Source organism: Ambystoma mexicanum, chromosome 9 (assembly GCF_040938575.1).
Source record: "Ambystoma mexicanum isolate Mex_15411 chromosome 9, UKY_AmexF1_1, whole genome shotgun sequence".
In the NCBI taxonomy this organism is placed as follows: domain Eukaryota; kingdom Metazoa; phylum Chordata; class Amphibia; order Caudata; family Ambystomatidae; genus Ambystoma; species Ambystoma mexicanum.
In genome coordinates this window covers 460,740,644-461,029,001 of record NC_090931.1, presented here as the reverse complement: position 1 = coordinate 461,029,001, position 288,358 = coordinate 460,740,644, and the positions used below count along the sequence as shown (strand labels likewise).

The window sequence follows — 288,358 nt, the reverse complement described above, 5'->3', positions numbered from 1 at the left end:
AGTCCAACATCTTGTGAATCCCATAAAGAGAACTTTGAGAGTGTGGCCCTTTTCTTTTTATTGAACTAGAATTTTGAGACTGCATAAGTGTACTCTCTAGAGACAGAGAGAGCAGGTCCATTCATGATTAGATTACAATGCAGCAGGGAAGGTGAAATCATCCTGACAATTCCAGTCACAACATATTTTTGTTTCGTGTGTTAATTATTTCTAAAGAAAAACGTTTTAGAGGACGTTGGGTAAAAAGCAGAGTGTACCATCCAAAGACAATCCAATAGAAGGGGAGTTTAGGTTAGAGTCCTATCCAAGTCCACAAATTATTTGTTTTGTTGTACAATGACCGTTAGGCATAGGTTGAAACTTCTTTAAATCAATACAATAGGCTTATTCTGGCCTGTTGCTTAAGTCCCAAAGGCCAACATACTTTAGAGCAGGGTTGTCCAACTCCAGACCTCGAGGACCTGAATCCTGATGGGCTTTCAGGATATCCCTCATTAATATTCATAAGAGAAAATGTGCATACATTTAGAATCATTTTATGCACATTTATCTCATGTATATTAATGAGGGGTATCCTGAAAATCCGACCTGTTTGCAGTATTTGAGGTCGCAAGTTGAACAACCCCGCTCTAAAGTCTTGTGTATTTACTCTACTTAGGACACCCAGGACCAGGTCTTACTACCTTCCACTTCCCATGTTCCTCTGAGCAGTTTTACTAGTCCCTATAGTGGTCCATCCATTCATGTAGCCCTCAGTGGTAGTTCTAATACTAATTGCTCCTAGACACATCATGCCATTGCTAACCTTGATGTAATAACTACTGATGTAGCAAGAATGAAAAGCATTTGCAACAATTGGCTTCAACCTATAGGATTTTCTCACATGCCAAAGGTGGCACATTATCCCTGATCATTCTTTCCAGCAGAGGCATGGGTCATCTTAATGTGTGAGCCATACAATGTATGAATGATTGGGCTCCCTGCACCAACAAAGACTCAGTGAGAATCTTATAATATCTTTAGGAAGAAAGTATTGCACACTCAGAAATGTTTGTCGACCATTAGAGATGACATAACCATTGGTATTGGCTTTCAAACAATGGAAAAAGAGCAATCACATTGACATTCATCTGATCCACCATTATGTGGAAAAGGACTGTGGGCCATCGAGGCTCACTCTTTATCCCTGGAGCATCTTAAGATAAAGGAAAATAGGTCCCCTATATGCCTGTAGTGTTAAGTTAAGGGGTTGGCCTCCAGTATCTTCTGGGGAGCGCATTTTGATCCTGTGATACTCCAATCCCACCTTAGTCAAAAACCCAAAACTACTTTGACACAGTCTATCAAATAGAGATTTTAAATAATTGTGCCATCATCCCCATGTCATGTGGGAGCAGTTTTACATCAAAGCCACACTGGTACACTGAACACTTACTGGTCATGTTGGCATTTCTTCTCCCACCTGTCCTGCTCTTTCATTCTTGGTGATTTAAATACACTGGGCCTCATTACAACCCTGGCGTAGGACCATGGTGCTATTAGCACCATGGTCCATGCCGGATTCCGCCATGGTGGATGGCGGATTTACCGCCCCATTCCAAGGTTGGCGGGGCGGTAAATCCCCATTCACCATTGCCCCTTCCCCATTCCCATTTTTGCCCCATAGGGCTCAATGGGGATGGGGAAGGCGCTAATTACGCTTAGCGCCTTGGACTTTAACGCCTGCAAAAAGCAGGCGTTAAAGTGTGAATCTGGCGTTAAGGGTTGAACGGCGCCGCAGCCTTTTACGGCGCCGTTAACCCCTTAACGCCAGGGTTGTAATGAGGCCCACTGTCTTCCACCTACTCCATACTCAGTCCTTGGGAGTTGCTAGGTCCACGGCACCTATATATAATCTAATTTCTTGGAACCTATGCAAGCTACCAGGTAATCTTGCTTATCTTGATTGGAAAACATTTATATCTGATTTGTAGCTTTGCTGCTTCCAGAAGGTTTGAGGGGCCGATACAGTTCACACCCATGGCTATGTATGTTTTCTTCCATATTTCACCTGTCAGGCCTTAAATGTCAACGAGCCAGGGACCTGATTACTTGGGGGTCGTTTTCCTTAGCTGCAATTGCATGTCAGATCATCGTTTATTTAATATTCCTGAGGCTGTTAAGAGAGAGAGAGAGAGAGAGAGAGAGAGAGAGAGAGAGAGAGAGAGAGAGAGAGAGAGAGAGAGAGCGTGTGTGTGTGTGGCGGGGGTGGGTGGGTTAATAGCTGAGATCATTAATGTTTACAACACTAAGCTCACCACAAATGGTACCTTGCAAATTTTGTTTCTCTTGATAAACTTTGCCACAGTATTTGACACACTTGCTGGATTCATCGCTCCTCCTATTCACTTGAGTATGGTTTCATTTTGATGTTGTAGTCTGCCCTCTCGATGGTATGGATAATGACATGGCCTGTGTAGACTGGATTTCAGGTATTCCTCACAAGTGTATAGACAGTTTCATTTTGATGTGGTAGTCTGCCCTCTCGATGGTATGGATAATGACATGGCCTGTGTAGAGTGGATTTCAGGTATTCCTCACAAGTGTATAGACGTCTAACAGACGTCTAACATCCATTACGTTCTGGGAAATTCGTTCTTGACTTTGCAGACAAAGACAACATGGGACTCTTTGATAAAACAGTGCCAATGGACTCTGCTGCTAAATACATTTTCAGTTCGCATCCTTAATGGCATGATAGATACTTTAATAGTGATCATAGAGTTTTAGTCCTTAATGGATGACTTGCACATAGCACTTTGCCCTGAAAGTGACCATGACCTGTTTTGCGCAAGGATCTTGTTTACTGCTGCATTGTGACATCATTAGGACCCATGATTCTGCACAGTCGTCCTTGAGGGTGATGACAAGGGCTAAAATCAGTCTGGAAGAAGTTATCCTGTTACTACCGAAAGATAACCTTACATGTTTGGAGTCTTCTTTGAATCCTGTAGAATCAAATCCTCATCAATGTCATCCGCCAAAATTTATTGTGAACAATCAACTTTGATGACAAGAGAGGTAAGACAATGCATTGGGGAACACAGGTCATGCATAAGGAATAAGGTGGCAGATAAACCCCTGGTAGACAATTTTATTCAAAAAGAACACAAAGCTACAGACCTTAGATGGTTTGTATTGCAGTATATTGAACCAAAGAATAGGGGTGGAGACATGTCATCGACCCGACATAGGGTAGAACAGAAATGGATTTACACTCTGGACACAGTAAATCGAGGACTAAACATCTCAGTAAAATGGACAACTTGATTGTTCACAAATAAGTATGTCCATGCATGACCTGAATGAGGGAATCGCATAATATACACCAAAGGCATAGTAAACTGGATACCGGTAAAATCTCCTGTGTAAACGTCCTGTAGTCAGGAGTGATAACCGTCTAGGCAGCCTAACTAAATGATGGTGGGATCAGGGAAGTAGAGGAATGTACACACACCTTCCGGTCCGTCTAAAATGGAAGAGATGGTATGATATTTCATGAATAATTTCATTATGACTTGGCGATGTCGACAAGAACCAGGTATAAAGTCATGCTGACTCGAAACATAGATTTGTTGATATATATTTAAATTAAAACGAGCCCTGTCTGTTTGGAGGGCAGAGATTGCACGTATCCACACCAGGAATTGGCGATGTCGATACGAAATAGACAAAAGGCTATAGAAGTATCAAGCTATTGGTCAATAATGAGTGTCTAATTATGGAAGATGCATGATACATTTGTCTGATACAAGATAGACAAAAGGCTATAGAGCTATTTAGTTATTGGTCAATAATGAGTGCCTACCTATGGAAGATGCAGGATACATTTGTTTAATATTTGTCAGCAATAAACACTTTATTATCATGGATGATACCATAGTAAGCTCATGCTACAGAGTGCTACATATAAAGAGGAGTATTTGGAGACTCCCAGACATCCAAATACGGGCGCAGTACCAGAGCTCTAATACAAAGGATAACCCTCCAGTGAGCGGATGCCACATGGTAGGCAGTCCGCTTTCTCTGACCATGAATAAAGCGTTATGCAAATGAGAATGAATGGTGGGCGATTGTTCCTGTCGCCCGTGACAACGAGGAGGTGTAGGATCTTATGGGAGTGCTGCCGCAGGTAACAAAAAGAATGTGGCAGTATGTAAACGTTGTCTAGATAGAAGAGTGGAGCCTTTGGGAGCGTGTAGTAGCTCGAAGGTAATAAAAGGGTCCACTTTCCGAACCGAGCCGTGGGAGCATGACGTACTATACGGTTTGTAGCGTTATGACTAAATGGAAAATGGACTTGGAATCAATCAAATAAGACTAGCAAGCAAGGAGGAATGGGGCATCTTAAAAGGATGTAATATTCCTGTTTGATGCACAAAATTACGAGAGCACATGGGGGCAATTATGTATAAAAAATAAGGAATATGTTTTAGACACATCTGAGATTAGTGTGGTGACACAGAAAATAATATAATTAACTATCCTACAGGTGGTGCGACATGACACATTTGGCCCACCGTGTACATGTACAAATACATACAGTAGCAACCTCTGATGTGGATGATAGACAGATCATCTAGATGACATTGAAATAAGCAAAGCACAAGGAAGATAGTAAGAAGAGATGGGTTCTTTCTTATTCTTGTGGAGATGCATAGTAGGTCCTAAAAGCATAGACGACAGATGGGCTTGCAGTAATTATGTGTAATATGTTTTGTAGGGCAAATAACTGCCATTTCTTGAGTAACTAGAATTGAGAACGGAAGAAATAGTGGATAATTGATGTGAAAAGTATCAGATGTAAAACAAGTGAGTACAACTATTGATTGGGTACGTCTCTTGTGTAGCTTTTTCGAGCGAGATTCAGTTGAACCAACTTTTGAGTGGAACCAATATTGGACTCTCGCTTTACAGATGAGACCTAACGCTTGAGGTTGAATCCTGAAGGCGATTGTGGAATATATTGCTGGATCGAGACTACCTGCCATCAAAATGAATGTGCAGGTGAGTCAGATCAGATGACTAATGAAAAGTCATTATGTAACACATTAACTGAATTGTATAACAAGACACGGGATGACACATTGTATTTTATTCCTGTTGTTATAGGCAGTTTGGCACACCCTACCATTGAGAATAGGAAGAAGTTTTCCTGTTCATGGTCCTGAAGAAGGTTGCATTATTGAAAGGTACAGTATTGTTTTCGAGTCCGTGAAGGCAACCGAAACACGTGTGGACTACAAAAATCTGTGGGAACATCTATATACAGATTGTGTTACCTGATAATAGAAATAGGGAGCCAGACTTGGTGAAATATCAGAACATGGCTATTGGTGACTTATATAGACGGTCACATTTTTTATGCCGTATGGTGATTACATGAGGAAAGAATGAGAGGGAATGAATGAATGGTAGTGAATAGGGTTGAGTGAGCATAGCCATTTTTGATGACTTTGTTTACTAATGATACTAGCTGTCCCCCGTCACGCGTTGCTGTGGATCAGTTTGGTTAAGTGGAAAAGAAAGAAAAGAAAAAGTGCACATTTCTAATATGTTTAATTTCACAATGCTTGTGGGTATACAATATTTTCTGTTGTTCCATTGTCTGTGCAGATATGCCGACTGTAGCACACGCAACATATAATTGTCCATGTGAGAAGCAATCTGTGTCTAGATCTAAACCGCACAATTCTAACGATTGGCCTTGAGCTTTATTGATGGTGATTGCAAACGCAAGTTGGCATGAATTGAGCTGTTACGATTTCTGCACCTGAACGACGTCATTTGGAAGCATGAGTTGTATTTCCTGATGTTAGATAGGAAATGCTTTGATTCAGCGGTATATCCATGAAACAAAGTTTTTAATGGCTCTGGCGGTTCTCCAAGTTGAGGCAGTTTAATTTTCCCGATGGTGCAACACATTCCTTTCGTTTCTCCATTAAATTTCAGAGCCTTGCAATAAGGACACACTTCAGTCATGGTGCCGATGAGAACATGTCGGGTCAAACTATAATCATCAGCTGGGTTGTACTGGAATGCAAGGCGATTGCAATCGCGTGATTGCTGAGCACGGAGTCGTGTTTGACGCTGATCTGCTGTTTCTCGTTGAGGTCTTTCAGCCACTCTCAGCCTGTCGCGTTCATTCTGTTGAGAACGAAGCAGATGTGAAGCTGCTTTTACGTCCAACAGATGGCGCTGTTTTTCAGAAAAAGAATGTTTTTACCTGTCACAGGTGTGACATCTATGTATAGTATATATATATAAAATCATGTGTCTATTCGAATGCAACGTTGTGTCAAAATTTCAAAGCAATCGGTGAAGAACTTTCGGAGGTTTAAGATTTTGAACAAACGAACATTTAAATTTTTATTTATAAAGACAATAATAATGTATTTATTTATTTTGCATTTTTAAAGCGCTCACACAGCCCGGGGGCATCGAGGCGCTGTTATAGGAAAATGTATTAGTTGCGCATTTATAACGCGCTTAACATCCAGAAGTTTCTAAGCGCGGACCCAGGGATCAAACCTGTGTTGCTTCGTATCATCTTGTTTCCAAGGCGAGCATGTTGCCGCTGAGCTATTATCCCAGGACTATGTATTAGTGCAAATTGATTTAAAGAAACAGATCGATTTTTATGAACACTTATAATGAGTAGTTGTGAAACTATGGTGAAGGAATTGTTTATCAATATAATGAAAATGATTAACTAAATGTGAAGCATCATCCCCCGCGCTCTGGTTCATGTTATTGGTTTTGCATATGTTGTCATTGTCGTCTGAGATTTTTCAACCTTTTCATTGTTTTTCCTGTTTGGTGGTTTGGTTTTTCAGTTTGAATCTGTGATGTTGAAGAGCCAGGTTTTTAGTAATTTTCTGAATTGAAGGTGGTCTTTGGTGTTTCTTATTTCTTTCGGGATGTTGTTCCAGGTTTTTGCAGCTAAGTGGGAGAAGGAGGAGCCTCCAAGTTTTTTCTTAAGGTATCATTTTTCTTCCAAACGGATTTCGTTGCTTGATCTGAGGAGTCTTGTTGGCTTGTAGATTGTTAATTTCTTTTGCAGGAATTCAGCTCCTTGTCCGCTGATTGCCCTGTGTGTTATGCACAATGTTTTGAAGGTGATGCGATGTATGACTCAGAGCCAGTGCAGTGTTTTTAGGGCTGGAGTGATGTGGTCCCTTCTGGATATTTTGAGGAGGAGTCCGGCTGCTGCATTTTGGATCCGTTGTAGTTTCTTCAGGAGGTATTTTGGTATCCCGAGGTAGAGGCTGTTTGCATAGTCGATTCTTGACATGATGAGGGTGACGATTGTGAGTGTCTTGTGGGTGAATGAGGGGAAAGGTAAGATTCTTCTTGCCGTGTGAAGGAGGAAGAAGCATTTCTTGATTATTGGATTTATTTGTGGTTCTCAGGTTAGGGTGTTGTCCATCAGATCTCCCAGATTTTTTACTACCTTGGATGGAATTGGTGTGGTTCCCATTTCCATTGGGCATGGAATATAGGTGTTGTTCTCTTGATCTTTGAATATAATCATGATTTCTGTCTTTCCTGGGTTAATTTTCAAGTTGTTGGCATTCATCCAATTAAAGACTTCTTTTAGACACTCGATTAGGGTTGAGTGGTCGGCTTGAGTGTCTTCGATATTGTAGATGATTTGAGTGTCATCTGCGTAGTTGTAGCATGTCATTTTGTATTTTTTGAAGATTCTGATTAGTGCACTTTGGTAGATGTTGAAGTACAGTGGTGATAGTGAGGACCCTTGTGGTACTCCACAGTCGTTGACTCGTGGTGTGGATTTGAAGGGCTTTAACCAAGGGCTTTAACCAAATGCTTTCTGTTTCTAGGAAAGATTTAATCCAGAGTAGTGCCGTGTCTGTTATGCCTATGTCTTCTAGTCTTTTGATAGGGTCTCATGGCTAACTGTGTCAAAGGCTGCGGAAAGGTCGAGCAGAATCACGGCTGAGGTTGTGTCAGAGTCTGCGTTTGTTTTTAGGTCATCCGAGATGGATTGTAGTGCTGTTTCTGTTCCTCTTGCGAATCTGAAGCCGATTGTCCTTGGTCCAACAGGTGCTATTTTTTTACGTGTTCTTGGGTTAATTTGTATACGTAGGTTTCCAGGAGTTTTGCTGGGTAGGGGATGTTTGAGATCAGCCTCTAGTTGGAGAGGTCGTCTACATTGCCACGTGTGTTTTTTAAGAGTGGTTTGGTATATGCTGATTTGAATGATTTTGGTACAGTTCCTGTTGCTAGTGAAAGATTTAGGAGGTTTCTGTAATATTATGAACAGAAAATACCCAATTTACATCCAGAAAGAGAAAGAAAGCGAAGGGGCAGGTCTGCAGCCATCAATCAATGCTAGGCATTGTAAGTAATTCTGGCGTGTATCCTGAACTTTGTTAAACAAATAATTCCTTTTGGTGTTCTCCAGCCCCTAATGCTTAATGGTGCACTGAGATCACACATCTTTATTCTCTCTGAGTGAAATTATGGAAGCACTTTATAGCCAAACGTTGCATAAGGCCTGGACATTATTCTGCTTGACTTGTTCAAGGCTGACATGGAACTCTGGGGTCATGGAATCTTGAACATTTTGAATTATGTCGTAGTTCAAGGAGAAAACCTTCATCTTGGTGAGAAGACTATATGGTCCCAATTTACGAAAAAGTTGTTAAGAGCCTACCTAGCAATTACCAACCAATCTTGCTTTTGAATGCAATATTTAATCTGCTTGATGAATTTCTACTTGTCAGGATTCACTCTTGGTTCGACAATGAAATCATCATTATAACATGCTCAAGCATCTGTCAGGAAGGGGACGGGCACAATTGAGCAATGTTTCAGAGTGCCCCTCCTTATTTGTACATTTTTTTAGAAAAAAGGCACATTTAGCTGTTTTTTGTTGACCTAAAAATTGGCTGCAGATACACTTGGCATGGATAAAGAAATACTCAAATAAAAAAAAAAACGAGGGTAATACTTCAAGGGCAACTCATGGCACCAACTGGCTTGAATAGGTGATGAGACAGGAGCATGTACTGGAAACTCTCTTGTTAAACTGCAACCTGAACGGTGTGCAGGACACTTTGAATGAGGTCTAGGCTGCCATCCTTAAAGTTATGGCACTGGATGTCTCCAGCCATACATTTTTGGACACAGAGGTTCTTTTCATTGAAACTCTTGGTAGGCTGGTAGGAGCCTCCCATGATTACTTTAAGAAAAAGATATTGGTCATCAACATCTCTAAGATAAAAAAGGATTGTGAAGGGAGTCAGTGGAATCCTAGGGGGTGAAACAAGTTTTGTATCAATTATGTCCCATTCCTATAGTGACGAATTTGGATTATTACGCAATCGTTTTACTGAATTTGGTGGTTAGATTGAGCAGGTAAAAGTTAATCAGTTCTCATACTCCCCTGTTGAGGCATAGCAATGCTCAACTGGTGATATGTTGGGTGATGTTCGTGAGGCTTTTCAAGCATAGGATTCCTCTGCTACACTCTACATTGGTGAGGCATTGGGCTGCTCACCACCGAGGTCCGCGAGTCTTGGCTCCCCTACAATCCCCATGAAAGATGAGCTGGGTTGGAAAGTCATAAAAAATATGGCAACCTTAAAATCTGCCCGTTCCCTAATTCCACCTGACAAAGCCTAGGAAAACCCTTGTTTGTAAAAGTGGTTGTAAAAGTGGTGGGAATCATTACCGCCACTTTTACTGCCATTTTTTTACCAATCCGGGGATGAGGGAATTGGAAAATGGCCACCAATGACACATGTACAATTGAATTGTACTTGGTGAAGTGCAGAGCAATGCTCCTCTTTAGAACCAGTGTTGCGTGCGTCAGGATTCTGCTTGGTAACCCTGTCCATAGAGCTTATCCTTTACGCAGAGCATCGAGATGTGTGTAAACCACTTGTGAGTTTCTTGCGTGCAGCTCAAAAATGGAAGGATGAGTCAATGGATGCTCAGAAACAATGCAGTGATATGAACATGGCACGTCCCTGTATGTTTGACTCTGTAAGACATATGCTTTGTGTCGGACATATAGCTTAGCGTTTTCAGGGAAAGGACAGTTTAATTGTTTGCATTAAACTGAAGAAGATGGAACATGTGTATTTTGGGCTCATGGATGTCATTTTATCCTTTAATTGGGAAAAATTAGTTTGAAAAGTTCAAAGGGGAACTTAAAGTCACATTCAAACATTAAAGCGCCTTGGGGGTAAACATCATTCTTTAAGGCAGACACTGGACTAAGTAAGGGTAAGCCACATACTGACAAGGTCCCCTAATGTCACTAAGTCTTGTATGAAGATGCTACGACTTTACACATGGCAGGTTACGATTTTATATCACAGCATTTCTTTATGGATAAGTTGCTGTTTCTCACCACCGGAAACTACATTTGAAATATCAACTGGACAAAGGCTAACTAATAAGATCGCGTTTTGTAAAACATTATCTATTTATATCATGGTTAATGGATCATTTCAAATGTTTTACAGTCTGTTTTACAGTCTGTAAGAACACTCACTTTTTAACTTTTTTAAGGTCTTCAACCCAAGAGCATACTAAACCCCCAAAGAGACATTCAACCAAAAACCTACTGCTAGATCAGAGCTAGTGACTAGTGAATTTTACATTTGTATTGCACTAAGTGAAATGCAGAGCTTTTCAGACTAAGTGCCTGATTTATAGAAAAAGCGCAAAAGACCCTGCATAGTACTCTGCGCGTGAAGTAACCTGTCACACAAAGTAAGCCGAGTTGTGCCAGGAATGCCCACAACACGGCCCCACGCAAACAAAAACCATTGCCAAAGACCAACCTATGCATCCACCTGTTACCCACAATCCAGAAACCCCACCAGAAACTGCCTGCGGTCCCCCGTAATTCAAGGCTGCACCCCGGCGAAACTGCACGTGGACCCGCATAAGTAACAGCTAAACCCCTGCAAAACTGTGCACTGTCCTCCGAAAGCAACCGCTTCACTGCAGCATAATTGTGCGCGGCCCCCTGTAAGTAACGGCTGCACCCATTTGAAACTACGTGTACTACCCCATAAGACAGGCTGCACCCAAGCTAAACTGCAGACCGTCCCTCCTAACGAAAGCACCCAAACTGCTGGCATTACCCAAAGTCATTGCAGCCCCCTCAAGTTCGGAAACCACCTAACACCCCACTCACCTCCGCCACTATCCTAGGTCGCTCCCTCAAGTCCTGACATCACCCACCAGACCCCCTCACCTCCACCACTACCCTAGGCAGCTCCCTCAAGTCCTGACATCACCCACCAGCCCCCCTCACCTCCACCACTACCCCACACAGCCCCCTGAGAGTACATCCCCATCCCCACATCCCCCTGACCTCTGCCACTACACCCAGACAGTCCCTTCAAGTCCTGACACCATGCACCAGGCCCCCTGACCTCCGCCACTACCCCAGTCAGCCCCCTGACAGGACACCCCCTTCCCAACACACCCTGACTTCCGCCACTACCCCCAGGCAGCACCCTCAAGTCCTGAAACCACCTACCAGACCCATTGACTTCTGCCACTACCACAGGAAGCCCCCTGACAGTACACCCCCATTCCCACACCCCTTTGACCTCCGTCACTACCCCAGACAGCCCCCTCAAGTCCTGACACCACCCACCAACCCCCCTGACCTCTGCCACTACCCTAGGCAGCCCCCTAACAGTACACCCTCCTCCCAACACCCCCTTGACCTCTGTCACTACTCCAAAGCAGCCCCTTAAGTCCTGAGACCACCCACCAGCCCCCCTCACCTCTGCAACTACCACGGGCAGCCCCCTGACAGTTCACCACACTCCCCACACACCCCTGACCTCTGCCACTAACTATAGGTAGCACCCACAAGTACTAACACCACCCACCAGCCCCACTGACCTCCGCCACTATTCCAGGCAGCCCCCTGATAGTGCAGTCCCACCCCACCCCACACACCCTGACCTCTGTCACTACTCCAAGGCAGTCCCTCAAGTACTGAGACCACCCACCAGCCCCCCACGCCTCGACCACTACCCCAGGCAGCCCCCTGACAGTACACCTTACTCCCCACATACCCCTGACCTCCACCACTAACCCCATGCAGCTCCCACAAGTACCAACACCACCAACTAGCCCCTCTCACCTCTGCCACTACCCCAGGCAGTCCCCTGTCAGTACACCCCCCTCCCTGTTCACCCCTCACCCCACACCAACCTCACCTCCACCACTTCCCACAGTCAGCACCCTGAAGTCCTGACACCTCCCACCAGCCACCCACACCTCTGACACTACCCCAGGCAGCCCGCTGGCAGTACACCCCACTCCCCACACCACCCTGACCTCCACCACTACCCCCAGGCAGCACCCTGACCATCTGCCAACCTATCAGTCCAATGTGGAGAGGCAATTTACCTGAACCTATCTGGTCTGCTTCCACCATCAAGAAGACCTGCCACATGTCCTCCACCAACATGATCAACTGGAAGCACAGTCATAGCAATTGAATGCCTGTGGAGGACAGAAGTACACAGGGTCATAGATTGGGCATATACATTAAGAATGACTGGGTGCATTCCAGCCCGTGCAAAAGTAGCCAGGGTGGTAGGGGTGGCAAAGTCCCTGTCAGGGACGAAAACATGATAGGCCTGTGCATGGGTGATGGGAAGCCAGTCAGAGAGTGTGTGACTTATTGAGACAGGCAATGTGTGCTGCCACACTGAAACAGCAATCATGGTCTCATCTGCATTCCAGTGGCAGAGGTGGTGCATGACATGAGAGCAGGCAGTGTCTGACTGCAGATGTGGGCGGGTGACACAGCAAGGAAATGTCAAATGCAGAAGTGATGTGTCCAGGCCGCCCATCCACAGTGAGCCCATTTCCCACTGCAGCACCCACAATGCCAAATATTCACTACAGTGAATAGAGTGTGGGCACATACACTATCTCAAGCATGTGCCAATGGAACACCTGAACAACAGTGGACCTGAAATTAAAACAATTCAAAAGAAACACCACCTCCAGTAGCAAATGTGCAGAGGCAATACAGACGACACCAGATATAACACACAATGAAAACATGCGGAACATGAGGCAATACACAAGAACAGGTGGCAATCCATCCCCTATGATAAACAACAAAAATCATCCAAAGACATCCACACGTCACCACAACCATACCTGTACATACACCATCACAAACACAACTGAAGTCTCCATGCCAACAACACCAACAGACTGATGCCAAACACCCAGTGCCCCTGCACACGCAATAGAATATGAAAATCATCCAGTGTAACCTCAAGCTGTCTGTTGGCCACAACCCCACATGTCAGGCACATGTGCACCTCTCCCCCAGCAAACATCACAGCATCAACATGACACACACACATTGATGCCACAATACACATGACTGACAATTAACAGATGCACCGGGAGAACATTAAGAAATCAAATGCTTCGACAGACAAATAGACAGCATGAAGCGTGGAATGAAGTGATACAAAATCTGTATTAAAATTGAACTATATACATGATAGGATGGAAGTAATGCCATAAATGTCTGAAAAAAAGAAGTGACAAATTAAACCTAATCCTAAATAACTATTTACACAGGCAGTGGGCTAGTCCTCTCCAATCTCAAACAACGCTTCGACCAGTGCTGGGTCGCAAGCAATATACTCCTCCCTCAGACGGGTCTCTGTTGGTGTCTGGCAGGGTGGCCACACTCTGCTGCTCCACCTCCTCTGCTGACCTGCAAGTTGCCTCCAGGATGGCAGCCTGCTTCCGTGCTTGCTGCAGCGCCACCTCAGCCAAGGCACCATCAATGCAGCCTACCTTGCCGACTGCCTCTCTGCCACCAGGTGCCTCTGGTAGAGCCTGAACAAGGATGGCATAGCCTTCATGGCACCCCTACGGTCATCGGCTTCAAAGGTGCTACATGCCTCCTCAGGGCTGTATCTCCTGTGATGGTCTGCCTCCTCATGGTTGCCACCTGCTACTGCCGGGCAGAGTCAACATAACAATCACCAACATCCATAAACAGTTACCTGCACATGTTGAGCATGGATGGCTACACTTTGTAATGAACCACACAACAATCTGTCCATCATGCAGGCCCCTCACATGGGCACAACATCGTAATTTGGCACCCTTACTGTCCAAGCACGTTTAACCATCAACTGGCATTACATATGCACAAATGGCGCAAGTCAGCAACTATGAACACTGCACATACCAGCGCATGTCCAATCTACAGATGTCTTATATCACACATGGCAAGCATTGTCTGGGGGCTGCATAACGCTGTGAATCACTGAAACACACATGCTGCATACAGAAGGGAGTAACTGCAATCATGCAGGCCCATCCACAACACACATGCACTGTAGAGCAGTGCACCACATGGGTGCTCACCAGCAGAATCCAGACGCCGTTGCCACTCACAGACCTGGGGATATAGATCTGGGTAGAACCTCTGCAGGACCCACATATTGGCCGATGAAAACTTGAAGCAGCCAGCGCGGTGCACCTCCACGGGGGCACCAGCCTCGAAGGCTGCTAGAGCTGTGGAGTGGGTCTGGGTCTTGAGGTCCTCCCATCACTTATTCACGGTCTTCAGGCAATGGTCTGCCACCTCCTCTGTGTTGATGGCAACCATGATGGTCACCCAGATCGGTTTACGTCCTTCCTTCCCCAGCTGCTCTGCTGGTTTGAAGAGAGCATCATAGTTTTCCAGAACCGGGTCCACAAGGATGCCAACTTCATTTGAGGTGGAGTTGGCAGCCCCCTGCCTCGCTCCCGTGGGGGTGCCACTCAGTGATGATGACGATGGCCTAAACATGGCTACCACCAAGGCAGGTGTGAGTGAGCAAATTGGGGCCTGCAAATGGGCTATGGAATATGGGTGGTCGAATTGAGAGGTTGGAGTCTGACACAGCAGATGAGGTGGTCACAGGGCCAGAAACAGGAGCACAGGCAATGGTGGGTCAACAGACACTCCAATGCAGTGCAGGTGGGCAGCAGGCACTCACTCTCGGCAAACAGCAGCAGATGGCAACGTGGGAGGCAGCACAGGGTAGGAGCAGGCAGTAGAATTGGCACTGGATGCAGGAAAAGGGGTATTGTCTGTTTCTCGCATCTGAGGCAGCTCAATACAGAGTAAAGGGCCTTAACACGTAACTTACGTGTTACGTGTTGCATGCAGCATGCCTACGTTGCTCACAGCAATGACGATGATATTTAAGAGGTCTGACGCGCATCACTGGTTTTGTATGTGACTACACGAAGATGGACGAGTTTCGCAGACACGTGTTTGGGGGTGCCAAGCAAGCCATTTCCTTCAAGTAACACGTAACACATTTTTCTTTTCCGGGTGTTGCCTCTGTGCATACACGCAAGTATTTTAGTAAATTGTGAGGCCTACAGTTTATTGCATATGCAATATATTTGTTTCGGGGTGCCAATGCGTATCGCATACCACCTTTTTTCAACTTTTGGAAGCTTTCTGGGTATCGTGTACAAAAGTTTATGTTTTTGGGGTGCCACTGCATATCGCGTACTGCTTTTTTACATGTCTGTAAGCTTTACGGGTATCGCGTATTCAAGATTTTTGATTGGGCTGTCTCTGCGTATCGCGTACTGCTTATTTTGGCTTTTCGGGTACATTGGAGCTTTGCAGGACAACGCATCTACGTAGTACATCACATAGACTGTTCCCATCCTCATATTGCCCTGAACAATATATTGGTGTGCATGCCACTCATCCATTTCCTCTGCACCATGAGTGGTAAGGCCCCAAAAGGTAAAGGGAGTATACAGGGATGTGGTAAGGACAGTTGTGCCCCAGCCCCAGGAGGATGTGGTGTGCCTCAGCCCACAGGTGACCCGGCACCTGTATGTGGACATGGTCAGAGTAAGATAGGTGAATCAGCATCACTGAGTGCCACTAGGTCCAATAGGGATGCCCTGCAGAGCAGGAAGGGGTACACCCCGAGACACGGCACATGAAAAGGGTCAGCAAAGGAAGAATGAATTCACTCATGTGATGCTTGAGATTCTCGTAGACTATGTTACGGAACACCATCATGAGATGTACCAGTTTGCATGTAGTACCAATTCTCCAGCACAACGAATGGTGCATTGGAAGCAGGTCACAGGACTCATCAATGCATGCGGTGTGGCGAGGTGCAATGCCGAACAGGTCCAGAAGTGAATGAATGACCTCACACGAAGGACCAAGCAGAAACTCAGTGACAACCTGGCCTCTGTGCTGGCTGCTGGAGGTGGGCCAGCAGAGGAGGAGCAGCTGACCACCGTTAAGGAGGATATGAGTCAATTCATCAGCAGTGAGCAGGTGCAAGGCGTGGTAGGTGTGGGGACATCTCAGGACACATCTAGTTAGTGGCATTTGTGTGCATCTTATGTGTGGACAATTATGGTTGACCAGCCCATATATCTGTTGTAGTACAGCTGGCTGCACTTGTCTGCCATCCTTTGCCAATGCATGTTTGCTACCGTATTTACTTCTGTGACATGGCCTGCATTCTGAGAGGCTGCTGTGTGGTTCACATGTGTTGCACATATTTGTGTGACAGTACACATCACTGTCTACTGGGCCTCACAGCTGTGCCAGTACTTACATGCTGGGTTGCAATGTCAAAAACATGTGCCTATATCAAGACCCCATGATGTGCCCCCCTGACAGGCACACATCACTCACAAGGCACATCTGTGTCACGTCCAGGAAGTACTCATTCACATGAATCAATGTTTGCCATATTCATGGGGCCTGTCTCTTTGTATTGTACATCAAGTACATGCAACATATGTCATCCACACACATCATTTGTTGCTGAGGTGCGTGTATGTACTGGCCTTTGCACTTATAATGCCTTCTCAGGATTCATTTAAAAGCTGCCTGTCATGACACACTGTCGTGTGACCAGCCTGCCGGGTTATGAGTGCCCACAGACCACTGCCCTGTGTAGCAGGCGTCATGTTCAGACAACATAACATGCATATTGCAAGGGCCCACTCTAATCAATTCATAGGTAAAATCAGCTGATGGCGGGTCATCATTCCAAGGTTGTCAGTCTGGTGCTCTTCCATTGATATGTCAGCCCATGCGAAAGATTACAGAGATGATTCATGCCAATGAGTGTGTCTGTCTGCATTGCGTGTCATATATGTGCATGTTCAAATAGCAAATGTGATAATGCAGTTCAAGTTTGAATCACCAGTTTGACATGTGAGGCCTGTATGAGGTCGATACATGACAGACGCAGATTTGTAGATGATGAAGTGCGTGTTCTCAGTCTGAGTACGCCCAGTCAACAATACTGACACATCTTTGTAGGATGCTGCTCCTAGACAGGGACTGATGCCCCAACAAAATCACCCACACCGGAGGCATGAAAGTAGGGAATGATTGTTGCACTTATATACTATTCCCACACTATGAAGCTGCTCTTGATATCTTGTATGGTTTCCACCTTTACAGTGACACCGCACCATTATGCATGCCTCATGGGTGATTAGTGCACAACAGTTCAGGACCATGCTTCGACTGACAGTGCTGGGATTAGCGTCTCTAGTAAATGCTGGCCTGCAGCCAGTGCATACCATGTTGTAGTGGTGTGGTATGTGGGTTTGGTACAGTGGAGTATTGAATTTGTGGTGAATTCTGTGATTGATTCATGTGATTGATTGTGGGTACAGTATGGCACACTCATAGTAGATGCATACGTCAAATTTCCTCATGCACCATTTTATGTACATGTGACACAGAGCTGGCTCAAGGGTCTACTAAGTTGTGCGGTCACACAGGGCCAGGGCAAATATAGTGCAGTGCCAGCACACACAATGTGAAGTGTCACTTCACATTGTGTGACATGACAGCGCCTGTTACATGACAGTGTCATTCAAAGCGACACTCAATGACTGTCAGTGACTCACTCATGGACAGTCATTGCATGACACTTCCATGAAAATGTCATGTGAAGGGCGCTGTTATCACACACAATGTGAACTGACACTGCATATACATGAATTCTGCTAGGCATACAGCAGGGGACTCACGGCCATGTGCAATCACACACAGGGTGCTGGTAAACCGGGTGTCGTCATTGACATGACACATCAGACGGTAACAGTCATATGTGTATTCACATAATTGCCCAGGACATGGAGGGTTTGACTGCGAGGGTTGTGATTTGGTCAGTACCCTCATCATTGCTGCACACATATCACGTCATTGACTGTACATGGACTACGGTCTGCACAGTGGCACAAGGGACCCTGCTGTCCTAATCAAGGTGCAGAGTCACATTTAGGAGACATCTGGTAGTGGTTGACATGTTGGGAGGATGCAGAGGATGTTGATAGGGAGGGAATGCATGTGGGTCATGTCCCAGTGCATCCACTGGTGCCCTTTGGCAAGCACATCACAGTTTGCCTTTCTCAGGCACGTGCCATGTGTGGCAATGATGTGAAATGTATGAACAGTCTTCATGTGTAAATCAACATGACATGGTAATAAAGTACATCGCTGGAATCACGTAAACTGTGTCATATATTGTTCTTGGTAGAATAAGTGGATTTAGCTGGCTATCTGATGCCATGTGCTGGCCATCAGCATTACAATGCCTCATGTGCAGTATTACTTCCTGGGATGTGTACTCAAATGCTTGTTTCATCACACATCTATCATAAGTAAGCCACTTTTGTGCACCAATGCCCACACTAACAGCATGGACAGGACCCGGGGGTAGGGGGCATATGTCGACAATAGCCAAACATCTGTGGTGTACTGCTCACAGTGTGAGAAGTAACGATGTCTAATGTTTGGGTGTACAGCCATTGTAACTCTATATGCACTTGTATGCACATGTGCATTTTTGTCAGGAGACCCATGACTTAAAATATTGTTTTCTGTCCGTGTGCAGGTGATGATGCAGCAGATGTAGAGAAGGAGGAGGAAGAAGAAGAGGAGGTGGTACATCAGTCCACCAGTGGAGGCTGTGGTGTTCTTCAACATGAAAATCCACATGTTCCACAGGCGATCATCAGTTGTGCGCCTGCTTCTTCGAACACTTGTGACTCTGCAGATTGGGATGGAGAACCAGCTTTGCATGACTCACTGAGGTAGAACATGAGTGCCCCAATGGAAAGATCAGATGGGGCCGTTGAGTCTGTGGCGGTGCACCATGCTTCACAAGGCCAGTCAGTGGTTAGCCCCAAATCCACTGTGGTTACAGCTGCAAGATCTCCCTCCCATGAGTTGGTGTCATATTCTGGGGCTGATGTCCAAAGGAGGGTTGCAGACCTGCAGCCAACTACAGGGACACTGCAACAGCGGGCTTGGTTCCTTGCATCACACCGTCATCGGCCACAGACATGTGGTGGATGTGTGCCTGCTGGAGAGAGAGTGTGGGAGCAGCATATTGTGCATGCGGTCATCCAGCATGGAGACATGTTACATCGTGTTGCTGAGGGCATGGACCGGCTTGCCGAGAACATGTCCACACCAGCGGCCAGGGATGAGCAACAGCAGCGACTCTCGTCCTGCCTGGAGAAACTGCATGCTGAGATGTGGTCCTCAAGGCTCTCCCACAGACTGGGCATGGAAGCCAACATCGAGGGCTGATGGGCTGATCTAAAGTGTCTGCAGGACTCCCTGCATGCAGATGCAAAGGCACATAGAGAAGCCCTGATGCAGGAGATGTTGGCATCTCGAGACTACAGTCACTGTGAGATGGAGAGCTTGACGGCTTCACTGCACAATTAACTCTCATCCACAAGGAACCATCTCCACGAAGAGATGGACGCCTTGAGGCACACACTGTCCCAGCAACTTGAAGCATCATGAGTGAGCGCACATACAGACTCTGTGGACATTCATGAAGAAGCGCATCGTGACCTTACCACTTTTGGTATGCTGGTGCATGCATCAGTGTCTTGGCTGACCCTTGCCAATAAAGATCAGGCTTTTGCACTGTGTGGACAGGATGCACCACCACCCTCTCAACCATCTGCTGATCCACCACAGGATGACGGTCCTACCACACCCATGCCACCACATTCACGTCTGCTGTGATGTCCATGAGCCCATGGAGGGATGTATTTTGTTTTTTTGGTGAATTCTTTTGGTCCACCCACATGGGCACGCTCCTTCCCTCTCCCCCCTCCAGGGTGGACATTCCTCCTCCCTTCTACCCCTCAGTCCAGGATTGGCATTTATTTTTAACCTGATGGGGGTTTGTCTGTTTTTTTAATGTTTCCCCTCTTGTTCGGGATGAACATATTGTTCTTATTTTTTTTGTATACCCAGTCCAGGATGGATGCATTTACTTTGTATTGTTCAAAAAAAAAAAAACTTTTTCCTAAAATGAGGATGAAACAAACAAGAGTTTGCTAAGGCAATGTACAAGGTAAGATGGGGTGCCTACTTTTAGGGGACATATGGGAATTCCATTATTAAGTAACTTACCCTTGTTGAATCTACTTTTTTAGGGGATACTCTTGTTTGTTTCATCCTCATTTTAGGAAAAAGTTTTTTTTTTTCACTGAGTGCCACTAAGTAAAGTAGAATTCTGGCTCTGGAAGTTTATTCAGAAGACTGCAGACCCCAGAAAGTAGCAATATCTTACAACTGAGGGTTATAAAGGTAGGATCCTTCCCCTTTCTCTCCGCTTTCTGTGGTTTGGTCCATCTCTTTTTTATACTAAGAACTTACAGAGTGTCCTATTTTTTAACAGAACACATACAGCATTGTGGGTGCACATACCAGATTTGGGTTGAGAAAATCCTATGTACCTTACCTACAAGAGAGAGAAATCAGTATTGGAACTGAGGTGAGGCCATACCCTATAAAACTGTTTAAGGGTTAACCTATTTAGGTTTCAAAATAGAGGTGTGTGCTCTATGATCATATTATACATCAGGAAGCATGATGTTTTGATGAGGACAGTAGAGAATATGGTGAGATAGGGGCTACCTCTCTCAACCACTGTGAATAGTGAAGGACAAAAAACTGTGATTGTCTAATAAACCTGTACAACATTTATTGGCTACAAGTTTTAAGCACTAGTATTGGATAAGGTATATACTTGTTGCATCCTAATGGTGATTAGGTTTGGCTAGGTTAAGTAAAACAACCAATTATGCCATTGTAGTAATATGTTTTTGTATTGTAGGTACCCCCAGCTATAGAAACCGGAACCATAGAGAGAAGTCTACAGGAAGCACAAGACAATTTTCCGCCCCTGAAGAATGTCCAGTTAATAGTAACATCAAGGACAGAAACTCATATAAGTCGGGCTAAATTGTTGTACACAGTAGTAAATAAGAAAAATTGAGTTAACTACTGTGGAGTGTTCAAGGATCTGTATAACTTGAGTGTGTGTGGTGAAATCACTTTTAAACATTGTATATTTTTTATGTGGTGTAATGCATTTTTTAGAAAAGTGTTTGTTGATACTTATGCTGTTTAGCACATGAATTCAAATATGATATTTCAATATTGGATACATGTCATTTATTAGACTGACACAGCCTATATTTGGCTGAATAAGCTGTGTGATCAGGTTTCAGATTGCTGAGGGTAACATGTTTTGTTAAAGAAATATGTATATGTCCCTTCTTTGGATTAAATAGATAGTATATTCCCACTTGGTAGGAGGGATTATCACCGTAGTGTGGGGCAACCCGCAAATGAACTAGTGCATCTGATTCATACCGTGACTGCACTCCATGAGAGGTCCACCCTGCACCGTTACACCTTCCCGGTACCCATGCCCTTTGCCAGACACTGGCCCTCCATTCACATACGTGGGGGAACAGTTTCCGGTGGAGGTGATGGTGGAATCAGATCAGGGAAGCTCTGTCAGCAGATAAGGTTGAGCACTGTCAATCAGGTTAATGTCTGTTTTGGTGTGCACCAATATCTTTGCATGCATTGTCACACATTTGATTTTCAGCGGTTGGCATCATTATGTCACAATGAATGTCAGTGAAGATTTATGTTTGTGTACCTCCCTTGAACATACATGCATGTGCATTGGTTTTCAGGTTGCACTTCCGAAATGTACAACCAACTAATGGGAATGTGCAGCACTTATCACACTTAAGCTATTGGCAGTGTTTGCTACATTCTGCAACTTCATCCTTATACACTGCCACATGTATCTGTGCATAGGGACTCTGCATTATGATTGTTCACCTCTTGCCTCACTGACCGTTTTGTTATGTCTACTTACTGCCACCCTTCTCCTCCCCCTCCTCCATGTGTCCTACAGGTTCCTGCAGGTGTACTCCTTGTCTATGCTACTCTTTGACCTGTGCCAGAGCCCACTCCAGGGCCTATCCACTCACATGACCTGCTCTGTTACAAGTACACATCTTACAGACAAGTCCATTCATAGATCAGCGAGACCTCTCTGCTCCCCATCATGTACTTGCCTCTGGAAACATAGATCTGGCCATTTATCTCCATGAACTCCTCAGGAGAGATCTGCCCCACTTGGTGCATCTAGGTTTGTAGATGTGGAGCCCTGACATTGTTGTTTACTGTTTGTTTTCTACTCCAGAATGTATTGCATGACCCTTTTTAACCATGACTTGTTCTTATCGAGCACTGTGAGTGACTGCACGGTATGTGTTTGTACATTGTGTGCACATGCATGTGGTATATTACCCCTCCCCCAGCTTCTGTACATCTGTTGTCCCTGAAGGTGTTGGCAGTGCACCCTATCATCCCCAGCCCCTTCATGGGAATGTCTAGTCCAGGTTGTGTGGTCTGTTTTAGGGTGAGGCAACAGCTGGAGATGTATGTCATGTCCATGAACAGTGGTGTCCCACAGGGGGGGGGGGGGTTGGTGGGTGGTGCAGAGTCTGGAGTAGTGGTTGAACAGACTTCTTTACATTGACGTTGCGGACATGGCTCTATTTCTGTTCATATGCCATGGTGTGTTATGCTTGTTCTTTGTGTGATGAGGAGCTGAGGATTGCCCTTTCACATGTGGCCTTTGTTTCCCAGCCTGCCCTTCTCCCTCACCCCCTATTGTTCTTCTTCACCCACAACATGTGCCACTGCTCAATCAATGTGCCTTCAAGGCTCTGAGACCATGCTGCATTTGTTCCTGTCTTTCGCACTTCAGTCCATTCTTTCTGCCCTCACCCAACGTAATGGCCACCATCTCTCTCTCTCCTTATCTCACCACCTGCCAGACTCCTTCTTGTTCAACAATTCCTCTCTCTCTCTCTCTCTCTCTCTCTCCTTCACTCTCTCTTTCTCTCTCTCTCTCTCTCTCTCTCTCTCTCTGTCTCTCTCCACTCCACAGGTACACATTCATCACTCTGTGTCCTGTCCCCCTCTTGCTCTCTTACCCTCTATCATCCTTCACATCAGCTCTCACACTCGTACTTTCACTCCACAGACTTTCATCTCCTGACTTGGTGTCATTTTCCCTGCCCTGCATCCATGGGTGACCCACATGTGCCACCAGACAGTGGTTGTGCAAACTTGTATGTCTGCAATCAATGGCCGGCCCGGTTTGTGCACGCATCACAGGGCTGACTGACACTTATTTCCAGTGTGCATGTTGTGTTGTATTTGAAATGTGTTTGCTTCAATGGCAGGGATTTCTATGTCAATGACTTTTGATGTTGAATTGCTTGGATTTCCGGTCGGTGACACTGGGTGATCCATGGCGGTCAGGTTAACTTCTTCCATACAGGAGTTGTGAAAGCTGGCCTGTTTGTTTACTTTCATGCAATGCATGTCTTTGTAAGCTTACAATGCTGTTTCAGGTGAAATTCTGTGGATGCGATACAGATGTGCCTTGTGCAAGTTTGTTCAAGGCACTCAGGGCGGCACATGTTGTGGTGTCGTTGGCAGCAGGGAGGCTTTCACTGGGCCTCATTCCGAGATTGGCGGGAGCCATGGCGCTATTTGCGCCATGGCTGCCTCCAATACCGGGTCCGGCACCGGTCTTGTTCAATGGGGACTTACTGCTCCATTCCCACACTGAAGGGACCGTTAAGTCCCCATTGAACAAACCATTCCCCATTCCCATTTGAGCCCCCATAGGGCTCAATGGGAATGGGGAGGGCGCTAAAAACGGGATTGCGAAGGGCAAGCCCGTTATTGGCGCCCTGGTCCCTTAGCGGGACCCGTAAAGGATGTGTGGTCCGACCACACGTCCCTTCCGGCTCGCGCTGAGGGACCTCGGAATTGGGCGTTAGGGGATTACCAGCACCGGTCTCCTTACCGGTGCCGGTAATCCCTTACCGCCCAACTCATAATGACCCCCTCTGTGTGTCGTGGTCATCATTGCATTGGCATGAGGTGAGTAGGTCCAGCAGCATGGGTTCAGGGACACATGTGGTAGGGAGGCTGCCTAGTCACTGATTGTATGTTTTGTTATGTCATGCCTACCACACAGGATCCCGTTCACTCACCTTTTCATGTCATGTCTAGCAACGCTGGCAGTCCACTCCTGGCACTTTGGCTCTTTAAGGGGCTGCACTGCCCAGACTACTCCACACCCAGCACAGCATGGCAGGATATGTGAGGGCTGCCATGTATGTCAGACTGCAACAGGGTGGATGTCCTACCCCTGGACACCAGACACATGCCATAGGCTATTTCATGTCACTGCTGCCGTCAGTTACATGTTCATTGTTGCCCGTTCAGTCCAGTCCCCCTGTGCTCTGCTTTTGCTTCCACTTGCCTGTTGCCTGCTCCCTTGTGTGTGCCAGTATACTTGTGCTCCATTTCTCATTACTTGCTCCTGTCTGCTTGTCTCTTTGCTGACTGTTGATGCTGTGCCCTGCCTTCCTATATGACTGCTGCCTTTTTTTTGCCCAGCTGCCGGATCCTGTGTTCACTGCAATTTCTGAAGATGTTACCTACCATCATCCAGGACATTCCATCTTCGGCTCCCCTGCCAGTGTTTCCTACACTGACCGGATGCCATGTTAATCAAGGGATTTCAAATTGTGGTATTGGGAGGGCTTCTGAGGAAATCGTGTGTTACCAACATCTCAGGGATCTCTCTTCTGGAGTTTTCTTAGTGGTATTCCGACTACAGCCTGATCTGATGTATCACAGTGACCCCTCAACGGGACATGGGGTAAGTAGAACCTGGTCCTTCACAGCATGGCACTTAGGAGGGCAGGCAGTGGAGGCGATGTGGGTGATGATGGCATCACTGTGTGTTTTTTCTTTACATTGCATTGGCTTGAGGTGAGCTGGTCCAGCTGCATGGGTGTGAGTGTGGCATGGTGATGGCGGGCTGGCAACTCTTTGCTTGCAATCATTGCATTTCATCCAGTGGACTGCAGGGTACTGGGGCATTGGGTGCATGGATGTATTTCATGATGTGACCTTGTGCTGTCTTTCATGACTGAGGCATTCTGCAAGGGCAGATGTTTGCTGATATTCAAGGAACAGTGCTGTGTGATACCTGCATGCAACTCATCAGTGCTGGCTGGTATTGAGACCTACAGAGTGGATCAACTATTGATTACAGATTAATGCTGGTGCGGGCACACAAGGGTACAGATATGAGGTGAGATGTGCATATTTCTTGTACTGAACTTGCTATTTTCTCAGTTCATATGAATAATTTGATGTAGATGTGTATTGTGTACATGATTTTTGTCAGGGAATGGGGTTGCAAGTCCACCTGTATGTTGTTGTGCAACATGCATAGGGTGGCCAGGGCCATGCTCACACGCGTTTCTTTCAGGTTGATTTTTGCACTGTGCCTTCTCAATTGTGTTCTCCTGTGTGTTGGTTGGAGTGGGTCTGCGTGCACATTATTTGTTGTGGGGCATGTGTAAGTGATAAGGGATTTAGTTTTATGTGTTGTGTGCTTGGTTGTGTGCAACATGTTTACTGTTATTTGAACTTGCTATGACTGTCAGTGGTTGATGCAGTTGATAATATGATTATGGACACACACATTTTGCCTCTCCCAGGCACACATTCTGAGGGTATTGTTATGGGCATGGTGGATTGGCACCAATTCATCAATGGATGGCACCAGGGATGTGGATTCACTGTGTGTGCTCCACGGGGGCTGGTATGTATGTGAAGTATGATTGCACAAGCTGATTGTGTTGTTCAGTGTGTCACGTGACTGCATGCATGTGCATGACAGTTGATACTCACCTAGGAGCCAGCTGCCGCTGAATGTTCCTGATGCCAGGGCCAAGTATAGTAGTGACATTAGGTAGGTATATCTGGCATGTGTACTTCCAGCAAAATTTGCCTTGACTTTGCATGTTGACTACTTTTGCATCAGAGATGACCTGCACATTGATGGAATGCAAATGCTTCCTGTTGCAGTAAATGTGCTGCGTCATTTGGGGTGGCTGTAACACTACATTAATGCAATCAATGGCTCTGAGTACACGTGGAATGTGACACTGCATATCATTCCTGGCAAACTTCAGCCTTCCTTGCAATTTGGGTGGCATGTATATGTGCCTACTCAGGCACGCACGTGATTTGATGCAGCCCAAAATCTGGTGTAGACACCGGGATTGAGTGGCCTGAGATATGCCCCCTGCAGTGGCAGTGGTGTACTGGAAAGATCTTATGGCTATGAAATGTAGGGCTGTCAGCACCTTCTCCAGGGGGATGAGTGCATGGGAGCAGATGGTGGGTGATGCAAGGTCTTCCTCCTATTCCCTGACCAGGTCTAAGATGACATGGTGGGAGAACCTTTAACTTGCGTATACCTGGTCGTCTGGCACTCCAAACAGCGTGGTGCGTATTGATAAAATACGGGAACTCCGCATCCTCCTCCTTGTATGATGACTTCCAGTATACCTGCATTCATCTTGGCTGACCGACGTTGGACTGGTGTACATTGCGTTCTTTATACACGTTGTTTCCTTTGGGCTTTGTACTTTGCGTGTACTGTCATGTGGTGGTGAGATCACAAGGTTTGCGTGTGACTTTTACTGACATGAGGGTGTGCTCATATGGTTATGTTTGCGCTTGGTTGGGCATGTGGTTTCTGTGCGTGGTTCGTCTCTCAACACGCCCATGTTATTCCTTGTTCTTCCTCATTTGGCTGGGGGAATAGCAGTTTGTGTGGAGTGGTGCGCTCGACTGCACAGAAAGACCTGACATGCCCACGGAAAGCCATGGAAATGCACACAAAGTCTGTTCCATGAATCGATGAATTGAGTTTTGCGTGCTGAGAAGTGTGCAAAGTCACTTTTCAGTGTGCACAATATTGTATAAATCGGCCCTAAGTGTCTTTGGAGACTGTTCGGTGGGTGCTTTAATTCTGGCTACAACCCTGGGCCACATGATGCTTGACCCGGAGAAGGTGCATGAGGGAGTCCACAACCACCCTCCCTGAATAGCTGCTCAAATTTATGCACAAGGGAAAGCCCTAGACCCCCTTTAATATTTCGAAAGTTCTTCTAAAAAAACACTTGGGAGAACTAAAATAGGCACTAGATAGACTTAAACCCAACTGCATAGAAAAGGGAACCATTTCCATACACCCAGGGGATTTAGTTGGTGATTTTATTAAATGTTGTACGTTTTCTTCTTGGAGAGAATTTTACACAGAATTTATTTGCTGTATAAACGCCTAACAAGCAAACAATAAACTAAAGTAAACTAAAAAGGGAAATATGAGTTCCCATACTCAATTAATAGAGGTTTTGTGTGCTGTTAACCCATTCTCTAAGGTGTCAGAATTTCAACTTGAATGAGCAGCACAGGTAGCAGCACATGCTTTCAGGGGATACAATAAATCCAAGACGGTGGCAGGGTCTCATATAGATGATGCCATTCCCCTTTCAGCCTACCTGACCCAGGTCGCACTAGGCAATCAGACAAAATCAGCCCAAACATACACAGGTACAGACCCTTTTGCAGACCTAAAATGAGTGGAAGGAGAGTTTATGGTATATAAACCTAGCAGCTCTTTCTGAAAATTGGAGAAAGAGGCACCAGAAATGGAGCTGTAAAAATAGAGAAGGAGATAGCCCAAGCTGTGCTTGAAGGAGTGTGGCGAGGAAACTAAAGGGAGAGGGTGCAGGGGTCAACCAGAGTGTTGGAGACAATGATGCAGGAGTCAAACAGAGAATTGAAGAAAGATGTAATGGTCGCACATAGATCTTGAGGGATGAGTGCAGGTGTCACCCCAAGTTTTCAAAATGAGTTACAGGAGTAACCATGAGGTTTGGATAAGTTGGTGCAGTGGTCACCATAAGGGGTCCCGAAGTCCCCCTTAGACTATGTAGACTATGAACAGAGGGTGCAGGAGTTAACTCATGATAGGCAAGAGGGGGAATAGGAGTCCCCCTGGGTTTGGGAAAGAGGGCTGCAGGAGTCACCCCAAGACTTTAAGGATGTGGGGAAGAAATCATGGCAAGATTTGGAGGCAGGTGTCACCTAGGAATTTAGAGGCTAGAGATTGTTGTGCCCAAAGACTGGGGGTTGAAGAAGGTGGTAGCTAGAGAGACTTAGTGAGTGGAAACAGTTGTGCCCAAAGGGAATAAGGAGAATGGATGGAGAGTGAACCTCAGGAGAGGAAGGAGTAGGTGAGGAAAGACTGTAGATTGGAAGGTGTATCCCAGAAAAGGGAACAGGAGATAGATACACGGGGAGTTCAAAAGGGAATCCTGGGTTCAGAAGAAAGAGATTCTATGAGAACAAAAGGGATAGTGACCAGCTAAGTAACATAGGGAGGTTCTGGCAGACCAGCTTCGTCCTAGGTAGGCCCAGAAGATCAGAGGTGGAACGAGATGGTACTGCTAGCTCCTAGGTGAAGGAGGTCATAAGAAGAAGACAGAGAAGAGGAAGGCTAAGCTTGCGACACCAGAAAGAGAGAAAGCAGTTTGAAAGCGAGAACAGGGCCACACTCCTCCGTCTACCATACAGGCCCTCCAAAAACATGTACCCAGAGACAAGACTGGCCGATGGCAGAAGGGAAGTTAACAATTCCTCATCCTGCAAGATTTAGCATGGACATTGTTGTTTTAGTTGGTTAATTGTAGGGGAAGGGATCCCAGAAACCCACAACTTGTGATTTGGAAGGATCTGGAAGTGTTTAAATAACTATGTTCCACAGACATGGTTGAACTGCTCCTGCATCTCCCTCAAGGAGAGATGAATGTCCCGGAATGAGCCTTTATTTTTACAGTTGTTGGAATTGTTTCTTAGTCATTCCACTTTTGTTAGTTTGTGTAGTCAAAGGAAGGACGCTCAGATGTTTTATCGTGAGTTATTTTGATGTGTGTTGAGAGCCATCCTGAACATATATGCTATAATCAAAATCATACAAAAAGAGCATCATGGGTCTTGGTCTCATTTCTGATCATGGTGGACTTCATGACAGAATATAAAGAGAAAATATTGTCTAATGTGAATTAATTTATTTTGGTATATTAAGAATATATCGTTAATACTGAAGGCCCAGGTATGTCATTTCACCAAAATGCTAGGGGTAACAGAAGTGACATCACATGACCCTTGGCCTCTGATACATCACTGAAGTGATGTAATTTGACCGTGCTCCCAAATGGCTTCACTGGGATTTCATTATTTTTCACTCGATGTACATGTGTATAGTTCTTAAGCACGCCTCTGGCAATATCGTTCATGGATTTGCATATACTCAAGATGTCTTCTAGCTCAGACACCTGGATCGACATGACTTGCTCTCTTGCATTTGGGTTGAGCTTGATGTCGAGTTGAGCCAGACAAGATTGGGCTGCCATGCTTGGCTATGTTCATTCTGCCACATAATGATCTGCTCTTGAACTTGTCACAATTTATGTAGCCCACTAGGATGATGACGTGACCATCATAACTGAATGGTCTTTTCCTCTTTTGATGTATTGTATGATATTTTTCTTGCCATAAGTCTGCAAATATACTTTTCCCTATAATGGTGTAGTTAAACGCATGAAAGAAGATTTACAGAGCTCACTGGCAGAGGTGTGGAAGGCAATTAATGATATAGGCACTAGAGTGGATGTTACTGAATGTGGCTTACCGGAAATAACAGAGGAAGATTCCCAGAATAGCAAACTGCTGGAACAATTAGCTAGGGCCACGCATAATCTTGAAGTACAGACAAAAGATATGGAAAACCGATCTCAGAGAGCAAATATTCAGGTGAAAGGCCTTACGGAAGATATAAGAAATGCAGACTTGAAGAACACGATTCAGCAGTGCTTTGGGAGTCTTCTCACCGACATGGCACCTGAAGATGTGAGGTTTGGTTGGATACATAGAGTGGCCCCCAGGAGATCAGGTCCAGATGCCAGGCCAAGAGACATGCTGGTGGCCCTCTCGTCATATATAATGAAAGAGGACATACTCCGGGCGGCAAGATTAGAGCCTACTATAACAGTCAATGGAACTCAAATTCATCTTTTCCAAGATCTGGGCTTTTCAACTTTGCAGAAAAGAAAGACCATGAGTCTGGTGACTAGAGCACTAATGGCGAAGCATATTCCTTACAAGTGGACGCTTCTGTTCGGATTGTTTTTTACTTGGGAAAGCAAACAGCAGAGGGCCAAGACGTGCAAGGAGGCACTACCAATCATGAATGTGACAGAGGGAGAGCGACCCAAAAGGCAACAACAAGACTTTTTTCCCCAAAACCATAACCGCCAGTGGGACTGGTCAGAGACTAGTAGCAGGTGAAACAGCAAGTTAAGTGGGCCTTCAGGTAAACCGGTCGGGGCAGGAATGCCAGGGGAGATTTGTGAAACACCTGATTTCCACTACAGTTGCCCTGAAAGAACAAGGAAATATCGAGGCTGAGTACCACAAAGGAAATACACCAATCACAGGCTAAAAAGATTCACAGATCTTTTATGACTGTACAGTTTACAAAGCAACACAGATAGCTATCTGGCTCCCAACACCCCACAATGTGTACCAGCCCAACAGAGAGAGGTGAGAGGGTGCTGTATGTTTAAACATTTGTGCTTTCATACTATTTCCAGTAATATTGTACAGCTTCTCTTCACGTTAATAATTCTTGGTCTAGAGTTTGTACCTAGTTCACATACAGATTATACAATATTATGTAAAGGATTACATAGGTTTGCATTTCCATGGAGGCACAATAGTGATGTATGTTCTCGAATCCCGCGGTAAGCCTTGTTTCAAGAATCGCTACGATGCAGTTCAACAAAAACACATGATCGGAGTTTGTTCTACATTGTCTCAATGTGTATACAAGGATGAGTCTTGTGAGTGCAGACAACATTTAAACAACAGTTCATATGCAGTGCAAGGTCTTATTGCCTTGTCTAAACAGTTGGCTCTCGGACAGTCTAAACCTTAACAGACCTCAAAGGTCGGGAAGCTTGGTTGCAAGTCGAAAACATAGTCCACCATGTAAGAATGAAGAATACACGAGTAGAAATTAAAATTGCGGACGAATCTTAAAATGGCGGCGAAGTCAACCCAAAAATCGGAACTTTGCAATCGGTTTTCCCGTGTAACGCGACTAGGCTTAGGCCAATATAAATATGAAGGAGGCACTATACAATTACCATTTAACAAACACTCCTTTTGGCCTAAGCCAAGAGCTTTACTAAAAATAGTCGCTTTACTCGTAAATCCACATCTCCTTGTCCGTACATCCTGAATCACATTCATCATAGCCGGTCAAGTGGCACAGCGAGTAGAGTGCTCACTTTGACATCCGTGCAGAGCTTGCTAAAGCAGGTTCGAATCCTGGTGGGGCCAAACTCAGCCTTTCATCCTTTCGAGGTCGATAGATGAGCACCACACACCGTGGGTAATAATAAGCAGCGCTCAGATACCTGAGGGTTTGTGGCGCTATATAAATGCCAAATTATCATTATTATCAGATATAACAATTGCCATTAGATCTTTGACAGTAATATCCTTCATCACAAATACATTAGTCATCTTCTCAGGTGTGTGCATTTTTGTTCCTAATGTTCCTACAGTTTGCGCACAACATCCCCCTAACATCGAACATATGGCAGGAAGACATTGTATGCAACAACAACAGAACAACAAAATACCAAGGATTACCATTAAGACTGAGAGAAGCTTCCATCCCCAGGACCGGAAGAAGTCCCAGAACCAAGTACTAAGATCCCAGTTTCCCTCGGGAACATGCACTTCTGAGCTTAGGACATGCAGATTTTGTATTGCCTTAAATATGGTCGGGGAGGAGTCAGGTACGAAAACACAACAAGCGGATCCCACCAATTTACATACTCCACCACGCTCAGCCAGGATGACGTCTAACACCATCTGGTTTTGTAGAGCCACTAATCTAATTGCTTTCTGTTCTAGAGTCATGTTGTAGAGTACATCAGTGGTCCGGTTGATGGTTCTCTCCAGTACTCTTGCCAGTCTCCTAATATCCTTGGAATTCATGATATGTCCCCAAATTGTACAAAGGATTTTGCTACATCACCCATGACTTGTGAAGGAGTATCACCATTCTCGTCCCCCTTGGATGAGCCCTAGAGATCTCAGCGGTACTAGCTACATATACCCCTGGTAGCAAGATACCCAAATAACAAGTTCCCTGCCAATCCCTAGTTAGCCACGGATAAGCTTCATTACCGCAAATGAAATAAACAGGATCACCTACATACAAAGGTCTGTCCTCACTGGTCAACTTTGCAACATTGGTATAACCCTCAAACGTACCCATCGACTGAGAACCATTCCTTTGTATGCAGAAAGAGACAGAGTTGGGGCTATGATTAATAGTGTAGGACGGTGGCGTGGCATCCCGGTTGCCTACGGGAGCCATCTTGAAAGAGATCAATGATTGGAAAGGTCTAGATAGTCTATCGGAAGGCCTAATAGAAGCAACATTAAGCTTGCTCCTATTTGCAAAAAGTGAACATCCCAGAGGCGTCAGGACTCGCCTTTCAAACTCATTTAAATTAGTCCCGTCAAAGTTCCCTGAGATGCTATCATTCCAACGACCAAAGAATAGTGCCCTTAGAGAGGCATAACATGCAGTAGTTAGAGCCAAAGGATGAATATACCAGCCCAACCCTTTTTCCCCATGCTGTGGCAAATGCGAACAGATCCAACAATTCGATCTATTCAGAATCGCATGAGTTGCATTTATTATTAACAGAAGTGTGTTGTTGGGATAGCTCTGTCTGTGTTGGGAGTCCCTAGGAGATAGAGTGTGCAGGTGCACGAAAGGTGTAGACATAGTGGGAACATTCTCAGTAGGCAAAAATATTTCAAGTGGATGCATTCCTTCAATATACCAAAACCCAAGAACAATTACTACTGTAAGACTGGTTAACATAATTACAAGAAAATAATACGTCCTCAAGGACCATTTATTTTTCTGTCCAATGTCTTTGTTAGCCACACAATCGACAGGTTGTTCCGTACGAGTAGAGATAACGACAGGCATTGTTCCTCAAAGTTCTTTCTCAAAAAGTTCCTGCGAAAAACACTGTAGTCCGTTTGCTGGTGATCTCCTGATCATGTGGTTCTTGATTGAAGATAGTTTTTCCCAGTCCCCAGCCACTTGCTTATGCTTCGGCACAAAAGTGGCAAAGGACAACCTCAACAGTTATTTCCTGTGGGCACAGCCGTGCTGTGCAGTAAGTCTAGTGCTGTGGACGCAGATTGTACCTTAAGACTCCAGGTACTGTGTGATCTGCAAACAGTGTGTCGTTGCTTCCTGATGGAAGTGATGAAATAGCAACAGAATCCTGCAAGGGTGCAGAAGGATCGAAGAAGAGTTCAGAGACAAAGCAGCAGTCTCCCGAGGCCCTGCGGCTCAGGAAGTGTCTCTGAAACACCCTTGATGCTGTTCAAGACTGATTGATCATCAGAAACAGAGCAAGTAATTTTCTTCTTATCTTCTCCGTCGTGTGGCAAAGGGAAAGGTATCTTCTTGACATGCGTAGCGTGTATACAGTGTTGTTTCCCAGCTACTCGTACGGCAGTCTGTGTGGCCAACAGGACCTGGAAAGGCCCTCTCCAACGCGGTGCGAGGCTGGATGCTCTCTCAAATGACTTTAGGAGCACCCAGTCGCTGGGTCGAATTCTGTGACCTGGCCCCTCGTATTTAACTGGGAGGGCTTCTCGCACCTGTTGACAAATCAAATACAAATTTTGAGTTAACCGGTCACAATATTCAGAGAGAAGTAAATGCTCTACATCCTTCAGATATCTGGGTTTGGGGAGGTTCCAAATGTTAGCTGGCCTCCCCATAATAATTTCAAACGGGGAGAGCCCAGTTCTAGTCTGTGGGGTTGTTCGCATAGATGGTAGTGCTATCGGTAAGGCGTCCGGCCATTTCAGATTACTGCTGGCACAGACCTGGCAATCTTATTCTTTAAGATACCATTGTGGCGTTCTACGCGTCCAGCACTTTGAGTATGTCTAGCCGAATCGAACCGTTTATCGATATGTAATCCCGCACATACTTGCAGAATAACAGCAGTGATAAAATGTGGACCATTATCTGACCAGATGACCCTCGGCAAACCAAACCTAGGAAAATATTCCTTAAGCATGATTTTCACCGTTGTCATTGCTGTGTCATCTTTCACAGGGAAGGCTTCAACCCATTTGCTAAAAGCACAAATGACTACCAGGACATACTTGAAATTATTACAGCGCTCCATCTTGATGAAGTCGAAATGAATTACTTCAAAAGGCACAGAGGGTGGACCTAAACTGCCCCTCTGTGTCGACGTACCCTTCCCCACATTATGCTGTAGGTAAACCATACAATTCTGAACAAATTGCTCAACAGTTTTTGAAATGGTAACATTTTCCCAGACAGATTCTAACATTTTGCAGATCTTCCTAGCACATATATGAGTGGGACCATGAGCCATTGTGATCATAGCGGTGACATATGCATTGGATAACATCCATTTTCCTTTTGAATTATCTACCCAATACCCTTCCTCATCCAATCTCGCCAAACCCTCAGCCCATTGTTTGATTTCATCTAGAGTGGCATCTGCTTGAATATTCTTTATCGAATCAATCCCTTCATCTATAATCCAAGTGTTTGTGGCTTCCTTTGTAGCATACATATCTGAGTATAGATCATTAGCAGTCTGTTTAGCTATCCTGTCAGCAAAAGTGTTCCCTTTTCCTACATCATCTACTACTTTCTGATGTGCTGCGCACTTCATAATTGCTAGTTGAGTGGGAAACGCAAGCGCTTAGAGTAGCTGAACTATCAAGGTGCCATGTTGGATCTTTGTTCCATGTGAGGTCAAGAAACCTCGTTCTGCCCATAGTCTATCGAAGTTGTGAACCACCCCAAAGGCATACGGGCTGTCAGTATATATATTTACTCTAAGCCCTTCAGAAAGTTCACAAGCTCGAGTCAGTGCAATAATCTCTGCGGCCTGCACAGAGTTATACGAAATTCTTTTGATTTCCACAATCGTGCTTAATGTGGTGATGGCATAAGCAGCAGTGGATGTACCATCCGGAAGTTTGAAGCAGGAGCCATCTCAAAACAGCTCCCTTGAGGATCGTTCAAAGGTGTATCTTTCAAATCAATTCTGCCTTTAGTTTCTTGTTCTGTGGTATAAAGGCAGTCGTGTGACATTTCGTCATTGCAAGCAATATTTTGCGGAAGAGGTAACAGTTCAGCCGGATTCAGTACGCAACACCTTTTAATTTGGATATGCAGTGCCAGCAAGATCAATTCATATTTTGTTAATCGTGCGGAACTAAGGTGTTGTGTTTGCATTCTATTTAATAGAACGTCTACAGAGTGAGGTAGCAACAAGGTTAAAGCATGGCCTAGGACCATACCCTCGCTCCACTTTACAGACGCAGCAGCAGCAGCAACAGCTCTCAAACATCTCGGCAAAGCGCATGCAACAGGATCAAGGGTGGAGGAAAAGTAACCACACAGCCTATTCTTCCCCCATGTTCCTGTGTTAACACAGCCAAAGCACATCCGTCATGTTCATGCACATACAACTCGAAGGCCTTTTCATAATTTGGTGTGCCCAAAATTGGTGCTGAACACAGTGCAGTCTTGAGCAGATCAAAAGCTTTCTGGTGTTCCAAGTTCCACGGTAGTGGCAAAGAATTGCCCTTCTTTGTCAATGCCAACATTGGTTTGGTCACTAGGAAATAATTTGGGATCCACTGTCTACAGCAAGAAGCCATTCCTATCAAGGCTCTAATTTCCTTCTGTGTATTTGGGACAGACATGCTAGAAATTATTTTAATTCGTTCAGGTGTCAATCTTCTTCCCTCCTTTGACAGGAGATAGCCTAAATAGGCGACCTCCTATCGACAATACTGAAACATTTTCAGTGAGGCTTTATGTCCATGTTTTGCTAGATGAATAAGCAATAACACAGTGCCTTCCTTGCAAGCACTTTCTGAATCTGCAGCTAAAAGAAGATCATCAACATATTGTAGTAATGTACAAGTAGTAGGCAGCTCAAGAGTATCGAGCTGCTCTTTCAAAGCCCTACTATAAATGCTCGGACTCTCCGTGTACCCTTGTGGCACACGGGTGAATGTAAACGAGCGTCCCCTAGGGTGAACGCGAACAAATATCTACTATCCACGTGTGAGGGAATGCTAAAGAAGGCATTCTTAAGATCCACAACACTGAAATGGGTAGCAGAAGCTGGAATCATCATTAGTATCGTCATTACATCAAGCACAATTGGAAATTGTGGAGCAACAATCTTATTAATAGCGCGTAAATAGATAATGAAACGGAAAGGAATTGCATTATCCCCTTTCTTATCCACCGGTAAAATCGAACTATTGCACAAACTTCCTGCAATTTCTTCAATTACCCGACGATGTACAAAATCAGAAACTATACACTTCAAAGCTTGCTCACCATCAACTGAAATCTTATATTGTGGAATTCGTGGCAACTTAACTCCTGGTTTTGAAATGATTTTAAGAGGATCAATTTGCAAAATACCAACATCATTGTCATCAATTGCCCATAAACACGCCAGAACTTCACAAAATTCTGGCGGCAAAGGTCTAGTCAGAAACTGTGAGGCAGAAAATTGCTGTGGTGGAATCGTCAAATGCACTCCATCCGAAGAACAATGAATTACCGTATTTAATTCCTTCAACAGATTCAACCCCAACAAATTCTCTCCACAGTTCATCATCAAAAGAAATGGACAGTGTTCCGTAAATGGACCCAGTGAAATCGGTACCAGCAAAGAAACCGGACCAACCACTGGTGTACCAGAAAACCCTACAGAAACATTATTCTGCCCTCACAGTGGAATGTCTGGAACCTGTGAACGATCAATGGAACACTTCTGTGCTCCTGTATCTATCAAAAATAGATGCTTCCTATTCCCCATCATCATCTCAACGTAGGGACCTTTCTGATTAACGGGAATAGGCGTTGGTTCCAGACCCTTCTTCGGGCTGTCCTAACGAAACAATATATCGTCAAAGACAAGATCTTCAGAAAGATAGGCAGTGGAAGGATTATCAAATATTTTTCTGCTTTATACACTAGGTTGCTGATTATCTTGCGAAAAAAGACTGAGAATTTTGAGCAAACTGGCTTCTTCCGGGACCCCCAACCCCAGGGTAGGCAGCTCAAGTGTATCGAGCTGCTCTTTCAAAGCCCTACTATAAATGCTCGGACTCTCCGTGTACCCTTGTGGCGCATGGGTGAATGTAAACGAGTGTCCCCTAGGTTGAACATGAACAAATATCTACTATCCACGTGTAAGGGAATGCTAAAGAAGGCATTCTTAAGATCCACAACACTGAAATGAGTAGCAGGAGCTGGAATCATCGTTAGTATCGTCGTTACCTCAGGCACAATTGGAAATTGTGGAGCAACAATCTTATTGATAGCGCCTAAATCGATAATGAAACGGAAAGGAATTGCATTATCCCCTTTCTTATCCACCGGTAAAATCGAACTATTGCACAAACTTCCTGCAATTTCTTCAATTACCCGACGATATACAAAATCGGAAACTATACACTTCAAAGCTTGCTTGCCATCAACTGAAATCTTATGTTGTGGAATTTGTGGTAACTTAACTCCTGGTTTCAAAATGATTTTAAGAGGCTCAATTTGAAAAATACCAACATCATTGTCATCAATCGCCCAAAAGCACGCCAGAACTTCACATAATTTTTGCGGCAAAGGTCTAGTCAGAAACTGTGAGGCAGAAAATTGCTGTGGTGAAATCGTCAAACGCACTCCATCCGAAGAACAATGAATTACCGCATTTAATTTCTTCAACAGATTCAACCCCAACAAATTCTCTCCACAGTTCATAATCAAAAGAAATGGACAGTGATCCGTGAAATCGGTACCGGCAAAGAAACCGGAGCAACCACCGGTGTACCAGAAAACCCTACAGAAACATTATTCTGCCCTGACAGTGGAATGTCTGGAACCCGTGAATGATCAATGGAACACTTCTGTGCTCCTGTATCTATCAAAAATAGATGCTTCCTATTCCCCATCATCATCTCAACGTAGGGACCTTTCTGATTAACGGGAATAGGCGTTGGTTCCAGACCCTATTTCGGGCTGTCCTAACGAAACAATATATTGTCAAAGACAAGATCTTCAGAAAGATAGGCAGTGGAAGGATTATCAAATATTTTTCTGCTATAGGTTGCTGATTATCTTGCGAAAAAGACTGAGAATTTTGAACAAACTGGCTTCTTCCGGGACCCCCTACCCCAGGGCGGCCTCTGGATCGTCTACCCATGACACCATATGTGTTATTCAACCTTTGCTGGAGCATCGGGCATTGTGCTCGCCAATGACCCTCTTGTCTGCAATAAGCACATTGGTTTGCGTGTACAGGACCCAACGGCACATTTCTTTGTGGAATGAACTGACCTTGAAATTGTGCACTACCCCCTCTAGGCCCTCTACCTGTTGCAATAATACCTTAGTTTTCAGATCCCCCTTTTTCTTTTCAATCTTTTCTTTCTCATTATTGACTCTATTATCATAATACTGAGCCATATGTAATACTTCGGACTGTAATTTAGCTTGCCAAGCACTCTCGGAAGTCATAATTTGTGACTAGATATCAGGCAACAATCCACGCACAAATGTATCCACAAATAATCTATGACTTGACTCAGTGCTTAAATCCTGTCAGCTAAAACCTGAGAATACTTGTACTAACCGATTAAAGAATTCGGTAGCACCTTCAGATTTTCCTTGGGTACAAGCAGTGAGTTTGTCCCAAACAATCCTTTTCTCTGGAATTAAGGTCTTCAATGTTGCTACTATTCTATCTGGCAAAGTCAGTATCACCTGTGGTGGTCTTTCAGCAGCCTTCCTTTCTCTATCTTGCCTAACCAAACTATCCCATGTGTCACCTAACCCTGCTGCATCATCTACAGTTCTAATCTGTTTCCATAAATCAGCAGGTAGGAGCACGGGAAGCAACAAGTCTATATCACCCAGAGTAAAAACTGATGACTGCAAGACAGATTCTATTGCTTTGTAAAACCCTGTCGGATTTTTCCTAATGTCTGTAATCGACTGTCTAATAGTATTCACTTCCTGTCTTGAGAACAGGATGTGAACAAACTGTGATACTTAATGTGCATCAATATCATAGGCTGCTACACCCGTCGCAGCATTAGCCGGAACCTCAACTTTGGCAACAAATGTTGGAGGAACCTCTCTGATAGGCAACTGAGAAGTAGGCAACTCCGAATGTTTACTAAGCAAAAGAGCTAAATCGAGCACTAAAGTGGTAGAAGCAGTGTCCGACGCAAAAGCTCTCTTATAGATATTCAATAATTCTGCGGGACAGCAAACCTTTCTCTTCATACCTTCATCCTGCAGGTATTCTACCATCACCTATATCACTTTCATCTGCATTTCTGGAGTATACTGACTATACTGTCATATACTTCTTCGGGAGATATCGACATATCTGAAATCCATCTAAGTGCATCTCCTGTGCAAATTCGCATTTCTTCACCCATCGACTTACAAAGTGGAAGGAACCGTTCCTGTACATAAAAAGCATCCAAACTATCACCATCTCTTTCATCATTCTGCAACCTTTCTAACTCCCTTTTAAACTCAAAAACCTTCTCGACATGCTCATGTACTTTCTGCGCAGTATCTCTCGAATAAGCTAAAACATTCAAATCCCTCAACCCTTGTGGGATATCTGTATCCTTCAGTCTATTCCACATTACAGTCTAATATATTCCCATCCCTTCAATAAAGACATTCTGATCGGGAATACTTTCTAGATTAGAGAGTGTAGCTAAAACAGCAGATTGTTCACCTTTCTCTATACATTGTCTAGCCCATACATTCAAGTCTCTCTTTCTCTCTTTGGAAACTGTATTTCGAATTACAATTTTTGATTCAACAATCGCTACTTAATCAGCTACAAGTGGAGCAGAACTGCTTGGGAAAAAAAGTGTAGATAAATCCTGTACAACAGGCAGAGGAGACACTATCACTGGCGCCAAAGATGAATTTATTGGAACCGTAACAGTCGGTAAAGGTGTAGGTACAGACGGAGGAACAACAACAGGAAATGGAGCAATAACTAGCGGGGGAAGAGCAATAGGAGGAGCAGGAATTGCTATGGGAGGAGGCGGAATGACAGCAGGGAGAGGTAAGACAGCAGGAATAGGTACATAAGGAGGTGGTGCAGTGGCACAAGGCCTACGTTCATTTAAAAGTTTATCAATTAGTTAATCTGATACATGAAAATCTTTAGAAGGATATATTTTCTGTATACCAAGTTGAAAAGCCCTATCCATGTTTCTAACAGCCTCTGACTGTTTTTGTTGATGATACAAGGATACCTTTTCAGAGTTTGACATATGCCGACGTGCATGCTTCTCTTTACTCTTAAGTTGCTGCATAGCTTCCTATTTCCAGTTTTGTATTACATCAAATGTTGCAGGTCTAGGTTTTTTCTATAACAATATAGATTCTAAATACTCAGTTTGGGAAATCTCAAAGCTACCATTGACTGGCCACTGAAGTTCGGAAGCATGTCTAGTTTGTCTGTGCCAAATATCATTAAATACTAAACTACCAATGCCGTACTTACAGTATATAGTACATACCGGCGACCCCTCTTGTGCTGCCTGACGGCCAAATTCCAAAGATTGTCTCTGCGGAATAACGCCCTGAAACAGGCAGACAATTTCCCAGGCATATCAGATCACTGGTGTTACCTGGCAGCGATTGCGCTCGCAAGAACAATACTAAAAACAAATATCAGGATGCTTAGGAATCAGGGCACAACTCACCTGATTCAAAGGACTAAGGGAGGTCCAATCGGATTACAAAGGACAACAAAGGACCCTCGTGGTTTGTGATTTCAGCAAAACTGCCCGCCTCGATATATGGACCCTCGTCAAGATGCCGTCTCGGACCGCGAGCTCACCGTACAGGGATCAGGTCATGTAGTACTGTTGAGGTGTCGCATCTCATCCATGAAGAGTCCCCCTTTGTCACCGTCTGATCCCGGTGCGATAGCCGTGTCAACTCTTCAAAGAGATGAATCAATCTTGAGGGTCCCTATTCGGGTGCCATCTGAAAAAACAAGGAAATATCGAGGCTGAGTACCACAAAGGAAATACACCAATCACGGGCTAAAAAGATTCACAGATCTTTTATTACTGTACAGTTTACAAAGCAACACAGATAGCTATCTGGCTCCCAACACCCCGCAATGTGTACCAGCCCGACAGAGAGAGGTGGGAGAGTGCTGGACGTCTAAACATTCGTGCTTTTATACAATTTCCAATAATATTGTCCAGCCTCTCTTCACGTTAATAATTTGTGGTCTAGAGTTTGTGCCTAGTTCACATACAGATTATTCAATATTATCCAAAGGATTACATAGGTTTGCATTTCCATGGAGGCACAATGGTGATGTATGTTCTCGAATCCCGCGGTAAGCCTTGTTTCAAGAATAGCTACAATGCAGTTCAACAAAAACACACAATCGGAGTTTGTTCTACATTGTCTCAATGTGTATAACAGGATGAGTCTTGTGAGTGCAGACAACATTTAAACAACAGTTCATATACAGTGCAAGATCTTATTTCCTTGTCTAAACAGTCGGCTCTCGGACAGTCTAAACATTAACAGAACTCAAAGGTCGGGAAGCTTGGCTGCAAGTCGAAAACATAGTCCACCATTTTAGAACAAAGAACACATGAGTAGAAATCAAAATGGCGGACGAATCTTAAAATGGCGAAGTCAACCCAAAAATCGGAACTTTGCAATGCGGTTTTCCCGTGTAGCGTGACTAGGCTTAGGCCAATATAAATATGAAGGAGGCACTACACAATTACTGTTTAACAGCCCCACCTTGTTATTGGCAGTACAGGATGGTTAGACTGGAGGTAGGGTGCAGGAGAAGGTATTGAGGAATCAATGGAGGGGGTGTAGTTCGCCCTGTACTGGGAAAGTCCCGGGGCTGTATCAGGATCAGAGCCTCAGGATGGTATCTGGGGTTTTTGTAGGATCTCTGGTTCTGACCGGCAGGAAAAGGGGGCGAGGGTTGGGAGGGGAGGAAGGAGAGAAATTGAGGGAACAACATAAGAAAAGAAAGGGATAAGGGTGTTGGGAGGGGGGAGAGGTGTGGGGAGGGGGTGAGGGGTTATGAGGAGGGGAAATAGACAATGATGGATATCTAGGGTTAGGAGGTATTGACCACCTGGGAACACTGACAAATAATGATAATGAATATGTGACAAATAATATCTACAACAATTTATTCTCATAATGTGAGATGAATGAACTCCCCTGTTAAACGTAGAAAAGTGGAAGCGCAAATAGGGCGGTTTCAGATTGACATAATTGTGCTACAAGCGACCCATATTAGTAAGGTAGATAGATAACTTTCCCACTTCTGCCAATTTACACATCTATATCAAGCTAAATCAGAGGGGGAAACGGTGGTGGTGTTGACAGTGTTAAAGAACACACTTCACGCAAAGGTAGAGCAAACATTAGTGAATAAACAGGGTAGATTCCTCTTCTTAGTGATTCTACTGGGATGCACAAAGGTGACTTTGGGAACAATTTAAGCACCCAATAGTGGACATGCAGGGTTTCTGTGGGAGATTTTGTTGAAATTGGAAAAATGTGTGGTAGGAGAGATGGGGCCTCATTATAAGTTTGCCAGTTCGGGAACTACGGTACCGTTAAGCATGGTGGTACAGTAGTTTGTGGACCGGCAAACTACGAGTTGTGCTCGCAGGTGCCTTTCTGCCCGCCAGGTAGAACCTGGCGAGCAGAAAGGCACCCGCGAGCACAGCATGTCGGATGCACCGGCACCGTTATAAATACTGCCGGTGCATCCAACCTCCCCATTCCCATTCGGCCCTATGGGGCCGAATGGGTATGGGGAGCATCTTTTTTCCGGGTCCTGCAAATGGGCAATTACCGGGTCCGGCAGGGGAGTAATGAACCGGTAATTGTTCATTTTGCGGGCGCTGGAAAACATTGCAAGTTTGGCGGCAGCCTGCCGGTTTTACCGGCAAGGCTACTGCCAAACTTGTAATGAGGCCCATTGTGTTGACTGGAGACTTCAACTTGGCATGGGACCCCAAATTAGATCGGAGTATGAGTAATCGTTATAGCGGAGGTACCTCCTGAATGTTCATTAAGGAGAAATTTGAATTTTTAACCCTTTGGGTTGTGTGGCGCTCTACGATGGGAACAGAAAGAGGGTTCACGTGTTTCTCCCATGTTTCCCCCATGTTTATCAAACACTGTCAAGGATGGATTATGTATGGATGCCGGCCACATTGTTAGGAGAGGTGGAGAGAGTGCATTTAGGGGCAATATCAACGTCAGATCACGCTCCGTTAATGATGGAATTAATGGTGGAATTGAAAGGGTGGGGACATCGTAGGCGGCTGTGGACATAGACCTGTCCTCAGGACATACTGTTTGATACAGTGTCGGTGGAACAAGTGAGCAGCAAAATAGATGATTATTTTGTCAATAATGAAAATGAGGATATAACACTTTGGAGCTCTTTCAAAACGGTTATTAGAGGTGAAATAATAGTGATCGAAGCTCAGAGAATGAAAGTAAGGGTAGCATTAGAAACAGAATTGGAAATTCAATTACTAGGTGCTCAGCAAGATTTAGTGGAGTGGAAGCAACATAACTCATAAAATAATCCAAGAGGTCAGAGGCCAATTGGAATTATTGTGTACCAAAATGCTGAGCGGGCACTGTTGAATACAAGGCAGCAATATGATATAAGTGTCATAGGATAGGCTTCTGGCCAGACAGCTCAGAGGGATGGAAGCAGAAAGTGCATTTTTGGGTATTAGGCAACAAGATGGCACAATCACGACCGACTCAGAGTCAATAATGGGTTCATTTGTAGGATTGTATAGGACATTATATAAGACAGATGATCCTGAACAACAGGCTGTCGAACAGTATTTTAGCAGACTCTCGCTCCCGAAACTAACAGATCAGGAAAGGGACTGCCTGTAGGAAGTAGAGGCGATAATTAAAAAATTGCCAAAACATAAAGCTCAGGCACCAGATGCTTTTTCGGTGAGCTTATATGAGAAATATTGCAGGCAGCTGGGTCTCAAGCATACATGCCTCTTAAAGTCTATAAAGGAGAGTGGAAAAGTGACTCATACCACGACGGAGGCGAAAGTGGTGGTTTTTGGTAAGCCTAATAAAGACCCGACCATCTGTGGGTCATACCGGCCCATTGCTGTCCCGAATCTGGATGCCTAGATTTATATGGGACTTTTAGTGGCCACAGTTACCCCTATTCCCCCGAATATTATAGATACGGACCAGATTTGTTTTTATAAAAGACAGGCAAATGGGGGATAATACCAGGAAGATAATACACTTAAAAGAAAAAAACGCCATTTGGCCGATCACAGCGATATTGGTTTCACTTGACGGAGAAAAAGCTTTTGACCGTGTCGCGTGGCGGTTTAATTTAGAGTAATGGAACATATGGGTTTTGGCCCTAGATTTATTAAGATGGTTCAGGCCAACTATGCGAACCGCTCAAATCGGCTACTTGTCATTTCGCATTTATCGGAAAAGATTTTGATTACGAGAGGGACGAGACAGGGATGCCTGCTGTCCCCACTTCTTTATGCCATATACTTGGAACCCTGTTTGCCATAATAAGACAGAACTAGTGTATTAGAGGTATAAAGTTTGGTTCAGCAAAGTGTAAAATAACAGCATTTGCCGGTGACATGCTGTTGACTCTGACTGAGCCTACAACCTCAGGGCATTAACTGAGGAAGTATTAAAGATCGAAAAGGTAGCGGGACTGAAGATTAATATGACTAAATCTGAGGCACTGAGCATAGGGCTGACGAAGAGTCAGAGGGCGGATTTGTTGGTGGCGTCTCCCTTTCAGATGGCCGATTTTTGCTATTGGTTATCTGGGGGTGCAAATAACCAATCTAGTATCGACGTTATATGAAGCAAATTACCCAGCACTAATGAAAAAGATACAAGCGGATTTAAATAAATTGACACCTTTGTGTATATTGTGGATGGGGTAGGGTGGCCACGGTAAAGGTCCATTACCTAGACTTTAGTATTATTTTGAGGCACTCCCTGTTTGGCTACGTCGGTCACTCTTTAAGAATATGAATGAGATTATATCTCATTTTCTTTGGCAGATCAAACATCCGAGTGTAGCTATAGAAACATTGATGGCTCCTAGGCAGAAGGGGATGTGGGAGGGGGATGGGACTCCCCGGCACCTCCCAAAAGAATCTGACCAAACTGCAATTAGTACAGAACAATGCCCCGTGGGCTTCAACTGGCATCCCCAGACATGATCACATCTCTGAGGTCTGGCGGAAAGTCCATTGGCTCCCAGTAAAGGAAAGAATTACCTTCAAGACACTAGCATTGATGCAAAAATGCCTTCACGGTCTTGCCCCTCCCTATCTAGCTCAAAGAATCTCCCTCCACACCTCTTCCAGACCCTCCAGAGCTGCCTATACAAACAGAATCACTGTCCCCTTCACCCGCAGAGTGCGGGCGGATGGTTCTAGCTTGACTAGCATGGCAGCCACCTTCTGGAACTCCCTCCCCCCTCTCATCAGGATGATTGACTCTCGTGCAACCTTCAGGAAAGCTATCAAAACTAGGCTCTTTGTGTGACAATGCATTTATGCCATTTGCTGTTTATGTTATACTTGTAACTGCAACTAAGCTCTCTGTACCAAGCTTTCTCTGTTGAGGCCGCATTCATGCAACCTTGAATCAAGCCTTCTTAAATTGTCTCATAGCGCCTCGATGCCGTGGGCTGCAGTGCGCTCTACAAATAATAATAAATAAAAAAAAAAAAAAATGTCCAAATATTATGAAGCTGCCCAATTACGGGTGATAAGGGAATGGTTATCGGGTGATCTGACTAAACCATGGCCAAGATGGATAGGGCAGTGGCAGGGGCCACTCTTGAGGGCCTACTATTGCTGAATAAACAGGATAGACCTTGAAGTGTCAATATAAGTGTGACATTATCAGTGACATGTGATATTTCGGATTGGCTGTTGAAGTAAGGACATTTATCTACATGGCCGTCCTCATTTACCCCACTATTTAGGAATCCACAGTTTGCACACTGGATGGCTCAGGGCTCCTTTAAGAAATGGAAGGAAGTAGATTGTAAGAAAGTGGGTGATATGTTATCAGAGGGGGGTTAAGATCCTTTCAAGACTGCAAAAATCTTATCGGCTTAACAGAAAAAGATAGAATGGAATAATATTAGTTACACCATTGGCTGCAACATCCGGATATTAAAAAAGCATCTCAGTGGGCCTTGACGCTTTTCGAGCTTTTTATAACAACCCATAGAGGGGATAAACAATTAGTGTCCAAACTATATACAATTTTAGTGAATTTCAAATCAGAGTGTAAATGGTCTTACATGCAGAATTGGGATAGAACCCTGGGGGAGGTAATCCCGGAATCATATTGTGAAAACCTTTGGGCAAATATACCAAAGCTGATGAGAACTATCCAAACTAGGGAGACGTAGTACAACATTATGGTTCAATGGCACTATACACCAGAAAATGTGCATAACATGTTTCCTACACCCTCACAGGAATGTTGGAGGGGATGCTCTGGAAGTGGAGATTGGAGACATATTTGGTGGGATTGTCCATTGTTGCAGCCTTTCTGGGTAGAAGTAACTGAACAGATACAATTGATGGAAATCAGATCCCTTTGAGACCACAACGTAAAGCTTTGGTGATATTGTTAATATCAGCTTGGTTAGTAATTGCAAAAAAATTGAAGCAAAAAGCGCCACACACCAACACAGAATGGATACACAAATTGTGGTGTAAACTGGCAATGGAATGGGTTACATATAGAATTCAAGGGATGCCAGTAAATTTCGGACAGATCAGGGGATGGTAATTGAATACCTTAGAGGAGATTATATGTTACAATGTTGCCCTCAAAACTTGAGAATTTTGGACATCATGTAGAGGGCGGGACATTCCTCAATCATGTGGGCGATGCCTAGGAATACAAAAAGTATATGCCAGCATGTCTGGGGGAAAGGGGGGGGGGGTAGGGAGGGGCTGGGGTAGTGCTGTTTTCTTTTATTTGTGTTGTGTTCAGTTGTGTAAAATTTGGAAATGCCAATACATTTTTTTTAAATATTCAAACCACACACCCCTCCCTAATCATGCTACAAACCCAGTATCTGCAGACAACAAACAACTCAGACAGTTTCTCTTTGTTCTCCATGCATCAACAGATGAGCTCAACATCTATCCTATACCTCTCTCCCTCACCAACCAACCATACCCACTTTTCTTACAGAGTCACGTGAGCGCCTGGAGACCTTCTACTAAAATGGACATGTGCTAAAGGATTGCAGAGGCAGCACTTTTGGGAGCTCTTGGGCGACTTGATGAATGCCACCCATATCCCCTTCTTGGTTTGTACTAGCCTAAACCTGTTCTTTTAATTATTTTTATTTTAAGTGTTATTGCCAAAGAAAATTGGCCTTTTGCATTATTCATGCCAATGTTTACATACAAGTTATATAAAATAGATACAATACTTATTACATAAACTATACAAAAAGTACACAAAATCATTATTCATCAGTAAATATACTTGAGAAAATATTTCTTTAAAATTCAAAACTACATAAAATACTTTCCCCAGAACTGCTTATACATCATTAGTCCTGTGTCATTTAACATTTTTAGGACTTCTATTGTTAAAAAAGTTTCCTTTCCTGCACTTAACGTATCCCAAAAACTGTCCAAATCCAGCACTTCTGTGTTATGGATGAATCGGTCCAGAAACATCTGACAAAGATTTTGCAGTTCCTGGGAATCAACCATAATATACTTTAGAGTTTGCTCTGCATCTTCATCTAAGTACATTTGGCATAAACCATTATATCCCTGATCATTATGACGAACTTCAAGGATCTCTTCTGTATGCAGCAAATTAAAACAAAATCTCAAAAATTGTACTAGAAAACCCCATTAGGAAATTTCTCAAGATACTTAGGAAGCATTCCCAATGGTTTATCTAACTTAGAGAAGGTAGAATGGAGGTAATAATTGTGCATTTTATCAATTGTTTCAATCAAATCTGCTTGCATTGCACAGTTTTTTACCCAGCATGGAGATTTCTATTAAGTCAGATTCTAATCTACCACATTGCTCCAGAATTAGTTCTGCTGCTGTTTTAACTGCCTTAACAAAGGTTCTGAGTCTTAAATCATTGCTACTTTTTATTCTTCATACATACTTGGCTCTCGAGGAGGCACCAACCTTTCATATATTGATACTACACGCCACTGAAACCAAGCCTTGAGTGACAATAAACCTAGCTCAAAATGCAGGGACAGCACAGCCATGGAAGAGGGAAGATTTATCTGCCCTCCAGTCTGCGTTTCCATACCAACCTGTACGTCTGTGCCTCGATTTCCATACCATATAAAATAGACAGAATAACCTTTGGTTTAAAGAGATTAATTAAGTAATGGTTTAATTCAAAATGTAAATCCTTCTAATCTGAAATACCAGTTGATCTGTGTTCTTCTCTATTCCTGTTTGGATTTACCTCTTTAACCAATGAAGTTTCTTTCTTATCTACAAAGCACTTTAAATGCTTTTGTTTCTTTGCATTTTTTGCTAAAAGAATGATATATGATTTTTTAAAAATAATCTCAGGGTCATAAATGGAGGCATAATTACTGAGGGCAGTGAGGAGCCGCTGGAGGCCTATTAGTATAACATCTAGTAAAACTATGTCCTCTGCCTAGGCCATCTAGCAGATCCCATGTCCTCCGACCTTAGGAATTATGAATGCCACTTCTTGCAATATCTCACCAAGATCAGCCAAATGTACATTGAAAAGGCAGGAGGACAAAATGCGGCCCTGCCGCAGTCCTTATGCAGTATTCACTGGTCAAAACAAAATTCTTGCTTCGTCTAGTTTGATCAAAACTTGTGTGGTCTCATGCATATATTCGTTTATGGCTAATAAGGGAGGAGTTATTCCCCAAATGTTTAGCTTCTGCCACAAACTGCCCTGATGGACCGTATTGAAAGCTTTTGAAAAGTCTACCAATGCCGCATACAAGGTGCCATCGTTTTTAGAAAATATATTCACTCGCATGGTATTCAATGGCAAGCCATTTAGATTTGTATAATACTCTTGCTGAAGCCTAATTGGAGCTTTCATAGTATACCTTTTTGAGTCATCCATACTATCAAGCTTTCCAGCATGAGCGCCAAAAAGATCTTGCTATCAATATCAATAAGGGCAATTGGTCTGTAATTCATAGGATCCGACCGATCGCTCCTATTGAAAATAGGCACCATGATTGACAATTTCCAAAAATCTGGCGTATATCTACAGAGCAGAATGTCCTTAAAGAGCAGACAGAGTATATGGTACAAGAGCTGTTTATCTGCCTTTAGTATTTGATTTGTCAGTCCGTTAGGACTAGCGACTCTGGAGCAAAAAGCCTTAGTATTTATTCCCTCTATATCCTCTTTTTCACAATTAAATTCCCATATAGGGTATTCCCTAACTCTTCTGTTTATTCTGGGCTTCCTCACACCCCTTACCTGAGGAAGACAACACTGAATATCATCAGAGCAGCATGTGGTAACGGGAGAACTAACTGGAACTGAAGTAGACTACAACTGTACACAATGTGTCCAGTTGTCTTACCTAGGGTCAAGGGAAAGGGCAAGATCCCCTTCAGTAAATAGGGACAGGTTGACGAGTGCATGGTGAGAGCCCTTATCCCTATCAGGACCACTCTTGTTGATCTGTTTTTCCTCTGAACCACAAAGGAGCTGAGTAAAAGAACAAGTGGAGCAGGGGCGCCTTGGTAATGTGGCAAGTGAGGAGTGAAAGCAGGTATAAATAGGGAGAGCAAAATGTGCAAATATTGGTCGAAAGAGACAGAGCAACCCCCCCGCCCCAAAGGGGTCACCCACCACTATATGTTTAGACAGTTTAACAGTTAATCTTGTGACTTTTTGGACTAATGGCATTATGAGATACGATGTAACATACAGACTCAATTCCCAATTCAGTGAACTTTTAACTTAGTAAAACTAGGAGCCCTAAGACAGGCATTGGAAAAGGAAGATCTGAAAACACCAGCAGTACAATGAGGAGCGTTCGCTATATGGCTGGAAGAGGCCACAGCTAAAAGAGATGACAGGAAAGTTAGAGGATTAAGAGAGAGTGATGATCGATTGAGAAGCCAAATAACATTTTTGAGGGATGAGAGAGTGCTAGAGGGGGGCAAATGTGTCCTTAGCTATTAGAGAAGGACGGACGGATGGATGCGGACAACGCAGCAGATCTGGATATTGAGATGCTGGAGGATATACTCAGTTTATTCACAAACCTGAACAGACAGCTAGGGGAAGGGCCATTTGTAGAAGAGAACTCCTGGATAGTACCCACAGCACCAGAAAAACTGGGCTGAGTGGACAGGGACCCAGTGGAGTGCCACCCCTCATGGGACCTCCATCAGCATACGAACCCTTGGTAATGAGGAGAGGGTTGATATATGGAAGTGATTCACATACATTTGAGTCTCCACTCAGACAAGTACCATCTGCACAGGGAGATGGGGAAAGTCCACAGGCACTGGTGACAGTCCATGTACCATGGACCCAGGAGACCATAGGACATTAGCTAAATAATTCCCTAATATGAGCGAAGAACCATTTGTGGAGGAACTAAAGACAATAATGCAATGTTATAAAACATCATGGACAGATATGAATCAACTTATAAGACTTGTGATGCCACCCGAGGTAGGACAACAAATAACGGAATGAGCATCTTGGCCAGCCATCTCTCCAGGCATAGGGGATTATTCCCTGATGCAGACAAGGGATAGGATAATGACGATGGTCGCAGAAGTATGCCCTAGAAACCAGGCCCGGCTCCAGGAATATTCATCTGGGTAGGTCAAGTTTCTGATAAGGGGGGCCGAAAATTCCATTGGGTTTGGGTCTAGGAGCACCCTAAAGAAAGTCCTTGCGTCGATCCAGATTTCCCAGATCCGTGATCCAGCAAAAAGTTATTTCCAGATCTGGAAAAATACATTTGCACCCTTCTATAAAAAAAAAGAAAACAGCCCAGAGCAAAAGGAGAAGCAAGGAAAATAATGTTGCAAAATCCATCTACCTATTTTCCCTTCCCATCTGCTCTTCCCTTGCTATTATGTCCAATCCTCCTCCACCTTTCATCCCCAGTCACCTTCCTGAGTTCCCCTAATCAACATTCTCATTTACCTCCACTCCCACCTACTCCGAACAACCCTGCATGTCTTTCTTAGCTTGGCTGGGCAACATTGAGGGTGATGCATCCTCCTCCTCATCTGAGAGGGCTGAGCAGTGAGGCCCCCAGTCTATGTACCATCTCAGATCATGGTGTTCGCCCAACAATGCCTTCCTGAACACTGTGGCTAATTCCAAGAGGCACCAGAGGAGATGCTTGTGGTCCCTCCATCTTATGTGAAAGATAGCCCCCCTAACCCTGAAAATCCTGAAGTAAGGAATAGGAGACTTTGTTTCTTAAAAAACTACAGTTTTTCATTGCAATTGCATTTTTACTGCACATTTTAATTGAGTTGAGGGAGTTCTAGCATGTACGCGAGAGTGCTAGGGATGGGAGAGCTGCATGAGGAAGCAGACTGTGCAGGTTGAGGGGTTTCCGGCCTCCTGTTATCACTCCTGGTGGGGTGTGGCAGGGAGGAGAGGGCCCTGCTCCCCTGTCTTGCCCCTGTATGTCATTGTTTGGTACATAGTGGTTATAATATGCAATTGTCCATGATGACTTTTTGTTTGATGTGTTTACTTTGATTTGCTATTGAATACCATAATGTTGTTCAATAAATGCAGCCTGATATTTTCAAAGAAAGATGTGTGTGTGTGTGTGTTCTTGGCAGGTTCCAATGCTTGTGCTGCCCATCTATTAAACCATGAGTGTGGCGTTTGGACTAGCTTATACTGCAAAATGAATCACTTATAGGGGCACATACATTTAGCAGGTACGACATATGATTTGTTCAGGATTACACACTTTGGTTGAGTGGTAAAGCCAGAATTTAGGACTAGTCTGAAATTTAGATACTTGACCATGCATCATCCAAGCTCAACTTGGTACAAATATGTGTTGAAGTTTGATTTTGAATACGTACAATAATACTTAATTTTATACAGATTACTTTAAAAATGCACAGGTCAAATGATAAATCAACCTGAGAATGTAATCATCATTGTAGAAATGTGTTGATGAAAATAGTAAGAGGGGCATTTTGTTTTGAATCCTAAATTGCACAGGAAGGGGCCACTTCTGTTTGCACTTTTTGCAAAGGGGCAATTAATAAATTGTAATTGTTTCAACCACGTACTGGAAAAGTAAAGTGTAAAGTGTAAAACACAGGCGAAAATCGCCTTTGGGCTTTTTATTTTCACTACGTGTCTGGTAAAGTGTAAATCACTTCCACAATTAATGATTGTGGGAGCCATCCAAAACGGATTCCTTTGTAATCTGCCTGCTTTTACCAGATGTAAATGCCAGACTGATTCCAGAGGAATCCATTGGTTTTCTGCCAACATAAAAATACATGCTGGTGGAAAACCAATCTGATTTGGCAGGGGGACCTCTGATCTCCAACCTCACATAATAAAATCATACAAAATCCTACAGGTCATAAAATGTGGAGATACATGCATTTATCACCACTTATTGCACTCCTCTTCGCTTGGAAAATGACCTCCTTTGATTGTAGCTTTGTTTTCCCCCTCCTGAATGGAAGCATGTAGACTCCAGCATAGACGTTAGTAATACAGACACAGTGAAATGAAATGCATGATAAGCTCATTGTTTCACACCACTTGTTTTGTATCCTAATCACACAACAATCACAACAATCATACTTAAATAGCTTGTTAAAACCCTATATAATTTAACGAAAAAAGTGCCATAGCAATGGCCACTACATGTTACTGTAACGCTCACCTGATTCTCGCAGAGGCGCCGGTCTTGACTGGGCGACTACCGTATCTTCAAAGGTGATGTGTAGCACCCGGTTGGCTCTTGGGCTGGACCTCTGTGCACTGTATGCCTGACTTCAAGAGTAAGATGTCTGCAGATAGAAAATATGGGATTAATGAACTGGGGTGATTGGGGTGTCCCTATCTCTTTCCTTTTTGCTCTCCTGTAGACCCCCAAAGGTTAACGCTCTCACCTTAGGTAAGTGAATGCCGAGCTCTCCATCTGCCTCGGGGCAGGGTGCTGTAACCAGTTTCTTCACTGAATCGGTAGCGCAGGCCTCTTGACTTCAGAGGACTGCTGTCCGTCGTTTACTGCACGAACGGTAAGTTTTGAGTAATTCTATTGTCTTTAAAGTCTTTAGTAATGATGTCTCTTGTTTTGCAGGTTCCGGCGATGGCGGATGACGGGCTGAAGTGAGTTGAAGATGGAGTCCGTGTGATGAATAGAAGCGCCTGGAAGCACGTAAGTAAGCGCTTGTTGCCTGCTTCACAATGCGCTTTGACTGTCTTTTATTTTGCAGGTCCAAGTTCGGAGCGGCTGCAGGGTGCCGGAATACCCACTGGGTTAGATGTGGAAAGGAGTAATGGCATGTGAGTATTAAAGTTCCCCAATGTCTTTAAACGCACCTTGTTTTGTCTTTCAGATGCGGGATGCAGCGCCGAAGGCCTCCGGAGCGTGCGAAGAGTTGGTAAGCTTTTGTCTTTCAGATGCCGGAATGCAGTGTGAAGATCTCCGGAGCGCACGAAGAGTAGGTAAGCCTTTGTCTTTCAGATGCCGGAATGCAGCGCGAGGCGTTGGTGGCAGCCGATGGACCAGGTAAGTGAAGAGCTGTCACTGAAGACCGTAATGCTAACCTGTTCTTTCTTGTCTTTATAGGTGTTGCTGAAGACTGGATTCAGAATGGTAAGCCTTTTTCCTTAGGCCCAGGATCAGATGCAGAAGACACGATGAGCGTTCTGCTGCTGAGAATGCAGAATAACGCAAAGCAAGATTCATCCACCGGGTGTGGTTTAAATAGCCTCCTGTAGTGCTTAGGTGTCTCCTTCCACAGCCACGCCTTGGTAAGAAAAGAGTTCCTGCTTTCCAGAAGAGTTCCAGTGTTCTGAATCTAGGGAGTGGCTCCTGCCCCACCCAACAGGAAAAGTAGTTCCAAACAGAAGAGGATCAGAGGCTCAGCTGGCAGGCAAGTAAGCAGCATGGTCTGCTGCAGGTAAGTCCACCCAAGCATTATGAGCCCGGCGCTTCCAGCGCTGGGACTGGGCATATTTATGAGCCTGGTGCCACTGGCGCCAGGACTGGGTCCAAAAGGTCCCAATTGGGACTGGTTGGCCCTCGGAACCTGGGTTATGGATCTGCTTCCAAGGGAGTTGGGAAAACCCTGACCTTTTGGAAGCAGAGATCATGACAGTACCCCCCCTCAAGGCCCCTCCCAAACCGGGCTTCTCCGGGGGTTTTGGCTTGTCAGGAAATGTTCGGTGAAATCTTTTGATTAGGCGAGGAGCGTGGACATATTCAGCAGGTTCCCAGGATCTCTCTTGGGGGCCGTAGCCTTTCCAGTCAATTAGGTAAAATAGTTTAGATTTGGAGATCTTGGAGTCCAGAATGCTTTTGACTTCAAACTCGAGTTCTCCATCAACTAGGATGGGTTTTGGAGATTTAGTTAGTCGGGTTTGAGGTTGCACGGGTTTTAATAGAGAGACGTGGAAGACCGGATGTATCTTCATGTGCGGGGGCAAGTCCAACTTGACCGCTACTGGGTTTATTATGGTAGTGATGGAATAGGGACCAAGGTATCTTGGGTTGAATGTGCGTGGCCCTTTTAGAGGTAGATATTTGGTGGATAACCAGACTTGGTCCCCTACTTGATATTGAGGGGCTTCCTTCCGATGTTGATCTGCTCCTTTCTTGTATTGTTCTTTAGCCCTTTGAAGGTGAGAAACAGCTTCCTTAAAGGCTTGGGTGATTGTAGAATGCAGGTAGTCTACTGCTGGTGTTTCAAGATCTTGGAGGGGATCCAACTCCGAGGTTCGAGGGTGACTGCCGTACAAAAGAAAAAACGGTGTTTTCCCAGTTCCCGAATGGACAGAGTTATTGTAGGCATATTCGGCTATCCAAAGGATGTCTTTCCAAGTTTTTTCAGTTTGTTGCAGCATGCAGCGTAAATACTGTTCCAGAGTTTGATTGGTCCTCTCGGTTTGTCCGTCGGTCTGAGGGTGGTGACTGGTCGATAGTCTCACATCAATTTGAGCCGACCGACAGCAACTTCGCCAAAAATGAGAAATAAATTGACTACCTCGATCCGAAATTAGAACCGAAGGAAAACCGTGTAGTCGGACGATGTTTTCGAGAAATTCTCGGGCCAGAGTTGCTGCTGTTGGCAAGCCTTTGAGCGGAATGAAATGCGCCATCTTGGAGAATAAGTCCACGATTACTAGAATCGTATTGTATCCGGAGCATGGAGGTAGATCGGTGATGAAGTCCATAGAAAGCGTATGCCAAGGGCGAGGTGGGATGTCAATAGGGCGTAAGAGGCCTGCTGGTCTTTCCTTTTGACTCTTGTTTTGGGCGCATACTCCACAGGACATTATAAAGTCTCTGATAGCTTTTTTCCAAGACGGCCACCAGAAGTAGCGCTTGATCTTTTCTGAGGTCTTGGCCATACCGGGATGACCTTCCATTAAAGAATCGTGATAACAGGAGATTACTTTTTTCTGTAAATCTGTGCTGGGTAGGTATAATCGTTCTTGGAAATACAATAAGTTGTCCTTTACTGCAAAGTCCTTTCCCTGCAGATGCCAATTCTGTATGTCTGCTGGAGTTACAAGTTGCCTGGCTTTATCCTTAACTTCCTCTATGGATTCTGTGGCGATTACACCCAGAATTCTTTGTTCGGGAATGATTGGTACAGGTTTAGGGTTGATCAAGTGTTCTTCCACTCCCATCCGAGAAAGGGCATCAGCTTTACCGTTCTTTGTACCAGGTCGATAGGTAATTATGAAGTCAAACTCGGCAAAGAATAATGCCCAACGGAGTTGTCTAGAGGATTGGGCTTTTGCGGTTTTCAAATATTGCAGGTTTCGGTGATCCGTAATCACAGTAACGGTGTGTCGGGCCCCCAGCAGATAATGCCGCCAAGCCTTAAAGGCAGACTTGATAGCCAGAAGTTCCTTGTCAGTAATCGTGTAATTGATTTCAGGAGGCGAGAATTTGCAGGACCAAAATGCCACGGGATGCAACTGATTGGTTACCGGTCCTTTTGTGATAGAACTGCCCCCATGGCAAGGCTTGAAGCATCAGTTTCCACGATGTAGGGGAGTTCGGGGCGAGGGTGTTTTAAGATTGGTGCAGAGATAAATTTAGTCTTCAAATCCTGGAAAGCTTGTTCCGCCTCGGTAGACCATTCAAAACGTTTGTTTTTCTTTAACAAGGCAGTGATGGGCTGGACTATTCGAGAGAATTCGGGGATAAACCTTCGGTAAAAGTTAGCGAAGCCTAACATGCTTTGCACACCTTTTACGGAGGATGGTGATGGCCATTTGAGAACTGCATCGACCTTCTTTGAATCCATACGTACTCCGCCAGGTGATAATATGAATCCCAAGAATTCAACTTCAGTCACGTTGAAAACACATTTTTCCAACTTAGCGAAAAGTTTGTGTTGACGCAATCTTTCGAGGACCATTTTCACGTGTTTTCGATGTTCAGATTCCGATGAAGAATAAACGAGGATGTCGTCAATGTAAACAACAACACACACATCTATGAGCTCTCTGAGGACATCGTTCATAAAATATTGAAAGGCGGCCGGGGCATTGCAAAGACCGAAGGGCATGACCTGATATTCAAATAGCCCATACTTGGTGCGGAAGGCCGTCTTCCATTCATCACCCTCTTTTACTCGTACCAAGTGGTAAGCTCCTCTAAGATCCAGCTTTGTATATATGCATGCTTTTCTGACTTGGTCCAGGAGTTCAGGGATCAAAGGTAACGGATATCTATTCTTAACAGTGATCTGGTTCAGGGAGCGATAATCGATACAAGTTCTAAGGTCTCCTTCCTTTTTTGGAACGAAGAACAAAGCTGAAGAAGCAGGGGACTTGGAAGGACGAATAAACCCATTCGCCAGGTATTGATCCAGGTATTGTCGAAGGTGAAGGTTCTCAGGCTCAGTGAGGGCATAAATTCTACTACAAGGAGGAGTAGATCCAGGTATCAGGTCTATCTGGCAGTCATAAGACCTATGAGGAGGTAGAGTGTTAGCCTGATCCTTCCGGAAAACATCTTGGTATTCAAGGTATTCGGGAGGTAACTGGGGAGTCTCTGAAGAAATTGCTGCCAGTGCAACACGAGGTGGAGGGTGACAAGTAGAGACACATTCTGGAAACTGGACCGTTCTTGCTCGCCAATCGATCAGAGGATTGTGTTTCTCTAACCAAGGTATTCCTAGAATAATCTGAAACTGAGGGGCCTTGATCACATCGAGCACGATCTTCTCATGGTGTCCATCTTGACTTACTAGCGTCACCTCTTGAGTGGTATGCGTTACAGGCCCGGAGGCTATCTCCGTACCATCCACTGTAGTAATGACGTCCTTTACAGCCTTGGGACAAAGAGTTAGATTCATCCTCAAAACCATTTCATGATCCACATAATTGCCGATGGCACCGCTATCGACGTAAGCTTCAATTGCATGTAATCGATCCGGGTTATCAGGGCTAATGAGGACCATAGGTATCACGAAATGCGAGGTCACGGAACTGGTTTTCACGCTCGGCAAGAGGACCTCTATTCTTGTCGGGCGAGGTCGTTTCCCTGCTCAGAGTTTGTAACTTTGGTAACTGCAGCTCCTACCGCCTTCTTGGCAGGTTTCACCGGACAGTCTCGAAGAAAGTGCCCTGAGTTTCCGCAATATAGGCATAATTGCAACTGTTTTCTCCTTTCCCGCTCCTTTTGTGTTAGAGGACCTTTCAGACCCCCTATTTGCATGGGTTCCCCGGAGTCTACTCCTTTGGAAGGAGTTGGCGGTTTGGAAAATACTCGAGCATCAAACTTGGAACGGTCGGCCTTCCTGTTCTGCAGTCTATGATCTATTTGAACGACCAAGTCTATATAATCCGAACAGTCTTGTGGGGGATTCACTACTTGGGCTAAAACGTCTTTGAGCTCTCCACGTAGACCTCTATAAAACAGCGTAATCCTTTTGTCCTCAGGCCATTGAGTTTCCACTATTAGTCTATTGAAAGATGCAATATAAGCCAAAAGGTCTTGATTACCCTGTCGCAACGAAAGAAGCTCATTGTCCAAGGCCTGCCCCTGTGAATGTCTTGCGAACAGTTTTTCCATACTAAGCTGAAAGGCTTGAAAATCATGGAGAACCGGATCATCTTGATTAACTAGAGGGATCGACCCGTCTGCCGCATTGCCACTAAGGTACGAAAGTACAAAAGCTACTTTAGCTTGATCAGTTGGAAAGGCTGCTGGCCGGCATAAGAAGTGCAACCGGCACTGATTGATAAATACTGCAAACCTCTTTGGGTCACCAGAAAATCGTTCGGGCGGAGCCAGAGGTACATTCCCAGGTAGGTTGATCTGCACTGGATTCATAGAGGATGTTGAAGGAAGATTTGCCCCTGATGCGGGTAACGGGGTTTGTCCGGCTTGTGACTGTAGCAATTGTCTAGCAAGACCGTCTGTTCTCTCCTTGGAAATAATTAGTTCCCTTCTTAGAGCATTCGTTTCCTGACGAGCTGCATGCACTTCCGCCCTTAGTTCCCCAAGTAACCGGGCTAGGTGGTCAGTATCCGAGGTTTCCATAGCGCCTGGGCGAGAGTTTTGCGGTAGGCTTTGCGTTCTGTAACGCTCACCTGATTCTCGCAGAGGAGCCGGTCTTGACTGGGCGACTACTGTATCTTCAAAGGTGATGTGTAGCACCCGGTTGGCTCTTGGGCTGGACCTCTGTGCACTGTATGCCTGACTTCAAGAGTAAGATGTCTGCAGATAGAAAATATGGGATTAATGAACTGGGGTGATTGGGGTGTCCCTATCTCTTTCCTTTTTGCTCTCCTGTAGACCCCCAAAGGTTAACGCTCTCACCTTAGGTAAGTGAATGCCGAGCTCTCCATCTGCCTCGGGGCAGGGTGCTGTAACCAGTTTCTTCACTGGATCGGTAGCGCAGGCCTCTTGACTTCAGAGGACTGCTGTCCGTCGTTTACTGCACGAACGGTAAGTTTTGAGTAATTCTATTGTCTTTAAAGTCTTTAGTAATGATGTCTCTTGTTTTGCAGGTTCCGGCGATAGCGGATGACGGGCTGAAGTGAGTTGAAGATGGAGTCCGTGTGATGAATAGAAGCGCCTGGAAGCACGTAAGTAAGCGCTTGTTGCCTGCTTCACGATGCGCTTTGACTGTCTTTTATTTTGCAGGTCCAAGTTCGGAGCGGCTGCAGGGTGCCGGAATACCCACTGGGTTAGATGTGGAAAGGAGTAATGGCACGTGAGTATTAAAGTTCCCCAATGTCTTTAAACGCACCTTGTTTTGCCTTTCAGATGCGGGATGCAGCGCCGAAGGCCTCCGGAGCGTGCGAAGAGTTGGTAAGCTTTTGTCTTTCAGATGCCGGAATGCAGTGTGAAGATCTCCGGAGCGCACGAAGAGTAGGTAAGCCTTTGTCTTTCAGATGCCGGAATGCAGCGCGAGGCGTTGGTGGCAGCCGATGGACCAGGTAAGTGAAGAGCTGTCACTGAAGACCGTAATGCTAACCTGTTCTTTCTTGTCTTTATAGGTGTTGCTGAAGACTGGATTCAGAATGGTAAGCCTTTTTCCTTAGGCCCAGGATCAGATGCAGAAGACACGATGAGCGTTCTGCTGCTGAGAATGCAGAATAACGCAAAGCAAGATTCATCCACCGGGTGTGGTTTAAATAGCCTCCTGTAGTGCTTAGGTGTCTCCTTCCACAGCCACGCCTTGCTAAGAAAAGAGTTCCTGCTTTCCAGAAGAGTTCCAGTGTTCTGAATCTAGGGAGTGGCTCCTGCCCCACCCAACAGGAAAAGTAGTTCCAAACAGAAGAGGATCAGAGGCTCAGCTGGCAGGCAAGTAAGCAGCATGGTCTGCTGCAGGTAAGTCCACCCAAGCATTATGAGCCCGGCGCTTCCAGCGCTGGGACTGGGCATATTTATGAGCCTGGTGCCACTGGCGCCAGGACTGGGTCCAAAAGGTCCCAATTGGGACTGGTTGGCCCTCGGAACCTGGGTTATGGATCTGCTTCCAAGGGAGTTGGGAAAACCCTGACCTTTTGGAAGCAGAGATCATGACAGTTACCTTTTCTCATCTCTAATTACTTTCTGTTAATCACTTACTGTTGTAAATAAGTTGCCTCTAAGACAAGACCTCAGTGGGAGGGCCTGTGCAGCCCTGGCTGTTTGTATTTGGGGGAAAGTGGTAGAGCAGGGGCAACGGACATGGGCATTTGTCCCAGGTCCAAATGTTAAATCCACCTCTGATTGCACTCTTTAGGAAATATCTAAATACTTCTTTTTAGTTTTAAAAGATGTACACCTTTTATACTTTGCCCGCAACATTATAGGAAATGCTCTTCTCTTGTGTTTTTATAAAGGTGCCCTTTAAGGGATTCTGGCACTGCCTAAACACCCAGCACCCAGGATTTACATTATACTTCCCAAACAACACCCACAATGCACATGATGTATTTTGTTTGAATGCAAACTCTGTTAAGTTACTCAAACAGTACGAGCTTATCAAGTCGGTATTTAGTTTGAATCATGAAACGTTCTGGCAGAATAGCTTCCACACAGACAAAGATACATTCTATTTAGGTCGGAGCCCCACTGTTAAGTATGCATGAGAAGATCTGAAACTGCCCCATACTTGCCATCATACCCTTATCATTTTCAGGTAGGGCCTTGTTGGACCAACTCAGTGAGGTGTAGCTTGATTACCTAGGCGAAGCAAGCAAGGCACTCACATCTGGGAATATAAATGTTCACTTCAGGAGACAAACTGAAACCAACATGCATTGACAAAGCAAACAGCTTGGGCTTTTGATTAGGCATGGATAGGCATTTGCCAGGCACTGCCATAAGGGTACCACCTGGCCATAAAATGGGAACAGCTGGAAAATGGTGTGAGCACTTGGGCATATGATGGCATTGCTTGGCAAACGTCTAATACCTATACACAGGCAAAAACTGTTGGCTTTGTGATTGCCTGTTTAAGACAATACTTCAGGCAGAGGCATTGACAAAGATATTGCTTATAAAATCAACTGGCGGAAGACACACATTAAGAGTTTTGTATCATACCAGGAGCTCATTTAGAGGGGCAATTAAGTAATTAAAAACTAAAAGAATGCCTAGATATAACACTGGCAGGCCCTATATAGCAACATGTTTGGTGTTACTTTGTGATAGAGCTTGCTAAAAGAGTTCCAGAAAGGTTACATTTTGGTGGTGAGAGGCAGGTAGTCGCTGGTAATGCCATAGGCTCTAACATAGCAATAGCCAGTCATTGAGTGGGTAAATGACCAAATACACTCATAGGATGTGTTTCTCCTTACGTGTTATCTCCAACCTATCTGTGTTCCACTGCATGAGCTCTGTCTTGAACCTAATAGGAAAAAGTCTGAATCCATTATAACCACTGGCATTGCACTGGCCAGCCTTCTTTACCATTGTTTTCAAATCAGCCTCGGCCCATTCACCAATGCGAGAAGCCCTTCCCAAACTGCTAGACCTTGAAAATGCATGTCATTGTTGGGTTCCAGTGCAGAGTGGTAATGGCCTAGCAATTGAGATTGGACTGTACCTTTTGGTGGCAGCACCAAGAGTCATTTGCTAATGGCTTGTCCCCTTCTGTAATGGCACAGACACACTACAGAATTATGGCATGGAATGTTGCGCAGAGCAACAGTAGTGGTAATGTTTAATTCAAAGCCTTGCATCTATCACTTTTTATTTTACTACACGCCAGAATTACATTTGTGTTACTATCAACCTTATCTTTTTATTTATACTCAAGTAGTTGATGCAGCAGAATAAATACTTTTAATGTAATTTGTAAGGTCTGCTCTGTCGGATCATCTGTCATTTATTGTTTGATATAGTTAAACATTGTATTAAGCATGATGCAAAAAACGCTATATCCCCACAAAAGATAAACATGCTTTAAATTACAGAAAGCAAAACTGTGATTTTAGGTTTGAGAAAATAGTTGTAGGCAGCCAGCTTGAATAAGTATGCTACCTCATTTATAGGTGTGAATGGCGCTCCATCTCCTTGGTCATTTCATGGCTGGTGGGCATACATCATTGTCTAGGGCATGAAAACAAATTCTGGACGACCTCCTGCAGTTCAGCCTTTCCAAGTGATATCTCTGAGGTTGCTGCTGCATGTGTAGAGCAAAATCTACCCCCACACCCATATTCCCTCAGGTCCAACTGGCAGGGCCTACTTTCTAGGGGTGGCCTTGGGGGGGGGGGGCTGGCCTCCCTGCCCCCCTGCTAGAGCCAGGCCTGCTAGAAACAATTTTTGGGCAAAAATATCGAATTGTAGACAAAATATGGGCAAATCACTTGCTGACTATTTAGACAGACTAAAGGTGGTGTTCACTCAGCACTCAGGTATACAAAACTGGAAGATACAATGCAGGCAGCTATAGCAAACTCATGTGTTGCTGGGTTACTCCCGAAGGTACAAATGCAGCTTAAGAAAGTGTGCATAGGATAGCAGACCAAGCCTTTAGCAGAGCTGGTGACGAATCATTGCGTCACTTGTCAAGATCAGTTGAAAGGAGACGATTGATAACAAACTTATGACATTACAGATGATAAGCCTTCAGGGACAACAGCAGGAGAGAGGAAACTTTCTGGGGAATCAGGCCCAAAAGGGGGGGGGCGAGATCCAGAGGAAGAGGGGGCAGTCAGAGGGGTCAACAGATGTATCAGAAGCAGCAGTGGGGATATGTGGGACAGCAGCAGCAAATAACACAGTGAGGACATTTTGACCAACAACAGGCATGTGGAGGTCAGGGTCAGCAGGTGCAAGGAAATTGAAATAATCAGCATGCTCCTAGAGCTATGGCACAAAATCCATTGGTTTGTAACTATTGTAAACAGGAGTGCCATTGGAAAAATTAGTGCCTATTCAGACCGCAGAGCAGGCAACAGCCACAAGTGGGCACAGGTCCAAACAATACACACTTGCCACCACATTGAGGGCAGGTCTAGGGAAAGAGTGCCGCCGTGGACCAGATGCCCCAGTTTCCGAACCCTAATTTGAATCCATTCATGCCTGGAGGAGAAATGATTGGATATTGACTACCAGAAGGGAGGTGACTCTGGAAGCACTAATGATCCCAATTACCCAGGAGGGTCCGTATGTGCAGTGCCCGGTTCAGGAAATACCAGTTCCATGTCTGGTATGTACGGGGGCAAACTGATTCGCTTTACAAATGAATAATTTTTCACGTGTCCCAACATCAGGGAAGTCGGTAACAAAGGTGGGAATATGTAATACTACTCTCATACACCACATGACAGAACCACGCTCTGTTACATTGGGCCATATTACTGATCAACATGCATTTCTTTTAAGTCCCACTTCGTCCATGAATTTGATGTGAAGGGATTTGCTGTACAAGATGAGATGCACTATTTACTGCACTCCAGGCAGAGTGTTTCTAAGTGTACCTGTAGATAATGCGCTGACAATGATGTCCTCACTAAGGGAAGACACAGAAGGAGGTGTAACAGAGATGGAGGGGCAATTGTTCAGAGGACGTATGGGAATTCATTGATTCAATACCACAGTGTTTGTGGGCCACACACGATAATGAGGTAGGATATATATACACTACAGAACCAGTAAGGATAAAGTAGATCCTTTTAAAAGATTGCCCCATACATCCAAGTACCCCTTAAAACATGAAGCAGAGGAAGGAATCACCCCACTGATATAATAATTTTTGAGTCAGGAAATCATTGTTCCAACTAGCAGTATATGCAATACTCCCATTTTTCCTGTAAATAAGCCCAGCAAGCATGTATATCCTTTTGTACGAGACCTACGTGCTATTAATGCTGTGATGATACCTTCCTTTCCCTGCTACAAAATCCAGCAACCATATTGTTGTGTATTCCACCAGAAGCAACACATTTCATGGTGGTTGACTTATGTTTAGTTTTCTTCTCGATCCACATACACAAGGATAGCCAATATGTATTTGCATTTTTGCAGAGGGAGTCCAGTATACATGGACCTGGTTTCCCCAAGGATACATAGAGTTGCCCACCTTCTTTTCACAACAGTTAATAATAGATTTAAAGGATATAAAATTACCAGGAAAATCTGTGCTCATGCAATACGACGATGATTTGTTAATCGCCTCTCCCTCATACGAGGCTTGTAAAGAAGATACTAGCGTCCTGCTAAGAGCATTGGCAGAGAAAGGGCATAAGGCATCGAAAAAGAAGTCACAGTTATGCACCTTTAAGGTGCACTATTTGGGACATGACATTATGAAGGGATGTTGAATGATATCCACTTCCCAGAAAGAGACAGATTACAACATACCAAAAGCCGCAGAGCATAGCACAAATGCAAGTTTTCATCTGGACCATGGGTTACTTCGGGCAATGGATCTCAGGATTCACTGAGATAGCTAAGCCACTACAAGATTACACCTGATTGAATACTATTGAACCATTGCAATTGACACCAGAGGTGGAAGAGGCTTTCACAAGAATAAAACGGTTATTAGCTGAAGAGCCCACATTAGGTTTACCGTATTACAAAAAGGGATTCACTGTGTATTGCCATGAAAGAAAAGGATTTTGTTTAGCTGTCCTTACCCAGAAACTGAGGATTTATGACTGACCCGTAGCATACAATGGTAAAGAATTGGATCCAGTTGCGATAGGAATGCCACCTTGTTTCTGATCAGCATCTGCAACAGCTCTGGTACTGAAACAAAGGGAAACTATTGTACTGGGGTGGCCGGCCCGCATTTGGTAGTATCAATTTTATTGAAAACCTAAACAGCACGTGTCAGTTTCAAGAGCAAGCAAATATGAGATGCTTTTATTACATTCTTCCAATATCACTTTGACTCCATGTTCAGTCTTAAACCCAGCAACATTGTTACCAACTCAATTAGGGGGGGTGAGCCACACGATTCCACTCTGCATGATTGTGTGTTAGTGATGGATTGCTTCGTAATGCCTCGTACAGACCTCTCTGACGTACAACTGCCAGACCCAGATCTCAAGTATTTTGTTGACGGGTCATATTTTAGAATTCAGGATGGCCAAGTGGTCTCAGGGTATGCAGTATGTGCGCCTGGAGAAGTGGTGGAGAGTGAGAAATTGCTGAAAGTAACATCAGTGCAGGTGGACGAATTAGTGACCCTTATGAGAGCATGTCGAGCAGCGGCACAGCAATCTGTTAATATTTATGCTGAATTGAGATGTGCCTTTGGCATAGCCTACGACTTTTATCAACTATGGAAGCAGGGAGGATTCAGGACCTCAGCTTGTACACCCATTGCTAGATGCCATAACGTTTCCCAAGCGGATTGCTATCATCAGATGTGCTGCCCACCAGGTACTGGATGATCCTGTTAGTTTTGGAAATGATTTTGCCTTACAGGGCAACAATGTGTACATCTTGCCGGTGCAACCCATACAGGAGGGGACACTGTATAAAACTTTAGAGGACATTTGCGCAAATGCAAGAGAATGCGCCTGCAGATGAGAAAAAAAAAATAAGGAGAAAGGGGTGCCAATTACATGAGGACTCCACATTGTGAGATGAACAGGGTTGGTAGTTGGCTCCAAAAATACTTTTGTCACACCTAATCAGGCATTTGCGGGGAGAGATGAAAGACAATGCTAGTAGGACAATCCTGGTTTGCACCAGAGCTTACAGCTATGGCTCAGGAATACTGTCAAAGATGTGTAACATGTCTAATATGGTTACAAAATAATGTGGGGAAGAGTGTGCTGATCAGAACCGGGGCACACCTCTCACGTGTAAAGCCAGTTTTTAGGGATGCAAATTGATTTTCTCCAACTGCCAAAATGCAATCAGTGGCAATGCCTGCTAGTAATAGTGGACGTTTTGACAGGATGGGTGGAGGCACACCCTTTTAAAAAGGCTGATGCAGCGACTGTCGCGAATCCTTTGATTTGGGAATTTGTGCCCAGATTTGGAATATTGGTATGTATTAACAGTGATCAGGGAACTCATTTTGTCAATAACATTATCCAGCAAAGTTGCACTGCCCTCACCAATGTAAAATCCTGTATGGAAGACCTATGAGATTAGCTACATCACCACATGTGAAAAGTGTACCAGATAATTTTCAATTATCAGATGATCGATTGTTGGAATATTTTAAAACCACTAATTTACTCTGTCAGTCTCATTCACAATCAAGTTCAAGCTGCTGTGCCATGGGAACCAGACTCTTCAGATCGTTCCTTACAATCTGGCGAAAGTGTCCTGATGAAGTTCCATCAGAGAAAGACTTCTCTAGCCCTGATTCTACTGACTTCTAAGGCAGCTGTGAAGGTTCATGGACACTCAAGATGGGTGCATGTAAGCCATTGCAAATGGATGGTACTCATCACAGTGCAGCTGCTATTGTCTGGCTGGTTTGTCTTTCTGTATTTGCTTATTCTAACGTAGTTTTATGAAACCCTGACTATTGGCAAAGCATATTATCAATCAAGAACTTGACTAACGTTGGGACATAAGCTGATGTCCAGGGTTGGCCATGGTATAAGAAATGATGGATAGTGCAGTGGCAGGGGGGAACTTGTGATCTCAATGGATCATGGGAATGTGGAGTTGTGATTTATACCACGACCAGCCCAGTGCCCAGTGGGGATAATACCATCTCCCTGTAAGGCTCTACCTGATTGGATGAGGGATGAAGACTTTTTGAAAGTTTTGAACAAACCAATAGAAGAACCCACAAGGAAACCCCAACTTAACCTAAGAGATAGAGATACGAGTGCTAATATTAACACACCTACTACTATAACTGAAAAACTAACAAAAACAATATTGTACCCTGAACGGCCACATGTTTCTGATTTGTTATATTATTGTCACTCTGTTCTTTTTATTAGGAGAAAAAATAAAATGACTTCTAAAATCATAGATTGATATAAGCAGTGGACTGGAACCACGGTTATGACAACATGGAGAGAACTTGGTGGTAATGCACACGCAGTTCCGGATGTGGTAAAATTGCCATGGCCATGCACCGGGTGGTGGTGACAGGGTACTGTGAGGTGGAAGATCTCAGTGCAATAATAGGGAAAGAGAAGGGACAGCAAGTACGTTTGGAGTGTTATTTATTAACCATAGAGAATGGGTTTAACAGTACCAGGTCAGTGAAGGCATTTTCGGATTATACAGCTCAGTATCATTTTTCAAACAGATACAGAACCGTACATGCAATATGATTCAGTATTTACAATCACCAGAAGTAGACATTGAAGAGTTCATAAAATACACTCAAATATATAATATAATCAAAGGTTATGGTACAATGCAATGTCAAACCCAGAAAGAATGGGTTATAGATAGCTGGTGTTGAATGCAATGTTTTTATTTATTGTTCCTTTGTCTGCCTTTCAGGTGGCCACCCATTATCGGAATTGTACTCTCAGGGCTGGTATCCAATTAGCGCAGCAACAAAAGGTGATGTTGGAAGGACGGCAGAAAACGGAAGTATGGGATAAAATGTGAAGTGGGACTAATACTGTACTTGCAACATGGGGGATATACAAGGGTTCACATTCAGAGGATAGATTAGACCGACTAGGGAAGGCCACTGAGCTCATATCTGGTGCAGAGTTCACAGGCAGTAAGGCATGACTTGGTGAGCTTCATGTCATAGGGACCTTGCGTCATCTTACTCAAGGGGCCCTCTGAAAACAGACGGATGGCGTGCTAGAAGCTGGGAGGAATCTGGATTGGGACATGGCATGTGAAGAGGGGCAAGATTATCTGAATGTCAAATTGATGTCAATTCATGAAGGTGTGCAACATAACAGTTGGCCAAGACTGTTGAAGAACAATTCTGGCATACCAGTGGTAGTGGAGGAACTTCTGTAAATACACCATTGGCATTGCGAGGACACAAAATGCTCGTTCACGGCGTATGGGCCTATTCAAGGACTTTGGGCATGTATTTAAAGGGTTGCTTGTCTTGCGCAGTATTCATGAGTTCTTGTGACTCTGACTATACAGATAGGAATAAGCCACGTATGGATACTTACTGAAGACATTACAAAAAGGCTGACCCTGTAGCCAGACGTCTATGGAACATTTTGGAAAACTTTTGCGTAGTCATTGGAAATTACTCAAATACCGAACGTGGGGCACTCGACTGGTTTTCCAGTCCATTGCCTCGTTGCTTGCAATACTTGTCCTGCCTAAAGGTAAAGATACCTGTGGTTTTGCTCTCAGAATCCTCTCTGTATTCCAGGGGTGGCTTATGCTCGAGGGATCTAATAGCATTATTGTCCAAATGTGGATATGAAAGTTCAGTGAGTTTGGACGCATCCCCTGTTTGACCATTCACCACTTGCACGGCAGTGAATGGGGTAAGAAAGCGAGTTGTACTTTTTAGTATTTCTTAGTATTGTTAGTTCTTTAATATTAATGATGTGTCACAATGCAATGAGAATTATTGAGGGTTTCCTGTTTTGGGTACCTCTGGTCACTTGGAATTTAAAGCCAGAGGTTAGCAACATGCAGGTGATAGGATGGTTGTAAGCATTTACAGTTGAAAGTCTGCATATTAATTTCTATTTTATGATTTGTAGGAAGACGGTATGATTACCCCTGAATAAAGACAGGGTATAAATCCGAAACACGTTGGGCAGACAAAAAGAACATTGTGACATTTTCAATGTTTTGTTAACAATGTATACAGTCATGCGATAAATGTGCAAATATAATGAGTATTGGACTCATGTGTTCAGTCTATATTATAATTTGTGAAGGAGTGTTGTATTAATTTTGCGTAAACAATTTCTACATAAATCTTTTAAAATTTCGAAAGCATTTCATTTGAAATTTATTGGACATTTTTAGTAAGTAGCGTGCCCGTGAAGAGGGCATCAGGATTTCTCATTGGTTCTATGAGTCTTCCTGTGTATGTTTGATTTGAACCTTAGAGCCGAGGATCACCCGGTTTCATCATACGTTGTATCAAATCTTCATTAAATATCAATAAATGAACGTAACTAGCTGTGCACCCCCACACATTATTAGATAATGAGTAAATAAAACATGATATGAGAGAACTGTACCAGCAGTATTATAATTATGTATGCTCATGAGAGTTGTAATTTTTCTTTTTATAAATGGACATTGGATAAGAGCATCCCCACCTATTGGCTGTTGGTAATACATGAACCAAGAGCTACTACTAAAACGGACATGCGCTAAAGGACTGCCGGGGTAGTGCTTTTGGGAGCTCTCATGTGCACTGGGTGAAGGCCACAAGTAACTCCATCTTGGATTGTGCTTGCCTAAACCTGTTTGACAATGGACCCTTATTTTTGGCCAGATGTGTCAGCCAAACACCCCTCACCTGAGGAAGATGACACCGGATATCGTCACAACGCAGCAACTGGGCTTGAAGCTAAGAAGCATGTGGTAATGGGAGAATGAACAGGAACTGAAGAAGGACTACAACTGTATACAATGTGTCCCATTGTCTTACCTAGGGGGGGAAGGATGATCCATGCAGAAGTGATTTTTATTGTAAGGGGCCAAGACCATGACGGGATGTAAGGGAAGGTGAACTGGAGGTGGGTTAGGTTATTAGTTTGGGCTGTGGGTTGATAGTATGCTATCTGTTTATGATGGTTGCAACCATGCAATAAACACAGTCTTGCTTTGTCCATTTCTAATACTACTCCTGAGTCCTTGTGTCTGATTTTATGTGTATGATATTAAACATGCTATCCAAGAGCACGTTCAGTGTCTGTGTTTATAGAATGTTTAAATGTTCTTTTCCTCTAATGTTATTCTTTAAAGTGAAAGTACTGGCCATGTGTGAATTATATAGACATATCTCACATATAGCTAGGAGGTTGATCTTTAAATTTCATGCGCTAAGGAAGGATGAAACTTTCAATTTCCCATGTTTTGTTTCTTTTGTTGCACCACAGATGACCTCAAGAATACATCAACTCTCAAAGGGCCTCGCTACGAGTTTGGTGCTGATTTGGCAGGAAATCCACAAAATTGCCACCAAACTCTATTACTATTACGACCATTTGGTCCAGTGGAGTTACCACAGGATTACAAGTGGTGGTAGGGCAGTGTAATTCCCATTCTTGGAGTCCATAGGACTGCATGGGGACTTTTGATGGATTTACCACTGCCGGAATTACCTCATGATCAATCCACCTATTTTTGTACGTAAAGTGGAGGATTTCCCTCCAGCAACAAGCCGGAGATGAATCTACCACTTTTCCTCCAGAATTCAGTGGATTTATAACATGTGAATTCCACCAAAGGTAGTTTAGTTTAGTTTATTCATTTATAAAGTGCACCAAATCCTCAGGTATCTAGGCGCATAGGTTACAAACATAGTCAAACCATTGAAAGCGGTAGAGGCAATCCAATTTTGTACAGTGGTGCTATTTACAATATGGTGCTAAATATAATATAAATATGTACGATGAGGTGATGTAGTTAAGTATACATATATAATGACAATGATGCAAATGGTACAGACCAGTAACATCAATATAGACAGTGATACAGAACAATATTTAAAAAAAAAAACAGCAAAGCGTGGATATGCAGTACAGATATGTAAGGCATTATAGGTGGCCTGGTATAGGTCACAGAAGCGGGTATATACAGGTGAGAGCGTAGTGGTATCTCTGGGTGTACTTTATGACTGCTCTTGAGTGAGAAGCCAATTTTTTATCTTCTTTCTAAAACAGATGAAGGAGTGCACGTCTCTAAGATGTGTAGGTAGTGAGTTCCAGAGTTTCGGGGCTAGTGTAGGGAAGCTGCTGACCCCAGATTTCTGGCGGTTCAATCTTGGGATTCGTAGGCAGTTTTGATGTGTCGTTCTAGTGGGACGGGCAGTACTGTTTTTTGAGATTTTGCAGGTCAGATATTTGGGGGCTGAGTTAGCAAGACATTTATGCGTAAGGCCTAATATTTTGCCAGATATTTTACTCTTGATGGGTAGCCAATGGAGGTTATGCCTCGTGGCTGAGATGTGGTGTGATCTGGGAATGTCGCGGGCCGACTGGAGGGTGTTATTTTGACGTGTCTACAGTTTAGTTACTTTTTTTTGGAAGTTCCAAGATAGAGTGTGTTGCAATAATCGAGTTTGGCGAGAATGAGAGCTCTGACCAGAGTCAGACAGTCGGAAGGTGTCAAGAAAGGTCTGCATGAGTTTATTAATTTGCATGTGTATGCAGTAGCTGATGCAGTTGCGTTAACCTGTCTGTTCAGTGTTAAGGAGTAGTCCAGGTAGAATCCCATGGTTTTAACTTCTTTGGAGACCTGTATAGTATTACCGTCAATGTTGAAAGCTTTGAAATTGTTGGCTAGTTTATTGAGTTTAGTTTGTGAGCCGCTGAGGAGCAGTTTTGTCTTGTCATAGGTGAGGCATAGGCCGTGTGTGGCCATCCATGCCTGGATGACAAGTTAGATTTTGTTCAACAGTTTAGAGTCTAAATCATAGTTCCCGGGTTATCGGAATAAGTATTTGGGTGTAATCTGCGTAATTAGTGTAGGTGACACCCAAATGGTCAAGGTCATCAAACAGGGGCTTAGTAAATATGTTATAAAGCATTGGTGAAACACAAGAGCCTTGAGGGTCTCCACAGATCACCTCTGCTGGTTCTGCAGATGCGTTAAATGAGAAGACCCTCATTTGATTCAGAAATGATTGGATCAAGTTAATGGCATTGTTGGAGAAGTGGGCAGCAGTTGATAAGTGAGTGCAGAGTACATCGTGGTTGACCAGGTCGAAGGCGGCTGATAAGCCAAGTAATAAGAGGATGGATAGGTTGCCTTTATCAATTTGTTCATCATTTGGTGTATTAAGGTCTATTAAGGCCGTTTCTGTTCCATGTCTGGGCCTGAACCCTGATTGCTGTAAGCCCAGTAGGTTGTGGCTTTCTAAGTGAGCCTGGATCTGAAGATATGCAGCCCTGTCAAGAATTTTTAGCAAGAAGGGTACAGTTGTAATAGGACGGTAGTTGGTAGGTATATTTTGGTCAAGGTTGGTTTTGTTAAGTAGTGGGAGTACCCAGGCCTCCTTGAGGTTGGTGGGGCCAGCACAGGTCCTGAAGGAGTTATTTATGAAGGAGGTTATAAACAGGGCCATATCTTTAGCTGCCTCTTTAATGATATTAGGTGGGTAGATGTCGCCTTTACATCTGGATGATCACCAAAACCTATAATTTGGTGGTGCATGAAAAATGGTGGTAATTCCGTTACAACTCGAAAAGTGGAGTTAACAGAATTATCGCCACCTTTTTCCAGCACCACTAAACTTGTTATGAGGCCCAAAGATGGTTTTTTGGTTTCTATTGTGAATTTAAATCGGGTCCAACTGAGGGCAGTCCCTCTCATCTTCCCTGAGTATCCCTCCAAACTAGCCCAGATTTGCTCAATTCCGCAGGTGAACACTAGAGATCTGTAATCTTCTATTATCTAGAATCTGGCTCCTTGTGTTTCTTTCTCCCTCTAGGGTTTTGTAGATGGATCCTAACCTGGATCCCACAATAAAAATCATCACAGGAATTGGTGTCTTCCAACCACCTAGGCCTCACTCTACAAGGATTAGAAGGGTGCGAGAGAATTAAGGTAATTTCCTTCCTTTGCCTTCATGCTACTCTCCCCTACTCTTCCTCCCACTGTCTTCTTTCTTTCCCTCTCTCTTTCTCACTTAATCCCTTCAAAATGATGTTAGCTCACATCCACTCCTATTCTACATTTTCAATCTAGTACTCTCCACTCCCCTCTCCACTACTCTCCACTCAGAATACACTCCTGTCCCACTATTCTTCTCTAATCCCCATTCACTCTACTCTTTAATCTTCACTCTCACTATGCTCTACTCTCCACTATCACTTCTGCTATTCCTTATGAAATTGATGGAATCTTTGATCACACCTTGCTAAGTTCCTTTGTAGAGTCTTCTAATTTATTCAATCCATTTCAATTGGCTTTTATCCTGGTAGGGGTATGGAATCTGTACTTGTATCTGTAGTGGATTTTCTGACATACCCTGTGGACCAGGCTGGAGTGGGGGTGCTGATTTTATTAGACCTGTCTGCCGCCTTTGATACTGTAGACCACCCCACCCTGATCACCTGTCCATCCTGTGCTGGACTCCCTAGACAGGAACCTGCATCGTTTTCCTCCTTCCAGTCTATCTTTCTATCACCTTTCTGCTCTAAACCTATGGCTTTAGTGAGCAGAGTCCATCAAGGCTCCACTCTATCTCCCATTCTGTTTAAAATTTATATTCAGCCCCTCACACGGCTTCATGTGCTATTCCTACGCCGACGACACACACTTTATCTTCCGGCTTGATCTCTCTTCTTCTGAGACAGCTGCATGGCTGATGAACTGCCTTGATGACGTAGGGGTGGGGGGTGGATGGCCGACAACTGGCTGAAGCCTAATGCTGTGAAAACAGAGGTGCTAGTTGTAGGACATTCTGATCCTTCCCTATACTGGACCCCTGATGTTTGGCCTTCCACTCTTGGGCCTTGCCCTTCTCCAGTTGCAGTGGTGAAGGATCTAGATGTAGAAATTTCAGCTTCTCTGTTGATGAAGGACCTGGTTTGTCAATCTGGTCACTTAAAGCTGCAGATTTTTCGCAAGGGTCATCCTTTTATTCCCTCCTGCTTTCATGGCCCAGTGGTCTCCTCTCTGGTTCTTAGTAGTAATGACTACTGAAATTCCCTCTACCTGGCACAGCCATCTTATTTGCTTCACCTTCAGTTGTTACAAAACATGGTTGCCAGGGTGATTCTTCATCCTCCATTTGGCCCCACTCCTACACCAATTACACTGGCTCTCGGTACAGAAATGTGTTCCATTCAAGTCTCTATGAATTGTGCACAGAGCGTTCTATAGAATTGGAGTTGAATACGTTCAGGCCAAATTCTGTACCTATATTCCTGCTAGGTCACTGCGCTCCCAATCGTCTTTAACAATTTGTATCCCTTCTGTAAAGCGTTCTCATATAGGGGGATGAGCCTTCTCTGTGGCAGCTGGGAAAGTCTGGAACTCACTCCACCATACTCTGCGGGCTGTGACTCCTCATTTATCCTTTCGCCGCCTATTAAAGACCCATCTGTTTTAGATGTGTCCCCTCTCTCTGCTGTCCTGGTCTGAGCCTAAATGGTTTGTAGCACCAAGTTGCTTTTGGATGTACATTGCGCTTTAGAAGTGTACTTAACATAACTTAACATAACATTACATACAGTCTACTGCTCTCCATTCCCACCACTGCCTACTCTTACCTCTCCTCTACACTACTCTCCACCCTACATTACAGTCCACCCCTCTTATTCTCACATTCACCCTCCCTTCACCCACTCAATCACCTTTCACAATCAGCCTCATTTATGACATCCACTTAGTCTTACTCACTCTCTTTACTAACCATCCATACACTTTCATAATCAAGTGCCTCTGTCTTGCACCAACAAATAGCTCACCTTGCACGCATTCTCTGTAATTCTCTTCCATGCTCTACTCCTCTGTCCTTCCTCAACATGGTCTCTCGATCTGCCTTCTCCTCCCTTGACCTCTTCCGAACAACCCATACTCATCCATTCTTCCGGGCCCCTTTAGTCTTTATCCTCCCCCTTCCATTTGCTCTCAGCCTCAGCTGGTTTCCCCAGCCAATGCCTGCCTTACTATGCCTGAGGGGCCAAGTTACAGAGATAGGAAAATGTAAAGCTTGCTTAAGCCTCGCCACCTTTTCGAAGGTAGGCAGCACTGGCAGCCAGCTACAGCAAGTCTGTTTCAGAGTTTGTGTTTCATAGCAGATAAGAGTCCTGATCGCGGGCGTGCCACAAGCAACGTTGAGCCATCTTGCTGTTCGCTGCCTCTTCTCTCACCGGTGGGTTGCATGTTCTGTCCTCTGCCACAAGGATCTCGGGACGCAGTAGTCCTAAAAATGGATAGAGAAGACAGTGGCGTACAGCAGCAATGGATCGATTGCAAGGGGTACTTTGCAATTGTAGCCAGTCTCAAGTAGATGGGACAGAGACTGGGGCCCTCCCATCTCCCTCACTCGTGCTCTTTGGCCAGAGTGGCTCTGGCAAACACACTGATAGGCCTCCTGCAACAGATTGCGATGGTTCCCCGTCCCCCCTCAACAGTGTGTGTGTGTGATGAAAATCTCTATGAAGGGTGCGAAGCCCCGCCACACTTCTTCCGCGCAGGCTTGCCAGGTATGACTGCTGGTGGCGGGCGAGAGTTAATGTTAGTGTTTATGTTTTGGTGCCCCAGTCCAGGGAGGTTGTGAGTTAGTCTTTTTGTAGTTGGAACGTCCTGCTCTCCAATAGATCCCAGGTGGCCTAGGGGACCTCTGAGTTGAGGTGTGGGCCTGCTTGATCCCTTCAGCATCTCTGTGGGACTTTCTTCTCTGCTGTATCAGGACACTGCTATATCCTCTCATGTCCTCATTCCCTTAGTGATGGCATGCCCAGCTTTGCTTGTCAACAATGCGGCTCCCTGGTCTCCCATCGGCAGTCCTTTCTTTCCCTGCAACTGGTCTCCATCAGGGGTGAGTGTTTATGCTGGTTTCCTCTTTATAGTGGTTGAGTTTTGGTCTTTGGACAGGTGAGGCCAGAAAAAATAAGAACAACTCTGGCCCCTCTCTGTTTTTGGAGGCGAGGCTAGAGAAGCAAATGGTTCGCACAAAAAGATCTTGGCACCAACAAGGGCGGAAGGAATTGGGCCCCATCTGTTAAAACTGTCCAGCTCAGGGGTAAGACTGTCTCTGGACTTCTCCTTAGACATCCCCCAGTTTATCAGAGAGGGGCTCTCAACCCCTCTTGACAAGGCAAGTTTACTGGAAAATACTCAGGATAAAAAAAAACAATTATGCTTCTTGAAGAAGCTTTCGAACTTGAATGCTCCTCTTTCATGGTTAATTAAATTGCTACCTCTAATGGCTCATTTGAACAGCTGCAGAACCTTTCCCTGCCGTCTAACAATTAATTTGTACATGGCCATCAGGTGCTCGTGGCTCCTGCCCGCACCTTTCACATACACCCCCATCCCCCGTAAGGTTCTTCTCCCAAAACGGCTATTGCTAGCTACCTGTCCCACTTACTACCAATCCTGTGATGCGAATGTTTCAGGATATGTGAGTGATCAGTTGACTGTCTCACACATTGGCCCTCATCAGGAGGTTGGAGGTAACCATGCCGCTTTTAGCGGCATGGTTGCCTCCTTACTGCATTCCAGGCCCGGGTTCCTCAAAGGAGAACTTACCGGGCCATCGCAACCTTGGCGGACCCGGTAATTCCCCATCAAAGGACCCCGGACCCGGTCCATCCCCATTCCCATTCGAGCCCCCATAGGGCTCAATGGGAATGGGGATGGAGCTAACAACGGGCCCGTTAGTTACGGGCCCGTTGTTAGCTCCCTGGTGTCCTCGCGGGACCCGGAATGGATGCCTGGTTTTACCAGGCACCCATTGCGGGTCCCGCGAGGAGACCGCGTGGTAGGGCGGAATGGGTTTACCGCCACCGGCACCTTTACCGGTGCCGGTAAACCCATTACGCCAACCTTGTGATGAGGGACATTGTCTTGTCTTCCCCTGCCTCCCTCTCCTCTTGGAGAATCATAAGGTAATTTTGTTTTGCAGTAGATGCTGTGCAAATCAACAATGGTAAAAATAAGCACGTGCACGCCTGTTTTTCTCTCAAATAAAAGCGCACTGAAATTATTTTCACAAAAGGCTTCTTTTATTTACAATTTTGCGTGCGATTTAAACGGGTAACAATTCTCTGTACACAATGCTAGTAATGCTTCAGCGTGATGCAGGACAGTCCTAGGCGCTATCATCCGGGTTCGAACGGGAAAGACAGAGGCAAGTGGCGACATCCGATGTCTTGCAAGAACTTCAAGAGAAAAGTCAAAGATTTGCAAAATTGGTGTAAAGGTTTTATTTTGGTGGATGATTTGCTACATTAACTTTACACAAGTTGTAGGTTCTCCATTAACTCATCAGGGAGGCCTGGATGAGCTCACGTGGTGGTTCCTTCCTCTTTTGGCTGTCCTACACATGGGGCCGTTATTCCTGGTCCTTCTCTTCACCATGAGTGATGATGTAGCATAGGTTCTTGTAGTCGAGGTTACCAGCGACATCTGGGGGGAAGGCATTAAACATCTGGGTGATCTGGAAGACAAAATACGCAACGGATGAGCGATCCGATCATGGAAAGTGTAACAGCTTTCACAATCTAGTCCCTTGGCTACCAACCACCACCAACAAGAACAACTCTCACAGTGGTGCTGCGTTCTCTGTGAACTGAACTCTTTTAGTGAGGAGTAATGGTTCTACGCCACTTTGCCATACTTAGAACGTCATTGGTCAAACACCATCATCAGATTTGCCTTTTATCTTTTGTTAGTTTTGGATATTAGGTGGTGCAGAGAGCGCTGCTTATAGGCTGAAACTATTGTCATGGCAAGTGAAGATAGGAGAGCGATGAGATGAGAGGAAGGACACACAGCCTGCAGGTGTTGTTTGGTTATTTAAAGATTCATTGACCTCCCATGCCCATGCTAGTCCCTATGGCCATTCACACGCACTACCTGCCCCTCCCCACTCAAAATACACCCCGCTGGAATCTTTCTATTATTATTAGGGTATTTGTTGAGTGAGGACCTAGCTTCAGAAAGCCACGGAGTGCTTTACAATCATAGGGGGAGCACATGGTGAAGGACGCAGAGTAGCAAGGGAGCGGGGAGCTACCAGGGGCGGGGCGGCGGGCAGTGTGGTAGCAAGGGATCTACAAGTAATCGGGAGGAAACAGAGGGGAGCAGATCACCCAGGCTCAGGTCAGGTGGGGAGTGGACAGTGGTAGCAGTTGTGAGTGCAGGGAGTGCTTTTCTGTGAAAGCGCTCTTATGCAAGATTACTTGGAGCGCCGCCGGGCATAATGAGATGGATGAGCGCTGGCTTAAGGAGCCCGCTCTATACATAAGATGCGGAACATGCACTTAACAGGTCCTGATGTTTGGGTGATGCCCCAGTGTCATTTAAAAAGACGCACATGTAAATCAACTGCCCCTCTACTGTCCTTTGAGGTTTTTTTACTGGCAACACTACATGTAAACACTGCTCACTTTTTATGGTGGTTGTGTACAAATACGGCCTAGGAGCAATATCTGACAGTGCTGTCCACCTTCAAAAGGGTGGGCAGCTATCCTGTATGTTGCAGGACTATCCTGATGTGTATGGCCAGTTCCCTGCATGCTGCAAGCAGCCTATCCTGGAAGGGAAAAAGTCACAACTTTGCGAGTCCCAACTCCATGCATCTCCCATGAGACTTACTTGGCCTAAGGAAAACCGCATGACTCACATGATGCCTGACTTGACACCCAGCCAGCGTTTTAGTCAGGCCTTTCCAAAAGGTACTAAAGGCAGCAATAGCACAGAGCCAAGGAAGTATATTTCCTCCGTTTTGTTCCATCCATTGTATGCACAGAGTAGACCGCTGCCCTGTTGAATGCTGCTCGACTGTATAGACTATTCCCTGCTGCCTGCTGACAGCGCGCCTCCCGGCTCCCCATTCAGGGGAAGATGACCTTTGGTTGCTTAGAGAATCCCTCCGTCGACACTTGCAGAGGTGAAGGGCAGCATGGAGAACTAGAATTGCACCCTCTGAAATGGATAATTTACGAGTCTCTGGTCTCACGGCCTAATTGAAGTGGTGGTGATTGGATCATGTAGGTCTACTGAGCAAAGGAAGTGCCATGGTTGTGCATCATGTAGGTCTACAGAGCAGAGGAAGTGCCCTGGGGAGAAGCTGGGGATGGTCATTGAGTTTCCATCTTGAAGGATTAGACTGTTGTCTATAATAGGGCCAAAGCCTATTGAAGTCTTCGGACCAGGAATATAACTGAGAAGACTCCTCAGCTTTGTTTGGAGTAGTCAGATTCCTGATTTCAAAGCCAGACTTTTCACATAGTGCTTAAGCCAGGGACTCAACCTGGGGCCATGCGAGGCGTTACAAGGAGAAGCCTAGGGTAAGACCTTATCAGCCAAAAGACATAAGTCTGAAACCTCTCTTGACAATATGTTGGTGAAGAGGTTCTGACTGCCTCTCACTGGGATTTCTGGGTACAGGCATCCTGGTAGGTCCCCCCAGGGAAGAGTCAGGATTTAGGTATGGAGGTGTGGTTTCAAGGGAGATGGCTCATGGAGGTGGACGTATTGTCTCTGCTTGGGCCATGCGCTACATCACCCCCAGGAAAGTGAGCCCAATCTGGAGAACTTTTATCAGTAGTACCCGTCTGTGTGCGGCATGACTTGTGCTTTATAAAAGGGAAAGCTCACATTCTTCTTTTGCTGCCTTTACCAGTTCTCCCATTCTTTGCCCGACACGCGTCTGGCACAGGAAAGGGAGATGGAGATGGATGACCTCAGCCAGAAGTGTCGCCTTTCCTACTACCACTGAAACTTCCTCCAGAGCACATATGTTTCATGTGACAAAAGAGGTGACCCTGCAAACATTGCCACTTAGTCTATGACAAAGGAAATTGCAGCTGATGTCCGATGTGAACAATAATTCGTTCTCTAATAGATCTTTGAGAGAGGGGAAGTCTGTTCCTTCTTCCAGGGCTGAAATAAAGTCCTTCAAGTCCTTAAGGTTTGATATTGAAAAGTTTGCTGCATAACTTCTTGCCCTCACGCAGAAGAAGGATGAAACATGAACCTCTTATCTATGATGGCTGGAGGGGAGGCATCCTCTGGTCAGAGAGGGGTTTTAACTTTGAAGCAATGGAAAAGAGAGTCAACTTTAGACAGTCCCAGAAACTCTGTGTCAAACCCATAAAGGGTTTCGTATTGGGCCACTGCACGCTGTCTCAATCATCTCCGGGTCCCTCCATTCTTTTAAAACTAGATTGTGGGTGCATGGGTTGTGTGCAGACCCATGGGTGACCTGGTACAGAGGAAGGGTCACATCTGCTGTAGGAATCCTCGGATTTGGGAGACGGTACCAAAGTGGCAAGGATTTTGCAGAGTCCAAGGATGGAGATGATATGGGCAATAACTACCTTCCTTCTAAGATATGGGCCTCATTACGAGTTTGGAGGTAGCCATGGTGCTATTAGGCCATGGCTGGCTCCAAACTCGGGTCCGGGTTTCTTGAATGAGGAATTACCGGGCCATTCCAACCTTGGAGGACCCGGTAGTTCCTCATTCAAAATACCCCTATAGGGCTCAATGGGGAGGGAGCTAATAACGGGCCCGTTATTAGCTCCCTGGTCCTTTAGCAGCTCTTGCTAAGGGACCCACTAAGGGACCTCATAATGCGGCAGTAAGGGGTTAACGGCACCGGCATTCTTAGTGGCGCCATTAACCCCTTACCGCCGACCTCGTAATGAGGCCCATAGTCCCGCCAAATTGCACTCCCCCTATTGTTCCTCAGAGGCTGGATCTGCAGTGCGTTGGCCTTCTGTGGGTAAGGCTGGTGCAGGAGCTACTGATTGAAAGTGCTGGGACAGGATAGGGGTCGTTTTCTGTTGAGGGCTGGGTCTACAGTTGTCTTTGATTAATGTCTTTAAATCCCCCAATGTAAATGTTTCGAAGGGAGCAGTGGGCACTTAGGAGGTTCTATTGTGGGTACCCACACCGCTTCTAAAGCTGGGATGTCTTATCCTCTTTTTGTGCTCCTAATGATGTCTAGACCGCAATCTCCCTGTTCTCCTCCTGGACTGGTCTGCATCTGCCTGCACGTGAAGCAACCTTGGGATGCCCAATGGAACTACTAAACAATTGTTTTGATAAAAATTGAAAGGCGCTAATTTTAATTCTAGGTACCGCCCCCTCGTCCTGGGTCTTAAACTGTACACAGCAGAGAGCTGGGTGCAGGAGCTGCCTGACTATGCCTGACTTCCGGTTTGTGTCATTTACTTCCAGGTTACTGTTCAGGTAAGGAACATTGGGGGCATGTTGAGATAGTTCTCACCCTCAATGGGGGTGACTAATGCAGCATCCAACACCTTGAGACAATGATCATCGCTACGGGTATGGATCTCGTTCACCTCGTTATGGACAGACTGTGTGGGATCAATATGTGGAGAAAAATGAATGTCGGTTAATACCTGAAGCAATTGGGCCCTTTCTGGAAGACAGGAAGTACAGGTGCATGAGCCAGACCTTCATCCAACATTTTTTTTGTTTAGCAAAAGAGTTTCCTTTCTGGGAGGTGTGGCCCGCCTCATTCTTCAGAGTTAGGACAAAGAAGAGGGACGATGGTTATATGAAAATAGCCTGTCCACAAATTGCTTCTAGTTTCCTTTAAATGAACCTTTATTTTCTATTGACCTACGTTTTCTAATGTAGTGATGACTTTTCTTTTACTCAATTTGGGATTAGCTTTTTCACACATTGGGCTTGCACTGTTGAGAATTTCAGAAATTACATTTAAAAAAAACAAATTGGTACCATTAACATTTGGTAAAAAGGGACGTGGCAAGCTACATTGAAACGTGAGAGAGGCAGCTGGCATCCTAGCCCCCCTATTTTCCAGAGCTGGGAGGTGCTTGGGGATGCTTGTCTCTCTTGCTGCAGCAGCCTGAGCAACAAACCCACCCAGGAAATACGTGTTAATGAACTATATGAACTATTGTTACGTTTGAGGGAAAATAGGGGTGTGAAAGACGCTGCGCAGATCAGCGCACAACATAGACTACTTCTGTGTGTGTAAAGGGTCATGTGAAACTATGTGTTAACTTAAGCACCCTACACTTTAATGCTGGTTTTACCCAAAGCTGACCATGAAGCCTGCCAACAATACACACTGCATTGTGGGTAAATAAAAGAAAGTAATTAAAAATGCCCCGTTGGAATGCTCTGATTTTGTATAAAGAGACCATTGTGGCCTGACCTGGGGCTGTCTAGTGTTTTTAGCTGCAGATATCATGTGTAGCTTAGCGGAGGGACATTTTGCTCTCCTTTCCTTTTAGATACGCATCACAGCACCGTTGACCTCGGAGAGCACTCCCATGCAGGAGCAGGGGGTGCTTCCATTTAGGGGCAGCATTAGCCTTTTGAGCCAACAATGGATTGATACATGTTGATTTTCCCTTGTCCTTTTTCTTCATACATTCCATGGGCCTCATTCCAAGTCTGTTGGTCCGGAAATAAGGGTTTCGGTATCAACGTACCGGCAGCCTTTCCGGACCTCCAGACTACGAGAATACCTGCAAGGGCCAGTGCTACCGGCCGGTCTGACCTGCCGGGAGCACTGGCCCCTGCAGTCATGGTTTTCACGGAAGCTCCGGCACCATTAGCAGTGGTGCCAGTGCTTCTGTGTCCTCCGTTCTATGGGACTCTACAGGAATGGGGACTTACAGTTTCCACTGCTGGCACTTGTAATGTCCTGGTGGCACCGGAATCTCAGGCGGTGGAACAGTGTTACGAGGATGGCAGCAACTCACCGATAGCACTGGCGGGTTACTGCAGACCTTGTAATGAGGCCCCATGTGTGTTAGCCAACAATGCATGTCGGCGCTGATCCAATTCTATGCCGATAGTGCTTAAAAAAAAGGTACGAGTCATGTCTCAACCATATACGCCAGCACTGCCACTGTCAAACACATGTTCATGTTGCTTGACCCTAAAACAGGTCTCAATGCCTCCAAACTATCTTCCGAGGAAGGAGAACTCGAGAAGGGCGGTGGGTGGACACTCAGCGCACATCATTATCACAGTGGGAGTGGCCTAAAACTAACACTACAGTGTCTCAGCGAGCATCCAGCGCCAAGCGTATCCTTGCTGTAACCCAGCTAGATGGCGAGCGCGGTTTCCCTGTGCAACAGGCGCAACAATTGGAACGAATAAAATAGGATTGAAACTCTGTCGAATGGTATGAGGCCTTCCAGTCTGGAATGCAACATATCCTTGGGCTTGTTCTGCGCTGTCCTAATGCTTTTTATAGACTCTATAAATATGCTGGCATTGCTGTGTAATCAGCATAATTCCCCTTTGTTCAGAAAGCTATTGGTTGTGACAAGTGCTGAGCTTGGCGTTTATTAACACCGTTAATAACACACGCTGACCACATTAGTCTAATTCCCGCCCATTGGGATCAGTCAAGAACGCAGCTGCGGAAACAAGCGACTCTGCATATTATTATCAAGTTTGAACGTGGAACGTCATGCCATGTTTCTGCTGCTTCAAAGGGCTGTAATAATAGCTGTTATTACCCAATGCAATAGTACTCTAGTATTCGACTGCTGAAGGCTGAAGGGCTGAGTCCATTCGGTCAGGAAATCCAGCCGATGCAATCCTTGCAGATCCCACATTGAATTGAATGAGCACCACACACCGTGGGAAATAAGCAGGCTCAGATACCTGAGGGTTCGTAGCGCTATATAAATGCACAAACAAACAAACATAACATTTGACTTGGTGTTCTGCTTAGCTTGCGAATGGATAACACTGAGATGTGTATAAGCTAGGTCTGTGTGCACACCTAGCAGGACTTTAAATAGTGCCTTGAGATGTTACCTTATTGGCCTGGGGCTAAAGTCTCAGATGGTAATCCTCCTCCCCACCTCACAACCACCAAGCTGCTGGCTAGTTACATATACTTCCTAGAGCCTACAAAACAACCACTGGCCCAGGCCATCATTTACCTGCAGGAGGGACGCAAAACGGCTGTCTGCCATCTCCTGAATCTTTGGTGTGCGCTCTGGTACTACACGCCTAGTATGTTGCCTCTCCTGGCAAACCCCTATTGGGCCTTATACAGTCTGCATTATCCTTACTTGATATATATGCTCTACTACACAGCACCGCCAGCATCCTTGGTGCGCTACAGCTAGCTTTCTGAGGTCAACCAGCTCAAGAGCCAACTAGAATCTCCTGCTTCAGCATCCATTCAGTCTCGCATACATTTAACCCTGTGTATTCCATGCCCAATAAACAGTCTGGAGGGTCTGACTGCACAGGACTGAACTCCATCATGTCCCCTCTTCTCTCCTCCCCAACACTCCTCATGTGTTCCCATGTACACATCTTTACAAGCACAATTCTTGTCGCTGGCACTTCTGTCAGCTGGTTTGGCAAACCCAGTCCTCTCCGCCGATAGATGTGGCCTTTTTTGTTTTCTTATAAACTGCCCTGATGACACCCTCCACCTTAATAGGACCCACTTAAGCACCTCTCAAGTCCATCACACATCCAATCACCAACTTCATCTAGTTCCTTGCTTTGCTTGCTCTAGTTTTCCATCACAGTGAAATTGAGCAGCACATCATTGACTTCTCTTCCCATGAACACCAATAGGTATCAGCTATTACACAAGCACCGCTACAACCACAACCACAACCATATCCCAAATCGTCATTGGTAGTGTCTCTGACTTTATAAAGTTTTTGCTTTACTGTAGCCCCCCTTTCCACCATCCCCTCCCACCGCATTCTCACCATCTCCCTTCACTGTCTCTCTCAACCTTCCCTTATCCACAGGCCAAGGACTGGCAACACCCTTGCGGGGTCACAATACACTAGTTAATTAGACAATGGTGGGCACCACTATGGTGGTGATGGCACCCGACAAACACTTAATGACATCACATAACCGTCAGCAAACCAGATAACACTGAGCCATATCGCACCCTTCCATAAACCATATAGATCTCTGCCCTATATATCACACCCTATCAAAGACCAGGCAGATATATTTCACTGCTCTACATTAATCCATACCAAAGAGGAGATATATTGATGCCCTTCATTACAAAACGCTAAACAACAAACACGTTGAAGCCCCGAGATATGAGCGATCACTGCCCTGTATCACACGCTTCCGAAGACCAGAGAAGACACATCCCCTTATCACCCCCTACCAAAGATCAGAGAGGCTACTGCCCTTTATAATACGTTGCCCTAGATCTCTGCCCTGCATCCTACCCTTGTAAAGACCCTATACATCAATAGCGTATATCCCAAGAGAGATGATTACACTTTATTCCAGCCATTTAGATCCCTGCCAATGTGCCTCCTTACAAGATCACTAATCTCTTGCCAAACTGAAGAGAACTCTAAAGAACCTTTTAGCACTCACCTGTGGGCTGATACCACATGACCTAGCGGGGGCCGCAATGGACGTAAGATAAATGGCAAAGGGCGTCATTACACGGTAGGTGGTAAGGGTTTACCGGTAAGGGCACCATACCGGTAAACCCTTACCACCTTACAACGAGGTCCCTTTGCGGGACCCGACCTTAACGGCTGGTGTAGACCAGCCATTAAAGTTGGGACCCGCAAAGGGACCTTGGTGCTAATTACGGTACTGCAATTTGCGGCACCGTAATTAGCCCCTTCCCCATTCCCATTGAGCCCTATGGGGCAAAAATGGGAATGGGGAAGGGCCATGGAGAAAGAGGGAATTACTGCCCCGCCAACCTTGGAATGGGTTGGTGTTTCCCCTTTCCTCCATGGTGGTACCGGTATGGTACCGGCAGCAACCATGGTGCTAACAGCACCATAGTTTACCGCATTCCGTGTAATGAGGCCCAACGTCTCGGCTGCCCTCCGTGCTTCTCACATATTTTGAGCGGATAAGTGGTATTTGTGGAAACCCTTGGAATGTGAGAATCCAAGTGGGCAGATGAGGTGAGAACAGAGCTCGGAAGATGGAGTAGCATTCTGTGATCCTCTTACCTCCTCCTGGCTGAAGCGGTCTGCTTGGGTCATTAGCATTTCTTTGATGCTGTGGAGAAAGAGACAGGAGAATGTGGTCAAGCATGGCAAGCCTGATGCCTATCCAAGACAAAGGTTAGGACTTTAAAACACATTAGGTGGATTTCTTTTCTGCGTTACCACTAGCCGTATTATCCACCACCATGGACGATATTAGCAAAGAAATCACTCAATTACGACTTTACCAATGGGACAGTGGAAACGGTGGTGGCAAAAATGGAATACCGCTGGTTTCACCCTCAATTGATGCAAATTGGTTATGTACAGTTTTTGTCACTGCTGTAAATGTTATGAAATGAAAAAAGGGTCCTGTATGACCCCTTTCTGCATCACAGGAGATAGGTGGTGGGTGGTTGGTCCTCAGATATGCCCCCGTTTATGCCCCCAAACATGTCCTTTTCCTGTGTTCAAGGGAGGAGCTTGCTTTTCAGCTCTGTACAGGAAAACATTCTGGAGCTTTTGTGCAATTTCTACACCTATCTTTGAGTTGAAGGTAAAAACTGCCAGATTTAATTTTGAAAATCCGACCCTCAATACTTCCTGTGGTAGTCATTGGAATACCACCAAAGGTATTTCCCTACACATTCCAGAAATGGGAGAGTGGGAAAAATGACAATATTTGGCAAATACTTCCATTTTGACCATCAGATCCCAGCTTGTAATGAGGCCAGTAAAGGAAAATGCATCAAGGAAACGCAGCATACTCATTTTCCCTCACGATTTTGCAAGTAGATGCTACCAAATCCCACACACTAATGGAAGGGGGTAATAGGCACCCCATGAACTCTGGACATCCCGTGAAGCTTGTGAGTATTGGCAAGGCTCACCAGCCAGAAGCAACCAGGCCAATGAGCAAATCATGCCGGGGAAAGAACAGTCACACATCACTGGGAGCAAGATTTCTTTCATCTACCTAAAATGTCACACGTTCTTCTCCAGAACTCTTTGCCTTCCAGAGGCACCACCAGTCTGTTTGGAAATCACATATTTTCCCCACAGTTCGACCAGGGGTCGAAGTGCACAAAAAGAGTAGCGCCCCCTGTCCCCCGTCCACCACCCAGCAACACAAACCTCATACCTGCGTCCTGCCCTTCAACCCCCCACCACTGTGTAATGACCGAAAGAAACAGAGTGAAAGAAAATTCATCTTAAACTAACCCCATTACTTTTAGTAATGGTGCCCATAGCATGCAGCTTTATGCACACCCCCATTTCTAATCACCCACCATTCACACCTCCTAAGGTATCTGCCAAAGACTGGAGCCACCCCTCCATCCAGCCCATTACCTGTACATACAGCTGTGTCTGCAGCAACTTCACATTAATTCATTGCTTAAATGCAAAAGACTGATCACTGTGGGGGCAGGAATATGAGGGGCTCGGGGATGGGCTTGATGTCCCACGCAGGCTACTGGCCTAAACAGCAAGCAAGAACTGACCCATCAGGGCCAAGACTCACATCACCAGTAACGGGGCAGCAAAAAACAAACATGTCATTTGGCGGTTCTCATCTGACAAATGATGACTGATTTTACTAAAAAGTGTGGAACGTGGTACTCTTTACTTCCTGCCGTCTTCAACCTATGATTGTGAAACTAGGAAAACCTCAAAAGGAAACTGGAGTGATAAGGGGGGCTGTCAGTAGAGCAGGTACACGGTAGGTGACTCACCTACAAACTTACAAATGTAAGCCTTGCCCCACTTCAGTGTTAATTTCTTTTTGCATTTGTTGCAGCGCCCTGAACTCTCGGGTGTCTAGGCGCTAGTTACATTGGCAGTAGAAGCATTCCTGGGAAAAAGAAAAAAAACATTCAAGAGGATTCGCCCAGGAGGTGTCCTTTTCACGGCAGGTGGAAAGGCTGGGTCGACTGAATTAAAGAGCCAGGTTTTCAAGTTTTTTCTGAAGGTTCAGTTAGAAGATTCTTTTCCATGTGCGATGTTCTCAGGGCCTCCCGAATATTCTGTCAGGAGAACAGAGCATTTGGTGGGCCTCTGCTGGTACCGTGCCGCGGGCCCTAGCACTGGTGGTTGTCGTGTTCCACGTTGCTGTTTGAACGGTGCCTTTTTCTGGCTTGGCATCATGCGTTAGTGCCCCAAAAATGCCCCACGGCAGGAGCATGGTCGCACTGCATGAAACACTAAAACAAACAACATCTGGTTCCGCCCAATTCCTGCTGGCCTCAGGTTGCCGGCCATGTCGCCATAGGCCAGTGGTCTTCAAACTGTGGCTCTGGTCTGCCGTAGGGGTGACTGAAGGGTGTCCAGGGGGTTGTGGGGCTCTTTAAAAAGGGGTGACGGCGACTGCTTTCAATAGGAAATATAGTTATGGCTTGAGAGGGGAGCTCAAAAACAATATTTTTACTCAAGGGTGGGCTCAGTATAACAAAGTTTGAATACCGACCCATAGCCTTTCGACTTTCCAGTAGCACGCGCCTGTGCCAAACTGCCGCGTGATGAGCACCTGAGATCTCAAGGAGTGGTTGATAGAAAGGCCGCTGAGGCGGGCTGCCCACTGCCATGTACATATTGCAGCTTCATAAGCAAGTTATGAGAAATACAATTACCCTTACGCGGAAAATGTGTAATTTTATTGCTATTTTTGTTCTTGGTGTGAGCACCTGTTTTCGCATCTTTGCAGCTGCAGCTGGCTGCTATTATTCACGTGACTCGCAGCCATCACCACACAGGGAACGCGACCGTCATCCAGCACATCCCACACGAGTCTGGGGGAGGCGAGCGTTGTGGCCGCGAAGTCGTGTTTTACTTTTACTTGTGTTCCACGCGCATACATTTCGGTGCTTCTGAGTGGGGTCCATTAACGGGGAATCGAAGCTGGGCTCCCCGATTCCGTGCAGCAGGTACAGCACGGGTGGAGCCAGTGCTGGCCCCACAGTAGGTGCTGCACTGGCCCCACACACCCAAATGCGCCCACACAAGGCTTCATTTGCCATGCTCCAGATTTACGCGAGAAGGAGGGGTGCCAGAGGTTGCATGGTGGACGCACCCCTGGGGACGCGCGAGTCCTTTGCTGTCTATCTTTCCTTCACTCCATCCTTGCAGCCTACACACATGCTCTTCCTATTTCCTTTCCTCCCACCCACCCCACCGCCACTCCTTTCCCATTTTCTATACATCTTTTCATCTCTCATCCAACAATCCTAGATTCATCCCACCCCATTTCCCATCCATCCATATTGTCCATCCACCCATCCCTGCATCCCCTCTATACTCCTTACCATCTCGAGGCTTGCATTTTAATTTCTTATTTTGATTCTCCTATCACCCTTTGGCAGCAGCCAGGCAGTAATGCATGACTTAACTGGAGGTGTGTGAAGCTAAATCAATTTGAACACTTCAAAGACACTTCTAAGCAGACATGCTAACCTTTGAGGGCAATGGGTGTAAGGCGCTCATTTGCTTGTTTGATTTAGCAATTTTTCTGCCTCCTTTGGTCTGCCACCCCAGGCAAATGCCTGAGAGTGTCATCCATAAGGCCATCCCTTTAGTGCAGGTTCCCCGACAATTTGAAGTAAGGGGAAAATATCCCTTACTGTGCCCCATCTCACCCTGCTCCAGCCTTACTCTGCTCCATCTCACCCTGCTCCAGCCTTACTCTGCCCCATCTCACCCTGCTCGAGCCTTACTCTGCCCCATCTCACCCTGCTCGAGCCTTACTCGGCTCCATCTCACCCTGCACCAGCCTTACTCTGCTTTGCTCCAGCCTTACTCTCCTCCATCTCACCCTGACCCAACCTTACTCTGCTCCATCTCACCCCTTACTCTGCTCTATCTCACCCTTCCCCAGCCTTACTCTGCTCTGCTCCAGCCTTACTCTGCGACATCTCACCTTGCTCCAACCTTACTCCGCTCCATCTCACCCTGCTCCAGCCTTACTCTTCTCCATCCCACCCTGCTCCAGCCTTACTCTGCTCTATCCCACCCTGCTCCAGCTTTACTCTGCTTTGCTCAGCCTTATTCTGCTCCATCGCACCCTGCTCCAGCCTTACTCTGCTCCATCTCACCCTGCTCAAGCTTTACTCTGCTCCATCTCGCCCTACTCCAGCCTTACTCTGTTCTATCTCACCCTGATCCAGCCTTACTCTGCACCAATTCTCACCCTGTTCCAGCCTTACTCTGCTCTGCTCCAGCCTTACTCTGCTCCATCTCACCCTGCTCCAACCTCACTCTGCTCTGCTCCAGCCTTACTCTGTTCCATCTCACCCTGCTCCAGCCTTACACTGCTCTACTCCAGCCTTACTCTGCTCCATCTCACCCTGCTCCAGCCTTACTCTGCTCTGCTCCAACCATGCTCTGCTCCATCTCACCCTTCTCAACCTTACTCTGCTCCACCTCACTCTGCTCCAGCCTTACTCTGCTCCATCTTACCCTGCTCCAGCCTTACTCTGCTCCAGCCTTACTCTGCTCCATCTCACCCTGCTCCAGCCTTACTCTGCTCTGCTCCAGCTTCTTACTCCGCTCCATCTCACCCTGCTCCAGCCTTACTCTGCTCTGCTCCAGCCTTACTCTGCTCCATCTCACCCTGCTCCAGCCTTACTCTGCTCTGCTCCAGCTTCTTACTCCGCTCCATCTCACCCTGCTCCAGCCTTACTCTGCTCTGCTTCAGCTTACTCTGCTCCATCTCACCCTGCTCCATCCTTACTAAGCTCTGCCCAGCCTTAATCTGCGCCACCTCACTCTGCTCCAGCCTTACTCTGCTCCACCTCACTCTGCTCCAGCCTTACTCTGCTCCATCTCACCCTGCTCCAGCCTTACTCTGCTCTGCTCAAGCCTTACTCTGCTCTGCTCCAGCTTCTTACTCCGCTTCATCTCACCCTGCTCCAGCCTTACTCTGCTCTGCTCCAGTCTTACTCTGCTCCATCTCACCCTGCTCCAGCCTTACTCTGCTCTGCTCCAGCTTCTTACTCCGCTCCATCTCACCCTGCTCTAGCCTTACTGTGCTCTGCTTCAGCTTACTCTGCTCCATCTCACCCTGCTCCAGCCTTACTCTGCTCCATCTCACCCTGCTCCAGCCTTACTCTGCTCTGCTCCAGCTTCTTACTCCGCTCCATCTCACCCTGCTCCAGCCTTACTCTGCTCTGCTTCAGTTTACTCCGCTCCATCTCACCCAGCTCCAGCCTTACTCTGCTCTGCTTCAGCTTACTCTGCTCCATCTCACCCTGCTCCAGCCTTACACTGCTCCATCTCACCCTGCTCCATCCTTACTAAGCTCTGCCCAGCCTTACTCTGCGCCACCTCACCCTGATCCAGCCTTACTCTGCTCCATCTTACCCTGCTCCAGCCTTACTCTGCTCCATCTTACCCTGCTCCAGCCTTACTCTGCTCCATCTCACCCTCCTCCAGCAGGGGACCTTGCTCCACCAGTGTGCCCCCACCTTGCATTATCACTGTATCTCTGTGTTGCTTCAACAGTGTGCCTTTACCTTGCGCCTCCCCACACTGCTCCACCATGTGCATCCGTACATTTCTCCATCAGAGCTCCCCATTCCTACTTCACTACAGGGACGAAATGTGGGTATTGCCAGGGGAACCAGCTGCTACCCCTGACAGCTCTCGTACTACCAGGGCAATGCCATTTCAACCCCTAGCTCAGGGACTGCAGGGGCAGTTCCAAACCAAAAGTACAGAGAGCTCTGACTTTAGCATTGTTTACTTTCTGCAGCTCCCAACCACTGTCCGTGCCCTAGCCCCTCCAGTTCACAAATGAGGGAGTACAATACTTATGGGACAATGCAGGTGGCTGGGACAGGAGGGGGTCTGGTGATTGGCATGTGGGCGGCGGTTGGTGGCTTGAACATATGGGTCTGGCAGGTGATGGCAGAAACTGGTCGTATTGCAGCCGGACCACCTGAATTTCCCGAAGTGGCTCAAGACCCTCCTTTACTCCTCTGTGGTCCTTGCTAACCTACCTGTCTGCGGCGCTGACGTGTGCCTGTTACCCTCAAAGTCTCATTGGTTACCAGGCTCCTCCATGACCAGTGTTCCTTGCACTGCCTCCTGGCCTACCGTGCACCTAGGGCTGCAACTGTAACCCCTAGCGTCTCCCTGACTCTTTGCACTTACCCAGAGAAACGCTGCCCTGGCTGCACTTACTCAGAGCAATACTGCCCTGATCAAAATTCCCACATGTTTCCCCTGCACTTCCCCCTCTCCCTTTCCCCTGCACTTCTCGTTGTCACAATTGCACAATGCCAATGTCACAAGGCCTAGTAGGATCATTTGTCTTGTCTTCCCTCTGTATCCCCTCCCTTGTCTTGTGGCACCTAGAAACATTTGTGTACAGGCGCGTTATGAATATCATATCATCCATCATATTATGCATATAAAATATAAACTAGCATTGGGTGGCATTAATGGAGCATTTATTACTGTATTTGCATGTGATGGGAGCTACTAGTCATGTGATGCATGTACTGCTTTGGATGGCATTAGTGGAACATTTGAGTCTATGGTTGGCATATGATGGCAGCAAATGGACGTGGGAGGTATTAGCGGGGCTTGGGTGGAATTACTTGCGTACTAGAAGCTCTGGCTTGTATGTGTTATGTTAAGTTACTAAGCTTTATGGAAGCTACTAGACATTTGAAGGCATTGGACGGCAGCAGCTGGACACTTGAGGCGTTAACTGGCCATGGATGGCATTTCTGGAGCATTTGAGGCTGTGCTCAACAAATTAATGCAGTAACTGGACATGTGAACCTTCACATTACATTTGGTGAAAACACTGTGCATATAAGAAATTAAGTGGCAATGGATGGCGCTACTGGGGATTTTGCAGTTGTGATTGGCCTATAATGACAGTACATGGACTTATATGGCTGCATATTACATAGAGTGACAATACCATGTATACAAGGCATTCTGTGGCATTACTGGAGTACCTTCAGGTTGTACTTGGCATATAATGGCAGTACCTTCACATGGTATGCTGGACCTTACACGTAGTGGCTTTGACATGTATCTAAGACATTGGGTAGCATCACTAGGGCATTTGAGGCTACTCTTGTAATAGGATGGCAGCAACAAGACATGAGTGGCATTAACTGGACTTGGATAGCATGATTTGGCAATCTGAGGCTACACCTGGTAAATGACAGCAGCTAATAGTGAGTCTACACATTACTGATAGGGAGTAGGTCATGCACATGATGCATTGGCTGGCACTGTTGGGGCATTTGAGGGTGCACTTGGCATATAATGGCAACACTAACAGACACAATGCTGTACTTTATTACATGTGTTGACTATACCTTCCGTCCGTGGATTTGGGTTGATCTATTGGGACATTTGAGGTTCTGCTTGAAATATAGGGCCTGATTCATGGAACATTGGGCCCCGTGAGACTGCATTATGCATGATGACCTTTTCCGTGGTTATGAGGCATTACTTGTCATTGGGTGGCCTTTCAGGGGCAAGAGAGACTGCACTTGGTATATGAGGCCAGCTCCTGGATTGTTCAGGTCGTATACTGAATACTATGACCATACCTTGCATGTAAGACTGGAACAGGAATATGATGCACGGAAGCTACTGTTGAATTATTGTGGCAATACCTATGAATGTGGAGCTATATTTAACATACAATGACTATATCAGCCATGTGATCCTTTAACTGCCATAAGGTGAACGAAACTGGACATATGTGGCTATACTGAGACGTAAAGAAGTGCCCCTAGGCTATGTAACTGTACCCCTTTCATATAATAAACCCATCAATAGCACACACAAACATCCAGACATCAGCCTATTTACAATATGGTTGGTAAATAAAATAGACCTTTGTTTTATCTATTGTAGTAACTAGCCATTAATGTATAAATCATATGCTTATTGTTGTAATGTAAGTTAGTCTTGTATTGTATCACTGGCCATGAGTGCATGCTGATGGAATGTTGATGTGTGCATGATAGACAGCTCAGGAGAATGTTGAGTGAATGTTGAGGGTGAGTGTTCTAGGAATGTCAGTTGGCGGCCTGAGCTGGGAGTGAAAGGATGGCTGGTGGGTATGTTCCCTTAATGTCCACTTGTGTACACCTGAACCTGTCAGGTACATAATACAAGTAACTGTAATCTATACATAATGTACATATGTACAATAAAGCCTTCCTGGACTAAACTACATGGCTCCACAGCTGGTCTGTGTACGTTTGTATTGAGCACTACCATTAAACATAACACTTATTTAAGATTGTTTGACATCATGCATATGATGTCATAATGGGCAAAGAACACGTAGTGTCACTTCCTGGGTTACCATCAGGTAACTCCCTCTGATGTCATAAAAGATTCCGATGTCACTTCTGCTAACCTTGGAATTGTGGTGAATTGATTTTCCTGCTCCACTCCACACTTTGCAGCAGGGCTTACCTGGCCCTGCTCTCCTGCACACCGTTCAATAGCACTACTCAGAATTCACCACCAATGAAATAATATCCTCCTCCACCCGATCTTTCTTGCTCCACCTAGACTGCTAGCTGAGGTATGAACCTACCCTCCTTTAGGCGCCAAGGTGTAGGTTCACAATCTTTGCTGGCTTCCATGCTGAGACCTCTAATGATTTTTGATAACTGCGACAAAGCGCACATCTGCCCTTCAAAAGACCCTCTCATGGCCCACAGCAAAACCTCATTCAGCTCATAACAGACCCCCTAACAGAGCTCCCAACAGACCCATGTATACTCAACAGGAGAAAAGCCCACAGGGCACCGGCGCATGGCTCAAAACAGACTACCACCTCACCCATAACAGACCACATAGCATACCAACCCATACATGCTCTAGAGCCCCACCAAGGCCTGCCTAGTGCATACCCTGAAATACCCAATAGCTGACCCTCATAGTTCACTTCATACTTCCCACATAGCTCACAGGAGACTCACGCCTAGCCCACCACCCACCTTTACACAGCTTCAAGCATATTCTCATATAGCTTCCAACAAACATCACCCATGACCCAAGTTACGTGACCACCACGAGCTACCAGTAGCCCTGCAACATTCCCTTAGCACAGTCTTTATCCGATACTCAGAAAACCCCAAACAGACCTCACATAATCTTAACAGACCATCGTATAGCTCTTCACCCAAACTTGCCTAATCTAAACAGAATGTCACATAGTCCAACAGACCATCACATAATGTCAGCAACACTTTACATAACTTTCAACAAACTATCACATGAAATCCATAATACCCACTTTTGGCCAAACAGTCCCTCAAATTGCAGATAAGACCCTCACACAACCACCAAAATACTATCGAAAAGCTCACAACAAAACCGCACTGAACTTCGTCAAGTAGCATATACCCCGATCAGGTTGTGTTCACTTCTCATGAGCCACTGGTGGGAGCCACTTTTAAATCTACTAAAAGCACCCAGAAGCATTAAGTTATGTAGTGACTGTGCTACAAATAAATAAGTATAAGCATCTCCAATAGTCCCCAAATGATCCTTAAATAGCTCCAACAGGCCCTCTCCAAAAGGCAGGCAGATCGGATCCAGCATCGACCTTCAAATAGCACTCATCAGACCATGTCATACCCACCATCTACTGACACAGCGCCAAAAGACTTAAATAGCAGGATACTCACATTCATATTGCCCCAAATCCCACTAGAGTATCTTAAGTAGGGCTAGTCTTAGATCCCGCCAAATAGTGTCACTTTCTAAACCTTTTAATACCGAACCTAAGTTCCCCACCAAAGGACCTAGTTGTGCCTATGCTCACACCCACCCAGAGCCCCCTAAATGTTTCAACCTGTAAATTGGTCCATTTCGCACCCAGTTGAGAGTCTCAAAAGGAACATTCCCACACAAAACCAAATTCTTGAATGGGCCCGTGAGCACTGTAACCATAGAAAGCCATGACCACTCCAAATTGGGGAGGCTATACGGTATAATTCCCACCCTCGGTATAGAGTCCGAGGTGAGGTGATGCACAAATATCACCAGAGACCTCCAAATGGGGCAATGCACACACCAACAGATGAGACTTGTGTGTGGTCAGAAAACCTCGAACAGGGCATTTCCATGTCCCCTCCCCAATAGAATGCTCAGAGGGGTCATGTTTGAACTCTTAATGAGAGCATATTTACACCCCTTAACGAGAACTCTAAATGAGCCATGTACAGACCCAGCATAGAGCTGTTAATGTGTCTTCCCTTTCAACCTCCAACTAAGGGCCTGAAGGGGGACAGTGGCTGCACCCGTCACAGAGCCCCACATTTCCATCCACTGAAGTGTCCAAAATAGGCCATGGTGACTCCACCAAGACTTAACTGTAGCCATGTCCACACCCTAACACAGAGTCCTTAAAGGAACCCCACACACACAACTTACTAAATTAGCCCAAATGGATTTGTGCCCCAGCGAAACCATATGTGGACCATATGTTGGACTCACTGACACAAAGTCTGTTATAGATCCATACCCAGAGCCAGAAAGATTTTCAGGTCCAAGCCAACCGCCAAGCACAGGCATCAACAGGGTAGGGCCTGAGCGGGCAAGGCCCACCCAAAATCTGTAAGTGCCCACTAAGCAGCACTGTGTGGGATTTACTGATGTTAATGTCACTGCAGTGGGCCAAATACATTAGCTTCAGGCCCCACTTAATAGACAATCCTGGCTACGCCTCTGCCACAGAGGGCACTAAATGGACCCTAGCCTGAGGTCCCTGAATCCAACCATGCACACCGTCCAGCAGATAGTCCTAAATTAAACCAATACAGCCAAGGCTCACATACCACTGTAGAGTCTTAAATTAGGCCGTGTCAGCACCTGTTCTAAAATCCAAAATGAGGTCACACCCAAACTCCACTGGGAGGCCGGAATGGGCACGCGGCCACATAACAGAGAGCCTATAAGGATTTGGCTGGCACTGTGCTTTATAGGTCTTGTTCTTGCGTTCAGATGGTCATTCACATTTGTACACTGTGTGACATGCTGGTAAAAATTCTGCCTATCATTGGGTTAGCGGAACTGAGACCGTACACCAAGCGTAAGTTTAAGGTGTTTAACACCAAGTGCTCAAAGAAATTGCTACGTGTCAGGATGCTTATCAAACTCAATGAAACGGGTGCCAGGATGATGGTTCATGTATCAGGCAATGGCATGACGACATGAATAGTGGGTCTCAAAATGGCAAAGGCAATTTGGGATCTCCCCTCTTGCTCCACAGAGTTAAAGTAATGTTCAGTTCCAGGAACAGTAAACAACCCAGACAAGGGGGAAGGTGGAAAGCAAAAGTGTCCAAAAATTCCTAAAGTCCGAACTAGGAAAAAGTTCAAAGCAAATGTTTTCCCTATTCAAGGCAACTTTAATCACTCCTCCCGATGTTGGTCCTACCTTCTGACCCTCGGCTTGAGGCACAGGTTACCCCTAGTCACATACCCACAGTTCTCAGGCAGAAAGATATGTTTGGAGGCTTCCCGCCCACTGCATTTTAGGGATTTTCAAAGGGCACTCCCCTTGTAGGTTGGCAAGATCTTCTTGCCAGGCAGATCCCAGGTCTGGCTGATATGCTCTGGTGGGGTATGGTGGAGAAGCGTGGCCCTATACTTCGCTAAACCCACTCCTCATCTTGATGTTCTGCCTGATCCCCTTCTCAGCCCTGTCTGTTCCTGGGCTGTCCTCCTTGTCCCCCGGCACACGCGTGTCCACTTATTGCTCCACCTGCCTCTATGCTCTTCCCTGGACCATTACAGGGTCTGGTCTCTGCGTCCCTCCCCTGCTTAAGATGGCCCAGCTCTATTCCCCCTTTCTAGTGGCTCAGCCCCTTCCTCTCTCTCCTCTGATGGTATACATGTAGCTCTTCGTGTCAACAGCTATCTTTTTTCCAGATGGTATTTCTTCTTTTCTATGCAACTCTCTTGCCTCCAAGTCTTCTCCTCTGCCCTTTCCACCCTTTAAGGTGACTTTGTAACCTTTTCTCATTATTCTCTCCCAGTTAATATAGTTCTTGTCATTCCCGCCAGTGGTATCTAGCTCCTTCCTCTCTTTAACAGTTCTTCCTCTGTCTCTCCTCCTTCAACATAGCACTATCCTCTGTCACTTTACAACTAATATCTCTATCGTGCATGGCAGCACGTCCTCCTCTTTTCAGATATTCTCTTCCTTCACATTCAGCGTTATACCCCTCTGACTCTGCTCCCACAAAAGCTCTTCGTCTGTCTCTAAAAAGCCAGGACCTCCCTCCTGCTCTGTATTACTTCTACTCCCTGCCTTAACGGCCAAAACGGCCCTCCCTGATACAGGACTCCCTCCTCTATACTCCACGCTTCTCCTTATTCACGAAAGTCTCCCTTTTCTCTGCCATCACACTCTCCCGTTTTCTAAGACTTGGGTTTCCCAGGGTCTGCTGTCTGCCTCCTGCCAGCTTTCTGAGGAAATTACCTTGATGGACTGTGCCAGCTGGTTTCTCGAGCCGGTTCCTCCCTCCTCTGGGATGGTGCTTAGAGTTAGGTCCTGCACCTGTGTAATAGAGGTTAAACAGTCTTCTAATTTAACAATGTGTATAGCGTCAGGAGGGCTGGAAATGGATGGCCGAAGCTTAGATTAAGGGTTGCCGCCATCTTGGATCTTAGAGTCACTCTGGGTATGTGTCAGATATATCCCACACCCCCTGGAGTGGACCCCATTGTCTGCTGGAGTGTGAGAACTTTGCATTGAATATAATGTCAGAAATCCTTCTGATAAGCTTCAGAAGCATTTTCATTCAGGAGAATGCATTCGTCCAGAGGGAATTTCAACACTGTAATGCCTGCAACACTAGCATGACTGGGGGGCACTGTCTGAGTTTTCTTTCTCACGCACAGTGAAAGTGAATATGTTTCCTTATCCTTTGCCTCATAACCGAGGACAACAATGTATTAGCACGAATCCTGCAAACTCTCTGGGGTAGAGCACTTGGCCCTTTGACTGTTAAGGGATGACATGTATCAATGCCCTGATTACTATGCTCCAGAGATTGCAACCCTGTTCCCTTAGAAATAAAGAGTTCATGTTCCTCAAAAGTAAATTAGGTTTGGCTGGATGGAGCTTCAGGCTCCATTTGTGCCACTATGGTTCCTCCTCTTTGCCCCTCCTTATCGTGGGAGACTTGTGGTACCCAGAGGGCCCCAAGGAGTATCTTTAGAGCCACTCGATAAATGTCCCATACCCACGTGCATAGGACTTTGTCACAATTCATTAATTATTTCTTTCGGGCCCTGCATAAGAACATGTGAACATCACACTGGCAAGCTCCAAATACGAGCATACCTACTCCCCCCCGCAGAGCTCTTAATAGGTCAGACCCTTACTTGAGATATTGCACACACCCTGCAGAGGGCCTTTAATGGGGCCATGAATGCACATGAGAGCTGTCTATGCTGCATATACATACCTAAACAAGATAGGACCATGATCAGAATCTCATGATGTGAAAGCATAAATGTTAAAAAAAAAGAGGTTTTAAGAAAGTTAGGAGCAGATATTACTTCACTTTGATAGTAGTCAGAAAAATAATGATGGCAGCTAGGAAAGGTCACAAACTGCAGAGACAAACTGCTAAAAGCAGTAAGTGTGCAATTGGCGTGATGGTATGAAAAAGAACCAGTGTGTAATGATCAGATGATATGGCGTGTGCCTACTTGCGGGGAGTGAAATCTTTTGTGTGTATGGGAACTCTGTCTGGAGCTTAAGGGGCCTTGTGAGAATGATCCAGGATGTGGACCTTGTGAGAATGAGCCAGGGTGTGGGCCTTGTGAGAATGATCCAGGATGTGGGCCTTGTGAGAATGATCCAGGATGTGGCCCTTGTGAGAATGATCCAGGATGTGGGCCTTGTGAGAATGATCTGGGATGTGGACCTTGTGAGAATGATCCAGGATGTGGACCTTGTGAGAATGATCCAGGATGTGGGTCTTGTGAGAATGAGCTGGGATGCGGATCTTGGGAGAATGATCCAGGTTGTGGACCTTGTGAGAATGATCCAGGATGTGGACCTTGTGAGAATGATCCGCGATGTGGACCTTGTGAGAATGATCTGGGATGTGGACCTTGGGCGAATGATCCAGCATGTCGACCTTGTGAAAATGATCCAGGATGTGGGCCTTGTGAGAATGAGCTGGGATGTGGACCTTGGGCGAATGATCCAGCATGTCGACCTTGTGAAAATGATCCAGGATGTGGGCCTTGTGAGAATGAGCTGGGATGTGGACCTTGAGAGAATGACCCAGGATGTGGGCCTTCTGAGAATGATCCAGGATGTGGACCTTGTGAGAATGATCCAGGATGTGGGCCTTGTGAGAATGAGCTGGGATGTGGACCTTGAGAGAATGACCCAGGATGTGGGCCTTCTGAGAATGATCCAGGATGTGAACCTTGTGAGAATGATCCAGGATGTGGGTCTTGTGAGAATGAGCCGGGATGTGGGCCTTGCGAGAATGATCCTGGATGTGGACCTTGTGAGAATGATCCAGGATGTGGGCCTTTTGAGAATGGTCCGGGATGTGGACCTTGAGAGAATGATCCAGGATGTGGACCTTGTGAGAATGATCCAGGATGTGGGCCTTGTGAGAATGATCCTGGATGTGGACCTTGTGAGAATGATCCAGGATATGGAGCTCCTCTGTGCGGTTTACAGGGCTGCTCGGTTGAAGGTCAGGTGTGTGCTCGTAAAATATTCTCGACCCAGGGCACGAGCAGGAGGAATGGTGGCACAGCTGACATTTTTTTATTATGGTGGTAGGTGGTCCTAGGACGTGGAAAAATCATAATGGCATTTGTTAAAGCTAGTTCGTTTTCAGTGTTGATCCATTTCTGGAAGAAGAAAAGAGAACTTCCCCGGGGCTTTGCAGAAATCATTACCAGCTCTGCCTTGATGTGGGTAGCGAGAGAATGTCTGCTTTGGTCACTGCAAACATGTGGGCTCATCCTGTAATTCTTGACAGACAGAACACAGAAAAAACTGTCCTCATCAGGAATGATTGTAGCGGATGCAATTACATCAAGAAATTCATTTTGTTATATGCTCTATGTCTCTTTAGTATACTAGCAGTAATACTATCTCAACACAAAATATGTTTCACAATCGTTTTCTAATCGTTTGACTCAATTTAGCAAGTCAAACACAAACACATGGGATGTGAATACAGATCAAATCATTTCGAATTTATTTGACAAAATACAATAGGTAACATCAAAATACTATATATAAAAGAGGAAATAAATCACAAGCAAAAATGACATACGAAAACACAATTGAAATGAAAAAAATAAAACATGAAAATCAACAAACCAAAACTGCAGATAGAAAAAAATCAAATTTACATGCAGATTGATCAAGGCTCTGTTATGAATAACACAGGACTCCTACTCCTAATCTAGAAGTATCCAAAATAATAATGGCAAGGGATCGACATCACCAGACCGCACAATTCTGAAGGAACGTCCCCACTCCCATGGAGTCCCATCAATGGGAGTTGGTAGACGGAAGCACCGGCACCTTCCGTTGCTAAGGGGGCCGGTGCTTCCGTGGCGAATCTGCCTACCGGGGCAGATGTGCCTGGGAGGGTCAGACCTGCAGGGCGCTCCGGCCCCTGAAGGCAGACTCGTAGTCTGGCAGTCCGGTAAATTTACCGGCACCCTTGTTTCCGGAATGCCACACTCAGAAGGAGGCCCGTTGTCTGCGTTTGCCTGCTGAAGTTTAAAGATTTAAAGAAAACCAACAAAAGAAACTGCGTGACACATTCATCTGCTTACTTAGCTTTTAACAACTGCGTTCAGACTATTATTGATGATTTCAAGACGATTTGAAATTGTGAAAAGTGTCATCTGTATTTCTATGCAAATGCTTGCTCGGGGCTTGTATGTGCCGTGTGCTACTTTTCTATAAAGCACACACCCAGCTGCATAGCACAAGGATGCTGTACCAGCTCATACAATAAGTTTCAATAATATGGATATGCTCAGTTTCTACTTGAAAAGGACATTGTGATATAATTGATTACAGGCAGAAGATACACGTTGGGGGGGGGGGGCAAAGGCCTTTGACATTTAGTCAGCTTTCACTTGCCTGAGATCCACGAAACAAAAGAACACGCCATGAGCTAAAAACGCCATCGTAATGTGAGAAGACAAGCCCCTTTTACCCTAGACTACATGGTACTTATACATTGAAATACGATGATCTTTCCAGGATCACAGCATTGTCCAGTGAACAGGTCTTGACAGTGGGGCTTGACTGTCTTGAATTTGGCTTCCTAATCATACCTCCCATATTCAGCCATAAGAGTTTGGTGGTATGAGAGAAAATGGTGGTAAAATGACAGCACTAGAATAACTGCCACTTTATTGCCAGTTTTGAATTAACAGGTGGGAGGTGAAATAGAGGAATCACTTCTAGTAAAAGGCTGGAGGTGAAGCCTCCCCTTTACCTCCAAAATCTGACGTATTTACCATGAAGTAATTTCCTCTTATGCAAATCTGCCAAAATCCTAGAGGCTCAAAACATGGGGAATAACTCCACCCCTGCACCCACGTGTAACCAACCCCCTGGTCACTCCATGGGACTAAGTGCTGGTAATGGTAAATGGGCTTGGCAATAATTATGATGTAATGGCCGCCATTTTCATAAAGATCATCCGAATGATGCTCTCTTATTTTTTATAACGAGTACTTTCTGGAACAAGTATACTGCTTGCTATCTGAAAGCAAAGTAGTTGTTACTGTCAGCAAAATGTCTATACTTAAGTGTATTAACCTCAGAGTGAGTATAGATGAAATCTTCTGTGCCAGGATGTGCAAGTGCGATCTGGCATATGAACACAATATCTGCAACACGTGCTCAACTCACTGAGCTATCGTCTGAACCATTGTGGGACTCAAGATTATGAATATGCATTTCAACTTTGGATATTACATGTGATCAATACACTCCCTTAGGAAAGGTGAACGCTACACAAGTTGTGCTATAGTCAACACAAACTGTAAGTACTACTGTGAATACAGAATGTGTGACAGGATTCATTGATCAAATCAGGCCATAGTTGTAAAGAACAGCCAGGCAGCAGACACAGGGCCTCAGGAGCAGCCTATAGAATATCATTAGTTGTGTTATTTATATTTTGTACAATAAATGCACTGTCTTCCTACATCAGGAAATCAGGTGCCCCGCGCCCCTCATTTGAGGTCCGGGGCATGTGCCCCATTTTGCCCTCCCGGAAAGACTGCTTTGAGCCCTGGTGCATCATCTTGCTGCCCCGCTGTGCATTCTCCCGCGCCTCCTTTATTTGCTATGGGATCTCTCCTTCAGGTTACTGTGACGCCGCGTAGAGTGATGCGGCGGAGTGGCGTATTGGCTGTCCGACTTCCCATGCATGCATGCATGCATTCTGAGAGTAGGAGGTCAGAACGTGCACATACATCCTAGCTTTCTTAAACCTATAGGATAGGTTGATGTGAAATGTACTTGCCATTGCAAATGTGTGTCTTGAAATAATGTGAAGCTCGGTGCGAGGAGAGAGGAGTTTCAAACTCCCATGGTCGGGCCTGGAAGATAGCTCAGGGGCAACTCGTTTGTCTTGGATGTAAGATAACAGAGCAACACAGGTTTAAATCCTGGTCCTGCTCTTAGTGACTGATCTCTGGTATCACGTTATAAAATATGAATTAAATAATGTTAGGTTCCTTACAAGCTTTACTTCAAGGCACCTCCCTTATTCAGAAGAAGCAGCTTGATGAATGTCTACTTATTGATATATGAGAATCATACATCTCCAGGCAAGATCTTTTATATTGAAAAGTGCCCTCTTGTACGTTGAGCCTTGAGTTACAGGTAATGACGGTTCACTTTAAACCCTATATCACAGAGCACCTGAAGTGTGCATTCTACACAATGCTGTCGAAGTCGGCCTCAAAGTTGACCAATTATGCAAGTCGACCTCTACTTAGAAATAACTTGTGTTTTATTATAGTGCTTCATGACAGACTCCCCATGCTTCTAAGCACTATAATTACATATGGTATGAATTTGCAACTTTATGGACCTCAATTTATCAGCATTGGAAACATGAAGGTCTGGGTCAGCCCTGCCAAAGGTTTTGAACTTGTGAAGTGCAGGCTAGCCCCATGTCTGTGGTAAGCACTTAACGCATGAACTATTCCCCTGGATGGCTTACACAGAATATGTATCGGTTTATTGCTTTGCAAGGGAGACTGCAAGAGTGGGGTACGTTGTCCTAAGACAGAAAGGGAATATTGATATTCCTTTCCCCTCGGGACTCAGATTGGAGGATGTCTGGAAATCTAAGGGCACAAAGCACAGCCACAGTACCCTTTAGGCTGCGGGCTCTGGCTTTCTGTGCTGAGGAAGCCATGACCAGGAGGCATCTTGCTGCCTTGATAAACTGACGCCCTTGATTTAACGTGAAAGAAGATCATTGACTCCAGGGTGGGACTGGGCCATAACATTGTCTCGGGGCCCAATGAAAAAGTGCCCAAGGGCGAGTTTGTTTTATTAAAAGCGATGCAAATTGTGCATTTTAAAGAATATTTATTACGTAACATTGGTTAAAACTACTAGCCGCATAGTTAAGTAACTCATCAAACTGGCCCATATTGGCCAAAAAGTGACCCACTTTGACCCAAAAACCTGGCCCACACGAGCATTGTGTGTTTTTGGTTCGGGCATGGGCCTATTGCCCTATAGGTCAGTCCGAGACTGCCACCAGGAAAGGAAGGAAATGTTATGCAGAGTAATGTCTGCCCATCTGCAAAAACAAGACCCTGGTTGAAGGCCCCCTCTCCTATTTGAGGCCATACATAAGGAATTCTCTCGGACCCTGCTGCCTCAGGCCACCAAACTCCTGGTACCTCAGCCCCATATCTCACACCTCCAGACACGAACCTGCACTTACTCCCACACACATTACCCCATTAAACCCAGACTAGTACGTGACTAATGGGCAGGTGTGTTAACTCTACAATTCTCTTCCAAGACTGCTCTCTCGCAAGGTATTGGGACGAGGGCCCACTTGGCAACTCACCCAATGTCATGACCACTCCTCTCACCAAACCTCATGTAATATATATATAGGCCCTAGGCCTTTAAGATGACATGGGTAGCACGCCCTCCCAGGTACCTAATAAAGACGTGATTAAGAGAGCGGGGAGCTATTGAACAGCCAGTAGGTCTCCCTTGTACTGGTGTGTCTGTGTGCCCACCTTGTTGTGTGTCTGCCAGTAACCCTCTTGTGGCCCGGCTCCTCAGCCAGAGGCCACAACAATGGCGACGAGGACGGCCGATTGCCTCAGGGGCTCATCTTTGATGGACCCGTGTTGGTCATTACAGTCTGTTGCTTAGCCCAGTCGTGATCCCCCCTGCATCTGTTGGCCAAAGAGAGGTACTGCTAAGCCAGCCAATTCGAAGTTCGATATCCACAGGTGGGGAGGGATCCCCGTGGTTGGGGTTTCCTGAAGTTGGGCTCCGGTTTGGAGTGCTCATCCGCCTCTTCACAACAAGGGTGGCGGACACAGCCTGACAGAAGGGAGTGAGGGCCGATTAGCTGCAAGTGCACACAAAGGACGTTGAGTTTCCACCCACACACTGTCTGGAGATGCTGCAAGATGTCCATAGGCACGCTCAATGGGAAGGCAAGTGGGAGAAAGAAGCGAACCTGATCCACAGATGGCAGATGATGAGGAAGTTCCTGAGGTGAGGCCTCAACAACAAGGTTCCCTTGTCTCACTTACTGAAAGGGACATTCTGGGTACCCCCTTCAGTCAAGATCCAAGATGGGCCTTGTGGTTTGAAAGGTTAGAGATGTACTTCGATGCAGCAGGAGAACTTAGTGTAAGCTCTAAGAAATCTATGCTGTTGTACTCGGCAGGGTCTGCTGTGCACAGAATATTTAAAACCCTAACCCCTGCTGACAACATGTATGCAGCAGCCCAGGCAGACACTAGCAACTATTTTAGCCGATGGTGAATGCGGACTATGCATGGTTTGTCTTACGGGACACAAAGCAGATGGCTGATGAATCCCTGGATGCTTACCATGCCAGATTGTGTCAAATGGCGTACACCTGTGTGTTGCAGGACGAGGAAGATGTGGTCAGGGCTCAGATAATTCAAGGATGCCTGTCGGTGAAACTGTGTAAGCAGATTCTCAGGGAACCTAGCAACAGCCTCACTAGGATTCTGGAGCTGGGCAGAGCCCATGTACTGGCAGAAGTGATGGCCTCGAGAATGGACTCTACCCTCAAAATCGAAGATGCATTTGCAATTGTCAAGGGTCCACTAAGGACGTTCCCTAGAAATAATGATCCCTAACAAGAAAGATAACAAGAACTCTCAAACATGTCCCCATACTGCATCTATTCCCTGCCTAATACGGGTGACTGCCCGGCAAGGGGTCATGCGTGTGGTCAGTGCAGACACATAAATCATTTGCTAAGGCCTGCCTAGCCCAATTGCCTCTATTGACCTCACAAGGAAAACCTAGACATAAACAACAATGTGGACAGCACTAACAGAAGGTCGCTCAGGTTGCCCCGTCTGTGTAGGGCAAAGACCCGAAACTTCCCAGGGAAGAGGATGAAGAAGCATTCTTCATATCCAACGTTTTGTGTGTGCGAAGGCAATGAAAACCTCACCTGTCTTGCGCCTTGCAAATACAACATTCAGGCATGCCTGTGGTCCTAGATACCAGGGTGTCCGGTAATGTAATACCGTTCTCATGCTATAAGAACCATAGAATTCCCGTAGCATTACGGAAGACAAGAGTGGGCATAAAACATTTTTCCCTTGTGGGAGCTTTTATTGGAATGGTCAAGCATGCCTCTCAACAGTTAAAGGCATGTTTTTTTTGTGACGGCAGTCAGTGAAAATACCCTGTTAAGGTGTGCATCGGCTGAAGCCCTACAAATGGTTAATGTTGTTTTTGCTGTATATAACAATAATAATAATAATTTAGCATTTATACAGCGCTACAAACCCTCAGGTATCTGAGCACTACTTATTACCCACGGTGTGTGGTGCTCATTTATCGACCTCGAAAGGATGAAAGACTGAGTTTGGCCCTACCAGGATTTGAACCTGTGTCAGCAGGCTCTGCACAGAAGTCAAAGCGAGCACTCTACTGGCTGTGCTATTGGACCATATGTCAAGGGTGTCCAGTCCCTGGTGGAAAGATTTCACAACATGTTTGAAGGGATTGGGTGCTTAAAAGTGGAACCCATAAGACTGTATATCGACAAAACTGTTCAGCTCTCAAACATCACAGGGTCCTATTTTATCTCAGAGATAAAGTTGAAGAGGAACCTGAAAAGCTAGCATCACTTGACATCATTGAAAAAGTGGAAGGGCCTACACCTTGGATTTCACCAATTGTGGTAGTCCGCAAGCCAAAACAACCAAACTAAATATGGATCTGTGTGGACATGAGGATCCCCAAAAGGCCATAAAACAAGAGAGACACATTACCCCTACAATTGATGAGATTGCTTTGGAACTACAAGGAGCTGTGTTCTTCTCAAAATTGAACCTTCAAGCTGCGACCATCAGCTGAGCTTACACCAGTTCTCAAGGTACATCATTATGTTTTCCAGGCACAAGCATGTATCATCATAAATGGTTGCGCTTTGGTATCTCCTCGCCAGCAGAGGTTTTCCAACATGCTGTGAGGACAGTGCTGACAGGACTGCCCACAGGTAGCAATATTAGTGATTAAATTTTAGTCTTTGCCCGTACTGAGGTGCAATAAGTAGCAAGACTGGAGAAGGCCCTGGAGAGAATACGATCTGTGGGGTTAACATTACACAGAGAGAAATCTTAGACATCCAAACCTTCAATACCGCCTACAAGCAGGTTGCCACTCCTGTCACTTCACGGATCTACTCTCATGAATGTGTCCTACTTCATCACCGCTGATAAGCACTCCAACCTATCCTCTATCCTAATTCTCCTTGACATGTCTGCTGCCTTACACTGTAAATCACTCTGATCTCCTGAATACTCTCTTTCATCTTGGAATTCACAATCAAGCCTTTGCCTGGATTGAATCCTACCTTGCACCTTGCCAATTGTCTGTCTCCTGGAGCAACAACACCTTTCAACTCACTTCTCTAACTGCTGGTGTTCCATAAGTCTCTGTTTTGGGTCTGCTCCTCTTTACACTTTAAACCTATGCTTGAGCTGCACTAATCTCCTCCTTTGAGTTCTCGTACCTACTCTTTGTGGATGACACCCAAATCTTCTTCTCTTTTCCTGTACTCTCCTCTGATCTCTCTATCCACATTTCAAACTGTCGCACTGCCATATTGGTCGGCTTCACTCTCTCTGATGTTAAACTCTACTAAAACAGCTTCCAAGGCACGAAGCCTGTCATTCGCCTGTCCTGCCCACAGCTCTCATTCCCCCTGGAGGTGCTGGAGCCCTGCCACACTGCAGGAGCAGTGCCTGATGCCCAGATGAGTCCTGGGGAGCAACACCCAGCCTTAAGGTCGGCCGTGGGGCTTTCCCAGCTGCCTACCCACATTTGCAGCCTTTTACCACATTTGGAGCCCGAAAAAATCGCCAGTCTGCAGTGTAAATATCCACAAGTGCGCTTGTAGCACTAAGCAGATTCGGAAGTGCGCTAAAACCGAATTTTACCTATCTTTTACCTTAGGCCGCCATTGCCTGCCATGAGGACCTGGCACTCCAAACTGCCCGACCCCTGCAACCTACTCTAAACTCAGCACAACTTCCCTACCTCTGCCTGGTAGATCACCGTGATTGGGCAACATGCCCTTCTTGGGAGCCTATCACCAGCCGGCAGGCAAACGCCGGCCCACCAGCAAAGGCACACCTTCTAAGGCACGAAGCCTGTCGTGCGCCTGTCTGGTGCCTTTCATGCCAAGGGCCACTAGCCCTACACCCTACCCATCCGCCATCCGCCCACGCGCAAGATCTACAACTACTGCTCTGCAACACTCTGCTTGCCGCCGCCCTCTTGAACTCCATTGTGGGAACTTCGGTAAGCACACCTGCCAATTCTGAGACTGTGAACCTTTAAAAGCTGCTCACTTTGTATTCTCTTACTACCTACCTCACAAGACCAGAAGCTCCTCATGCTAAACATGCTTCACGACTACTGCTATCACCGTACCAGCACTGCCTTACACGGCATTAGACTCCACCTTGCTAAACTAATCTTCTAAACTGCTGTGCCTCATTATTGGGGCTACTACTACACCAGTCCTGCCTTACCGAATGCCAAGTCGCTATGTCATACCACTGCTACTGATATGTATGAGTGCTGCCACACTCCAGCCATGTCCCTTGATAATTGATGCACCTAGCATGATGCTAACACTAGCTGCTATGCCTATCATGCCTACACTAGATGCTAGCCACTGCAACATTCTACCACTGCTGCCATAACAGCCCTGCACTACACTAGCTGCACCACACTACTACTACTGCTGCCGATACGTTAGCCGTGCATTATACCAATTGCCGTGTCTTACCTGAGGCTGCCTTACTCTAGTTTGCACCAGACTATTATTGCTGCTACACCTATTGCTGTGCCTTACTCTAGTTTGCACCAGACTATTATTGCTGCTACACCTATTGCGCTGCCTTACTCTAGTTTGCACCAGACTATTATTGCTGCTACACCTATTGCTGTGCCTTACCTGATGTTGCCTTACACTAGTTTGCACCAGACTATTATTGCTGTTGCTACTTTAGCCCTGCATTATACCAATTTCTGTGTCTTACCTGATGTTGCCTTACTCTAGTTTGCACCAAACTATTATTGCTGCTGCTACTTTAGCCCTGCATGCTACCAATTGCTGTGTCTTACCTGATGTTGCCTTACTCTAGTTTGCACCAAACTATTATTGCTGCTGCAACTTTAGCCCTGCATTATACCAATTGCTGTGTCTTACCCGATGCTGCCTTACTCTAGTTGCCCCAGACTACTATTGCTGCTGCTACACTAGCACTGTCTATACTAGCCTCTAGACGTTACCTGATGCTAGTCGCTGCACCCTTCTACTATCGCTGCAGCCAGAATAGCCCTGCTATACAATAGTCGCACCACACTACTGTTGCTGATCCCAGATCAAAATCATACAATGTGCCTCAGTAAGAGCCTAACAGCCACCCTACTGTACCTCCTCATACCTTTATTACACCTTGCCATTTATACTGCTGCCATAACTATGTACCCTGCAGAAAAGGCACCTTGCCCGACCACAGAAAGAAACATCAGGCTTCAAGCCAGACTACCCCGCCTCTACGAGCCCATCTGCCTCAACAAGATACCCACCTCACAACATCCTAAAACCTGCCCTAACCAAACTACACACTGCTATAACTCCACCCAACCCAAACTTATCCCTATAACAATCCAGGACACACCCAACACTACCACCATATCCGGAGCCTTGATCAACGCTAGATCGCTAGTGGCCCATGCCACAGAAATAGCAGACACCTTATCCACAAACAACCTCAACCTCCTAGCAATCACCAAAATATGGCTGCACCGAGCAGCAGGTCCAGCACTTTCAATAGCCATCCCAGAAAACTACCAAATAATCAGAATGGACAGGCCCAACAACAGAGGAGGTGGCCTGGCCATCATAGCTAAAACAAACCTCGAGCTAAAACCACTGCCTCAAGCACCTCTCAAATCTTGCAAGCTCCTCACAGCCAAATTGCCTATCTACAACTGCCGCACCTTAACCATTTATCTAATATATAGGCCACCTGGCCCCATTGGCTCATTCGAGGCAGAGCTATCTAGCCTCCTAGCCAACAACATAAAAGACACCTCCCAAATACTATTGCTAGGCGACTTGAAACTTGGGTTAAATGACCCCGATGACAAACCAGCACAAGCCATAACCAACATGCTAGATGAACACGGCCTAATCCAAAGAGTGCTTACCTCTACTCACAATAAAGTTAGGACCTGGGACTGGATCGCCACCCTGAACTGCGACACCTTCATCACCAAAACCTCTCCCCAACACTGGACAGACAATCACCTCATTGACTTCACATTATCACTCAACAAAGAAGTCAACAAAGAAAAAATCATTGCACCACCACTGCACCACCACTGCCCACTAGAGCAAAAAAAGATATAACCCCTGACAACCTCTTACCACTACTACTGCCAACCCTCAATGCTCCTCCCGACAACCTAAATCCAGAGTGTCTAGTAGAAAGCTACAACAATGCCATAAAGAAAGGACTAGACATCATTGCCCCTCTTAAATTGCAAAAGAGCAAACAACAAGCCCACCTGAACGCCTGGTTCACCCCCCATCTGAAAGAACTTAGAATGCGTAAAAGGAAACTAGAAACTAAATGGCGCAATTCCCCTACAGAAGAGAACTACTCACAAAAAAGAACCTCTTCAATGAAAGAATCGAAAAATCTACCTCCAACACCAGGGAATTATTTGCTATACTAAGGGAACTAGAATCCCCCATACCCTCACCAGACAATATAATTAAGGACAAAGTATGGTGCACCAGCATCCAAAACGCCCTGACTAATAAAATCAAAGCTCTCCAAACTAAAATCGCACTAAAAAAAAGACTCCCTCAGCACTAACGTATCATCTCCCAGTAACCATGCTAAAATAACCAACCCACCAGGCCCGAATCTCTTCAGGTTCACCAAAATATCTATCCCAGAAACAGAAAGAGTTATAGCCTCACTTAAACCATCCAACTACAAAGGCAACAACTGCCCTCCTCAGATAATCAAGGATGCTGCCAGGAACCTAGCTCCCTTTATAACCAAACTGATCAACGCATCCTTCTCTTCCAACACCATACCAAGCAACCTCAAAGAATCCTGGGTCCTGCCTCTCCTCAAGAAGCAAACCCTAGACCCTGCTATTCCCACCAATTACAGGCCCATCACCATGGTGCCGTTCCTGTTAAAGATAATAGACAGAGTAGCATACCTGCAAATCCAGCAATATCTTGAAACTCACAAACTACTAGGTGCCGGCCAATCGGGTTTCAGACCACAGCACAGTACTGAGACAGCCCTAATCGATCTTAAAACCCAGATCAACGAGATTAACGACAAAGGGAATACAGCCATGCTACTCCTCCTCGACCTGTCGGCAGTGTTCGACCTGGTGGATCACCCAGTCCTGTGCGAACACCTGGCCTCAGCTGCTCACTTCTCGAAAGAGGCCATAGCCTGGGTCCAATCATTCTTGGACAATTGAACTATGAGGGTCTTCTCCACTCTAGCCTCAGCAGACCCCATCAAAATAACCTGCGGGGTACCCCAGGGCTTCTGCGTCTCCCCCACCCTCTACAACATCTTTACCAAGCCCCTATTTGACAAGTTGGACAGACTGGGTGTCTCATATACTAACTATGCAGATGACACCCAGATCCTCATACCCCTTTCGGGCAACTTCGATTCAGATACGGCCTTGGTAAACAAAATATATCTCATCATTCAGGCATGGATGCCACACACGGCTTATACCTGAATGATAAGAAAACCGAAATCCGGCTCCTCGGATCCAACACCAATCTAAAGAAACTCAGCTCCAACTATAAGGCTTTCAACATTGATGGCCAAAACTGTGAAAACGTCAGGCTTTCACCTAGATGTAGCCATGTCACTAAAAAACAAGTTAACTCACTAGCATCCTCTACCGCCTACACATACAAGCTAATCAGGGCAAGCAGAGCTTTCCTCACCCAAGCTAGCTGCATCATCATCGCCATTGCCCTAATACTCTCCAGACTTGAATATTGTAATGCAATGTACCCAGGAGCCAACAAATACACAACCGACAAACTACAGACACTACAAAATAACACACTCAAAACAGCCCTTAACCTACCTTCCAAGGAACACATCTCCAACAAAAGTAGATAACACAAATGGCTCAAAATCTGCGACCGCATCTCCCTCAAAATGGCATCACTCACTTTCAAATGCTTAAAGAATGCACCCCTCCCTATCTCGCAGCCAGAACAGCACAAAAAACCTCCACCCGCCCCACCAGATTGATTAACTCTTACTGCCTGCAGGTACCCAAATTCAGACAAAAGAAAACCGGCTGCAGTAGCTTCCCTGTCTTGGCAGCCCAACACTGGAACGCCCACCCACTCAACATCAGGACATACCAATCCTACTACAGCTTCAGGTGAAACACCCTCACCTGGCTACGGTCCAATGATCCCCATGACTAACCTTGCCCTCTCACATGCCCATGCCATTGTTCAACCTGACTGCCTCTATGTACAGCATTAAATATGTAAATATGTAAGTTCAACCTGACTGCTTCTATGCACAGCATTAAATATGTAAATATTAATATAATTTATTAACTATATGTATATATGTACATTTCACGCAATGTAATGCTATGCTTCTTATCCATGTGTGCCTTATCCTGTAACTAAGTTTTTATGTAATCTTACCTTCCTGGTCTCTGTTGCGCCCTGTTACCTCTGGGTTTTGCGTGCCATACGAAATAAACAAACAAACAAACAAACAAACAAACAGAGGTGCTATTCTTCCCTGCCAAAATCACTCTCATAACTCTTCCTCTGTCTAATGTGAGAAACCTGAGGGTATTCTCACTCCTATTCCCCATGGATCCTCTATGCACGTGGCCAGGGAAAGGACGTTGCCTTCGGATCCTGACCCTGGGGGTGGAAAAGCAAGGGAGAATCACCTGGGTGAAAGGTCTTTGGGGACTGGGAGTGGGTTGCCCGTGGGAGCATCACAGCATCCCCCTTTCCACCCCCTTCCCCCGCCTTCAGGAGTTATTGTGAGTCACATTCCCTAACTTCCTCATATATAACCATTAACAGTAGCAGGATGAAGAGGAGGCAACTAGGAGTAATGAAGACTTTGTGCTTTTACCACTCTGGTACTGAGACGAGGAAGAGGCTGTATAGGTCAAGCATGTCACCTTAATGAGGGTCAGGCAAGGCTGATTACAGATTCGCACTTGCAACCTGTTAAAAGACTGCAGGTGTATAAAATAAATCCCAATCAAATGATGTCAGAAGGAGAGGCAGTGGCGGTGATGGTGAAGCAGCAGCAGTGAGGCCAAGAGGAGCAGCAGGAATCTGTACGTGTCCAGCACGCCAACGTAGCCGTGCAGGAAGGCTGCCTCTTTTTCTAGTGTTCGAAGTGCTTGTCAGAAGCCTACCCAGGAGTGCCTGAGGGGCAGGAGATGGAGTCCCGAGACGAAGAACAGAAGGCTGAGAGATCTGCGCTGCAGGAACTCCAAAGAAGCAACCAGTGAGTTTATATAGGAAATGAATCCCAGTATGTGAATGATTGAAGTCATGCAGAGGATTACTTTGTATCAGAGTGGTTGCGTGCATGATAAAGCATGTTTTCAAAGGTCTCCGATCTAAATCCTCTTTAACTATTGAACTATTGAAAATAGATTCTAGCGGAGTTGTCGCATTTACATGAAATCACGTTTTCGAAAGTCTCTGAGGGCTGGGCACATTATAAAAGGCAATATACAAAGATACAAGTGAAGTATGAACCGAATGAAGAGCTTAACAAACACATCTTCATACTTATTGAATACCGAATTGAAAACCAACGTAATCAAGGTATGCAACTATTACTTTCGAAGAAAACAAATGAAAGAAGCTTTAAAATATACATGTGCCAAACTCAAAAGTGAATGCAACTTTAAATGCAAGTAGAATTCCTATATGCTGAACCTACAAGTCCACAAAACTTTGAACTAAAGAAATGTATGCATATTAAGGTGAACAGAACCTTAACAATACAAGTGAACCCAAAATATATGGAACTCCAAGGTGAATGGAACTTAGGAAATTAACTTTACCAAGTGATGCAAAGAAAAGTATATCAAACAACAGAATCGGAGAAAATGTAAATAATAAAATATACTTGGAACTTTGAATGAACTATAACTTACAGTCAATATATGTTTGAACAAAGACTAACAATATACAGGGGGCGTGAGAGTGGTGCAGATCTTTAAGAAAATTAACAAAATACCAATAAGATATTAAAAGTGAATCTTGGAGAAGGGAACCCTGAAGCTTAACCTGCTTATTGACTTGAGGACAAAGGAGGGGAACCCCCAATATTGGTAAACTCTAAATCATTCTGAACTTAAGGCAATCCTGAGACCTTTTATTGGAACTGTTTTATACTTGGGGAAGGGAAGACAGCAGCCAGCTGAACAGAGCTCCAAACTTTGTGTTGAACACTGTTTTGTTGGTTGCTGACATCCCTACACATTATATAGATTAGTTATGAGGGCACGTATAGGTTTTGCACACAGATTCCTAAATTGAACACTTTTACTTACCTTAGTTTTGTTTTGGTAGGGAAATCCCACTATAATATAGGGCAAGATAGGCCTTTCTGCATCCTGACTTTTAAGTTAATAAAGCATTTTGTTAATTCAGAATCTTTTGTCTGTGTCGTACTCCAAGATGCCTTCACACTATCCATTTCCCACCTGAAATTCTCCTCTACTCTTCAGCTAGGAACCTCAGCCTCATCTATGACCCTTCTCAAACCTTCTCTACTTTCATCACCAAAACTGCAACAGCAGCTTGCCTCAAAACTAAATATTAGCGAAAATCAGGCACCTCCTTCTTTTAAACACCACCAAACATCTCTTAACCACTTTTGTCTTCTCTAAACTGGACTACTGTGCCAGCACTCTCTTTGGTCTCCCTAACTATACTTTCTGTCATCTCAACAAGATCATTAACTTTTCTATCAGTACTCTCTTGGAACTGCCTCACTTCACACCTACTTCCTCATACTGTCACCAGGCTGGATGGCTGAGAATGAAAAACAGGACCAGATTTAAATGTCTTCTCCTGTTTAACAAATCTACCCATGGTAAAGCACCAATTTATCTATCCTCCTCTATCCAACTTTACCAGCCTTCGCGGAATGTCCACTCTGCCACCTCAACTACCTTGGTGGCTCCTCGCTCTCCCGGTGCTTCCTCTCACTTCTGCTCCTTCTTTCTTCTTGCTCCTCTTGCATGGAATTCTCTTCCCTCGGGCATCCTAGAAACAGTCCACATGGATTTGTTCAAAACCAAACTAAAAGCCTACCTCCTCACCCCTGAGTTACCCTCTTAACCTACCTCTCATCTGCCTGCTAGCTAACATTTTTCCCTCGCCCCTTCTCTGCCTGTGTCCCTCACTTTTTCTACCTCCACCCTAGCACTTCACCAATCATGTTCATATCCCGAGCAGAGCTGGCCGTACCACCTACCTGCACTTAATAATGTCCAATGTTTGTTGTCCCTATTCTATGTATGTCTACTTCTGTATTGTCCCGGGTGACTGTTCCATTTACTCCCCACTACAACCTGGTCAGAATGTCCATCAAACTCACCCAATTGTAATAAGTTCACAGCTTCCCATCAAATATGATTTTTTTTTATCTATTGTACGTTCTTTTGTAATCAAAAGAGCATTATTCCTCCTGTTTATAAGTAAATGAATAAAGAAATGTGTATTTCTACATAAGTGTCTCAAATTTTTTGGGTATATATTCCAAAAAGGGAGGATATTGCTAGATTTGCAAAAGGTGCAGGACATTCAAGAGGCACCAGCGGCCACTAACGTCTCTGAAATCTGCAGTTTCTTTGGCATGGTCACCTATTGTGGAAGGCTTAACAAAAACATGGCCACCGTTTTAGAACCATTGCGTCAGCTGCAAAAGAAAGACGTTCCCTGGCAATGGTTTCCACTGGAGGAAACAGCATTCCTGGAAATCAAGGAGGCGTTAGCGTAGGAGTTCACCATGGCTTTCTTTGATCCAGGGAAGAAATCAGAGCTGGTGGTGGGTGCAAGCCCATTTGGCCTGGGAGTGGTGCTTTCCCAAGCTGATCATGGGGGGAGACATGATGCTGGTGGCCTATGCCAGCAGGGCATTGTCAGCGACTGAATAAAGGTATTCATGGATTGAACACAAGGCATTGCCAGTCCTGTGCGTTTGTTGGCACTATCACCTGTTCATCTATCAGAAACCCATATTGGTTGTGACGGACCACAAGCCCTTACCTCCCATTATGGCTGGCTCTCATTGTGGCCTCTGGACTGAATTGAAAAATGTCTCCTCACCTTGCAGGATTATGTTACACTATCTTATTGACCCGCTGGTGACAACCCAGCAGACTACTTGTCAGGCACCCCAACGATCGCAGTATTAGGACGTCGACCCAAGATATTGTAGCCCCTGATTTTTTTCTCGTGGCCTGGATGAGCACATACTCCAGGCCAAGAACAGACCCACTGACACCACCCCACTATCCGAGACCAGCTGCTCTGGTGGGGCACTGAGCAATCTGCAAATAAAACAAACTGATTTTAGTTCAGGAGATGGCCCACAATGCTGAGTTCCTTGATGTTAATAAGGTACAGTACACCAGAGGGGGAGTTTTGTTAACCTTGTTGGTTTTTATATGAAACAATGTTAACTTTTTTAAGCCAGCAAAACATCCTCTTTCTTCATACCAGCCCCATACGACAATTCAGTTTTCCGCTTCCACATTTAATAATGCATTCATCAGAGTAATAGCTACTCATTGCACAAACTCATCGATAAATGAACTTAAAGCAAGTTCCTCCTTTATGCCCCTTACTTCCCTCTTCAACCTCCCGCTTCATCATAACCCATTGCCTGCTTTACACCCTCTCAAACCCCTTAGCAGCTGCAGTGTGCTCTAACCCAATAATTTTCCTTTTTCCAGCCATCATGGTCACATAACATGTCACTCAACACGCAGTACCTTTTGGTCCTCTATCATCAGGTCATTCCTGGATCCTGTCTGTCCCGCTCTGCTGTGGGTGGCTCCACGGGTATCTTGTCTGTAGCTATGGCAGCCCTGTTCCTTGGTATGGGTGGTGTCCCCACGGTGCTTTGAGAGGTTTGTGCTTAAAACGGGCTTTGGAAGGCCTTAGTTCCTCTTTGATTCCTTAGTGATGCTGTGGTTGCTGGGCTTTAGAAGCCCATTCCATGGCAGTGGTGTCATTTAGTTGGGGCTCTGCCAGCTCTAAAGCACAGTAGTTAAATTTCCTCTTTTCCTCTGTGGCGGGTTTTTTAATTTTAATAGGGCTCTGCCAGCCCTAGCTGTTAGTTTGGGTGAGGTGCAGGGTTAAATATCCTATGTGACGGTGTGTACACACTGTCCTAGGGCTGTGAACCCTCTGTTTATTTTTCCTCCGTGTCGGTGTGAGCCTTTGTTGGACTCCGCCCAGGCCCGCCTTCCTGGGTGGAGTCAAAGTGCCCAGTAGACGCACTCCGTGTTGAGCCCCGGCTGCTCAGGATGTTGCAGCCAGGGCTACAGGTAAGTTCTACTTCCTCCTGTTCTCCCCGTCTGGCCCCAGAGAGAGCAGATTTCCAGCAGGACCCCCGACGGTGCTGGCACTCTGGCTGGTGCCGCCGGGCCTTCTTTTCTTCACCCCCCCCGCCCTGCCTGGACTCTGCCCTGGCCCGCCCACCTGGGAGGAGTCAAAGTGCCAAGCCAACGCACTCCACGATGAACCCCGGCCGCTCAGGACGTTGCAGCCAGGGATCCAGGAAAGTACTGCTTCCTCGTGTTCTCACCACCTGGCCCCAGGGAGAGCGGATTTCCAGCAGTTGTTTGCAGCTCTTGGACATCCAAAGGAGCGTTGCCCTGACAATGGACCATCTTTTCAGGGAGAAACTTTCAGAAGGTTCCTAGAAACCAGGTGACGTCATTAGAAGATTACCCCTGTGTGGCCTAGTGCCAGTGGGGACAGGGAGCGATTTATGAGAACACTCAATAAAGTGTTCCATATTGCTCACAGTCAAGGAATTGAAAATAGTAAGGCTTTGTACCAGTTCCTGTTTGAATACCGATTAACTCCCCATTCGGCGACCGAAGTAGCACCAGCAGAAATCTTGTTTTGACGATGTCCACTAGGTATCATTCCTCAGCATGTTCCCATGAAAACACACCAGATAGATGATGCTGCAGTGCAATAGGAGCAGAATCACACCAACAACAAAGAGAGTGCGTGCAGGGGTCTGCACGGTGAAGACTTAGGGCCTCATTACACGGGTGGCGGTAAGGATTTACCGGTACCGGTAAAATACCGGTACCGGTAAATCCTTACTGCCTTACTACAAGGTCCCTTTGCGGGTTGGGGGATTTAACGCCTGCTTTTTGCAGTTGTTAAAAACCAACCCGCAAAGGGACCCAGGGAGCTAATTACGGTACCGCAATTTGCGGTACCGTAACTAGCGCTTTCCCCATTCCCATTGAGCCCTATGGGGCAAAAGTGGGAATGGGGAAGGTCAATGGTGGAAGGGGGAATTACCGCCCCGCCAACCTTGGAATGGGGCGGTAATTCCCCTTTCCGCCAAGGCGGTGCCGGTATTTTACCGGCATGAACCATGGCGCTAATAGCGCCATGGTTCACCCGCCATCCGTGTAATGAGGCCCTCAGTGATTGACGAGTCAGTGCTGGTGAAGACACGTCAACTGATTGAGAAATTGAGGCTGCTTTTTGAACCCCTTCCATTCACTGTAGTGGACAAGAACGGATCTATGACACCAGTGTCAAATGGCCCAGGAAGTGTTCAATAGAAACTCTAGTTTCTTTAGGAAAGTGGTCAACCAGCACTCCTCAGGAGGAGAGGCCGAAGGCCCTGGGATAGACGCTGATAGTGAATAAGTCAGTGATGTTGAAGAGGACAGATGACAGAATGATCTCAGATGGCTGGAGCGAAGCGAGCCTGAGACATCTGAGGCTTCTCATGGCCTGAGGGAATTTACATCCGGTCAAAGGAGATATCCGGCAAGGTCTTCGAGACATCTTTGTATACATCTGCAAGACTATAGAGTGGAATCATGAGTGTGGGGGTGTAGAGACTATAGTACATACTGTGTTCAAGTGGTGATACACAAAGTTTCAGTTCATATATTTGTTTCACATTTATTATGATAAAGGAGGAATGTTATAGTCACTAGGCCTTTAAGATGACGTGGGGAGGACATCATCATGTGTGCCTAATAAAAATGACTCCATGGTACGTGATAAAGAGAGCATGGTCAGGGAGCTCATGAATAGCCAGCAGGTGTCCAGTGCACATGTGTGGCTGTGCCTACCTTGTTGTGTGTGCATGCCAGTAACCCTCTGGTCAGGCCTGGCCTGGTGGAATGAAAGGCACCCGCGAGCACAGCAAGCCAGTAGCACCAGCACTATTCTGAACGGTGCCAGTGCTACAGGCATCCCCATTCCCATTGAGCCCTATGGGGCTGAAATGGGAATGGGATATACCGGCACCTCTACCGGCGAAAGGGCAATTACCGGGTCTGGCGGGGTCGGAATACCCCGGTAATTGCCCATTCGTGGGTGCCGGATTTTCATGCCGGTTTGGAGGTAGCCTTGCTGGTTGTCCCAGGAAAGGCTACCTCCAACCTTATAATGAGGCCCACTGTTTCCAAGATACTTGCACCACAAGGCACTGCACCACGCAAGGGTACGGCGACAAGTAGGGAGCCTGCACCAAAAGTCCCAGTATGCTGCAACATGCGATCTCTCGTCTCACGTCCATGTCTGCTCCGGGGTATGTCAGCCAGCCACACACGCCCATTCTCAGTGCAGTTTACTTCAGAGCGCAAAGCATATCAGGCGATAAGCAACTCGGAACAGTGACCTACAAGATCATTGATTTTCAACAATTTATGAGTGTTAACATGTCTGTCTACAGAACCCGTGCAGAGTACGCATACCTTTTACTAGTAAGTATATATTCATCGAACTGCTTCATCTGAATAGGGGAGGTGCCTTGAAGAGTAGATTGTAAGGTGCCTTATTTTATTATATATTGTTTTATCACACACCGAAAGCCTGACAGGCATCAGGGCGTGGACACACAAAGACACACAGGACACTACAGAAAAGTAGGCACAAAGTACACAGTGCTCTAAGCTCATTCATCAGTATGATGTCAAGGTAAGCAACTATTCAAAGAAGTGCATTTTCACACCTTTCGAAATGAAGATAAGTTGCAATCTAAGCCAGGATTTGTTGGTAGGGCATTCTAAACCGAGGATGCTATGTAGGGAAAAGATTTTCCATTGGCTTTCAGCTGTTTAGGGCGCGGGCAATTTAGTTACACAGTGTTACTTGAATGCAGTGTTTTAACGGGTTGATAGATGGCCATTCTTCTCTTTAAATATTCTGGGGCTGTGCCATAGACGGCTTTATCAATAAAGATCGCTATTTCTTCGATGTGAAGTGATATGCTCACCACGAGGTACTTGTTTTATAATGCGCACAGCATTATTTTGAACCACTTGGAGGATGTGCAAGTTGTTTTTAGATGCACCTCCCACCAAGGCATTACAAGGATCGGGGGTTGTCTGACCAAAGTCAAACAGTTTGCAGCGGAATTGTTTGTAGTCGATTCCGCCGCAAATCGGTTGACCTTCAGTTAAACAACCCAAACCACTGTACCTGAAGCAGCCTTACACTATTCCCCCTCCCCTACTTACCTTCTCGCCGGCCACTAGTGCTTCTTCTTCAGTCCTGCGGTGTCAGTTCCTTCCCTCAAACGTGGGCCGGAGCTGATGCTGCAGGATCCCTTTTTCTTTTTTTGAGTCTCCTGCTTCTCACGTCAAGGAAGGAGGAGACACCCCTGCAATCCCCCAAGCTCATAATAACAAATATGGAGAGCAGGGGACACCCCTGCAGTCCCTGCTCCTCATGTTCAGTATAATAGGCTTTGAACAAATAGTACACCCAGAATTCGATCAGAACGTCCATACGGACAGTCTGATTCGAACAAATTGGGTTGTACCCATTACAGTAGTCCATTCTTGAGAGAATGGTTGCCCTTGACAGTGTTTCACAATATTTTTCTGGGATCAGTGGTCTAATTTTTCTCTGAAGTTTCAGGTGGTATTGAGTATTATGGGTGATGCTATTCACTTGGACATAGGGCTAACATTACAATCTAGGACAATGCCTAGGGTTTTGACTTTTGTCTCTATTTTGATCACACATCCATCAAGCTTGAGGTTTGTGTATATTTGGTCTAATTTGGATCTTTGGTGTGGGGAGCCATATAGCAGCAACTCTGATTATGCATCATTAAGACACATCCAGCGTCCCACCATATACTGCTTTACATTTTTAAAAACGTTGTTTAATATTGCGGAGTCCTGCTCATAGCTTCCATCCAAGCTCAGCTAAAGCTGAGTATCATCAGCATAGTTGGTAAAGTGGATTTTCAAATCCTCCAGTAAATCACACAAAGTCGTAATATAAAGATTGCACAGGGCAGGCAACGTACTTGCCCCTGGGGCACTCCAAAGGTAATGGGGGCATCATCTAACAAAGCCTCTCCCCAATGAATACCTGAAACTCTTTCAGACAGGAAGGAGTGGATCTTCTTTATGACACTTGGGGAACACTTTCCTGTTTTATCCAGAATTGCCATCAAGGTGTCATGGTCCATTAAGTCGAAAGCCACTGACAGGTCCAACAGGACCAGCAAGCCCCATCCACCTGAGTCCCCAATGTCCAGCATGTCAGACTGTAAGTCCGAAAGAGCACTTTCGGTACTATGATAGGGCCTAAAGCCTGACTGTTTTTGATGAAAGCAATTTTTGTGTTCCAAGAAATCTTGAAATTGTTTTGTGGCAATTTTATCAAGGATTTTTAGAAAGAAAGGGGTATTTGTGATTGGTCTTAGATTGGTTATATCATTGGGTCTTTACCGACTTTTGGTAACTGGGGGAGTGACCGTGACTCGCTTGATGCTTCTGGGGACCTCCTCGTATCTAAAAGAGGAGTTTGTGAATCGAGTGAGGAAAAGGCCAAAAATGCTTCCATTTTGCAGGATTTTCTTGGATGGAAGGATGACCCTTTAGCAAGACGTGGGGTGCATACTTTTCATAATTTCCAAGAGTCCAGCTATGTTTATGTCTTGGAATGTAAAGTCCTGTACTTCGACCTCACTGGTTCTACAGGGGTCAATAATCGAATTCCAATTGTTCACAGATGTAAGATTATCCTTTGAGACAAACCCGGCTGATGTTTTAATCTTATCTCTGGCCCCTAGGACTTTGTCAGAAAAAGCGTTTTGAATTCGATTACAGTCATGTTTGGAGGGTAGGAATGAGGTTGACTGTTGTCTTGGATGTTGCTTTAAGAGATTGAAACTCTTCTCTCCTTGCACCAAACGTCACATTCTTTTTCATCAGCAAGTACATTACACATCAACCTATCCTATATGTATAAAAGAAATGAAGGATGTATGTGCAAATTCTGACCCCTTAATCTTACGATGCATGCGTGCACATGGGAAGTCACACAGCCCAATACGCGGCTCCGCTGCATCACTCTACTCAGCCTCACAGTAACCTGAAGCAGAGATCCCAGAACAAATATAGGAGGGGCGGGAGAATGCGCAGCAAGACAGCGGGAATGAGTGCTGGTGGCAGGAGAGGACGCAGACTCAAAGCCTAAAAGCCTAAAAGCAATTAGAAAGTGCTCCACTAATGTATAGGTCATTGATACATAACTCTAGCCACAACGCGACAAGCATGTCAAGTTTTCAGAACACTCTCTGAACATGCAAATGATTTTACTTTTTGATCCATTTGAGGCAAATTTATCTTATGAATATTCATATTAGATTTCCTGAAAACCAGAATTGTTTGTGGCCCTTAGGACAAGAGTTGTGCACACCGGGTTTACTGCCAGGGCTGCTGGTGGCATCACATGACACTTGTGACTCCAGCCTTTGTTCTGGTCAGTGGGATCACTAACATTATACCACACACCCACTGCCAGCAATAACACCCATGTGATGAAGTCAGTTCCACTTAAAACCATTATCGGACAATATCCCAGCACCATTACCTTTTTTCCATTTATCATCCACCACACCCATCTCGACACACCACCAACTATAATTCATCTGTGTTTCTGCACCACTTGAAGCAATTAACCTTGCCAAAGTGTGGGTGGTATAAGTGTATTACCTTACTCATAGACCTAGGTCATTACATAAAGGTCCCAGCAGCCCACCCCAAAAATGGGGATCATATAGCAAACAACACACAAAGGCCAATGCATTCCAGTCCACTCCATGGCCACACATGAACTAGAAAACGAAATGCCCACACATGGCTCTTCCTACAGGCACACAAGGCCCAATGTATCCCAGAAAAGAAAGACTGTTCATAGAATGTAAATTCCTCAGGAAATGCAGTCAATAAAAGTCGCTGTGTAGCCAATCATACACAAAGGCCACATTAAAAGCCCTCGGAAACCTAAAGTACTCCCAGGCAGCATGTAGCCTGCACTCCACAAAAGGACCACCTGGATCAGAATGCATAGAGGTGGCATGCCACCTAGACACCGACAAAAATAATTCATGCAACTTTAGAAATCCAAGACGCTGACCATACCCTCAGATGCATGAACTGCCCCTGTAAACACCAGGCTGCAACCTGTCCTTGTTCATCATATGCATGAGCGACATTCCATGGCTCAGAGAATCTCCCACATCAGTGGTTCTCTAACAACCTTTTACCATCAGAACTACAAGTAGCTGCTGCACTCCAGTGGGTCTTCAGAACCAGCAAAATACAAAACTATCACTAGCCTTTCAGAGATCTACCTTACCCGATAACTATCACAAAACATAAAAAAGGCTTTAACAGCCAACTCCCTTCCATTAGGTGCCACGCATCTTCCATGCTCACATTGTACCACCTTGCAGATTGACTTTATTGTGTAATCTCTTTGGAGGCTTCCACTGTCACTGAGGCTTCATACCAACAGGCGACCATGGCATCTTCACCACGTCGCTATAGTGCCATCTTTACATTAATCACATTGAACTGAGGCCCAAGCTGCATGCAATGCTGCTTTGACAGTGTCCAGGGCATTAACAACTCTTTCATTGATAGAAAAGCATCTCTGAAGGACACCATTTACCCCTGGCACACACTCCAGCTCTTTGATGGCAACTTCAAGGCCAGATAGTATGCTGTTGATCACTATGGGCTCACCACTTTGGAAGACATCTATGCCACCACCAATCCTCCTCTCAAGCCATGCTGCTCCCTCACCTTTGGTAAGTGACCACATCAAGCTGCGTCCATCAGCAGAATGTTCCAAAAAGCATACCCCCCATTCCCACAAAGAGGGACAGGGCTCCGGAGAGGTGCCACTGCCAACTATTCTTTTGGCAAGTAGAACCTCCCAACGAGATGAGAAGAATGCTGTGTCTGCAAAGAATTACCTTTTTGGCCCATGAGCACACTCCCAAATGCCAAAATATCAGACTAGGAGTTGCATATGAAATCTACATTTCTGAAATGGTCCTTGTCTGTTCGAATAGCCCCTTAGAAATGAATGTTTGACTTCTGCTTGTTTGCAAACGTTATCCGGTGGTAATGCATCCAGGTGTGGAAACAGCTGCAAAGAAATCGTGTTAGGCACTCTGTCACTCATCCACACACACCCCAGAACACTGCTAGCATTTCCGCTACAGCTTCCTCCCACTCGCACAACATTTCCAGGGTACGAGACTCACATGCTTTGGTTGCCCCGCAGGACTGATTACCGCGTGCCAGGTGCAATATGCAGGCCCGCCTACATCCCTTTTTGCACTGGCAGTTGCCATGGAGAACGCACGCTAGGAGGATCGGCAGAACGCTTCCGCATCGCCAGGCTGATTCTACCAGATCACGTGGTGCGCGGCGTCCATCACGTGACAGCAGAACACCCGTAATTTGGCCCTCGAATGGTCCCATGACGCTCCCGTCAATGGACATCCCGGCCAGAAACGCACCATGGACCTCCTTAAATGCTGGTGTTGGTGGCCCTCCATGAAGCGTGATGTAGAGGGTTATGTGAACACTTGCTCTGTTTGCGCACAATGCAAACACCGAAGGGGTCATCCGATAGGACTTCTGTTACCACTACCCATACCCCCCAGGCCATGGCACACATTAACATGGATTTTGTGACCGATCTCCCCAGGGTTCGGGGTTTTGATACCATCTGGGTGATAGTGGATTCATTTACTAAGATGGCCTGATTCTTTCCATGTAAGGGGATTCCCACAGCTCCTGTCCTGGCAGACTTGTTTTTGAATCTGTGTTTTCTTTGTTTGGGCTTCCCTCCGTTCTCATCTCTGACCGTGGTTCTCAATTCACCTCACGCTTTTGGCGTGCATTGACTAAGCTGCTTGGCATTGATACACGGTTTTCCTCGGCCTACCACTCCGAGTCCGACGGACAGACTGAGCGGACTAATCAGTCCATGGAGCAGTATTTGCGCTGCCTGGTTATGCAGCAGCAGACCTCCTGGCTGGGTGTTTTGCACCTCGCCAAATTCACCTATAACAACACACCTCATTCTGCTATGTGCCAGTCCCCTTTCTACGCCCTTTACGGTCAGCATCCCAGGGTGTTGCCCGTTCCTGATTTTTCCATGGTCTCGAATCCTGCTGCTGCGGCTTGCCTTAGGGACCTGTCTTCTGTTCATGCCCGTACCCTTGCTCACCTTGGAGAGTCGAAGGCCTCTATGAAGGCGGGTGTTGATGGGAAACGCTTGGCTGCCCCGACTTTTTCTGTGGGTTCCCGTGTATGGCTGTCCTCTCATCACCTGCGCCTGGTTGGTTGTCGCAAACTTCTGCCCCGCTTTGTTGGTCCCTATGTGATCTCTCAGGTGATCAATCTGATGGCTTACCATCTGGTTCTCCCAGCTTCCATGTCTCCCTTCTCAAACCCTGCCCCGATGCTTCCCGTCTCCGTTCTCCGGTGGCCCCGGTGTCTTTGTCCACCCCTGATGTATTTGAGGTATCTGCTATCCTGGGTTCTCATTTCTTTAGGGGCCGTCTGCAGGACTTGGTGGACTGGACGCGGTATGGTCATGAGGAACGTTCTTGGGTCTCAGCCGTGGATGTCCACACTCCCCGACTGGTGGCCCGTTTTCATCTGGACCATCTGTCCTGCCCACGGGGTCGTGGGCCCTTGGGGGGGGCCTCTGTTAGCCACTCTGTCACTCATCCACACACACCCCAGAACGCTGCTAGCATTTCTGCTACACCTTCCTCTCACTCGCACAACATTTCCAGGGTACGAGACTCACGTGCTTTGGTTGCACCGCAGGACCGATTACCACGTGCCAGGTGCAATATGCAGGCCCGCCTACATCCCTTTTTGTACTGGCAGTTGCCATGGAGAACGCATGCTAGGAGGATCGGCAGAACGCTTCCGCATCGCCAGGCTGATTCTACCAGATCACGTGGTGCGCGGCGTCCGTCACGTGACAGCAGAACGCGTCACGTGATCAGGAAGCGCCCAATACAAAACGCTTGATACCCGAAACAGTCCTCGCTTCTCAGCTGTCTTCTGGACCCTGTTTGGCGTTATGTCTTTTTTAGCTTCCTGGAAATACCTTGACCTCGGATTACCCACCTGGACTTCTTTGGATTCCCCTTTTGCTTTGTCACCTTGGAACTGTTACCTCGTTGCCGACTCTTGGACCGTCCTTCACACTGCACTTGGATTTCCCTTGAACACTTGAAAGTACTTTGGCTACGTTCTTGTTCTCTGGCAGTTACGCTACGCAACCAAACCCTTCGCTCAGGTGGGTTAGCCTGCGACCACACGCAGCGCTGGTCCCTGCAGGACTTGGGGCTGCCACGCACTTGAGTCTTGAACCACCACTAGGTTTACCGCATTCTGACCCGTTGGATAGGTAAGACCCTTTCAACTTGTTATACTCTGCATTGCATTACTGTTATTGCCTGGTACTTAATATTGTTTTTCCTACAGCGGCTTTGTGGTTCTCGAGGCTCCATGGATCCAGGCAGCGACATCTCTCACCTGTGGCCCCCAAGGTCGCACAGGGAGTACTTTTGGTTTCCTGGTGCGTCACTTGAGGACGGAGGTATCTTCGGTCTACACGACTCTCAAGTCAGAACAAATCATGATTGTGGGATCAGGCTGAATTTCTAGACTTGGAAAACAAAATACAACGGTTTTGGAAATAGTTTTATGAGGGGAGATTGCCATTAGGTCTAGGGAAAGTATGTGTCAGAGATGGTGGAATGTTAGGAGTTGACGATGTTGACTGACTGAGATGCATTGATCGAAACAGAAAGGAAAATGGAAAAAAGTTGGGCCAATGACAGCAGTACCTCAACAGATTCCCAATATCGCGATGCTTTGCCATAGCTTTTAGATGCAGAAGTAAAACATGTAAAATGATCGTTAACTTACTAGTCTGCCTTTATGTGACCTTTCGCATCGGGATCAAAAATCTTGAAGGCGTTTAATATAGTTTCCTCTGGGTCTGTGCCTGTAAAAGACATAAGCACATGTTAGATTTAGCAGTATCAGGCATGGACGTCAAGTGAATATGGTATCAATCCAGCAATATGTGCTCTGGGTCTGCAGCCATTTTCAGATGGATCAAGGTCCTTTGACAGTGTCAATCTTGACCATCTTTACTCTTGGCTCAATGTCCCCTCTAATCCCTGGGTGCTTCCTGCTCTACGCTTTTTTTGGTGAGTGATGTTTTCTTCACGGGGTAGAACCCCCCCATACCGCTGCCTTTTACTTTTTACCCACTGTAAGGTAACTCCAAAAAGAATTCCAAGGTACGATGACCCTACACTGCTTCAGGCTATGTGACAAATACCTCAGTGGCAGCCATAGGTCCCACTATGAGTGCTCCTTCCCAACAAGAGCTCTTCCATTTGGGCTTGAGTTTGGAGGACAATGGACGATGGAACTAGCCATGTTACAAAAAGATGTAATCAATTACAGCAAATAGCTAAAACCTTCCAGTCACCAATAGAACACATTAGGGCAATGCAGACCTGGGGAATCGGAGCTAAGCAGCGGGGAAGACCTTTCCCATCGCATGACCATGAAACAGTGTAGGCTGATTCCAGCTAAATAGAAGGTGCCGCATGTTTGGCCGTGAGTGAATTGGTAAAGGTTTATATGATGCTGCTGTACTGGACAGTGCTGCAGATACAACACTTTCCTTGGCATAAAGATCCCAAGCATTAGGACCCAAAAAGATGTTGATGCCAGTTTTGTCAGCCCAGGAACCAATTGGGTGTATGATTTTGTTAAAGTGGTGTGCAACCTGTTTGGGAATTGTTTGACACCAGTCTGGCGGTATTATTTGCACCATTGAATAAGCTCCTTTATACGGCCTTAGAGCAACCTCTTTACATGAGTTTTAACCTAAGGCCTGGCCGGTGGTCTTCTGTGACTCTCCAACTGTGCTCACGATATGGCTCTGGTCAACCACACTTTGCATCCCCTCTTTGCACCCTCCCCTCATTCTGTCTTAGACCTCCTTGCATGGGCACCAGGGCTGAAACCTTTCATCTCTGTCAAGTATTGCACTGGGGTCCCGGTATAACTCGAGATTAATGTGTTACCAGGACAAGACCACATATAAATTGGGACAGAGATCCATGGACCTTCTCCCAAAAGGAAAGCACCAGGGGTCAGACGCAGTCAGAGAGAAATATCCACCATGGGTTTAGGAGGTGTGAAATGCTCTTGAATGCTTAAGGACATTCATTGACAACATAGGGATTATACCCCAAACAATGTTAATACAATAACTAGCCCCCAATAATAACTGGAGTATTGATCAGGATCACAATGCAACAATTGTTCCCTCAGGGCAATGTTGAGATAAACACAATCTAACATCTCAACATTGCACTACAACATGAAATAATAGATAATCAAGTTTCAATCACGTGTTTTATATCTGAAAACATGATAATATGCACAGAGTATCATACACAATTAATGAAACAGGAGAGCCTTCTTACACTCATTGTACATAATTACTACGCATCCAATCAAACACTATATTTCATTGGTGTTGATAGTGGTAGGCCTCTACATAACTAAGCCCACACTGCACTTGCTTCGAGACCTATAACAAAAAGTTTGAATAAGCTAAACATAATTAGATTATTACAATTCATAACAAGGTGGATTTAAGGACTCACATTTCGGCTTCCAGGAGATTACTTGAAAAACAAAGCCTTCTTCAGGACCAAGTAGTCAAGTCATCAAAATCTATTGAATGGTTTACATCATTTTCATCTGGTTCACACTCAATTTTCGAAAAAAACGCATTTACAACTGCTAAACAGCAGTGCTTGAGTTCTGCATCAGGGATTTGTATCAGGTACGTGACCTCGCTTTAGCGAATACTTGCTGTGAGAACATACTGCATGTATCAATCAGTTGAAGAGCATTATGGTAGCACATGGTCCTAAAGTCACAACAGTGTTTTTGCCGGAGCCTGCTTACAAAAGTCAGATCCACATGTGCTGGCAGATTTTTGCTAGTGCCACGTTAATGGCTCCACAATATCATCATGGACCCCCCACATCGTAAAGCTGTTAATACTAACATATACCTTACTATGCAAGCCACACAAAGGGGCTCATTTTTAAACAACCCCAGGCACAAAATGTGTGCAAAAAGCTGATGTAAAGAAGATGTAAAGGAGATCTGCACTTTAACACCACTTTTGTTTTGCTCTGTGGTATTTTCTAAATTTGTGCAAGCAAAGCCGTGGCACGGAATTGGATTTCAGTGTCCTCCTGCCCTCTACGGTCCACCTGCAAGAACCAAATGGCATTTGGTAATTATGGAATCTGCCTGCTTTTAAAACCTGATGAAACCTGATGCACCTGCAAAAGCTCATTTGTCCCTTCCAAGATGGCCGCCGTATTCAGGCCTGCTTCACTCTGTGCCTTACCAGGCACACATCAGTAGCCTTGCCCTGCCTGATTGGCTACAACGTACACAACTCCTGCCATTGGGCGCCGGCAGGCGAAGCCGGCCCCCTCCTTCCAAGGCCCACGGGAACAAGGCTGGAGCCTGTTCTCTGCCTGTTAACTGCCGACTCTGCCGTCTGCCAGACCCCCTGGTCCACCGTACTCACTGGCCAAGGTAACATTGTGCCTGCCATATCAACGCTCCGCCGAACTCACAACCTACCTGTAATTACATTCGCACTTGCATTGTGTTGTGCCCTATGGTCGCCCAGACCTTACCTGCATTGTGTTGTGCCCTATGGTCGCCCAGACCTTACCTGCATTGTGTTGTGCCCTATGGTCGCCCAGACCTTACCTGCATTGTGTTTTGCCCTATGGTCGCCCAGACCTTACCTGCATTGTGTTGTGCCCTATGGTCGCCCAGACCTTACCTGCATTGTGTTGTGCCCTATGGTCGCCCAGACCTTACCTGCATTGTGTTGTGCCCTATGGTCGCCCAGACCTTTACCTGCATTGTGTTGTGCCCTATGGGCGCCCAGACCTTACCTGCATTGTGTTGTGCCCTATGGTCGCCCAGACCTTACCTGCATTGTGTTGTGCCCTATGGTCGCCCAGACCTTTACCTGCATTGTGCTGTGCCCTATGGTCGCCCAGACCTTACCTGCATTGTGTTGTGCCCTATGGGCGCCCAGACCTTACCTGCATTGTGTTGTGCCCTATGGTCGCCCAGACCTTACCTGCATTGTGTTGTGCCGCCTCACCTGCATTGTGTTGTGCCCTATGGTCGCCCTGACCTCACCTGCATTGTGTTGCGCCCTTCATTGCGTTGTGCGCCCCCTGACCTTATTTGCATTGTGCTCTGCCCTACGGTCACCTCAGACCTAACCCACATTGTGTTGTACCCCACCTATATCACCAATGCCCCCTACCCGCCACTCCTCTGTACATCACCCTAGCCCTAGCATGCTACTTTGCCTGACTGCGATCATGTTCCCCTTCTGTGTCATGCAAAGCAACATACCTTGCACTGGCAATAGTTACCTAGCCTATAACAATGGCTTAGTCAGACCCGCCTGCCCAAGACATCACCCGATAACCTGCCCCACACCATTCCTGCCCACCACACCAGCCTTCCTCCCGCATCCTAAATCCGCCCATCCCACCCATAGCCATGCACACTCTCCAGATGTCCCAGCTAATACGCACCTAGCTGTCTACAAACGGAACCCCATCAACACGAGAGCATCATGCCCCACTCTCAACTACAGCACCACCACAATAGCTAACCCAACTATCTCCCGAACCACCACCTTCATCCCTTCCGATCGGAACATTAGACTTGGCGCCAGAACCCACTACAGATCCAGCAAAGGCCCAGCCAACTCACCTAATAAGACCAACCCTCACACTGCAACACCTATCAACACTATCCATCCCATTCCTAAAGGAGCTCTTCTAAATGTCAGATCATTAGTCGCCCACTCCACAGAAGTCGCAGACATTATCCTAACAAACAACCTGGACTTCCTTGCTGTAACCGAAACATGGCTGCACGATGCTGCAGGACCATCTCTCACCCTAGCCATACCTGATAACTACACCATCCTTAGAGCAGACAGACCAAACGCTCGAGGTGGCGGTGTAGCCATTATCTTTAAGTCCACGCTTGACATCAGACTAGCCTCCTCTCCTCCACTTAAATCCTGTGAGCACATCACAGTCAAATTTCAAACCTCCCCTAAAAGTACTATCACGCTGCATTTAATTTACCGACCCCCGGGTCCACCTGGCTCATTTGAGGAAGACATCACCTCACTAGTTGCTGAAAGCTCCAAACCATCAGCACAAATGATTATACTTGGAGACTTTAATCTTGGGTTTAATGACCCCCTCGACACCCCAGCCACTGCCCTGGCCATGGCATTAGAGGAGCATGGCCTCCAACAACTCTGCTCCAAACCCACCCACTCGAAGGGCAGAATCCTCGACTGGATTACGGCCCTTAATTGCAACATTACTGTGAAAGACCCCACACAACTTATCTGGACTGACCACTACCTCCTCCCTTTTGACATTCACACTAGCAACTTAGCGCATAAAAGGCCTATCATTTCACCTGCCTGCCGAACCTGGAAAAAGAGCAACATTACAGCGGAAGCCTTAATACCTTTGGTGATCCCTACGTTGAACGCACTACCTGCTATAACGGACTTGAACCAATTGGTCAACGTCTACAATGATTCCATGGCCAAAGCCATCGACATCATTGCCCCACTGAAACTGCGTAAAGGGAAACCTAAAGCGCACCTGAACACATGGTACACCCCGGAGCTCAAAACTCTCCGTCAACAAAAAAACAAACTCGAAGCACTATGGAAATCAGTGCCTTCAGTAAATAACAGAACTAATCTCACTAACATCTCCACTCTCTACAAAAACGAGATTACACGTGCCAAGAAAGAATCTCTCAACATTAGGATCTCCCAGGCAAGCTCCAGCACAAAGGAGCTCTTTAACATACTAAAGGAACTAGAAAACCCCATTACTCCCACCGACTCTTGCACTAAGGATAAACCGTGGTGCACAGGGATCCAGAATGCCCTAGCTAACAAAATCTCAGGGCTCCAAACCAAAATCAACAACAAACGACAACAACTCACTCTTGATCCTACCTCCATCCCCATTCCCCCCCCACTTACTGCCACCAGATCAGGCTTCACCTTCAAAAAGGTATCCATATCGGAGGTCCAGAAAATTATAGCATCCTTGAAACCATCGAACTGCAAGGGGGACAGCTGCCCCGCACAGATCATAAAAGATGCAGCCAGGGATCTCTCCCCATTCATCACCAAACTAATAAACCTGTCTTTCGCCAATAATATGGTCCCCAGCAACCTGAAACAGTCCTGGGTCCTACCTCTACTGAAAAAAACTACGCTCAACCCTGACATTCCCACGAATTATAGACCCATTACCACCGTCCCATTCTTACTAAAAATTCTGGATAAAGTGGCCTACTTACAAATCCAGGACTACCTCGAGGCAAATCATTTACTAGGAACCCGCCAATCTGGCTTTCGACCACAACACGGGACAGAAACGGCCCTTGTTGATCTTAAGTGCCAGATAGACGAACTCAAAGACAAAGGTAAGGCTGCCATCCTTCTACTCCTCGACCTCTCCGCTGCCTTTGACCTGGTCGACCATAAAATCCTGTGCAACCATTTGTCTCTGGCAGCACACTTCTCCCATTCTGCGGTCACATGGATCCAATCTTTCCTGGACAATAGGACCATGCGGGTCTTCTCTCCCCTAGCAGCGGCTGACCCCATCCCCATTACCTGCGGTGTCCCACAAGGATCCTGTGTCTCACCCACCCTATACAATATATTCACCAAGCCCCTATTCGATAAACTGGACAATCTGGGTGTCACCTACACGAACTACGCAGATGACACCCAGATACTCCTCACCTTATCAGGCAACTACAACAAGGACGCCAAATGGATCAACGAAGTCTTTTCCATCATTCAGGCATGGATGGCCACACATGGCCTGTGCCTGAATGATGATAAGACTGAACTGCTTCTTGTCGGTTCACCTAACACCATCCGAAAACTCTGTCCCGGCTACACTAGCTTTACTATTGACGGTAACACCATACCCATTGCCAAGAGCGTAAAAACTCTCGGTTTCTACCTAGACACGAACACCAACCTAGCTAAACAAATTAACATGACTGCCTCAGCCACTGCCTACACTGGTAAATTAATTAGGGCCTGCAGACCATTGATCTCCCCTAACAACTGCCTCATCCTAGCCAGAGCACTCATTCAATCCAAACTGGATTACTGTAATAGCCTCTATGTAGGTGCCAACAAAACAGTAATCAATAAATTGCAAGTCCTACAAAACAACGCACTCCGTGCCGCCCTCAATATCCCCAGAAGAGAACACATTTCCGCCACCAGAACTGCTTGTAAATGGCTGTCCATCCAACAAAAAACAGACCTAAAAACTATATGCCTTACATACAAAGCTCTTAATCATCTTGCCCCGCCCTACCTCTCTAACAAATTTACATTAAGACAGAATACTAGAACCACCAGATCGTCTAACACATTACAACTAACGGTACCCAAATATTCCCTCAAAAGAGCCGGCGGGTCCAGCTTCCCAGCTCTGGCTTCACAACTTTGGAACACCATCCCACTGGATATCAAATCCACACCCACCTTCCAGCCCTTCAGAACTAAGGTCATCTCCTGGTTACTCAACAAATAACCATCTAACCATATATGTATGCACTCCCAATGTCCAATTTTTTTTCCTATGTTGTTTGCCTATTATTATCTATGCATTAACTGCCTTCCTGTTCAACTTTCCTATGCCCTATTACTACTGTACTATTGTCTGTCACTTGTAACATGATGTTAAAGCGCACATATACCCCTGGGTCAAGAGCGCTATACAAATAAATAAACAAACAAACAAACAAACAAACCAGAAGGATTCCATAGTTATCCATTGTAAATACCAACTGCAGGCATAGATTAAATTTGGCATTTAGACTTGTTGTCCCTGGTTTTGCAATTTATCAAAAACTGTACAAAGGCGACCGTATTGCATTAACGATCAAATGTAGCCATTAACCAACTACTACCACCAACTTCTGCCAGAGTGAATTAGGCCATAGTCATATATCAAATAGCAGAGAAGTGTAAAATGATGAGGGGCCAAAAGTGACAAAGCAACAGTGACTCCCTCCCCCTCAAATCCTGGCGTCCATGTCTTGCCAGAAGCCCAGTCTATCTAGGAACAAGACGGGCTGTGTACTGAGAAAACTACCCTTCTCCCTCCATCCAACTAACGTTAGCTCTGGGCTCTCTAGGAAAATGTAACCATTCTAGAGAGAGCCGGGGATCAGCGATGAAAACTGCAACTGTGAAAATGTGCTTGTCTGTTCAAATAGCATTTGAGAAATTAATTCATGGCTTGCTTGTGAAAGGTCTGCGGCTGTAACGCATCCAGGTGTGGAAAGAGTTCCAAAGCAATCGTGATTGTGGGACCGGGCTGGATTTCTAGACTGGGAAAACGAATTATGGAGGCGGTTTTCACATAGTTTCACATGAATAGATCCCTATGGCTAAGGGAAGAACGTTGTAAAGGTGGTGGAATGCTACGAATTGATGCTGATCGACTGAGATGCACTGATTGAAATAGAAATAAAAATGGCAAGAAAGTAGGGCCAATGACAGCGCCTCATCAGATTCCTAATACAGTGATGCTCTGTCACAGAAGTTATACTCTGGAATGAACATTTTAAAATGTCCATTAACTGGTCTGTCTTCATGTGACCTTTGCGGGATCAAAAATCTGGAAGACGCTCCTCTTGGTCTTCTAGAAGAGGTCAAAAACTGCATTCCTGGAATCTCTGTCCCCGTGCCTACCTCACTGTGTTCCCCAAGTTTGAACTCAATGTCAGAACCTGTTCGTTTTCACCGCTGATTCCTTTCCCAAACTTATGCTCATGTTCTCCTCCTTCCCTCTCTACTATTTCTATTCCTGTCATGTTCTCCTCTTGACCACAGCACTTTAGAATGACCTCTATGGGGTATTAGGTGCTATGATAGAATGTTACATACAACGGGTTCAATAGTCAGCCGCTGCAGCCAATTCTATCATTCCACTTGGACCATAAAATGTGATATTTGTATTTAGTCAAGGCCAGTCCTCCAAAGTCAAAATACAATGTAGGGGAAACGATCTGTCAATAAATCATTATATTGATACATAACTATATTTGACATGTGTGCAGCACATACCACAAACGCAATTGTATGTTGGCACGTCATAAGGGTTGTTAATATCACCAAGCTCGTTAGCACTCAAAGTATGGAGCTGGGAAGACAGAAGGTCAGAGTCAGCCCTGCCTAGATTTGAACCGATGACTGGAGGCTGCACGCCAATGTGAACAGAAGACACTAAACTCACTGAGGTATATCACTGGCGTACAAGATATATTGTCCGTCCGAATCAACCAGAAAGCACCGGATAGCATTATTTGAAAATTCAAATAACTTGGATGGACAAAAGGACACCCAGGATTGGGCTTGGATGATGGGGGCGCTTATGAACACGGGAAGTAATCCCACCATTCACTGAAAGGCCTAAATATGTTATCCTGGAACACCTACAGCTACATCCGGCTATTTAATGGATTCTAATTTTATTAAATTTGGTATTATTTGCTTGCAGTAAATGTTCTTAAGGGAATGTCTGGCTATGGAGGACTATGCTGTTTTTCACAATCCTGTGCAATAGGGGTTTAGGGGACACCCTTTTGGTGGCCTAATTATAGCATAAAGAAAAACCCTCAATACAAACAGCTAACAATTGGAACTTTTGCATAAAGATATTCTAGTGATTAGACTAACCTGGGCTGAACTGGGGGGTAAGATGAGCAATGATTGTCTGTTGGTTAATGTGTATTGGGATCCTGGAAAGACCTGGTCTGAACCCTTTCTTAAAAGTATGAGTCGCGTTCTTTCAGAGCCTCTCAGGTTCTGGCTATGTGCTATCTAAACTGCAACTGTATAAAAGAATGGAGAGGGAAGGTGTGATGAGGAATCAAATACAAGTACTGAAAGAGGTAGAGAATGGAATAGAATAATTTGATGAACTCCTGGAATGTGATGAGATTCAATGAGAACTTTGACACGGATATTCCGTCTAGACATACTTGGTGTAATACCACATCCTCTTCAATAATTGACTATGTTTCTGCCTCACTGCTTCTTTTTCACAGTGTACAGCTTTTCAGGTGATAGATTTCGAAGCTCTCTTTCAACATACTAGATCAATGTGAACATCGATCAGGAACAAGTAGCTCTCGTGTGTCGTGATATTGCCCCAAATGCTCGAACCATTAGAATAAACCGGAATGAGAAACGGATCAGTTGATTTAATGTTAGGATTAACGATATTGTATTAAGCTGAAACGGGGAGCTTTAGAAGCGCTTTTAAAGTCTCATGAGTTGGAGGTCTGGAGAGAAAGGAGGTGGTTAAAAGCGCCACTAAAAGCACACTATGCAGGTACAATTATATGCAACATAAGACCCGCATCTTTGCTATACAGTGGGAGAATCTGAAGACACAGATAAGGAAAACACACCAAGCTTATAAAAACTTGATTAAAAGCTGCAAATCTCAGCTAATAGAACAAGAATTGGAAAAAATGTTGGCCATTTTAAAGAATAAAAACAATAATTAGTTTTGGGCACTGATAAATTCAGGTAAGCTGTTGCACATTAATGCAATAAATGCTACATCTGAAACATCCAGTGCGTAACATTATGCTCGAGAATATTCCAGACCTTGTAAATAAAATAAAACATTCTTGCCTTATAAATAAACTATCCAAAGACTGGCCTTTGGGGGTTGATTTAGTGGAGGTACTAGTGCTAATCAAGGCTTCTAACAAACCCTGGGCCCTCTGCCCTGATGGCCTTGCTAACTTTGAAGGGCGATTCTGAGATGTGGACGGCATTTCATTACACACTGTTTAAGAACATTTTAATCTTAACTTTTCCTGCTTCTTGTAGCACAGACATAATGTCCTATTTATTAAAAAGGTGATAAGAAGGATCTGGCTAGCTATCACCCAATAGCACTTCTGGATGAGTCTAGTAAAATCTTTGCGACCATAGTGCTGAAAATAAATTCATTTATGGGCTGAATCTTCTGGACATGTCGATCCTAATCAGGAAGGCTTATGGAAAACCTAGGAACTTCCCTGAATGGATTTATAATCTGTCTAAAACCAGCAACAAGCCCCCCTGAATAAAAACAAGCTAACTGTTGTGCTCTAATTGATGTGACGAAGGCTTTCAACAGAGTAAACAGGGAAAGCATGTGGGAAAGACTGCACTCTAGGGGCTGCCCCCATTTCATAAGGGATATTCTGATTCAGCTGCACAATAACTCGCATCAGGTTGGAAACGGAGGGGTCCCTCAGCTTTCCTATACCGACATTTAGGGGTGTAAGACAGGGGTACGTTCTGACTGCCTCCCTGTTCAACCTGTACATGGCAGATATAGGATTGGCTCTGAAAAAGGCTAGATCCTTTCCTTCACATATGGGAAAGAAAATATATCCTCTTGCTTATGCAGAAGACTATTTATTGCCAGACCAGATGACAGTGGGCCTTCAACGCGCTCTTGATTGCTTCGACTCATTCACCAAAGATGTTGATCTAGGAATTAACACATGCAAAACAAACATTTTAATTGTGTCGCGCAAGGGAAAAACCTACCGCAACAAAGTCTAAATGGTTTATTGGAAAAGAACAGTTAGGATAGGTGAACACATTGAAATACCCAGGTTTTCAGTTATGCTATAAAGGTAACACGAACTAAGTCTATTGCATTTTTTTTAAACACGTTGTTAACAGCGCAAATGGAGAAAAAAAAATACGGGAAATTCACACTAATTCCCTGAATTACATTTTATAAATCAAAGATAATTCCTACCTTAATTTATGACGCAGAATTCAGAGATTATAATTGTATCTGGTCAAGAGTGGAGGCCAAACTGTGGAGAAGCATTGTGGGGATTCCGACTTGCTTTCCAATATCAATAATTAGATATGAGTGTACTCTTACATCAATTAAAGCAACGGTTGAATGGAGTCATATGACCCTCTATAGAAACATCTCAATGTCCACTCACAATTCCCTCTATATTGACCTTCATGACATGGAGATCAAAGGAAACTGTTTCTCCCGAAGATGGGGACAAACCAGAGGAAGCAAGGCAGGGGTGCATAGGTAGTGACGTGTGAGCTTAATATACCATAAAATGTTTAATTTCAGACCTGAATTGAGAAGCTAGGGATGTACGCCATAAGGTTTGGCATCTTTGGCAGAATTGCAGCTTTACCTTTTCTACTTCAAGATTAATCTCTATAAGGTGTGTAAGGGTGCAGAAGTAGACGTGGGACACAAATGTGACATGCTTGTTGGCATAAACTTTAATTGAACAGAAAAAAGGGAAAAACCCTATCTGTCCCTATAACTAAGAGGGGTTTCCCTGCCTCAAATAAAACTAAGGATGGTGTCAGAACATCCGTCATAATCAAGTAGTCCAATGTCCTGTGTCCCAAACCTATTTCCGTTCCTTACACTTCAAAAGAAAACAATTGAATAGGTTACACCCTGATTACAGAAGGGTTCTTCTACTTGGTTTTAGGCAGTTCCTAAATGATCAGGGATTATCCTCCTTCCTCTGGGCATCACTAAGACTTTCTGTATTGGTCCACACAGATGGGGATGGAGGAATCTCCGTTCCCTAGGCCTTCTCAGGTGATTCTTTACAGTTCACCAAAGGTGGGGAAAATGCCTCCCAATCCCAGGCCTTTGTTAGGTTCTCCTTCAATGATCTTAAAGATGTCTCGAGAGGCCACCAGGGGGCGCACAGGCAATGGCTGCCTGATCTCCGCGCTCCGCCACCGGCCGGGTCTGAACCGGGACTGAGCCCCCCCATAGACCCCCCCGAGGCGTGGGAACGGATTGCAGAGCGGGGAGAACCCCCAGTGCCCCCGCGGAGCGAAACAGCGGGGTCAATCGACCCAGGAAAAGTGGAGTTCCAGGGCCGCGGAGGTGCGCCAGAGGGCCCGGACGACACGTACCCGGAAGCTGGGGCCTAGGACCATCGCACGGGGGACAGGCAGGGGAGGGCTGACCGCCGACGCCGCGGTGAACACCCACCCCCCCCTGCACCAACGTGGAGCGGGAGCCGGCGGAGCCTACCCGGAGGCGCGGTCCCCCGAAGGAGAAGGCGGGGATCGAAGAGGAGACGCGCCCGACCCGGGGAGAGGAGCAGAAGAAGAGCGTCGGCCAGAACGGGCCAAGCGGAGGTGGGTGAGGCGGCCACAGGAGAGGGCCGGCGGGCTGTCCGCGGGGCGACCGTCGCCCCCCCCCCCACCCCCTTACCCCCACGGCGAGCTACAGTCCGCGAGGGAGGAGCCCCCACGACAAACAGCACGGGCGGGCCGCAGCAACGGCCGGACTCCCCATCCGCGGCAGGGAAGGCATAAGGGACAAGAAAGGCCCAGAAGACACCGGGTGCGAGGGCCCCCGCCGGGGAACGGCGGGGCGTGTGCCCACCCTGAGGGGCCCCCTGGGTACAAGAGGAGCAGGCGGGAGGAGAAAGAAGCGACCCCCCAGCCCCGTCACCAGAGAGGGCGAGGGGCCCAAGCAGCACAACATAAGGACAAGCACGCCCCCCCTAAGTAAACGTACACAGAAGGCCCGGGGGACACCGGGTGTGAGGCCCCCGCCCGAGCCAGGCGGGGCGTGTGCCCGCCCATACACCAACTCCAGGGGTCCCGCGAAGTGACCCACTAAAAGCTCCCCACCAGCCCAAGTACATCTAACGGCCTGCATGGACTGGCATAAGAACCTACAGAAATACCGCTACCAGGTCCCAAGCCCACACGGAACAGTCCCGACCTGCGTCCGAGAGATGGCCCACCCAGAGGCTGCTGCCCCTGCAACGGAGGCAATGGAAAGAGGCTTTGCATCCATACTGCAAGAAATAAGAGACATGCGCTCAGACATAGCACAGAAGCTTGAGAAGATGGACCGACGGATTGACAAAGTGGAAGACAGACTCCTACAGGTTGAATCTAACCAATCCTCCTCGACAACCCTGGAGATAGAGACTAACATGAGGCTGACAGCCCTGGAGAAGAAGGAGGAGGAGAGGTCCAGACAAATGGATGATTTCGAGAACAGGGAACGAAGAAACAACCTTAGGTTTTTTGGAGTCCCGGAGGCAGAGGGGGAAACGGAGAGAGAGCTCACCAGAATGGTGCGGAGCATAATCACCCTCCTCTTCGAAGAGGAGATGACCGCCGAGCTCACATTCGACCGGGTACACAGGGCGGGAGGACGAGCAGGGGGACCTCGCTCGATCCTGGTCCGGTTCCACTACTACCGAGAGAAATCACGGGTCCTGGAAGCAGCCAGGAGAACCCAAGAGATAACGTATAATAACTCACAGGTCTCCATTTTCCAAGACCTCTCTACATACACACTCTCCAAACGCAGGATGTGCCGCCCCCTCACACAACTGCTGAAAGACAAAGGAGTAAGGTATAGATGGGGCTTCCCCTTCTCCTTGACCTTCGAGTACCAGGGCCAACGGACAACGCTGACCACTGAGGAGACCATCAAAGGAGCCATCCAGGACTATGTGGTGGACCAGCCCCCCCGACGGGAGCCATCGGGACCGACGACAGGCGGAGCAAATGACCCGGGCCCGGCAAGCGAAAGGAGGAAGAGATCTGGGGCACGGAAATTTCAAAAATTGAACTCACCCTCACCAGCGAAAGAGGTAGAACGATGTGACTCGGAGGGATGACTACCAAGGGGCCCCAGCTAGCACTGGCGCAAAAGACCGGTCCCCCGGGATGGCCGGAGCTAGCAGACGGATTGCAAGGCTGTCACCCGGGAACCACGCGGAACAGCAAGTACAAAAAGGGGGCATCATGGGAACAAGATCGGGTTCTGCAATGGACGCCTGGCCGAGAGGGGCAGGCTGGTGGTCCGGCCAAAAAGCCAGCGATGGCAGAACTATCTGGCTGGACGCCGGGGGAGGGGGAGGGGGTTCATAACCAAGTTGGGGTTTGTTTGTTGGGGAGGGGGTTAGTGGGGCAGTTGGGGGTTCATTTCAATAGTGTCCAACCGGTGACTCAAGGGGAGCGTAAAAGGAGACCCGAGGCGAAGTCTCTGACCAGTATGGCAGGAGACATTGACTATGGCTGATAGCCATCCGGCCCTAGGAGTGGGCACCCTAAATGCGAGGGGGCTGAACACCCCCACAAAAAGATCCCTGATCTGCAGAGAGTTTAGGCGGGCGAAACTGGACTTACTGTTTGTCCAGGAGACCCACTGGGCCAGGGGGAAGGAGCCCAGGCTGAGGGGGGGTGGAATTGGGGAGGTCTACCACGCATCCCACAGGACCAAGAAAAGGGGGGTTGCCATATTAATAGGAAGGAACGTAGGGTTCGAGAAGGAGGCGAGCTTGAAGGATCCCGAAGGCCGCTACCTACTGATACGGGGCTCCCTACAGGGGGCCCCCATCACCCTGGCGGTGGTGTACGGCCCGAACGAAAACCAGGCCCAATTCTGGGAGGAAACCAGGGACAAACTTAGGCTATTCGTGCAGGGCCCACTAGTGGTGGGAGGTGATTTCAACATGGTCTTGGATCCCACCATGGACAGGAAGCGAATGGGCCCTCTTAATCCCAGGCCCATAGAAGAGGCCATGGCGCAGAGCTTCCGGAGAGTAAACGAGGACCTGGGCTTAATGGATACCATCCCGACCCCTAGGACAGGGATCCCCTCCTTCACTTACCACTCAGCCGTTCATAATTCATTCTCTAGAATAGATTACATCCTAACGGACGACAGTCTTTGTCCGTTTGTATCAGGGTTCACGATAGACCCAGTCCCATGGTCGGACCACGACATGGTCCGCATCATCATCAAAATGGGCTGGAATAGGGAAAGCAGAGGGCGGTGGAAATGCAACGACGCCCTGCTAAAAGATGAGGTCATAGCCCAGGAGGTTTTGGACTCCATCACGGAGTTCTTTGAAATTAATGATAACGGGGAGGTGCCCACGCACACACTCTGGGACGCCTTCAAGGCAACCCTAAGAGGAGTCCTTATAAAAATAGGTGCCCTAAAGAGGAGGGAGAGAGTAGCACAGGAGAAAGCCCTGCGAGAAAAGATAGCCCGCCTCCAACCGGGGGGATCCCCGACCCAGCTCTTAGACAGAGACCAGGTGGCAGCACTGGCGGACTATAGGCTCCAACTTAAAAACCTCCTCCTGCACGAAACTGAGAGGAGTCTGCAAATGGTTAAGCAGAAATACTATGAGAAAGGGGACAAGGCGGACAGGATCCTCGCCTGGAAGTTAAGGGAGGTACAGAAAAGCAGAAGGGTAAAGGAAGTGAGGGACGCCCGGGGACTCATGGGAAGTGACTCTCCCCACATAGGAGAGACCTTCCGGCAATACTATAAAACCCTCTATTCATCCGAATACGAAGGGGACGACACCCAGATAGATAACTTCCTGAACTCCATACAGATCCCGTCCCTCTCCGGGGAAATGTCCGAGGGGTTGGAAGGCCCAATATCCGAGGATGAGGTGGACAGGGTGATTAGTGGGATGAAGGTGGGCACGGCCCCGGGGGAAGACGGCTTCTCCGTCCTCTTCTACAAGAGATTTCGCTCCGCCCTAGCCCCTTACCTTGCAAGGGTTTTCAACGCGGTGCTAGAGGGGGGCATTCTCCCAGAATCAATGATGGGTGCCATTATAGCGGTCTTGCCCAAAGAAGGAAGGGACCCAGCAGAGTGCTCTTCCTACCGCCCCATATCACTGCTAAACGTTGACGTTAAGATCTTGGCCAAGGTGGTAGGGAAGAGGATGGAAAACATAATGCCGAAACTAGTACACGGGGACCAGGTGGGCTTCATAAGAGGACGACAGGGGTCGGATAACATCCGCAAAACAATAGACCTCCTCCACCACGCCCAATCATCGGATCTGGACGCTTGCGTCCTTTCCCTGGACTCCGAGAAGGCCTTTGACAGGGTGGAGTGGCGCTACATGGAACTCCTCCTCCGGAGGATGGGCTTTGGACCCCACATTATGCTTTGGATAACCGCCCTCTATCGCGCCCCAACGGCAAGGGTTCAGGTGAACGGGGTGTTGTCTGCACCATTTCCCCTTTCCCGCGGGACAAGACAGGGATGCCCACTCTCTCCACTGATATACGTCCTCACGATGGAGGCACTGGCAATAGCGGTCAGAGCCAGCCCAGATATCCGGGGTATCAAAAGGGGCGAAGTGGAATTTAAGCTCTCCCTATTCGCAGACGATGTCCTGGCCTACTTGGTGAACCCGAGCTCCTCACTCCCTCCCTTCCTGGCCCTGATCTCTGTATTCGGTCGCTTTTCAGGCCTAAAAATTAACACGGGGAAATCTGTCATGCTACCAATGAGAACAACAGACCCAGTGCTGGACCCCTTGGTTAGGTTTCATGGGATTAAGGTGGGGAAGGTGGCCATAAAATATCTGGGGGTACTCCTCACTAGGGATCTAGTGAATTTGGGTGCAGCCAACTATAACCCCATGATTGCGGTGATCACCTCAGATTTGAGGAGATGGGGGAAGATGATCCTCTCCTGGTACGGCAGAATGACCGCAATCAAAATGAACGTACTCCCTCGGCTCCTGTACCTCTTTACTGCACTCCCGACTAGAGTCCCAGCACAGAGCTTTAGAGATTTACAAAACGGGGTCCGAGACTTTATATGGGAAGGGAAAACCCCGAGAACCGGAAGGGCCACGCTGACCCTGCCAAGGGAGGAGGGGGGATTTGGGTTACCGGATTTCCACCTATACTTTTGCGCGGCCCAGCTTCGCGTCCTCCTTGAGCACATGAAAGAGGGGCTGGGAACGTACTGGTCTTACTTAGAGGACATGGACGCCCACCCCCTAAAGGTCAGAGACCTCCTATGGGCCCCGCGCAAGTCAATCCCGAATCACCTGAGGTCACACCCCACCTTGGGAGCCCTCTGGGACATCTGGAAAGAGGGCCCCAGCACTGCTCATCTTACCACCTGGCCGTCCCCGATGTCCTCTCTCTGGGGCCACCCTATTAACTTAGGAGGGCAGGGATTCAGGAACTCTCAGGCCTGGTCAGATAAGGGCCTGGAGTGGGCGGGCAGATGTTCAGAGACGGCGAATTTCTGCCTTATGAAGACTTGAAAGTTGCCCTCGGACAGGGATCACTCTCCATCTTCGAATACCTCCGCCTGAAGGGCATCCTTTGCGCTAAAACATGGGGTCCAAATCTGAGCAGGCAGCTGACTCCTTTTGAGAAATTTCTGGACTCTGCGACGTCCAGGAAGGGAGCAGTGTCTAGTGTGTATAAACTACTGAATACCTACAACCTCGAAGGAAGAAGGAGCTTCCGCCTATTCTGGAACGAGCTGGCGGGCGAGGAGATCTCTGAGGACGCCTGGGCCAAAATATTTAGGATAGCATTCCATGGGAACCTATTCACCGCAGACATGGAGCATAACTTCAAGGTAATACAGGGGTGGCACAGAGACCCGGTAAAACTGTCCAAAATGTTTGTCGGGGTGTCCCCGAGGTGCCCAAGAGGTTGCGGTCAAACGGGATCCAGAAGCCACATGTGGTGGCACTGCCCGAAAGTACAATCATACTGGGAGTCGTTAAGGGGCTGGATAGAGGAAGTAACGGAAGAAAGATTGCCGCTAAACCCCTTAACGATGCTGCTGGGCCTCCCCCCAGAGGACACAGAGCTCCATCGATACCCAAGGATGTGGGAAACCATGCTAAGAGCAGGTAGGGTAGCCCTGGCCCAGAGATGGAAGAGTCCAGAACCCCCATCCAAGGAGGACTGGCTGTCTAAAGTTAAAAATATGTTTATGATGGACAAACTAACCGCCAGGGTGAACAATGACACCGGCTCATTCCTTACAGACTGGTATGGGGTATTGCAATCTTGGGGATGGGATGTCCACTGAATCTGGGGGAAGGTACCCCTTCGGCAAGGAATGGCCTTAGCCCGGCGGGTCAGAACATTACGGGCTGGGTCCCCACGTCCTGGGGAACGGAGGCATTAAGCCAACCATAGACGCGGTCACGAATCACATCGACCTCGAGACTCACTAGACGGAGCCACACAGGAAGTCTCCCAAAGACAAAACGCCGGAATGGACACGGGGAGGGGGGGGAGGGGTTCGGGGGGGGCCACAGAGGGAGGGGGTGAAGAGTTGTTCTGTTCTTTCTTTGTTGTCTGTTATATAAAAATGCAAATAAAAACTAAAGTTTAAAAAAAAAAAAAAAGATGTCTCGATTTTTACAAGAAGATATATCTTTTCTCCTCAGGCCTTCTCTTGACATTTGCCAAAGGATATTTTTCTCTTCCCTGGTCTTCTCTTGTCTTTTACTAAAGGATATTTCTCTTTTCCTTTGGTATTATTCTGACTTGTGCCAAAGGATCTCTCTCTCTCCCCTTGGTCTTCTTTTCTCATTATGTGGGTCCCAGACCCATTTATCGGGTTTATAGTGTCTCGTAATCGGGCATGGTTCACTATCCCGCCAAGGCATTGTTTCGTATGTGCAATTCTCTCAACATGTGGGTCCCAGACGCTTATCTCTCTTCTGGCTTCTTTGGGGTGCTCTCTCACGTAGTGTGTCTCTGTTTCATTTCTCTGCTCTGTCCCACTGGGAAGAAAAGATGGCTCTGCATTCCTCCCAACTGCAGGGTTTCCCAGTGCCATCCCGGTCCATATCAACATACCTTCTAAAACCAGCAAGCATCTCTTACTTCCGTTTGGCTTTCGCAGTTTGCTCTCAGCTTTCAGTGGCTCCGCCACACTGGTTTCTCCCCATTTGTCGGGTCCTGCCTGGACCACTCAGTTGGCTGCCACCAGGTCAGGTTTTCCAGCCTTCAGGTAAGGTTAGGCTCCCTTCTGCCTTTTCGCACGGCAGTGTAATTCTCCAGGCATCCGGGTCTGTAACGTGTTCTTTCTGTGCAGCATCGCTTCCCAACTCAATGCTTCCCTAGGGCAGGACTGACACTGAGGAAAGTCATTTGTCCGTTTTAAGGTAAGTCAGCTCTTGAATCTCGGATAGCTAGTATGTTTGTCTTGGTTCCGCATAGGACTCCTCATTGCTCTGCTCTTCTTTGTGTCAGTGCTTGTGGAGCCATCTACTCCCATCTTTCGATCCTTATAGGGGAGCCATCTACTCCTATACTTTCTCCACTCTTCCTCATCACAGTATAATGTATCTGATAGACAGGGCTACTTTGCATGAAGGAACTAACAGAAGAAAGAGGAGACATACAGGACGGGAGTGCTTGGGCCCTATTTGTGTTATGTGATGGACCATGTAGGGCAGAATGGTGGTTGCCCTACCGCGTTCTCCCTTGATAGACTTCCCTTCTCCCGCAGTGGGGGTCCCTCCCATGGGATCCTCTTGCTGAGTAACACACCCATAGGGACCATCAGGTAGAGGTCTCACCTCCCTGGCACCATGTGAAGGGCCCCTCTGCGGGGGAGAAGTGACGACATCAAGGGATTCGTCACTGTTGGGACTCAGATAATATGCTCCCTGGTAGCACCGATGTTAAAATCCATGAGTTCCAATGTATCTTTCCGATACCCACAAAAATGGCTCTGTATCCTAATATGTATGAATTGTTTTCACTTTGAAACACCTCCGTGATGTATAAGCACCTTATAAATGCACAATTAAATAAAATAAAAATTATATTGTGAAGTTGAAGGACCAATGTTTCACCACTTGATACCAGGGACAGAGCTTTCCTGAATTGGAATTACAGATACGTGGACCAAGATAGAATATTGGAATATCTACATTCTAATCAGGAAATGCTTCACTTATTCAGGAATTGACCCTTATATAAATTGTTCTGAATTTAATGGCCGGCCAGTAATCTACCATAGAATGTACTGTAAATATTACGCTGTGGTGGGCCAGCCATTACCGGTCATTGAGCCTCCTTACGAGGTTGGAGGTAGCCTTGCTGCTAAGAGCGGCAAGGCTACCTCCATACCGGCATGAAAGTCCGGCACCCGCAAATGGGCAATTACCAGGGTATTCCGACCCCACAGGACCCGGTAATTGCCCTTTCGCGGGTGCCGGTGCCAGTAGGTCCCCATTTCAGCCCCATAGGGCTCAATGGGAATGGGTATGCCTGTAGCACCGGAAGCTGTCATAACTGTGCCTTTGCTACAGGCATGTTGTGCTTGCGGGTGCCTTTCATTCCGCCTGGGCAGACCTGGTGGAATAAAAAGCACCCACGGCACAACTCAGAGTTTGCCGGTCCAGTAACAACGGTACCAGCAAGCATACCGGTACCGTTGTTACCCGTCCGGCAACCTCGTAGCGAGGCACATTGACCTTAACCCCCAATGTAGTGTCAACAGCCAAAAGTAGTGTCAAGAAGATCCATAAAATGTGTCAATGGCCGACCAATCCTCTAAAGGGACTGAGAAAAATAGTATCAATGATTAGCCAATCATCTAACAAGAACTACACCAAATAATATCAACATACAGCCATACTAATCAACCAACTGGGACCATACAGTGTACTCTCAACAGTCAATGCAAACAATCTAGTAGAGAGCTAGACTGAACAGTCTATGGTGATCAATGAACAGGTACCACACAATAAAGGGTCAACAGACTGCCTTGGGTTCTTACAATGAAGTGCCAACAGTAATACTATAAATGTATCCAGCTGGCAACATACAATGCAACATCAACAGTCACATGCAAAATACGGATGAATCACAGTAGCCAATAACACCGTTCCACGTGAAATTAATTCTTATCAGCATTCCAACGCCCACAGGTGACCACCAAGTTTCTATATAGTAAAGTATTAACGAAAACCACCGCAGGAATGGTTCACAAGTCCCAACGCCACAAAGATGCCCCTCCCCTCCCTTACCACATTAATCATTTATCTTGCTTATAGAATCCAAAGAACAACTTCTGTAAATACCAAACTAGGCAGCTGGTAATGGTGACAATACCTTCTTCCGGGCCCGGCTCACATGACTGATAAGCAATTACACATCTTACACCAACTCTTAGCTTATAATGCCACGAACTCCAGACACCCCATCATGGCATATTAAAAAAGATTGCAGCAGCTACCTCTAAAATCACTTCAACCTGTCAACTAAAGGGAAGCAGTGCACTTTTGCCCACCTTGTCCTCACTTGTTAGCGCTCCAGCCCCCTGGCACCCAACCCCTCTTTGCCGAACGATCTGCAGATGAGGCTGTAGGTCCATCACTTTCCTCGCAGTCTTGCCTTCCTGCCTTGTTTTCCCACTCCAGCCTTCTTTACCACAAGTTCAATTACTGGATATAATGTATGTTCATCAATCAGCGCATATAATTGTTGCTCCTATTCTGCATGGTAACTGGTCAAAGTGGGATGGAACTAAAAGGTACAACGTCCCCTTACTTCTCAGGGAAATCTGTCACCGTTCCTTTCATGTATGTGACCCGGAGTACCGGTCCATAATGGTAGAAAGGCCACTTTTGTTTTTATTTACATTTTTTACTTTTCCCCTGCTGGGAATTTGCCCCTAGGCCCTGCCAGTAACATGCGAGTGTCGCATCTCATTGTGCTATCCCGCAGGTGCTGGATTGGCTCTGTTATTTCAAAGCCTGCTTGGGACAAAAAACCCATTACTAAGCAGTCAAAAAGCCCAGCTGGGCAGCAATCTGCGAATTGCTGTAGGCGCAGCAGTGTTTGTAGGTAACGGGAGGGGTGTGTCGGTGGATTGTTCCTTAAGAGGTGCCACTGGTGGGTGATTGGAAGGGGAGGGTGCATGAAGCTCTATGCTGAGGGGCACAAAGGCACACTGATGGTGGCCATTTTAAATACATATTCTTGAACCACGTTTTCTTCAGTCTTGCTATAACGGTTTTGAAACACAGCATTGTGGAGTGGAGTGTAGGAAAGGAATGGCCCAGGCAGAGGCGTTGCTAGGGGGGCTGAGGGGGCTATAGCCCCGGGTCTTTTGGTTGTAGCCCCGGATAGAAACTCAGGGGGTACAACCAAAAAGGCTAGCTAGCCCGGAGTCCTAACAGTCCCAACATTAGCATAGCCCCGGTATCGTTTACAGACCTAGCAGCACCCCTGGAACCAGGTAAGGTGTTTGAATTGGGAGGGGGGATAGGAGTGATGGAGGGTATGGGGGAGTGGAGGGAGCACAAAAAGGGCAGGGCAGAAAAGGGGGAAGAATGTGGTTTATTTAATCACTTGTCCGTGTGGACTACAATATGTTGGAATAACTAACAGGAAATGCTGCACAAGTATGGGTGAACAATGTAGTTGTATAAAAAACCAAATTCTAATGGCACTGATGGTCAACCATTTTGCACAAATGAAACATTCTCATGAAGATTTCAGGTGGGTTATCTTGAAGAAGATTGGTGGCAAAAATAAATCAGAAACAGACCGCAAATTAATATTGTTTGAACAAAAAAATATTTTTAAATGTCAAAGTCACATTATTGGCCTTAATGAGGAAATGGATTGGCATCATACACACGAATAATGGGATATTAGCGTGTTATGAAAAACTGTGTTCCTACCAAGCAATAATCTTGTAACCACCGTAAAAAGTGTTACCAGTATGATTCTGACTGTTTTATATAATCATTGCCAATGCAGTGTCAGGCTGTTTTTTAAGAAATAGATACATTCGGTGTTTGTGTCATATGACACTTCATCACATACTAACCATTGTTTGATATGATATGTTTGGTTGATGCTGTAAAAATGAAATATAATTAGACTGTCAATATTGTCCTACATGGAATCCAGTGCCGCTTATCAATTCTAATAAACTGAGGATTCTGTTATTTTCACTACTTTTTTCATCTCCTTTTGGGGCTGGTCGACGTGTTTGAGTATTTTCTCCATGTCTATGGCCGTATGTATTTGTGTTTCTAAATCTGCCGTTATTGGGATTTGTACATTCCATTTACTCTAAATTGTATCTTTGTGTTTGAAATGGGACGGTGGGCTCCGTTGAACCTCGTTTCAGAGGCACGATCCCCTATGAGTGTTGCTGTGGGTTAACAGCCCTCTTTCTATATCCATGAAGGACGAAATTGTAGTCTGTTTTCCATTGCGGCACTCCATTGTAACAGGCTTATACAACCCTGTACACAGCGCGACCAGTTCACTGTTGTGCAGATGCTGGTGTACTGTTAGTCAGTATTCCCTGCTCGCACAGACATTAGTCACTGGCGACTACATCGTAATAAGGTAGATTGACATTGATTTTGTTTTCTGTTTGGTCAAGAGTGGTACACTCACGTGTTTACAGTCATTTTCACGCGTCTTCAGGTGATAGCATGGCGATTGATGTTGATACTTATTGTTTAAAGGTACCTTACTTTGGAGGTGCGCTTCGGAGTGAAAAATCGTTTGTGCTGTGGAAAGGACCACGGTGGAAGCCCTGTGGGCAACAAATTACTGAATAGGAGGTACTGTTATAGCACTGATTTTTACATGGTGATGGTGGCTAACAGCACTGCAGCACAGTTGCTAGTGCATAGCATAGCTTTTTTTCACGTGGTGTTGTCATTTATGGCGCAGGAGGTTATTCAGTTGTTACTCCTAGTTTCAAGGGCACAAGATGGTGAGAAATATTGTTTGGACAGTGGTGTTGTGGTGATAGGATGAGTTGCATGGTGTCCCTCTTTGACATACAACTATAGGTTGTTGTTTTTTTGCAGCATTGATCAGGACCTATGGCTATTTAAGAGCAACAAAGAAAATTATAAAGACTTGATAATTGAAGTCTACAGCTACTCAAGGGTGTATTGTCACACCAGCACTACTAATAGCCTACTAAGAAGTATGTAGTTGTTTGCAGAGTTTGTGAGGCAGGGTTGACAGCAACCTATGGACCTTACCCAGTATACTGCATTTAACCAGCATGTATACTGGGGTGTTGAGCTATTTTTCAAGCTTTTACTGACATTCTAAGATGGATGATGGTGACATATAGTGATAGCCCCTAGCCCCCTCTTTCTTTATATTTCGGTTTTAGGAGTACTATTGAAATCTCCATGTGTGGCCCTGTATTGCATGGTGGAGACTAAGAAAATCGAGTTCTTCCCCTGAAGAAACTTTGTGCAATCAGTGCAACAAAGAACTGAAACATGTCGGGATTGTTGTTTTGCCTGAGTTAAAATACTCAGGGCCTCATTACGACCCTGGCGGAAAGGGGTTTGCCCTAGCGTTAACTGCGCCGACCCCTTCCGCCTTACTACGAGGTCCCTTACCGCCATGGTGATTTTAACGCCTGCTTTTTGCAGGCGGTAAAATCCATGGCGGTAAGGGACCTTGGTGTTAATTACGCCACCGAAATTTACGGTGGTGTAATTCACGCCTTCCCCACTCCCATTATGCCCTATGGGGCAGGAATGGGAATGGGGAAGGGTAAAATGGGGATTGGGGACTTACCACCCCGCCAAGGTCGGGATGGGGCGGTAAGTCCGCCAACCACCATGGCGGAGTTGGCAGCTTAGCGCCATGGACCATGGTGCTAATAGCACCATGGTCCTCCGCCATGGTCGTAATGAGGCCCTCAGTGTTTTGGAAGAAGTGTTAAAGCCATTCATGTGTTTTGTACTGTGTTTTATTATTGTATGTGGTTATATGTATGTGAAATTAGTGATTTGTACTGTTTTTATATCTACCATGTTTTGTTATGGGTCATATTCATGCAAAATATTTTTTATGAGTTTTATCTTTTTGTGTAAAACTTTATTAAAATAATATCTTTTTGATACTGTGGACAAGCATCACGTACTTGGTCTATTTTTTCAAGACTAGAGGTACAGGGAGGGTTTGTTGCTTCAGATCATCCACATAGATCAGCAATTTTGAAAACATTGAATCTGTCTCCTTTATATATAAACAGTTGTGATCACCCCCTGAGCGTGTAAGAGAGGGTGTATTCGAAAGGGGTACTGTTTGCCTTTAATAAGGTGGAACATCATTCCACTACATTTTTGTATTACAATTGGACAACTTTGCAGCATGAAACTCACATTTCCCAGTCCAGGAGGAGGACCGGGAAATCGCAAACTCATTGTGGTCCCATTTCTCGTCTGTCCTTCACTGATAGTTGTTCACCTCTTTGGCAACGCTGGGTGTCAGGTTCCACCAGCTGTTCAAGCGTGCACCCGAACAAAGATCTATACAACTTTCTCTATATCTGAATACTTGATTAGCCCAAAGGAAGATGTGTTCCTACTACGTGAGGAATCATGCATCATTTATGATTTAGAATCCATTCAGGGATGGAAACCTACACGTCTATAGTGGTGGTCTTTGACATGAGAGTATTCTGCACTTCACAACTTTGCATCCGATGGCAGCCTTACCCTTTCATCCTTCCGAGGTCATATAAGACCACAATACAACTATTAGACCCAAAGACCATCAAAGTCAATGTGAGATATGTGTTTAGATAGATTAACTCAAATATGAACTGTTTCTATAAAATCTCTACAGATGTTAACTGTAACAGAATGTTGTGGTCTGTGATTGGGCGGTTTGTGAACGGATGTTGGGGTTGAGCCCTGTCTCGTGCACTCCCACCTCTGGCTTTAGAGTGTGCCAGAGTTTCATGGTTACAGCTCAGTGGCGGGCGGGAGACTTTTCGTGATCACTGTCTCAAGGCTCCTCATGATCCGCGTCAACGTTTCTTGTAATTTCCCATCAAGCTATGCTAGCTTTGGGCGTCTGTGACAGGCTGGGGCTTTCCAGACTTTGAATGGTTTTACCAACTGAGCCCACAGCCAGTGACGTTCCCGCAAGTCAGGCAACCCTTGCATGTGTTGGCAGTACTGGGGGCAGTCATTTGCAGCTGGAGTTTGCCCAGGTCCTTGGGCAGTCCAGTGCTCCCTCACTGGGAAGTGGATTCTTTCCATCCTGCCATTTCCATGGGATATTATTTTGAAAGGAAGGAACGCATCATGCACGCTTTATTGATTAGCTGGCAAATAAGGCGCTGGCTTTGAAGTTGAATGTCTCTGTTTTCTATACAAACAATTTTCTGGCTCCCCGCTGGACCAGGCCCCATCTGGTTGGCATTATATAAATACAATTTGTAGTTGGCATGGGCGCATTCAGCTACTCAGCACTTGTTAGTCCCTCCTGCATGCCCAGCCACTGCGAGACAGACATCAATTACCAGCTCAACAGGACCCTCCACCCGGATCCTAAAATGATACTTTGTTCCTGAAATTCCCTGCGCCCCAGCTATTACCACTTCCTCGAGCCTGGTCTCCTTTTATAATTGCACTACAAAGGCCTTGCCTCCCAATTAGTTTTGATTGGGAATGCGCAGTGTTTTTGGCTGTGCTCAGTTTGCATGACAAACCCAACCAGAAGGGCATGACACAAACAGCTGTGCGCTTCCCGGCCTGCAAATGGAAAAATATGTTCTGTAATGGCCAGCGGGAACGCGGCAAAGAAAAAGAGAGGAGGGAAGAACATTCGCCTTACAGTTGGTAGGAGCTGTCGTGGTTAAAGGTGACAGGAGAGACTCAAAGAGGGGAAATAATTAAGAAAGAGCCCAAGAAGGAGGAGAGAACGATAGGAAGGTAAACAGACAAGCGAGAGAGTGGAAACACATGAGAAAAGGCGAACAAAGTCGAGAAGGAGGAGAAAACAGCAAAAGAGCGAGCAAAACGATGACACACGGAAAGGGGGCAAAGGGGAAGTGTACATAAAAGAGTGAAAAAAGGGAAGGGAGAACACAATAATGAGCGGAGGAAAGCGGTAAATAGTTAACTGGTGTGAGAAATTGGAATAAAAGGAAAAGAGGAAGGGAAAAGATAAAAAAGCAGGAAAAGGGAAGCAAAAGGATAAGGAAAAGGGGGAAGAGGAGTGAAAGGGAGCTATGTCGAGAAAAGAGGAGCAACAGGAATAGATGGTAAATATACAATGGACAGTAAGGAAGAGATAGCAAATATAGATTAAGACGGAGACATTTGACTGAAAAGAAGATTGGAAGTAAAGTATTAGGAAGCAGAGTTATAAATGAAATAGATACATGAGAGAAAATGACATGAAATTCGAGAAAGCCAGTGCTTAAAATGTAAATGTAATTAAGAGAAATCGCAAGCCAAAACAAAGGGAATAAGAGAGACAACAGGCAAGCTCCTAGAATTTCTAAAAGCCATAAGTGAACCGTAGAGCTAAGAGTGAAAGGGGGGGGGGGGAATAAAAACTTTGAAATAATACACAAAATGGGAGTTGTAAAAGGAGACTAACTGTGAAAAGGGGAGTGAGATCATCTTAAAGGAAGCCTGGAGTGAAAGAAAGTTAAATATAGGAGAAAAGGTGCCTGGTAATGAAGAGATGAAGGGAAAACAAGAAAAAGAAACGGGAACATCTGAAATAAAAAAAAAAGATGAACGCATCTTCATAAAGAAAAGCAGTGTATAGGCCACCCACAAGGCTTCAAGGGTCGCCTCGGGATATGAAAAATTCTCAAGCTAAGTGATGCGTGCTTCAGCTCCACAGTCACAAGAAGGGCTATGATGCATACGCTTGGCTTCAAGGTGCTATATGGCCCAAGCTCTTCATCTGCTGGACAGGGTCCAAAGTACAAGTCTTTGTTTCCTACTAGTACAGCATCCAATGAGAGTAGATAATGCACTAGACAACAACTAGGGTGAGCGAAGCTCTGCTGTGGCACAACAAAGAAACACTAAGATTCTAAACAGTGCGTAAGGGTGTGTTCAGTAGCATAGGTCTCTGCACAGAGAAGTGACTTCACAGGCTAAACAATATTGAGGAGGATAAGAGAGGTGCAGCCATGCAGCTGCTGTAGTCGCGCCATTAGGGGCTGCTTTGTGGGTCATGGCGGGGCCTTGTAGGTCCCAAATGCTGTGGCTTCCGTGGGGCTGAACAGGACAATGAGGAGAGGCGGAAGTGAGGGTCTACCTGCCTCACTTGCATCAGGTCGGGGCAACTGGATATAAAGAGGGAGAGCCCCTCCATTCATCCTCTTTGCCGCTGCCGTCCGCGCCGTAGAACAAGTAAGCCCACCCTCTCAACCCATTATGCTTGCGGTGTTATTGTGAGCGATGGACTATTTTATTGTCATTTACAGTTGTGTTATGAAGATCAGAGTGTGATTATATGGTGTATTTATTTGAGTGTTGAATTTTTTTGGCACTGTGGATGGGGACTTACACAATGGACTATGAAATTGATCAGACCATGACCAAAATATTGAACTAAGATGAACTATGATTTTGCTACCCGGGTTGTGGGTTGAGGGGTTCACTAACATCTAATAGGCCAAACCAGCGTATACAGGGTGGCCCCTCGGGTTGCCCACTGGGTGGAAATGTAGCCCAGGCTTTGGCGTTGGACTGTCCGGCTGGACACTGAATTCTGCAAGTAACCCTGGGACAGCTCAGACTGCTAGTAGGCCAAACAGGCAGCTGGCAGGTCGGCAGGGCAGATAGGGTCAGGGTCAAGGTCAGAGTAAACGATTATGGTTGATGTAAACAGACCCATGAAGTCCCCGTCAGGATCTGTGATGATCTTCTGTAATAAAATGCAGCCTGTTTACAACCAAAAATGGATGTAGTATCTTTTGTATAATATAATGTGTGTTTCGTGAAGACATGGGCTTAAGCGAGTGCACCCCTACTAATAGAAAAAAGAAAGGGCACAGTGCCTCGATATGACAATTCTTGTGATAAGTAGTCCAACCACAGAGAGCTTCTGATTCAGAAGGCTCGAACAGTAAGGACAATGTCACTCAGCAGGAGGGATCAGATCGTGTTACTCGGATACTATATAGTCAGTACTGTTCCAAATCGCACTTGCGTACACAGTGCTCATCTCTCAGTGCCTGCGTCTCCCAGCCAATATTAGGTGTAGCTTCACGTCACTATCGGTGCGGTAGCTCAGCTGGTTAAGCGGTAACCGCAAAGATCTGTGCACTATCTGCAGTCACACGTTTGCAGGGATGACCACGCCCTCCAACTTCTAAGGGAACTACATTGAGTAACATTACATTGGGAAATGGCACATATTAACCCCAATAAGATTACTCGGGACGCGGGTTGTAGCTAAGGGAACAAGCCTGTGTCCAGAGCAAGCTGTTGGGCGTCTTCTCCCACTTCCCTCCCCTTGCCGCTTTGCCCAATTGGCCAAGGTGGTGGTAGGCTAGGAGCATTCTGTGTTGACGGTGGGGTTGCCCTAACTACAGGGTGGAGCTGAATTTTGTAAATAGCCGGCAACTGGGAATTTGGTTCGCCACGAGAGCTGGAGCTAACATTCTCGGGTTGGCGCGGTCAAGAAGCGAGAGGAGCATTTCCCATTTGCTCTTTCTTTAGCAAGAATGAAAATCTATTAGCACCCCAGACATTTTCCAGAGTTCATAGTATAGAATTGCCTGAAATGTAACCCTGGGAGTGCCTCAGACACCACAAGTGTTGAGGAGTGAATCCGAAGAGAGGCGTCAGAAGGTAGCTAGAAACCTATTTAGCAGTCAGGACCTTGACTCCATCCTAAGACCTGGAGGGTATACTGCAGTTAAGAAAAGCTAGCATACCATGGCAGTAACACCAGACCCAGGAGCTACCTGGACGTAGTGCAAGAGAAGTGCTCCGTAGCCCGCCTCTGAGTTTGTGGTTTTACTCTCAACTGTGTGATGTCATCAGCGAAACAGAAAACTCAGGATGCAAGGTCACGCCAACGTCCTCATATCACTACCCATCCCCAGTTCCTACATGCCTATCGGGGAAGGTGATTCCAAATTTAGCGAGACCGTAAGCCTCCGCAATACTTGTATTACGACAGCTCTAAGAGTACACAAGACTTATTGGCTCATTATGTACAACATTCTTTGGAATCCAGGGAACTAACATCAAGATTGGCTAGTGTGGTGAAATAGAGTCCGATTCGAAAATAAATTGCTGCACTCCATCAGCAGTCTCTGGGGCATCTCATATTGCGAAAGGAGTCCTTGCAGGCACCTGTGCGGATGCCGGGACTTGGTATGTAGTGAGCTGCATTGTACCATCACACACATCGCTGCACAAACCTATAAAGTACATACCAGCTGTAACAGTTCCAAAGAGCACAGGATGGTGGGCAGCGGATCACCATGGAAGCTGAATGCCCACGACGAGAAAAGGAAGAGAGCTGAAGCAGGATTATGCAGAACAGGCACAATAAAGGGACTTGCTCCTGATGCTAAGTGGCCAGCAGGCTTTATGTAGACCTGGGCAGCCCTATATTCCTTCATGGCGAAAAGGGCACAATATCTCCAGTAAGTGGGAATACCACTATAGCCCTATAGAGTGAGAACGACATGAGGGCCCTAATTAGTGGGAAGAGCTATATCCCTTGATAGTGCGAAGGGCACACCATTCCTTATTAGTGGTACGGGCATGCTATCTCTCAATAGTGGTAAGGGCACTATTCATTAACAGTGAAACGGACACACCATCCCTTATTAGTGGAAGAGCACTATGTGCCTTTTTAGAGGGAAGAGCACTGTATCCCGGAAGAGTGAGAAGGGCATGATATCCTTCATTAGGGGGGAAGATTATTGTATCCCTTCAGAGTGAGTAGGACATGATATTCATTGGGAGTGATCAGAGCACTATATTAATTCTGGACGAAGAACACATCCACATAACAGGAAGAAGTGAGCCAGGCATTGTCCTACCGGCCAGATAAGAAAAGAATCAGGACGCTACTTCCCCAGCAAAGGTGAAATATGGCAAAGAATCAGCAAGGTTCCATTTCTCCATGGCAACAAGAGTTTTGCCCGCAGCAGATTCCATCGAAGTAGATTTAATCAAATTCTATTCTTCGGATTTTGCCCCAAATATATGTGGGGGTGGGTTTAGGGTAATAATTAATAATTAATGTAGGGGTTTTATGGGGGCGGGGGGATGCGAATGGTCTCCCTTGCACAAATTGAAAGCAAAATCATCCAGTAAACAATGAAATTCAATAAAATCTTTTTGGCCAAATCACATAATCACATAGAACCCTTCTCTGAAACTGTGAAATTGAGCCAAGAAGCAGTTGGGGGCTATGTCCTTAAGACTGTATTGAGGTTAGAGAACCAGGGGTAATCCAGTGTCTCCAATGGAGAGATAACCATGATAAATGAAATCCGACCATTCATTTACAAAGAGGAACTTCAGGTTTAGTTGTAGATATGTAGAAATAGCCATCTCCCATGTAGGGTTTTATCCCAACCACCTCCTTATTTCTATTAATTCAGTATGAAAATGTTGTATTTGTGTCACGTGTTTTGCCAAGCACTTCACAGCCCAAAGTACAAAGAGAATGAAAGAAGGATACTTATGTTGGATTGTTAGCAGGATTCGAAAGATAATTGAAGACAGTTCATTCATTTTACCTGCTGGTCAATGCCATGTCAATATCCAGCCTAAATCTAAGAGAATTCAAGAAAGACACTTGTGTTGCATTGTTGGCTCACGTCTAAACATAATTGAAGAACGTCATTCATGCCGCCTGTCGGTCAGTGCAGTCCACGTGCCAATCAAAGTCTAAAAAGAATTAAGGAAAGGCCCTTTGTATTGTATTGTCAGCACATGACTAAAGAGAATTGAAGGAAGTCATTTATGTTGCCTTTTGGTAGACATTGTCTCAACTGCAAGCCAAAATCTAAACTTCTATTTCATTGTCAGCCCAAGACTGAAGAGAACTGAAGAAAGTCATTCATGCTGCCTACTGGTAGATGTAGTTCAAATGGCCCGTCCAAGTCTAAAGAGAAGGAAAGAAAGACCTCCATCTTGCATTATCAGCATAACCCTAAAGATAACTGAAGACATTTGCCTGCTGGGAGACGAAGTACAATTGCCTGCTCATGCCTAAAGAGAATTAAAGAAACACAATTATGTTTCATTGTCAGTGTGAGACTGAAGAGACTAAAGAAAGTAAACCATGTGCTCTGTTGATAGGCATATGCCCACCTGTCAGCCCAAGACTGAAGAGAATTAAAGAAAGACATCCAAGTTGCATTGTCAGCAGGAGACTGAAGAGAACTGAAGAAAGTCATTCATGTTGCCTGCATATAGATGTTGACAAAACTACTGGCTTAAGTTGAAAGAAGATTCAGGAAGCACATCTATGCTGAGTAGTCAGCATTGCGTTCTTGTCGGTGGAGCCCAATTCCCAGCCCAACTCTAAAGAGAATAAAAGATACACACTTGTGTTGCTTTTTCATTGTGATAACTGAAGAAAGTCATCCATGTTGCCCTGGAAGCTCAAGCATAAAGAGAATTGACACTGTCGTTAACTTTGCATGGTGGTAGAGAGTGTCCTAAGTGCCAGCCCGCATTATTAGAAAGATAGTCTTGGTACATTGATAGCCCACGTGTAACAATAATTGAGGAGCGTTATTTATGTTGCATATTAGTGTTTGTGGATCAGGATTAGCAGTTAAAGTCGAAAGAGGAGTGTATGAGAAGTAAGCCATTTATTTTGCATCCTGATATGTGTGGTCCAAGATTACCAGTCCAAGTCATAAGTGAAGCAAAAGAGGTGAAAGTCACTTATGATGCCTTTTGATGTTATGATTCTTGAGTAGTAGTCTAAAGGCAAATGAAAGTGAAAAGAAAGGCTGTCATTTACGGCGAATACTGGTAGTGTGGTCTACATTTCCAGCAGTACTCAATAAAAAAAAACTTCGAGTGGTGAATTTTGTTTTAAGTATGAAACCGTCACACCTCACAGTAAGTAGTGTCAAAACGAAGACGGATGAGGAGGTAATGGCCTGATTACTTACCGGGAATCTTCATAACTCTATGTTCAACTCTTCCATGTCACAGCCCTTGAGTTCACACCCTCCCAAAACCCTGTTTCACAAAATCTTCTTCCTCTTCACATATGAAACAGGAACTCCCCAAGTGGCAATGGAGAGTCTTCATAGTCTCCAATGGGAGAGAGGCATAGGTTGAAATACAAAAACGTCCCAATTAAGAAATATGGGAATGTTTTTTAGTTTGTGTGCAAGAGAGTTGCCGGGTGAGGACTGAAAAGACTGTGACGAGTAGAACTGGTGCGGCAGATTGTCAGGTCTGTCTAACCTGCCTGGCAGGATTCACACTGCCTAAAGCTGTGATTGATCAGTTCCTATTATGCAGTGTGAAGCTTCCAGCCGTGGCATGCTGGGGCTTGAAGGTGGCGCTCTTATGAACTGTATTTTGAAACTTTCTCACGGTTCTACTGTTTACTAATGACTGCATGGGTGTCTGAGATCTGCGCCTGGGGCCTACTAGTACAACTCTGCAGGGTGGCGAACAGTAATGCCACACGCATCATTGATTGCCGGGCCACATGCTGGGGAATGTGGACCAGTAACATTTCCTGTGACCACATGAAGCTAGAAAGGGAAATGTGAGGATTTAAGACATTCTAACCCCCCAAAGGGAATACTTGCAACTTTGCATTGGAAGCTAAATGGGCTTCCGTCCATACTCTACTCTGCACTCTAACTGCTCGGCCACCTTCCTGTGCGCAGCACAAGGCACAACCTCAGATGCATTTCTGCATTTTTGGGCTTTTGCAGTGAGAAGCTTTTGAGGTTGGTTCTCCTTTGTAAGGGCTCCGCGGTGGCCAAACACGTGTTGGAGTTTAACTCAGAGGGTATAATATGATATGATAGGTTATTTATAATGCGCTTAATACCCAGAGGTTTCTAAGCGCGGACCCAGGGATCGAACCTGTTGTGCCAAGTGTCGTCTTGCTTCCAAGGCTAGCACGTTGCCCCTGAGCTATCCTCCCGAGACAGTATATGCAAAGTAGCTGTGAGTTTGGCATTGCCAACCTTCCCACCAAAACTTCATATTTTGCGTTAAACCTATTTTTGTATGGCGACAGAACGTTTGTGCTTGACGTGATCGGGGGCCTCAAGTTATTGAGATAGGCAGAACGGCGCTGGTAGCTTTTCTTCATCTAGATGTGGTTTGGTGGTTCCAGGTGGGCTGCCCCTTTTGCAGAAGGATCACTTCAAGAGCTGTAAGCCTTCTCATCACACCTTTTGAATGTATGCATCATGAGAAATGCCCTTATCCTTAAGCCCAATTGCATTGGCTCAGTGGTCGTTGGTCTCTTCTAAGTTGTCATTTCCAGTCTCCATTCGGTACCGGCAAGAACGCATTCAGCTCAAGTAACAGCTTAGTGTCCTGGGTAGAACTAGCATATGGGCTTCTTAGCTTGTGCCCGCATCACTGAAACCACCGTCGCCCTGTGTCCTCGATGTTTTAGCAGATAAGTCACTGATGGCATGGAGATGCGTTTTAAAATCCTTCCTACGCCTCTTTAGAGGAAGTCTCCACTCAGAAGAGCGGCGATGCAGAGGGAGGCATGCACTACTGCTGGCTGACCCTTTTCTGACCCAGGTTTATATGTATGGCACAACGTGCACTCAACATGTCAACGCTCTAGTGACGGTGCTTGAGTTGCTGATGAGCACTGCATGTTCTCGAGGCAGAAGATGGCCTTAGTTGGGGCACATTTCAAAAACATTATAATTAAGCACGGACCCGGAATTCAAACCTGTTTTGCTCTGTGCTGTATTGCTTCCAAGACGAGCGCGTTGCCACTCAGCTCTACTACCTGTAAAACATTGTCCTGAGGATGCTGTCCCTGCTTCCTGAGGCTACATCGCCAGGCTGTAGTCCATACCTTTCAGTTTCTCACCAAACATGGTGAGGAAGACGGTGAAGTTGATGGCTCCAGACGCTTCTTTCACCATGTCCTCCAGCTCCTCCCCCTTGACGTTGATGCGCCCTGGAATACACAACACAGAGAAGGAGCTCAGTTTCTTCGCCCCAACCCACTGATCGCAGGATTATTTATTAGGTTTTGATCAACACATCAGCTTGGACATCAATACCAACCAGTTTGCAAATAGTGAACAGGCACATACATATAGATCATAAAACAGGACCATCCCCTATAGCTCTGATGCCCCCTTTACTATAACCATCTTTTTCTTTCAGGCCCCAGCCGAATTCAGTTCCTCTCCTTCCTGAGTCCATTAGCCAGCCCCCCTCCCACCGTCAACCCCCAACCGTCCCATGATATGGTGATTTGTCATTTGTATTTTATTTAGCTGTTTTCTGCAGTACCAACATGCAGAGCAAACCACTTTGTGGCGCTTGATTACAATTATTTCAGCAATAGAAAGGGAATCTTGCTGCCAAAAACGTATTCTTGAATTAGGTAGCTATTGAACTTAAAACATGCAATTGATGATACCCTAATTCAATTCTCACAATTGAGAAAACCGCTAGAAGATGAAGCTGTTTGATAAATGTGTACATCTTTGCACTGCTGGTGCTATTGAATTTCAAACACCTGCAATTTCCATTGGTTTTTACGCAAGACCATTGGAAAAGAGGAGAAAATGCTAAATTATGCTTGGATCTTTTTAGTGGTATGTTGAACATTTTGCAACACTATTAATCATGACAAGTTTAGCATTTTTTTGTTTCATGTGCAAAATCGCTGTTGCTAAATGTTGTGGTTAATCTACTAAAGTTATCTATTGAGATGGTTTTAGTTGTTGCGCAGGTGTTGCCACGTGCAAGCCTTAAAGCACAGCACTTCTTGACCTAAACCACAATAACTTACAAGGTGCACCTCACTTTGTTCTCTTTGTATTGCTGCCCTGGCCTTTTGTTCATAAGTTCTAGGTTCATACACCTATTTGAGAAAGGTTGCAATGACCCAGAAAGTAGTCCCTGGGCCTCCAGCTAGCTGCACACGCAACAAGGGGACAACAGTTACCAGCGGCAATTTTCATTTGATCCTAAAAGCACCAGATTGCTTCCACCCCACAACATTCTTCACATAAGTCAACTGTCGGCAGTCAGGTAACCCCAAATATGCTCCCCGAGCATTGTCATAGTAAAAGGATGTATTGCCTGTAATGGGACTGATCCTGCAAAAATGCTAGCAGCAGCTTTCCCATTCCAATGCTCTGGGGGTGACCTGAGAGGCTATCTTTCAGAATTAAAGTAAAAGTCAAAGTGTTTCTACCCGTCAACATCCCCATCATTGTTAAAAAACCTCAATCAAATCTCGTAAAATAACCAAAACGTAAACATGCATATCAAAACACATTACAATTATTAAGTTACCAGCACAGGTGTAATCAGAGGTACACAACAATTTGGGCATAAATATTTTTAAAAATTATAACACCTTTTAAGTTAATAAAACTACAAACATAAGGTGTTCAAGAAACGCTTAACAGACAAATGGGACACCCAAAATAATCAGTGCCTTTCACTCACTCCATAATGCAAATGTAGTCTTTCTATTAGCACAGAATCCAAACATATTAGTATTCTCTGCAAATAAAAAGACTGGTGTGGGGTTGCCCTTCAAAGCATTGTGCAAGTACCAGGGCTGACATAAACGCCCATGACCTGGTTAAACTTCAGGCTGTAAAGACATTTGGGAGACTGGCGTGACGTCACGTTATTCATTTTATCCAGTGGGAGGTGGAAAATCCGGCCTGCTGAGGAAAATGATTGGCCCACTCCCTACCTGTCACATGCTGGGGCGGGTCGATGAAGCTTTTCGCTCAATTTTTTTCAGTGAGCTAATCGCACATCAAACACAGTAGGTTGTCTTGAACTGCTGCTTTCACACTGCATGCGATATTTACCTACCGAATTTTAAATATAAATGGTGCATGCTTTTTTAATACTTTACCAGTAGCATTATAGGATATACTTCGCTGGTGTTATTTTTCAGATGGGCATAATTAATATTCTAAAAGGCCTCATTACGAGTTTGCCGGTCTGGATACAATGGTACCTGTAAACTTGCCGGTACCATTGTATCCGGACCGGCAAACTACGAGTTGTGCTCGCGGGTGCCTTTCATTCCGCCAGGTCTGACCGCAAGCTCAGCTTGCCTGTATCACAAGCACCGTAACGATTGGTGCCAGTGCTACAGGCATCCCCGTTCCCATTGAGCCCTATGAGGCTGAAATGGGAATGGGGACCTACCGGCACCAGCGAAAGGGAAATTACCGGGTCCAGCGGGGCCGGAATAGCTCGGTAATTGCCCATTTGCGGGTGCCGGATTTTTTTTAAAGTTTGGAGGTAGCCTGCCTGTGTTACAGGCAGGCTACCTCCAAACTTGTAATGTGGCCAGGCCCTGATTTACAGTCTTTTTCAATGGGGTTTACCCACTCAAAAGTGTTTTTGTAAATCGTGCCCAAATACGTATTTGACCTTTGCACTTTCTTTGATAAAGAATTAAATGGCTTGTTCATATTTCACTTTAATATGTTTTCACTTCACGTGAAGTCACTTGTCTTAGGACGTGTGCCCTGCACAAGGTTAAAGACAACAGTATGAGTGTCTATTGTGTGTGTGTGTGTGGAGGGTCGGTGGGCGCATTTGTGCAGAACCAGCCTAGGCATGTTTTCTTCTTTAGGCATATCATTTCTACGTGGGGTAAAACAAACAGGAGTACGTGCTTACATGTGACAGTTTAGTCTGGCAGAAGCAGCATGGACATGTTTTCTTGTACTATCATTACTGGCAACATGGGCAAAGCAAATATGTGTATGTACTTAAATGGGAATACAGGCATTTGCATTGGTGAAGCCATCAGAGAATGTATGGGCACAGCCAGCGTGAACATGGTTTTCCTACTGGCATATATTATGAGGAAACCTCACCATGAAAATGCGTTGGAAAACGCCCCTCCTGTGCACTGTTAGTGACTTTCCTCTTTTGGATTTGTCATGAGGTACCTTAGAGAACCGATTTCAAACTTTCTTGGTTTTATGCAATTTTTCATATAAATTGTGTTGTAAAATGCACCATTTTAACCAGTTACTTTAAAATTGTTCTTGGGCAGAACTCCCCAGTTCCACCTTCATTGATACAGCCTCCTTCATTGTGCTCGGTTGCTCCCACATATTTGTGGGAAAAATGTACGCCCCTCCAATGAAATAATTCACCAGTCGCCAATGGACGTGACGTAAAAGCTGTGAAATATGTGTTAACGTGGCGTTGCAGAGTACGTGGGTGCTCTGGGGCTTTAAAAATGCTTGGCTAATCCTGTGAGTGCCGCTGACCTGGGGCACTTCACAAATTTAAACAGCTTTGAATGGTATATCACATAATTGTTTGGCACTCCCCAAGTTTGCTTTTTGATAAATTATTGACTTATTGCATGAGCAACTAGGATTTTATCCAGTTTTTAATGATAAATACAGATAGAAAGCAGATTGACAGAAAACAGGGAGCCTTAGCTTTAAACCTCCCAATATTGGCATTCCTATGGATAATGGGTCAGTGGGCCAATGCAAGAGCCCGCAGCTATGGCCAGTGGTAACATGCCTCAGGCCCCACCAAGCCACCCACAGCAGTGAGTTCCACTTTAACTGAGCTGAACTTGTGTTTGCGAATATGACCAATGTTCTCGAAACACTGCAGTAAAATCAACCATTTCTTTCCATTATTGAAGCATATTACACCCTCTGGCACCCACCCAACCCTAGGCATGGTGAGGAGGATCTCAAAGGGGTGTGATATGCTCACAAAATAAGAACCTTTGCTGGCATTTCCCCCAACATTTCCAGACCCCTCGAAAAATTGCAAAAGCCACAGTCGTGGCATTTAAAAAACATGTTGGTCGCCCCAAACAATCACATTACACTAATTGTAAACTAATACGAACATGGCAGGCAGCATTTAATTGTAATTGTAAACGCTGCCTATCATGCGAGCAGAGTGCAAATGTGCAGCGCAAAAGGTGACGTACACGTGGGTACGCCGCCTTTTGACCTGTCCATTTGCACTCCACCTTGCAAATGACGAGAATTTGGCAACGGGGAGCTGCCTACATATATGTCTTCACGTAACGGCTCCCCATGGCTCCAATGCATGCTCACAGAGGCCCGACAATAGACATTGAACTAGAAAGGCCAGTCTTACCCAAAGCAGCAAAGGTGTCCCTCAGGTCTCCTTTATCAATGAAGCCGTCTCTGTTCTGATCCATAATGGTGAAGGCCTGGTGAAGAAAGCAAATTGTTTTCAACAAAATGGCACCCTTCCCCCTTCTATGCAACGACTCCTCCACCTCCATGCAATATCTAGTCAACGATGCAGAATAAATACGTAATGCATGTCTGCAAGATGCGTCATCCACATCTCCCTCCACAGAGTTCAGTAGGGCGTCAGCAACTCCAGGTAGTAACATGAATGCCTTTATTGGCTGCCTCAGTCTGTGGCATGTTTTCATTGCCTAATTCAGTTTGCACAATTGCTTTCATTTTCTGATTCATGTAGTGGGAATGCTTTCATTGGCAGAATCGGGTCATATTGATGCTTTCATTGGCAGAAAAGGCGAGCAGACAGGCTGTCAGGGGCTGAATCAGTGAGCAAATATGGTCTCGGGGGCCGAATCGTGAAGTGAACATATTTTAACTGACCAAATAAGCTAGTAAACAAATTTCCATTGACTATTTCAGGCAGGAAACTCGCTTTCATTAGCTGATTTATGTTATGTTGGGTATTAGATAGTGCAACTGGAGCCTTTTTCATGTCTCTTGGCGCCTAGGACAAGCAAGAGAATGGGCCTCATTATGAATATGGCGGAAAGGCAACAACGACGCCAGTAGTGCTACCGGCGCCATTGTTACCTCTCCAACACATTGCGAGCTCTGCTCGCGGGTGCCGGACTGCACGCCTGGTCTGCGAGCAGAACTCATGATTGCACCAGCACCGTTATTAACAGTGCCGGTCCAGCTATGCTCCCGACCCCCATTCTGCCCTGTGGGGCAGAATGGGGGTCGGGAGGCCGGCCATACTGGCACCCGCAAATGGGCAATTACCGGGTCCGCCAAAGTCGGCATGACACGGTTCTTGCACATTCGCGGGTGCCAAAAAAAATGCAACTCCGGCGGCAGCTGTGCCCTTAATAAGGGCACGGCTACCGCCAGAGTTGTAATGAGGGCCAATGTGTTGGTTTGGATAGTCAAAGAAAAGGCACCAGTGCAACATTTGTTGAGATCACATTGATAAATGCAGATCATAGGTAATGAGTCACTTAGTGCGGCTAAGTCTGGTCCCCTGAGTGGGGTGGAACCAGCCCCACAGTCTGAAGAGCACTGGGGTGGTGATTTTGGCACAAAGCCCCTTGAGAGGTAGCTTGTGTTTTCCCTTTCGGGACACACATGTTCTGCCCCTATTTCACAGTGAAAGACAGGCATTGGTATATTTAGTAACTAGACAGCATTTATATTATTTTACTTTATTGAGCATTTGTTAGGCGCTTATCATTAGAATTGTGTTTTAAAGTGCCACAAGCCTACATGGGAAGGCAATGGGTAAAAATTAAAATGGCAAAAACAGTAAAATACAGTTGTGGTCCTCCTAGGCCTTCTGGCATTCAGCTGTGCAAGTGCAGTGAGGAGAAGTGCAGGAGGAGATGAGAGGGAGAGAAGCGGGGTGGGGGGGCAGAGGAGTGGATAAGTGCTGGTGGAAAGCCAGGGAGTGAAGTGCTAAGGGGAGCCAAGGAGGAGAACCTCAGGCTAAGTGCTAGAGCCATTGCATTGGATGGCTTGGTCAGTAAGAGCACTTTCATAAGATGATTCATTCAGTGAATCTGTTTTCATTGGCTGGGTAAGGGAGCAACTTGGTTGGTATTGGCTGATTCAGACACTACGTTTCCAGCGTTTGTTTCCAGCAATTAACATGCTCTCATTGGCTGATTCAGACAGAAAGCATGCCTCCACTAGCAGATTCCAGATGTGCCTATGTTCTGATTGGCTGAGCCAGTTAGCACCAATGCTCCATATATGCTTTTGACACGGGAGTACTTTACTTATTTTTTGAAGTTGGGCGTAAAATGGAATTTCAGAGTAAAACAGTAATTCACATATGTTCTTATTGTGATGCATACTCTGAATTAATTAATTAGTGTAAATGAATAGCTATATATTTATCATTAAGGCCTTGAGATCAGGAAGCACATTCGCAGAGCTCCTCGTGGTGGCACGTTATAAGTACACCATTGGTCTAAACTGGTCTGAACACATCAGCTGGCCAGTGCAGGTGGCATCAAGTGCAAGAAGCCAGTGTACTGCTACTCCCTATTTTCTTTTCGTCAGAGTATTGGCCTGTTTATAGAGATTAAAATGGATAGGCATTGCTTATCTGGAGCCCAGCTTAATAAATATGCATTTATGGATTGAACCAGGCAGTGGATGTACTTACCCTGATTGAATTTGTTAGCAAAGGTGTTCAAATAGGCCTAATTGTGTAAGAAACATGCGTCCATTTACTACATGCAATATGAGTTGCCCTTGCATTGGCATCACACCTGCAGGAAATGCCCATGTGGATCCCATTAAAATGTGCATCCTTTGTCATTGCCCTCTGATTATCAGCTGTAAAGCTCCAACCCTTCTCCAATGGTGTCCTCACCCTTGATTCAACACTCTTCTGGTACTGTTGCCTTCTGGTATGCATCCATACTACTTGCTTATGGTATTGTCAGTTATTAATCCTTGTGAGTCTAACAATCCTACCTTCCGGCACTCCCTTCAATTTTCAGATTCCCCATCTGATGTTCCCAGTTCTAGCCATCATCCCACTGGTTCTGATCCCCACCCACCCATGTGAATGGCAAATCTAATATGCAACGAGGAAGCACTAGACTTCTCAGGGTGGAAATATCAAAAGCATCGCTTCTTTTGACACTCAAGTAACCCTCGCCTAATTGGCTCTGCAAGAACTGCATCAATGGTTCCAGTTTTTTATGATTTTTGAGTACTGTCTGTGACTTTATGTGGGGTGATGCATTAAAGCACCATACTTAAATGCTAGTAACTCCAAAAGCCAGACCATGCTTGGACATGAGGTTTGCATGAGATGATGCTACGATGGCTGGCATTCTTCTAGGAAGATGACCATGATCATATAAGACGTTATTATTCTCCATCTCTCGACCTTCACCAATGCACATAACAGTTTGGGCCATTAAGATCCTACTTTATTGTTTTCCCCACAAGCTTGATTGGGAGTGCACTAGCTCCCGAGAGCAATAAAGCATTCTTCCTTCAGCGTTGGGACTTCCTGGGAACAAATCCCTTAACCTGTGGAACCTGCTTCTACCTTTCTGCTGATCGAAGAAACTATTGATCACTTAAATGAGGAGATACTGCCTCCTTCTTAGCTATCACTGTCGAAATGCACCAGTCGCCACCTAGCCTGCATGAGCCAAACTCATGGGAGAGAGTCCAGCAGATTCACCCCAGGGAACTACGCCGAGAGATCAGCAGCAATGATGATTGATCGCTAGCTTGGCGGGAACAGCTCTTTCTCCACCACACAACCTTGATAACCCAGAGACAGTATTTTGACTTAGACATTGAAGTCCTGCTGCCTTCAGAAAATGGACCTTGGAGCACTGATAAAGAGCCTGTACTTACTATATCCGTTGCTGACACCACTAATACCGCTTCTTGGGTCCCCACAGCTGTGAGTACTTGACTGCTGAGTGAAGATATGTAACCCCCGTTGCTGTGACTGCACACATCTATATACATCCTCCACTTGAACTGACCTATGTTCAACCAGAGGGGATAAATACCGATTAAACCACAGTGGCATCGCCACTTCTTCATCAGGACAGATGTCACGCCTCCTACTCCTCACCAGAACCTTCCAGCCACTGCTTATCCAGGACCTGGGACCACTGCCATTGCCAAACTAAGATCCCTGCTGGAATCCGCGGTATCAACATCCAGATGCAGTTTCCCTCATGCCGTTTCCACCAACTGTGATGCCAACAGATGGTAACCAGCAAAATCCAAACCCATGAGTTTTCCCTCCTCAATATAATATTGAGGGACACAATTAAACAACAAACACAAGGGCCCTATCCAAGATGGAGCCCAGCCACCTGTAAAATTTTAATTGAGAAGTCTGGGTACAACCTGAAACTGAAATCTGGTGATGCTGAGGCTCCCTCTTTGCATACTAGGAAAATGGTATTCATCAAAACACATAAACCCTATGCTTTCTCATGTCATCTGAAACCCCTCTTCATCATTCATTTCAGACACATAGTACTATAATTGTCAGGCAAATATCGACCAGTGGACCATTACCATCAGACATCAATCATCTCCTGCCCTATCCTCCTCATATAGAAGTCACCCACATCATTGGTAGCGTTGGCCTTGGGAAAGGATCAAACCGTCTACTGTTACCATCAGGTGTAAACGCCCCACCACCTTGGTACTGTTAATCTCAGATTAGCATCTCTGCTCCTTCAGTGCTTGTATAATCAGGCAGCAACAATCCCCTGTGCTCTTACTCTCAAGTATCCACAAGCCTTGTTTTCATTTTCCTCAGCCATTAATCAATCAATGAATGGGTATCCTTGCATGTCAATCCTATGTGCATTCACTGCAGTTTTTCTGTGATGTCACTCTTCACCCGGTTCTGCCATCCTCATATGTGAGCCCCACACCAATGCCTACATTTATTCTCAAGTGTTGATCATTCCTTGCACTGCTCTCTGCAATGTGAGTCCACGGTCTACTTTCTGCTGTTATCATATGACATCACCTTCAAATCCAGCTGCATCATCTACAAGGCAGTCAACATCCTACCTTGATGAGAAGTGCAGCATCTCCGGGGGCCTGTCACCCATCAGAAGCAAGGACATGTGCAGACTTCGACGCCGCCAGTGTACGAAGGAAAGAACTAGAAGAGAGGCCTTCTGCGTCTACGTCCCAGACTATGGAACCTCATGCCTGTCAACTCTGTACTGACCCCCTCACTTCTACATTTCGAGAAGGAGCTTAAGACCCTTCTCTTCAAGGAATGGTTCCTTGTTAACACCTGGTCGACATCCCCTCCACTCCCCACCTAACCTGAGGCTGGGTGATACGTTCCTCCTGTTTCCTCCCCTGGTCGCTTGTATATGCCTTGCTAGCAAATTGCCTGCCCCCCCCCCCTTGTTAGCTCCCACTCCTTGTGATCTGCTTCCGTCTCCCTGTACTTCCCCCGATGGCTTGTAAAGCACTCCATTGCTTCTCAAAGCTCGGACCAGTCTCAAAGAATACCATAATATTAATAATAACAATAATACTCTTTGTTACTCACCCCTGCCTTTCTCCCACCTCTAATACTTTTCATCCTGTTGGGTATTCATTATGCATTAATGTATCCAGTACTGAGGTTGAGAAACATTCTTATTGCTCTCGATTTGAAAACAGACACCCCATTGGTCAACTCACCTCTTTGAACTCCTGGATCTGGCTTTGATCGAACATGGAGAAGACATTGGAACTGGCACCTTCTGCCTTCTTCTTGGCTTTCTTGGGAGACTGTCGAATAAAGCACAGGGAGACACTGTAATCAGTATTTGTATCACAGGAAAATGGGGTTGAGGCACGGGTGAGGGGGGCGCTGATCAAGAGAGCAATTTGATATGGGTGGAGGCATTGTGGCATGCAGGTCTGAAATCAAATAGGGGTATCTGGAATCAGTAATAGAGGCTGAGTGATCCAAGGATGCAGCCTGTAACCATTAAGGCTTCAGTCTCCTGGTACACCTCGTATGTAGCTACCCATAGGCAACCACATATATGAGGTATGATGCCATCACTCTCACTAAGCTCTCTGCTGTGGGTCCATGAAGCACTTAGAACCACTGAGATGGCGGCAGTGTCTGACCCATCAGTGCCAGTTATTGTGTGCACTACCTGTGTTGGGTTGAGTGGTACAGATGGGGTGTTGGTGACCACCCACACCACGTGTGTATCTGTAATAAGATATAGGGGTGTTCAGGAAAGGGGGATTGCTTCTCTGTGCAGTAACAGTCTTAGACACACACAAACACACAGACACACAGAGCTGTTGTACTCATAAAAAACAATCAGTTCCTGTGTAGCTTACCATCTCACCACTTCTTACAGACATGTGGTATAAATTGTGTGATAGTGTTCTGTGAATAAACAGGAATGCCTATATTTGTAATACCATAGTAAGACGCAACATATTTAGTAAGATTGAATCCTTGTGCTCTGCTGCAATATGAGCAAGCCAATCTTCCTTCTGCTGAGTTGAGCCTGAACACTCAACCTCGCTACCAAATTGCAAACCAGATGTTCCCATAAACCTCTTGATAGACATTAGATTATACACTCCATAGGCTGGGCCATTAATGAGATTAAGGTGGCCACCTTTTGGACCTCATTAATGTTATTTCTATAAATTATGTGCTGAGCGGTCTGCCCTGTTCCAAATGTTAAACCAGGATCCCTCTCAAAAGCCTTATTGAAGTTTGGATAAAGAGTTGTGTGTTAAGGGACGTCAGGGAGCATAAAGAGGATCACTTTTTGGACCTTTGAAATCTTCTTCGGGTTTACAATCCTGAGTGTCGGGAGTCCAACATGCTGTTAATTTGCAATACTTACAGACCAATTCCTGCTTGGGCAGTTAGACTCCTTCCTACAACATATTTACCCTCCATGTACTTTCACTCATACGCCACACACCAAGTACTGTGCTGGCAGCCTGCGCTGGCAACCTGTGAAGTTACGCTCTTCTAACACACACATAGACACATAAGTGACAGTCAGGCAAAACACACAGCCCCCTTTACATTGACACTTCTAATATGCACACAGCCCAGTGTAGTGTGTCCTTAATGTGCCTATCTTGTTTCCAATTTCACACTGTTAAAGAGAAGTGTGTGTGCTCATGATATACTGTTTGCCTAGGATATGATGGTATATTCAGTTTAGTTATGCTATTTTATTTTAGGCAGTGATAAAACTGTGTATTGTGCAGATAGACCGTGGTTTTCTATATTATATTTGTTTTGCTATTCTACAAAATATTATGATGTGTTTCTTCTCTAATGTAATGTTATGCTATGTCATGCAATGGGATGCCATACCATGTCATGTTATGTTTTGATATGCAATGTTATGACATTGTGTTGTGCTAGGCAACATAGTGTGTTGGTAGGTCTGGTGTGAATTTTCTTTTTAATTTGTTTTTTATTTTATTTAATTGTATTTACGGTTAGATTGTAACCTTTTACAAACACCAAATACAGAAAAGGAAAGATCAAACAAGTACTCAATTTGATTATACAAGAAAATGACACCCCATCCTTTAAAACAAATGCATTTCGAGACGTCATTTTCTACATTACCCTTTTGTGGACCCCGTGGAGTCGACTACACAGCCTTGCACCAACCCCAGTTCACCTTTCCAATGTTCTACCCCTTAAAACCACCTCCAGCTTTAGAGAATTACAAAATATTGTTAAAATTCTGCCAAAGCAAGAGACAAGCTCAACTCTCTCATTGCCATAGTTGTGGCCACAGGGCTTCAAACACACGGCACCACACATTTTTTAATAATAATTGTCTCTTGTGAATTAAATTAGAAAATGCAATTATTAAATGAAATAGGCCCTCGACTACTGCCTGTTTACAAAACCTGCAATGTCTTTCGGATTTACTCAAATTTAGTCTCGGCCCCAAAACTCCTAACGTATGTAAACTATTCAAATGAAACCTTAGGACCCAGGTTCTAGCCGGGGTCCTCAGATTACACCCGTGTGCGACATATGCATGGATGTTATCCAATGAGGTCCCTAAAATATGAATCCACAGGGCTGGAGCACATTCTTTAAAAGAAAACCTATGCTAACTCTGACACCGCGGTATTGCAGAATGATTTAAAGACACAGGCCCTCATTACGACCCTGGCGGAAAGGGGTTTACGCCGGCGTAAACCATGGCGCCCCTTTCCGCCTGAGTACGAGTTCCCGTAGCGCCATGTTGATTTTTACGCCTGCTTTTTGCAGGCGGAAAAATCCATGGCGCTAAGGGACTTGTTGTTAATTACGCCACCGTAATTTACGGTGGCGTAATTAACGCCTTCCCCACTCCCATTATGCCCTATGGGGCAAAAATGGGAATGGGGAAGGGTAAATGGGGATTGGGGACTTACCGCCCCGCCAAGGTCGGAATGGGGCGGTAAGTCCGCCAACCCCCATGGCGGAGTTGGCAGCTTAGCCACATGGACCATGGTGCTAATAGCGCCATGGTCCTCCGCCAGGGTCGTAATGAGGGCCACAGACACTCTCACCCTATAATCTAGAATGGTGGGGACGCAGCATAGCTTCATCACCACCCCTCCCGCAAGGTACCCCACTCCTGGGGCAATAGCAACACACTCAGCAGCACTGTGCGTCAAGAAGCCATGAACACGGGGAATGCTGCATCGACTGCATAACATGAACAGGGCCACCATTTCCCCATCTCCACTGGATTTTGCATATAAATAATAATGTCAATCAATCTGCTTCTTGGCAGTTTTTATTTGTAAGAAACCTAAAACAACGGGAAAGCAGCACTTTTTTTGGTCTCCACATGCTATCACTCATGCATTTCAGAGAAAATGTTGTGCAGACTGACAGCATGCAAAGTGTGTGCGTGTGCGTGTGTGTGTGTGTGTGTGCTCGTAAACGTTGTCCTTTGTAGCGAAGGTTTGAATGGAACTCGAATTGATTCAACTGTTACTTGTGCCCAGTGCTATGTATGTCCCGTGTGTTAAGCAGTGGTGGAAATGGAAAACAAATTGGTGGCGGATCCCACAAAGGCCGGGGTGGTGGTGGAGTTTTCGGGGGGGGGGTGGACGAGGAGGCAGGATTATGTGGCAGGCAGTTGACCTCTGATCAAAGGAAATGTCCAAAATAATAGTTTAAAACAGCACAATTTCTTTCATGCTGCTTCTTTTTGAAACTATATATCAATTCCGCTTTAAACCACCCCCATGGCTCTGGTGATGAGTTACTTCACTATGCGGATAATAGTTTTGACCAGTGTTGCTGAGTAAATATTCTTTAAAATGCACAATTTGCATCCCATTTTTTTCGTGATTTCTATACGCCATAAAAAATGTTTTCTTTTACTTGAACCACATGTGGCACAGCTCCTGCAGCTCCCTGCTGAAAGCAGTTGGGTGGCTGCATCGTCTGTGATGTTAATAGAGGTATTTATTTATGCAATGTTTGTCGGATACCTGTATATTTATTTATTTATGCAATTATGGATTCAGGTATTCGACAAGCATTGCATAAATAAATAATCTGGGTCGTGTATCCGACAAACATTACATAAATAAATAAATAAACCGGGTCGTGGCTGAGGACTGTAATCTCCTCTTGTGATCTCTTGCATGGGGTCACCAGAGGAAGTTACAGTTTGCTAGCGGGCGTTTTTTTTCCCCTTCTCCCCAGCACAGAGCAGGGGTTTGGGGTGACTGACTTTGGCCGGATCCCGAGAACTAGCTACACATCTGGTGCTGAATCTCGGATCCCGTGAGAGCCGGCCCAATGACCAGCGCTGGTGTTAATCAAATATCACGCCATTTGCATTACAGATGTAAATTAACTTTGCCATGATTTTTTGGAGCCGCTCAATACAGATGTCCTATGACCGGTTTCCAAGACTATGAGCCTCATTACACGGATGGCGGTAAGGGTTTACCGGTATTTTACCGGTACCGGTAAATCCTTACCGCCATACTACGAGGTCCCTTTGCGGGTTGGGGAATTTAACGCCTGCTTTTTGCAGGCGTTAAAAACCAACCCGCAAAGGGACCCAGGGAGCTAATTACGGTACCGCAATTTGCAGTACCGTAATTAGCCCCTTCCCCATTCCCATTATGCCCTATGGGGCAAAAATGGGAATGGGGAAGGGCATTGGTGGAAGGGGGAATTACCGCCCCGCCAACTTTGGAATGGGGCGGTAATTCCCCTTTCCGCCATGCGGTGCCGGTATTTTACCGGCATGAACCATGGCGCTAATAGCGCCATGGTTCTCCGCCATCCGTGTAATGAGGCCCAATGTCCATTTTGAATTTGAATAAATGTTTAAAATTTCAAGTTGCAAATGCCTGTTTTACACAGCAAAAAATAAAAGCAAATGTGTGTGTAGTTCAGAGGTCTTCAAACTGTGGGGCACACCCCCGCAAAGGTGCGCAACCGCATTTCCGGGCAGCATGAGTGCCCAGCATGAAATGTAAAAAAAATACTTTTTTTTCTTTAGATTGGAAGAAATGGGCAGGGGCGGCTCACATGATCGGACTGGAGCATGAAACTGTCTCAGGCACCAATGAAAAAGGTGCCTGCAGGTGCAAATGGATATTCATTCCTGTAGTCACAGACTGTTTGAATAGTGCCCAAGGGATTTTTATTTTAAAATGTAGGCAAATTGGATTTTTAAAGAATATGTATTCAGCAACAATGGTCAAAATGACTAGCTGTATAGTGAAGTAACTCAACAAGCTGGCCCACATTGGCCGAAAAAGTGGCCCTTTTTGGCTGGCCCACACTAGCATTTTGCATTTTTGGTACGGGCATTGCCCTATAGGCCAGTCCGAGCCTGGCGGCTCATATATAATGGGCGAGGTGGTGTCCACCCGGTGGCCCCCTCACCCATTATGGAGGAGCCAAGGGGCCAGCCCAGTGCAACACTGAGCACTCCCTCAGCTGCTTTTTCCAGCTGAGGGGGTGCTCCTGGGCTGGCTGAACTGTCGAAGCCCTTCGACAGTTCAATTCCCCAGGCGCACATGCTCACTGAGCCATGCAAGGCTGGGGGTGTTTTGCTTCACCAGTCTTGCATAGCTCATTGGAAATGCTAGCTGGGGCACTTCATGTCTGTATGTGCAAGGGGGAGCTCCTGAGCCTCCTCATACATACAGACAGAGCAGCTTGGAGCAGGGCGTTTCAGCACCCACACGCAGGCCCCTGCAGAAAGTATGTTAATGTTCATTTATTTTTTTTTAAATATTGTATGATGCGTGTATGCTTGTGTTATGAGTGAGTGTATGGTGATGGGTGCTTGTGTGAATGTGTGTTTTTGTTTTGGTCCGTTGAGCTGATTTTGGCGAGTGGGGGGTAAAGGTGGGAAGGAGGATTGTACGACAAAGGCATTTTAAAAATGCCTTTTGATGCACAATCCCCCTACCCACCTGCCAAAATCAGCTCTCTTTCTGAGGCGCTGTGGAGGCCAGGGGACAGGGATGGTATTTCTTTACTGGATATCTATTATAAATGTCTAGTCAAAAATACCATGCTTTCCCTCTCGGCACCCCAGTTCCTTGCATACACATATAATCATGTTGATTGTGTTAGGCCCAGTGGGGCCCAGGGGACAGGGATGGTTTCTTTTTACTGGACATCTATCATACATGTCCAGTAAAAAATGTCATGCCTGCCCTCTGGGCCCCCCAGCACCCATTGCAAACTGTTTGGCTTTTTACACATTTTTATTTCAAAGTTTTCTCTACAATGCAACATTTTAATCCATTACGTTAAAATAATTCAGGGGTGGAATACCCCCTGATCCCCCTGTGATTGGTTCGGGCTCCCTCGCTGCGCTCAGTCGCTATGCCATTTTTGAGATAAATATTTATGCCCCTCCACTTAAAAGATTCACCAGCTGCCAATGGCCCTCGGACTTCGTTGGAAACTGGGTGGGGTGAGCCCAGGAACTGTGATGGGAGCAGGTGGGGGAAGCCCAGGGACTATACTCGGAGTAGGGGTCCATGACGACACGCAATAGTTCATAGCCATTGGTACATTTGGAGGGGCCGGCCTGCCCAAATTTTGCTCAAGGGGGCCCAGGCCAAAAAAGTTTGAAGGCCACTAGTTTAGATGGAAATATAGAAAAAAATAAATACCATAAAGTGGAATCTTTTTTTAGTGCCGAGTGGGTGGAAAGCCACGCCTCAGTGTGATGTTTTGCAAACCTCATCACACGTCTTGCCATTATGTTCTTTGGGGAATGGGAATATTTATCCTGCATTTTCAGTTTGAGCTGCAGAAAGAGAGGGTTCTCCAGCAACGAATTGCTCACCATGGGCCTGGGACTCTTTGGGATGTTTTAGTGCGACATACTGGGGTTGTCAAATGAAAAATGTTGCAATTGTGTCAACTCAGAATATACTGCAATTTTGAAAAACTTTAGGGTAGAAGAGGGCTGTCAACAGAGGATTGGGAAGTGAGGATATTCTGAGAGCATGCTGGGAGAGAAGGCTGGAATTGTATAGACTGGGAACATATTAGCGTTTTGCAAATTGGGACTACAATGATTTTATTTAACAATGAAAATGGGGTGCACTGCCATTGTTTAGTAGTAAACTGGGGGATATAGGACATAGATATGTTAGGTTATTAGAATATGGAACAATAGGCAATAGGTTCGTTAGGGAGTATTTCCAAACGCATTCATGCTGGGATTGTCAAATGGGGTTTTTATTGAGGATTTGCAACCATGGTGTATACTGGACAAGACGCTGCTAGTATACTGTGGTTATGCACATTTGATTGTAAAACTAGGATAACACTTGATTGTGCAGACTGAGAATATTCCAGGATTCTGAAAACGGGAAATGTTCTGAGATTACATAAAGTGGGACCAGACTGGGGATGTCAAACTAGAAATATACTTGTATTATGCAAACTTGAAATCTGCTCAAATTTCAGATCAAGGAGTAGACTGGTTTGCACAACATCGGTGGTCAAAGAGGGAGAATGATTGAATATTGGAAGCTGGGAGTATACTAGGGTTGTCAGGATGAGAATGTGCTGCAAAACCTCAAACTGGGAACATACCGTTATTTGGTCAAACTGAACACTACTGGGATTCTGCAAACTGTGAATATAATCGAAATGTGCAAAATGGGACCAGATGGGCATTGTTATACTAGGAATATACTGGGAACTTCAGTCACACTTGGAATATACATTTGGAACATTGGCATGGAATGAATGATGGCATACTGGCATATCTAGTCTAAGAGTTTTCTGGTATTGTGATGACTTGAATCATACTGGGATTTTGCAAAATGAAATATACTGGGATTCTGCAAAATGGCAAATAAAGGGACTGTTCAATTGGTAATAAACTTGAGTCGTGAAACTGAGAGATTACTGGAATTGTGAAATTGGTAATATGCACAGGTTGTGCAAACTGAGAGTATAGAGAGATGGTCAAACAGGAAGTTTACTATGATATTGCGAACTGGGGATATACTGGGATTGTTAAAGTGGGAGTGTACAGGGATTGTCAAACAGGAAGTTTACTATGATATTGTGAACTGGGATATATTGGAATTGTTACAGTGGGAGTAATACAGGGATTGTCAAATAGGAAGTTTACTATAATATTGCGAATTGGGGATATACTGGGATTGCTAAAGTGGGAGCATACAGGGATTGTCAAACAGAAAATCTACTATGATATTGCTAACTAGGGATATACTGGGATTATTAAAGTGGGAGTATACAGGGAATGTCAAAAAGGAAGTTTACTATGATATTGCGAACTGGGATATACTGGAATTGTTACTGTGGGAGTAATACAGGGATTGTCAAATAGGAAGTTTACTATAATATTGCGAATTGGGGATATACTGGGATTGCTAAAGTGGGAGTATACAGGGATTGTCAAACAGGAAGTTTACTATGACATTGCGAACTGGGGATATACTGGGAGTTTTTAAGTTGGGAGCATACACAGATTGTCAAACAGGAAGTTTACTATGATATTGTGAACTGGGGATATAGTGGGATTGTTAAAATGGGAGCAAACAGGGATTAAACAGAGGTATACTTTCAAGTATATTTTCTGTTTCTCAGATTCTGTGGGAAAATCTGGTTTGAAAAGGAGCCAACATTACTAAGGGTATTTAGGCAATGTTTGTATTGTTGTGAGCCCTTTGAGATATTTCATTGCATAATGTGTAAGTTATACATATATCATATCATACCAGCGATCAAGAAAGAAATGAAGACACGCCTGTTTTTTTTGTTCTGCCCTGCACTTCTTAGTACCTTTTAAATGGTTCGTGGCAGAGCACTTTGAAACCCGTTGGGTTGCACTGCCGTCCCATTTCAGATCATATCATTCATACTATTGAGTTACACATTCTGAGTGACAGTTGTACCTCATACAGATTATTTCAAAAAGGGCATAAAAAAGACATTAATTGAGTGGGATAGGGTATAAAATGTAAAGAGGTTGCAAGATTAGCGGACCATTTCTAGCAGTGTGGTGGGTATACAGCCATATTTATTTATAATCCTTTGTTAAGTAAAAGAAATGTGCACATATATAATGTTTTGATTTAATTTGCTCCACACACATGACGTCACTGACTGATAAAGTGGAATTGATTGGTTCTCCCATATTTTTACATTGCGCCATAAGGTAGAGGAAGTTGAAACGTTATGGTCTCTAAATAAAGAGAGACAGGGAAACATGTCTGGAGAAGATGTATAGCCTCCGTCAAGTTAATTAAGAGAAGGATGCCTGGAACGCGTGCCTGAGAGGGGAGATGCGTGAAGTGGCTACTGCTATAATCGGCACAAGAGGTGCGGGTGCTTCCTGTGTAAAATTAGCATATTACCATAGAAGGTCTTGGAAACACGACAGAGATGCAAAGCATACGTGATTGGATGAGAAATGTGTTGCATTGTATATATTAGTGTGGAAGGATGAAAAACATGTGTGCAATATTATATATTATTGAGAAGAGAGTGTAGACTTTATATGCACAGTTGAGATAATGTTATAATGAAAATGTATCTGTATTGATTCTGGTTGGTAATGATGTATGGATTAAGAGTGTATGATATTCTATGTTGTGTATTTACTATGTAGTGAATAACTGAAGATTATGTCAATGCTTTGGAATCTTAAATATTTGTAAATGTTATGAATGCATGTGTATCACGGGTTTGTTCAAAGTATGCAAAATGCCAAATAAATACCAGTAGCATGTTTAAGGTTACATGTGAGTTACCACCAAATATCACCATCACACAAAAAATACCAAAAAGTAATAGATATAACCCCAAAATATATCCAACAGAAGTCGTACTTTAAACACTGCAATGCATTCGAAGTATTTGATATCCTGGATCATATTTGTGCACTTAAGTGAAGCATTGGCAGCATGGATTACCCGCAGTGCTATGTAGATCAGGGTTTAAGCTGAAAGAATTCAATTGATATCCTATTGGACATGGGATGAACACCTGACAGATGGGGCGGGGGGTTCACTTAAGGTAAACCAGGACGGTGCCAAAGCAATGAGTAGAATTTAGTTCCCCCAGCCAGCGGTCTCTTAATTCCTGATTCCAAACAGTAACAAGAAGCTAGGGACTGGCATACAGTTCTGAATATCCTTTTGAAAGTCGAACATTTATCTCTAGGTGGAAAAATGTGACGAAACGCCCCTATGAAAACACACTAGCTGGAAAAAGCAGCACAGACCAAATACGTCGACTGTGCGGTGCAAAGAAGGTGCTTTGTGCAAGGAAGCCTTCTGCAGCCTGTAGGACGCTCGAGCAGTGATGCAATGGATGCAATATAGGTGTGTTTTAAATGAGTACATTTATTCTGTATTAAACCAGGGAAGTGGTTGGGCCAAACGCCTAAAGGAACTAAGAAAAAAGCTAATGGTGTGAATGAAACAGTGTCAGGGATGGGACAACACAAACATGATCATATTATTAAAAAAGTAAATTGCATGCAGGGGAACACGGACAGCAGCACTTTCATGCTGCTGGAGCAAAACAAGGCACATTCCTGCATTACTCTTTAGTTTTACTCTGACATTTGTGAAGAAATAAGTGCCACCTACAAATTATGTCTTGCAGGTGGCATTTGTTAATGGATCCCTATGGAATCCCCATTTAGCAGGTGCAAAACCAAGGTGTATCCCTTAGCAATCCATTTGTTTTACGCCTACATGAAAATGTCATGCAAGCGTGAAACGAAACCGAGGAGGAAGGCACGGCAGAGATCTTATCTCCTGTCAGTAACCCTCTTCTGTCACTGCTGCCGCAAAATGGGTCCGAGAGGTAAATCAAGGAGTAAAAGCATGCCGCTTTGCATTTATGCCCTTTTCTACTACTCAGCCCTATTTGAAAATGAGGCTGAAAAGTGGGATATTCTGGGTGTATCCTAAGTCTAAATGTAACCCCCACAGTCATAAAGTTGCACAATTAAAATCAAATGAGAGGTGTAGAATATGTTGAGGTGCTGCCATCCACTACAGGGCTCTGGCAGCCCATAAACAATATGCAAAACCCAAGGTCAGGTATTGATGGGCGGAAGCATACCCAAACGCACAAATTGTTTCACACACATTAAAGAAATATCTCAAAAGTGACCAGTTTTTACTTTGGCTTTCAACCCAAGTTCAACCAAAATTCCGATAGAACATTGCAGAAAATGATGGTTCATGAGTAATACATTCTGTTAAGGAACCCAAAGCATTTCAGTTTACGTAAACCTTCATCAGGGGATTAAATTGCTCCTAATGTCAATAGAATCAGCATTCTTCTAAGCAAGCAACTGGCAAGGCCTCGCACATCAGCTGCAGTAGATGTAGGGCTACATTACTTTAGATGCATTACTCATGGCCTAATGTCATATTCCCACTGTCCCATAGCATTGCTCATGTCACGCTAAAATTGTCCCTGATCGTTGGCCTATGTCACTTTCATGCTGTCCCACCATAATGCCCAATGCCACTTTCCTATTGACCTCAGCAGATTAATCCATGCTAATTTCATATTGCACTACAACATTGATATGGAACTCTCATTGCTGGGGTGCTTTTCACACTGTGGAAACCTTCCACCTGATGCCACCAAAATCCAGGCACCAGATGAGCGAGAAGCTTGTAGCATAGGCTGATTCACCTAACATCATTTTGATAATGCAACTGTGGAGAAGCCCATTCTTACACAAGTGAAATGTTTCACACAGGGAGAGAAATGGATCACGTGTTGATCGAGTTTGTTTTTTCATTGTTTGGACCTGTAATAATGATGCTGTGTGAGGAGTGATCGTCCTTATGTCTTATCCTCATTTTCCAAATTCCTTATTTCATCCTCACCATTCCTTGTATGTATGTAGATGATTTATATAGTGTAACCTTAGCTAGAAATCAAAGGAGTGCTACACAATAAAGGGTGTGGAACATAGAGAAAGGGCAGAGAGGATCGCCTTGTCAGTCTATGGCCCTCTGTTATTGAATGAATTGCTCCTTAAAGAGAAGATTCTTCAAATCTTTCCAGAATAGCAAGAGGGAAAGAGCGAGCCTGATGTTAGCAGGAAGGTTGTTTCAGAGTGTGGAAGCATAGCAGGAGAATATTTGTTTCTGCTCTTCTCCCTGTACTTCTTGGATTCCAGTCTGGAGATATATTGGCTCCTAGTGTTGTGCTGACCTCCGGAGATGTGATTATTTTAGGTAAATATTGCGGCATATTGGTCATTAGCACTTTGTTGGTGATTCAGACTATCTTCAAGGTGCAGTGACCTACGTGGGTTAACCAGTGTAGTTCCAAGAGAGTGAGAGAAATGTGGTCAAAGTTCTTCAATCCTGTGATGAACCACACTGCAGCGTGCTGGACAAATTTCAGATGGGTCAGAGTAGTGGTTGAAACACCTCCCAGCAGTGCATTGCCCCGTCCAAGTGGGAGAACAACAGGGCCTGAACAACAGATCTGAAGAAAGGGGCATGGGTGAAGGATTTGGTTTGGCGCAGGAGTCAGAGCTTGTTTCATGCTGTGTCTTTCTTCTTGGCGAGGTATGCTTTGAAGGAGTGGTCACAATCGATGTTGAAGCTGAGGGACTCTGTACTAGCTGCAAGTTGGAACGGAAGATGTTGAGATCCATCTGTGTCAACCATTTTTGAAATCGGGTCCGGTTGGCGTCACCCCCGAGGAGGATGAACTCTATTTTGAAAGGGTTGTGTTTCAGGTAGGCACTTGACATTTAGATTTGAATGGTGGAAAGGCAATGTTTTAATTGGTGATTGTAATTGAAGCAGTTAACATTCAAACATGGCTGCGCTTCATTACCCTACTGGTAGATGTTGCCATTGAATTTGGCCAAGCGGCCCCCAGAGGCTCAATGTAGATGACATGGGAAAGAATGGAACTGTGTGGGACTCCACAGATCACTGGACCTAGTTGTAATATGCAGGTACCCATCTTGACAAGCTTGCAAGTTTTGGTGAGATAGGAGTCAAACCTTTGAAGGACTGTGGCATAGGGTCCCATTTGGGCAAAGATTGTGCCTTGTCAATGATCTGGATGGTGGCGATCCCTGTGATGCAGCTTGCACAGAAGCCAGACTGTTTTTTTTTTTAAGTAGTTTGTGCTGGACTATCTTTTTGTGTAGTTTCAGTTTGACAATCTTCTCGGTGATTTTGCCAATGAAGGATATATGGGTGATCGGGCAGTGGTTTGATATGTCATCAGATGCCAGTGTGGGCTTCTTTGGTAAGGGTAGGATTTAGCCTGTTTTCAATGCATCAGGGAAGATACCTTCATAGTGTGAGGAGAGGGGTGAGAGCCTTTCCAGTGCTGTTCTTCAGGATAGAGGCTGGGCCAACGTCGTCCTCGTAGGAAGTGGCCTTACGTGATGCAAGAATGTTTGTGAGCTCTCTAAGTGATAGGGTCTTGATTTCTGACAATGTTAGGATATGGTATGGCATGGGTGTCAATGGTGGGTAGTGTGTTATCAATCTGGAGATGGTTCTTGCAGATTTCATATGTCAAGAACATGTTGATTGCATTGCATCTCGCTGTGGATTGGGGTACTGCAGGTGCTTTTAGGGGATTGATGCAGTGTTTGACTACCTTGAAGAAGGCTCTTTTCCTGATGGAGGCTTCTGCTATGGGTGATGTATAGTAATGTGTTTTGGCTCAGGTGACGAGGGTCCTGCGGGCTGAGCGGAGGCTTTTCACGGTGGTGAGAACTTCTAGTAGTTGTTTTATTCTCCCACATGTTTTCTTGTTTGTGAATATCATGTTTACTGTTGGTGAGATCTTGTGCGTACCAGGGTCCTCATGGCTAGGTGTTGTTGGCTCATAGTTTCAATGGCGAATGGATTTTAGTGGACTTAACTAGAGAGTAGTTCAGCTGTTTGAGAAAGAGTGTTGATATAGGATGAAAGAGTGTGGAAGCCAGGTTGGTGTGTGTGTGATTAGTGGTGTGTTGTGTGATGTGGAGTGTGTTGAGATTGAAGGGGGCTTGTTTTTTTTTGTTGGTTGCTTTTTTTTCTGGCCCTGTTCCTTATTAATTTTCTTCTTACATCATTTCCACAATACCACAAAGCAACAGACCGTTGACAGGGATATGTGGCATGGTGACTAAGCATAGATTGTGAAACGTGGAAGTTTCTAATCCTAGCTTCTTCACTTGACAGCATTAGGGCTCATCGTAAAAAACCCGGGAGTGCAAAAACAGGTATACAAACCTGGCATAAAAGGTTTTGACTCCAGAGCCTTGTCGTTATTTTCCAGGTGCAAAGGGGGCATGGGACATGATTAACGTTTCCCTCTGCCTTCTATGCTGTTCCTTACAAAAAAAAAGTGCATTAACGCTGCATGTCATGTTCATGCTGGCGTTAATGCATATGATTGAATCTGCTGAAAGCAGATGGATTACAAAACAATCTGCTATAAAAGCCTCTAGCAAACACAAATTGTGGGAGGCATTTACACTTCTTTGCACAGTGAAGTGAAAACTGTGTGTACACCTGTTTTCCTAGGTTTAACAATTTTCTGTTTTCAATATTTTTAGTAACATTTGAGAAGAAACCGCCGTATACACATGAAATACATTAAGAACAGAAAAATCACTCCATAATGACGAAAACACATTTTTATTGCACTTCATAGCGTAAATGATGAAAATTGCATGGGGGGGCACCAAAGTGCAAGGAAGTGCGAATGTAAACTGTCCCCTCTGTGTAGTCTACCCCTACTGACAAAATGAAGCCCATTGTGTCATCCTGAGTAACTAACTTGTATCCAAATTTGTGTAATTGTGAACCAGACAAAGGCTCTAACTAGGAGGAATAAAGAATACGAAAAAAGGTGAAAGGAGTTAGATACATGGTCTGAGGCGTTAGGAATGAGGCATAAGGAGGATGACAGATGAGGATGATAAGGAATGACGAGGAGGAATGTGGAATAAGGAATAATAATGATGTGTGAGGAGTAAGTAGTAAGGAGGACAAATGATAATACCCTGAAATGTACTATGTGTGACAAATGAGGTGATGGGGTGGATATACTCGGACAAACATGCAAGAAGGATGATTTGTGTGGAAGGAGGTGTGATGACTATGTCTAATGACTGAGAAGAAGAAATAATGATGATGTGTGAGAAATAAGGAGGGTGAATGATAATTGCCTGAAATGTGCAATATATGAAAGGAAAAGGGAAAGGGCAGGGTCAGGATAAGAGTAAAACAGAACAAGTATAATGTGTATGCTAGATGGTATGAGGAATAAGGATGTTGACCAATTATTGATGAGAAGAAGGAATAATGATGATTTGTGAGGAGCGAGGAGGCCACATGGTGATGCCCTGAAAGGTACAGTGTGTGACAAATGAGGAGAAGAGGTGGTCAGACTGGGAGAAATATGCAATAAGGATGATGTGTGTGGAAGGAGGTATGAAGAGTAAGGCGGATGTCTGGTGACTGGGAAGCATTAATAAATGAAGAGTGAGGAGGAGGTATATGGAATCAGGATGTTGTGTGAGGATTAAGAAGCATGAAAGATAATACCATTAAATATACAATGTGTGACTAGTAAAGGGAAAGCAGGGTGTCAAACTGTGAATAAAAATGATGTGTATGAAGGGAGGAATGAGGAGTAATGGGGTGACAAATGACTGGGGAGAAAGAAGGATGATGTGTGAGGAGTGAGGAAGACAAATTAAGGATGCTGTACTCCCCAATTCCCCTCCCTTGTGTTGTATGGTCATAAGCTCTGCCTGCAGAGTAGGCGGATTGCCTGGAGAGTCCTTGCTGGTCAGGGCATTGCAAACAAACAGTATAGGTGGAATGCATTCGAGAGATACCACCCAAGTGCAGAGTCCAACTTTTATTCTGCCTGCACCACAGTCCCAGCATTATGGTTGTGTGCATGTGCATGAATGTGCCTGTGGCCATTTTTAAAGGGTGGCAACTACATACGTACGTCTACATGCCTTTAGCGACCTAGATTGAGCTACCCTTGGAACCTCACACGCTGATGTCTTTTGAGAATTGGGTTTGATAGCGCGCACCTCATCGCCAGTTGTTGGGTGATCAGGAGGCCTGCTGGCAGAGCCACACTGTGTGCTCATTGTCTAGGGATGCCAGCAGTATTGAGCAAACAGCTCAGATCAGTGGTCTGCAACTTCCAGGTCTACAGACGTTGTGGACTACAACTCCCTTTAGCCCTAGCCAACAAGGTCAATGTTGAGTGATCATGGCAGTCATCGTCCAATGCACCTGGAGAGCAAAAGGTTTCTTAGATCAGGCATCAATATTGTGAATATTGTTTTTCACATTGGAGTTCTCGCATCTGTTCAACCCTTCCACAGCTGCCTTCTCTCATGGCTCCCGTACCCATGTTCAGCATCAGGGCATGACTGGGTGCTACCCTGGTGCAAAACAGTCATGCCAGCCTTGCAGCAGGTAGGGGCCAGCCTAGTGGGCGTTCTGCTGTGCTCAGAACTCCCCTTTGTTGTCCGATAACAGTGGCCATTGACCTTGTTCCAATAACTCTCAGTGGATGCGCAGACGGGTATACTGAAGACCGTTGTTGACCCTGTGGTACAGGGGTTGCCACAAGCCTATAAGGGGCCCTAGACGAAATCTCCAGGGTCCTCCATAGACCAGTCCACCCCTGCAGATAAGCGCCCAACAATAAGGGGTCCCCAGAAAGCCGGAATGCCTGTGTATGTCTGAATTGCCAGAATCTCAGTGGCCCGCACCATTTTGTATTATGCTGCTGTATCTGAGGCCGAAAACCTATCGAACGTTTGTATGTCTATTTATCTGCTTAGCCCGCCTCACCCCCCTGTTCAGACAGCACGTACACCACGCCTCAGAGTTTGTGTGGTCTTCCGCCTGTTCAGCGAGCACACCAGTGTGTCACAGCCTGCGTGTCTCCAGCTAAACTAGTAATTATTTTCACTGGGCCGCTTTGTCTGCGCTAATCCTTTGAAAGTAGCGTGGCTTTGCTGAGCAGCTGAAATATCGGCGCGGCTCCTTTGCCTGGCTGCAATATCCGCGAATTCATCTGCAGACATCCGAGACGACACACCCCCTGCAGAGATCCGCGTACATAATTACACATGCACTTCTCGGATATTAATAAACAATTATCACTCCACAAAGGAAGCGTCTTTGAGCACCGTGTCTTAGGGAGCACTTCTGGCTTTCCACTTCTGTTTTGCATTGCTTGCGTTGCATTTTTTTCCCAAAAGATAGTTTTCTTATAGTATGTTCAGTTGATGTGTTTTACATGCTTCATTGATGTTTTCTAACACACCTTTGCATTTTATATTGTTCCATTTTTGTATTCTTTTCTCATCGTTTTGCTTTCATTAGCTTTACGTTTTCTTTTTGGTAGCAGTAGGCTTTCCTTTTTAGTTGGGTCCTAGTTTGTTTTGCTGAGCTTGTGTTGCAATTTCTAGTTTGTTTTCTGCTTTTGCAAGTTTGTTTCTGTGACAGTTTTTTGGATGATTCGGGTTGGTGTGTTTTTCGTGTCCACATTATTCAGTGAGCTGGTAGAACTTCAGTGCACACAGAAGATTGTGATAATCATAGTTTGTCGTATTTGTTGTTGGTTGTGCACAGATGCTTGCAGCTTAACACAGACATCGCGAGTTGTCCCATTTCAGGCGAGAGTAGCTCATCCAGTTCTGTTTCTCTTTGATATGATACCTGCCATTTTGAGAACATGAACAGAAGCACCAAACTACAAACAAAAGCAGAACTAGGGTAGCTATTTACCTGCCAGGTGCTAACACATTTCTGATAATGAAGCAGCTGTTTAAAAGAGCAGTAATATACATAATTTTTACAAAATTGTCACTCCTATTTTGTATTTGTATGTATTTGTATTTATTAGCGCTTGCACGTAAGCGGTGTACACTGAAAATAAACAGTACAATAAACAGAAAACATGTTTACAGAAAATGTAACAAGTTACATTTGGGCTGGAGAGGAGATTAAATGACTCTTTAAATGGGTATTGAAAAGAGCAAGGGAAGTTAAAGAACAAGGAAAAGTGAAAGACAGTTCCAATATTTGGGTGCCAGAAGGGAAAAACAATGGAAACAGGACTGCACACATGGTGGTCTAGGTATAGAGAGGAGAATAAAGAGATTGGGCATGAAGAGAGTAGGGAAGGGGAATAGAAAGAGATCAGTGGGGATGGAAAAGGTGGGGCAAGGCTGTGAAGACATTTAAATATAAGACAAAGAAAATGGAAAAGAAGTAGCAACTCAAAATTAAGCCAGGACAATGAATGGAGAGCAGCAGAGATGGATGAGCTGGTGAAGAAATAGAGCCATACGGGCAGAATACCTATATAAAGAGCGATTCGGAGCAATGTGGAAGGCAGGCGCACCAGCCTCTGAGAAATATTAGCCATGTAAGAATAAAAAGGTTAAATAGGAATCAAAGATAACAGCAAGATTGTGTGCAGTGTCAGAAAAAGAAAGGTGGACGGGGAAGAGAGTGAGAAGACGGGGGAAGGTGAAGAACATGAAGAAGGAAAGAAGAGAACTTCCGTTTTGGTAGGTTTCAGATGTAAATGCATATAGTGCATCCATCGTTGAATGCTGAGAAAACAAGTAGCGAGAGAAGAATGAAGATTATCAGAAAAGACAGAAAGATCTGTGAGTCATTCACATAAAAATGGTTAGAGAACCCAGAGTTAGCGATGGCAGCAGAAAGAGGGGAAGTATAATGAGAAAAGGGTATTTGTCCGAATACTGCGCCTTGGGGAACCCCGAAATGTAGAGGCAGAGGAGAGGGAGAAGTGCCAGTCCAAGATACTGAAAAGAACAGTTGGACAGATAAGAGGTAACGCACGAAAAAAACAGTGCATGAGAAACCAGAGATAGAGATAAATGTGTGTCAGTAAAGAAGGATGATCAACACTGTCAAAGGTCACTGAGAGATCAAGAAGTTCAAGAATAGAAGATTGTTTAAAGTGATGTGCAGAAAGTAAAGAATTAGTGACAAAAGGTAAAATTCTGTCTGTAGAATGCATTGGGCGTAATCCAAATTGGTAGAGAGGAAACAAGGAAGGAGTATGCACAAAATTGTAGATTTGAGAGCACATGATGCGTTCCAAACACTTTGAGAGAAAAGAAAGATGAGAAATGGGGCGGTAGCTGGAAGGGCAGGATGGGACAAGGGTAGGTTTTTCAGGATGGGAATAGAAATAGCATGCTTAAAGTTAGAAGGAAAAGTGGCAGTAAAAAGAGAAGAATTAAAAAGTGCTATAAGATACAGAATGAGGGAAAGATAGAGTTGAGGTATAAGAGAGGAAGGCAGAGCATTGTCTGGAGATGCAGTAGGATGTGCACGGTGAAGATAGAATTGTCAAGATTAGAAAGAGGAACAAAGGACGTGAGAGTTGATGAACAGATGCGAAGAGGATGACAAGAGGTGAGAGGAGAGGTAGGGGAAGAAGATATAGATGAACAAAGTTGCAAGACTTTGTTAGTGAAGTAGAAAGAAAGGTCCGAGGAAGAGAGTCTGCAGGACAGGGCACTTTAAGAAGAGGGAGGATAAAAGATGGTGATTTATAGCTCGGTTCAATTTGCTTTATGTTGGCAAGCCCGCCATAAAAGCACACAATACATATATGTACATATAAAAACATTAGCTTACAAATAAAGAAAACCGTAATAGATAGAAGTGCAATATACAATCAATATCAAATTCAATATCACAGCCTAAAACCAGACCGCATTCCCCATTAAACAACACGCATCTCATATAATAATATTACGAGTGCTGATGTAGGTCCTGAGGGATTCTATTCCACATTTATAGTAAGATGCTGATGCTTATCATGAATGTTTGCAATTAAAAACTCATCCTTTTTCTTAACATTCAATTATTCTCTAAAACCATCCTGCAACCCCTCAAAGAATACTACCAAGCGTCAAAGTTGCAGGGAGATGCTAATACAAATCATAAGAGTTTAATTTCTCGATTGTGGTAAAGTGCTAGTGCAAATCATAACAGATTACAATTAAAATTCATCCTAATCCTGTCAAATATTAACATTGAACCTAGCAACCTTTAAATATGCTCATTCCTCTTTTTTATGGCCTAGCAATATTGTTTGCCACCGAGATGACTGCCAATTGATCGATAGACGAGTAGCATAGTATCATAGCTTATTGAGTGGTTCTAACTGCTATAGAAAAAATGAAAGTAGTTCACTAATTGGAAAAGTCGACTGGGGTGACAGGAGAATGAGAGAATAAAGTCAAAGATAGAGTTTTTTAGCAGTCAGTGGGAGAGTGGAATTTCCTCTAGAGTTGCTCTAAATGCCTTAGAGGTAGGGAGGGGGTGAAGCTGTGGGAAACCCAGAGTTGTGAGGGTTTACAAGTAGGTGTGAAAGAGGTGCATTGATAGTGACAATCAAGAGTAGTGATAATAGAGGAGAGCAAGGAGGTAAGAGCTGCATCAGAAGAAACAAGGGAGAAAGAATAAAGAAGGTAGATGAGAGTACAGGGATGAAAACAAAGTGGTAGGATTAAAGTCCTTGAGATTGCGACGAGTAATAGAGAAGGAAGGGTAACGGCAGGAGTGTCCAGAAGCAGGAAAGGGGGGGATAAAAGAAAAAGTAAGAAGAAGATAAACAAAGAAACAGAAAGGGAAAAACAGAGAAGAGAAGACAGAGAAATAGAACCGAACATTAAGTCAAGATTGGAGGCCAAGAGGGGTGTGGCAGGGGAGGGAAAAACTGTACAATTGTATGAGTGTAGAAGAGGGAGGATGGAAGATTGAACTCTCTTAGAAGAGAACATGGAGAGATCAAAAATGAAATATGTTAGTGACTTCAATTCAGCACTCCAACTAAGTCACTAACAGAGAGGGGGCTCGAGCCGGGATGTCTGGATTAGATCTACCACTTGTGCATCTTAATACAATGTGGTAACTGCCAGGATACATAAATCCTGTTGGATCACCACGCTGTTTTACACTGTAAAAGCACCCTTCAAAAGAAGGATGCTCTGAGGATACGGTCTGTTTTGCAAAATAAAATACTAACTTCTGTAAGTCAGGAAGGAAATCAATTTCCAGAATGACGACCTTGGTAGATATCAAAATAGCCATAGAGCACCTCTTACATAATCTATTTGTGAGAGGCGAATGGAGGGAACAGGACCAGACGGTGTGGTTGCAGGCAATTGCACCCCAGATCACTGCAACAGGGTCAGACAAATGGAGAGATCAGGGTCCATTACATGTGGCCCTGAGTGAACTATATATGGCCCCTAAAGCCAAAGATGAGCACGACAAGATTGTCAGGAGTCAGAAAATTAGAGTAGACAGTATCTCATTAAAATCAAAGAGGATATGGGTATCCTGCAACAGGAAAAGTCTGACCAGGATACCAGATTTCTGGCCTTGCAGAAGGAGTACCAAGAAGGTTTGGACTCCCTACTGCAGAGCCAGAAAAAGCTGGAGCAACAACTGGACTTCAATAGGGCCTGCGCAGAGCAGGTAGTCACCCTGCAAAGCCACCCAGATAGGGAGAAGGCAGAGAGCAACAAACTGATTCTGAAAGACCTGGATACCCAGACAGAATTTGAGGAAGAGCGCCAGAAAGCTGGTGCCCTTCAAAGGCAGAGGGACGACCTGGCGGCACAGAGGCAGGCTCTTAGTCAGGAAAGGGACACCTTAGGCCAGGAAGTCTGCCACTTAAAAAGATAAATGGAAGAAAATCACCTGGCCCTCCAGGGACTGGGTGACCTCCAAAAAGAGCATCAAAACTTGTTAGAGCACACCAGGAGGGTGGAAGATGCTCTTGCAAGAAAGAAGCAGGCCGGTACGGATGGGACTCAGGAGGTAACCCTCCTGCAGCAAAGACTGGCCCAGTACTCCAAGACTAACCAAGAAGCACAGAGTGAGAATGAGGCTCTCTGCCAGGACAATGATAGGCTCCAGCAACAGGTAGCCATGTAGGAGAGACTGATAGAGTCTAGTAAGGCCTTGACTGAGGAACTGAAAGCACAGGCTCTTGCGTGGCAGCAGGGAGCAGGGGCTGATAGAGATGAGGTTCGCTGGGAAAGGGAAACACCTGAGCATAACCTCAGGAGCCGTAATACCAGAGGCCTCCATCTCTCCCAGTCCCTGGACTCTGCCACCCCCATGTCCCCTGGCACACATGAGCACAGGGCCACAGGGATGGTAGATTAATATCCAGCCAAAAGTATGGGGCTCATAGGCCAGTACCACCCAGGAATGGATGGACAGGCATCCGGGTATGGGCACCTAAGTACAGTGCAATGTAGTGGGGAACCCCAGGAGAGTAGGCCCACTAAGGGCATTCTGAAAACCTCTGCCCAGTTAGGTCAGTGCGGGGGGTACCTATCAAATCCTGGCAGCAAGGAGGAATCTGAAGACTCCTCTGAACGTCATAGGACACAGGAGACCAGGTCCCCACATTCTGCCAGCCATTCCCAGGCACGCAGAATCTGGGAAAACCTGGAAGATCAGAAGGGCACCTCTGGGAGAAGTGCTTCTGAGTCAGAGGATGAATGGACCAGGGTTGCCTGAACCAAAAAGGCCAATAAGGCAAAAAGGGCCTTCCTTAAGGACCCCTTAAAAAAGATTAAGGCAATAAGGAGTGTCCTCACCCCTTATCACAAGAATGCCAAGTATTCTGTTTGGGAACACTTGGAGCTTTACGAGCAAATGATGGAGACTTTCCATTTGAAGGACAGCAGTAGCTGCATTCAGTATGTAAAATGGACATTCTCCCCAGAATGTTTCTTTGCAGGGCTGGAGGACCAAAACCATTCAAAATGGTCCACATATAGGGCGGCCATCTTGAAACATTTTTCTGTTCACCGGAATCCCCAAGAGGCTCGCAAGGCAGCCTACAATTTGCTATGTGGGGAGGATCAGGCCCCACAAGAATTTGTGCAGGAATTGAAGCGTGCCTTTGCGCAGACTACCAGACTACCCCGGCTGCTGCTAAGGTGGCAGAGGGAAAGGTTGCCCCCATTTTAGATTTGGAGATGGGGGCCTAAAAACTTGCCTGCGCAGAATAACTCTAAACCCAGAAGGCCCTTTGGCCAGTCACAAACAGGGAGTCAAGGAGGTAGTCCCACAAATGGGATCCCTCATTTCCCTGATTATGTAAGTCCCCGTTACAAGGGAAACCGACCCATCCTGGGTTATGTGTGGACTCCTCCAGCCCAAGGCGGGGGATCCAGCCAAGCACCTAACCCAGGGAACTCCCTTCCTAACTTCACACAGGAGGGCAGAAATTCCCCAAATACTGGGCAGAACTTTTTTCCCAGGTATCCACCCAATTTCCAACCCCAAAATCACCCATCCTTCCTTCCCCAATTCCCTGAGCCCAGACCACTTAATCCGGGAGAGGAGAGGCCAAGGGTGGAGGGGTACCCAAATCTTCCCAACCCGGGTTACTACCAAAGAAGGGATAGCTACCCTTCCCGGGATCAGCCCAGGGGAGAAATCCGAACCCGTATCAGCCTGAGCGGGTTTCACAGTTAGAGCGCCAGGTCCAAAATATGGCACGGGATCTGGCTCACATGCTGAGGGCTCAACAGAACCCTCAGATGAGCATGCCGGTGCAGAATGGCCCAAACTCTGGGCCTGGTGCTCCAGAACAATGACGGGGGCAGCACCCCGATAACCCACCGGTTCCAAGGGAGGAGGCACAAGGGGAAGGGGGGTGTAAAGCCTTGGTGGAAGCTTCCTTCCCCACTTGTAAACAGCCCCTGGAAACCCAGGAACCAGAAACAAAATCTCCTACCCCTGAAAGTCTGCCACCCAAGGAGCAGAGAGGAGGTAGGAGAAACAAAGGACCCAAACAGACCCATTTTGTGGAGGAGGTACAGATCTTCCTATTTGAGGGAGAGGGATCCTCAGAGGATCCTGGGAAAAGGATCTTCTCCTTCAGAGATGGGGGAACTCCTCCCAAAGAAAGATGGGTCCCTAGGGATCCACATTCAGACTGGGTAGATGTGGGGACTGAGCTAGCGCCGCCCATCATCTCATCCCAGAACCAACAGCATCAAAATCCCCTGGATCAAACCCATTCTGGTGACTGCCTCCAAAAAGGGGGGGGGCGGCCCAGAACCGGAACCAGGGGAACCCACAATGGCTCTGATTTCCAGTTGCCAACTTTTTCTTGCAGATTCCCATGACTCTCCACAGAATTCTGCCCAGATCTCTTCTCTCGCAATGTCCAAAACTAAAAAATTAGCCCACCAGTTGTCCAAAAATGTGCATTATCTGTGCCCCCTTATGGAGAAGGAGGGAAGATACTATGCCCCGGTACAAGTACAGGGTCAGGGTACAATGTTGGCACTGGTGGACACTGGATCTCAAGCTACCCTTTTGTCCAAAAGGGCCTTTGATGAACTAAATGCAGGAAGGGGGGAGAATTACCGTATTCCTCTCACCTCTCTTCCTGGACAACTTCAGAACTTTGACGGGAAGGAAATTCCTGTCGCGGGGACTGCAGATTTGGACGTTAAAATTGGGCGACACAAGGTGAAACACCCGGTCATAGTAGTGACTCCAGAGGGCACCCCTTGTTTACTAGGGTATGACCTCCTGAGAAGGTTGTCACCCCTAATAGATTGCGTAAACAAGGTCCTCTGGACCCAGACTAGCCGACCAATAAAATTAAAACAGAGTGTCAACCATGTTAGTTTAAACGGCACCTGCCACATGGTTGAACAAAAATATGACCAAGTAGAATTTCACTTCCAGAACAACCAAATTCCAGACGTGACAGTAATAGCAGTAGGACAACAGACTGGTGATGGGGGGTCCTCTCTATTTCTGAAAATCAGCCTTCCTTCCAGTTTAAGGTGGTATTCCACACTGGAAGGAAACACTCTGAAATTCTTTAATAATCCACAATCAGACATTCCCACTCCAATAGTTCCGAAAGATGTGAAATCAGCTCAGAGCCTGGCTGATAGTCAGCAAATTGGAGAGCAGTTGTTCATCACTGTTCAGTTAAATGATGGGAAGGACTCTGTTCTCGCCCAAGTGTGTGTGAACAAGGGTAAGAGCTTCTTCAGCGAATCCATGTTCCGCCAACTCCCAAAAGATCCAGCCATTCCCTCATTCAAACTGATAGACAAATGGGAAATGGACTTGGAAGCACCCAATTCCAAACATCTCCTGCCAAGCAGGTGTATGCTCAAAATCTCCATTGGCAACAAGAGCATAGTCCATAATTGTTGGGTCGTGCGAGACGTCACTGCAGCCTTTTACCTAGGCAGTGATATTCTCAATCGCTTTGCCATTAGTTTGGACCTAATAAACTTCAAAGCTTGGTCCCGATTAGCGGATAATCCCATGGGCTTTGATGATCCAGAAAAAGCATTTAGGTCAGCTCAATTGTTACCTTATGCAGTTGAAATTCAGATTAAAGAGGAAGTCTCCATCCCAGAAAGGACCCGACAATTCTCCCTGGAAGTGAAAGTTAAAAGAGGACAAAAATTGAAAAACCCTGATGCTTATATTCATCTAAATGCTTCTCTCCAACAGCAAGGGTTAGGGGTAAAACCAACACCATTAGTCAATATAGAACATGACACCATTCCAATAGAGGTGGATAACAGCGACTTAAAGAGTATTACTCTAGCCGCAGGCACCATTATTGGAATGACGGTTGATGACCGACATTTTTTCATTGATTTAGGAAATGAACTGTTAGGATCAATTCCCAAGGACTGTTTTGACAGTGACAGTGATGACAATACAACACCAGACAGAATCTTTATCCGGCATGGGGGGAACTTCCTGGTGTACACTTCCTGCCTTTATGGATAGGAAGATGTGACTTGTGAATTCAGAAGGGATGAGGTGATTTTCCAGGTCCAAGAGGGCTGCCTTTCCCACCTGAAGCCTCCGGTCCAAATCAGCACCCTGACCAGGGACTTCTCCACCCAGCTGGAGGAGGCCACTGAGATAGCAAAACCAGAAGTCTTTCCAGGCTTCAGGCAGATGGTTGAAGAGAGAGTCAACCTAGCTGATGCCTGTGTGACTCTGGAACAGAAGCAAAAGTTGAAACAAGTTTTCTTGGATTTCCAGGATCTCTTTGCGGTAGACTCATATGACTGTGGTCGCACCGGCATCCACACAACAACAATTCCCACGGACCCTGGCATGACTCCAGTGTTTGAGAAGCAATATCGCTTGCCTCTCGCATCAATAGAGTCCCTTACTGAAATAATTAAGAACCTTGAGTACTGGGGGATAATCCGTCCAGTACACAACGCCTTCAATAATCCGCTACTGGGAATATTGAAGCCAAACGGCCAGTGGAGACTCTGCGCCGACCTTAGGGAGCTCAACAAACGGGTCCATACTTCCCGATGGCCTCTTCACTACATTGACCAAGGGCAGGCCCAGATCCAGGGGTCACAGGTATTCACTGCAATGGACCTGACCAATGGATACTGGACTGTGCCTGTCAGTAGGGAGGACCAATACAAGCTGGCTTTTACCTTTGGGGGCCAGCAGTACACAAGGACCCAGACTCCCTTCGGATACCTCAACTCCGGCAATGAATTCAACATTGTCCTACATAAGACCATGCCCGACCTAGGTGCGAGGGGTAACCTGCCTTATGTAGATGATGTCCACATCAAATGTTCACCTGTGGAGGAACACATAGCGGAGATCCGTTATGTTCTGACACAGTTGAGGGCCGCCGGAGCAAAACTTTCCTTTCAGATAGCACAGTGGTGTAGAATCCGTGTTAATTTCTTGGGGCATCAGATTACTCCTCAGGGTCTCTGTCCCCAGGAAAAGAAAGTGGAAGCACTCAAGAAACTGAAAGACCCCACAACTCTGCGGGAACTAAGGAGCCTCCTTGGACTGACTAATTACAGCAGAAAGTTCATTGAGGTCTACGCAGAGATCACCAGACCCCTGATTAATCTCTTGACGGGGGGTCAAGTGGGAATGGGGTCCAGAACAATCCGAGGCAGTAAGACAGCTTAAAAGAATCCTCTCACAAGCGCCCTGGCTAGCTTACCCTGGCAGAAACAAGGAGTTTTTCTTGGAGACAGGGTTCTCTAATACATGCTTGACTGCAGTATTATATCAAAAGCATGACAAGGTCAATAAAGTAATCTCCTATGCGAGCAAAACTTAATCCTCTGCGGAGGAAAAATTCAACGATTGTGAGAAGGCACTCCTGGCAACGGTGTGGGCATTGAAGAATTACCGCCCGTTTCTCCAGGGGGAACACCTCATAGTGGAGAATCCACACCAGCCTCTGCAATATCTCCAAAGTGACAGAATCCGGGCTGGAAATGTGAGTAATTCTCGAATTACTTCCTGGATTCTGTCAATGCAAGGTTTTCCTGTGGAGGTCAGATATGGCCAAAACAAGAAGAGTCCCCTCATGCAAGTTCTGGCTGACTTGCATGATTGTGCCAGAGAAAACTGTCTCGAGGACGAAAGTCTAAAAATCAAGGACAACATGGAGGCATACCTTAATTCCCCACACAAAGTCTTTGAAGAAGACAAGTGTGAGGGAATGCCCACTTTCTATGTGGATGGATGCTCTTACCATGTTGACAACAACGGGGAGAAATAACTGGTGGCCGGCATAGGGAATGCATGGGTGATGAGTCCCCAGAACCCTCCGCTTGATACAAGATTGGTCCCAAAAGTAGTCAGGTGGCAGAGTTGATGGCTGTGTATCACCCTCTGCTGTTTACGTATAAGTCTCCCTTAGATAGTGCCGCCCCCTCGATAACAAAAAACCTGGGAGTACCCATTCTTATAACAATGTGTATCAAGCCATCCTCACTGCTGTCCAACATCAACTCCACAAACTGGTCATAATCACAGATTCGGATTATGTACGGAACAGGTTTGTGGAGCACCTGGTTAATTGGAAAACAAGAGGCATGTTATGTGCTAATAACAAACCCTAGAAACATGGGAAGTTAATCCAAAATATTGATGATCTGGTTACCTTGAATGGGATGACCGTCTACTGGAAAAAGATCAAGGGACATTCCAAAGTAGAGGGACCAGACAAATCTGGAAATTACTTAGCTGATCAGCTGGCCAAAACCGGGGCCATCCAAGGGAATTAATAGAGATTGAGTCCCTGTTGGGGGAAATCCAGGTCACTGCTATCACTAGGTCCCAGACGAATGCTCACAATGCTCTTTCAACTGCACAATGGAGTAAGGAGATCCCAGATGCTGATTTGATTACGGCTCAGAAAAGGGATCCAATAATTGGTAAGTTTTACCAATACATTGAGGACCCTGAGAACTTTCCCCTGACGGATACTGATTACATTGGGAAAGAGGACCTTAGAGTGTTGATGAAATGTCCAAAAATGTTCCGAATCCAAGACGGTTTGTTGGTAAGGAAATCCCAAGCTGGCCATGATCAGTGGGTGGTCCCTACCTCATTCCGAAGCCTGATGTTAAGTCACGCCCATGATGCGGCCACAGCAGGTCATAGGGGGTTTCATACAACACTTGAGATCTTAAGAGAGGCTGCATATTGGCCACACATGGGGCAGGACCTCGACCAATAATTGAAGGGGTGTCTTGTGTGTGCACAATTTCAGCCAACATCACTCACACACCGTGTGCCTCTCCAAAAGAGGGGGATGACACTGCCATGGTCAGATTTGCAAGTCAACTACATAGGGCCTGTGATTTGCTCCTCTAGGGGGAATAAGTACATGTTGACGGTGAAATGCTTATTTACTAAATGGGTGGAATGTCTCCCAGCCCCAAACTGCAAGGCAGAAACAGCAGCTGCCCTGATGATCAACCACATCTTTTCCCGTTTTGGTCTACCCCAAAGGATTGAGTCAGACAGAGGTAGCCATTTCACCAGCAAGGTAATGTCAAAGATGTGGGAGATACTGGGGGTTAAAAGGAAGCTACACATTGTTTACTGACCAGCTTCTTCTGGGGCAGTAGAATGTTACAACCAAACTATTGTGAGCATATTAAAAAAGTTTGTGGCAGATTCTGGGCTAAGTTGGGATATCCGATTACCTCTGGTCCTAATGGCCATCAGATCTACCCCTTCATCTGCAACTAAAATGTCACCGTTTGAGCTGATGACTGGATGCAGGATGGTGCTTCCCCAGCATTTGCTCTACAGGACCCAAGAGCAGACACTGATCAATGCCTCCACAACTCATGAGTATGTTGAAAATTTAAGGAACCACCTCCAACATGCTTTTGCCTATGCTCAGCAAAACCTAGAAAGATCAGCCGATAGCATGAAGACTCACTATGATTTGAAGACTACTAGGAAAGAATACAATGTGGGAGACCGGGTCTATCTATACAATTTCCAAAGGAACCAGGCCAAAGAGCGGAAATTTCTGCCTACATGAAAGGGACCTTTTGAAATTGTAGACAAGATCTCACCAGTTGCCTACAAGATCCGCATCACCAAGGCTAGTTTGGCGGAAAGGGAAGACAAGTGGGTCCATATTAATCAGCTAAAGTGTTGCCATCCCAGGCACACTCTGCAGCAGCTGGAGGAGTCCTCTGCAATCCCAGAGGGGGCCGCTCCAGAGTAATACATTTCCAACCCTAAAATATTCCACATATAGTGTATAAAATTCTATGATTCTTGAATGCAAATGTCTCCTGATGTATAAAATGTATATGTTTGCCCCACCATTAATAGTGGTGGGGAAATGTCTATGAATATGTTTCTGCCGCTTTTGCTTTGTCATCCTAGGTGAGAAGAGAGAGAGAGATAAACCATGGAGACTGCCCAAGAAGGACGACCCAGGAACCGGGAGCCAAGAAACGAGGGGCCCGGGGCACCGGCCGAAACTCCCATGAGGAACGGCGAGGAGAACCGACCGATCCATCCTGATGGAGGAAAAGATTCTGAACTGTACCATCTGCGGAATCGGAAGAAGATGATGCGGGCATCCCAGCGCGTGGATCAAAACATCCTTTGCACCGACTCCCCCTCGACTCGAAATCAAAGCGCGGTCGGGCGTGGGGGCTTGTCAGGTGTATTGAACCATGTTAGAGTTATTATGCTGCAACATTTGGTGCTGTGGGGTAGAAAATCCAAGATGGCCGAAAAGCCCACATTTTGCGCCAGAATCCAGGAAAACTGCGCAGTTTTGCGCATACTAAAATGGTCGCCTGACCTGCCACCCACCAGTGCGAGCATGATGGGCCAGAAGTGCCATGAGTGAAACGTGGTGCCAAAGGAAAAACAGCAGTGCCTGTTAGCTCAAAAAGCACTTTGAAATCACCTTTGTTTCTCTGAATGCAAGCTCAAAATGCATATTTCAAACATAGCAAGATAGTTAATACAGGAGACCATTGCCAGACCCTATCCTTTGGCTGCCCACAGAGTGAAATCAGTGCAAAGCAATATGGTGCTGTTCAAAATCTGTTTTAATTGATGTCAAAAATTGCTAAAATCATGGGCACAAAACCACCAAACAAAAATCCAACTTCTGGATGGGTGTTCTACAGTACTCTACTGCAGAATCTACATCAATACAATGTTAGCAAGGATCATATGCCATCAAGTAAAATCCCCTTTTTGAAATGCATTAATTCAAGACAGCTGCCAAAAAATGGGTGCAGTACCGGTGTTTGACACTGACCGGCGCTAGCGATCTAAACTCTGACAGGAGACCTGTATTTCAGGAGCTGAAAAGGAACCTGAGTCAGCTGGGACTTCAAAGCCTTGCTGGTCAATGAGAATTCTTCACACCTACTGTTCCCAGGCCCTATACCAGAAGGAAGTCTGATTTAATTAAAAGTTCAAGAGGCCTCTGTCCATGGGAAGCTGTCACACCTCAGAACTCCACACTACAAGGCAGGAAATCACAGGTTTCTGTTAATCAAATGGAGAGTGGCACCCTGGACTGATGCCCTGCTAGCAGGAAAAACCAGACAAAGGATGCCTTCAGCTGAATGGGGTATGCTGATTTTGGGTGTGAACTGTCAACAACAACTGCTTTGGGAGAGACAGGCCATGTGTCATCTGACTCAGCCAGCTAGGGGCGGAGACAAACCATTGTGGATTCAGAGAGCCCAGCAAATATATGTTTTATTAAATTGCTTATAAAATATTGTATCAAGCTGACAGAAATGTACGATTTGGAGATTCTTAATATGAAAAATGTGCCCACAATTTGAGACTAAGCTCAACTCTGTGTGATGTTCTGAGACCGAACCCCGCGATTTATTCATATTGTAGACACTGGGTTTATGCTAGAAACATGATAACTTATTGTAATGTGCTCAGGGAGGGGTTGCAGGTCTGTGTAAAATTTGATGCCGAACCGACCTTGGCAAAAACCACTAAAAGAGCAAAATGTTGTCATTTCTGAACCCAAGCTCGCAGGAACATGGGGCTTGAACAGAGAACTGTCTTAAATTCATCTGTGATGTGTACATGTATTATGAACCACGTGTGTATCTGGGAAACTCCTTATAGTTTTCCCGTAATCGCGATCGACACACTCAGAAAAAGTGCCGCGAATTGCAATTTGACTCAATTTCTCCACCTGTCAAAAATAGCTGTCCTTTTGCTTGCAACTGCTTAACTCCGTTTTCAACCTGATAATCATTCATGAATCACTGATAGTGTTGACCTGAACCAATCTTAAGTAGCTATCACCTACCATGAATCTCCTATAGGGAATTAAAATAATTTTTAGCATATTTTTCACTCCATTGCAAATCACATTTAAAAGTATTTCTGCCTGTTGTAAAGCATACCGGTTGCTCTAAGCTTGCTAGGGGGCAACTGGAATTTGTATTGCATTTTGTTTGTATTCCTGAAAACTGTGTGCTCTCTTTTCCATCTCTTTATATTGCATAGAGGGGGAGTGAATTGTCACAAGGAAAAGTGATCATATTATCTCTTGTTGAAACCATATCAGTTTATTTCTCTGCTGCATTCTTTCCATCATTGCTTTTCCTTGAAACCATAAAAGTATTCTCTGCTACCTTATCCTTTCTATACTAACTCCTCACTGATTGAAAAGAGTGTGCAAATGTAACATTACCCATTGTTGATCAACATTATATTCATAAGTGTGCTATCAAATATTAATTTATTCATAAAAGTGATATATATATATATATATATATTGTTTAATTTTTCAAATAAATCTTTTAATTTGCAAAACAAACCTACTTCTTGGCTCAGTGAGGTCAGGGGGATTCAAAGAGAGGGGCGTTATACAAGGGTTTATCATCCAGATCTATGAACTTGTCATAAAAATATATAAATAAGGGATTCCCTTGGGCATCCCAGACTAGGCATTGACTTAGTTGGAGTGCTGAATTTAAGTCACTTAACAATTACTGGATAGAAGAATATCCAGATCTTCACAAAAACATATTAGTGGACCAGGAGGGCGATATGCAAAGATAACAAGATCAGGTTTACAAAAAGCATTGTAGTGGTACTCAAAAGAACGAACGGTTAAAGGGTCAGAAAGAGATGGAAGAGGAATAAAAGAAAGGCAGTATAGACTTGTCGTTCCAGCACGTAACGGGTGGAAAGGATTGAGAGAAGGCAGTAAGAGAGGTGAAAAAAGAGGCATGGCTAACAGAATCAGCGGGTGAGAACCATGTTTCAGTGATACAAAGAAATTGGAGATTAAGGCAAAGAAGAGTATCCAAAATAGAGTGATTCTTATCACAAAGAGCATGCATTGATGAGACCAACACATAGAGATGTATCCAGAGCTATTACCTATCACGCATTCTGAGGTGTGTGAGAATATAAAGGCAGCTAAACAGGAATATCGAAAGTGGTTAAAGGGCTACCAACGTAACTGCGCTCTTAATGTCTTAATGCACTTGAAGCGACTCAAAAGAACATTATGAAAATTTGGACGATTCTGAGAAAAAACAGTCCTGTGGGCTTTTGATCAATGGTGTGACTGAGCCAGAATGGAAGAAGTGTATAAGCAGCACTCTGGGTCATGGTGAAGATGTTAATGCTCAATTATGTCTTCCTAATGCAACCTGGATCTTTAGCGCTACTATTTTAGACATTACCATAACGATCGAACAACTAAACCCATTGCCGCTGGATCTGAAGGTATATGCAATGCCCTACTGAAATCTGCCCCTGGTATGTGGGCTCATTGTCTATACCTACTGTATGTACAGATAGGTAATGGTGCCTGTTTCCCTCAGACCTGGACCGAATCTCATATCTTACCAGTGCATAGGAAAGGCTGTGGAATCTAGCATCCAATTACCGCATGCTGGCTATGCTGGACGTCCCATCAAAGATCTTTGCTAAGATATTACTCACTGAACGAAAACAAATGGATAGGTAGACTTAACGTACTGCCTCCTAATGAGATGGGCTTCATTAAGAATTTGAGTACCATCCACAACCTGGTCATTTTCGTCACATCAATCGAATACGCTTGGAAACGCTGCCTTCATTGATTTCTTAGCGGCATTCAATTCAGTATTACGTAATAAATTGTGGCATAAACTAGCACAATGGAAAATACCAAGTGGGCTGCTGAAAATGTTAATGTTACTGTACTATAACACCTCTGTGAAGATTCGCCTCGACACAGAGGGAAAACTATCTGAGTCCATGAAAACTCAAAGTGGTGTTAAACAGGGCTACAATGTTGTAAAAACATTATTTCATCTGTACTTAGCAGATTTCGGTGTTGCCTTGTTAAATCCAATGCAATGCCTACTTAAAACAGGCCTTCACTGTTTCAGCTGGTTGGCCTATGCGGACGACCTCATCTTGGTTGATTACACTCCCAAAGGACTGCAAAAAAATAAATGTCTAATCTAGGCAATTATGCTAAAGCCAATGGTTTGAACATTAACATGGACAAGAGCAAGTTAATGAAATTTACACAACCTAAAATTAAGACCTCGAGAGTAATATGTACCCTGAATGGGCAGTCTCTTGCAAATGTGAACACCTATTACTATTTAGGAGTGCATGTACAAAGCAACCTGAACTGGCAAACCCATTGGATGGCATCCAAGGTGAAGTGTAACCATGCTGTTGGCATCTTACAACAATTTATAGGCCAACAAGCTGGTATATCTATAGTGACAATTTTCCTGTTGTATCAAACTAAAATGCAATCCATTATGTTGTATGGTACAGAGATATGGGGATATAAATATGGAGATAAAATAAAACAGTGCCGTTAACTGCTCCTCCCAAAATCACTTCCAATCGAATATCTTTATTTAGAATGTGAGTTTAGTGATATAGTTGCTGATTCAACGGTGAAGATGATCATGTTTTGGGACAACTTGTCCAAACTAATGACTATGATGGAGATGTTTTTAGATATGTTTTTTAAAGTTGATAATTTTATGACAATTGGGACCCTTGGGATGTTGCTGTCTACACATGCTAAATGGACTGAGGGATGCCTCGGTATTGCCCCGGATGGGCATGTTTTCACGATAAAGTCATGCATAAAACTAAACTGAAAGGACTTTGTAAAGAACAGCAACTGGTGAATTTGTTTTCTGCATGCTATGCTACTGAATTTTCCGACTATATTGTTGAACGCACCTGTAAACTGACATAGCTTACTGCCTATCCCAATAGTATGATTGCCAGGCAGTACATGAGGCTAACATTTAACATTAGTAATGTCCTGATCACCCAAAGAGCGCAAATTGGAATCCTGTGCAAATACAGATTCTGTCATTTGTGTGGTAATAATGATCTTGAAACAATTGAGCATTTGTTAACCAATTGTGATAGTCTTCACACATTACGAGAGAGCTTTCTTAGTTCATATCGGAGGGGTGTGGCTGGTGACAGCAATCTTTAAATTGTGGCTGATTTTATGAAAGGGTGAGGTTATTGCTATTTTATCCAGTTGATTCCTCTGTTGTGTTAACTTGTTTAGGACACTATTATGAATGATGTTAAACCGATGTGAAATGTTTTATTATATCCTCTTTGAATTGTTATTTGAACCGATGTGTGTTTTTATTTGAAGGTGTATTCTTGCTAGTTTTCGAATTTGCACTACTTATGAATCTGATTAGACAGTCTTGTCAAGATTAAGAGTAACCTGTATGAGGAGCTGATATGATATCCTGAGTGTGCACGTGTTTTGCAATGATGTATTCTTCAAGTTCTGTTAATATTTTTTAATTGTGATTTTATCTTAGGTGTAATTGGATTGTATGTAACTGTATGTTGTATATGCAAAGCCACTCGGCTGTATGTATATGAACACAAATAAATAAATAGAGATTGAGGAGAATCTTTGGTCTATATAATAATGTGGTTGTCTGGGTCACGAGAGTGAGGATAATGTGAGGAGGTGGTGAGGCGTAGAGGGAATAACAGCAATAATAAAAGTCTCAGTGAATCCAAGATAGATGCCCAAGAGAAAAACTGCAGAATTGGAACTATTGTGCTTAAGATGGTAAATAACAAAAGGTAAAGAACACTCTAAGCACTGAGGAAGCCGGTGGATTCCATGCTAGATGTTGAAGGCCAATAAAGCAAGCGTCGGAAGGAGGGCAGACGTGGCAACTGTGGCAGACAGGGACAAATAGGGCAGAATGGCATATTTTACTTCCTCACAATCTTTACAGGTGGGTAGTAGTCCAGAAACATTGACGAAAAATACTAGTATCAAGTTTTTATACATCACCTCATCCGTATCTGAAGGAAGAAGTCAGGATAATCGTAATTACCTGTTCAACCTGACACTACTACATAGGAAAACAACACAGAATACGGGAAAATAACGGCATAACTTCAAGACCAATATTGATATAAAAAGTTCAGGTGCAATAAATGCAATCCTTAATAGACAAATATATATAAATATATATATATATATATATATAAATATATATATATGTATATATATATATATATATATATATATATATATATATGTTTTAATTGTGCTCTGTTTTGCAAGTCAAACCTTTCACAATAAATGTACATAATTATACAACAATAAAAGAGAGCAACTCACATAAAAAGTTAAGCGCAAAGGAAAATGACAAAGAATACAATATTAAATTCATCAATTATCTAACAATAAGCAGCACATAAAGTGCAAAGTTCAAAATGTAGTCTCACAAAATCCATTGTTCAATTAAAATACACTGCTAAATATTAGGGTGAAAAACATATTTCAAAAATCGAACGAAAGCATGGGTCAATGAAATGTGTGGCTACACCAGTATTTTATGGCACAGTTCTGCTGAAGCAATACATCTAAAATCACTCAATAGTCGACCAAAATGCAGTTGCTTAAGGTTACCCAGATCACTACATTCCAACACTAGGACCCTGATTCATGGAATTGTTTGCGTGTAAAATGGCAATGTGCGTGCCATTCTGCCCGCAAACCCCTGTTTAACAAATGGGGATTTGCAGGCAGAATGGTGCACACATCGCCGTTTTACACACAAATAATTCCATGAATCAGGGCCCAGGTGTTTGAGTGTTTCAACTATATTGGGAGCCTTACAGAATTGACATATCCTAAGACGTCTCCCAATTTAAGTTCAAGCTACCAATACTTCATTTTTGGGGAATAAGTTGAAACAAGCACTGAGGAATGGTCTTCTCCAGTGGCTGTAGGGGAATCTTTTTAAATGATCAGGCACAGGGTTGAAGGGTTTCTCCTCTAGTATATTACAAGTATAACAGCCTAACTCTTTACGTTCTTTGATCGTTTTTATCCAATCCTCTCGCTAAAACCTTTTTTTAGGGTCAAGAGGAATAGAGAATAACATGTCAATGGTTACCTCAATAGAGTTCAGAATACACTGGCAATAGTCAAACCTTACATTCAAGATCTTATCATTTCTGTTTTTATACAATTTCTTAAGCACATTAAACACAGAACTCTCATGTGCCAACATGATTTTCTCAACAACGAGAGAGTTTTCCAATCTACCTGAACTTGTAGGGAAAGTAAACCCACTTCACAGCATAGAGTCGGAGTAGGGTCTCTGGCTGGCAAACAAATGACTCTTTTTCAAAGTAGCCCTTCAGAATGGGACCAGGGTGTAGCACTAGCAGCCAGCAGAATTTCAGCCACATAGGTCAGCATTGGCATCACTTTCAATATATAGAACTGTAGTAACAGTAAGCACGAGAATCGCCCAAATTTGGCACCAATCCTGCTAGCTTGAGAAGCCAGCCTCACAGACTTCTGCTTCAACTTTGTTATCAGTTTTTGTTGATTATTGCCGCCACCGAACATTGTAAAATCTAAATATGTAAAGGAGGCCACCACTTCCAAGCATGATTGATTTAACTGCCACTTGAAGCCGATGTTATATCTTTTTGTATGAAATCTCATAATAACATGCTTTTGTTTTTATTGTGTTAAGCGTTAGATCATTATTCTTAACATAAGGTTCCAGGTCATAGAGTGGCCTCTGAAGCCCTATAGGGTCTGATCAACCAACCCCAGATCATCTACATAGGCGAGCCACCTCACACACACATTACTTCCCCAATGCCAGAAATAAACAGATTGAAAAGAATAGGAGCCAACACATCCTTGTTTCAATCCCTGCTCCATATTTATTTGAGGGGAAAGAAGACCTTCTTTATTTGGTCTGATCTGCATAGTAGTGTTTGAACAAAGAGTTTTATTTAATATCCACAAGGTAGGGGAGGCAAGCCAATTTCAGTAGTTTAAACCACAGAAGACACTGATTCACACTGTCGAAGACCCTGGCAATGTCCACAAAAGCTACATATACGGCAGTACCCTTGCCAAGTGCCCTTGCCTTAAAAAGATTCAATAGGAAACTATTAAGGGACATCCCTATTCCCTCCATAAAAGCAGAGTGGAAAATATCAAATTTCCAGCACAGCATCTACAAAAATGAAAAATAGCCTTTAATGTACTATTTTTTCATTGTAATACATACATTTTATTAAAATGTGGAATCCAGATATGTCACTACCTTACATTATTTTGTAAGAGTGCCTGGGCCACTTCTATCCTGTTGTCAACTTGACATTAAGCCCCTGTTTTATTTAGGAAGATTTAATAATAAAAGGATTTTTTTATTATTAACTGCAAAAGTAATCACTGTTTGCACCTCTAGCTATTGCATCAAAAATTGAATGAAGTACCCCAAATTACCTTAAAGAACAGGAGATGTAAAGTCCACTCTCCTAATGGACCAATTTAGATTTGAACTCCTTAGGGATCACACTTCTGCGTCTCACTCGTCCACACGCTGTCAAAAGCAGAAAAAGGAACACAAATTGTCCCAGAATTAGAATCCTTAGCTTTCTAAGAGCCTGCCCCCGTGTAAGGAATTAGAGCCCCTCCGCTTCCAAGTAGCATTTCCCAATATAAGGAATGCACCCAAATTATCCAAAAAAGAAAACGATGAATAGAACCTTATGTGTCTCATCCAAAATAAATCGGAGAAAATCTCAGGCTCAAGGTTCCTTCTTCTGCAGTGTGGAGGTGGCCTCTAATGGATCTAACTTAACGCATGGCATAAAAATAGCTGGCACATATTGCCAGAAAGCATCTGCGTAGCAAAGGTGTCACGTTATGGGACGCAAAGGCGTTACGTAGACCATAACACCAAAGTCCAGATGACAGATTAAAAAAAGACTCTGAGATAGGACAATCTTGACATAAAAGCATCTCACATGCGTGTGGTCCTGTCCCCATGGGCAATCCTACCACGTGGGCTGCTCTGACACACAGCCGTCTGTGACATGCAGATAGTTCCAGCAGATGGACAGCTCTGGTACATGAACAAAATGCATGCGTGAATAGTCCTGACACCTGAGCAGCCGTGATACCCGAGTAGCCTTAGTACAGGGCCAGCCCTGATACACAGTGCATATATACCCTAACAAACGTGCACACCAGGCATATGAACAGAGGAATTAGAAGAGGTCAGCGCAAAATAGAGTCATCACAAACAAGTAGTTCTGACATCGTTTGCATTGCAGCAGAGTTCTCAAGATTCCAGTTGCCATGTGTTAGAAGTCATCCATTCCTGTGTTATTCCCTTTGGATTCTGGAACTTGTAGTGTTTTCATTCCCATTTCAAATTTAGGAAATCTACAAGACCCAGAATTCCAAGCAAAATGGGAATGGATGGCCTTTCCACATATGGCGAGAGGAAGCTTGCAAGATCTGCTTGCAGTGGGAACAGATTGTATGTTCTTAGGGCCAAAATAGCACCAACTGGAGCCACTCCACACGTGGATCCCTGGCCAACCATCTTCAATTGCCTTATTGTAGCTACTGCTCCGTCAAAGGGAGAGACACAGAAAGCGTTGTTTGCATGGTTTCAAAAGGGCAATGTAAGCATAATAAAGGATTTCATGACCAAATGGCCAACATCTCTATAGCAATGAATGGACCCAATAGAAGTAGACTGACAATGCTAAACATGAGGACTCTTTCAAAGTGAATCAAAGAGCAGGCTGAGCGAAAAGGGGCATTATCGTCCTTCACCTGTGAAATTGGACATAGGGCAATCCTCCACTCTAATGCTGAACCTACACCACCTGCAGCACCTCTGGTGAGTTTTTCGCAGGATAAATCAGCTTTTCAAACTTTTCATCTTCAACTGTGCTCTCCGCCCTTTCTCTCGCTTCCTCTCATCCTCTACCATTTACCTTTTTACCTCCCCGCTCCTGTCCTGCCTTGCCACCCAGTGGATTTGTGGCTCTGCAAGGCACATGACCCTGTAACCCCACTTATCTGAGTTTTCCAGGGCAGGCTTAGCTGGGCAGCAAGCGAAGAGCAACTGCAAAGGGTGACGCCTGTTTGCCTGTTCCTCAAGGCCTGCTGCGCCACTAGCCGAGTGACCTAGTGAACAGTCACAGTACCAGGCAAGAGACAACACAACAGTGTGACCCTTCACTTATTAATAGTTGCAAAGCCAGATTTATTTGCTGCTGGTTCAAATTGATTTTTCCGTTTCTGATTCAAATTAATTATTGCACAGCCGGACTTATGGGTTGCTAGTACAATTTGATTGTTGCATAGCAAGATTTATTTGCTGCTGATTCAAATTGATCATTGCATTGCCAGATTTATTCCCCAGCAGATTTAAATGTATTATTTCATATCCACATTTTTTTGTTGTGGATTGAAATACATTTTTGCATATCCAAATTGGTTTGTTGCTGATTCCAAATGATTGTTGGGTAGCCATATTTATTTACTGCTGATTAAAATTAATGCTTGCACAAACAGATTTAGTTGTTGCTGATGTAAATTATTGTTGCATATTCAGATTTACTGCTGATTTTAAATGATTTGATGCTGTTTCAACGTGATTGTTGTGTAGAAAGATGATTTGCTTGTAATTTAAATTAACATTTGCATAACCAGATGTATTTGCTCTGGTGATCTATTTAACTGATGCACAGTCAGATTTATATGCTGATGATTTATATATATTGTTGGGTAGTCTGATTTATTTGTTGCTGATTTAAATTAATCTTTGCACTGCCAGATTAATTTGCTGATTCAAATTGATGGCTGCTTAGCCAGATTAATTTGCTGCTGATTTAAATTGATTGTTGCAAGGTCAGATGTTTTTACTTTCAAATCCTTTTTACAGTTGCATTGCCAAATTTATTTGCTGATGATTTAAATGAATTGTTGCATAACCAGTTTATGTGCTGTCTCAGCAAGATCAGTTGTTTCATTCTTGCATACCCAAACCTACCCACCTCTTAGTCAGATCAATTGATGCATAACCAGATCTGTTAACTGCCTCAGCAAGTTTGATTGTTGCATAGCCAGGCTCATATTGAACACCCAGACCTTTTTGTAGCAGAATCAAATCAGTTATTGGAAAGCCAGACTTATCTGCTGCTGAATTAAGACACCTATTGCACGGCCAGCTATATTTTCTGCCTCGACCAGATGAATTGTTGCAAAGCCACAAATATTTTGCATTTTCAGGCTCAGCAATTGTGTCATTCAATGTAATAATTGCAAAGTCATATTTACCTGCTCTCTCAATCAGATTGATTGTTGTCTAGCCAGTCTCTTTCAGAGAGACAGTCTTATTTAGCTGAATCAAACACTTGTTGCATAGCCTGACTTATCTGTTGCTGAATCAGATCAGTTGCCACATAGCTAATCACACTTTGCATAGCTAGACTCAGTGTTGTATAATCAGGTTGATGGTAGTGTTCCGACATCTACTTGTTCTCTCTACTGCTTTAGTTGCTGGACATAGCCAGATCTCAAATCATCTCAATCCGCAGTAGTATAACCAATGTAAACTATTTCATAAAGAAGATCTACCAGCGCTAGCAACCAGAGAAAAATAAACAGTAACACAGACAGTTTATTCTGATGTCTGAGCCAGATCAGTTCGTTGCTTAGCCAGATCCAATTTAGCACACCGAGACCTATCTGATTCCTAATCAACCCAAGTGTTGCTTAGTCAGACTTGATGAGCAGACAGACCTATTTGCTGCAAATTGAAATATCATTTGAAGCTAAGTGAAATATAATACAGCTGGGATCTCCTAACAGCTAGTCTGACGCTTCCCCCCCACCATCCTCCCCACTTTACCATTTCCACTCCCACAGCAAGATTGCATTATTCCTAAACATGGAAATATAGCTGCTTCAGAGCTGAATAAAGAAGCAGGAAAACTAAGGATTCCACTTTCATAATCCCACACAGAAAGAAATGATGGACACTGTGGGCAGCCCTATTCGTCCCCAAAAAACCTATGTCAGCCTTCATTTACAGATATCTCCTCAAACAGCTCTCCATATCGCCATCAACCAATCAACTCTCTCCTTGTGCCAGAAACTCAGTACACAAGGAACTAACAGAAGGCAATGATTAGTGCACAGAAGATGTATTTTCTGCTAACTTAAATCAATTTCAGCTGATTCAAATTGATTGTTGCATAGCAAGGTTTGTTTGTTACCAATTTACATTAACTGTTGCACAGCAAGATTTATTTGCTGCTGATTTGCCTCTTCAAATTGGTTACTTGGCTATATGGCCACACCAAAGCCTACATAGTATTCCCATCCTTTGCAGCACATCATGGCCAACCCAATACTTAACATTGTTAGTAGGTCTTCGACCCTACAGGGCCTAAAATCAGCTTGCTCCTCACCTCCACACCCAGCTATACCAACCAAACTCCAGGCCAATCACCCTTGCCACAGCATACTACCCCAACCAACCCTGCTCAGAAACATAAACCTGTCATCCAGAACCCAAATCCTTAGAGAAACTACCACCAATACCCCTAACATCTTGTGCAGGCACTCTCTCCTCACTCTGAGAACCATTCAGAAACCCACTCACCTCAGGACACCCCATCTCAGCAATTCACTTTTAAGCCTACCCACAACATTCTAGGCGCTATCATCAACGCCAGGTCACTTCCATCACACGCATTTGACATTGGCCGTCATTGCACGCACGTCATCACAACTCACAAACTTGATTTCCTTGCCATAAACTAATCCTGGCTGGACGCAGCTGCCGGCCCTGCCTTGGCCATCGCCGTTCCAGATTGCTACTATATCTGCAGAAAGGACAGAACCACAGTCAAAGGCGGAGGCATTGCCATCATTGCCAAATCCTCCCTGAACATGAGAGAAACTCCCACCTCCACCCAATTCACCTCCGGGGAACTCCTCTTGGTAAAAATATCACCTCACACAACCGCCACCGTTAACATCCATCTGGTATACAGACAACCAGGGCCTGCACTTGCATTTGAAAATGACGTTACTCATATTCTATCGTCAAATTCCAAACCCAAATCCCAAACCATCATATTAGGTGATTTCAACCTAGACCTCCATGACCCTTAAAACAAATACACCCTAACATTGACTAATACCATGATAGCCCTCTGGCTTTCACACAGGATTCACAATCCTACTCATGCCAAAGGTCGTACTCTTGACTGACTCACAGACATCAACTGCACATCCACTATCTCATCCAATTTTTCCTGCCCCTGGTCTAACCATCATCTTATTACCTTCACCATCGAGACTTCAACCAACAATACACTCTCCACTAAATTAGCACCAGCAGCCCCAACCAGAAACAAGAGAAACATTACAGTTGACAACCTACTGCCACTTCTGCAACCCCTCCTCACATGCCAGCTCAAGGACAACCCTGACCCAACCATGTTCACCGAAAACTACAATGACACCATGCTGGCTGCCATTGATCAACTGGCCCCTCTGGCCCTTCGCAAAGCCAAACAATCCACTCACCTTAACGGGTGGTTCACCCCCACTCTAAATGCAAAAAAGAGAGGATGAAGCACTATGGAAGAAATCCCTGACGAAACGTAATAAATTAGACTTCCTCAAAACTGCGAAAGAATATAAAACACAAGTTCTTCAAACCAAAAGCGCACTCTACAACGACAAAATGGCCAAAGCAAATTCGAAATCTAAGGAACTATTTTCTATACTCAGAGAGTATAGAAGCTGGTGTCTGGACATTCAGAACGCCCTGCTAGGCTAAATCACTGAACTTCAGACTAAAATATCAGAAAAAAAGAAAGCTGTAGCATAAACCACAGCATCAGTCAATTTCCAACCCATATCTACTAATAAGCCTGAAAAACCTCCATTCGAATTCACCAAGGTCACCAACTCAGAAGGGTTACAGATCATCGCAAGTTTAAAACCGTCCAGATGCCAAAGAGATCCTTGCCCACCTTCAATCATCAAAGACTGCGCAGCCCAACTTGCCCCATTCATCACCAACCTCATTAATGCCTCGTTCGTCAACTGTGTCCCGAAGGACCTAAAAAATGCTTGGGTTCTACCCTTATTAAAAAGAAAAATATCTCTCGACCCCTACATCCCCACAAACTATCGACCTATTACCACCATCCCATTTTTACTAAAAATTTTAGACCGAGTGGCCTACCTCCAAATTCAGAAAGAAAACAACATCCTGGGACACAGGCAATCCGGTTTCCGCCCCAGACACGGGACCAAACGGCACTCTTAGAGTATAGCATCCAAATGGACAACCTGAAGGATAAAGGGAAACTTGTCCTGCTCCTCCTACTTGACCTCGCGGCTGCTTTTGATTTGGTGGACCTCAATATCCTTACCACAGCCGCACAATTCTCACCCAACGCCACTCAATGGATCAAATTGTTTCTCTCAGAGAGAACTATGAAGGTCTTCTCACCGAAGGCAGAAGCACCATCCACCCCATTCACCTGTGGAGTACTGTAAGGCTCATGTGTGGCTCCCACTTTGTATAACATCTTTACAAAGCTGCTGTTGGACCTTCTTGATGACCTGGGCATCTTGTACACCAACTATGCCGATGACACCCAGGTCCTCATACCCATCTCGGGACACCATGCCACTAATACCACCACTCTCAACGCCATCTACCTAACCATACAGGCCTGGATGGCACATCACGGTTTGTGCCTCAATGACAATAAGACCGAGCCTTGCCAAACTTAGCTCGGCCTTTCAATCCTTCAACATTGACGGCAACACCATTTCAGTCTCCAGCCATGTCAAAACATTAGGCTTCTACTTGGATTCCTCCCTTACCCTAGCGAAACATGTGAACGCTACCGCCTCTGCCACCTCCTACATCTGAAAGTTGATTAACTCCTGCAGACCCTTCCTCTTGCCCGACAGCTGCATCACCCTGGCGAGAGCACTAGTGCTAACTAGACTGGATTACCGTAATGCACTAAACACTGGCACCTTGACTTACAACATCAACAAACTCCAGGTCCGTCAAAACAATGCCATCAGAGCAGCCCTTACCATTCCCAGATCAACACACATCTAAAAAACCAGACACAAACTCCACTGGATATCCATCCAAGAACAAATCTGGTTTAAAACGCTCACACTGGCCCACAAATGCCTCCACTTAGTAGTCCCCGCCTATCTGGCTGACAAAATATGTAAAACCCAATCAGCCAGACCCACTAGAGCAGCCTACAAGTACCTTCTTGTCACCCCCAAAGTCAAGCTCCAAAAAGCGGGTGGTAGCAGCATCCCCTCGATGGCCAGTAAACTCTGGAACGCCTTACCCATTCACCTCAGAGCCCAGGATTCCTATCTTCCGCAAACAGCTCAAAACACACCTTTTCAGATACCTATTGCACAACTAACTCACATCACCAGTGACACCATAGCCCTCTCCCTTTACCAAACTCACCCAACCACTAAGACATCTGCTATGTGATAGGGGTGAAATGTAAAAATCTATGTAATTGTAAAAAGTTTAATTATGTACATATGAGTGTATGACTTTAATATCTGTAGTTTACTATGTGAGCACAGATAAATAAATAAATAAATAAATGAATAAATAAATAAATACTGCATAGCAAGGTGTATTTGTTGATGGTTTAAGTAATTGTGCCAGATTTATTTACTATTTTTATCTATTTCATTGTTACATAGAAGGATTAATTTACTGACAATTTAAATCAAAGGTTGCATAGCCAGATGTAGTTGCCCTCTTAATTTTCTTATTTGTTTTGTAGCAGTGGGGTGTCGTTTTAAGTGGGTGTTGGTGGAGAGGGATAAATTGGGTAGAATCCAGTTTCAGGTGAACAACTTGGGAAATCAGTTGATGTGGAATGATCGGTCTATCTTTCAATTCAATGATTTCCTAAAAGACTGGTTGGATTCTGCTTCAGTGGATTCAGTCGAAGAGGCTCTCTCGGCACAGAACCTTGTTCCATTTATTGAAGGTAGGATCAGAGAGAATGGGATGAGGGAAATAGTTTTTTCAAGGAAGAGAGAGACTGATCATCTATTTGATGAGACAGTCCAGGAGAAGAAAAAAAAAACTGAGGATATATCTCAAAAGATTGAGAAAACATACAGATACTGCTGAGTACTGGGGTAAAGCTTAAAAAATAAAAACAAACTTTTAAGAATTGGGTGAAATTCCAGAAAGGTCATTTACTTCAATTAGAGGGAGAAAGGATTCTTAAGATTCGGAGGGATAAGGGTACCAAGGAATTTTGGAGAGTAATGAATGAAAAGCCGGGCAGACAAGAATTCATTCAAGCAAATGGTATAGCAGAGGAGACGTGGGTAGAATTTAACAAGGGAACTTATGCCAGGGACGAGGGGGACGTTTGTGTTGATCCGCAGTTTGAGTCTGGTGACTGTGATCTCAAATTAGATGAGGAGTATATTGAGCATTTTATAACTGCATATAAAACTTCACAGGCGGAGGGACGGGACGAGTCTCTAACTTTATAATGAAGTTCGATACGACCCTATGGACAGAGATTCTACTCACTCTCTTTCAGAATATCCTGCTAAATAAATGGATACCTGGCTTGTGGAGGGTTACGATTTTGGTGCCCATTTTCAAGAAGGGCAATTGGTCCTTGCCAGGAAATTATAGGCCTATCGCCCTTCTTGATTTGTGTAGTTAGATTTTTTGGATCTTGGTGCTTGGGGCACTGAGGGGGTGGGCAAGAAGTGCCAGATGTATTGATCATTATCAGTCCGGTTTCAGGAGGGGTCTCGGGACCGAATTAAATGGGTTTATATTATCCAAGCAGGTGAAAATGAAGAAATCAGACAAGAAGCTACTTTACCTGGTTTTCATGGATCTTTCCACTGCTTTTGATGGGGTGGTAAAGAGCCTGAGGTATTCCTCCGTATCTGTTGGAGATTCTTGCTTCACTGCATAAAAATACAAGTGTCCGGGTCCGTTTAGATGGTGAAAGAAGATTGCCGAGGTTTGTGGCGACACACTAGGGTGTGCGACAGGGTTGTGTGTTGACCCCAGCCTTGTTCAATTTGTATCTTGCGGACCTGGGCTCCTGGTTGGACCGGGTCAAGGCTCCCCCTTCCGAGTGTTGGTACTGTGAAATTCCATGATATGCTTTATGCAGATGACATGTCCAAAACGACAATTGGCCTACATCGATCAATAAATGCATTCTCTTCCTTCATGGATGGACATTGTCTTTTGCTAAATTGCCAGAAAACAAAGGTCCGGCCTGTTGGAATAGGAAGAGGAAAATGCAGTTTGCTTGGAAAATTTAAAGTTCCCCTATTGAGTGTGTAGGAGGTTACCTCTACCTGGGATTTCCCATACATGGCTGTCCTAATAAAAAGATTAAATGCGAGGCCATGTGGAAAAATTTAATAAGTTTAGTGCACACTTGAAAAGAATTATCTGGAAAGTGTGGACATGTTCTTTAAAGCCTGCAATAACATAATACAGGTCCAAGGTGTTAACTTCTCTAATGTATGATGTTGATGTGTGTTGGGGGGTAGCTGAATTGGTCTCTTGCAGAATGTCCTGGGTTTGCCTAAGGGTGACCCAGCTTCTGTTATACTGTATGAGTTGGGTCTGCAATCAGTGGAATTCTGTTTTGAATGGAAGTGCCTTTCCTTTCTTAGAAAAATCAGATTGCCAGAAGAAAACACCCTATATTCTGAGTTAAACACCCTGCTGATAAATGGGGAGTTGCAGAAAATAATGGAAATAAAATGCTGAATGTACTTTTTGTGCTCATTCGGCATAGGAGAATGTTTTGAATCCCATAATGCCGAACTAGGGGAGCAGGGTTAGCGGGAGTGTCCCCCACAACCCTAGTTTGGCATTATGGGCTTCTGGGGTTGCAGGGGTGTCCCCCACTTACTTTGCATGAAAAGCGGGGGACAGATGGTAAGAAAAAGCATGCAACATTTTCAAAATGCGAAGATGTCAGCTTTGCACTTTTGGGACTTTAGCATTTATGGCATTTCGGCTGCAGATTTTTTACATAGATCCAATAAAAGAAGATGTGGCACACTTTAAGGTTTGGGTGAAACTCAATGACAATGTTCTACTGGATATGGACTGATCATTGGAGTGTCTGGAGTGTTAGAAAGGGACTGGATAAGAACAGGTGAGGCCGTAGGAAAATACACATTGTTTCGTAATGTCTCACTCATGTCCAGGAGCGTATCTGGAAAGATTTCCAAGTCCTAGCTGGAGAAGCAAATGTATGCAATTCCGCTTGAATTTGCTACCGACACAGGAAACTGTGGGGCCACGAAATAGTCTTGAAAGATTGCTAAGACATTGGAGGCTATGTAATGCCCCCGGTACCACTGAAACTATTGAGCATCTTTTATTATACTGCATGCAGTCTCGGTCAATAAGCTGTAAATATTTTCATCCGCATGTGAGACAATATAAATTCATGGATCTGGACGTCTTTTGGGAATATAATGGGAAATCGATTGTATTGACTTTGGTGCCGATCAGATGCATTGAAGAAATATTAGCTATGATGTCCTGATGACATGGATTTTAACTTAGTTATGTGCTATTCACTATTGTATCAAAATTGTGAAGTGTAAATGTATAATTGTGTGTTTGGTTATTTATTAACTGACTTACATGTATTTTGAATTAAATGTGTGTAAGGTTTTCTTTGTTAAACCATAACACAAATTAAAAAAAAAGAATATGTGCATAGCCAGATTTAATTGCTTCTACAAATTGGCTACTGCATAGCCAGGTGTATTTGTTGATGGTTTATAATAATGGTGCCAGATTAATGTACCTGCTTTATCTATTTAATTGTTATAGATACAGGATTTTTTACTGACTTTTTAAATCAACGGTGCATAGCCATATCTAGTTGCTCTCTTAATATACTTATTTGTTTTGTAGCCAGGGTTATTTGTTGATTATTTAAATTGATTGTTGCATAGCCAGACCCAGGTGATGCTGCATTGCTGAAATATCACCTGTTGCCTATATAGATGAATTTGAATGAATGGCAGGAAAATGTTGTAAAGTCAGATTTATTTGCTGTCTCAGCCAGATCAATTGTTGCATATCCAAGCCTATTCTTCAGATCCAGCCTTAGCTGGTGTGCAATTCAATATACTTGTTGCAAAATCGGATTTTCTTACTCTCCCAACCAGACCTATTATTGCATAGCCAGTCTTTTTCACCGAGTCAGTCTTATTTAACTGAATCAAACATTTAAAGCAAAGACCCACTTATCTCTTGCTAATTTGTATCAGTTGCTGCACAGTCAGTCCTACTTTTTCATAACCAGAAGAAAAAAACAGTGATTTGGCCGTTGTGTAATCAGGCTGATGGTTGCATAGCCAGATCCACTTGATCATTCAACTGGATCACTTGCTGCATAGCCAGATTCATAATACAGCCAGAGCTCAAATCAACCGTTATGTACTAAATGACATTGTTGCATAGTCAGAACTATTACCTCTCTCAACCATAGTAATTATTGCACAGCCAGTCACGCTTTATACAGCCAATTATCTGATTTTGAATCAAATAATCAATTGCATAACTAGTTTTCTCTGGCTTTTAATCTAGATCAGTTAGTTGCATGTTGCTTAGCCAGACCTGCTAAGTACCTGTGCCTATTATTTGCCATAGCAACTGCCATTTGAAGCTAATTGAAACATACTACCCAGGGAATGATGCTCTGACAGCTTGCCTTACAGATCCCACTATGCACTGGTACACAGCAAGACCGTATCATGCCTAGAATACAAAAAGGTAGCAGGATCAGTGCTGAAGAATGAAGAAGGTGAAGCTAAGAAGTCCACTTTCATAATGTCCACAAGCCAATCAATGAGGGACACTGGATGCAGCCCTTTCTCCCCTACCTAAAAGAACCATGACAGCCTTCAATTCCAGATACCTTTCCAAACAACTCCCCCAATGGGCATCAACCCACCAACACCCACCAACTCCCGCCCGATGCCAGCAACTCAGTACTCAGTTAACTTATAGAAAGTGGTTTATAGTGATAAATTTGAATTACATTATGTCGACAGTCATAATGTTGAAAAAAAAGTCGAAAAAAAATGTTAAATTTCTTTTTTTGGTTGCTTTTTGTTCGAAATGGGGCGGTTCCCCCCAAACCCTCCTTTTTTGTAATTATTTTTATGTTTAACTCTGTTTTTTTTTACCTCCGGAACCCAAAAAAAACATGTAAATAAAAAAAGAAAGCATTTGAAAAAAAATTGACATTTTTTTTTCGACATTATGTCTTTCGACATAATGTTTTCGACTTATTCACTGCCTACCATAGAAAGCAATAGGAACCACACCAACCTTATTGCAAAACCATTGTTGTCCAGTGCAACTCCCATAAACACTTGACTGCAGGAGTCATGCTGATCATGCCTTACATTATGAAGCAGCGCCCACAGTCCATCACCGGAACCTGAATGACAAATCCAACCTCACTAAGAATGTACTCTGTTTATTTGTGGATGAAATCAACAGCCACAAGTATTTGAATGACTAAAACACAAATAATGAACAAAATCAACTCTTTTCTACATGATGGAGCCACATAGGAGCAGTTCTTACCCGGTGTCTACTCATCAATGCCCTCTCTAGTGCTAAACCCTCCTTTGAAATCTATAATCTTCTACGTGAAGAGACAATAGGCCTAGTCTTATTCAGAGAAATGTGGCTCAAAGAGGATCACTCACCAGACATGCATAAAACCATTCCCACAGGCTACGAAAGTAAGATTGCCAACAGGATTGTGCGCAGATATTACATCAAACTTAAAGCTCCAAGCTTCCATTATGTCCCAGAATGAGAATCTCTCTTTTTAGTCTTCTCGATCACATACACGTCAACACTAACCTTCATTCTCATAGAATCTACGTGATTCCATCAAAAATATTTAATTGAATACCATTTCACCTAATTATTTTTTTTTAGCACCTTTCACTGATAATAAATGTGGGGGAGATCCCTGCACGCCCCCAACATCTCCCCACCTTAATGTATACCCAAACCCAACCCCATCTATATTTCTGGTGAAATGTGTTCTTAAAAGTTAGTTGAAATGGGATTTGAAGAAATTTCCTGCGGAATGGTGGAATGCCTTCTCATATATACATAATCTTCCAAATTTGCTGAAATGGTCTCTAATCTATCTATCAACCACCAAAACCTCACAATACAGGGAACCTTCATCATCTGTCTTGAGAAGAAAGTTAATGCAGATACAAAGTCTCTCTCCACCAACAAAGAATCGGCTAAAGTACCAACCACAGGACGGGACACACCTTGAGCGGCTTTTCTGAAATGAGAAATTCACCACCATTTCCTCCCATTCCACTTACATTGAGTAAACCACCACTCTATTCTGCTCACCGTTTGCACCACACAGCCCGCACTTGCGAAGCTCTTGAAAGGACCCAACATTAAACAAATCATGTAAGATCAGAATGAACGCATTGCTACTCTAATTGCAATTGTCTTGATAAAGTCAAATTCCCACACTAAATCAAAAGGAAGGGATCGTCGTTAATGTTAATGTTGACAGTAAAGCCCTTTAGTTAACCCACTGTATACTTTATCAAATTTTGTCAAACCTGCAAAAATGGTCCACCCTTCAACGATTTTATGGGATCTTTCCAATTCAATACATGGTTGATAAAGGCATTTATTAACAAAAGGATGTAGCAATTTCTTGTTGGATCCTATTTATATCTTTACAGTTTTACCCCGCAGAGACCAAATTCTTTGTTTTTGATAGACTTATGGCAAAGATGATGACTTGATGCTCGCAGCCCACAGGAGCAGTCTCTACTGACCATTAATGGTCTGGAGACCAAGTTAAAGAACTTAGCCAGGCGCTCTTAGGACGGGTGTGTTACTGGTATATTCCTTCTATGGAATGCAATGGATGGATTATGGAATGGTTGGATATGATCATTTATTGGATTTCAATTTAGAATTGTTTCTACCGGGCCATTTTCAGGTAGGGGGTTAGTGCTTTCAGCCATATTTGTTCATCTCGAATCACCAGCATTTCTTAATTCAGCCTTTGGCTTCACATGTTTTAAATATTCAGATAGCATGCACTCTTGCAAATAAAATCATATCACACCAGATACTTTCTCCAACTTTGTGACTATCTCAGAAGAGATAAGTGGATCAGCCAAAACTGGCAGACTCCTAATTGGGTTGAGATCCAATTGATTGGTAATGACATTGCTCCTTCTGTCCATGGACCCACGGTCCTAGACATCCTTATTTGTTTCTAGCTCCAGCCTGACTCTTTCTTCCATCCACCTGCCTTCCTTTTTCAAGGTCCTCCTGCACACACATGTCTGCTTCTTTCCCTTATGCCTTTATGATTGTAATGTTGTGCACTTTTTCCCCTAACCTCTTGTCACCATCCAACTCCTGTGGTTTTTTGGACTCCTGCAGCTGAGACTTTGTGTCCCCATTAAAGACTTTGATCGTTCCACTTGTGCTGTATCATTGGTATTCCAATGAGGACTTTCCATCCATTGCCTTTTTTGCCTGGCATAAAGGCGTGTGGCTAATATATCCTCCCATTTTCTTTGCATGTGCTGTCACTACTGTTCCGAGGTACTCTTCCCCTCCTGTCACCCTTTTTGTGTGTTACCCCGCAATTTTTCAAGTCACTCGCTTTTCAAAATCACAAGATCTGTGCAATTGTACAAAAGATCTGTTATTGTTTTCCTATGCACTAAACACAGAAGACTGGGGACAACAGCCTTCATGCCTGGAGCAGTACAGTTTGGCACACCCTCACTGAACTTTATGGTTCTCCCTTCCCAGTGTTTTTTCGAGAAAAAAAGGCTCGAATTCAGGCAAGTGATTTTGGAAGGGTGTACTGCTTAATATAAGTGGTTATAGATTTCTATGAATGTTTACATTTGTTGTTGTTCTCTTATTGTATTTTACTATTGTGTAATCTTTATTAGCCTTCCTAAATGAACACCACCCAACAATAATTAGAAAACGTAACCAAACACACATAGGACCGTGTAGTGTTGATCAGTACCAGCAGCCCAGGACCGTTTCCCTCCACCCTCAACTAACCTACTCACTTTTTGAATCTCTTGCCAGCCAGCATATACTACACACACACATCGTGATGCACACTGCAGTGTAGCAGCTGCTAGCATCCCACCACCACATTACCTACTGCGGAGCAATGGAGAGCTCTCTCTGCACTGTCCCATAACACGCCCACTCACTGTCAATTTCCCCCCTTAGTCCCACTCTGGCAGCCAATCAATCTGGGGCTGTCCGCTCTGGATAGTTAGACAACCAGGTTGCAATGCCAGATACTACCTTGAAACATACCAGCACGCAGGAATTCGGTACGTACGACCTGCACCCTTCAACACCTTCGGTTTCACAAATGCCTCTCCAACTGAACCTCCACATCCCTCACCCCCCATCGCTCTCCCCCCCCCCTCGAGGGTCTCACTTCTCTTACAGAAATTTTACAAGACGTCGTCAAAATTTTAGAAGATGTGGTATAAAAGAGCACCTTTACATTACATTACACACACAATCTGCAGCTGTTTATGGTTTGCCGCGCTTTATACATTGTAATAAACTAAACTGTGGTAGGGCCATATCACCTGAATCTTTCGGGGCACAATCCTTTTCCAGCAATAGGATACTCCAGTTAATGCAGGAATATAAATATCTTGTTGGGTTTGTGGCATTCCTGTCCTCTCAGTGAATTGATAAGCAACATATTTCACTCTTACATGTTTGCTTCTCAGGTGCAAAACATCTCCACAGAAATCCAGTCCATATAAAAGGTTGCTTATGCTGTCATTGTGGTAGTCTTAAAAAGCAGACTGGCTGCATTAGGCAGGGAGTGCATCCATACTCCTAAATTAGCGAGAGTTTGTTCCAGGTATCGCTTCAAACTGGTGATTTTTCTCATAGCACCCTTTCACTATTATTGTAAATAGTATGCCAGCACTGTGGTTCAGCAAGTGAAACGGTCGCCGTGTTCAGTCTGCAGGGGTGATACCCGACCCGGCCGGCTCCCCGCTTCATCCTTCCATGACTGACAAATGCAGTGCCATGAAAAAGAGGGTTGTAGTTATTCTACTTGGAGGAGAGGTCATTGCAAGTGAAAGTAACACTGCTGATACAGACATAAATACTGGCCAGGCCTGGTGCCACATCAGCAGTAGCTGGGCCTTCGTCAGGAAAAAGAGGACTTTTAGTGGCTGCAGCGGCATAGTCAACATCATACGCAGTGTACAATTATTGATGGGTTATGTGGTGTCAGAGGACCAGTGGCAAGAACAGAGGTGCCCACCGTAGTTGATAAACTGGCATAGGCAGATTGGCAGCAAGAATCGGAGGCACACACACACTGGGTGGTAACTGGTAAGCTGCACTATGTAATTACTTGCCTTAAGCATGGGGGTCAACCTGCACGTTGGAATTTCTAGTATAGAGGGCCAATTCTGCCCTTCGTTTTACTGATGAATTGAGAAGCTGTAAGAATACGACATGAAGCACAGAACAACCCATGTTATTATAATCCTTCCAAGGTCCATCAAATGGCTATTGTGAAATTAAAATTGACAAGAATTTAAATACGAAAAACAGGGGCATAGTCAATACAATAGACTTCGAAGGACATCAAAGGCTGAGCCCTCAAATATGAATGGCAGATCAGAATGACTAAACCCACAGAATGATGGGGTGATCAGGGTCCCTTCATTTCAGCAAGGTTTGGGGTAACCATGCCTTCTTCAACAATTATTTTAGGGTTATTACAACATTTCAGAAGCATTTTGAATAGCTTAAACCTGGTCAGGGAGCTTTGGAATCTCTTTCTGCAGAGTGCTGGGTTGTTCTAATAAAAATATTGGCCCTCATTCAGAGTCCGGAGCAAAAGTGCCAGTGATTCTGTGATTTCGGTAGTACCGTTTCTGGCAACAGTCACGACAGAATCACTGACACATTACAACCCAGCTGGAGCACGCAAATCGCCATACCAGAATTGGTATCACCGGCATGACAGAAACACTGGCAAAAGCAAGAAATGCTGGTGTTTCCATAACAAAAAACACTGAGTCCGGCAGGCAAACATTGCAAACACTGTCAATGGGGCGACCGATGATGGTAACACCAGCAACAGAAACACCAGGACCGAAAACAGCGTCATCACAGGAACTGGAAGCTCGCTGGTGGCCATTTTGAAAAACACGATCCATATAAAATTGCCCACTTCCTGTAGCCATCCACTCACTGAAACACTGACACCATGACAGCGTTATTCAAGGCACTTGTCCCAGAGTTCCGTCAGTGGAAGCCATGCTTCTCTGAGACAGAGCTAACTGTGTTAACAGAAACAATTATGGATAATGCAAATTAACTTTTTGCCACTGACCACAGGTGAACAAGCTAACGTAGAAAGTCGGCAATATGGGAGGAGGTGGCCCACAAGGTCTTGGCTATGGACTCTGTCCCCCGTACCCTTTAAAGATTGCCATAAGAGGTGGGACGACCACCACCTCATAGTGAGGAACCTGCTCTCTGCCCACAGGAGGGAATGTCATGCAACTGGAGGCGGGACGCCCTCTCTCCCCCAATCAGACTAATGTCCTGGGAGGAGACCTGCAGCACAGTGCTGCACCTGGAAGGGATTGAGGGAGTATGAGCGGCAGAGGCCAGTGCCGGGATGCAAGCAGACAGCAGCAAGTAAGAGACACATCAAAACACTAAACCTGAATTGACTGTGAAATGCAACACACACATCATGGAGTCAGGTCCAACTGCATAACACCGAAAAACACACCTACTACATGAAATGGGCCATGCACATACAGCTGCCTGGAGAACACAAGCATTGCACCCCAAATGCATGTTCAAACACATATGGGCACATGAGTTCCGGGCATGTGCACAAAGAGACAACATGAGAAGTAGCACATACACGAAGCACACCGGAACATGGTAGCGTGGCTGCACTACGACCAATTTGCATCCATACCACACACACACACGCACGCATGCATCAAAGCTGTCCTGACACCCAGAAACCATGTCCAGGCAGAATTAAACACAATGACGTATCTGTGTGTTGCAAGTCCATTGGATGACACAAAGGTGATTAACTGCATGCCCATCTCATCCTCACAGGCACATCCTCTGACAGCCACCCTGGCGGACATCCCAGCCAGCCATGCAAAAGAAGAGGACAACACCTGCAGCACCACAGCACAACCGATGCCTGCCGCAGCAACGCAGCCCCTGGGCCTTGTGGCCCAGCCACCCGCCCCTCTAATGGTGCCAACAGTCACTGTGGCCCAACCACTTGCCCCTGTAGTGGTGTCACCTGTCACTGTAGCCCAACCACCTACCCCTGTAGTGCAGCCCTCTGGCCCGCCAACACGGCCAGTGTCTACCGAACACCAGCACCCTTCACATCCGGGAACATCGACGGATGAAGTTGCAGTGTATGAAGCTGGGGTCCGCACGGATGGCTCCCCGGACCACACACCATACCATAGGCCAACATGCAGCCCCTCTGACCTACATAGCCCACAACCAACAACAATGGCAAACATACGTGACATGGATGCACGCATCTTCAGAATTGAACAGAGGCATGATGAGATGGGCGACCTTGTGAGGCAGCAGCTACAGGATTTTCCCCGATGCGGGACTGCGTGCTGGCCAGCATACAATTCTGTACCTGTGCCCTGGGCCACTGTACCTCTGCCCTGGTTGTGCTAGCACAGCAGGTCCGGGAGGGGAATGAGGACATCTCAGCTCTCGTAGAGTCCGTCACCCACACCCTGCAGGCGGCCCTCAACCGCAGGGTCGTCCATGGATTAGACCCCCCCTCAACCATCACCGCACCAGCTAGCTCATACCAGGAGAGCCCAAGGCACCGCTCCCAGCAGCTGTCAGGTTCACCTGCACAAGACAAGGCCTGTGATATCAAAAAGCCTAGGAAGTGACTGGGACCCGCAGCAATAACAACACTATCTGATTTATGGGTGTGTTTGGGGAGGGAGTGTTCGCGGAGGGAGTGTTTGGGAGGGAATGTTTCGGGAGGGAGTGTTCGGGGAGGTAGTGTTCGGGGAGGGGGAGTGGGGCACACAGTGTTGAATGCACATTGTTCAAAATAATACATAAAACTTGTTACGCACACAAAAATCAATGCCTGGACATTCCTTATTGGTGTGGTCTGCTTTATTGGTACTGGATCGAACATGCAGTGAGGGGCATGGGTTGTGTGCAGTGGATGGGTGGTCAAAAGAAGTTGGCAATTATTTTCTGACGGGCTACACGCCCATCCCTGACATCCATGTGTACGTGTTGTTGTATGGCTGGGGTTGCATCCCTATCTCCATCATCTTCAGCTTCTGCTGGTGGCATGTCCATATCCGGGGGCAGGGGTATGTTGCATCTGACACATATATTGTGTAACATCGCACAGGCCAGGACTATCTTCCCCAGCTTCTCTGCCCTGTACATGAGCCCCCCAACCCCGACCAATGCAGGCATCAAAACCGTGCCTTCAAAAGTCCAAAGATCTGCTCAATAGTTGCCCGGGTTCACACATGGGCACCATTGTAGGGCACTTCCTGCTGAGTCTGGGGGTCTCTAACAGGGGTCATCAACCACGGCAGTAGCAGATAATCTGAATCACCTGCAAGGGATGGGACACAAGGTGAGCCGTTAAATGCATGTGGCTGGACAGTGCTTTGATCCCTGAATGTCTGTGTGTTTGACACATGCATCTGGGACCGTGGACTAGCGGGCCCTTATGTACCCTGCTGCACCCTGTGACAGCCAATGCTGGACATGCTGTGTGTGTAGGGTTTGGGTACCTGGGATGGGTTGCTGGGGGTAGCCTACTGACCAGCAAATTACGACCCAGGCGGTAAGTTACCGCCTGGGCCGTGACTTTACCACCATGGCGTAAACTACGTTTACGCCATGGTGGTTGGCGGACTTACCGCCCCATTCCGACCTAGGCGGGGCGGTAAGTCCCCAATCCCCATTTACCCTTCCCCATTCCCATTTTTGCCCCATAGGGCATAATGGGAGTGGGGAAGGCGTTAATTACGCCACCGTAATTTACGGTGGCGTAATTAACTCCATGGTCCCTTAGCGCCATGGATTTTAACACCTGCTAAAAGCAGGTGTTAAAAGCACCATGGCGCTAGGGGACCTCGTAATCAGGCGGTAAGGGTCGGCGCTGTTAACGCTGCCGTAAACCCCTTACCGCCTGAGTTGTAATGAGGCCCTATGAGTCACCCATATGTCTGTGTGTCAACAATGTCCGGGTTGGACTTTGACCTGCCCCTGCCACGACTGCACACAGTGGATGGCACCCATAATGCCGGTTTCACTGCGATTGCCTCGCATCCACATTGCGTGTAGGCTAACATTCACAGAATGCAGGGAGGGCCAATCCCCACTTTGGTCCCACTGTGGCCTTTCATGGAATGGGTTGGATGGCTTGCCCCTCTCCCTTCAGTTCCCACTGGGATTCCACCCGTGAGCTACCCACCTTCCAGCGGTAGCTCAGCACACTGTGTCTGCGAGTGTACACTGTGCAGTGCATGGAGTGCATTGGTGTTCACTTTCACATTGACATCTGATGTGTGTGTGTAATGGTGCACTGCTGTTGTATTGAATGTGACTGTGGATCACACACAGTTATGGTGTGCCCATGCATGCACCTTGTCCCATCAATGCATGTGTCACAGGGGCCTAGGTGGGACTGTGTAGAGGTATGCTGGGATTTGTGATTATGGCTGTGCTGCATTCTGGTACTGGTAGTGCATTGCATGCGCTTGTCCATATGTGCTCAGAATGGGATGAGCTGTCCCAAAGCTGTCTGGTGAGGTTGATGTAAATCATGGCCACTCAATTGTGCATGCCATTTGTGGGCCAGCATTTGCATGGTAGCGGTGTGTGTGGTTATGCTTTCACTCACTCAATAGGCAGGTCTGCTATCCCCCATAACGTGCCATGTGTGCCGGCGGGGTGCTGTTCCGTAGGACCATGGAGTCATGGGTTGATCCTGGGAAGCGGGCACAGAAGTACAGCACTGACACCAGCTTCAACAGGGGTGGTATGGCTGTCCAGATGCCTATGCTGCTCTCAATGTAATCTTGGAGAAGCTCCACCAGTTCCAGGATAGTTTCCCTGTTTAGATGTACAGGGTATGGATCTCCCCATCAGTCAGGACCCAATATGTTGCCTTTGTGAGGGGTATTGCTGCAAGCCTCTGCGCCACCACTTGCATGGCATTGTGCCTCATCATCATTCTTTTCTGCCTACTTCTCTTCCTCCTCTGCCTGTCCTCCTATTGCCACTGATGCAGCTCCTGTTCATACAGCTGCACTCCAGCATGCAGCACCTCCAGGTCCCTTGCTACAACTATAAGTGGCAGCATAGTTGTATTGGTCAGTGTTTGTGGTGTGTGTGTGGTCCATTTCAGCAGTTTCAGTGCCTATTGGGTGCACCTGTGGCCTGTTCTTCATCACCTGGGCCCGTTTTCCACCTGCACCACAGTGCCAGTGTTTCTGGCACAGATTTGCCAGTAGTCCCAGCATTTATGTGCCGTGTTTCTGGCAAAACCACTCTCGTATGCTGCCTTATTTCCATTGTGCTAGGGTTTCCAGCACGTGTTACAGTAGGTCCTGATATTTCCGTTGACTGTGCTACTGGCAACGGTGGCACAGTGTGCGGTGTTTCTGGCATCAGTGTTATCAGCATTACATCTCGCAGTAGTGTGGTCTGGAAAAAGTGCAGGTAAACGGAATTACCAGCACTTTATTTCCCGACCAGCACACTTGTAATACCCCCATTGTATGTATGAAGGACACACTATTGAAGCAATTGGGGTACATCTAACACTTCTATGCCCTCCTGTCCTTCAACCCACCCTTCTTTATGCTCATCTTCTCTTACTTCATCTCTCCATCATTCCCTTTTCACCTTCACATTACCCCCGAACACTCTTGCATCCTCTGTTTAATTAAATGTTATTTTCTTGTGCCTGCTTGAGGCCTCTGACCGTTTTGGAGCAATAGGAGATACTTTGTTCTCTCTGCATTAAGCACCAGGCTTTGCTTGCAGCTGCACATGACCTTAGCTCGCTTTTTTCCAAAGAAGTCCTCTAACGGGGATGTTGCATCAAAACTCTTTCTTGAAACAGAGACATTCAACTATTTATTAGAACTTGTCAGGACTGGGGGACCTGATATGAAAAAACTATGATTGCTCTCAACCCCCAAACTGGGACGCCTGGTCACCCTAAAGACACTGGATAATAATAGCAGCTATTATTAAAGCACTTAAAAGCAGGAGTAATCTGAAATGAGGCACTAGATAACTTGATGTTTTCATTATCTGCTGGTGTGGAAGCAGCGTAAGATGGAGGGTTTGCTACCTTTCATTAACATGCTGGTGGTACATTGGTCTCTCTAGTGAGCACCTAGACCACAAAAATGCACCAGCAGGGTTGGTGTGTTCCATATTAAGGTTTGAAAAAGTCAGACTACTTGGGCTTCACTCTCCTCACCCATGATGTCACCAGCTGTTATTGATAACCACCAATCCACAAAGCCATATATGACGCCCTCTGAAAGCCCCTTACCAACGTTCCGTAGCACACCATCCAACAATGCACCCAGTTCAGACACTAGTCGGACTCCATTAACTACACCTTAAAAGGATAATGCTGCAGACATCACAGCAGAGGCATGCAAACTGAGAGCTATATTTGTAGTCAGAAAAGACAGGTGATATCGCCTCCTGCCCGGTTATTAATGGCCGGCGAACACAAACTATGCCCAGGCCAACCTTGTAGCCAGCATACAGCCCACAAGGGGTTCTCACTGCATTCATTCCTTGCTTTGCAACAGTGTGTACACAAATTGGCAGAGAGCAACATTTAGAGGCCGTTTGTCTTGGAACAAGATTGGCAAAAGGTATCCTGCCAGTGCTTAATTTCTGGGGGTGTTTGCCAGGGCTCAGCCCTGGCTCTTATTCCTGAGCCCCAGCACTTATTGTCTCAGACTCAGACTGATTAAGAAGCAATTACAACAGAGCATCCATCAAGCCCAATGAACAGGTGCGAGCTGTAGTATAACCCCAAATGTGTCGACACTGTGGGCTGCTGCTGTGGGTGGTGGCAGCAATGGTGGGGAATTGCCTGACCACAGTGTCACTAGCGTGCTAGAAAATATTTGGGGCGTGGCACTTTTTTTCTGACAAATGAAGCACTGCTAAGCCTGATTTTTTTTGTCCCTGTGGATCACCACTGGATACTGGTTTACATTCAGAAAACTGTTGAAATTCACTGCTCTTGTGCTCTCTTTCGAGTGTAACAAATCTGAGTGTTTAGCGCATTGCCAAGCAGAAAAGGAGGTTGCTGACCTATAGGGGAATTAGGAGTTCTCTTCACAGGCTGGAGCCTCTAAGGTCAGTGACCTGGGCAAGAGCCGACCCCATATGCTTGGTGTGTGTCTGACCCTGCCCCAGCCTGCCCTGAAATCGCCCGAATTCCCTACAGGCGAATTCTGATTTGGAATAAGCAGAACACTGTCCCAGTACTCTGCAGTCTGAGCCATGCCCAGTAGCTGTTGGCGAGGCTGTGCTTGTGGTGCTGGACTGACAGCAGGAAATACATGAATTGTAATTAACAAAGGAAGTGGTGCCAGCCCTTCCCGTCTTCTGCACAGTCATGCTATGTGTCAGCAACTGAAGCAAACGTAAAGCCTTGGCAGGCACAAAATATACCGGTAAACACTGAATTGGAACCTCTTTTCCAAGAACTCAGTGGCATTCAACATTTAAAACTGTGAGTGTGTTTACATTATTTGTTTTTTTTAATGTAATCTTTTTATGTGTTTATATTCTTAAGGTTATCATAGATCATCATTTCTAGGCCTGGTCAAACTTTCTCCAAAGTAATTTGTGGGCTCCATTGAATCTCCAAGTGAGATTCAAGAAGGTTTGCGGGTTCCCACGGCATTTTCCTTCACCCCAAATGTGGGCAAATTGACTTTACAAGCCAGAAATCTGCAATTAAGTTTACACAAATGTCGACACGTTCAAATTCTTGGGTAAAAAAAAGAATACACAAAATAACTTCCAAATCTGCAGGAAGAGAGAGAAAGGTTATGGAAAAGGGAGGGGTGAGGGTGTGCGTAAGGCTGGTTAGCCACAGGAAATGGAGTCCTTTGCATCTGTGAAAGTTATCCAGCAAGAAATCGCTAGAATCGCACTTTCAATCTGCTGTAAAATAAATCCACAGGATAATGCACCTGCCACTCCTGAGCTTAACTATTTTATAATAAGTCCAAAGTCAATAACTTCATAAAAACAAGTAAATCTAAGTCCAATTGTCCACAAGGCTTTCTGGGGCCTGGGTCCAAAATACCTTCAGCTATCCCTCCGCAAATACCTCCCCTCTCGAGCTCTTTGCTCCTCTACCTCCAACTCCCTCAGGGTCAGTAGTTTTTCGAAGAAACGAGCTGGGGGTAGATCTCTGTCTTTGGCTGGGGCCTCCCTCTGGAATAGCCTCCCTGCCACTCTAAAACTCGAGGAGAACCATCTCCGGTTCCGGAAGCACCTCAAGACCTTCCTCTTTTCTTCTGCCTTTGCTCCCCCTCTCCCCTGCTTATCTGTTCTCTCTTGGCACCGTGCACCTGGCCACCCTCTGTCTTTCGGGCCCAGGTACCTGCTCACCCTGCCACCCTCCCGCACTGCCTCCGGGCCACCCCTTGCACTGTATCTGTACCCATAAAGCCCCCCCCCACTTTTTCTTCCTGCACTGATCAGACCTACCCTGTCTGCTGCCTTAAACCTAGCACTTGCAAATTGCTGGCTGCACTAGCACTGTTTGTTGCCTTAATTATTTATGTATTGTTATTTATCTGTTTCTCCTCTGCTTCGCACTTTCCACTTCTCCCTCCTTCCATGCACTTTTCCCCTCCCCCACTCCCATGCACTTGCACGTTCTCAATGTCACTGGGCCTAGTAAGATCGCTATTTTGTTCTCCCATGTTCCCTTCCCTTTCCGCGCTCTGAAACACTTGTGTACGAGAGCGATAGAAATAAAATATCAATCAATCAATAAGGCAGAGTCAGTCACATGTCAAACAATCATGATGCAGGCTTTCATCAATCCGCTGTTAAATTAATGAATAATATTTCGTTGGGAATTATTGCAAAGTTATGTGCTCTATACCTGGGAAAGACACTCGCCATAGTTCCACAGTACTTTAAAAAAAAAAAAAGATTACTTTTTGTCAGCTGAAAACAAAGAGTTAATTTTGCTTTCTATATCAAAGGAACAGCGAGTGGCAAACCATGAGTCAATTAGACACTATGTTTTCCTTGAACATCCCCGGTAGGAAATGTTCTGACCTTTTCCATTTCGCTTATGCTTGATTTGCTTTGAACTTGTGCTGGCAGGGAAGGGCCTGGTCCTTCAACCCACTGTTTACGGCAACACATCCTCAGCGTGAACTTTTCCTGAGCTTGACCTGACTCTTGTCACCCAAGTCTTTCAAAAAAATTAGCGAATCCCATGAATCCCAAATTCAGCGAAAATGTGGTTGATTCGCGTTCGGACACATTTATTTGCCCAGGTTTAATCACTTTGCGTCTGTGGCTGCTTTCAAATCGTCCCCCTTTGAATGTGTGCACTCCTACATTAGCTTCCAGCCAGTGCCCATTGCTTCCTGCCTATAGAATCGCATTAGACATGAGCTGCACCGAGCACACTGGCCAACATGGCAGCAGGCTCCATTCCGTTCGGCAGGTGTTTGTCCAGTCCTGTTTTTATTTTGATTCTGGGACTTGGACTCGCGGATTTGTAAGGGAAATCCCTGACTTTAAGGAAAAAAACAGGACTGGACTAGAATCTCACTGGATCTAGGGGCGGTAGCGGTAGATGAGTAAGATGAGGAAGTAGGACTCGAGAAAGGGTTGAAGAGGCTAAGACCAGAGAAGCCGCACAGGGATGGTAGATACATAGAAAGATAGTTTTGTAGAAAGACAACAAAAACTTGACAAGTAGACAAATGGCATGCTAGTTACAGTAAACCGACTACTAGACAGGTAGACAGATATGCAAGTACAGGACAGGTAGATAGATAGATAGATAGATAGATAGATAGATAGATAGATAGATAGATAGATAGATAGATAGGCATATATTTAAACTGAGGCATAGAGAAATATATAGCAATGGATAACGAAAAAGAGATGTACATGTAGAGAGATAGACATATATTTAGATAGAGGGCTAGAAAGAGAGTTTGAGAGAGAGAGAGGGAGAGAGATAACTAGATAGTGTGATGGATAAAGATATAGCTAGCTAGGCTGGTAGATAGATAGGCATATATTTAGGAAGAAAGATCAATAGAGAGCAAGGGATAAAGAGATAGATAGGCCTATATTTAGATGGAGGGAGAAATAGGTAGAATGATGGATAAAGAGATAGATAGATATGCATGTAGATAGAGAGATAGATAGGTAAATATTTAGATACAGGGATAGATAGATACACAGATACATAGATAGAGCTGGGTAAAGAGATAGACATGTAGATACAAAGGCACATTTTTAGGTAGAGGGATAGATAGATAGATAGATAGATAGATAGATAGATAGATAGATAGATAGATAGATAGATAGATAGATAGATAGATAGAGAGATAGAGAGATAGAGAGATAGATAGGCAGAGTGAAGGCTTGGTAGACATATATCCAGCCAGGCTGGAAGAAAGATAAGAGCTAACCAGATACATAAGCAGATGCATAGGCACATTGGTGGAGAAACGCACCGCTAGAGGGTGCACTGCTCTCCTCTGCAGGGCACAGGTTCGAATCCCTGCAGGGTGTATGAGGTCAATACCTTGAGGGCCTAATTCAGTGAAGAATTTTATAATTGCAAATCCCTATTGGAAAATGAACTGGGAAAAAGTAAACCTGTTTTTAAAAACACCAGGATACACCAAGATCTGCAGGAGAAAGTGCCAGACGAAACATTTCACGACTGACCAGAAAGACTGATAAATATATCGATACACACAACGTTGAACAAGGCTGGAACCAAAGGCACGCCGAGGTAGCTGAACAGATAGAGAAACAATACAGAGAAAGGAGGACAGACTGACAGAGAGATGACAAATGGGCTGCAGGCAATGAACACAGTCCTACCATAGTGTGCTCGTCGCTCTGTCCCTCCTGTGGCAAATCACACACCAGCGAGCACACAATAGCGATTGTCTCTTTATATAGACTGTCACCCAGGAGTAAAAATATTCCTGCTCCAAGTTTAGACAATAGATGCGACGGTGGAAATGTGCAGTAATTGGATCCCTGCACCATCCCAAGCATCTGTGCTGGACTCCCGGAGCAGGACAATAGAATCCTAGTGCTGCTCGGGACACTAGGGTGCGATGAGCCAGGCGCGAGGCATGCAGAGGGCTGCGAGGCAGAAGAGCGCCCACAGCTCCCAAGCCAGGGCAAAAGGCCCTGATCCAAACAAGCACTGACACAGTCCGCAGGTTTGGCTTTTCTGCAGTCAACATCTGGTCTGCGTCACATCGGTGGAAAGGGAGTGGACTCACGGAGAAAGAGCACATCAGAAGCAACACAGGAACGGTGGGGGACACAGTGGCGGGGTGGGGCACAGGGAAGATAGTGGGTGTGGGACCCAAGACAGCCATGAGAGAATGCAGTGTGAGGATAACAGGTAAAGGGTCACAGGAAAGAATGGAAAGGGAGCTCAGATGAGATGAGCAGTGGGGGTAGAGGCACTATGTGAAGGGAAAGAGTGTGTGATGGTCAAAGAGGAGTATCACATGGAACATGGCACAGGGAGAGGGTTTTACAGGCAAACATGCACAGTGAAGGTAATTGCTGCAGAGGGAAAGGATCACTCAAGGGAAAGGGTACCCAAGAGAAAAAGCACATTTGCTGCCATCCTATATATACCCAAATGAGGTCTCATTCCCAACTACATTCACAATGTGCAAAACTGAAGGTTGATGGCTGAAAAGTTATGAATTAATTTTAAACTCTGTAATTGCTCTTGTCAACCTCCAGACCATCCCTTTTCAGGCTGCCTTTCCATTACATAGAGGGAAAGACTCTGTGCAAATCCGGCTTGGTTCCACTCCAAACAGGATAGTCCAGCCCGCACTGCTAGGCCACATCTCTTCTGCACAGGATCACAAGCAACCCCAGACAGGTTGCAACCTCTTTGGGCATCGTCAGTTAGGTGTAGGGTCGGTCTATAAGCGTCTGGGCGCACCCGCCCCACTCGGACTGACAAATGCAAAAGACTTGTTGTAGTCAGAAATATATGGAATTGCTTGTGGATTCGTGCAGGAGGTAGGTGACATAGCAGTTCGGGCTGGACTGCCTCTTTTGGGATGGGACAAAGCGTGATTTGCATATGGTCTTTCCCCTTCTGTAATGGCAGGGTAGGCTGGGAAATGACGTCTGTAGCAATGCCGGTGATTATGATTGATTCAAGACGTTCCTGCTATCAACCTTTAGTTTTGTTGATGTCACCCCATGTAGGACAGCATGCAGAGACCTTGGTCCCAAGCTTGCCGTGCCAAAAGACCCAAGCTACTCCTCACTGACAACAGCCGATGAGCCAGAAGCATGTCTGAGGTTACTTGAGGTTTTATTCAAAATGGCTATCCTCTGAGGTGGGACCAAGCCTGCTTTGCATATGGTCTTTCCCTTTCTATAATGGCGTGCAATGATCAAAAGCAATGGTCTTGGTTTACTCATAGGATCATCTGACCTGGGCTGTATCCTCAGGCCAGCCGTCAGTTTTTCATCGTGTGGCTGAAATACTACACAGTATGCCTCAGACGCAATCCTTACAGGACTCGTATTAGCTGCCTATCTGAACCCAGGGCCCTGACTCTTAACTCCTTGGCAGCATTTGGTACGTTTCAATTTATTTTTTGTGGAGATCCTGAAATCCGTTGACACTGCCAAGATCAGAGGATCTAATATGCTGCCAAAAATACACTTTTACTTAAAAATTGCAAATGCAAAGCATAATTGCCCGTCCACAAAACAACTTTTTCACATCTTATTTTATTTTGCCACCTGCACATGGGTTTTTAGAAATAAGCACACCTTCTACTTCTGAGTTCCCAGAGGTTATTCCCTAGTTATGTAGGCATCGGGGGACCTGTTCGGTTACCCCCCTGTGTTTCTGTTACTCACCTTTGTTATATCATGTATAGTTCCCTATATCAATTGGGTAAATGCTTGATAGATTGTATTAACCCTAATGAGGCTCTGCAAGGCATTAAAGGGAAGCGTGGCAGTCAGCGCCATTTTGCAATTCTCTTGGACGCAGGATGTGAGACCACACAGATTTGCTTCTTACTGGTCTTTGCTGCCACAGACTCTCTCCAGGTCTTCCGTCACAGAGTGTATGTGAACATCTGTCTACCTCCTTTCAGGTAACCCTTGCTGATGTCTATAGGGAGGACTATGAATGTGGCTAGTTTACTGGGTTCTCTGATCCTGAAGGGCATAAGGTCACCCAGGGGGCACAAAGGTATTCATATCTGAAATGTACCCTGACATTAGGACTAATCCGAGGGAAATTGCCTTAGCTAGCAGGGAAAAATCAAAACGGTACAGGTAGTGGTGTAATTGCAGGGGGGGCAAGAGGGCCAGAATGCAACCAAAGGCTGCACAGTGGAGGAGACTGGACATTAGGAACAATCTGACACTTATTTTCCAGGAAGGTACCTAAGTCAGAGAAGCCATGGGGGCATGTAGTAGAAAGGGTCCCTGACTTCACTCCAGCAGGTCTCCTGGTTTGCAAATCTTTTTTTTCACTCTATTTGTTTTTAGGAACACAACACTAATGGGCATAACTGTGTCTAGTGGCTGTAGCAGACATTGCAATTAGTGAAGGAATTCCCCTTTTTATTCTGAAAAGCTAAAATGCTGTTAAATGTTAGTGCTGAAAATTTGATGTGCAAATGTGCATATTATGCATAACAAGAATATGCATACTTGTGTCAAACAGTGACTAGAAGCAGATGGCTTTATCACAAAAGGTTCTTCTGGGATGTGCCTACGTCTTGGTAGTAGTAGAATTCATTGAACACTTCTCAGAGATCTCAAATTATACCCCTTTGTTGAAAAATCCATCGAGTGTCTGCTTTTAGAATTACAACATTTTGCATTATGGCACATGTAGCCTGCATTTACAATTCTCGAATGCATAATGACATGCGCTAAAAATTGCACACCATTTTAGAGTTCTGTTTCTGGATATTTTTAAGATACCAGAGTGTGAATGAAGAAGTTGTGGTAGGGTAGAAAAGTGGGCAGTGGTTTGCCTGCATTGCCACCTGCACTTTACAGAGCTCTGAAGATTCCACGTGTGCATACGTATCAGAGAGAATCCAAGGATCTGTGTTGAGCGGGGGAATGGTGGAGCAAAATTTTAGATGGAGAGCATTTCTGGCTCCAAATAAATGTATACGCTCCACGGTGGGGAGGGGGTTGCTCCACCCTGGGCATTATCCCGCTATATATAATACAGGTATTGTTCCCGCTATACTAAATAGCCTAGAAACATATCTTACAGCTACATTTAATTGGCTGGACATACTGTAAGCAGTACTGTGGAAGCCATTTCTGGGCCTGCAGAATTGCTCTTCAATTCAGGACATGAGATTGGAACTGGTCTTAGTCTCCATAAAAGCCCAACTAGAGATTAGAAAGAGCGTTCTGTTTTTAAAAAATGCTCTTAGGACAAGATAACCCTATTGGGAGAATATTGGGGGATTTATTAAAATGAAATTCCCGGAAATCTAAAGCACTACAGGAATTTTCTCATGCTCGTTCCAATTTTCACAATAAGATTGACCTAAAAGGGGATCTCTCACTGCGCTTCACTCCGGTCTGTACACAACTCAAAAGAAAGGCTATGCTTTGGGACCGGATTAGTAAGATTGCCCTCTGACTGCTAAAACGACTCTAGTGGACTATTCGAGACTATCGTTTCCCCACTTCAAACTACAAAGATATTGAATTACATTGCATATGAAAAAATTACAGAACTTTATGTTGCTGTTAAAGTCCAATCTACTGCCCTCTTTGATGATAATAGGTCCCAGAATGGGGTTCCCTTGTGACGAAGGAAGATGTAGGATCTGTACATCTATTTCTATCCTAGAGACCACACAACACTCTTTAACACAATGCCCTTCTCTGAAACCGTGTTACATAAAGTCTTACAGCAAATTTGTACATAACATACAATCGATCGAGTCAGATGACTTTTGGTCGTTTTGCTTTTCGGATGTTCCCTCTGACTCTCTTTGTGGGCTTTGGGCCAATATTATGAAGAGCATGGAAGGGTTGGATTCTAACATTATATTGCATATGTATTTAAGGGGGAATAATATATTGTGATAACGATATATCTGCTGGATGTTTTTTTATTGTGTTTGTAATGTGGGAAATGTTGTAACCCACTAATGACAAATAAAGAAATAGAGAATCCAACATGGTGGAATAGTCTCTTCTAGCCTTAGTCCACAGAACGTGGAAGACCTGCAATCCTCAAACCAATACATCCAAAGGAAAGGGATTGTTAAAACCAAGTCAATCCCACAATTACAAATGAAATCACTCACATGTGCAGCCCACATTCAAAGCCCATCCCGTGGGGAGGGGGCAGATATATTTATAATGAGGCCAAAAAAGGAGCATAGGTGTGGGAGTTTGGAAAAAGAAAAGGTGTACATTAGGAAATAGTTGAAGAAAGGAGAGTCTCAAGTAGCAGATAGGGCTGGTTGCCAAAGGAGGAGCAGATTAGCAATAGGAACCCAATCTGAGGGTGAGTTGGTGAAAGGATGACCATAGGCGGAGGAGGAGATAGTGGTAAAAGGAGGAGCGGAGGAGTAGTAAGGAATGAAAACTGGAGCAAGCGAAGGGAGCAAGACATGAGGAGGATGCAGAGAAAGAAGAAATGGAGAGGTTTGAAGGATTGTAGAGGAAGGCAGGGAGGGATCTTCACATCCCAAGATTACCGAGCGCATGAGAGTGGTGGGTGGGTGTGACAGTATGCCGTCTGTTGAAGGCAGGATAGCCTGAACCTCTTTGATCTTTATTAATAGAATTATATTGGTAATTCTATTTCTAGAAATCAGATATGCTAATCAGATCCCACGTACATAATGCTCCATGTCAAATAGCACAATACAGCCATGTACCTTGCTGTGACAGTCGCATGACATCTCAAACAGCTGCCCTGCAGTGGCAGCAGAGGTGGATTCCAAGGTCACATGTGCATTCCTGTACAGCCGCTGGAACACGACAGACAGAGATGGCCTTTTAATCATCTGCCTCTCTAGTTCAAAATATATCAAACGTATGGCCTTAGTCAGCCTATTAGCACATTCAAATCTAAAGGTATGCCATATCTGGTATCACACTGTGATTACTGGGATCACACAGTGATGAAGTCTAAAGAATGTGTATGTCATATTGGTGTCACCTTGATAAGGACTCATTCATGAAAGGGCTTGTTTCTGCAAACTATTTGGCCTCGGCGTATCCACAACAACCATGTGGGCCCCTCCCTGCGAAGCTTCTCATCTAATCCCCTTTAAGGGGGGAACTGGTGCTTCCTGGCATGGGAAGTTATGCTTCCTGACATGGCAAAGGTATTCTGACACCAGGGTGCTGATTGTAATCCTTTTGAAGAAGACAGACTGAGGAAGAGAGTGGAGTTAGCTCTGAGGAGAGGATCCACCATCTTGGGTTCTGCTAAGGCTCCCCAAATGTCCTCCACCCTCCCCATTTCTTGCTCCCAAATTACCCTGGGTATGACATCAGAATGCAAAGGACACTTCTTACTGCAGCATTGATTGGCCCTCTGACAGCAGGCTTGCGTTAGACCAAACCACTGTAGCATTTTGATTTCATGAGGGGCTAAAAAGTTGATACATTTTTGGACTTCAATACAAGAAGGATTTACCTAGAACTCTGTTGGGGATGCAGTCTATTGTAAAGTCCTCTGCCAGAGTTGTGAAAACAGGTCTCCAAGGAAGAAAAAAGCTAATCTTCCTACCCAGGTCCTGGGCAAATTTGAGGTGAAATTGCTGCGGACCAAGGACTCTCTGCTACCGGTGTACTAGAATCAGGATCCTACTCAATGCAGATGAAGGACCTAATCTAGGTGCCAGACATGCTTTCTGGAGCGGAAGTGCAAGAACACAGAATTCAGGGCTCACCGTGTCCCTGGGGAATGTGGATTGGGCCTCCCAGCAGCTTAGAAGTAGCACAGAACCCTGTTTTACCGCATGGGAAATCTTTGAGCTGGATCAACAGTACTCGACCCTCTTCAATCCGCTACAGACCATGTGGTTATGCTTTTGGTGCACTAAGAATTTCAAACCACTTACCTCCTTCTTCAAGCTGTCTTAACACTGACTCGACCAAGTGAAGCACCTCACTACCGCAACTCGATCGCCAACTCACCCCTGTGGAAGCACCTGATTTGCTGCATCCCGAGTGCCAATTCGACCTACTAGAAGCATCAGCTCTACCTTACTCGAAAGCCCGCTCAACACGATGCAAGCCATAGACTGAACATCTCACATGCTGATTCGAACTACCGGAAGCTTCTCAACATGACTCGACAGCTGACCTGACCTGTTGTGAACTATCGAGTCAACCCGTCTCGAACACTGACTCGATACACATAGATCCCAGTCTCACCACTAGAACAGCACGACTCGCTTATCTCAACACCACTCAACTGCAGAAAAGTGCCTAGAAGCAAGGTTGATGCTGTCGAGCCACCAATAAAAGCAATCAAGGTATCTACAGTTGTCATGTCTCCCTAGTATGCCTTAAAAGGGACCTAGTGACTAATAGGACCCCACTGTTTGCCTTTTCAAGACACTTATAAAGTACCTTTTACATTTGTTGTTCCAATCAATTGTCTGCACCATATTCTTCACCCAGCGTGCCCCCTTTATTCTCAAAGTCTGCACCCTCTGTGGGTCCTTTCCTGTGCTGATTCCATAGTGTTTTTAATCAGTTGTCTGCAACTTAAGTGTTGTACCTTCCATATCTCTTAGCATCTCAGCCAAGATAAACTCATCTTCCATAAACCAATCTCACTGAGGGTACCTTTTATACCCAGCATAATAACACGTAAATGAGCAGCCTATTGGTCCATGAAACGTTATGCGGGAGTAGACGGCGAAGCCACGGTAGCACTGTTTTTCATGCTCGGGGAGATCCTTGTAAAGGCATCCAGCTGGCTCTGCTTTTATAGTGTTGGTTCCAGGCATTTACACCACGCTGGAGGCAGCAGATACCAGAGGCAGCCTATCCAAGGCCCCCTATGGGAAATATCTGGGTGGAGGCAGGTGGTTTATAAAGTCTCCACACTACAGCTTGGCCCACAGGGGACCAGAGGCTGCAGATGCAGCACACAGCGCTGCATCTAATACCAAGCATAGCGAAAACACAATGCGGCACACAGGACTTTTGACAGCAGTTCAACATTTACATCAACGTTAGAGGTTCAAATGTGCTGGCTTGATGAGTCAAAAAGGGCTCAGATCAGTCCCAATCAGCTGTAGTGCCTCCCATAATACTCACGATGTTTCATATCATGGCAGTCTGCCTGACCCTCAAAGCAATAGTATTTGTGAGAGTGCAGCCTTGTCACGCTACAACACAGCGTTTTGAGTGGCAATTAAGTTTGAGTTCCAAACAACAGTGACATCAGCGCCCATCGAGTCACTCCACTCCACTCCACGATGCACTAGAACAGATACTCCATCACCATCGAAGACCAAGCTATGTTCGGTTTAGACTGAGAGCTTCGGGGGCCGCCAGCACCACCCAAAGAAGCTCCAGATGATAGTAGAGCAGCGTAGCAGTGGCGGCCATCGGAGCCTTAGCGTATGTGATGAATCTGATGATGTCATCACTCCTTGCCCAGAGATAGCCTCTTGCCATGTGGCCACTACCTGATCCTGATCCTGGGGGCGGCCATGTGACAGATGATGGGAGGCGAACATCAGGGGAATGACCCGGCATCATCAGATGAAAACACATATCCCCTTTCCCTTTTAGACGGTTAGAGATATCCTCTCCATTTCTCATGCCTTTATGGCATACTGTGACAGTCCCTTTCAACCAACCATAAAACCTACTGATGACATCTTTCAATATTCTGTGAATAGAATGCCAAGGACTGCCCATCATTCCCATGTATATAGAAACACTGGGGCAAGAAGGCTGAATTCAGTAATGAGGATCGGTGAAGCAGAGAAGACCAGGACTCACTCTTGTGGTTGCGAGCATATGATAGTTTCCAGGACATATAAAAACCCCAACCAGCATGGAGGAGGAGGCAGCTGTCTGGAGAAGCTACGTCCTCTCTGTGCTGACCAGGGGACTGCTGAGCCGCAGAGAACACCATGGAGTCTGCAGAGTCGGGAAGATCGTGGAAGGAGAAGGACTGCTGGCGGGGGTTTGCCGTTCTGAGACCATGGAAGGATGAAAAGAGAAGTCTTACTGGCAGCCATGGGAATCAAGAGGCAATACTAGCACTGCCTGAGTACAGAAATGGGCTCAGCAGCAGAGCAGGAGCCACAAAGGACGTGAAAGCCACTAGGCAAAATCGTTGAGCCCGAGAAGCGGAGACAGGACACCAGAGCGCTGCTTCATGTTACTGTAAGAGGACTGGAGAACGCCACAAAACCTGGCAGCGGAGTATACCAGGTGTCCTGCGAGGCTGGGATCCACATCCAAGTTCATTTGCATCCAAGTTGTTTTGTTGAACAAAGAGTCCCAAAGAAGACTCATGCATTTAGGATTATGAATTGTTTGAACAGACCTGGGTAAGGGAGACATTTCCCTAGGACTGTAATGCAGCACCAAGAGGAGAGAGTTATCCTCTTGGGCTATAAAGAACTTTGGCGGTCTTGTTGATCTGTTGTACTGGTGAAGAAAAACCTGGGGAAGGGAGCCATTCCTTGGAACAGTGAACATTATCCATTGGGAACGTTTGTGTTGGAGTTACACCTTTCTTTTTAACTTGAACATTAGAGTTACTTTTACAATGTGAGGGCTATGATAGGTTTTCGGACACAGGACATTTTACTTTGGACATCTTGACACAGGACAGACCCTTAGTTTTGGCTGCGGTAGGGAAATACCTCCTAGACTAGGGACAGCAAGACATTTTTCCAATCCCTTTAATATTTTGAATAAATGTTTGTAACCACAATCATGTCTCATTCCTGCCTCCTCAAACATAGTATCAATGTTTTGTTTTCATTCCATGTTACAGAATCATCTCTTCATTACAGAGTCATCACAGCGTTATAGGTACCAACGATTCTCTCACTCCAGAGACTACAGTAGTGAGTCCCAGCAAACAGGGGGTATTGCCTGGCGCCACTTTCTCTATCAGGACACTCAGGATCTACGACGCACTGTATTGAGGGGTATGCAGTTGTTTTGCTGCCAGTTTTATTTTCTATTAATTTTTTAATGAAAAATATTAATGGAAAAAACTACCAAAAATAAAGGGGCACAGGTAAGGGGATAAAAGGGGCTGGGGTTAGGGATGAGGATTAAACAATAGGCAAAAGGGAGCTGGTGGGAACCCCCATATATAAAAAAGTCAAGATTTTCCGATTAAAAATGTTCATTAAAAACAATCATAAAAGACCTGGAAGCAAAAGAACATAGAACCCATTGAGGGTACGTGGATTTTCCACTACAGAATTGCATCTTTCGATGCCCTGGAGTTTCCCGTCGCATATATTGTGAAAGGTATCTAGGAAAAACAGCTGTCACTGTTTATATTTTATAGGCTAGCGGGTTCTCCAGGAAGAACTTGACATTTAGGCTGCCACTCCAAATGGCCCCCACTAGCGCCCCCCCCTATTTTTATAGAACCTTGGTTGTACATCTGCATTAGCTCACACCCTTGCTAAAATGTATAGCATGGCTTCTGCCTATTGTTACCAAAGGAAGAGAAAGAGGTATACCTGTCTGGCTGTGCTGGTTTCACCTTTATGTTTGGCATTCCTGGTGGTTTAGCAGTAGTGTGGGGCTGAGTAGGCTCATTAACCACTGCTCATCCCTGTACTCCTGCAGCACAGTAGTCATTCTGTCACAGTGGGAAGACGTACAAGTACATGGTGAAGCATCAAATAGGTATTTGGGAAGCCAGGGGTGAAGGCACACTTTATGTCAAGGCAGTGGGGGGAAATTTCCAGGGGGCAGATGGGCCATTGGTCCAGGACCCGGGAGAAGCAAGTGTGCCATGGCAAATCCTAATACCTCTGTCTAAACCTCCCTCCTTGCATAATCCATCTGAAATAACCCCTTTACAGATGTTCTCTAAGGCCTGGCTACACCTAACAACCACTGTCCTCCATTGGTTATGAGCTTAGCACCTAGACCCATCAGATGATACACTCAGCGGTCCACAGGAAGCTGCCAACAGAGAGCCAAAACACGCCAGTCATCATAAGAAGACATACACCAAGAGAATGAGTGAAAATGGGCTGTGTCCTGGAAAGACAAAGAATGGAGTTTGATTAATTGGATGGGGACATTTTTCAGTTTGGTTTTCCCTTATAGAGAAGTTGTTTTGTGTTCCATCATCAAGTCAGCTTGAAGACACATATCTGCCCAAGGGATAGTTGTGGAACGACATTTTAGCTCTGCCCATTTTCCCTGCACCTGTCCCAAAGAATCACCTGTCACACAAAACCTCAGTGACATCCAGAGAGCCCAAAGCCTGTTTGCCTTAGAAATGGAGCAAAGGCAACTTTGGAAGTTGGATATAGAGGGGACTCTGTGTACAGAAACTCAGTCCGTATTTTCTAGGAATCCAGCTCCATATTTAAATTGTGTTTGATTAGGTTAAACCTGCTTTCTTGAAAACCATTATAATAATATTTTCCTGCAAATCACTGTGTAATGTGAAGAGTTTGGTCATCCCAGTTGTGCTTAATGACTGCTGTCTCAGTCTTTCATCCTTATTCAGTCTTAACAAGGAGTACCATTTAGTAGGACCATTAATACTAACATCTATTATTGACAATTTTTACCATGCCTTGCAGTCAATCCTTCCTTTCCCATTGTAGCACCCAAATCAGTGACAGCCAGTGCATAATGGCCGTTCGGGCGGTGCCCCTCCATTATGCACAGCCTGCCTATATGTGTTGCATGGCATTCCCAGTAAAGTTAGCAGGGAAGCTCTGGGTATGACATGGAGGCACCTATGACCGCACAGGCACTTTGTGCCGCTTACTGCTTTGGCCGATTGAAGGCTGTTGTGTTTACAGCCCCAGCATGCAGCATATGATATGATATGATATGGCATCTGTAAAGGCCCAATACACAAGTGGTTCAAGGTGCAACGAGGCAAGGAAGGGGGAACAGAGGGAGGACAGAAACAATAATCTTGCTAGGCCAAGTGACATTGAGATTGCGCAAGTGCAGGTGACGAGGAGGGGAAAGTGCCAGGGGGAAGTGAAGGGGGCAGTGCTGTACATGGGATCAAAACAATAACAAGAAGTGCGGCTAACAGGTGGCAGGTTCAAGGGTAAGTGCAGACAGGACGTGTCCAAAAGTGCAGTTAGGGAGACTGTAGGGTTACAGATAAAGACCCAAGTGCAAGCGTTGCCGGGAGCCAGTGCGGGTGTGCAACTGGGCGGGCAGGGACGTGGCCCAAAATCAGAGGGTAGCCATATGACCAGTGCAGTATCAGACAGGAAATCAGCAGGGGAGAGGAAGATGGAAGGCAGAAGCAAAGAGGAGGGTCTTAAGATTCTTCTCAAGTTTCAGGGAGGCAGGCAGACTTTTCCAGAGAGAGGACTCAGCCGAAGAAAGAGATCTACCACCAACTCATTGCTTGGAGAAGCGACTGACCATGAGGGAGTTGGAGATGGAGGAGCGAAGAGCTTGAGTAGGAAGGTATTTACGAAGAGAGAGTTGGAGGTATTGTGGTCCCAGGCCTCAGAAGGCCTTGTGGACAATGCAGAGGGTCTTGAACTTAATCCTTGCACCACTGAGAGCCAATGCACAGATTTCAGTGCTGGAGGGATACGATCCCTGGGCTTGAGGTCAAGGAAAAGTCTCGCAGTCCTGTTCTGGATGAGTTGCATAGGGCGGAGAGTGGAAGCAGGCAGATTTAGAAAGAGGCTGTTACAGTAGTCCAGCCTAGAGAGAACCAGAGCTCTAGAGACAGTGAGCTTCCGGGGAAAGGAAAGGAAGAATACCTCTGAGGAGGTGCAGTTGGTAGTTTGACTTGTTAGAGACGTCAGAGATGTGAGGAGAAAAGGAGAGTGTGGAGTCGAAGATGACTCCAAGGTTCTTAGCCTCACACATGGGAGCAGGAAGAGGGCCAAGGGAGGCCGGCCAGAGAGTGACAGGAAAGGAGGGTGCAGGTGTGCTGATGAGGAGAATCTCCATCTTACTGGCATTAAGGCAGAGATTGTTGGTGGCACACCACTCCTGGATAGCAGACAGACAATCGGAGATGAGAGAAGGAGTAGAGGTGGCAGAAGGGAGCCTGAAAACAAGCTGAGTGTAATCCGCATAGCACTCACAGTTGGAGCAGAGAGCGGCAATGCGGTGGGCGAGAGGTGGCAGGTATTGGCGGAACAGCTAGGGAGAGAGCTTAGACCCTGGGGAACACCACAGGTAGAGAGTGAGATAGAGGAAAGGAAGGACCCAAGTTGGACCTGGAGGGTCGATCAGAGAGGAACGAGGTCAGCCAGGCCAGGGCCTGATCAGTGATACCCAGGTTATCGTGGAGATGATTGAGCAGGATGGCATGGTTGACTGTGTCAAAGGCAGAAGCCCTTGTAGCTTCCCAGGGCACTTCTGGAGCTAAGTCTTTCAGCAAGGGTCACAACAGAGCAGCGCTAGTTACCGAGTCATGGGAGCAGGCAAAAAAAAAGGTACCTTTAAAAAAAGATACGTTTTTTGTAATGTGCGTACATGCATGCGTGTGTGTGTGAGCACTTGAATGTATGTGTGTTTCTGTGTGTTTGTATGTATGCAGGGAGGCTAAGGTCTAGTTTAGATGCAGTGACAGTCACCCTGCCATCACATTGCAAACCGGACAGCGCAGTGACCCGTTTTTTCTTTTCTCCTTAAGAAACAGGATGAGAAATCCTTTACCACAGAAACATTTCTGAAGTAAATTGACTCACGGCCGTCTGTGAAGGTATAATTTGTATTATTTTTTTATTTTTTATTCATGTGAATTAGTGAAATCAATAACCTTACACTTTTTTATCCAAATACAAAACTTAAAATTCCTTCACATACGGGCTGAAAACGTTACAAATAATAATCACTTAACCATACTCGAACGTACACATCAAATACAATCATAATTCCTTCATTTGTGTAAAATTAAGATGCCCTAAAAACTTAAAAGCCATCATAGTTAATATGGTTTCATTCTCATTTGATATTTATAGCCAGATATCTTGGGTGATAAGCCACTTTTCATTAATGGCAAATCTGCCAAAGACAAGCACTCTTAGATCATGGACGGCAGTGCATTCAACCATTATACGTCGTAGGGTTTGAGCACAATTTTCATTACTACACAACGTGCAAATGTTTTGTATAGTGTTAGTCTGATCACAGATAAATTGTATTTTCCCTGGTGTATTTTCCCTGGTAGTGTTATATTCAATCTAAAATGAAGAAATTGCCACCTTGTGAAAGGGTTAATGGCCCTCATTAGGACCCTGGCGGAGAGGGTTTTACGCCGGCGTAGTGCATGGCGTACCTCTCCGCCAGACTACGAGTTCCCGTAGCGCCATGGATGATTTCTACGCTGCTTTTTGCAGGCGGAAAAATCCATGGCGCTACGGGACTTGTTGTTAATTACGCCACCGTAGTTTACGGTGGCGTAATTAACGCCTTCCCCACTCCGATTATACCCTATGGGGCAAGAATGGGAATGGGGAAGGGTAAAATGGGGATTGGGGACTTACCGCCCCGCCAAGGTCGGCATGGGGCGGTAAGTCCGCCAACCACCTTGGCGGAATTGGCAGCTTAGCGCCATGGACCATGGTGCAAATTGCACCATGGTCCTCCGCCAGGGTCCTAATGAGGGCCAATGTCAGGAAGGCAGACCAAGAGGGGCTTTCTGATAACATCAGGTGTCACGGCAGTAAGAGCCCACAAGGATGAATGACAGGAGGAGGTGCCTGAGTGTTGATGGTCAGATTAAATATCCATTAGCAGAAGTTTCTTCTTGTCAAGGTCCATTGATCTAAAGTGCATGTTCGTGTTGTTGTTGTTGTTGCCAGGGAATAGCTGATGGAGACGAGGAGGTCCGTTACGAGTGAAAGTGAAGCCACTGTACGAGTTTCCTTTGAAAAAGTTATGAGTTATGCGTTACAGTTATTAATGTTGCTAAATCCATGAAGTACAGAGGTGTTACATGCCTTCTTTTGGGAGCAGCGATGTGAGGAGCAGATTCGAAGCCCTTCGATTGAATTGAAATAGACATCTGCCCACGATCTAAAGAGTATGATTGAGTGACTGGATCCAATTCAGTATACAAATCTAGGCACATTTTACAAGAGTCAGCTTCAAGTGAGTGCAACTGAAAGGACTAAGAAAGGGAATGACAGTTGGGATCTAATAAGGAAAGGCTGGCTGAATGAAAGAAACTGTAAGAGTCCTGACCTAAGCAGGTTGTGAAGAGGTGAATCTTAAAGAAATTTGCCTCACCATCCAAGTTGAGAAAAGAGAGCAAAGTGGAAAACCTGAGTCTTCTTGTGAGGGGAAAGACCACATGGAGAAGTAGACCAGATCCCATTTTTTTTTACAAGATAGACTGTAAGAACCTGGAGAAGAGAGAACGCATGGAGCCTGGAGGTCCACTTTATACATGTCTTGATTGATGAACTCTCTGTTCTTCCAATAAAAGTTTCAGTTTTATCGCCTTGAAAGTGTGTTGGCTTGCATTCCCACCCAGAAGTATTGACACACCTATAATATGAATTCGGATATTTTTGCAAATAACGGGTCAGCTCACCAAGTGGACTGTCAAGAAGTGACATATTAGTATGAATTTTTAAAGCCCTCATTTGGGTAATTGTCTCACCCCAATCCTGTTCAAACAAAATTGTTTTCGATTTTATTGGATTTTCACACAGATCTTCCACATCTGACCAATGTTCTCTAAAATGAACTCAGCTCGTTTTTTATTTTTGTTTTTTAAAGGGGTTACATTTAAATTGTGCATGCTATCCTTTATATCAACATACAAAGAATAAGTAGTTGATGACATAATATTCTTATAAAACGTCAAACCTTCCACTCAATCCTGTTTCTCATATATGTCAAGCTCAATTCAGATCTCAATGCAGTAATGGGTAATGAGTTGGATGCATTTAGCACCTTTTTCCATATTACAGATTCCCAAAAAATCCAATCCACGGAGTTAGTGATGTCAAAATCTCATGTGCATATAACAGAGAAGGTATTACTTTTGCCTTATTAAAGGCAATAAGAGGGGTTAATGTAAATTGACAATATCTTAAGTTTATCTGCTTAATCTGTGCAACCAGCTGATTAGCCTTGTCGTTCAGCCTAGTGGCCCAGCGAGTGCAAGACAAGCTGTTCAAGTAGAAATCCAGATGGACAATTTGTCCAGATGAAGCTATCAACACCTTTCCGACTTTCTAACTCTATCCTCTCATTCCCTCATCTCTGATTGTCTGCTCGCCATTCAAAATTGATGTGCCACCAACAATCTTTGCCTAAATGCCAACAGGACTGAGATCATCCTTATTGGTACACCATCTCCATCCTTTCCTCTCACTCTCTGGCCAGCCTCCCTTGGCCCTCCTCCTACTTGCGTTGCTAAGAACCTCAGGGTTATCTTTGACTCCACACTTTCCTTCTCCTCACACATCTCTGACATCTCCAAAAAGTCAAACTTCTTATTGCACCTCCTCAGAGGCACTCTGCCTTTCCTCTCCTTCCCTCAAAAATGCACTGTCTCCCAAGCTTTAGTTCTCTCCAGACTTGATTACTGTAACAGCCTCTTTCTGAATCTACCTGCCTCCACTCCCCGTCCTCTACAACTAATCCAGAACAGGACTGCAAGACTTGTCCATGGCCTCAAGCCCTGGGATTGTATCTCTCCAGCCCTGAAATCCCTTCATTGGCTCCCAATGGATGCAAGGAATAAATGTCAAACCCTCTGCACTGTCCACAAGGCTTTCTGGGGCATGGGTCCAAAATACCTTCAACCATCCCTCCGTAAATACCTCCCCTCTCAAGCCCACCGCTCCTCTACCTCTAGCTCCCTCAGGGTTAGTCGTTTTGCAAAAAAAATGAGCTGGGGGAGATCTCTTACTTCAGCTGGAGCCTTCCTCTGGAACAGCCTCCAGGCCACCTTGAAACTTGAGGAAAACCATATCCGGTTCCAGAAGCACCTCAAGACCTTCCTCTTTACCTCTGCCTTTTCCCCCTTTACCCTCTGCTGATCTGTTTCTTCTCTTGGCATTATGCACCTGGCCACCCTCTGTTACTTGGCGCCAGGTACCTGACCACCCTGCCACCCTCCTGCACTGTCTCCAGGCCACCCCTTGCACTGGGGTTCTGTATCTGTACCCATACATTCCCCCTCCCACTTTTCTCCTGCACTTATCAGATATCCCTTATCTGACTAACTTTCACCTGCCACTTTCTGTCCGCACTACCATGGTTTATGCCCTTATTTATTCATGTATTTATTTTATCTATTATTTATTCTGTGCTCTCCTCTGTTTCACACTCTCCCTCCCCCTTTCATGCAACTACCCCCTTTTTCCCTTTTCTATGCACTTGCGCTTTCTTAAATGTCACTGGGCCTAGTATTATTGCTGTTTTCTTTTTGTTCTCCCTTGTTCCCCTCCCTTTTGCCTGGTTGCGCTCTGAAACACTTGTGTACAAGCGTGATATAGATAAAATATCATATCATAAATAAAATATATATCCATATATTTTTTATCATTATGAACAAAATGAATAACAGTAGTTTTGTTTGGGTTAATCCTAAACGTATTAATCTGTGCATAGTTCTCAATAGCATCTATTAAGTATTGCAAGCGTCATTGTGTATGATCGAGGAGTACCACAATGTCTGCATATCTGATCCGTGATATCGGAACCTTGGCAATTTTTGGAGTTAAAAAGGAAAATGCAGACAATGCATCCCACAAGTCAACAAGATATAGATTGAACAGACAGGGTTCCAAGACACACCCTTGCCGAAGTCCTCTATAAACATCAAATGTGTCCGCTAGGGCTCCCTGCCTATTCAATCTGATCTGCAGGTATGTATCTTCATGGAGATAGATTCAAATGGATAACAGATCATCTGGAATATTCCAAGAGTTCAACTTTAACCACAGCCAAGCCCGGTTCACCGTGTCAAAAACTTGGGAGAAGTCAATAGATGCTACATACAATGGAAATCAACCAACCAGGGATTTTCCTGTAGGCAATTCATAAGGAAGACCCACCCCTTAGGGTACCCAACGCCTTTCGGAAACCTATTTGGTATTTACCAATAATTCCATTTCGCAAGCCCAGATTCCTAAACCCTGCTAAATGAAGGAGGCGATAATCTTGCTCTCAGCATGGATCAGGGCTATTGGTCGATAAAGCAATGAATTCAGATGATCGCCCTTTTTATAAATAAGAACTATTATCAAGCCTTTCCGTGTATTTGAGTTGGCGTTAATTTCCATAATATTTTCAAAAAGCAATGCTAAAAGGCCAGCCCACAGAGGTGGGTCTGTTTTAAAAATGAAATGACTGAGGCAATTGAGTCCCAGTGCTCTAGATTTACTTCACTTCCCAGTACAGCTTTCTATTTTCTCAATGTCGATTTTTAATGTCCATGTTTTTAGTGATTTTATACATCCTTCACTATTTTCTGGGCTATATAGATTTAGAAAAGGTGACCTCCAGGTATCCTCTGGTATCGCATTACATTGAGCATCGGTATTGTAGGAGGGCAGATTCTTAACAATATCCCAGAAATTAGGGGCATTTTAGGTTTAAATGTTCTTCAGCATATGCTCACTATCCTTCTGCATTAGGAGGTAGCAATAACCACTATGCCAGTTATTGCATGCCTGTTTCACCTGGCATACGATCCAACATTTTTCTTCCATAGAAAGAAAACAATTTGTAATTGCTGCACGGCCCTACTTAAATGTGAATTTAGAGCTGTTAGAGCGTTTCCCCCACACAGTTATGATCTCCAATACATTTAAAAAATCCTTCTGTGGTAATAGAAACTAGTTATGATTAGAGAGTAGTCTTCATAAAGGTTTGTCTCAGGTGGTTATTAGATCCCTTAACATCAGACACTCTTGTCAATCCATTTGCCCCTAGAATGTATTATCAGTTTTTCCAACTGTGCCACCTTTTCCTAAACCATTCCTAATCTAAAGCTTGTGCGCACCAAATTAAGATCGCTAGGACTGATGTTTAGTACTTACAGCTGTGTTCATCTTTCAGACAATTCAGATGTTAAAACTAAATAGTCTATACATGTTAAGGTCTTTCAATTTTTCCAGGTATCCCCTGCTGGAATGTCCCCTTCAACATAATCATTTTCCACATGCAAATTTAATTCATACAAATTATGTCTCCAAATTCTTCCATGCTTATTCAAACGGTGTAACAAACTATTTTCTTCACACCCTTCTATCTACAGTCGGAATTAAAATCTCCCCCAATCATCAAACGATTACCATCAGTATGCTCCTTATAGGTAGCTATTATTTCATTAAATTGGGATAGCAATTCTTTCAGTTTACTGTGTGCTGGATTCCAGTATAGATTTATGAACAATATTGAGGCATGCTCGGCAACAACCATTAAGGACAATCTTAACTACAAGCAATCCATAGTATATGTTGGAACATGTCTTATATTTTACTATGCGTCAAATTTTAAAGCAATGATTAGCCCAGTCGAAGGTCTACCTCCCTTGCATAACACTGCGTTTTGTTGCACAATAACATAACCGCCCAACAATATCTAAGTTCTCAACCATGTTTCCTGCAAAAGAATCACTGTGTGAGTACTGACATTTTGGCCACTTACACGTTTTTTCAAAAGCTATTAAAGCCTCTAAAATTCCATGAGAGAACAGTTAGCTTTTCCACAATGTGCTTCGGGTTGAAGACCCGTTCCTACGTCTCCCAACCTCCGGAAGCCATTAGACAAGTTTCTCGGCATCCAGGACCAGTCCTCTTGTTGTTTTAACTTTTTTCTGGATTTACCTTTTAATACTATCACTCGACTTTCAGATGGTGCCTCCATTAACTTAATTTTTATTAATTTGCGATAATGATCTTTATTCAGGTTCATACAATTTATACGTAGCCCTTTTTTTGAATGATAATTCATCATAGGGCAATATATCATAACCCACCTGTACGATTCCATCAAGCTCCGCTAGGAGCATATTCATAGCTATTTTGGAACTGATTCACAGCTTAACTATATAATTTATGTCATCAATAGGGAAATATACAGATCTATGTCTCTGGAGGGTTAGAGACGTAAACGTGGTATTTTGTGGAATAAGCCTAAGATATTTGAACCTTTAAAAACGATCCTTTGATCTGTGTCCAGCAAGAATTCAAGTAAAACATGTTGTATGCCATGACGTTTCAATAGCCGACTCAGATCTCGATCAATCACGCATTCATCTCTATCTTGCTCTCTATTTTGCATCGGCAGGACAACTTCAGTTAGTCCTCCGTCTGAGTTTCAATTGAGCAAAGCCTGGTGTTCATTTGGGTCTCTTTTCGTTGCATCTCGGGGCATTTTGATACTGCATGTGAGTACATGGAAGCCGGAGAGTCTGTGGTAGTTACCTTCCCCTAGGCCCCGCAAGTCATTTCCGTTTTAGTGGATTTGACCGCAAATAGAGGGATTAGCTCCCCAGTCCCAGGTGTCAATTTTGCTGGAACAAAATCAATACATACTACCTTAGGCTGCACCAGGGTTACAAACTTACAACCCCCTTTTGATGTTGATGTTAGGTTCTCTTCAGCTCTTTGGCTATCCCTCAATTTAGGTGATTCTGATGCTTGTGAAACTGCTTCTTCTGTAATGTGACTGTTTCTTAAAAATGTTCTCATCGATTTTTGAGTCTTTTTCCCATTTTTATGATTTCTTGGTTGTCTTCTTTGGTTGGGTATCAGGAACTTGACAGACTTCCTGAAGGGGGTGTGAGGTTGTCACATAAGTCATACTGGCAACTTCAGGTATCTGAATCCTGCCGGTCTGCTTAAAATTGACCAAACAGTTCCTATTGTTGCTCACCATATGGGTTTTCAGGGATAAATCCATCGATTCTCGTCTTATATTTATATCTCTAAGAGCTAGCATATGTGCCTTCAGCTACGTTTTGATATTGTCATGAAGCCTTACGAACGAGGTTAAGACCATATTTAAGGCTTATATAGACGGTGAGGATAATTTGATGTTATTGTCTAAGTCCCACAATGTGTTGTGTAGATTAGTTGGAGAGACAGAGTTACCTTATGTTAACGAGTCCAGATACTCACCAACATCATGCTCCATCACAAAAGACAGTTTTTCATCCAAATGTATTATATGACTCAGAACTGTGTTATCTTTTGCATGATTTTCAGATGTTTCCAAGTTTTCCAAGCTGGAATAATCTTTATTAGTTCCCTGTACCAAATCAAGTAGGCTAACATCGTTAATAAAATCTTGCAAGTTACATTGGCATGCTGTGTTTTTGATTTCCGATCCTCTGGTGGTGCAGTTTTTGACTCTACCATCACAGCGGGTCTTACAGATGTTTGTTCCATAGCCACCCCCAGAGCCGGTTCTGTCATGGCTAGAACTGCGGGTATAAATGCCTTATTACTCGCAGGGTGGAAATTGTTTTGTTGAGCAGTTGGCCCCACTGAATCTAATGAGCTTTTTATGGGTACACCATCGTCCTGTACTTCGGAGTATTTGGCACTGGCACCAGAGGGGTCAGATGCCAATAAGTAACAATCATCAGGGGCAGACTCACTTCTGAATTCATACATCTTACACGCATGGATGATATTTATAAGTTACCTGTTCCTGCCATTTACAGCAAGTCACCAGTTGTTGCTTGTTAGACATGCACAGGGCTCCTACTCCTCCAAATAGCACCAACTGCCTCCAGACTCATCACACTTTGTGGCGCTCCGTGCCGGACTCCGTACCGTGTCAAAATCCTTCAGAGTCCAGCCTGCCTCAAACATACAGAGTGCTGCAAGTCTCTGCTCGTCTTAATTTCAGCAATGTTGCAGATGTGCTTGGGTAGCCCCCACACATCGGCCCCCACAGTCAGTGAGAGAAATGGTGAAATAGCCTTGGCTGCAGGGGCATGTTTATACCATCCAGGGGCAATGTACAAATTTAAATGTCAGGTTCTGTGACCTTGGATGGTAATGTTGGCACCAGTGCGTCCCATACATCTTTGCTCTGTTACAATCCTCAGCCACTTACCATGATTCGTACCTGCCAAGGAAGTAAGGGTCCATACCGTATTAGAGTTTGTCCTCAGTTTCATTCCGTAAGAATGTTTTCTTTATATTCTAGTGAATTTCTTGATCACTAGTGAGTTAAGTTCAAAAATATAAAAGCAACCTCAATAGCAGCCATTGAAGTTACTATATGGTTGTTGAAGAAATGGATGTTGGATTGTTTGTGGTATTCACTTTTGGGCATATGATATGATATGGCATTTATAACGCGCCTATACACAAGTGTTTCAAGGTGTGATAAGGCAAGGGAGGGGGAAAAGAGGGAAGACAGAGACAGCGATCCTACTAGGCCAAGTGTCATTCAGATCGCGCAAGTGCAGGGGAAGGGGAAGAGGAACAGTGTGGAATGGGAGAGGAGTGGGGACAGTGCAGTACATGGGATAATAGAATACATAAAAACAATATGAGAAGTAGGGCCAGCTGGTGGCAAGTGCAAGGGTAGGTGCAGACATCAGGTGTCAAATGCTGGTGGGGGACTGTAGGGATACAGAAAACAGTCACCAAGTGTGGGGGTTGCCGGGGAGGCAGTGCGGATGTCTAACTGCTGTGTAACTGGTGGGGGGAGGGGACCTGGGCCCAAGATCAGAGGGTGGCCAGTTAACCAGTACAGTTCAGCCAGGAATTCAACAGGGAAGAGGAGGAGAGAAAGCAGAAGCAAAGAGGAAGGTTTTGAGGTGCCTGCAGAACAGGAGATGGTTCTCCTCAAGTTTCAGGGATGCAGGGAGGCTGTTCCAGAGGGAGACACCAGCTGAAGAAAGAGATCTACCACCAACTCCTTGCTTGGAGAAGCGACTGACCGTGAGGGAGTTGGAGGCGGATGAGCGAAGAGCTCCAGAAGGAAGATATTTAGGAAGAGAGAGTTGAAGGTATTGAGGACCCAGGCCCAACAAGGCCTTGTGGACAATGTAGAGGGTTTTGAACTTAATCCTCACAACCACTGGGAGCTAGTGAAGGGATTGGAGTCCTGGAGAGATACAATCCCTCGGCTTGATGTCAAGGACAAGTCTTGCAGACCTATTCTGGATGAATTGCAGAAGGTGGAGAGTAGGAAGCAGGCAGATTTAGAAAGAGGCTGTTGCACTAGTCCAGCCTAGAGAGAACCAGAGCTCTGAAGACAGTGAGCTTCTGGGGAAAGTAGAGGAAAGGAAGAATACCTCTGAGGAGGTGCAGCTGGTAGTGTGACTTCTTAGAGATGTCAGAGATGTGAGGAGAGAATGAGAGTGTGGAGTCGAAGATGACCCTGCGGTTTTTAGCCTCGCAGGTGGGAAGAGGAAGAGGGCCAAGAGAGGCCGGCCAGAGAGTGACAGGAAAGGAGGGAGCGGGTGTTCTGATGAGGAGAATCTCAGTCTTACGGGCATTGAGGCAGAGATCTTTGGCAGCACACCACTCCTGGATAGCAGACAGACAGTCAGAGATGAGAGACGGAGAAGAGGATAACATGTGGTTATCTATTATTAGTATGCAAATACACAAAAAACACCTTATCTGCTAGTGCATGTAACAGTTCACTTTCTGACACAATTTCTAACTGCTCAAAAGTCAGCTTTATTTTGTAGCATATTCAACCCTGCACTTTATAACCAGGGAAATTCACCAGAGATACAAAATCTACATAAAGAATAAATATTAGACACACACATCAGACATTACACATACGTGCAATAGTTTAACATCAACTTTACAGTACTGGGACCATAAAGTGCATAGTGCTAATAAAGTGTTCCGATGCTTGTAAACATGGACTGTAAACACATAAACCCAGAGTGAACTAGTACAACATCAAAAGCTAATTTAGTAGAGAAGAAAATCCCTACTATGAATGCCCTACATGTTTCGTTCCTTTACCTTAGAATTAATATTGGAACTTCTTCAGGTGCTACATCTATATTTCTGGCACATCAAAAGCATACCCTAGTAGTATATATCGCTCTACATTAAAATAACGAATCCTAAAAGCTTGAGTTACAAAAATGCAAAACCGACTTGTTCGCATTTTGTAACTCAAGCTTTTCTTCTTTTGTCTCCCGGTTTACATTTAATGTATGGACACCCCTGCAACCCCCCCTCACCTAGTTCGCCATTTTTGGCTTTGACGTTTTCTGCAATGCCGAATGCGCAGAAAATGTGCATTCAGCATTTTCTTTATGGTATTTTGGTGCAATACTGTATATATTCAAGCCAATGATCATATATTCTCCAAAAACAGTTTCAAACATGTGCATAACTGCACTTGCTTAAGCATCAAAATCTTGTATGCATCATGTCTGTATATCGTCACTGCTGCACCTTGCTAAACTCTCAAATGAATCAAACCCGGCCTGCGAGCTCAATTCTCACACCAGCTTGTCAGGACAGGCCCTATAATTCGGCTGACAATTCAATGTTGTAATTCAGCTACTTGCTTGTAGGGACCACAGGACATGCCCATTCGGTTCATTCCTTCATATTCAAAATATATTTTGCTTATAGTGCATCATGAACTTTATAGTGAGCGCCATATCAGACTACAGTGTTGTTCACTTCATTGACGCTTCACCTCTATAGACACTCTTGTTCTTATCCTGTACATTCATGCTGTTTAGAAACCTGCAAAGAGAACAACATGTGCGATAAGCACCTATATCGACAAATGAAAAAAAACTTGCTGCGGTCCAACGTGGGAAAAGAAAAACAAATCAACCAGGAACTTGGCCTGGAAACCCACATTCTAGTAAAACCGTATGCCAAGCAAAGATCAGCAAAAAGCAAAAACTAACGACGGCAGCAAGCAGCATAACCACCCAGGCCCAGGAGGAAGAGAAGGAACACCCAAACACTTTCTGCCAAAAAGGGGTAAAACCACTAGGTCCATTGCCAAATGGACAATAGTCAGGGGGGACACAGTTTCCACCACATCATCAACTCAAACCGAAGCAAAACCACAGGACTGACTAACGCAACTCACTGCCTATTCGATGAGTAGTATATCCATGCTGTAACTAAGGCATCCCTCAAACCGCAACACATAGACCACTGAGCCTAATACAAGAGGAAGGCAGCAAGACAACCCGTAACTGACATGAAATCACACAGCCATATCGGCAAATCCAGGCATACAAAAAACACAAAGCAGCCGCCATGCCAGACACCTACAAACTAAGGTGACTTAGGATGAGAAGGATAGAAACCCTATGCCAAAGCCAGATTGGTATGGTCTGAGATCACAAGAGTTGTAGGGAAAGTAAGACATGGAACCAAATGATCAATCAAGGTATACCCTCCCTGTTTATTCCATAAGTATTTATAATTTTAACAATTGATATAATATATACTGGTGGGGAGGCAGGATGCCAAGTGAGAGCCTTTTGCGGTGGGGCTGGGTAGACAGGTTGCCAAGCATGGGTTTTGTGTTGTGGGCTGGGGAGGAAGGAAGCCCGATATGTATCTTTTGCCACACCAGTTTATGTTTGGTGGTGAAAACGAAGCCAGACCCAATGGTTCAGCTATGGCTCGGTTCTAACAATGAATTCCATAGCTTTGTCACCTCCTTACATTGGTCTAAAACTAAAAATAGGATAGGTTAGGATCGGAAGAGATATAGCCTGCTGTCAAATTGCAAACTCGTACACAGGGAAACCTGGGCTCAAATTCCAGCTTTCCACTTCCCCAATTATTTTATCCTCGGGAAGTGATTTTACTTGGTTTGGTATGTGGGAGATTTTCCTGAGGTGCGAGTCTCTAAACACCACAAACATAACTGAAAGATCTGTTGCATAAAAGGAAAGTAATGGTATACGTAATGGTATACGATCGAGAATGTCGGGGAGGGGGAGGGCAACAGGTTGCTATTCCATTTCCTTGTTCTGGAAGTTGGGGCCGCTGCATTGTTGGCTTGGGCCACTGCACTGCACTATGGGCCAAAGTAATATACTCTAGCCCCCCCCCCCCACCCAGGCCAAAAGTTGCCAGTCCTCCCCTGCCCATGTACCTCAAAGGAGCAATTTTCCAGGTCCCACAGGTGGTCAGTAATGGATGTGCGCAGCTCTGACTGCCGCCTTGGCGGGAGTCCCGGCCTGGCGTCATTTGCTAGTCAGCACCTCAGCTGGAAGACGTGTGAAGGAAAGCTGAGAGTCACAGTTTCCGAAGACCCAGCTGCACCTGCTACGACCAAGAGCGGAAATTACCAGATAATGAATTATTGTGAAAGCAAAGGCGCCGCGCATGTGGATGTCTGTCACCCGGCGATATTGCACCATTCACACCTACTTTCCTGCAAATGTCCGCGCGAAATTAATGTACACAAGACATCGCAGTTCGGGGCCTCGTGCCCACAACCTCCATTTTACATCTTTTCATTTGTTTGTCACACACATAATGCGATCACAGAATAGACATGGACAGCAGGGTTCTTTTGTCTGCCTGCGGCACACAGACAATACCTGTTCTCCAGCTTTGACCCTTGTTTACACCATTTTGTTGCTGCTGTTTGTCTATTAGAGGGGCACATATCAACTGGTTTGCCCAGTTCCCACCTGCAATGCAGTGTTACCCTGGGCCTGGCATGATGGTTCTGCTTTGGAGTTCCCCAAGAACTCAATGTACATCTATCTCCATGTAACCTCATTTCCAAATTATTTGTTTAAAGCATTTAATACCCTGCCCAAAAAGGACGCCTGGAGAGCTCTATATCAAGGTAATCATTTGGTATTGGTTTTCCTTATTTTAATAATATGAACATAGCTCAAAATGATCTTTAGATATGGGCACTGCACAGACTCATTTGTATTGACCTATTTACAACGATTTATTTGTAAGACTTCATAGTCATAGGAATTGTATAAATGGAATGTAAATTTGTGGAAACTTTGATGGAAACAAAATCACAATTAATCAAATAAAATAAAACAATGCTGGAAATAGGAGAACATAAAAAATACTTTTGGATCCCATGGGTGCATAAAGAACCGTGTTATTAGGGGAGGCTAAGGGTGGAGTTTTTGCAGACAAGTAACAGGCATCTAAAATGTGTAAAAACGCAGGACTAAAATAACAGAGATAAATTGAAACGTAAATAAATAACACGATAAACCAACCTCACAATACAGGTGATTCTTACTTAATTTTCCACATCCTTAATGGAAGCCTACAATTACTAGCCTGCAGTTTAATGCCCTGATTACTTATTGGTCATTTCGATCCTTCTATGTAGTTCGACCCCCCACTTGAAGGGCGTGCTATATACACCCAGTCTGTCTCCACCCCATCCTGTATGTCTGAAGGCTGATCTAAGTTCAAGGCACAAGTCTCAGCAGACGCAGGGAGGGAAGGAGACTGGGACGAAAAAAACAATGAGGAATTAGAGCAATGAAGATTACCGCTAAGTAATCATGGCATTGCCTCTTCGTCTCAACTTCCTCATCCCAGTCTATACATTATGAGGACAGAGCAAGCTCAAGTTCAACTAAGATAACCAATTACTTGAGTGACAACACAGACCAACGCAATTGGTTCAGCTGTAGATATTTAAAAACACTGTGGCCACTTTCAAGAACCGCAGAACAAAAAGGGGACCTTGTAAGCAGCCACTGCATGGCAAACCTGCAAAGTCACCAACATGTGCGATAAGCAATGATATCAAAAAATGAAAAAAACTTGCGACAGTCTAACGAAACGTAGGAAAAGAAAAACAAATCGAGCAGAAAGTCGTCCTAAAAACCCACAGCCCAGTAAAACCGTATGCCAGGCAGAGATAAGCGAAAACAAAAACTAGTGACGACAGCGGGCAGCAGAACCACCCAGGCCCAGGAGGAAGAGAAGGAACACCCAAACACTTTCTGCCACTAAGGGGTAAAACCACTACATCCATTGCCAGCTTGGATCATAGGGGGACACAGACAGTTCCCACCACATCATCAACTAGAACAGAAGCAAAACCAAAGGACTGACTAACCCAACTCACTGCCTATTCGATGAGTAGTATACCCATGCTGTAACTAGGGCCATCCCTCAAACCACAACCCATAGACCACTGAGCCTAGTACAAGAGGAAGGCAGCAAGACAACCCATAACTGACATGAAATCACACAGCCATATCGGCAAATCCAGGCATACAAAAAACACAAAGCAGCCGCCATGCCAGACACCTACAAACTAAGGTCACTTAGGATGAGAAGGATAGAAACCCTATGCCAAGGCCAGATTGGTATGGTCTGAGATCACAACAGTTGTAGGGAAAGTAAGACATGGAACCAACTGATCAGTCCAAGGTTTACCCTCTCTTTATGCAACATACACGGGCATGGAGAAGATCAGTCACAATTTAAAAAATACCTTCAAACAGAGCCAACAGCAATCTGGCATCACAGGGAGCAAGACAATGTTGTGGAGCACCAAATAAACAGCAGGGATTATCATAGACAGATGAACAACTAAACCGGGGCCCACCCAGCAATAAAGCCATGTTGAAAAGTGCTACCCACCTAGTGACCACAAAGCCCACACAAAGAACTCTAGACACTGTGGCCCAATGTGGCAAAATCATGAGAAATGCAAATAGCACACCACAGTGAAGGCATTGTGATAACTTAGATATAGATAGGGCCCAACAGCATTTCACAGTCATCAACTATGCAGTAAACCTGCAACAGCACCACACCTCTAACCTGGGTAACCCATCGCAGGAAAACCCTCAGGAGTCCCACACTCAGTCCATCTTCCATCCAGCACAAACCCAGCATTCCACCGGATGGCACATGAGGATGGCACGGATTATGGGCCTATGACCTCAGGAGCAGTGCCTAGATACTCCGAAGGATCGTAGGAAGTGGGAAAAATACATCCCAAGGTTATAGACTAGAGAAAAACAGGGTTACGAGACAAGTCAGAGGGTAACATGCACTAAAGGGCCCACAGAAAAGAAAATAAAGCACTGCCACACGTGTTGCTGCATGATGCCGACTCCCTGCAGAGGAAGGCAGGACTCTGCCCGACAGTGGGGAAGGAACTCCACTCATGAACCAGCCACATGTTCACCTGGATGTAGAGATCTCAACTCCCCACAAGTAATTCAAAGGTCAAAAATCCACCCGGCCCAAGAAGTGGCAAATACTGCAGTCCAGAAATAGCAGCACACGATAATACCCAAAGGAAATACAGTGCAAAAACAAGAGTGCAGGCCCACCACATCCTGAACACGGAATGATACACTGCAATCCAAAGAGACAACCAGTACACTCTGGAAACCTTGCTCCTAGCCAGGGGCCGCCATTACAGCTATGTACTACACAATTGTTGTGTACGTGTTACACAAAAGACGCATGCGCGGCTTGCAAGCCGCGCATGCGTAGTTAATAATAAAGGCGGCGCCCGGCAGTTGGAGCCGGAGCGCCGGAACGAGCAGACGCCTCTGTGTCTGTTCTTGCGCGGCGAACGCGCGTGGGCCGCATACACCGGAGGGGCCCTCCTGACACCACGGGCCTTCCGGACCATCACACTGGCGACGAGGACGAGCCACGGCCCACTCCCGTGCCCGGCCACGAAACGTCAGTTAAGCCCGCCGCGTCTTATACTGACGACGCACCGGCGGCCATTTTTTTTTTCCTTTGATCCGCTCGCCGTCACACGCGGCGACCGTGGTTGCGGCCCATCAGGGTGCTCGTGCGCCACTCGCCGACAGCGCCGACGGCGCCAGAGGAAAAAAATACTATTACAATTTTTGGAACCCCCACAGTCTTGCTGGTGCAAGGCTGTGGCAATCAAGAAGAAAGAAGAGGATTTGGAATCCCCACAGTCTTGCTGGTGCCGGGCTGTGGCAAACAAGAAGAAAGAAGGGGATTTCGCTCCCACCACTACCACAAGGCCACATCTACCACCTGTGAGTACCTAGCAGGAAGAAATGGGTGACGGCGCAGACGATGAGGGTGCCGCAGCCCCAGTTCCCCGCAGAGCCCGCAGCTCCCTAGCCCCCATGCCGGAGTTCGATGCCACTGGGCCCCCTTCCAAGCTAGGACCGAAGTGGCTGCTATGGGTCAAAAGACTAGACATGTTCTTCAGGGCAGCAGGGGTTGACGACGATGATGAAAAGATTGCGACTATGATCTATTCAGCAGGCGCAGAAGTCCACAAGATCTATGACTCCCTGACCATCCCTGTGGTCAATTACGACGCCGTCAAGCAGGCACTCAAAGACCATTTCTTACCCATGGCCAATGTGGACTTCGATAGGTTCGTCATGGGCGCTGAGAAGCAGTTAGACGATGAACCCCTAGACAAATTCTGCGCCCGCCTGAGACACCTGGCGTCCTCGTGCAGATGGGCCGACGAAGAGGAGATGGTCCGCAACCAACTGCTACAAGGGTGCAGCTCCGGCAAACTTCGGAGGCAGGTGTTGAGAGAGCCTGGCCTAACGCTCCAGCAGATTCTAGACCTGGGCAGAGCACACGAACTAGCTGAGGCCAGAGGCGCGAAAATGGACGCTGCCTCGCGACCAGGACACAACGAAGATGCATTTGCAGTAGGGCGGTCATCTGCGAACAGGCCAAGATGGACGCCGAGAAAGTCTGACACCGCGTCCACTCCAAGCACCGCACCATCGTGCTCGAACTGTGGGTATGACCTCCCCCACAGCGGTGACTGCCCAGCCAAGTTAAGAACATGCGCCCGATGCGGCATACCAGGCCACTTTGCCAGGACGTGCCGCGCAGCTGCCCCTGTCACAACAACGAGAGGACCAGAGAGAGCGGGGCGAAGCAATTCCCGCAGAGTGAGAGGAATTTCCTCCATTGATCAAGGCCTGCAAGATCTGGATCTCGCAGAAGAAGAGGAGGAGGAAGAGGAAGAAGTCTTCTTCATCTCCAGCATTGCGAGAGGTCCCAGCACGAAACGCCAGCCCAAGTGCACCGTCGACATCAAGGGCGTACCCACCCCCATCCTCATTGACACCGGGGCCTCCGTCTGCGTGCTAGCCACCAAACATTACGTAGCACTGCCAGGCCCACCAGAACTGGCGACGTCAACAGCGAGGATATATGCATTCGGTGGTGACACCCCCTTACCCATCCAAGGTGCATTCATCGCCCCAGTATCGCACGGACAGAACTCCATCAAGGCAAGGTTCTTCGTCACCGACGTCAGCCCCCACTCACTACTGAGCTGCGCTGCGTCAGAAGCGCTTGACATCGTGCATTTCACTTTCGGGGTATACCATGCAGATCTAAAAGGCATGTTACACAAGTTCGCGAGCCTCTTCAAGGGCATTGGCAAACTGAACGCTGACCCCATCCGACTGCACATCGACAAATCCGTAAGGCCAACAGCCCTCAAACACCGCCGAATTCCATTTCACCTGAGAGCACAAGTAGAGGCGGAATTGCAGCAGCTAATGGACCGAGACATCATCGAACGGGTAGAAGGGCCCACCCCGTGGGTTTCACCCATCGTAGTGGCCCCGAAGCCGAAACAACCAGGGGCTGTGCGCATCTGTGTGGACATGAGGCTACCTAATGCGGCCATCAAAAGAGAACGCCACCTCACGCCCACCCTGGACGACATCGTCGGCGAACTCCAAGGCGCCAAGGTCTTCTCCAAACTAGACCTCAGATCAGGCTACCATCAACTGGAACTGCACCCCGAGTCGAGGTACATCACCACGTTCACGACACACGAAGGGCTGTACCAATACAAGAGACTCAACTTCGGGATCTCATCCGCGGCTGAGGTCTTCCAGAACGCAATAAGAGGAGCGTTGTCTGGCTTGAGGGGTGTCATTAACATGTCCGACGACATTCTGGTCTTCGCCAGATCTGAGAGCGAACACCTTAAAAGACTAGAACGCACGTTTGAGAGACTCCAGGCAGTGGGTCTTACACTTCACCAAGAAAAGTGTGAATTCCTGAAAGATCGGCTGGAATTCTTTGGGTTCACCTTCCATGCGAACGGCATTTCACCTGATCCCAGCAAAGTAAAAGACATTAGAGATGCGCCTCCTCCCACATCCCCTGCGGAAGTTCGGAGCTTCCTGGGGATGGTCAACTACTGCGGCAGATTCATCAAAGACTTGGCCTCCCTGTCAGAACCATTGAGGGCACTCACCAGGAATGACGTACCGTGGCAATGGACAGCAGCAGAACAAAGATCATTCAACGCCATCAAAGAGGCCCTGTCGGAGCAGGAGACGATGGCCTACTTCCACCCCAGCCGAGAATCAGAAATCGTCGTCGACGCCAGCCCCGTTGGACTAGGGGCAGTCCTCATGCAGGCCGACGAACTGGGAGCAATGAGACCTATTGCCTACGCTAGCAAGGCCCTCACTGACACGGAAAGGCGCTACTCGCAAATCGAGAGAGAGGCCCTTGCCATCCTGTGGGGATGCAAACACTTCAGGATATACATCCTTGGCAAACCCGTCGTCGTGGTCACCGACCACAAGCCCCTGATTCCAATTCTATCAGGCACCTCTTCAAAGCCGCCTCCCCGGATCGAAAGGTGGATGCTGTCGCTCATCGAATACAGCGTCAAGCTGGTGTACCGCCCAGGCACCCACAACCCCGCAGACTACCTGTCCCGCCACCCCGGCACGAGGGACGCCCAGAATCCGGTCGAGGTGTCTGATGCAGGGGACGCTGTGCACCTCGTCGTCGAATCAGCCCTGCCTGTGGCCCTGTCGAGGGAGAACATTGCGGATGACTCAAATTCTGACGAGGCATTCCTGCGAGTGAAAAGGGCGGTTGCGACAGGGGAATGGCGAGATGTCCTCCTGAACAACGCCAGAAGACACCCAGAGACGCAGAGAGACCTGCAACTGCTGTGGAAGGCTCGACACGAACTCTCAGTGTCCGCGGACGGCCTACTACTGCGGGGTGACCAGATCGTGATCCCCCGATCCCTGGTCACAAGAGTTCTCCAGCTAGCCCACACTGGCCATCAAGGCATGGCCAAGATGAAGGCGCGCCTGAGGCTGAAAGTTTGGTTCCCCGACCTAGAACACCGAGTGACCGAGTTCGTGAAGGCATGCATACCTTGCCAAGCGGCGAGTCCGGCAGAAAAGAGCCCGCCCATCCAAGCCATGCCACGAAGCGACGTGCCGTGGGGTACCGTCCACGCAGACTTCGGGTCGACCGGCAGAGGCCTACACTTCGTAGTAGTGACGGACCAGTGGTCAAGGTACCCCGAGGTGGAGCTCGTAGAATCCACCGCCAGCGATCACACCATCCTGGCCATGGACAAAATTTTCGCCACCCACGGCTTCCCGCTCGAGATCTGCTCCGACAATGGCGCTCCTTTCCAAGGACAGCGTTTCGCCAGATACTGCGCTGAACGAGGCATCAAACACCGCAAAGTGACCCCACTGTGGCCAAGAGCCAATGGAGAGGTTGAACGGTTCATGCGGACACTTAACAAAATCTTTCGCATCTCCGTCAATGGAGGGGAAGACCTACGCCACAATCTGATCGAATTCCTCCGTGAGTACAGGTCCACCCCACATCAGTCCACCGGGATCGCGCCCGCCGAAGCCCTATTCAAGCGCATACCAAGAGGGCTGATACCGGAAGCAGGAGAGCGACGTCCGGGGGTGATTGATGACACACAAGTGGCAGCGGACAGAGCAGTGAGGAACGAGAAGGAAACAACGAGGCGGAGGCTGCCGGAAAAAGAGATAGCGGTAGGAGATACTGTTCTGGTCCGAAACCGGAAGCAAGAAGGGAAACTCTCAATGACATATGAGACACACCCGATGGGCGTCACCCACGTCAAGGGATCCATGGTCACAGCGGCGAACGCGCGTGGGACAGTGACCAGAAACGCGTCCTTCTTCAAACGCATAGGACCAGCAACCTCTAGAGAGGAACCGGACCCTGGTCGGAGACAAGCAGCAGACACCCCACCGGAAGACGCTGACACGCCCGGAGACCCTGCGGGATCAGAGAGTGTCGAAATGGGGCCGCCCAGGTACCCCCGCAGAGAGGGGCGCCGCCCTCCACAAAGATTCCAAGACTTTATCATGGACTCGGCGACCTGAGCAACAAAAGTCCGTTAAGTATATAATGTTTAGGCCACGTTGGCCCCATGTTTAATGTTTGTCGTTTGAGGGGGAAAAGGAGGGATGTTGTGTACGTGTTACACAAAAGACGCATGCGCGGCTTGCAAGCCGCGCATGCGTAGTTAATAATAAAGGCGGCGCCCGGCAGTTGGAGCCGGAGCGCCGGAACGAGCAGACGCCTCTGTGTCTGTTCTTGCGCGGCGAACGCGCGTGGGCCGCATACACCGGAGGGGCCCTCCTGACACCACGGGCCTTCCGGACCATCACAACAATGATCTATGTGACGCGTTACATCTCATTGAACTGGTAAGGTCGGGAGAGGGGCACCAAACCCATAGCCAATTTCCCAAATCTGGAATAAATTACGGTATGACGTGCCTCCTTGCCCTGATACTCCCAGCCCCACAGCCCAGTATTCTTTCCATTCCAGCAATTAAAAAAAGAAACCGTGGTTACCGGGAGGCCAGTGTGAAAGAACATGTCGACCCTGCAACGCCAGTGCATGCAAATCTATAGCAGCACAGATAAACTGTGCAGCCGTGATCCCCAATCCTATGAAAACCCTTCCTCGGAAGCCAACAGCTGACGGACGCTGCAGACTGCCTCCCATCCAGGCCCTACATCAGGTACATGTAGCATGGAAAATCTCACACTGAACAGAGAAGGCCCCTGGGACAGGCCAGTAGGCACGCTCCATTACAGAGAGGAAATACAGTTTAGGCAATGCAGCAACCCACCAGGTTCAGCATCCTCAAGCCTCGAATGCGACCTGAATCTGTGGCCGTGCCGACGGTTAATCCATGCTCTAACCACTGTGCTATTCGGTCTCCCCTATGCACCACAAATGGTGAAGTCCTGCAACAGCCACCAGTGAATGGAAAACAGCATGCATGCCCCTCCCCCTGACACAGGGCTGCGAGAGACTCAAAGGTCTGCAGCCACCTGAAGGCTGTATTCACCTCCTGCTACATGGGTGGTCCTGCTGTAAGTGTGGTTGGGCAGTCCCGTGCGCACACTGGTCGTCTTGATCCAGTGTTGGGGGCACCCAGTAGATTCTTCAGTTTCTGTGTTCACACGGCGGGGGACAGTTGCCGGGGCACCTGTGCTTCCAAGGTCACCATGATCACATGGCTGTACAGTGGCCTAGGGGCAACCAGGTTACACACGCAAATCTGGGGGTTGCGGGCTCTGCAGTACCTTGGTCACACCGCATCAACCTGTAGGCCAGGGATGCTGTACTGTGATCAAACAGCGATCAGCCTGCAGGCCCAGTAAATGAGATACGAGACAGAGGTGCCATTCATGGAGTGTGCTGCCTTTCTGGGCCACATGCAGGCTTAGGCTCCTTTTATTGTGAGTCAGTCAGTTGCTGTGTACACACAATGGAGGACAGTTGCCGGGGCACTCAGGTTTCCAAGGTCACCATGATCACATGTCTGGACAGTGGTGGCCTGTGGGCACCCAGGTTACACATGCATATCTGGGATCCCCCAGATCTGCAGGGGGGCTCTGCAGTACCGTGGTCACACAGCGTCATCCTGTCGGCCAGGGTTGCAGTACTGTGATCACAATGCAGGCCCAGTAAATGAGATACAAGACTGAAGTGCCATTCATGGAGTCTACTGCCTTTCTGGCGCACGTGGCGACTGAGGCTCTTTTTTTTGGGAGTCAGTCACGATGAAGTAATGACACACATTCTTAAAGGGGGCAACACCACAGTGAGCAGGCACCAAAGAATAAGGAAACAGAACCCTGCCAACTATCCATGGCCAACAGTCCTTGCCACTGTCCAAACTGAGGGAGAGACGCCCATATTTCCTCACACCCTGCCCCAAGTGGGCAAGGAGAAAGCCGCCTCCTGTATGTTAATTTGCAATGGGAACACAGTTAGACCCCAACCCACCAACTGTCAATTCCATGTGGTCAGCCTGGTTTGAATGACCAGGGCTCGAACACACCACCTTGCAATCATGCACAGCGCTTTTCATTTTGTGCATGATAGGCGGCTTACACGCAGCAGCTTGCTAATGTCCCACCCTCTCCGTTGAGTTATTAGGCTCGCAGCAGGGTGAAGTATACATTTCACAACTCATGCACAGTGTTTCTTACTTTGCTGTGGCAAAACCTCCACCACACTTGGTGCTTACTGTTGCTACACAACATCCATAAACATCCATCAAGCTCCTCACGAGGTCCTAAGCAAAGAAGAGCTGTAATGGCTACCTTACTGAAGCGCCTGCTCCACGTGGTGGCTAACACAAACACTTCAGGGTGCATCTGTTCCGCATCACATCTGACCCCAATCCCCTTCCGTTGAACTGGCTCTGTCCAATCCTAGCGTGCAGGGGATCTAATACTCACCAACCAGATCTATCAGCAGACAGACAAACTAACATGATGGAGTAGGGATAGACAGGACATATACAGACCGGCCCTTCGGGTGGGGGCAGAGCTGCATAAGTGGTGCTGGCACCCTGAGACTGGGATGAGGAAGATGGGACAAGGAGGTAATATAAGCATACAAAATGGATCTAGAAATGCACCCTTCCCATATTTAAACACCCACCATTTGCACCTATTAAGATACAATGGCTGTTCCTAGTCATTCACTGCTGCTGTGTCTGCAGCCATCTTTCCTTTACTGAACTTGTATGTACTTAGGTTCAAAACAAACCAAAAGCCAGAGCAGGGTTCTTTTGAGCTCGGAGTATATCTGACCTCTGGAAAAGTTGATCTTTGCTGCTGCAATGTATTCAAGTGCTCAGCAAGGGCATGGCCTGTTTGTTTTCCAGGATCCTGGATCCGTGGAGGCAACTGTTGCTGGATTCCAAAACTGGGAAATGCAGCCGAAATTAAGCACTGGACAAAACCAGTCAATATCTAGTACAATTTGTTAAAAGAACAAGTAGACAACCAAATAAAACACAGTAATAGGAAACTCTGAAGAAACATATTGTGGATCAGCAGCACTTTGAGCTCCCTAGGAAATATAAGGGTGAGAGCCAGTGTACAAGTTACCTACCGCCAAGGAGATCCAGAAGTGAGGTGCAGCAATAAAGAAAGCCTGTTTCTATGTCTGCGTGTTTTCAGCCTTGCAATAGCCTGTTTCGGCTGATCTTGACTATGAGAAGACGAGCCTCACCCAACAATCCCAGTTTGGGGGGGCAGGTCACAAGGTGGGTGCTGGTGAGGCCAGTGCTTTCGGAGCCAAGTAGCCGAGGTTAATAAGCTGTAAGTGTAGGATGCACATATGCGATCACCCTGACTTTCCAGTTGTTTAATAAACCCTGAGGTTGCCCTCAAAATGAATAGAAATATAGACAAATCATCATGAAATGCCTTATTATTCATTTGAATTCCGTTTACGATTTGCACAGAGGCTTTTAAGGGTTCTTGGGAAGCAGCTGAGTAGATTGTATATGTGGGTTTATGGGGGACTTTTAGAGGGGGCTCTGGATGTATGTGTTGGGACGAGACAGAAGTATGGTTAACTGGAAATGTAGTGCAGGTGTAGACTTTAGAGGAGAGGAGGTTAAGGCCACGAGAAGAGTTTGGATGGCAGGATGGAGCTGGGAAGGAGAGAGTTTGGAGGACAGGAGACGGAAGGTGGAAGGTCAGTCTGGGGAGTTCTGAATGACAAGAGGGGGGGTCGAAGAGTGTCAAAAAGCTATTAGTGGTACGCTGTGATTGAAATGGAAGAAAAGAGTATAGAGTGAATAAGACCCCGTGATGGTAAAATATATGCCCGCTCGGCATTGCAGTTATCAAATAATGCTACGGAGCGAGCTGCTTCGCCCTCTTCCGGTTGTACAAAAATCATTCAAACAAAAAGCATACAAGTCTTCGATCTATGGCAGCCAGTTTCATAAAATTTAGCAGATGTTGTGTCCCCAAACACACACACATTCACAAAAGACACGGACAGCGGCTTCGTGCTTCTACCTTCTTTATTCATCCAACCTCAACTAACTTGTCCCTCCCTTATCCCCTCCCCTTCCCCTCGTTCCCTGGCTTCCCCTTTCCAGTTCCTCTGTCTTAAAGGGGCTTCACTCTTTTTGCTTTGTAACACCCCTCCCCCCATTGCTTATCAGGGAAGTTCATGGGTTACATCTGTTCAATGAGGCGGGAGGCCTCCGTATGGTCCGCTCTGGGTGGCCAGGTGATTTGCGGGTCTCTCCTTCCGATATTTCTTGTGGGGGATCTTCAGTCATTTCTATTCGGGTTTCTTCTTCTTCTTCCACCATGTGCAGATCCTTGTCAGGGTCCTCTTTGTCAGGGTTGCACACCGGTACCTGGCGCAGGAGTGGATGTACCAACTACCCCCACACTGGTCTTGATACCTGCAAGACGAAGCTTACGCAGGCCTTCGCGACCAGGGCAGGGAAAGAGGGTTAGGGTCTCGTTGATTGGATAGGTTGGGGGGTTGTGGGAAAACCGGGAAAAGGAATAGGGCGAGGTAATGGGTAGGTAGGGGGAGATTGGGTGAGGCTCAACTGCTGCACACATTCATCGTCATCTTCATAACACACCAAATGGTATTCCTGCAGTGTCTACAGGCTGGGCCAAACACTACGCTTTCTGAATTGTGAATCACATAAACAAACAATTAAGACCCTTTGGGCAGTTTAATTGGCAGTGGGCAACCACTGTCACAGTTAGTCTAGCATGCAACACTTAGCTTGGGTCCATTGTCCGGTCCAAGTGCACGGTCCTTGATAAGCTGTCAGTCTGTGCTGCGTCTCAGAGGCGGTGTAGGCTGGTCACGTCTTCCGCTACAAAGAAAGAATATGTGTTATTCTTGGTCACACATACACACGGTCATTCACTCCATGCTGCATTCATACTTTCTTCCCAGGCTCAATGATACGGCTCCCCACGGACTATGCCGTTCGCCGTACTTGTCTTCTAGCAAAACAAGTCGTCAGTATAAATGCCAGTGCGACCTTCGCCGCGCATGGCTTGGGGCGCGGGTATTTTCCGTTTTATAATGCCAATGTTGCCTTCCTCATATCTGCATGACACGCGCTGCTAAACACTTTTTATCCCCAGGACTAGTACTTATCTCGTATGCCGGCGCAGGGGCGAGCGATATGGACTGGGAGACTGTGCCCCCTGCGCTTCCCAAAACTCCCTCTATGGGCTTTCTCAAGACTGGGTGTTGCGCGGCTCCGATCCCCTGGGTATGCGTCCCAAACTTATCTGAGTAATGGCGAGGGGCCGGAATCTCAATCAGGTGGGGCGGTGCCCCTCGCTCGAGTTTTCCTGAGGAGCTCGGTGTCTCATGTCCTTCTCCCCGGCGATCCCGAGCGCAAGCCCCGTGCTGATGTTTTCGCGCATGCGCGTTGGGGCGCACCACGCCCGATCCGATCCCTGATTGACTGTCTGTGCGCGAGGCATGCTGGGTAGTGTAGTCTCGATGTACTTGCAGTGCCTGCAGCCTACAGGGAGGACAAAGCAGTCTCCTGTATGGCAGCACACTTCCCCATCCTACCTGAACACCACACACATCCACAACACGTGCCCCATAGTGCAGGGCACATACCAGCTTCTTCACTTTAGGTTTCGCTGCATGCTTTTTGCGTGCCACCCCAGGTCTGCCCCTGACACTCTTGGAACAGCTTTCGGAAGAAAGAGGCATTTTGGGTAATTTCCCCATCTTCTCCCATGGCCGTGACCATTGGTCCTTTGACGTTGGTGACCAGAAGCGGCTCTTGACCACATCTCGCGTCTGTCCTTCTTTGTTGCATCTGCCTGGCAAGTACGACCTCGCCAACTGGGAGTTGATGTTCTTCTGCCTTTCTTTTGCGATGTGTCCATCCTTAAGCTTTCCTCCTTTTCTCCGCTTCTCGCTTACTGATCTCTGTATCTTCTGCTGGGGTGTAGTCTTCGAGCTGTGGTAACCGAGTCCTCAGCTTGTACTTTATCATAAGTGGCTGTGGGTGGCCGTCCCGTTGTTAAATGTAGCATGTTCTTGTAGCTCCTCAGCATTTGAGAGATGGCTTGTGGCATCGGCATTAAGTCAGCCGCTGCTTTCTGGCGTGTCCTTTTGATGGTGGACATAAACCGCTCTACTATTCTGTTGGCTTGCGGCCATAAGGGTGTAATTCTTTGTTGGTGGAACCCAAGATGTGCCGCAAACTTCCAGAAGTCCTGGCCTTGGAATGGTGGGCCGTTGTCTGTTTTTACCATGTTGGGGACTCCCCATTCACTAAACAGTTCATCCATTAATCCCACTACTTGGTGAAACGCCGTGGACTGGACATGCTTAACCAGGGGAGAGCATGAGTATTGGCCACTAGTAAATGACCCCCTTCTTCCAGAGGTCTGTAGAAGTCCATAGCTACCCTTTGTCAGGGCCCATCCGGTAGGGGTACTGTTTGTAGCAGGTATGGGGTGCTGTTCACCACTGTTAATTGGCACGGTGCACAGTGTCTTAGCGTATCTTCTACTATCGTGTCCATATATGGAACCCCACCTGGTTTTGCAGTATCTTTTTTGTGTTAGTGACCCCTCTGTGGCCTTTGTGTGCAAAGTTTACCAGGGTAAGCCTTAAACTCTTGGGGGCCACTAGGCGATTGCGATTGCCTCGCAGGATTGTCCCTTGGTTCGTTATGGGGAGTTCTTTGTGGATCTTTGCAGTTCTCTATAGGTCTCTCCTGTCCACATCAGCGGTCGCAAAGTGTTCCGTCATCAGGTGACGCTACCTGTTGGTATTGATCAGCTGGATAGCCGCTTGGATGCTGGAGTCAGTCATGCTTCTGTCAGCGATGAGGTTGTTTGTGATGGCGGCGGCAGAGCATTGAGGGATAGGTAGGAAATGTATGCCTCTATCTCGTGTTCCATGGCATTCTTCGCTGGCCCTCTGGGGTACCATGATAAATAGTCTGCTGGATTGGCCTTGCCCCCGGGTTTATGAACAATGGTATAGTCGTACTCTTGTAGCCTGATGCCTCATCGTTCAATGCGTGGTGGCATCTTGGTCTTGGGATTCCCAAACAGGGAGAGGAGTGCCTGATGATCGGTAATGAGGACGAACGTCTCTCCAATGATGAAGTGGTGGAATTTCTCACACGCCCAGACAGTGGCCAGGCTTTCATGTTCCACCTGGGAGTATGCTTGTTCGATGTTGGAGAGTGCACTGCTGGCGTATGCAACCACCGTTGTGCTGGCTTTGACGTTAGGGTCTGACTTGGCGAGTATGGCCCCTAGCACCACAGGGCCGTCATCGACTGTGATCTCAGTGTCCCAGTCGGGGTTGAAGTAGGCCAGTTGTGGGTTGTTAGCCAGTTCCTGCTAGTACAGAAAGCCCTTTAACAGTGTTTGTCCCATTCAAAGGGGAGGTCCTTCTTAAGGAGATGCCGGAGTGGGCTGATGAGTGTAGGTATGTGGCAGGTAGCGGGCGCACCATTCCTAAGAAGGAACGCAGTTCTGCCACGTCGTTCAGGACCTCTAGATTCACAATGGCACTGATCTTGTCGGGGTCGGCCCTGATCCCTTGGCCGGAGAATATGTGGCTGAAGACGCATAGGCTGTGCTTATTGATGGTGCATTTTGGTCTGTTAAGAGTGAGGCCAGCTTTGTGTAGGATGTTGCACATCGTCATGCTGTTCCTGGGTGATGCTAAACACCAAAATGTCATTGTTATAGTTGAAGGAATTTGTCACGGGTGCACCCTTGCGAGGTCTGATATTTCCTGTAGCGGGAGTGGTTTCTTTAGCAGGTGTTTTCTGAACTGCAAGGATATGCATCCTTCTATTACTCTTAGCCTGATGGCTTCATCGTCATTGAAGTTTACAAAGTCATAGTACGTTATTTTTCTCTGAAGGCGGAGTATGAATTGGCCAATCATCCCATGGGGCACTTGCGTGCACTGGTTGAAAGTGTATCTTTCGTAGTCCCTGTTGGGAAGGACTACTAACTTCCCGTTGATTGCTGCTGAGAGAAGTTGATATGTCGATTTCTCCAGGGGTGGGATGATTTTTATGTTCCCTTTCATCTCCTTCACCACGAGATTTGTGAAAATGTCTATTTTGTTGGGGGCATCTTGGTTCCCTACCGCCCTCATGAAGTCTTCGAATTTGTCCATCCAGTCCTGCCATCTCTGGCCCTGGTCTTCTTGGGGTTCTAGTGTGAAGGGGTTGGGGCATCGTAGAAAGGTCACCAGGTTGGTGGGGTTGACCCCTGCAGCGACTTGTTCTCCTGGATTTGCTGGCACATCTTGCAACATTTCTTGGGCGGGTAAATCTTTTGTGCATGGTGGGCAGGGTGTGCTGCTTCTTCTAGCAGTGTGCAGCACCCTGTCACTGTTGGTGTGGGTGGACGGTGTTGCTTGAAGTGTTTGCCCCAGCTGCTGCCATTGTTCTTCGCTTCTTTTCGTTTCTTTCCCCTTTTGCTTGTCTTTTGGGTTGGGTGCACGTGCTGGAGTGTGCTCCCACATGTTCTAATGGACTTGGGTCCTTTCCTTCCCAAGTGGTCTTTCCCTTTCTTTTGACCGTTTGTAGTTGCCGTTATGTTTTAATTATGTGTTTCAAGTCTCTGCTTTACAATCCTTGTGTTCTAGTCAGTTTACAGAGTGGGGCCACCTGGCGTACGTGATACGCGACCTCACATAATGTGGCGTGGGTGATACGTGGCCTTGTGCTGGCGGGACATATGCCTTCTGTCCTCTGTGCCCGCCCACCTTCCCGTCACCTTCTTGTTGGGGCAGTATTTCATCGCGCCCCTTCTCCAATTGGTAAGCGGTTCTCCTTACCGTGGATGTTCGTTGCAGTGGTGCGCTCCTCTCGCAGACAACGGTCCTCCTTCCCGATGTGTATGCAACGAAACGGTGCACCTTCCTGCTGCAGACGGCCTTCGGATCAGTCTCCAGCTGTCCTCGATCCTCCTCCCCTTTGAGCCAGCTGCCTCCTTCAATCTCCTCACGTCGTCGAACGGTCCTCGTGTCGGCTGCCTCCTCCAGCCACTTCATGGCCTCGAGCCATCCTCCTTACTGCTGGCTTTGCGCCGCACCCTAGGCTAGCAAGACGGGTTGTGGTGCCTTGTCGCCAGTTGTTGTGTCCCCAAACACACACACAATTCACAGAAGACACGGAAAATGGCTTCATGCTTCTACCTTCTTTATTCATCCAACCTTAACTAACTTGTCCCTCCCTTATCCCCTAACCTTTCCCTTGTCCCCTGGCTTCCCCTTCCCCTTTCCAGTTCCTCCCTCTTAAAGGGGCTGCTCTCTTTTTGCTCTGTAACACCAGAAACGACTTTCGAGCCTTAGAATATGGCCCTGTTAACAGAGGACATTGTTGGCTATTTTAGCTTTGGCTTCCCGTGAATGATATATTATGAGAGCCATGCCAATGTTCGAATTATAGTTTTCTCAACTGCACACCACAAATGTGTTTTCTTTAAATGGTGGCTGCCTCTGACTTTACATTATCTCCCGCTGCCCACCTCCTGCTACCTACAGTGCCTTAGATGTTCCCCTATTCCCAATGTTTTGTAATTGTCGTTTTCATAAACATGTAAAGAAAAATACACAATTGTAAGCATTCACTTGTAATCAAACATAATCTTTAGATAAATAATAAAGCATTAACTGGTATTCGGTATAATATGATAGCAGCTGCTCTCTATTGAACCAAACACATCATTGCAGCATTTGAGGGTGCACTTGGTAAATTGGCATAGGATGATGGCAAGATGGCAGTGCCTGTGCACATGGGATTACGCCTTAGCATATGGTGGTGGCTGGGCAGTCGCCTGTCTATCCAGTGACATACAGAGCAGAGAGCCATTCTGGGACATTTGGGGGCAGGTCAGTATTAGGATCACTCAGTAAGTTAGTCGTTAAGTTTAAGCGGATGGCTTTATTCACAGTACAAGCCAGGACTGCTCCAGCAGCGAGCCCCAGCTCCCTACCAACTCCAACTGGCACTCTATGGAACCTGGGACTCCAGCTGAGTGTATGCAAGTTCCAGGTTCCATGGTGATGTATCCAAAGCAGTGTGACACCATGACATTTGCGCACCCGAATGAATATGAACATATGCGGGTAACATTGCATGAACCATGTATCCGCATAAACATATTTACATATTTAGCTGATGACAACAGCAAGCAGAAAATGCATTCCTAACACTTCCCTTCCTTCCTCTACAGAACTTGACATACTTGGCCTTCACTCCTCTCCTTGCTGACCGTACACAACCTTCTCTTTATGCATGAATCCAGTTTCTCTTTGTTCCAGCTGCCACCGCCTTTGACTAAAATGGAAGACCCTAAGTCCTCCACCACCTCCTTGGGTTCTGAAAACACATAATGCCCTTTCTTCACTTTTAGCAGAATCTTCACTTTGATCACATCACCCGGCACCACTATAAAATTCCTGAAATAATTTTTCTTGTCAATCTTCTCTTTGACATGTGTCCACTGACCAACAGTCTCTCTCTCTCACCCCTTCTATATACACTCTCTCACAATTTGATCTCCCCATCCAGCCGGGACATAAATGTGCATTGGGTTTCCTCCCACGCAACAGCTTGAACGGGGGAACTCCTTTCACCGCATTTGGAGCTAACCTGTATTGAAATGTTCTTTCCATAACAGCTCTCCCCCAATCCCCTCCAGTGGCTACCGCTATCCTGATGGCCTCCATCAAGGTGTGGTAGAACCTTGCTACACATCCATTCCTTTGGGGGGGTGATGAAGAACTGTTGTGATATGCTCAATACCATATCTTTCCATAAAAGACTTAAACTCCTTAGAAACCAGTTGGGTTCCATTATCTGACAAGCATCGTTGTGGGAAACCCCCCCTCCAGAAAAGTGGCTCCAAAAATCTTATCAAACTGCTGGTAGACACATCTTTTGAAACACATATTTCTGGCCACTTCGACAAAAGCTACATTACCACCAACAGATAGACATCCTCCCTTAATGTTATATGGTCCAAGCAAGTCTAAGACAATCTCATCCCAAGGTACCCTAGGACTATCCCTAACCACCATGGGAACTTTGTGTACTTTGAGACTCTTATCACCATCCACACAATCAGGACACTCCTTAACTATTTCCTCCATGTCTCTGTCAACTCCAGGCCACCAAAAGTCAGCCCTCATCAGTCCCTTTGCCCTTGCTATGCCTAGGTGACCACTATGCCCCAACTCCATCACCATTTTTCTTATTCCCTCCAGAACTACCAGTTTGTGCCCTCTGCATAGGTAATGCACCCTCACACAGAGTTCATTTCTCACCTTCGTGTAATCTTTAACTGTTTCATCTCCAACATCCCTGGAGTTTTTTTTCACCAGACCCAACACCGTTTGGTATGTCCCATCCTCCATTAATGCTGCATCCCACTCCATTCAATCCGCTCCTGAACTCGAAAAATCTCTGCAATATCCTCCTCATCATTCTCAACACACTCCTGTCCAGTCAGTTCCACCACTGCAGATTTTAGCAGGGCATCTGCCACAACATTGTTTTTCCCTTGGATTTGCTCAATTTGGTACTGCAATCCTTGATGACTACTCACCCACTTCATTATCCTCCTGGAAACACCCTCTAATCCACCTTTAGAGAAGATGCTAATCAGAGGCTTGTCATCTGTTCTTATTGTGAACTTGCACCCCAATAAGTACATTTTAAATGTACTAACGGCCCACGTACATGCTAAAGCTTCCTTCTCCACCACCGAGTATCTCACTTCAGCCTCTTTAAGAGTCCTGGAAGCAAATGCAAACGTTATCAATTCATCACCCCACTTCTACATTAGCACGGCACTCAGTCCATGGTCACTAGCATCAGTATAATTATAGTCCTCAGACCTTCTACAAGACTTGATAGAACAGGGGTATTTATAATGTCCTGTTTGATAATTTCAAACTCTTTGGAACAGACCCCATGTCAATGGAACAATATGCCCTTCCTCGTAATTCTCCTCATATTTTTCATCTTATCTAACAGTTTTTGAATGAACTAAGTGTAAAATTCCCCCAGACCCTGAAAATAAGTCACATCATTCTTACCCTTGGGACACTCCATCTTCCGGATGGCTTCAACAGTATCAAGTTTTGACCTCTCTACTTCTGCAGATATTTCATGCCCCAAGTAAGTTACTTTGCATGCTCTGAATGTGTACTTCTCTTTGGCAATAGTGAGCCCTGCTTCACTCAAAATTTCAAGTACTCTCCTCAGACACCTGTCATGTTCTTCCACATTCAACCCACAGATCAGCACATCATATTGATAAAGCATTACTCCACTCGCACTGCACAACAGGCATGCATGACATTTTGAAAAACACTAGCTGCCGATACCAGTGCAAATGGCATTCTCCTACATCTGAACAAACCAATCGGAGTTATGAAGGCAGTCAAATCCATTGAGTCTTGATGCAATTCAATTTGATGATATGCCGCCCTGTGATCTAATATTGAGTATACTTGTGCACCAGCAATCCCTGTCAGCAGATCATCGATCCTTGGCGAGGGAAACCTCTCCACCACCACATTGTTGAGATTTCTCAGGTCTATGCAGTGTCTAAGCAAACCATTTGGTTTCCTCACCACCCCAATGGGACTGATCCACTCAGAGGATTACATTTTCTCAATTATTCATTCCTTCTCCATCCTGCCGATTTCACTCTCCACATCTTTGCATAATGCCAATGGTACCATTCTCAACTTTGATACAGATGTAGGTATCGGAACTACGACACTTTGCATCTCTTTGGTTTTCTTTTCATTCTTCTTTCCAGCACCCAGCCACTGTGTGTGTACTTTTGAAGTTCTTGTTCACAGATCCTTCGCCTGCTGCCACCTTGTGACCGTATGTGCTTTTCTCAGAGTGAAGGGCCTTGATGCAGTTGTCTGTGTGCTGTGTACACTTTTCAATTTGAATGGCTCTCGGGGTTCCTCTGCTTCCACATTTCTTCTCCTATTTTGTCATTGTTGGACTTGATCATTAATTGGTACTTTGGAAGGTCTTCCTGGCAATGTGTAAATTGACTCTTGATGGCTAGCCCCCTTAAAGCTGTGATTAATTCTCCAATGCTCTCACCCACTTTCTGTTCCCTAGTGGCGAAGTGGTAGCATGCCATTATGATGCTCTCTTGAACTTCATAGTGTTTGTCCAACTTTGCTATCGTTTTCTCATATAGGCCCACATCTCCTAATCCAACAGGTTCTGGCAACTTCCTTATTATGTCCTGTCCTGCAGAACAAAGACAATGAAATAATAGAGCCTCCTTCCTGTCATTCAAATACTTTACACCTAAAACATGCTTTGTGAAGCCATTGCACCAGTCTGCCCAGCGTACCATGGGTTCGCCTGGTGTTGGTAGAAAGAACACTGGCCCTGGTACATTGGCCATCACAATTTATTTTGTTACTCACGTTGATATATGACACTCCTGTGTAAGTTATTTCTACAAGGTTCTGTGATGTATTGTGTGTTATACTGATTAATTACTCAGTTCTAATGTTCTGCTCTTGAGCCGTAGTGTTCTATTTGCTTGGGATACCACTTTGTTCTTTCTTTGAGATATCCTTATTGTTTTCCTAAACACTCTCGCCGTGTTTTGTTGCTTTCACTTGTTTTCATTTTGCACGGCTGCTGAGCCGCTTATCACATTCTTTGTTATTGTTATTGTATGGACAACGTGATTGGGGACGGGTCAGCTGAGTTCCTGCCGTGACCTTTCTTTTACGTGAGTCACTATGGCAACATGAACGGCATTTCCCAAGATGGCTGAACATATTGGGACATTCTTAGGTCCGTTCCTCTGAGCTAATCCCTTCTCGGGCAGCCGTGGTTCATGCGCTCAATGTGGCACCGTTGCTCGTCTGCTTATTGCAGCCCTGTGTGTCCACAATTATCCTCTTTTTGCTTGCACTGCGCTGTGCAGCCCTCACCTTCTCGTTTCTGATGGCCTGCTGCCTTTGGATGCTCTCTGCATTCCCAATCAGCTGCAGGTAGACACGTGCACACCGCAGTTTCCTGTCTTCTTTGGTGCTGGAGGTCGCTACTTCCCTTGATCCTTGTCGCCAGTTGTTAGGATCACTCAGTAAATTAGTTAACACTCAGCACACGCTAAGTTTGAGCAGATGGCTTTCTTTTTAGTACAACAGGCTAGGACTGCTCCAGCAGCGACTACCAGCTGCCTGCCCCACTCCAACTGTCACTCCATGGAACCTCGAACCCCAGCTGAGTGTATGCAAGTTCCAGGTTCCATGCTGATGTATCCTAAGCAGTGTGACATCATGACATTTGCACACCCAAATGAATATGAACATATGTTACAATTGAACACTTGAATGAATATGAACATATGTGAGTAACATTGCATAAACTATGTAATTGCATTAAGATATTTGCATATTTAGCTGATGACAACAGCAAGCAGGAAATGCATTCCTAACAGTCACCTATCCCGTTCAGCACCCTTATTGTCAGTGAGGGTGCCGAACGGGAAAAATGTTCCACTGGCAGGACAATAAGGGTGCTGAGCAGGAGCCCAGTGTTCCTGCTTAGCAGACTTGTTGTCCTGGGAGCCGGACACCTTTGACCTAAGTACTGCTTATCACTTGAACAGAGCATTTAAAGTGGAAGCGATATACATGTGATGGCTCATTCAACAGACCATTGTTTTGGACAAGTTAGTTGCCTAAAAATATGCCCTCCTCTGGGACAGTTTAAAACTGTTTTGTGTGATATATTTCATTTTTATTTTCACAGGTTCATGTTTAACACACCAAATAGCGGTTATTATATGTAGAATGTATTATTTTTCTCACAATATATATGAAGCATGACTTTGTCAAACATTGAAATACAAACAGGTAACCTTTTCACACATGACCTTTTGTTACAAGTCTTTTAAGTCTTTAAAAAAGTACATTTTAAAACTCCCCAGGCCATTTTTTTTCCTTCTACTGAATTGCATTCTGGCATTTGCAGTCTTCTTCATTAAAAAAAGTTTGGCCACTATGATTTCACCCTAGGTTACCATGTTTCCAGTGCAGACGCTTACCCCCAAGACCACATACAAGTGTCATTAAAGCACGCGTCTCATATTTTGTTTTGCATGGTATATATCATCATAAATGGTTGGATTTCAAAGGTGGGCACCTTTTATACTTTGCCAGCAACGCTATTGGAAATTTTCCTCTCCCTGATTATTTTTCTGGGTTGAATGCTCTTTTGTCTTTTTCCCTTTCTTCTAAGGCAGTGGTATTCACACTTTTTCATACCCAGACCCCCCTTGATTAAAATTATTGTTTCTGACCACCCCCACCTAGGTGGGCATGTTTAAGGTCCCTGATCTTTATAGAAAATAAAAGCAGTAGAAAATCTGCTTACATTTTACATTAAAAACAGTCATCTTAATCCCGGTGGCCTCCTCTGGATATTTGAAGACAATTGATCTAAGGGGAAAGGTCAGTTGAACTAAATGTCTATATTTCACTCCAAGATTACTCTGCATATAGAAATGGGTGGCAGTATCATTTATTTCTGTTGCAAACAGGGCAGGGCTTCCCTCATTGAGTGACACGAGGGACATGTACCCATCTCAAGGTCGGAACATCACATGTCACAACACATTTTGCAGCAGGAATAGGAAAAATCCATATGATTTACAGGAATGTCTAAACATCCGAGTAACAGTCACCTAACCTGATGAGTTGTCTTTGCAGCATTCTGCTGTAGGATCCCCTAGTTCCCATTGCTGTGCCATGCCCACCGCTTCTAATAAAGTGTCTGGTGGTCCATTATTTCATTTATTTTTTATTTTATTTAAGTGCTTATCGTTGAACAATCTCCAACCGTTTACACTGTGTTAAAATAAAACAATAAGCAAACAGCACCAAATAACTACCATATCAATATAACAACCCTTCTCATAATACATAACAAATTTCCTCATCATACTTAAAACATCAATAACATGTTATAACATAAATATATTTCCGTAAAAATGAATTTAGCTTGAATGTTAAAATGTAGAGAAAACTGAAAGCCTAGCAACTGCCAATTGCCAAATGTGGTGAGCTGCTGTGGCAACCACCAGCGACTCTGTGCTAAAGACCATACTCCAGAATTGATCACTAGAGTGGAGCTTAAATTTAAAACAACCTTTCTCATACACCTGGCTAAATTCTCCACATTGTGTGAGATTATGTGGAGAGATCTTCGCTTCTTTGCTGCAGAGTCTGCAGAGATGCTCTCCCCTTGGGATGCCCAAACAAGCACGCATATTTTCTAGCACAGGGAGTGTATGGAGGTGAACAAACAAAATAAATCTAATCAGTGCAGATAAGCGTAATTTAATTAGATAGCTCACTGGACGATCAATGTGAAAACCTTGGTGTGAGTAGGGTGAATACCTACTTAAATTGGCCAGATGGTTCAAGTCCTAATTGGTGTCATGAAATCTGGACTTCTTCACCAGTTTAGATAGGTAGACATCCTGCCACGTGCCTTGCACACCAGGCAGGCCAATATCAATAAATGATTAATTAGCATACACTCCAGTTCCCTATACCATACACTTTTACAGCATCGGCTCGAATGGTCGACAGTCAAACTTAAAATAGTGTCTTCCTCTAGTCAGCCTAAATCAAATT

The 288,358-nt window shown here is 45.4% G+C and overlaps 1 protein-coding gene across 1 annotated transcript; it reads right to left on the bottom strand.

Annotated features, from left to right (window-relative positions):
* Window positions 1-77,800: 77,800 nt before the first annotated feature.
* On the bottom strand, window positions 77,801-238,396 carry MYL10 (myosin light chain 10). Its single transcript, XM_069614990.1, has 7 exons — window positions 238,287-238,396; window positions 173,419-173,508; window positions 168,101-168,176; window positions 163,818-163,922; window positions 128,888-128,966; window positions 86,555-86,603; window positions 77,801-78,048 (listed from the first exon to the last, which is right to left on the bottom strand). The coding sequence occupies exons 1-7, from the start codon at window positions 238,287-238,289 to the stop codon at window positions 77,944-77,946; spliced, it is 507 nt and encodes a 168-aa protein (XP_069471091.1). The 5' UTR covers window positions 238,290-238,396; the 3' UTR covers window positions 77,801-77,943.
* Between the last annotated feature and the right edge of the window lie 49,962 nt (window positions 238,397-288,358).

Bases quoted from the DNA above. Each gene is read 5' to 3' on its own strand.
- MYL10 (XM_069614990.1), bottom strand. The intron at 128,967-163,817 runs GTATGGACTACA...TGTCTTTTACAG, and splicing joins GTTTGGTGAGAAACTGAAAG to GCACAGACCCAGAGGAAACT. The intron at 86,604-128,887 runs GTAAGTTAACGA...CTTTCTCCACAG, and splicing joins GGTCACATAAAGGCAGACTA to CATCAAAGAAATGCTAATGA.